This window comes from Phalacrocorax aristotelis, chromosome 8 (assembly GCF_949628215.1).
Source record: "Phalacrocorax aristotelis chromosome 8, bGulAri2.1, whole genome shotgun sequence".
Lineage (NCBI taxonomy): Eukaryota > Metazoa > Chordata > Aves > Suliformes > Phalacrocoracidae > Phalacrocorax > Phalacrocorax aristotelis.
The window spans coordinates 40345875-40634232 of record NC_134283.1 but is presented as its reverse complement, the minus strand read 5'-3'; the positions used below and the strand labels follow the sequence as shown (position 1 = coordinate 40634232).

Genomic DNA, 288358 nt, shown 5'->3' with positions numbered 1-288358 from the left:
GTGTATCATCCCTTGAGTTCAAATAGGTGAGAATGAAGCTGGAGCTTATTTCTTCATTCTTGTTCAGGCTGGTGGTTTCTTGGTTTTATTGCTTCTTATCAGCTCCTGGCCAGGTGGTCACTTACTTTACAGAAGCCTGTTGGCCTCAGGGAGTCCCTGCCCACCGATAATTTGTATCCAGGACCTATGTGTCTGTTTACACTCCTATCTGTGACTTTTCCTTAGGTAGGCCATCAGCTGCTAGGAGAATTCCTCAGAAAGCAAGTCTTTATTGCTAGAATTTTCAAAGCACAGGGGTATAATGCTGCAGGCAGTGTATATACTTTGTAGGTTGGGGCAAGGGCTGTCTTCTATAGGCTGTGATCTCAGATTTGTGCACATGGCTTTTAATGAGCAGAGATGTATGTAGGATGGATTACTCAACAGCATCAACAATTCAATATTTGTATTTGGTTTTAACACAGCAAAACATCTGCAGAGGAGATAAATAAAGTGATAAATACATACCCTTATTTCTGCTCATGGAGTAAAGGGCTTGCCAAAGGCCACAAAGAAAGCCAGGGGCAATGCATGATGCTGAGCGTGGAGTGCCTGCAGTGTGTCTGTCCCAACGACAAGCCCACCTCTCAGGTGACACCTGAAAACAAAAGGTGATGAAATATTTCACTTTTCCATACAAGAGCTCTCCCAGATGATCCAGACAGGTAGGACCTGCCCTTTACAAATTCAGCTTTAAAGGCTCTTAACTCTTCTTACCTTGGAATTCTTACTCTGTTGGTGTGTTACTCAGCACTTGAGAAAATATATCTAAGAGGACATTGAATGCTTTTATTGCAGCCAACAAAAATAAAGGAGCAATTCCAGTAGCCTTCTCCTCTTTACCTGTTCTTACTGTCCTGTGATATGAATTGCTAGTGAAACAGTACCAACATGCAATAAAAACTTTCCCTTCTTTGGTAACCTCTTGGCAAAAGAAAGAACTAAGAAGTATCCCGAGTCAGCTACACCCAGTTCTTGTTCCCCTTCTATTAGAGGATCACCTCTGATAAAAAGCTTCTGTTTCTCACTTTAGTGACAACTTAGAGAGGGTTTCAGTAATGACTGTCTTTTAACAGATCTGAGCTCAATTCACTGGGCAGAAAATTAAAAGGCATGCCTGCAAAATTAACAGGAAATATGTCCTTTTCTGGCATGCAAAAATACAATTCCTTTCTACCAAATTTGGCTTAGATTTAACAAAACATGTTACACAGATGGAGATTCTTGCAAAAACAAATTAGCCATCCTAAGCTAACCAAGCTTTAATGGTGCTGGTAGGACAGTAAGATACAAAATAAACTATTCAGCAATATTGGTTATAATTTCCCTTTTCTGTCGATGTATTGCTTGTTAGTTGTTTGTATTTTATATGGACTTAATTGTTAGAGTAATAATACTATAAGGCAAAGTTCAGCGTTCAAACTTCTGAAAATGTCCATTTCCACTATTTGTGGTACAATATTTGGGACAAGTGGATTCTGTGCTATGCCTTTTGAATAAAATTCAAAGTGTTAGAATACAGAAACAGTGAATTAGAATATGCTTTTTCCCTATGTGAATTTTCTGATGAAATGTTGTTTGTAATGCTTTGAGGAATCATAAACTTTTCCAGAAATCAATGTTCAACCCTTCCAGTACTCAGCCAGTTAATGGTCTTACTTGTGGTAATAGCAACTGGTAAATTAATCTTTTCGGCTTGATAAGATTTTGTTGTGTTCATTCAGCTCTAGCCTCATGTGTATGGAAATAGTTAGGTTCCTCTGCTTTCCTTATTTTGATTCAGGAAGAGAAAGAAGCTGGCCTTTTGATCCTGTACTGTTCAAAATGAAACTAAACCCACAGAACATTTTGTCAGATCTTTTATGGAAAAGCAGTATCCTAACTGTTTCCAAAAAGCCTTTCTGCTTCCTTCCACAAAGTGAGACATCAGAAGAATGCCGTTGGGAGAGGAAGCCAACAAAAGGAAGGTATCTTCAGTGAAAATTATTTCCTTCTTCAAACTGTGTTTACATATCTAAAAAGCTTCCAAGAAAATGGCTTAGCACATGCATTATATTCCCCAGCACCCTAGCTGCTAGCAGCTGGATGTAGTGTTTCAGCAGTCACTCTTGTAGGAAGTATAACAGCAATATGCAATAATAGACAATAAGTATCCATGGATGTAGACTAGGAGCCTAATTTTGCAATATAGCCCCCATCTACCCCCGACTTCCCTTTGAAGCACAATCCCACTAGCCAAGATGCTGAAGCTCCCTGCCTGCACACTGTTCAGAACAGGCTCCGAGCAGCTGATTTCCTGACCTTCAGAAAGTGCTATGAAAGCAGAATGTACCCGTTAAGGGACATTAAATACCTATCAAGTCTGCGTTCTAACTTAGAGGTGTCTCCAAGGTGAACCCTAGAATTAAGCTTGTAGCATTTTACTTCAACTCTAAAGCACCAGTTAGACCAGGGGAGGATGGATCAGGGGTTAAATGGGCTTTAGCAGATCCTATTTCTTTCTCATGCTCCACTGCTGACTTTTTAAAATATAAATGTAGGTAAGTCACTTAAATCCGGATCATTAAAAATACCTGGGTACCACTTTGCTTGGTATCATAATGCCTTGTGCCTAGGCAACTTGGGAATCTAAGTCCCGAGCCTCTAAAAGCAGTTCAGCAGCACTGTCAGCCCTCGGTAGCCATGCTTTCAAATTACACATGGGAAGACAGCAGTTAAGGAAGGAAGGAGATCCTTGGGGAATTGGGAAATAAACCCAACTGCAACATCAAAGTTACCCACAAATGACCTGATATGAAAGATGTTCAGATGATAAAGCAGTTGCCCAATAGATCTGTCTGACCTAGTATGTGTGTCTGATACAAGGAAGAGGCAGTTCCCTCTGCCAGGATAGCTGTGATCCCTCTCCCAGACAGCTGTGTGTACATACCGTAACCCATCCCCTCCCAGCCAAACCCATCTCATGTTTATGCCCTCCTGTAGTGCTCCCGGTGTGCCTCCAGCTCTTCCTTGTGTGGGTGCTCTGTGTTATCCCTTCTTGATGTAGAAGAACAGATTCAACTTTCTGGTCCCTGCCAGTGACTCTTTCCCTGACACACTGTGCAGGAGCCACGTGAGTTCAGATAATGAGGATTCGTCTGTACAATACATGTTGGGCTTTGTTCTGCTCTTGCTAGGAGTTACTTCATCTCTAAAGCAAGGCTGAATTAATCTGTTCCTCACAAAATCATCTAAATATTAAGTTTATTCCCCTAACTTTTTGAAGTCTTCTGATGAAGTTGAGTCTGGAAGACACTTCACATGCCTGTGCTAATAACGTTTCTAAATGTTCTTTCTAGTGAAAGGACTGACAGAAAAGTGTAATTCCTTCCTAAATACTCACCCTGCTGTCTGTCTTTCTGCTTGTGCATAGAAACACCATCAAGTGATGTGATCCTGTGCGTCTTAGTGACACATACAACTGAGCTAATGCAGGAAGAGGTTGTATTCAACATGGAAATGACCCATTGAAGTTGTACCATCAGGTCTTGCACTGTTGGGAATTACATCTCACAGTCTTCTATGACAAATATAAGCTCAAGAGTGGAGTCAGCTAAGCAAGCGGTTGGGAAAAAATGACTTACAAAAGTCCAAACATTCTTCTAGCTAACCAATTGACATTAAAGTTGGCAGATTTGAAGATAAGTATGGAAAGATAAGTATGCAGCCACCAAAGACCTGTTAAAGAACCACAGAAATACTCAGTCTCCTGTGTGCATTTGGTGGAAAATTACTTGTAGTTGTGTTGCCAGATTGCCTATAGACCCTCAGGGCAGCAGAATTCAGCTGATTACACAGAGAGGATGAACTGTCTGGTGGCATCTTGCTGACTTCTAGTGGCTGTGACTTGATTGGCTTTGTGCTGTCTACAGCCATACTGTGGGTAACGTGGCTCATCCTCAGAGTCCTCCTTTTACTGGGTTATAAACCTGTCTAAACAGACAAACTGTAAGTTGTTGTTTTTTAGCCCCAGTTAGCAACTAAGGCCCACGCAGCCGCTCGCTCACTGCTCCCACCCCTGTGGGATGGGGGCGAGAATCGGAAGAGCAAAAGCAAGAAAACTCATGGGTTGAGATAAGAACAGTTTAATAATTAAAACAAAATAGTAACAGTAATAATGGTAATGATAATAATAATGATTATAATAATAATAATAAAAATAATGAAAGTATAATGGAAAGGAAAATAACAAGAGGGAGAAATGAAACACAGGGAAGAGAAAAAAAAAACCCACAAGTGATGCAACCACTTCCCACCCGCCGACTAACACTCCCAGTCCTCCAGCCGTGATTGCTGCTTCCCCTGGCCAACTCCCCCCAGTTAATACACTGGGCATGACATCACATGGTACGGAATATCCCCTTGGCCAGTTTGGATCAGCTGTCTCAGCTGTGCCCCCTCCCCTCCCAGCTTCTTGTGCACCCAGCAGAGCACGGGAAGCTGGAAAGCCCTTGACTAGTGTAAGCACTGCTTAGCAACAACTAAAATATTGGTGTGTTATCAACACGATTCTCATCCCAAATCCAAAACACAGCAGTGCACCAGCTACAGTGAAGAAAATTAACTCTATCCCAGCTAAAACCATGACAGAAGCATAGCTGGGCTAGGCTAGCAGCATAGATTCAGCCTTGTATCTAAAGGAAGGGACTGCAAGGAAAAGCATTGAATAGCACAATTTGGGAATGAGCTAAAGCTGAACCTTGTGGTTTGTTCTTGATGTTCCCAATGAAGACCAGAAGTAGAAGACTTATAATTGTTTGTATCATCTCAGTAGGAAATGATGGGAAGTTTTAGAATTCTGCAGCATAAATGGATCCTAGAACATAGCCAGAGAGGTGATTTCAAGTATCACCATTTTTAGATATTCAGTTTGAATCACTATCCAGAGGGAAACACGTCTATAACATCTGATGTTTAGCTGTAACACCAGCTCTCTAAGATCATCACTGCCTTTGCAGAAAAAAGGTCTTTAAAATAACAACGAGGATCAACTTTTTAAACAAGATAGCAGACAATAGCACTAGGTCTGAAAAGCTTCTTATACAGACACCAGGTTTACAGCAGGGAGAGCCATCTTACTAGACACTAATTGTATCAGATAATGACTTCTTCAGTGATGTACACAGAGCTACATTTTGGGGATGGGAGAGCTTGCATTACAACAGCTCGATAGCCTTCATTTGCAATGCAAAATCTATCAGAATTGTTTTTTTTAATCTGACACTGCCAATTACACAGCAGTTTTGACACTCATAAAAAGAGTTTTCTTCCTGATCTTCACCATTCAACTGAGCTAGTCTTAAACTTTCCCAGCAGGGCACACAGATGAGAACAGGATGCGATGGTAGGTTTTGCTTTTTGTACAAATCCAGACTTGCACATTAGCTAAACCGTATTTGCTGTAAGGGAAGAATTGTTGATTTTTTTTTCTTCTTTCCCATCTGTTTTTTCTTTCTCTGGGGCATCCGTTCTAACATCTAATCCTAACACTCTGAGCAACAACATCAGTGCACAAATGACGCAACTAGTGTGGTAGGATACTTATCAGGAACATCAGCAGCAGCCAGAACTTTGGCCTCTCAGCAAAGTTACTCAGTGGCCATCTGAACATTTGCACTGTTTTCTTTTTCGACTTCCACCAAAGGGTGTTTGTTTTTATCCACTCCTTCTATTTCCTCAGTAGCAGCAGAGGCATTTTGAATAAAGCAAGGGGGATACTTTGATTGTTTGGATTCTGTTCAAGAAGGACAGATTTATATGTTTACCCTGGAAATGACTTATTGAATCATACTTGTGAGCAGAGCCAGGGAGCCCCCTTGCCTCCACCTCCCCCAGCCAGTCCTCAGGGCTCTGCCACAATGTGGTTTTCATTATAAGCAGGAGCTGCTGCAGCATTTTCTTTCTTACGACAGTATTTTTCATTATGTAGGCAGGAGAACAACTGGGAAGAACAGCCTCCATTAAGGAAAGAATTGATTAAATCTATTGGAGGACAAAAGTGCTTTTAGACTCATATATGTATAGTTGTGTTAAAGATGATGACGGAGGGCGAGTGGAGCCTTACCCTGTGTGTATAGTGCAGAAATGTGAGATTGTAAGAATTCATTGACAATGGACCTCAGAATCCAAGTGTGTATCTTTGGATCTTGGGTGTTATTGCCTGCAGTTCAGGCATATTTATTCAATTTGGTTACTTTGGTGGTGATCCTACCAAGGAACGCTTCTGCTTGCCAGCTCACCACCTCTGAGCAAAAAACAATAAACTGCTTCTAGAAGGATGAAGATGTTCAAGAAATTCCTCTTCAGAGTCAGCTTTCCTTGGGCTTTATTTTTTCATGCCTTCAGTACATAAGGGTTAATCAAATCCAGGATCTCTCTCCTGTTTTTGTCATGCCATTATAATGCACTCTGGAGGAATACCAGAACGTAAACCTTCACTCTGTTGCCTGGAGGGAGAGAAGACAGAGATCCCATGGGTGAAGAAATAATTTCAACTTTTTGGTGACAAAAATATTCATTCCAGTAACTTGCTGAGTGTCTGTGCTTTCGCAAAGCTATTTTGCCAGCTTCATTCATGTCACATTTGCTCTGCCATGAGGGATTAGAGCCCAATTGCCTCCTCAGCAAACCATTCTTGTAGTTATATTATCTACAAAAAAAGCTGTGACACCAACAGAGAGATCAGTCTCGTGCATGTCGTCCCTGTTCACCCCAATTCCTACCTGTGCTTGGCATAACAGTGGCCATCCAGAGGAAGACTGCATGCTGCAGCCCCCAGGGGCCGTGGGCTGTGCTGAGCATTTCAGCACTCTCTTTTGCCCCATGGAAGTATCCAAATAAATCCCCAAAATAGTATCAAAGCTTAAAGAGATTTCTACCTCCACAGCCCCTTGATATATATCAGTTTCAGAGGCTGATACATATCGAATTACTGGTGTTAGCATCATGGTAGAAGAGAAATTTCACTGGATGACAGAAAGATCTCTTGTTACCCTCTTAAGGGAGAAAAAGTGAAGGGCTGTAGGGCAGAACTGGTCTTTGACATGCCAAGTTACAGCCACAAGAGGTTATCTAAAACATCAGCTGTTGATTTGTGTGACCCTGGAAGCAGACACGTTTCACACAGCAACTTCGCTTTTGCATTTGCTTGTACCTTTCTCCAGCTTTCTCCTTTTCTTTTTCATCTCTCACTCCTTCAGTGTGAGTTAATTTAGAGGAAGCTTTACTGAGCGATATCCTGTTTTATATTATATTTTTACTTTAATGAGGATGAGAGATGATGAAGCTGATCGGTGAACAAGTCCATCTGAACTTTTGAGGTTTCTATGGGATTACTGGTCCAGGGTTCACACAACCCTCCCACAGAAGTCAGTAATGAGGTAGTCTTTGATACATGAGACATGACAGAGTCACCTCTCCACAAAACGAGACATTCCCAAATTAATATATTTTCTCTTCTGATACTTCCTTTTCAGCTGTGGCTTTGCATGAGATAACCCAATTCTATTGGTTTTTAAAGAAAACACAAAAACTAGCAGATATAATGACTTAGGGTATTGAGCAAGGAACCATTTACCCAGCTGTAAACACTTGAATCATTCTCCAGATGTGCCTAGATCATCCCTACCATGTTACATGAAATTTTCTGGGGCAGAGAAGACCAGCTGCCACATCTTGGACAGAAACAGCACTGCAGAAGCTCTTCTGCAGACATGTTTTCAGTCTAATAGCAAAGCTTGGAGCAATGTGACATTTGGTCACATTTGCACTGGGTGGGACGCATCATATTTCATTAATCATTGCTTGTTTTGGAGTTACATCACAGTCTATGGAATTGAGAAACAGAGTATTTTGTGCAGTTTCAATAGGTTTGACCGTCAAATTACGCAAGTCATCAGTAGTAGGGGAGTGGAACAGGCCTCTCTCATGGGTTATAACGCCCAGTGCGATTTTGTCGTACCTAATGTCTTTTCATTTGAAAGTGGCTATGTCTAAATCACACTGAAAATGACACAACTGAAAAATTGTGTCATTGACTTCATTCAGCTTTACCAACGATGATGTTGAATGCACAGTCTGTCCTAGAAAAAAGACTTCTATTTTTCATGTGTTAAAAATCAGACATAGGCCTGTTAAAATTTGCCAGTGATATTTTAAATAATTGACATTAGGGATTTTTGAACTTTCTGTACATGTGAATGGGAAATACATACCCAACACTCTGCAAATTGCCATCACCTTTCAGCGTTACAAGGCAAGACTGCCCATTTTGGCCATTTTCAGTTGTGACCTTTGCCCACTCTTGTATATTGCTCAAGTACAGCAAAATTAATACCAGAAGAACTGATTAATTCTTTGAGGGATCCAAGCTATGCACCACCGTGTACCTGGATCCAGCTGACTGCCCTTTGCAGCAAGGGCTGTCCATACATGTGGGCTGTTGTGGAAGGAACAATTCTGTATACACAGCAGAAGACAGGATCCTGCAGCAGAAGCTGGAATTTCCTTGCCAACCCTTAGCCTGGAGAGGCTGGCGGAGCACTTGGAGATCTGGCCCGTTCTTGTTCCTGTTGAAGTTAATAGGTTTTGGCGTCATTCTTGATGGGCAGCATTATCAGTCTTCCAGGGGTTTTTCTCCCATATGTGTGTTTAAGTCTGTATACAAGCTCCTGACTCAGTATTTGACCGGTCATTCCTTTAATTGAGTTTGTACTTGTCAGACACACAAAATACACATTGATTTCCTTTGTTAAATGGAGAGCAATAAACTGGGGTTGTGTACTTTTATTATCAGGAAATAGTATAATACTGAAAATTCAAAAGCGTGCAGTTTAGTATGCTGTACATCTAACCCCAGGATGAAAACATCCCGTTATTGATATCAGAAAAAGACTTTGCACAATAGTATTCATTTACATATGTATTTACATTCATCCATGAAGCAAGATGTGGCTAGCCCATAAAAATGTAGAGAATGATAAAGCAAGAGAAACAACATATAAAACGATAATTTTCTCCATCTACAATATTCAACTACATCTGTGTTGGATCAGAGTTTGGCTGCTGAGGATGAACTTGCAGAATATGTTGTTCCCATTTTTGATTCTTTGGGGAATTGGGGAGCTTTTCCTCTGAATTTTCATAAGCTCTTCTTTTTATATTGCAAAGAGCTCAGCAATTACAGAGTTATAATGTGGTAGATACTTAGGCAGGAGAACATGCTATATGGCATTTTCTTTTTCACGTATTTGTAAACTTCATGTGCCAGCAAAGACTTGGAGAAAGCTCCTCAGCACGTAACCATTAGATGGCTGGGAGGCAGATACCCTCTGATTTCTAAAGCAGAAGTCAAGATCTTAGAGCCCGATGTGCCACTGCAGCAGCCAAAATCATCATTAGTGAATAGTTTCAACCCTGAGACTCCAATATCCAGACACAGACAGGCTGAGACTCCTGCCACACCAGGAACGGAGCTGGGCAGTCCCTGTAACAGCTTGTAGCAGAAATGTCTATCAAGAGGCAAGGATTGAAGTAATTAAAGAAAATAAAAAAGCCAAGAGTACAAATAGCTACATTTTGAGATTTTAAGACCCAAGACTCAGAATGCATACTCATAATGAATTTCTGTATAGTCCAGTTCTTATCTCACTTTGAAGAGCTATCATTTACCAGGTACAATGTCAAACAGCTCGTTCACTGGCATTTGTTTCCCAGTGACATGACTTCATGGCCAAAAACTGACCAGGTCCACCCAAGCCTCTCAAAGAGTGATCCTGTAATTGAGAGGTGGCCAATTTCTGTGTGCTCAAGGGTCCACTTCATTTCTTGTCACATATTCACATGGCAGTTCATGTAACCTGATAACCCCTGCTCAAATCTGCAGCAGGCAATGTTCCCAGTGGCCAGATTAAAAGCCATGGACTTTTTAATTCCAGATCTAGCTCCTCTCCTAAACCATAACTGTATGGTTGATTCAAAAGCTGTATTTTAGTAACTGGGGTAGTGCACTGAAGATCATATCTAGGAGGCCTTACTTTGTATGGTGTAATCAGCCTGCGGTAAGTGCAGGCTCACATACTGATGCTGGAAGGACCACACTGCAGAGCCACTAGTGACAGTGTCAGAGTGGAAGTGGTTTAATTAGTAAGTGTTTTTACCAAAACACTGTGGAATTCTAGATCTGATGATGTAGCCCAGGTAGTGCTGCCTGCCCTGTCCTTTTTCCCCTGTTATTTTTAATTCTTTTGTTGCTGTGTGAGGTCTTGCTGGGATGTTCCTGATTTGGAGATCAGTGCTTTGCATCTTTTCTCTTCTAAACCAGATTTGCTCTCTCCATTGTGGTAAGCAGTGAGGCATTATAGTAGTTCACATTTGTTTAGGTTTGTGGATTTTTTTGATGGTAACCACTTACACATCCCCTTTTTGTAGCAGCTGTTTTTCTGTAACTTGCATGTATGGCATGTTTTTGAGGCCAGGAGATAACAGATTTGTTGCTGAATGTAGACATAATGTATGTTGTCAAGACTCGTATGCAGTTAAAATCTGCACCCCTTCAGAATGCACCAGGGTTTATTTGTTTTCTCAGTTTAAACATCCTTAACTGATCACTTGCTGGCTGGAGTTTGGCACAAATTCTGTGGCAGAACTGGGGGGGTTGATAGCTCAGGAATATTTGAATCACTAAATCAGTTTGGGGCATTTTACTCCTACAACTTGTGTGTTTTTAAGGCAATAAAGTAAAAAATTGTAACAGGCTGCTATTTGGTTTCTTATGAGACTTACAATGTTCAGTCTTAGCTAATCTCTTCTAGTAAACTATAGTTTAGTTCTACCCATAAAATGGGGGTTTGGATATACTCATATGGCAAAGCCACAGGACAACCAGCCAGATTCAGACCTCACTTCAGAACTGCTTTCCTCTACATCTCTGAGAAAGAGTGACATTCAACCCTGACACCTGGGCAGTCCCCAGCTGTACATTAGTCATATGAGGTTGTACATAAGAGCTGTGCACAAGAAGCCACTTGAGCAAACCTTGGTTTGTATCTACAGAGAAAGAGCTGTTTGGGTTTCCTGTGCTAGTCACCCTGCGTGGGACCAGCATGCTACGCTCCAGGTGACTTGCTTTAGAGGATGTCCAAAGCGACTGGCATGGAAAGCAGCACGCAAGAGAGACAGAAGACATTCCCATGTAACTTATACTATTTGACCCACTATAAGCTTGGATGTCCAGGTTGGCAAAACTGTGCTGAGCTCTCAAAGTCCTGCTCTGAACCCAGTGTGGTTCCTGGCGGCTTGGATCTGAATCTCTCCTGTCTCTTTGGCACAAGGCAGCTCTGATCAGCGATGAGCAGATCAAGTCCCTGCCACCCCCAAAGGCTCATTGTACATGGGCAGAACCTCCTGCTGCTTATTTTAGTGTTTTGAAATAAGAGCATTCATGTTTGGCAGCTCATGAGAGAGGGGAAGGAAAGGTGACCAGAAAGTATGAGAAAGGCAGAAATAATGGATTTTAGGGCAGAGTCTTCTTCACTAGATCTACAGTTTCGTTTACCCTGTCAGGACCCAAAGTCTTCCAAGTGTCATGCATCAAAAGAAAACCTAAAAGGAGAAGCACAGATTTTTTTTCCTGCTTGTCCCAAATCCAACAGAATGGAGGATTTTCTTAAATCTAACAACTCAAAGCATTTTAATTTTGCTCCAAACATAAGTTCCTGGTGTTTTATCTATCTTCTTGAAGATGACCGTATCTATCTCCTTCAAATCTCTAACTTTAATCACTGCATTTCATACAAGGAACATCCATCATAGCACCTGAGTGTGCCTGAAGTCTCATTCCATATTCAGATATAGAAAACCAGGATAAATCCGTATTGCAAGTTATCAAACGTAACACCAGTTACACAAACAGAATCTTTCCTTGATATGTGATTTTTCTAAACAACAGGAACGTGGTAGATCTCAGCTACCAAGACTTCAGTAAAACCTTTGGCCAGCTATCACCAAGGAAGTCAAATAAATTGGAGGAAATGGGTATTAATAAGGAACTGTTGATTAAGTAATTTCCCCAGCTAAAGAGAAAACACTGATTTTGCATTGAAAATGGAAATACCAAATCAGCAGCAGAAAAAAGGAACTACTGACTGCCCACATCACACGGGTGGTTCCTCAAAGACAGATTTTGAGAAATGGCATCTTCAGTCTACACAAATGGGAATGGACACCAATTGTTTTGTATAAATACTTGAAAAGATAATGCCTGTGAGAGAGAACTATTTAAGAGCAATTTTGACAGGGGAACAGATGAGATTAACTGACCACAGACCAGTTCAGGCTGGGAATCAGGGGATTTCTCACCATCAGAGCAGTGCGGTTCTGAAATAGCCTCTAAGAGGCGAAAAAGCCAACTAATTGCACCACGTATTGTGGCATTACCCAGGAGGGGGCTGTGCCATAGGGTGAATTATTTATTCCAAGATTTATGCCACAAAGGTGGCAGCTGTTCTTTAGCCCTACAGGTGTCACAGACTGAGCCATAGTGGGGTGATGCTCCAGCTTCTCTTCCAGTGCCCTGTTGCATGCACCAGCCTCCAGCATGGCTGCTGAATCCACCCTCTGGCTCCTGCAGCACAGAAGTGTCATGTTGCAGCTTCTAAAAACCTCAGAGAGGAACTTCTCTCTGAAATAGAGCAAAAGTGAGCTCAGCAATGCCAAAGGGGTAAAAATCTTCGTGTGCTCCTGGCAGTCTGGAGGCAGTGGAGGGCTGGCGTGGTCCCCGGGGTAACCTAGAGCAGCCCATGGCTGCTTCATGAGGATCTGCAAGATGGCAGCCCACCATTCACCCTTTCTACTTCTTCCTCGCTCTGCTCTCCATCTTTCTCCTGGTGTGCTTTCACCCAAGGGGATGAGGAGGCAAACAGCACAGGGATAATGCCTATCATGGAGAGAGACATGGGATTCTGGAGGGGCTGTTTTCAGCCTTGTTTGTGGTCCTTTCCCCACTATGTGAGTGGTGCAAAGAGGTGAAATGCAGCTGCTCATCCTTCCCTGGCAGTGTGGAGGTAGGGCCAGTACTCTCCCAGGCCGGCTTTTTGTGGGTACAATGTGCCTGGGAATGGTGGGTACTGTTTGAAAGGGCAGGAGGAGGGAGATTTGCCCGGCTCCTGCACAGAAGTCACAATTTGACCTTTAAAACCAAAGAATGTGAAGTCAACTTGTGATGATTAGATGGGATTTGGGTTTGGGGGATTTGGATTTTTTGGAGTTTGCTCTGCGCTTTAAAAATCCCACAAGCATGGAGGAAAAAAATGCACCCATGCGTTCTGAAGCTCTTCTGGCTTCCAGCTCAGCTCAGGATGACTGTGGCACAATTGATTCCAGATGCTGAATTTCCGTCAGTGGCTGACACACATACACACACACACACACAATTCTTCAGCTCTGCAGGCTCAGACATAATCCCAGACTACTACAGACGGTGGAGACTGACAGCATGAGAAAGAGAGACATTACGAACTCCCAAACTCACTCCCCCTGGACCTGACTAGTGCACAGGCTAGTAAATATTTTGGGTATTTTTAGGAGTGCATTAGCAGGATAACATCCCCTGCCTGCGGTAGCCACAAAGGAGCCCAGCACATTGCGCCAGGAGCACCAGTTCACAGAGTTTGGAGCAACGTCATTTCTAGCCCCATGGAACTGCAAACAGGATCAGGATCAGGCCTCCAGAGGAGTAGCTCAGTGATAAAAGTGGCTGGTTAACCTGTTGCTGGTTGTAGGCAGAAAATTAATGCTCTGATTCCAATTATAAATATTCTGGAGAGGGCTAATGATGATTAATCTGTTATTACAGAGTTAGTCTTTTATGACTTCTTATTTATTGCTCGTATGACTGTACTCAGTCGTGACACCTGTTCCTCATAGAAACATCTATCACCTATTAAGTCTTTGAAAGTAGTGTAGCAGGGTAACTGTCATGTATAAATAATACTTATGTCACTTTTTAATATGATGAATGACACTAGAGATCAACTGACAATGCATAACCAAAATTTACAGGATCAAAAACCCCAGATACATTTTACACCTTGCATTTCGTAAGGCTGCTGCCCAGTATCAGTAACAAGAAGCAATTAAACCATAGCATCTCTCTGGCAAGCTGAGGGAGACAGTCTCCACTCCTCCCGTGCAACACAAATCAGAGCATCTACTGCAGACAATAGACTCCAGGAATGCCCACAGGCAAAGGCTCTAGCTAGGACTCCGTACAAGGTCAGAGGAAAGCTAATTTTATTAAGAATTTTTACTATGAAGATATAAACTTGCAATAAAATGCTAGCAACTGCCTTAAGCTGGTATTTTCCAGAAACTTAATGGGCAATAGGTCTCCAAATCCCACTGAACTGGTACCCAGCTCTTATAGGCTTCTCCAAACAGCCCAACCTTCGCTCTAACTCATTCCACTGCCATTATGCCTTCATAAGCTTTTGTTTAAATTATTGTTTCACAATCCTTTAGTGATGCCAGCAAAATATATTAATACAGATTTCTGGATTTGCATTTCAACTTTTAAAGGATTAAAATTAACCACAGCTTCTCATTGGCTCAAGGCGATCAAAGGTTTAGTATACGCATTTCAGATTAATGTTTCTCCTGACTGTCATTTGCCAGAGCCCAAGTGAACAAAAAGGCAACCGAATCTTTACCAGACATGTAAATACTGGGACAAACCCAAGTCTAGCACAAACAGGTGAACCTCCATTAATCGCAGTGAAGGTACACTGGCTGCGTAGTTGTTCAGCTTCATCCTAAGCAAGGAGTGTACTGACAAAAGTAAGGCTGTACTCACTATGAGTAATAAAGTACTGCAGCTCCGGGCTCTGACTAAGGGCTGCTTCACCAGCACTGTCATTATTTCATCATATATGAACCTTTTTTTTTCAGCAAGAAACCATTTCTCCCAATAGATACATAAAAGCAGGTTAAGTGGGCGTAAAACTGGGCATGAGTGAAAGATCTGTCAGAAGAAGTATCAGGTTTGTAGGAAAGGCTTGGAGACACTCTGACATCAGGATTTACTTCTGACTTGACTGTGCCTCCAGAGCCTCTGTTACGCAAGATTTCTCTATAGAGTGCCCAGGAGTGTGAAGGGAAAAAACCCAATAGCTGTGACGCATCTGGACTGCCAGGAACATCTAATTGCAGAGTAATTCAAGTGCCTCCAGTGAGCCACACAGAACAAAGGTGACTTGCCCACATCACCCGGTGGGCCCAAGGCCAGAGTGAAGTGAGGATCCCAGCCTCCTGAGCCCCAACTGGCTGAGAGTATCTCCAGCTAAAAGATTTTTGTGGGCAAGATGGATTTATCTAGAGTTCTTCAAACAGATTTTTGCCCCTGATTTATGCACAGTCCACCCTCACCACTTCAGCAATGGAATCTGCCCCTTCCAGTCTCATTTCCATTGCAGATTTGCAAACATCTTAGAAAAGAGTCTGGTGTCAAGATGTTTGTTGGAGTTGGTGGTTTGGTCAGATGGGAATAAGGGAAGTTAATTCTCTAGGGGGATATGTGTGTAGTCCTCATTCTTTCTTCTAACCATGTGTCCGGTCAGACAAATCCACAAACATGCAAGATGGTAATAACTGCAGCCAACAGAATTTTCCTAATTATTTTTCTGTTCAAAAAAACCCTAGTGTTTCTGTACCTCAGATTCCATCCCAAGTGTGTTTAAGTTGATGGAAAGACTCCCACTGGCTGCAGCGGGCTCTGGGTCAGGGCCCTGGGACAAGAATCAGAGCAGTGGCTCCATTTACTTTAGAAATTCCACCCGTGAGTGCAAGGCTTGTTGGAGGAGTCCCGTTCCCTCAATATGAAACTGCTCTCAGTGCTCTGGTCTGTTGTTCCAATCACTGCTCCAGCCAGTGACTTTTTGGGTACATAAATAATTGCCCTTTGGACTCTGGAGGCATCGCTTTCCCTGCCAACCATCTCCTGCTCCCTTCCCTCATGTCTCACACCGATCTACAGACCTTTTGTGAACCTCAGGTGTGAAAAACATGCCAGTTCCAAGGCCTGAAGTGGAAACTGGAAAACAAACCAAGCTAAATAAAATATCCAAGCCAGGCATTTTGTGCATATGTAGGAACATGTGCTGCTCTCCAGAAAGCCTGGAGCCTCTCCTAGACTCTAGACAACAAGCATCTTTAGTGGTGATGGGAGTCATGCTGGTCATTTTCTGTTGCTGTACCCAGCACTGAAGAATGGGGATCAAACACAGAAGAAGCACTTGTTTTCCAACTCAGTCAATATTTATAACTTCTGTTTTCTTGGTGATGGTGCATGTCTTTTTCTCCATTTAAGGACATGCCCTGGAAGGTGGTGACTGCTGAGCTCGTGGAGAGGGAAAAGAGCTAATTTTAGCTACTGCAGTTTGATAAAACCAGCATTGCTGGAAGCTGTGAGTAAGTCCAAGAACGATAGTTAATATCTGTCAAGCCTATACTGTGCAGTATCCACTGTAGATAGTCCAGGCAGCTTGAGGTGGGTCAACTCTTGTACTGGAACCAGCTGGCTGCAGGGGAGAAGGATGGGAGGGAGGGACCAAGGGAGGAAGACGTGGGGGCCATGATTCTGATTCTGGGGAATGCATCCTGCACGAGCTGATGCTGTGGTACAGCTTGAGATCCTTCTGCCCACCTCAGTAAATCAGTGGCTGTGTTACTGCCAAGCTCCCTGCAGCCTAATTTATGTTGCTTAGACACCAAAATGGCAATGCTGATCTCTGCGGGGTGCAGATGTAGCCTCAGACCTGAGACCTGCCTGCATTTAATCTGGCTGTGTCCCAGGCAGGTGGCCTGGAGACTGCTTTGGGTTGCACTTGCCTTCAGCAGAGCAGCAGGAAGGAAAGTGGATGGTGGTGGTGTAAGTTTGGCGAAGCTGATAAACCCGTGGATGGAAAGGATGGGATGGCCTGGCCAGCCTGGTTCGGGTCCAGGTGGCAGCAAGGGACAGATATTGTCCCCATGTTCGGAGAAAGAAGTGAGAGTTGAAAGTCAGCAGAAGGGAAAAGCTGACTCCAGCAAAGTTAATGGCAAAACTTCCAGTGACTGCACTGCATTTCATAAGAATTTCACTGCATTTCATAAAGATTTCTCTTCTGTGGCTTACATCCATGGTTATTAAAAGCCAGGTGTACTGCTCATTTTGAATAAAATATGGTGGATATTTAAATTGATACAATTTGTTGCATTTATAGTATTAATATAGCTAAAGCCTATAAAAAGGAGGCGTTCTGGGGAAATAAAAACCTTCTGAAAGTTTAGTTAACACAGGACAGATGTTTCTTCTCCTACTGACAGTCAGCAGTTCATAATAATGGAATCTGCTCCCTTTTTAATTAAAAAGGCTAGTGTTTGTTGAAAGGTGAATAAGAATAGATGTTTGGCAGAGGATCTTAAAGTATATTTTGGGAGAGGTGTGTTTGATTTCCACCCTCACAGCTGCTCGTAAGTCTAAATCTCTGAACTGACTCTGCTGCTTTCGTAATTAAATACGATATATCCCCTTATCTTCTCACTCTAGAAATCGCCCAGCATTGAATGCTCTGTTATGCAATTTCATCTGCTCACGGATGGGTGAATAAGAGTAATATGGACTGGTTTGGGTTGGATTCATTTCACTTGCTGGAAAGCAACTGGAACCAATTTTCTAGTAGAGTGCTACACTTCGTCATTTGACGTCAGGCAGAATCATGCGACTTTCCCTTCGAAACGTCATACAGCAAATGAGACTGATGCATTCTGGCTTCGGACTGAAACAGTCTATTCACTGCCCCCTTCCCGGCAAATCTGCCTCCACAGAAGGAGTCAAGGCAGGCAGTTTCTCAATGTGTGTGGTCACATTTCTCATGCGCTGGAGCAGAAGGAGCATCTCAGAAGTTTGAAAAAAGAGAGGCCAAGCCAACCTCAGCCAGTGCGGGGGGAGAGGAGAGAGCGGAGAGGGGTGCGAGGGTAAGTGCAGGAGAAGATAAATCTCCCAAGCCCATGTGAAGAGGCTTGGCTGTTAACTGCTCAGACAACCGAGGGACAACCAGTCCCTGGACACAGAGGACAGGGCTGAAGGACTTGCTGAAGGGACAGGCACTTGGCCGGGGACTGAGAGCATGACTTACTGGTTGGATAAAGGGAAGAGATCCAGGGCTGATAGGCCTCCCATTAAGTTTCACTGGAGGGAAAAAATCTCTCCAGAAATCCTGCCCTGACCTTTCCCCGTGCTGCTGTGCCCACCCAGAGCGCGCTGCTCTCTCACCCAGGTCAGAAGGGATTTTCCCTGGCACCCAAGATTGGATCATGTTAGGTTTTGTTTGGGTTTTTTTAGATTAGGGTTGGCTGGAAAACAGCATTACGTTTAATTAAAAAATCGAGGTTTCAAAATTTATTTTCTTTCAGCTTAGAAATGAAATTGAAACTGTTCAAGAAAATTAGCTCCCCCCAACTCACACTAATAAATCTTCCAGCCAACTTGAGCTGAGGGGTTTTGTTTGCTCACTTAGGTTTTTTTTTAGCAAAAAGCATAATCAAAAAAATCCCAGTCTTTTTTCTTTTATGGAGGTGGAGGGGGAAAGAGACTGAATGGGTGTTTTCAAACTTTTTAAACCACCTCTAAGGAATTGAGAGGTCTGGAAGTTAACACATTTCCTTGGTGAGGGTCAGCTTTCACCCCAGCCGGAACCAGCTGTGACCGCAGTTAGAGACAACAGATTGTGATAGAAATGCCCGTGACAGATGGCCCATATATATATCTATCTCTCTGTATGTATACATACCAACCCTTACATTCATCTGCCTTTGCAAAATGTTTTGTGACCCTCAGATGAATGCTGTGTTTTAAGAGCAAAATATTATTATTGCTTCATTGTGGCAGGAAAACAGCTTTCCAACTGGAGAGCTTTATTAGCTAATGTGGAACAAAAATAATTTAACTGCTTGCTAGAAATGCGGAAATTAATTACATTCAATTTCATCCAATTCCTAGGGAAAAAATATTGGGGTATTTTAACAGCTTTTAAATAAATGGACTGCCAACTGCAAACAGCTGAGCTCCAGAGCAGGGGGCTTGGCTCACAGGGGGAACCAGCCCAGGGCTAACTGCTAATGTGGCTTTTATTCATTGCTTTCTTCCAGGTACGGCTCTCGTCCAGGAAGATGATAAACTCCAAAACCTTATAATTATTTCAGCAAAACCAACTTGGAACAATGCATCTGAAATTAAAGGATACCAAAAAGATGTAAAGTGTGGTGAATATACCTTCAATACCTTTTTCTATTTTTCTTTGAGGATAAAATTCTCTCTTCTTTACAATTTATATGAAGTGAGAGCAAATCCGACAACTCCCGCAACTACTGGATGCCCCGTGTGTCAGCAGCCGCTTTGGCTGGGATGTGCAGAACAGACGCTGAACCGTTCTTCCCCCCAGGCTTATCGCTGGAGCTGGGCTAGCTCTCCAAAAAATGTTCTATTTACACTTGAGTCCTCAGCTGCACATCAGAGAGCCTCTCACAAGGTCTGGGGTGTTCCAGCAACTGCAGTCCATCAAATGCATATAAGAACACAAAAAAAATGGTAAGAACAACTGTGGATGAGATGCTGGGCTGGGAGTCGGGAGGCTTTGGTGCTTCTCCAGCGCAGCCAGAGGCCTGCCAGGCAGGGTGGGGATGCATTCCCCGCTGCCCCGTGCTGCCCTTCCACCCTTTGCTTCATCTGTTTAAGTGCATGAAGCCTTTTGGGAAAGCAGCATGTCTGCGAGGCCGTAGCAGTACCGAGCACTAAGCAGCTACACTCTCATATCGAGCTTTGAGGCACCAGTGAAATGTCAAGAGTAAATTGGCTGAGACAGCGACCCTCCCCTCCTCTTCATTGCCGCTAGCCACGTAGCAAATGCAACCTAAAATCTCCGCAGCACCTTCCGAGACCCAGAAGTCCCCTGAGCCACCCTGAGCCCCACGGGAGCTGGCTCAGGCAGAACGGCTCTGCAGCAGCACCGGGAAGGTCAACAAATTCTGACATTTATACAAAAAAAGGCTCAAATTCATTTGACTGCTGCGGCCTCTTATGGCTTCCCGAAGTTGGGGTGGGGGGGGTACGTGTATGTGTGTGCATGCATGTCCATGAAAACACACTGTTAAAAAGCTATGTAACGTGCTTGCATTGGGCAGAAGGGGTATTTAGCCCCTCTTCCTCGAGGGGCTGCTGTACTGCAGCCTGCAGAGAGCAAGGGATTGAGACAGAGAAATTTAAGATACACCTCTATTCATTTCTGAAAGAGGAAAGGAATTAGGATACAAAATGAAAACTGAAGACAGGATTAGGGCAGATGGAAATAAAAGGTAGGCATGTTGAGCCAAGTGCCTTATTCCTAAAATCTTCTCCAATAGTTTTAAAATAAAGAAATTCTTTCCAGCCATAATTCTTTTCAGTTCTGTATTTGCTTCTCCCATGAGTTGTAGTGTGCCCCGTGGTGTACCTTGATATTTTTGAGAAATGTGAGGACAAAGGGATACATGTGCATTAGGAACACCAAACCTCAAACCTTTACAGGACTTTTTTGGTGGAAGAACTGCAGAATATCTGTTTGTTTTATCATGTCCAATTGCCATGGAGATGTGAACACCCTGTGTTATTCACAGGAAGATGACATAGCTATTCTTCTGCAAAACAGAAATTGCTTTTTAAGTATTTCCAATCATAAATCAGGAAAACACCCAAAAATCCATGTTCCACCCATGACCCAAAATACCACACCCTATTCTGTCAATTTAAAATAATTGGCTATGATAACCTTAAGCCTGATTTGAACAAGTCCTGCACTGAGAACATCAGCAGGGCAGCTTGCCTTCAGACCTCTCTTGCTGCCACAGTCTTCCTCTGAGTAATGAAAGGATTTGCATGGGCAACCTGGCTGCAGAAGCAATGCTCATCCTGCCAGAAAGCATTTTTCTGCCTGAATTTCAGATATCAGCTGTTCACAGTGAGCATCCCAGAGTGACCCACCGGGCCGTGACTCTTTTTGGACAACTTGTTTGGGAGAATTTCATGCATTTTAAGGACAAAGACCGTTATGATTGCTCTCCAAGCAGAAAGCTGCTAATGGAACAGAATATATGCAGTTATATGAGCCAGTCTCTAGGCTCTACCCTGCATTAAATCTCTCAAGTCTGTCACCAAATGATTATTTTAGCAATAATGTCTTGTTAAATACCGGAGGCCCTGGGATTTTAGTCCCAAAGTGCAGTCAATGAGCGACCCCAGCGCAGACCTACTCATCCACTGCCATCCTGTGGTTTCCCTTTCCTTTTCGGTCTACCTACCAGCAACACCTCTCTGCATTTTCCCTCTCCCCTGGTGGCAGGAATATTAGTTCCTCTGACGCCTGCGTGTGCACTCAACACCAATAACCCTGGAAAGCCTGCTGACAGCTGTGCTCTGCCTTCTCCCCTGGACTTCAGCACAAGAGGTGAAAGAAGGAAAACTGAGAAACCATCAGCAAGCGACAGATAAACCCTCAGATCATAAACTATTGGCATTGTCCTTTGGGGATGGCAGCTCCTTCAAAATACATGGAAAATTGCCTAGTGACTGCAAGCTCCTCTGCAGAACCCTCATATTTCTGGTTTCCTTTTGTACCCCACTCTCCGTTATCTCAGCATGAGTTATGTCCTCCTACTTGCATTATCTGAATAAGTGGATGTCCCGTCTTTACTTAAAAACAACAAAACAAAGCATCACTTAGTATGTCATTGAGGTATGAGATTATGTTGACTGAGGCACCACCAGTGGTGGCTGCACACACGGCCGCGTCTCAGGGAACACCGACGTACTGCTTTGAAGTGGCTTTGCAAGCTTTAGTGGGGGATGTATCGCTGCTGGGTCCCCTGATCTATTTGGCTAATTAGAACTCAGTTGTATCGGGAATTAATTCAACGCCTCCGGCTCTTGCAACGTTACAAGGACAATTGCCAGGCACAAGGTTTTCCTTTATAAAGCATAGCTTTAGTCTCATAATCCCAGCCTGATATTTCACCCTCTAGCTATTTCCCACATTTTATGATTAAAGTAGGCTTTCAATTAACTTGTCTTATGGATCAGATGCCACCTGCAGATACAAATACAAACCAAAAAAAAAAAGGAAGATTGCTTAGAGGCTAGAGAAAAATCCCGCACTTCATGACTTGTTTAAACCCAGCCAGCTTGATAGAGAATGGAGGCTGTCGCGATGTCTCTAGAGGAGGTGATGTTTAGTTTTCTGTGTATCCACCACTTAGCACATCTTCCATAAGCACTGGCACTGCTGAGTTCTGTGGGACACAGAAGGGACCGTCCCATAGACAAGAGACTTGTTTAATGGAAGAAGACTACAAACTTGTATGATTATTCATTCTAAAAGCATTTTAATAAATAACTCAAATCTCTTTCAGGTTATCCTTCTGCAGGATCCTAGCAAGCATTGACCTTCTTGTGCTGTGCTCCCTTCTTGTGCTTGTTGATGAGTGAGAGGGAACTCCACTCTCCGACACCTTCACACCATTGGGAAAGCAACCATTAAAATCTAAAATGACTGCCTAATATTATCAGAACAAAACCACACATTGCAGGAATGCCAGCTGATAAGAAATGAAGCTTACTTATCTTGCTGCAGTTTCCACTGGGGGAACCACAGTGAGATAGTGAGGTTTGCTCAGCATTAGCTCTTCCTCTGGCAGGCTCGGCTGGGGGCATTCCCAGCGGAGCTCCTTAGGGCCCTCAGTGGTGATGCAGAAGAAGAACTGCATAAGTCTATGAGATAACTTGTCTATTCTTCTGGGAGGGAGAGCAGGAAGGTTTTAGAGGCCTTCCAAAATGCAATGTAATATTTTCTAGTGGAGTTCAGTCAGTGGCTCACAGATATAGGCTATTACGTGGTCTGGAAGGCATAGTTGTAAATGTCTGTGTTCTCTTTTGCAATCTACATATGCAAAATTTGTATAATATTTATTTCCACTAGAAAAAATTCAGGGAATCACTAGGTTAAAACGGGTTGAAACCCATCCGTCTGTGCCTTAACTGCAGGTTACCACCACAACGTAAAGGAGCACGTGGATTTTAGCCTCTGTCTGCAACTATGCCAAGTAACCTGCCATGAAAAGAGGACTGCAGTCAAATGAGGGAGCATTAAGGTCAATCCCAGTGGGATTCTTGAAGTAGAGAAATACCCTGATTACCCCAGAACCACCTTCACACGCAAGGTTTCAAGTTATTTATAACATAGTTGAGCCTTTTTTCTTGTAACATTCTGGCAGAGACTGCAGGGGAGCATCAAGTAATTTGCCTTTAAGACAAACGTGTGGATGATTTTCATGCTTTGGCTTTGCTTTCCAAGATTCCCAAGAAGTCACAGATATAAGACAGGCCCTCAGGGGCAGCATGAAGCGGCAGCTCAGCCTTGCCAAGCCCCGCACCGCTCCGGCCAGGCTGCTGGTGCAGGAGCTGGCTGCCCTGCGACATCTCCAGGGCTGCCAAGGGCCCTTCACCCACTCGTGTCCGCAGGGACCTGGGTGAGGCTTTGCCTCATACAGAAATGGATTTGCAGGTGACAGGAGCTGCGTGGCAGCCTCTAGTGGCACTGTTGGGTCCCTGCAGAGCTTTGCTTGGCTTAGTCCCGAGTGTCACCCAGCAAAATTTGGCCTTCTCAGCTCAAAGTTTCATACACAAGCAGGTTTGGCGCCTGCGTGTCCCTGCTCTCCCTTCGCGGGTAAGTCAGGGTCTCGCGTGTTGTGGGGCAGGGAGGTAACACCTGCCAGATAACCCAGTTACTCATCTTAGGCTCCCTTACACTTGCCGCTCCGTGCACGTGTACAGTTTGCTTATGAACAGCGTATTCAGGCCCAGCAGTCACAATTAGAGTAAAATCAGGATCCTGCTGTGCTAAGGAGTGTGTTCTGGAGAGCTGTAAATTTATAAATGATGAGATACGGGAGAGTGGATAGCATACAACATAATAATTTTTTAAAACATCTAGCATTTGTGGGGTGGTTTTTTCCCAAATTAATACTTACTCTCCTTTGGCTTTTTGCTAGACAAACACTAGCTGGTCAGTTAAGTGACAGCACAGCAAAAATAAAAATCAAAATAGGATCTTAGGGTAGGGAGTCCTGGTCTTCTGAGTGAAGTCACAGCCGGGGATCAAGATACTAAAGTCAGGAGAAGGGCAGGGGAAGGAGCTGCCACGTAGATGGGATGTTGCTTATGGAGCAGGCATGGTGCAGGGCAGGAGGAGGTACAAGAGGACAGTGACAGAAGAGGGAGGTGCTGGTTTACAAAAGCAGATGGATAGGCATGTGCATGCATCAAAACACCTCCACAGATTATGAGCCCAAGGGAAGACTGTTGGTTAGAAAGTAGGTATTCACCCCCAAATCATCCTACTTTCAAATGATGGAAGCAAAAGAAGAATGTAGGAATTACTATTATGTAATAAAATGCTTGTAACAGGGTCATGAAAGTCACCCAGTTTCCCTACAAAGGCAGCTGTAGGTGCTTGGAAGGGAGGAGCAGTCCCTTGTAGTTACTATCTCAGGGAGTGGTGCCAACGAGAGGCAGCACATTACAGTGCCCTTTCTAATATTGTGAAGTGCACAAGGACCACCTGTAACAGAGTTATCACCATTTCAATTGCTTGAAATGATGCTGTAAGGGCAGATCTCGATTAGAGGGAAGAAACAGGTTTAAAAGAGCAAAGGCAGAACCAATGATAACTTTGAGCTGGCATTCAGTGCGGGTGTTTGTTCAATCTAGACCACTACCACTCCCGGGAGCACCCAACCCTCCTGTTTTCGGGTGCAGTTATGCCTACTGAAACTCAGATATCTTAACCCCACAGCTGGTAGCTGGACAAGAGCATCTGGGCTGATACAGAAACCTGCTGATGAATCCTGTGGTTTGGTTACAAAGCACACAAAAATAACAATTGCTTAGTTCCCTCTAACGTTTTCAAATCAACGTTCTGAACCTTACTAAGCCACATATGAGGCAACCGATCAGTTCTGACTGGAAAGGCTGGGATTTGTGTGTTCAGCTGTTACTAGTGATGTAGGAAGGAAAATATCTGCATCAATTCAGTCACCTCCGTGAGCAACAACGTAGATGAGACACTATGGAGCAGGCAGAACTTGTTTTAAAAATCTGAGGATTAGGTCATATCTTATACAACATTTTTTATCTTTTAGTGTGTTTGAAAATATGAAGCAATCCTTTTAATCAATAATCTCTCAGAAAAAACAAACAAACAAAAGCGACTGCCTATACAACTATTACAACTGCCTATTCTGGTAATCAGTTAAAGCTAAAACCAGACATGGCTGTTTTTTTTTTTACAACTTCGTTATATGGCACATATATGGAGCATCACTCTTCCTGTGCATAGCAGTACAGCACTTGAAAAACAAAGGTCTTCTATGTACAAGCTACGGGCTACTGTCAAACATTCTTCCTGCCAAATGAGAATAATTTTACACCATATAATACAGTGTAATACACCCAACACACCCAATGACGCATCAAGTAATACTGCGTCATTAACAAAGTTACTGGAACTGATGTTAAAGAAGTAATTTATTTTAAAAAACATGCTCTTTTACCCTGCATTATCCGCTTTTTAAAATCTGACCTGAAGAGGTGGTCTGATAAGTCTCATTTGAATTCAGCCAGTCCAGCACTAAGGAAGAGTTTCTCTTTTAGAAGCACTTAAATATTTCCATAAAAATGCTTTTTTCTTTCCTAGAGGCCTTTATAACCACGCAAAGCACTCCAACACCTAATTTTAAATACACCAGCAGTTTCAATGAGATCAATGAAATTATTCACATCCATTGCGTAAGCACTGAAACGCTTTGCAGGGCCACGGTGAGCAGCTACAAAGTAAGTATGAACCAGATCCTTTGATCTGAACCTACACATCCTCGCACTTGGAGAAAGCAGGATTGAGGCTGCAGTCTGGTTTTCAGCGATAACTGACAGAATTCCTGAAATCTCCCATCAAAAAAAGGGTATTTTTGCAGCTTGACTTTATTACTGCTGGGGTCTGGAGCAGATCTCCCCTCTGCATTCCTGCATGCTAATTGCCTCCGCTCCCCCTTGACGTCTGGGCTGTTTCTCCTTCACTTACAACTCTTTCATGGTGTTGAGCCAGAAGGTTACTTCACCTGCTGCATTGCATTATGATTTTCTTCATTCAGTTCTGTGCTAGTGAGATACAGTTTGCAGCAGGGCCAGGGTGTTCCTTAGGGCCGTACAAGCCTCCAGGGATGTACACTAGGAAAGTGCACAGAGTAAAATCCCCATAACCATTCTGACCTCCACAAGCATCACCTAAGCATGACAAACACTTAAATGAAAGCTGTCTAATATGAGAAAAAACACAAGCATGGCCTGAATCTCTTTGGGCAAAGCTCTGGCTGAGAAGCTTTTTTTCTAACAAAACAAGACTTACAGGATCTGGCCTCTGTAAGGTAACTCGCAACAGATTCCTCTCACAGAAAAGAAAACCTTTTCCTTCTGGTGGGACCATGCTAACCCCACAAATCTATAGTAAAAGCTCTAAATACATTTTCAGCTTGCCCTCATTCAGATCCACTTGGGAACACATCAGATTTACCATACCCTTAGGTTAAATATTTTTCAGCTGAAACCTGCAGACATCAAAGGTCAGTTGATGGATTCTTATCAGGTTTACTGGAGTTTTCCATAGGAATTTCCCAGCAGGGTACTGTATCTCCACTGTGGAGATGCAGGGTGGAGTTGCTCTAATGTTCTCCTTAGCCCTCACCTATATCTAATAGCAGGACACTGGATGTAAGATATCAGCTGCCTTGGCTGACAGCCAGAGAACCGAACCCGTGACATCCCCAGCAAAAAGCCAGAGCCGCAGGAGCTGGAGCTGAATTACAGCTTTGCTAAGCTAGCGAAGGAGACAGCCTTTAACCTGCTCACCCATCAATAATGATATGAGGATGATGTTCTTTGCCAAAATTAAGTGAAGCATCCCTTTAGTCTCCAGGCATGCACACTTTCTCACTTTGGATAAAAAACTATGTCAAATGGCAGTCAAGGGACATGTTTAAGTATTGCACCATGTGAACCACCACTGAGGGGGGTCAAATGGCAGAGCTTCCCAAATCAGAGAAAAACATATCTGAGCTCAGCCAGACTTTGAGACCGAAGCCCCTCTGTTCCTGAATGAAGCTCTGTGACTTGTTTATGAGCAATTCTATTTTTTATTAAAAAAAGGACACAGCTTAGAAACACAGTTAAAATCATTTACACCACTAAGCAAAACCAGAAAGATTGTCCCAGTCCCACCTTCATGCTAGTGTTTATTCACAACTCAGGTTCTTCGGCTGCGAGCCATAAAAGATGCCTTACAAGGGAAGGAATTTGTTTAGTAGACCCTGGTCCAGCCCCCAATGCCATCAGCCCCAAGTATGAGAAGATGGAGGGAAGATTCAGGTTTTAGGTCCTGTTTATAGAGCTAGGCACCATCCCGCACATTCACATCCCTTCTACAATTAATAGCATGTTCCCTATTGTACTGAATTTAAATAAGAGTGAGCTGACCAGCCTGTCGGGGGCATCTCGAATAGCGTGAGCCATCTGCACTCCTACAACGGGTGGTTCCTCCCACGTCACTGCAGTAAAGGTTACTGGCAGGACACCCAGTCTACGTTAGGACTTGTTCCCAGAGCTTTCCTATCATACTGCCCTGAAGGGAGTTTTACTTACAAGCACTGATATTTCTGCAAGCACCACCCTTCAGAAGCAGCATGTTGAAATTACACATCAGAATCTGGCTAAGTTTGACCCATAACTTCATATCAGTTGTTACTTCTACATTCACTTACTTAAGAACGAATAAGTCATCGCTAGCAGTCTCCCTTCTCCTCCACTTCAAATGTCTCTCATAGGAGGGTTTACTATCTAGTAATTTTTTTTTTTTCTGTAAACTTTATAAAAAATAACTTGGAAACATGCAACTTCATTGAGGATCCATTCCTGCTATTAACATTTACCAAGTGATTTACCAGCTGACTGGGACACAAAATTATTATCCACTCTTTTTGAAAAGTTGGGGTTTGGCTCAACTACTACTCTGGAAAATAGGAGAACCGCAGTGATAATTCATCATTACCCACATGAGAATTAATGAGGTTTCACTGGTAAAAGTTTAATGAAAGAAAAGGTAATATTTCCACATATTGTAATAAGCACCTGCCTGAGACAGGTTTGCACTGAAAAACAGATGACACAGTGACTTCAGTGTATCGAGAACTAATTTAAACTACACAGAACAAACCTCTGGAAGACATAGAGGTCTGGCCAGTTCCTTGGAGAATTGTTACTTTTTCTACATTTAAGTTGTTTTACTCTTTCTACATTTGAGAACAGGATCGCAGCCTGCTGCTGCAGAAGAAGAGTTCTGGCGTGTCAGAATCAAGACATAAAACCTCAAACACAGTTTAATTACAGTAGGCTTATAGTTCAGTCCCCCAAAAAACCTAAATGATTCAGAATAAGCAGAGCCAAGTTGGATCACATATTCTTGTGACAGCATCCATTTCCTATAGCATAAAATGCCCGCATTTCTGCTCTCACAACTATAAATAGATATATACTAATATAATATATATATGTATAATATGTATAGATGCATAATATTTATTACGCAACCAGCCACACCTGAAAATACATGCCAATGTGGGAGGGTTAAGCCTCCTGGTACACATCAGCTGTGCTCTGGCCCAGGTCTGTTGACGAAAGCACTCAGTCATTATCCCAGTGGCCGAACTGCAGATGTTGTTGTCCAGATGTGGGCGCTTTTAAGGGCAGTCTGAAAGCAATTATAAACCCAGTCAGATGAGAAACCTGAGGTTAGATTGCCTTAATTTAATTTAAGAAACTTTCATTGAAACTCTGCTTTTCAGGCCACTGCAGACTGTAATAGCATGCAAGTTAATTATAAAAGTCCAGTTATTAAACAGAAAAAAAAAAGTTTGGACCTTTATTGGAGCTGAAATATTCCCAAAGCGAGCAGTAAACAAAGTGTCTGTATTAAATAAATCACGGAATGAATGTATTACTGACATAGGAATTAACTGGGCTGAATGCTTCAGAACTATGTCTGCATCTTTGTCCAGTCCCAGGCAGAAGCTCTGACCAGGCCAATTCAAAGCACCGTCTTATCACAAAACTTACAGGAATAATTTACATTGCTCCTGTTGATGTCCAGCTCGTAGGGAAGAGGGCTCTGTATGTTTTATCTGCCAGCTGGAGGGCAGATGCAACCAAGTGGCCAGGCCCTGTCTGTTTGAAGCGCTGCCCTGGCTTTTGGCACAGGAGCATTTTGGGCTGGAAGAGACTGTTTTCTTTCAGCAGCACTGCTAGCTGATGCAACCAGTTTTATTCGGCATTCCCATGCAGGTACACACAGTGTCTGAGCTCGCTGCTTTTCCCAGCCCCGGTGCTCTGCTTGCTCAGCACTACCTGCATGCTTCCGCAGCGAAATTATTCCGCATGGTTTTACAGAGTCAAGCCAAGACAAGCTCTTTCGGTAACACGGCTAAGGAGTTCATGGAGGAAAAGTGTCTTTAGAAATGGCAGAGTGGAAGGGAGGGGCTTTAGCTTTCGTGGAAAACCAGAAAAACTTGGAAGCAAGCCAGGTGCTCATCTTCTCTGGAAGCAATCTTCGTGCCCCGTACCCCTTTTTATAAAATAAGATGAAGCTTTGCAAAGCCTAATTCTTTAAAAAATATGAAAAGCAGTGAAATGAACGTGTGCTACCACCTGCTGTCCGTTATTTGCAAGAGCAGCCTCCCCAGCAGCCTGGCACCGGAGGGTCTCTCCACAGCCCGGGCAGCGCGTCCTGCTCCTGCCCCAGCACATCAGGAGCAGCTTCAGTCTGGGCAGGGACAGCCCCAGAGGGCAGGAAACAGCCACGCTGAAGAGAAGGGGTTTGAGATGTTGCTGAATTTGTGAATATGTTCAATAAAAAGCAGCATCGAGGACAGAATTAGGAGACGAGGTTGAAGGGCAGGTTGGAACAGTTTCATGCAAATGTCAGATCCGTGGATGCACGTGGATGTACTGAGGTGGAGAAAAGAGCGAGGGCAGCTCACACTAGTGACAGAACGAAAGGAAATGGCCTCAAGCTGCATCAGGGGAGGTTTAGATTGGATATGAGGAAAATGTCTTTACTGGAAGAGTGGTCAGGCACTGGAACAGGCTGCCCAGAGAGGTGGGGTCACTGTCCCTGGGGATGTTCAAAAAACGTGTAGACGTGGCACTTGGGGACATGATTTAGGAGACATGGTGGCATTGAGTTGGCAGTTGGACTTGATGATCCTAGAGGTCTTTTCCAACACTAAAGATTCTATGATTCACATGCCCACATCCTGGGTGCTGTCCTGGGGCCCATCATCACCCACTGGCACATCACTGACGGGCTGCTGCTGCTACAGCCAGCCATTATGGGAAACAACGGCGAAAGATTCACTGAATAAATACAGGTTTAAATAAATCAATTACTGTACAGGTCATTTCACTTCCACATATCCCCACCAGGTCATCGACTCTGAACTAGCAAGGCAAATCTGAAGCAATAAATCACCTAAGGCTGGCAAGAATAACAGCCCAGAGCTCACAAATACAAAGAATGTATATAATCTTTTTCTGTTGCTGTGGTGAGCAAACAGAGTGTGCCTGGTGCAGCAAAGGTCTGGGCTCTTCTTGTGTTAATGTATTACCCATAATCATTTGTAAAATAAAATCGAGACCAGTGGATCATTCTAGGTACTTACTATTCACTGCAGCCAAAGGACTCCCAGGAATCATTATCCTCCCAAAATCTTGACAAGCAGGGATTTAAAGGAGAAAAAAAGATCTGGTTCCAATTGTTGTAACTAGAACCATATATGTCCTGAACCCATAGTTACACATAAGATCTTACAGGAGAAAAAGAATGGAAAAAAACTTCTGGGCACTTTTATCCTTCTCAGTGTGTGCAGAGGCTTTAGTGTTTGCAAGTCTTTACATCTGCTTCTTTTGCAACATGTCACTGGTGCTACTGGTCCACAGTGCCTCTTGTCCAAGACCCTCAAAACACCTCAACAACTAATTTATCAAGCACACTCTTTTACAAAGGCTACAGGAACTAACCCCTCACATACAATGTTGTATAGCCAAGAAGCAAACTTCGAACAGCAATCCAGTGCAGAACACGTTACCGATTTGTCTCAAAGAGCTGATGCGCTCAGCTGGGCTGGCAGAGATCACACGTTGAACATGTACAAACAATAAATTTGGAAGGACATTACCTTTTCCAAGCACATATATGAAAATAAAGCATGGCTAAATTTAACTAATAAATTAATCAGATACAATATTTTGATAAACTGCAACAGAAGGTTTGATTGCAGCAGAGATTTGATCAGTTTTTTTGATTTGACCCCTGGCCATCCCAAGCCTGTTGCAGTTGGCTCTGAAGGCAAACCTCCACTAGGCTGGTTTGGAAGTGATCATTTCTATAAGGACGTTTACCCCAGTTTTATCTGCAACCGTTTCTGTACAGCCAGCGTGCTGCAGCAGTAACTACCAAGGACTAAAAAGGCCAATCCAGCATTGGTGTGAAGTAGAAAGGCAAAAGGTATTCGGAGAAAAGCAAAAAGGGAAATAAGTTAACGGCAATTCAGGCTTTACAAAATTGTTTCAAGGGCTCTTCTCTTACTTTCCATCTGCCATAAAGAGAAGAAAGAAACAATCTATGGTGAAATAAAAATGAGAAAAGGAAGACAGCACCATGTGTGCTAAACCCATTTTTTTCAAAACCTCGATGGCATTTCTCTGCCGCAACACTCCACATCTCTCCGTAGGCTTGAGCCAGCAAGCGGATGCTGGGTTACTTCACTCTCATAGCATGAACTCGTACTCCTTGCTATTCTCAATCTGTCACATTCAACAATCACATGCGAAAATGACTCAAGCTGCCAGTTGTCTGCGTGTTGTGCTCGTTGAGCATTTGCCAGTTCCTCAGGAGTAGGCTTGATATTGAAAGCCACACTTTCGGGAATGTGATTTAGCCTGAGACTGTTGCATTAGGCGCAAACATTTTGATTTTTATCCTGCAACTTTCTGTCCTTTTTTTAATCCTGCAGCCCAACATTCTGCACACAGAGGAAACAACAGCAGGTCAGATCGGTGGCTCATTCAACCTGGCATTTCACCCTGAATAAAGGTATTTATTCAAAGTGCCTAATATTTTGGAAGGAGTGGAAAAACCCTTAATGTACCATACCAATCACCGGCTGTAAACGTTGGACAAATTTTCTTCCTGTCACCTGCAGTGATCACCTGAGAAGCAGGCAATGATTTTCATCTTTTTCTGAGCAAATGCCATTTTGTGGTGCAGCCTTTTAACCAGCACAGCTACAGACACTGAGTCAACCCCCTCCCCTTTGCAGCAGTCAATACCCTGCATTTGTTCAGCTCACTGAAGTCTCCCAGTGCTTGGAAACAAACCTCTTCCAGTTTCATAATCTCAGCTCCAATGCCTGCCTTCAAAGCCTTCAAAAAGAGATTACTGCCCCAAGGATGCATACTGTAGCCTCTACTGACTATAGGGGCAGCCTGCGGTGAGCAGCTCACAGGCACGTACAATACATGCCCGCAGTTATTTAGGTGAATCCTACCCCAGGGTGTCCCAGAGCAATGGACCCAGCTCTGCAGCTGGGAAGCGATCTAACGTGCAGTGCCACGAGAAGCTGCTGAGTTTCAGTATTTAATTATTTTGGCTGTGTTGGTGTTTTGCCCAATACTGTGTTCTTCCCGCTCCCGGCCAACCTGGTGTCCTAAGGAAAGTATTTTGTTGATTCAGATAACATAGAAATATCCACACCTTATTAGCTACATTTATGCAGTTATTTTGTGGGTTTTTTTTGTAACTAACAAGGAAAAAAAGAATATTAACATCTATAATAGCCTTACAATTAAAGTGTACTTTATAAAATCAGTGGAGTTTTTTTTCCCTCCTAGAGAATGTCCTTAGCCAAAATTCTTCACATAAATAATGATCTCCTATACAAAACATTCCGCAATGAGGACATTTAACATCTTGGAGACGTGTAACAGGTAGCAAAAGTAAGACTATGTATAACTGTAATTGCAAATCATATGAAGTCACTTACTGTTACATGAGTACAATTTGTGCCTAAGGTTTGATGCAAGAAATTAGAAAATTAGAGAGATTGATCCTAAAAGCTTCATGCAACCATTTTATTGTTATTCAAAGTAATTAAACTGAGTTACTAATTTACAAAAAGTAAACAATAAATCACTTATTCTGTCTCTCAAATATCAAAAGTAGGGTCACGGTAATGATAAATGAAGTTTGTGACGTCTTCTAATAATGTGGCAAATGAACTTCACATTCACGAAGCCTCCATAACTTCCCCCGATTACATAGAAAGCTGTCTGAAAGCATACGGTTTGTGTAAAGACTGTATATACCATATGCACGTATCACTTCACTTGCCACTGAAACAGTTGTGTCATGGGTGGAATGTGGCAACTCTACCCACACACAGTAATGTGATACAACAGATGAAGATAGTGGAAAGCCGTGAAACTGCATGGAGAAATTTAAGTAGATTGAGTTCATCTCTACTTCAATGGGAATTAGATCAGGCCCCAAATGAGAATTTATGCATGACAGCTGGATTAACATATATATTTCCTGAAAGATAGTACCTTTATAAGCTGAAGAGTTCCATAGTGTCACACTGGAGCATTAGTTCATTTTTTATTAAGAGAGAAACCATCATTTTTTAATTCATGGTAATTTCCTCCAGGACATAGGTCTCCTTAGTTATCTCTTTTGAGTCCTGATCCTACTTAATTCACAAGGTATGAGACTGCAGCAGGGACAGCTTAGTGTATGTTTGAGTTATAGTCTTCATATATTCTGGTTCATGAGTAGGAAACTGTGCAAGCGTAAGAGACCCAATTAAGTTAAAAGTTCAGCAGTCTTCCATTTCAGTGAACTATCAGGCATCAAATGATCACAGTATTATCGTATTTTCTTACACAAGAAAAACTGCACACCCTCTTTTTTTAAAACCATGCCCTAGTGGCAGTACCCTGCCTGTCTGATCCACGGTGTGAAATCCTGGCACTCCTGAAGGCTGGAGCTTCCTAGCAGTTGTATGAAACTAAATCAGACATGCAGTGCCACGGTAGGGGGAAGCTTTACAGTGCAGGAGCACAGATGGGATCAGCTTGCAAGTAAATATGTTTCTGTTGCTAGAGAAAAGCATAGAAAGCAACAATGAATAAAGATTAAAAATAAGATGCTGACAGAAGAAGGGAAAAAACCCGCCAAAAGGGGTACAAAGAGAAGAGGAGATGGTAGAAACGACCAAAGAGCTGGATGGGTAGTTAGAGCAGCTGGCTTTCCACTAATGAGAATCTTTCCATCTTACATCGATAATGCCATTATTTGGCATTTAACCTCTCAGTTGTGACTTCATAACTGGGCATGCAAGTATTTCATAGCAATTTTCACTATTCACTCACACACATAAAAGTTCTTCCTGTGAAAGGCAAAAAGCCTTGTGCTCCTTCTGCGGTGCTTTGAATGCAACCAAGAGCTCTGCCCATGTAATGAATGCACCCAGGTCACACCTTTTACTTCTTTCTTATCATTAACTTAGTTTTAATATGAAAAGATGGCCATCTTCTTGGAGAAAGGTAACCAAGAGTTGCAGAGGTGATTCTAGAGTCAAAAATTTGTAAGAACCAGCCTGTACCTAAAAAATGACAATGAGGAAAACAATATCATGGGTCATAATTCCAGCTTCCTAGTGGTGTTCAGATTTTAATATTTGATCAGGACGAATAAGAATTATGGTACTCTTAGATCTGTTACTTCACTACTACAGCATAGCACAAATGCACACACTAGAAAATATTACTGTCTAAATGCCCCGTAGACTTGCAAGGTTAGAGAACAAGATTCAGCACATATTTTAAACTGTTACAGTCCTGGTAACAGAACAAACATCTAAGTAATCATAACAGTAATTATAAACATAGCATAAGCATCTCAGGTGGTGGCAGATCAAAGTATTGCTATCCATAACTGGCAAAAAGGAGTTAGAAATTCTTCTCTCACTATGGAAGTCTTCATACTTCATGCACGTATTTCTAGAAAGAAAGCTTTTGATCATATTCAACTTTTTAAATACTTAGAACTTTTTCATGTAACAATGCGTATTAAAGTAATGCTAAGGCTGCAAAGCCCTTACCTACAAATTGTGCCATCCCAGGATTAAAATTCCTTCATTCAGCTCTGTTGTGGATATGCATGAGGGGAGTTTTCAATTATCTTTTTATATACAAGCCTTCTGGAAACCACTGAACTCCATTCCATGCAGAGGAAAGCAGGAATATTAATTGTCTCAATGCTTTTTGTATAGGGCTTTCACTGTAGTTTTAATGGTCAATAAACATCAAAGATTTATCTTTACTATCCAACTGTGACAGAAGATGCTCTTACATTCACTTGGTAGATGGAGAACAGGCCATAAAACTTAAGGCTGAAATCATTAAGCATGCAGTGATTTTAGATGTACAATATGAGTGCTCCAAGCCCTCATTTTTCAGAGTATCTGTCATTTTAGGAATGTCCCATGTTCAGAGCAGTGATCCCACTGATCTCAACAGTCATGGAAGCTACCCTGCAGTTCAGATCCTCGTCTCTCTACCTGGATATATTGAAAATGTAAACCATAATTAAGCTCTGCCCTCCTGTTTGGGATCCCTCTCCTCCTCCCCGTTACTCCTTTCTTCCTCATTATCTCCCCTGCTTTGCCGTAACTCTGCTCTCCTCCCCTGCTTCATTTCTTGCCTCCAGTTACAGTGGGGTTTTTTTTCACATTTCCTGGGCACAGAAAGTAGGGGGGCGGAGAGCACTGAGCCTTTCCTTGTTCACCTCTTCTGTAACCCCAGACACAAGCCACGAGAGCTCTGTACCTCTTCTCTCTCAGGATGGGTGACTGATGCCTCTTCAGCTCACCCATCATGTATGAGCCATGCAGGATGAAGGATGTATCTTGTACTACAAAGAATTTACAAGTCAAACAAGCCTCTACTGTACAACTGTATACAGATATTTCAAAAAGCATAGCTTCACCAAATTTAGCAATTTAAACAAAGCAAAAAGTACCCTAGCTCAGCCACACAGACAACCCTCTACCACAAGTTTCACATCCCTCTGTCAGTGCACAGAGGCAACAGGACGTCAAAACAGCTGTATGTGTTGGTAAGGTGGACCAAGCAGCACTCCCCGAGGCCTCCCAGGCACACTCCCCAGCTCCTGCCTTGGGTGTGTGCATGAAGAAGGGAGATGGCAGAGGTGCTAAGAGTTTTGAAACTACTCACAGAAATACTTCTGGCTCCAGGTAGATGGTCAGAAAGGTTGTAGGACATTGACCTTTGTGTTGTGGGACACATAGTTGTGTGTCACAAGCAAGGTCTGGCCCAACTGAAGCCTAATTCCACAGCACAAAAGGGTATTTTTGTTTTAGGGCTAATGAATGAAAACTTAAGCTCAGAGTATGGCAAATTTAATGTTGTGTTAAAAAAAAGGGGACTAATTTCTGCTCTAATCTGATTGTCTTTAATAGTACTGTCCCAAACTCAGGACAACGGCACTCCATGCAAAAACAGCAGCTCCTGAGACGCATGGAAACTCCCATGGGCAGGCAAAAGATTAATGGGAAGGGCTCTCTTTTGATTGATGAATCTGTGACCTTGAGCAACAAGAGCACTTGCATGAAGTATATCTGCCATGCGAGACAGACAAAATGAAAGAGCCTCATATTACACTCTCAGATCTCATTAAGCACCCGGACCAGAAACACCGATACTGGCACTGGCCATCTGCTCCAGTGTTTGCCTGGTTACAGGTCTGATAACACTTACAGGGAGCAAAAGTTAATCATACGTACAGATGAGCAGCAGCACTTCTGCACAGGAAATTCAGTGGAGCATAACAGTTTCTAAAAAAATCCCCCACATACCTGTTTTTACTTGATTCTGTCGTTTCAAACTGCAGAGGCAAGCTAGCATTTCAAAGGAAAATTGTTGACATAAAAGGCCATAACTTTAGACTCTTCAAATATTGTTGGCTTTTTTGTAAATAACCTGTAAAATTATCAGAAAGTTAATTAACTTGAAATCTGTCAAATTGTTGGGATCCCCTGTTCGTTTATACAACAGGCAAAAATACAGAATTATTTTTTAATTGCTTTCAAATTATTTCCTGTAATGCTCTTTCTGCTTATCTCGGTTATTTGAGAATTACTAGTATTTTCTGCCATTTGTTCTCCACTTGCAGCAATGAAGGCCCTCGCCAGTAGACCTTTCCAAGTCTACTGTAATATTACCCCAGCATCCATCCCCGAGGAATGAAGCTTCCCTGCAAGCGTTTTTTGAGAGACTTATGATCAGCTGAATTTTCTTTGCTGAGCAGCAATTCCTGGAAAATCCTGCAACGTATTCAAAGACTTTCCTACTGCTTTTGGAGAATTAGCTCTGGGCAAAATGATATAGTCTACTGAGGCTATATCTCACCTAGAAAGTATTAACTGAAGAATGTGCGGGACAGCTGGTTATCGGAAAAAAAAAAAAGACACACAGCACAGGAGCATGACATGTACAGCTACTCGAGTTAGTTCTGAATGACTGTCAGCTCTCCAGAGCCAGCCAAGCCCGGGAAGCAGATCCGGCCCTTCTGCCAGAGCCTGTGCTGCATCCCATAACGGAGCTACCTCAGATATCTCTAGCACAGGACTGCGCCATGCGGCGAGGAGATACTTTATCATCTGAGAGCATTTCAGATACGTGATACAACAAGGCTGAACAGAAATCTGAAGGGTAGCAGGATTATTTCCAACAAAGTGCCAAAGGGCTGAGCCTTTCAATGGAGGACGTTCTGTGACCAGGTTTGGTACGCAGCGCGCCAGAGTCACCTTTTTCAAAGCGCTGCTCTCGGTGGTCGTTGATGGTGTTGCTCAGAAGCACGACCAGGTATCCTTCTTTAAATTATGTTGAAAGAGAATGCCTTGTTGCACAACAGCGTGAGTGGTATCTATTTCCAGCTACATATCCAGTTATACCTAAGCAGATGAGGCTTCAATTCTTTTTTAGCTTTCCCAGTTCAGACACAGGGTTGTGTATCTGGGATAACGTTTTGCTTCTTTACTATTCCTGTCGATGAGGTGGTGCACACCAAGCACACGTTTGCTGCTCCATCACCAATGCTTGAACATTTTAATACTATGAAAATCAGAGGAAATCCTTCATTTGGAATTTATTATTTATGGGTTTGACCAGTATTACACCACGGATAGCGCTTCCCATCACTTCACCAAGCATCTCCCATCTTGCTGTAAAGCCTTGTTGCACAGGGGCAGAAATAACCACACTTAAGAACATCCTTTATTTTTCCAAATATCTCGGTATACACCCATTAATCAGTTCAAGGGAGAAAACGATGTGAGCCGTAACCTGAGTCTCACAAAGGTGCTGATGGCAATGCTAGTGGCCATTTCATGGTACACGCTGTTTGTGCAAAGGTCACAGCGAAGGGTCTAGGGGCACTCTTTTGCTATTAAAGACACAAACATATAAAAGATATCCTCTTTCCTAAAAAGCATCCAGCACACCATCCACATTTTGTCTGAGCACATCTACTGCAAATATTTGAGTTCCTGATTCAGACTTTTGCAGAATTTAAAAGTTCTTCTTCAAACAAGTGACTATTTTAGTTAGGCTTCCTGGGCTCCTACTAGAAACCATCGCCCTGCGACGTAACATTTACCCCGGTTTCGTGTTTTACGATACAGCGGACGCGTTACTTTCACGCATTTTCCTGCCTCCCCCTTCCTCCTCTCCCCCCCCGCCCCGATTCCTACGGAGGTACCCCAAAACAGCCCCCCAAACGCCTTCCCCCACCTTTTATCACTCCCACGGCCCCCCCACCCCTTCCCCAGCCCCTCCGTGCCCCCCACTCGCGGGTAGCCCCCGATCTCTCCCCAGCCTCCCGCCACGCCGGGCTGCCCCCCGCGGCCGCGGAGCGTGCGTGGGGTGCGGACGGCCTGGGCAGGCGGGGCGGAGGGAGAGGAGGAGGAGGAGGAGGAGGAGGAGGAGGAGGGAGAGGAGAAGGAGGAGGAGGAGGAGGAGGGACGGCCCGCCCGCAGCCGCCGCCGCCGCCAGCGCCGCCATGATGCTTGTTTGCTTTCAATGAGTGTGAGGAGGAGGCGGGGGGGAGCTGCTCTCCCGTCCGGCCCGCGGCAGGAAACAAAGAGCCAGGCAGGCGGCGGAGCGAGGGCGGCGGGGGGACGGGGATGCTGCAGCCACAGGTAGGGGCGGCCCCGGCCGCGGGGGGCGTCCGCGGCGCCTCGCCTGGAGGGGGGGCTCTCGCTCAGGGGGGGCAGCACTTGGCGGGGGGGTGCTGTGGGGGAGGGGAGCGGCGTTATGAGGGGGAGGGGGAGGGGGGAGTCTCCCTCAGAGTTTGGCCGGGGTGGGCCCGCTCCCCCCCTCCGCTGTGTGGTTTGGGGGTGTCATGGAGGGGGCGAGGCCCCTCTGGGCGGGAGGGGGGAACGGCGGAGGAAGCGCTGGGGCCCGGGCGGTTGCTGCTGCGGGGACGCCCCGGGGAGGCTCCGCGCCCCGGGGAGCGGGTGGGAAATGCCCGGTATCGCGGCGGGGAGCGGGGGGGGCGCCGCCGCCGGGGACTTGGTAAACACCCACCGGCGTACGGAGGGAGCCGGGCCGGGCGGCGCCGCGCGGGGAGCCCGGCTTCATTTGCATCGGGAAGGCAATTAAGAGAAATTAGTATAATGGCATCTGGAAGCCTGAAGGGTTTTTTTGTTTGTTTTTTTGGTGTTATTTTTTCCTCCCCCCCCTCACTGTGCAATTGAGTTTAAAATAATTAAACAAAGGCAGAGGGAAATGACATCAATGTGGTAATTGCCCGTCCACCCTCAGCGCACGGCTTCCCCGTGCCTCTGCCTCCCCGGGGGCCGACTGGCCTCGCAGGGAGCGCACCGAGGGCGGGCGGCGCTGCCTGTCAGCGGAGCGCCTCTGCCGCTCCGGGGGTGGGGGTGGGGGGGGGCTGCCGGCACCTCCCCGCCCCGCCGGTAGCGGGGGCCGAGGCCTCACCACCGCCGCCGCCGGGGCCCGGAGCGGCCCTTGCTCGTTCCGGCGGAGGGAAACGGCGAGGCAGGCGCGGGGAGTGATTGCCAACCCCGGCGGCCAATGGGGGAGCGGGGGAGGCGGGCCGAGCGGCGGCACGTGAGGCCGCGGGACAGACGCATGCAGGGATAAACAGAGGGGAAGGGGGGGGGCGCAGGGAAACCCGGCCCCTTCGGACCTCCCGGCAGCGATTGCTGCTTAATTGAGCTAATTAGGAGGGGATTTTTTTTCTTGTGTTCGGTCGACTCGGGCAGGTGTACGGGGCTGCAAACCTGAAGTGGGTGCGACACTCGTGCAGCGTGTGCGCCCGTCGGGCCCGGAGCGGGGGGCGGCGGCTCCAGGGGCTGCCAGGGCAGTACCGATTTGCAGGGAATTTTAAGCCTGGGATCAGGCAAGGCTTTCGAAGAGTATGTGTCTATACACCTGTCTGTATCTTGATACGCGTATATATTGTAAGCACGTATTTTATTGGCAGTTTTTCCACAGACATTAAAAATTAATATGAAACCTACTTTGCTTTGTGTAATACAAAAAATATATTCAGAACAAATACAGTAAAACGGGGTTTGTTGTTTGTTGGTTTTTTGTAATACAGATATCTGTGTTTCCACAAATACACAGGAAATTGTACTACTGAAAATACAACTTCACTGATGGGTATTCACTTTGTAACTGGAGTTGCAGATCTTCTGGTTTTTCATTTGATTTCTGGGACTTATTTTCTTAATCTAGATTTTACCACAGTGGGTCACTAATTCAAAATTCAAGGGATTAAGAAATACCTGTGGTATTTGTCTGGCTTAAATACAAAGATGTGCAAGTGTTGACTGGTAATTGTATTGTATCTTGCATTTTTTTTTCATTCTAGAGCAGGTCTCGTAATTGGGAATTTATCAACATTTCCACTGAGGTAATTTTACAGGATTATCCGCCCTCTGTTCTTCCTGCTGGTTCATCTGGACTCTGTGGAGTTTGCTGCTAGCAATGAAGCCTTCTGTGGGGGTTTATTCATGCTATTACTGAAATGGAGCCCTTCGCATTTGGATTAACTCTTTGTTCACTTTTCACCTGAATCGCTTGGATCAGTCCATTTATATAAAGGATACTACTATGCATCTCTTTTCTGTTTGCGTTTTGAAGTTGAACTCTGAATACAGTCTCGATGTGTTCAGGCTGTTCACTTTGCCTGAATTTTAGAGGAAGAACTGAAATATAAAGATAGATGAGACTGTAATACTGCATGGGCAGGTAAATACTTTTGACGTTTTACATATGAAGACTTGAAAACATGTTGCAAAGGGTTGCAAATTGAATGAGCGTGGTACCTTCCAAGGCAAAATTAAGATCAGGCTGTACTAGATATTAGGAAGACATTCTTCTAAGCAAGTACAGTGTTCATGATGGGGAAACCACTGTGTTTAAAATGGGGTCAAATGCTCCCAAGATTGAGCAAACCAAAAATTTTTTCCCAACAGATGAACAAAAGCATCTATTTTTTTAAAGAGTGGCAGCGTAAATAAAAATGGTCCTGTTAATCTATCACCAAAAAGCTAAGTATTTTTGTTTGTAGTGCAGTGTGCCTTATTATCTGGATTACCACTGTGCCCAGGAAGCTGTGTGGTGAACCAGAATTCCTCCTTCCAGTTGTGCAGCACCTGCTACAGCAGGCAGTCCCTGTTGCAGAGGCCCTGGTTCTGTTTGCTATCAGAATATTGAGGTTTAAATATTACCTGGTTTTGTTGTGTAATTTTGGCTGAACACGTGTATGTGCAGTTTGTAATGCTACATCCCTGGCCCAAGTGGAGCCACATTAAGTGAAGATTATACCCAGACAGTAACTTTATGAACGAAGATGCCTTTCAATCTGCAGAATTGAGAGACTATGCTAATATTGGCAGTTATTCCCATAGGCTTTTTTTGCTAGGAGAAATGTATAGTATTCAATGGTTCCAGTTGCATATGATGAGCTTTTAAAAACTACCACTGACCTTAAAACCCTACAAGAACAACCTCAACAGACCCTACTTCTAGATTTTAGTCCTATTGCTCGAGACACAGATTGATCCTTGCCCCATTGCATACAATGTATCTGGGTTTTTTTAATCCATATATTGAGATTTTACACTGGTTTCAGTGTCAAAATACTTCACTGACATTACTGACTTCATTCTAAATTTAGGCTTCTTCATGGTGTAATTTTGAAAGCTTTATACATGAATTGCTCAAATTGAGTCACTGCAGGGTTTCATCTGTTTTGTATTCCTTGTTCAGTGCTGGTGCTTCACACTTGGAAGTGTGATTATTGTACAGTATCCTGCAAGATTATTAGCATTGTATTAAGTGACATAATTTATGTTCCTACATTGAAATTGGGTTGTAGAAGCCCACTCAGCAGGGAAGCTTGGCATAAGCTTGGGGGCCTGCGCGCAGATTTCTACATGGAGTGATTTCTGCAGTTGAAGTCTTAAAGAGTTTACAAATGCTTGGGCAGGCCCCATAGAAGAAGCTGTTTAAATGTTTAACGTGTGCTTTTGAGCTTACTAATTACACTTCCAAGATGGTGCTTATTTGAAAAAAAAAAATTAAAAATTGGCAACAACTCAATTTTCTCTTTTGTAAGACTGCAACATGAATCCTTCTGTTAATGCCTCAGAGGGCTTTTTTTAATCAGGGAAGGACTAGGAGCAGAAAATATATACATAGTTGTTTACTTTAAAACTAAAATACTTGCTGTTTATGTTCCAACTTATGCTATAAAGGAGCTCTGCAGGAGGATTTTTTTTGTTTGTTTTAGACTGGGAAGGCTGTTAGGTGTGTTATGGAGGCTGCCACCTAGATGTGATTACAGCCTGGGTATTTTGATGGCTCTCTTGTCTTAGTTCACTTTCCTGATACGCAACCTTTATTTTGCAGGTTAAGCGGCTTCCTATGTTAAGCCTCTCCTAAATGTGTTCTATCATTTTATAATACCAGTATCTCCAAGGCCTCCTTCAGCTCTTTGAACTCCCCCCTTTCCTTAGCCAGGCAGCAGTTTCAGGCTGAAGACTGGGGGTTTCTAGAACATGCTGAAGCAATCAGTGATAACTCATATGTCATTAGGGTCCAGCATCTTGCCATAGTTAGGAGACCATGAAGTATACCATCATTTAGCATACTACATGCTGCAAATAATCTGTCCAGCTTTACTGCTTGAACTATTTTGGAGTATACTGATAAGTGAGGTGCGGATCCTGCAAGTTGATGTGACTTAAATGGTGCTCCACAAAAGTATCTCTCTGCATATATCGGTTTGCAGAGTCAGGGATCAGAAAAAAAAAAAAAGCTTTAAGCAGTGGCTGTGCTTCAGAGACAGATCCTTTCATGTGCTTTTTGGAACAAAACCTGCATTGAACCAAATCCTACAAAGACAGGAAGGCTTGAAACTAAGGTAAAACACAAATAGGTTTGAGTGAGCACGGTCTGGTGTATATCAACCTGTCAGAACAAGGAGACAGCATCATAGTGGCTAAGTAATAAAATGTATTAAGATGTTTTATGCCAAACTGACCATTCACACTTTTTAATATTCTTTTAAAGAAGTTTTAACAGCTCCACCCAACAGGAGAGATTTGCCTGACAAAGCAAAGGTCCTGTGGACTAAGAGGAGTTTCGGGGCTGCCTTAACCACAGTTCATCTGTAAACAGAATACTTTCAGGAATGAGAGGTTTTAGGAACAAGTGATCTGTGTGAAGGATAATTAAAACTAGGAGGGAATCCTTGCTTTGCTGAGGAACATCATGAAAGATCTACCTCTGGAGATTTGAGAACTGCAAGTACAGTAATTGTCAGTCATGGCATAGATGTTCTCTGTGTAGGGAGCAATGGGCTAGATCACCCCATGGTTTCTTCTAGTATAGTATGCGAGGACTTTTCTCCTGGGACAGAACTTGGAAAGCTGCTCCTTTGGTTGTTCATTAACTCCACATAATCTATGTCAGTATGACAGTCATTGGAGTAATGCTGAAACCAACCAGTGACGTGGCTGGAGTGGTAATACTCTTTTTTTGTCTTCTTAAAAACCACTAACAGTAAATCCCACTTTCTGAGCTGGGTATCATTGTTGGTTTTCAGCATTGTCTCAGAAACAGCTGCATCAACACAACAGAGGGAGGCGATGAACTAGAATATGGGGACAGGAAAGAAATCTCCAATTGGCTTTGCTGCACAAGAGCATGGTTGTGGAACAACATTCTCAGGCTTGTTGTTTTAATTTGAAGTAAAAACAATATATGAATAGCCTGGTTGCTTCTATCAGGATGTGACCAGATGGGTAGAGCATGAACTGTGTGAATGAGTTCTGTAATATACTGAACTTCAGTCAGTTTAGCAACTCTAATGTTAACAAGCATTTAAATATTCAGAAATTGTTTTTCAGGAAGGCAAAGATTTTTGGATTTAGATACTGACATCTCTTGTCAAGGTCTCATTCATATCTATAGCAGGAATGCTGAAAATGAGCTCATGTCCAAGCTTCGTTTGAAATAGTTAGGTTATCTCTTGATTTCTAAGCTCTATTGCAAGGCTAAGAAAGAGAATGTTTCGTGCGGTGACTTCACCCACAAAACAACAGATGTGGTAAGTATTCTGCAGATGCGTAAAGGAAAATGTGGTAAGGAGCATTGTGGTATAAATGCCAGTATTTAGAATAGCTTACTGAGTTAGACCAAGATAAGAAATTGTGCAGTAGTTACTCTAAACAAGAATTAATGTTCCATGTATCATGAAGAATCATAACTAAGTTGTGAAATATGATTGTCTGCACACAATCCATGGAGTGAGAGTTGGTATATGTTAACATTTTGGAGCATCAGATCATTCTCATTAGCTTTCTGAAGCTGTTTGTAGATGAAGCTTTTAAGCCCTGGCCTTACTGCCTGCCTGCATTTTTAAAACCCGAAGCTAAATGTTTTAAGACAGAACTCTTCCTTTTAAAGTTGATCTTTTAGGTTCCATCTTATTTGTACAGTAGGTAATTATGTAATGTAAGTAAATTCTTAAAGTAATTAGTGAACCAGACTGATCTTTTAACATGTTGGCATTTCAGAATACACTAAAATAGAAAATGCAAGAATCTGAACGTTGTGTAGTACTCATTAGCTAGCCAAAGTGTTTCTAGGGATACCAGTTAAAGGTCAGCCTTTGCTTTGCAATTTGGTTTTGCGTTAATGTTTGTTTTGTATAGAGCAGCCTTTTACTATAGGCATAATTACATGCAATTGCTAATAATTAAGAACTGTTTTAATCATCTGGACTATGTCTATGCTAAGCTGAGAACATTTGGACATAGTATTTCTAATCATTAGATGTTGTGCAGGGTAAGGGGTGGGAATTTGAGTTCTTTATCATGAGTAAGATAAAATAGATCTATCTTGTAGGTCTATCTAGATGATGGAGCAGTCAAGGACCTCTGTGCTGAATTGTGCCTTTTATATTCTGACCATTTTAGAGTTCTTTTTTGGATCCAGACTGGTCTTTATAACAACTGAACATGGAAGTGAAAATTGCTTCTTTGTGCTAGAGAAGCTGCGGTAAAAAAGATTTTCATGCCTTCCAGGGTTTAGGGGGTTACATGTACACCATTAAAATATTGGGCTGCAGGTTGCTCATCTGATAGGAAATTGTGACTGCAAATGGCGTGGAGGGGCAGCAGGTTGGGCAGGAGAAGTAGACATTTGGAAAATGGCAACCTCCCTACCCCCTGCCACTGATCTTGTAACTAGCCAGTTTGCATTTCTATAAACAAGTAGTTAAGAAGGACAAAGAAACTTTAATTAAATTTGAAATACCTGCAGGTCAAAACGTAATAATATGGTCTTCTTAAAAATATTAATTGATTGATTTTTTTGGACAAAATTTAAAGCCTGATCTAGTTGATGCTATATAGCTCTATAATCTAATCAAGTCTTCATTATCTGAAAACAGCAAATATATCCTTTGATGTTTATAGCCCAGTTGATCTGAACCGGGTTGTTTTTGCTTTTCTTAAGTTTCAGGAGGGTTATGTCTCATTTTAGTCAGCTTTGGCTAGATTAAGGGTTTTGCAGAACTTTTATAGCTTTATAGATTTTCTTGAAAGAATGTTAAAGCATCTGTCAACTTGAGTTTTCTGTAGTAGAACTTTTATATGCAAAATCAAAAAACTCATCTGATTAGTCATATTCCAGATATACTCACATGAACTAATGTGCGTTGACTTAATCAGGATCTTGTATTTATTACTATATAGTTTTAATGCGTGTTCACATCCCACTGCATTATCTAATTCTGAAAAAGGAAGGATAACTTGAGGTTTGGTATTGGCAGTCATGTAAAATTCTAGTTTTAGAAGTCCTCAAAATATGAGGAGGAAGCATTACTTCCCTGATGAAGCCATTAAATCTTAATATGCTAACAGCCACTAAAATGTGATCCTACCAAGTGAAAAAGCACTTGGAATGAATCAATTGACTTTGTCTTCACTCAACAGCATTTTAATTTTTTTTAATTTAGATTATTCCAACATTAAGCTATAAATTGGGTTAAAGGGATCTTGACACTTTCCCACACATAACAGCTGAGTCTCTTGGGGGTGGGGGAGTGTTTCAGGAGTCATTCCTGTGCTGCTCCAGTTCTGCCTCTGCATGCAGCTGTTACGTGCCATCCCTCCCCATGTCAGGTAAAAGGAAATGTTTAATTCACAGCATGTATTCTTAAAAATTCAGGTGTTACCCTTGAGCTAATTTTCCAATCAGATTTTCCCTAGTTCTATTTCTCAATACTATATACTTACTGTTAAAAAATATTTGAACAGTATTTTAAATGAAATGCCAAGAGTGTTTTCACTAGTCAAATAGGTGTTTACACAACAGACTTGATATTTACCTAAAAATACCTTACTAGTAGGAAAAAAACCCTAAAACTGTTTTCTTGCAACACTGATGTTTTCTTTGTGTGTATTTTAGTAGAGCAATCTTGTTCACTCCTACAAAATTAAATGTAAGGTTGTATTTCAATAGATTGGCCAGTTCCTCAGATTTCTATTTATTCAGCATCAAAATATTTTTAATTTTGGTTCTAATGTGCTTTAGTATGGATTCCTCTGGTTTAAGGAAGCTTTAATTCTTTCAAGTTTTTTTTTCTTTTAGGTGGTGGCTTGATCCTGCATTTCTGAACTTCAGTTTATCTAATTGCAGATTTGTGTATTGTAGCAATATATAACAAGAAGTTATATTTCATAGCAGGATGCAACTATTCTTCCATATTATGGTGTATACCTGCTAGTAGTTAGGAAATCCAAAACTGTTGGTGTATGTTATTTAAAAAAAAAAGACAAATCAACCAACCACAGTTTCAATTTAGTATGTTCTGAACAAGACATTGTTAGAAGTAAGACTGATACGAAGTTTAGAAGGCTTCATAGGAACAGCATCAGGCATACAGAAAAAAACCATTTAATTCTCTAGGTAAAGTTTTATGCCTCTGGGGAGGGGTGGTCCCAAATAATTTTAAATAAGGGTTTAGCTGAAGTACACTACATTTACTTCACATAACACTTGAGGTTTAGCTGGGATGCACCGGGTACTTGCTTGCTTCCTTTCCTCATCATGGTATCTAACCTACGAATATTTTTCATTTTTCAGTATTAAGATCACTCTCTAGTTTGCCTGTGCATGGTATAGACTGAGGATAAACAACAGGCATCAGCTCAACTCATTAATTCGAAGTGTAAATTCTGTAGGGACGGACCTTTATCATAAGCCTGTTGAAGCTTCTGTTGCTGTGAGGAGAAGGCAGATGTTGCACCTTGTCATCCCAGGCAGGGACAGTGTCTGTTTACGTAGGGTTGTTGCTTCATTTGCCTGTACTTTAAGCTGAAAGGTAATTAAGTTCCTGTGGAAATTCAAAACTTGCCGAGTGAAGTGCCGCCAGTGACCGGAGGTGAAACCGGTAAGCTTGATTTGTTTTGGAAAAGCAGTAGTTTAAAGAATGGGTAGTGGGTCTTTGAGTGGGAATAAGCAAATTGAGTTTTACAGAAAAAACTGAAATACACCATTATGGCATTACCTTAAAGAATTTTTTCCAAAGCATAGAAGTTACCTTTTAGCATACTTCTGTTCCCTTTGAAGGGCATCACTGTTTGGAGTTTAAAGCAGTAATTTCTGTTCATTCTAATAAAGCTCAGCAGTAGAGATTAACCCTTTAAACACAGGTTAATATTTCTTGTTATCCTATACATTGCTAGAAATGCTACAACTAAGTTATCTAAAAAGCAGCGTACTTTGCCTTCAGTTAGGATTTCAGACTTTGTTCAGTGTTACTATTTAACTGTTGCATGGGTGAGGGTAGTTGGAAGCAAGATATTGCTTCCTGCTGCGTGAGAAGGGATTTCAGGTAGGTGTGGACAGAAAGACAATTATGTTGTTGTCCTGATTTCAGTCGTGTAAACAGCTGTGCTGCAAATCCACACATACATTATTGCTGTACAGGCATAATAACACAGGAAGCTAGGCTCCTTCAAATATTTTTTCCCTCCTTTCCCCTTATCTTTTGGGCAGTTTAATTCTCTTAACCAGCCCCTTTAGTTATTAGACGAAAGTCAGTTCTGATGCAAGAGTGAAGTGGAAATACACAGTCCTGGGGAGGAAGGAACTGCAGCCGCACCAGCTTAGTTCTGCTTCGTGCCTTGTAAAACCACAGTGCAAGTGGCTGGGGGGGTGAGGAGGATCCTAAATTAACCTTGAATTCAAGACATACCAGTCAATTTAAGAAACACTTATGGGGAAAGTCATTGGAACGTATTTTCAAGTGGAACTTTGGGTTGCATGGAAGAGAGTTTCAAGATTAGAGGCACAAAGTTACAAATGAATGGTCTGGGATGAGCTTCCAGTATTAGGGTCTGAAGAAAGAAAAGTCTCCCATATATGCTATCACTTTCTTAAGAAATCTTTGAGCAGCTTAATGGCTTAAAATTAATAGGAAGTACTGTCGATTGTATTCTATCTTGCTATTTATGAGCAGTGCAGAAGTCACTTATTTGGTAAGTAATATGTACTGCATCGATAAATAGAAAGTTACTTAAGTTTTCTAACTTTGCTAGATCTAGATTTGTATGGTTTAGTCACTGTTTCTAATTAAATTAGCAAGAAGTTTGAGTAATTCTGCACCTGATCAGGTGCAGTGCTACTTTGTTTACTTCCCCTTCTTTGCTGTCTTCTGATCTATATCAGCTTATTAGTGATAAATAATATCAGGTAAAGGTTGGGAGGGGGAAACAGTCAAAAGAAGTCACCAACGTGTCAAGAAGTTTCAGAAGCAGAGTTGTAATATTTCAGCATAGTGATCTTGAGGTATTTCTAAAATTACTCACATTTGAAATAGGATTTGTAGATGCTGTTTAGTAAGTATTGAAATAGTTATTTCAGAATAGTTGAATAGATCAGATAAGGAACAAGTGAGAGCAGCATAGGTTAATGTTTAGATACAACTTTGTTTTCTATGAAGTTTTAGAATTCAAGTTTTCTTTGCCTCATTTAAATTTTTATATAGAAGCTGATGTTTCTAGGAGAGTTTTTGTAGCAATCTTGATATCTACATTTATAGTAAAGTTAATACTATAAAGGATTGATGGTACTTGGCCTACAGGAGTTATCTAATACATTTCATTTTAAAATAGAGTTAGTTTATCTGTGGTATTACAGAAAGCATTTCAGGAAATGAAGAACTGCTGTGGCATTTTCTGTTGGTGGTTTCTTTTAAAAAAGCCTTATTGCTTACTCTCAAAAAAAACCACTCACCTACCTAGTTTGATTAAATCCTTCTCCCCACTATCTTTCAGTTTCATTAAAGTGGCAGAAGGGAAGGACTGGAAAGTAGTTGCTATCTTTTCTGCCCTGTCATTCAAAACAGTTTCCCTGGACTATCATGTCTCCATTTTAGGGGCATTATTTATTGGTCATTTATGTGGTCATCTGGAGCATTAACTGCTTCATAGTCCAGCTGCCACACACATATAGGCTAGGAGACTTACCATTTCAGAAGTCTTGTTGGGTGATGCTCTGAACTCCACTCTTCCACAGCTAACAGCATAGTTAAAACAGCCTACACTTTGGGCAACTCCTTCTTTTCCAGGCTACCAACTCCTCCTGCCACTATACCCTTTGTGGCATTTATGCTGCGGCTCTAAGTGCTCGTCAGGAGCGGAGCAGCAGCTGTTCCGTACCACAGCACACCCACTCACATGGGTGCTGGTAATCATGCCATCTCTTCCCCAGGACAGTTCTCTGAAACAAGGCCTAGCCTGGCTCTTCATCACCTGGCTGCACTCGTTGCTTTAATCTGGAGAGACAGGTACAGGTGCTCTTCAACCTGTGAACACTTGGCTTTGTCTCCAGTGGTCTGTTCCTGAGTCAAGCCAGAGCCTGTGCTCCATCACCCACTTGTTGTACCGGCCAAATTTGTCAGCTCTTCTTAACAGGTTGCCCTCCCTTGACTTTACAACTTTCAGGTTTCTTATTCTCTTTCTGATCCCCATCATCTGTGCCCTGCACCTTTCCCTGAAGTGTCTGGTCTGCTGCTGCTCCCCCTTGCTCTCTCCTACTGCCTTTCTCTCAGTACCTCTGTGCAAACAAGGCCTTAAAACTGTGTCTACACTGAAGATTCAAGATCTAATTCCCTGTGTCAGACCCTTTGCACTGTTGACCTCATCGGCCTTGTTTAGCTCAGTTTCTTTGGGGCAAGGCTTGTTAATTCTGTGTTGGGACTAAGTGACCTGGGCTGGGAGCAGGCAGCCACACTCCTCTTGAACTCCCAAGCTCTTCTGTTTTTACAACTATTTAAATAACAATTTTAATAACCTGGTAGCAGATAGTTAAAAAATTAATTTGCATTCAAACATATTTAAATGTCCTCTTCATTAAATTTATATAGTCTGAGGTGTGTCTGGGAATCCATGTCATATTTTTGTTTATAAAGATTTTCTCCTTTACCAACTAACTTGCTGTATGTTATAACAGCCTAATGTTCAGTGGTGCTTCCCGCCATCTGTGTTGGTGCAACTGCAAATTACAGGTGGTGTAATCTCTTTTGATCATCATGAGAGTTTAAAGCTGCAGCTATCAACGGCTCTAAGGCTGTTAAACACCATTTTATGCGTCCTTTAGTCTGACAGAACTGTATCACTGAATCTGACGTTCACCTCAGCTATTACATTTAACTGTAGCAGCTCAGCGGGGTCTAAATTTGGATTTGGGGAGGTAGAGAAAGGAGGAGAGACAGTGATTTGCAAAAGAGTGATTTTCTTGAACTACTCCATGCTGTGAGGTTTTGGAACGCAATTCAAGGTATTGCACTTGTGTTTTGTAGCGGCCTGTGAAATACGACCCAAATTTAGCCTTGCTGTCAGGTCTTGAGAAATCGTGAACTCCACCTGATGGATAAGGATGCGCTAACACTTGGTGTGACAGTGCCCTTGGTGTTCTGGTGTGGCTGGTGTCAGTGATGCAGTCGGGTCATCAGCAGCTCCTTCAGCCAGGTGTCTCAAGAGCAGTCACAGCTTTCTTTTTGCTCCTGGTAATGCTGAACACCAGAGAATTGTCCACTGCGAAATGCAACAGTGAGAAAGGGAAAACAATCAAGAGCAGGAACTTCGGTAAGCGGGAGGGTAGTGCCATGGACGGTCCGGGAGCGTGGGGTCACCAGGATCCAGTGCTAAAAACCTCAAATTCTTAGATCCTTAATTGTTTTAGCACAGTTTAACAAAACCCACTGAAAAAGTATGTCATCCTTTTCTGGTAGCGAGGAGCTATATGCTGCTGGTACCAGCAAGGCTGTTAATTAGTGCATGTGATTGAACATGCTCTGGGGAACATTCGTGTTTCTGTACTGAATGAGATTTCTGTCTCTGGTATACCTGCTTCATTTCTTGAAAAATTGGATCATATTTATTAATTCAGGGAGCTGCAGGAAGAGAAGGCATCAAATGACGGAGGAAGGTAAATGTTTCCTGACAAGCTAGAGCATCCTTATGTGGCATGCAACTTTGTTTACTATATATAATTATATATAGCAATTTTAGAAGAGATGCTTTGTACATTATTTTGCCATATATTATTGCACTAGTGGCATACTTAGAGCAGAGAGAAATTATGCTTTTACCTTTCTGGTTGTTATAATCCAGTCTTATCTGCTTTAATTAGCTTATTTTGAAGAAGAAAGTGTTACACTTGGTAATTCCAGTGCCCTGGGTACTCAAGTGCCTTCATTCTTTAAGGAGCTCCACCCAGCTGCTATTTATAATCTCATCCTTTTACCCACAATTCACTTTTTAAGGGGGAATTTCTTTTCACTGCAGAAATCTGTTTTTGACCAGTAGTGGGAGTGGGAAGGTGGAGTGTGAATTAGTAAGAGGGCTGTTGTATTAAAGTAAGCATGAGTTGCTTAAAAGCTTTATTTTAATTAAGATGTGTAATTAGCTGAAAGTTTTTGAGTGTTTTCTGTTGGTTTATTTTTAATGTGCAGAGTAAACATTTTCTAGTAAATTCAATAAACAGATAACAAGTCTGATTGGTAGTCTGATTTTTACTAAAAGTTATTCCTTGTTTATTCTCTATATAGTTGTACCACTATTCTGATGTGTTTGCTTTGTCCAGGGATATGAAAAAATTAGAAAGCCTTAAAAGACCTGGTAGGTAGGTGTGCTCATGATTTTGACCAGTGTACCTTCTTCTTTGTTGAGTGTTTTTGGGTAGTATTAAAATGTTGCTGTAAAGTATTTTGCTTAATAATTGCATAATATTGCCTGTAATGTGTTTGTAAATGTGATTTAAGCCAGTGTTGTTTAATTTCTCTTTTTCCCCATGAATAATTTTATAGCTTGTTGCTTGTGCCTTTCTGTATGTATTTTGGATGTGGCAGCTTAAGATGGTGAAATCTTTGCTGTAAAAGCTGTTAGATATATGTAGAGCAATGTAAAAATATTACTCTTATTTGTGATAAATGTGGCTTATATTGGAAATCCTATGAAACTTGAAAACATGGAGGTAATTTGCAAATTAATATAGTATTGATTTATTTTAAATATATGTAAGCTGTTTTTCCTCTTAAAATGACTAAAACTCAGATGCATTTCTCCTTGGACAGCGGAGAGCTAGCTAATCGTACAGGGAGGGGTATGGCACGGGGCTTTAGTACAGAGCCAGGGGTGCTCCTTTTTCCTTTTTCCTTTTTCCTTTTTCCTTTTTCCTTTTTCCTTTTTCCTTTTTCCTTTTTCCTTTTTCCTTTTTCCTTTTTCCTTTTTCCTTTTTCCTTTTTCCTTTTTCCTTTTTCCTTTTTCCTTTTTCCTTTTTCCTGTGTGTTGAGGTACAGGAAAGCTGGAAGGAGGGATTTTTGAGAGGAATTTTTGCTACTTCTCTCTCGCGGTCCATGACTGGGTATGGTAAAAAGAGATAGCTTTACCAGAAACATTTTTCAGTTTCTTCTCAGGAATGACGTGAAAGAGGGTAAGATAAATAGAGTTAAACTTCAGTGTTAAACACCTGGCTGAGGAAAGTGATAGAAATGTCTACCTGAGGTACAGTATTTTCAGATTGAGAAAAGTAGGGTACAGGTTGGATCAAAAGCTAACATTTTGCAGAGTTAAAGAATTGAGGATCTTTTTGTAACCTTAATTCTTCTCTTGGATGCTGACTTGCGTGAAGAGTTGAGAATTGCAGTAAACCTGGAACTGATGGATAGTCAAGGTTATTAGCAAATGTTTTCTTTATAGTTTTTATGAGGGAGAACCTGGTGGTGGTGGTCATCGCTTCTTGAATTTTCATTGTTGAAGAACTAAGAGCTGGCAGTAGGATGGATTGATTTTTGATGGATGCAATCACATACCCATGAAAGATGGCAGTACACAATGTTTATGTTGGTCTACAGATTTTGTTAAATTATTAGGTGGGGCGTTAGGCTGTCGTCTGCTATTCTAGGAGCGTCAGGATTCTGTGTTCTTCTGTTTTATAGCAGTCTTTCCCGCTTGGCGAAGTTTGTAAATGGGCACGGATTTTCTGAAGTCTTGAGAAGTATTTGGAGTGAACATCTAATACAAAATTGAACTGAAATGGAAATCACCTTTTAAAGAATTCTCAGTATATAATACCTTAATTAATTGTCTTTTTGTCTCAACAGGAATGCCCAAGGAAAAGTACGATCCACCTGATCCACGGAGGATGTACACAATTATGTCCTCAGAGGAAGCAGCCAACGGAAAGAAATCACACTGGGCAGAGTTGGAAATAAGTGGTAAGAAACTGAGGAGTGGTCCCAAGTATGATCTCATTGCAAGTTAAGAGTAGCCTCTGTAGTATGGGCTTGAACAAGAAATCTGGGGTGGAGTTACCTGCCTTGAAGAGAGCCAGCACACCAACATAGCAGCTGTCAGCCTTTGGGTGTGCCATGGGGAGAGGTTGGGTTGGGATAATGTAGGGAGCTGTAGGAGAGGTGGTAAGTTGAGGCAGGTAGAGAATCCTAACATGTAGGAAGGTTGGGAAGATGAGGATATGGATGTGCACTCTCTGAGTTTTAAGAAGATGAAGTGGGTAAGAGCATGGGTTTAAGATATAATTTGTCAAAGAGGGTGAAGCTGGGATTGATATGTTGACATATGCTGTTGCTTTAAGTAGTGTAACAACAATGTTGTATTAGTCCATGTCAGTATAGTTTCTGTTGAGACAGAAGTTTTCAGTTTAAAAGCAGTTGTAAATCTTCACTCTGTTCTTGATATTTAAAATAAAATAAAAAAAAAAATCCTCCAAGAACTGTGCTGGCTTTGAGATATTGTTTGACTTTTGGATCTTTTATTGAAAATAAAATGATGATCAGAGTTCATAAACATTAATTCCAAGTGGTATGGAACATTGGTCTCTTGATTTGTAGCATAAATTCTGATCTTGCTACATAAAGTGTGCTTACAAAGAAATTAAAGCAAATATTTTAAGAATTTAAAAACTATTTTGTGATGTTGTAAATTTAGGCTGAAATTTTGCTTAAATGTGGAGGTTCTTTAAGACACTGCAAAAATTGCTATGTGGTATTTCTAAAGGACTGTCCAATAGAGAAATTTATGGAAGGAGGAATACAAATAGAGTTCTCTGAATTGTGAAGAGTCTTCCCATCCAGATCATTGAATCTGTCTTGCTTCAAGTGACACGTGCCTTAACATGTGAACAGCATTCTTTACTTGAAGGTCACAGATGCAGAAACCTAGTTAAATGCTGCTTCAGGAATCAGCATTATGTATCAGCATTAGGCTTGGATATCCACTTGGACATCTGCTGCCTCTGCAGATGGAAGTGCATTAAGAGATGGCTCTTCCCTTTCATGCCTGGTAATCTCACTGTAGTTGATTCCAGCCAAGAGGGGCGCGGGTAGCGAAGAGGATGGATCAGTGATGTTGATTGGAAATCCTTTCAGATACAAGGGTTTCTTTGATCGCGGTCACCTGTTTGCACTAGGTGTGGGAAGAGGTGTTAATTCAATTTTTAAAATGCAAAGAACTATTGTTTTGTATTTAAAACCTTTCAAAAAATGTCTTAATGACCATTACAGTAGCATGCATTTTTTTAAGAACTGTATGCATTTGCCTTGCAAAATAAAATGTGACAATTTTTGTTTTATTAATGTTCACACTGTTCTTTGTTCTTGTTCCTTGCAAAATACTTGGTTATCTAATACAGAAAGCCACAAATGTTTTAACTGCTCTCATTTAAATCACTGAGCTTTTTCACTACAGGCTTCTTTTATGCCATTCACTTTCTTACAGCTCACTGGAAATGATACCTGTATTAAACCTTTTGTTACCAGGGACTGAGTCCCAGATACACAGTATAGCTTTCCCCAGGCACTAAATATGACTTCTTTTATTTTGAAGAAAATAATTTACAGAAAGGAATTATAACGTGTGTATGTTGGTATAATATTAACCAGACCATTCTTAATATTGGTGAGTCATGGTGGGTTTTTAAAGGCTATCACAAGTAGCTTTTTACCTTGGACAAACGGGTGCTGGTATTCTTCTGATGCTTTTGGTACAGCGAGATGACTTCTATAAATGAAAAACGACCCACTCCTGGGGGAAAAAAATTTTTGGAGAGAAGAAATGTTTAGAGACCTGATGATATCTCACATGCCTTGCATGCAGCAATGTAAAAATCTTGATTCTGTCACACAAATCCATGTTTCCACCCTTCAGTTTATACAAAAATCATACCGTTTTTTAAAATATCTGGCAGTAGTTTATGCAGCTTTTAGTTGAATGCCAGATGGAAATCCATGTTCTCAACTAAGCCTTTTAGTCACCCTAAATATAGTGCTTCTATCTGTTCTTGGCTGGATTAATGCCATAGAATATAGATTTTTGGTTTGAAAGATGTTGCACAGAAATAAGACACAAACTGAAGAAGCATCTTTCGTCCCAAATGTAAACTGTAACTGAAAAAAATCTGTTTCTTACACCTATGTTAATTATTGAATTCATGGTCAGTTAGTAAATATGTCTTGTTTTGTATGGAACTTGACAAAGACAGGTGTTTAAACCTTAAGTATGGCGTGGAGAAAATCAATTGAAGCATCCCTGGCAACACCTTATGTTCTCTTAAGCATTGCTGAATTCTTTGACCTATAGTATCAGCAATTAATGGCATTTTTGTTTAATAGAATAAAGTAGTAATAAAAAAACCGCAACAAAAACCCCAAACAAAACTCACTCTCAAGTCCCCCCTCCCGTCCCATACTTAAAAAAGGTATAATTATTGCTAAACCCATATATTTTAAATATTCTATTTTCTTTTGTACCTTCCCTCCACAGGGAAAGTGAGAAGCTTAAGTTCGTCATTGTGGACACTGACCCATTTGACAGCTTTGCATCTCAGTGACAATTCCTTATCCCGTATTCCTTCAGACATTGCCAAGCTTCACAATCTGGTATATCTGGACCTGTCCTCTAATAAAATTCGCAGTTTACCAGCAGAGCTCGGAAACATGGTGTCACTCAGGTATGTAAATTTTAGCAGGCGTTAAAATTGTTCTCTTACTATCTTTGTTTCTATAATCAACAGTTTAAATTTCAGCATAATTTTTATGTTCTAGTAAACAAAAAGCATCAATAAATTCCTCCTTCCTCACTTCCTTTTATGGGTCTCCCTGAATACTTGGTATGGTCTGTGCAGCTATAGCAATGCTGGCTTTTCTGTGATCTCTTGTTCCGATGTGTGACAGTATGGAATGAGCTTCAGAAGTGCTCAGTTTGATAGCAATCACCCATTTTATATTCTTCCAAGTAAGGTTTTCTCTCTTGTGTGTCTCTTTCCAGACTCTTTTACAAATCTTGATGTGGCTTTTTTCTCGCAGAAATTCTGATGCACAAAAAATTGCTTTTAACTCATAGTAAGGTAGGAAAAAGGTCAGATTAAACATTCATAATCACGCTAAGTACAATTTTTTCCTCTTTATTCATCTTTAGGAATTATTCTTAACAATAGTTCTTATTCTGCTTATTTTATAACAACTGCAACATGTCTAATATCTCCTTCCCACCTTTGCTATCATGTAACTGCATTCCTGTGCAGACTGGGGAGGAGAAAAAAGAATGTTCTAAATGCACCTTTTCCACCATCAATTTTACAGTGCCAAGATGTGCAAAGTTTGCATGGAACGACACCTCCTTTTGGAAGTGAAACATGAATGGTGATGCCTATTTAGATGATAATTAAGGCTGCAGCATTTCACTTTGTAAAAACAGTTATGTAAATACCTGAATGATTTTATAGAAGAGTAAATATTTACAGGCAACACTCCTTTGCGCTGGATCCAAAGGAAGAGCCTTATCTTAGGTTTAGTAGACAGTCACCAATAATTGCCTTCATTGCTTTTAATTTTGAAGACACTTATGGACAGCTTTCTCAAATCCAGAAAACAGAGTCTAGAAGTAACAAGAATGTTATTAGGAGGAGAAAACAATAGAGAAATAGACTGCCAACACAGCTTTAATGAAACTGGAAGCAAAGCAAGTTTGCACATAGAAATATCAGTCATTGCATTTTCTTCTACTTTAGAAAAGCCCACTCTGTTGGGAAGGATTAAACTAGCTGATTAAATTGGTACTAAAAGCTCAAATTCCAAAGCAGTTGAAGTCTAAACCTTGGAGGCTGAGCAAAGCAATGTTGCTTTTCAGAGCATAATTGGCAGCTCTGTTTCACAGTGTGTTGTGTAGTTGTTTTCAGCTGTGAAACAGTCTGTTCTAAAGAAAGCTTTGCATTACTACTTCAATTAAAAGCAGTTATTAGTAACAGGTTTCTTCCCTCCTTTGTCTAATCCTCAGGTATTGTGAGCTAGCAACCCTGAATTTACTGGAATGTTCTGAAATTCATCCTTGTACTTCATTAGCATCCTCTTATTTTCATCAGTCTTTTTCCTTTTAAAATATCGCTGTAATTATAATACTCATGACATGGAGTTGGTTTAGCACTGTGTAGTCATCAGTAGTGTTAGAAGGTTTTATGCCTTCCTCCCAACACTTTTCCCGATTTATTCTGGCTGATTCTATGAAGCTTCAGCTCTTCCAAGTCCTAAGTTTCTTCTGAGTAGAGAAAGCTAAACTTTGTGAATTTGAAATGTGTAGTGAAAGGTCTGCGATCACACTAGTTCTCTATTTGTGAACCTCAGCATAACACTTACATCCAGATCTCTAGACGTGAAAAGCTAGTGTGTTAATCCACTGTGTCCTCTCTGTCCTCAGCAATTGTAGCTGATCCATGATTTCTTTCAGTGAAAGTGAAGAAAAACCTGTAAGTGTACCCTACGTGATATTGCTCTGTAGGTCTCAGCTGTGCTGGAATTTCATGTTTCAGGCTGGCTCTTACTGCAGACACTTCCCATAGCTTTCGGGAAGATGCTCAAACTAACCATACTCCAACACTGGGCATTGCTAATATCCTGAGCCACAGAAATCATTTGCGCTCTCACATTTGAGGATTGATAACAGGTCTTCCAGCTCCCGCATCTGGAGCTCTGGGTTTGGTCTATATGGCAAAGCTCGCCTAAGGCTCCTTGCATCTCCCTTTTTACTGCAGGTACTTGAAGAAAGAGGTGTCAGAGAGAATTAGAGTTCTCATCTTTGCAGAAACAGGAGAAAAAATAAACACTAAAATGTTATCTTGGAAAGCTCAGCTGTAAAACAGATTCTCTTGATATGCTTGAAAGAACTAATGGGATTTGCTGTGATCCCCTTTGCTGTGTAGAGGGGGTGGGTTCTGCAGAGGCAAGGATCATTAGAGAAAATAACTCTTTCATCCAAGAGAGAAAGTGTAATGATACCTACTACTGTGCCTTTCTTCCAGCTCAGTGTTTTTCCTCTAGAATAATTTGATTTTTGTTTAATTTCATACATAACTTTTTTTAGACTTCAGCAATACTTTGAAAAACTTTTAGAGGAAAAAGTAGCTTCCTAAAGAATAAACTAGTAGCTTTATAATATCATAGAGACTATCATCCCTAAAAATAATAGCCCTTTACATCTCAAATGTCTCTGGAAGTGCTGAGAAGTAGTGGAGATGTTGGTTGGGGTTTGTTGTGGGTGGTTTTTTTTTTTGTTTTGGTGTTTGGTGGTTTTTTTTGTTTGGTTTGGGGTGGTTTGTTTTTTTTTTTAAACTCTCCTCCCCCCTCCTCTTTCCTATGTGCCACATGCCTTGTTCATACCTGGAAACCCTAGAATGACAGAGCGGGCTTCTGAGCTTCTCTCTACAATATGTGTGTATCTATGGGATTTTATATTGAAAAAAAAGGGCAAACAAAAAAGCCCCGGTTGGCCGGGTGTGTTACAGTCTGGCAGTCAGTTGCGTAATGACTTGACATTTCTAGATAACCCAGTGAAATAAAAAGATAGTGCTGTTCTGTATCTTCTTCCACTATTCCACACCCCAGAGTGCCTCTAAAACAAGCCACTTTGCTTTTACCAAGGTTTCCAAATATGCAGTGAAATGGAGATAATTTGGCAGAAATCCTTGTTAGGGAAGGACCAGGCAGAGTTTGCTCTTGAAATGCAAGGCTAGAACAGTGTGTCTCTTAACTTCAAATGCTGTCTTGTAGAAATCTGAAAGAGCTAAGGTAACTCTTGGCATCCAGGTTTCCTTGCCTTTTGTTTTTTCTTTCTCCCTTCTTTGTTGCCCCAAAATACTTTTCAAGTCTCTAGGCACCAAGTTGTAAACACTTCCAAGTAGAAACTTAATATTAAATATAGTGAGGAAAGTCTTCGCTACTTAGATGGGAATGCATTTAAGAAAGGGAAAAGCTCCTAAGAAGTCTCTTCGCACTGCCGTTTGTTGGGATATCAGAATTCAGGACGTGAATTCTGCCCGTGGATTGTTTTTGTAAGTTAAAAAGCAGATATTTTGTCTTTGTCTTAACACTGAAATTATGGTGGGGATGGGATGGACGACCCCCAGCAGAAGGTTGCTATTGTAAATGACCATAACATGGTAATGTCATAGCTCTAATTGTACTGCCGTTATTCTGGATTTTTTGCTTATTTGTTTTATGGGATAAAATTCCCTTTTATTTGGCCTTTAATCATAGCCGTACTGTTTCATGGTCTGGTTTGTCAGAGCTATTACTGCTTCATCACTTGTAGTTATTAAAGTATTTCATTATTGCTAATGTTTACAAAACTTCTGACTTTTTAAGATGAACTTGAACTTGCCAAACAGCTCCTTTCCTTTGTACTTGAACATAACATGTATTTTGTCTATGTGTGTGTGAGTACAGCAGGATTTCCCTAACTACTGCTGTGTTTAGTCTTTGAATTTTTCAATATTGTGGTTTGCTAGTATATTGTTTCTCTTTTAGTTAAACGTCTTGTACTATGCTGCTGAAGACATATGTTGGTCTGTTTTCAGCCCTATATGATTCTTGCTCTCTCTACAGGGAACTACATTTAAATAACAACCTGTTACGAGTTTTACCTTTTGAGCTGGGAAAACTGTTCCAGTTACAGACTTTGGGTCTGAAAGGTATTACTACTTTTTCTTGGGATCTGTGCTTTGTTTCATTATATCATTTCTGAGATGTAATTGCTGTAGACTGCTAGTTCATAAAAGGTTACTGAATAGCAATCCCAGGTGTAGCTACTTAGTCCACATTTATAAATATTGTTAAGGGATTATTTAATAAAAGAAAAGGAATGAGTTTGGTGAAGCACTCTGCATATAAGGAGGTTTACCTCTCTTTCTGCAGAGTGTGCAGAAGCTTTCTGTTGCTTGCATAGGGGTTGAATACAGTGCTGCTTTAACTAAGAAATAGTCTGCAGTTAACTGTAGGTATTCAACTCCAACCAAAAAGGGAATGTGCTTTGTACTGCTGTAGGGTCCTGTGCTCTTCATGCAAGCAGCAATTTAAATCTTTTTCCTTTCTTTTTTTTTAATCCAAACCATATGGATGCTAGCGATAAAATCGCTGACCTCAGGGGAACTTGCATCACTCTGCTCCTGATGTGACACAATACCTCTAAACACTGTTAAGTCTCAAAAGTCTGGTTTTCTCCCCCTTAAAACTGGATAATTGCAATGTGCGTTGTCTGGGAAAACTTGAAAACTTCTACAATCTGCGTATGCCTTTGACTCTCTACTCAGATATGGCTGGCAAATAAACGGGTGGTGGACGTTTCACTCGTGTCAAGCAAAGCAAGCAGAGGCGGCTTCTGTGTTTGGCCTCATCAGCTCTGCCTGCATGTTGTGCCACGACCGATTCCTCACTCCTGTCAGATCCAGCCACCGCCCTTGGGGTGGTCGATCAGAAGGCAGAGGCAGGAGGGAACCTGGTTAACTTCCCCAGAGCTGTTCGCACATCTAGTGCTTTGTGAGATTGAAGACCTGAGACTTGAAACCTCTACATAGTTCATAGGAGATGCAGTATCTTTTCTCAGAGGTGTCAGCATTAAACACTGATATGTAAGTTTGTAATGGTTTTGTTTATTTTATTCAATATTTCTGTAAATGTGTTTGCAGGAAATCCACTTACGCAGGATATTCTGAACCTTTATCAGGAACCAGATGGGACGCGAAGGCTACTGAACTATTTGCTTGATAATTTGGCAGGTACTGCAAAAAGAAGTAAGTCATCATTCTTAAAACGCTTATTTCTGCTTTGTAAAATCAATGGGATTATCACTTGTTGTATCTCTAAAATGTTCCCATAGTTTCAACAGAACAACCGCCTCCAAGATCTTGGATTATGTTGCAAGAACCAGACCGTACAAGACCAACAGGTACTATAACACTTCTAAAAATTTTTTTGGTTTAGTTTGTTTTATTTTTGTGTTATAAAAGCTGTGGATCTTTAATATCTCTCTAAAAACTTTTGATGCTTAAATTAACCAATCATCTGTGCAGTGCTGACTAGCCAGCTGAAGTAGTTCTATCTCAATTGGAACACCTGTTCCAGGTTTATCCGTCTTTTACTATGAAGTAATTTCTTCTTAATTAACAACTTCCTCATAGGAATTGAAGCTGTTGTCCACAATTAGTTAAATAGTTGAATTATAACAGGCTTAATTGAACGTTTGTTGAAGAATAAAAAAATGGAAGAACATGAGTGTACTTGACCAAAAATGTAGAATTTTTTTCTTTAAGGTAACCGATGTATCATCTTTTCTTGCTGCTGGGATTCAGGTCATGTTTAATTGTTTACTATTTTTTTCCTGCATGAACTGTCCACAATACAGCCTTTTCTATTCACAAGCACGCCAAAAATTTTTGGTGTATTTCTCAATTATTGCAGCGTCCTTTCTTTCAGGACTGATGTACATTATTTTCCCCTATTAATTTTATTAAGGTGGTTGCTTCAAAGATTGTGAAGTTAATGCACCTGTCTTTTGCTGTGACCTATTCATTTTCAAAATGCTGGGCTTTGACCCCCAATCAGCCCAAGCTTATTGCCTCAACTTGCTAAATCTTCAAACTACTTTCTTTTTCCTTTTTTCGGAGTTACACTCCATGTTTGAGAGGAGCTCCCAGTTAGCTTCCAAGTATCTGTATCCAAGTATTGTACTGCAGATTCCTTAGTGCTTTTTAAAAACAAACCAAAAAAGCCCACAAAACAAAACCAAAAATCCATGCTGCTCTATTACCCGTCAAATTGCCCCAAACTGTCTTATTATCACTCCTGTTCCAAATGAATACACAGAGCAGATGTTTTTTGGGTGCACACCTGAATTGTAAGCTTTCGGAGGTGGAAACATGGGGTTTTATTTTGCCTGTGCAAAGGGATCCTTACCCTGCCTATGGATCTGTCACAGTTTGTGGTGGTAATAATTAGGTAGATTTTAAATAATCTATTTGAGGAGTATAGATAGTAAATGTGTTTTAAAACAAGGTAAGTGTATATGGCTTTTCACTGTAGAGAACCGCTTAGCATAAAGTACATTTGTTTGCTATTTACATATAAAGAGGGGGGTTGGGTGTTGTTTCTCATTACATGCTAGAAGGCAGCTGCCATAAGTCCAAACTTGTAATTTATCTTCTTAGAAGGACTAACAATTTTTTTAGTATAGATACACATGCTGTGTTTTGGTTGAAGCAAATGAAGCATAAATTGATAAATTTGCAGAAGACAAAAGTGAAAAACATAATTGTGTATCTGTTTTTTTGTTGGTGTTAAATATATCAGTGTGTAAGTAAAATTACTGTTCTGCAGCCTTGTTTTCTGTCATGTGTTACAACGTACTCTGTGATAAATATGCTACCCGGCAGCTGTATGGCTATTGTCCGTCTTGGGCATTGAACTGGGAATACAGAAAAAAAGCCATTATGCAGGAAATCCTGAGCTGCAATGCTGACATCATAAGTCTTCAGGTAAAAGATCATATTACTTCTTTTCCTTTTCTGTTCCCATGCTGGTTTCTCTATATTAAATGTATTTACAGTAAACGGTCTGTTTTTAAAACCTTCTGAAAACAAAAGAAAAAAGAAGTGGTGTTTAGAACATTATTTGTTGCTTGACATCAAAAGAATGCTTTTCAGCCCACACAGTTGTAATGTGAACCAGCAGCTGCTGATCAAAGAAATGTACGTGGGGGTGTCTTTGTGCCTGTGTGTGTATGTGGGGCTGTAATTGACACATTTTCAAATAAAAGGCTTGAGATAATCATAACTCTGGGGATTACAGAAATTAATTTATATTTTCTTAAAATAGGGATATTGCTCTCAAATTTGCATTCTCGGATGTACTTAATTCTTAAATTTTTTTGCCTTAGATATAATTTGAAAGTGATTTACACTTCTGAAGAGCCTAAATAATATCAGTCTTCTGTATTTTGATAATAGTACATTCATGCTGTGCTATCTTATAACTTCATAGGAGGTTGAAACGGAACAGTACTACAGTTTTTTCCTGGTAGAATTGAAAGAGCGTGGCTACAATGGATTCTTCAGTCCAAAATCTAGAGCTAGGACAATGTCAGAACAGGAAAGAAAACATGTTGATGGTTGTGCAATATTTTTCAAAACAGAAAAGTAAGTGGTGTGTTTTGCAAAGCCTTCTATTGTGTCTTGTTCTCTTTCACAAAATTTCTCAGGTTGGTCTATTGCTCAGTTTGGTGTTAGTCGCCCTCTTTGTAGCCGTTCAGGGTTGCTTTTAGAGCATTCCTGTTGTTAAAAAGGGTGGTCTGTACGAGAGAAATAATTTGGTGTGTAACTAGCAGTTGCAAATTTTACCCTGAAGTTTTGTTTAAGTTGAAGTTTCATTCTGTTAGAGCAATGCACGTTAGGAGGTCACTAAAATACACTTCAATTGTTGAGTGTGTGTCCCAACCATTAGGTGTTAATGATGAAAAATGAAGCAAATGTCTTATTTACTTGCCTTTTTTTTTTTTTTTGAGGAAAGGAGTTGATAAATCCCCAAAACCACTGAAATAAGACCTCGGGTGACATTGACTTTCTGATACATTAGCCTTCTGATAAAGCAAAAGGCGAGGCATTTGATATCACTTTTCCCTTCTGAAAAAAAGCCATTGTTTCAGAGCCGCAGTACTTACTGATTGTGTCATGTTGTACTCGTACAACTGTCTGGATATGAGGGTAATAATATCGCTTCCTCGTCCTGCTTCCATTCCATTGTGTCCACAAGTAAATATAAGTGCCAGGTTTGATACCGTTTGGCTCGGAAAAAATATTTAATCCCTCTTTATTAAACCTGCATCTTGGAACAGGAAACCGGTGCAGAATTAGAAACAAGCACTCCTTCTCTACAGTCTCTATCCCCCACTTAGCTGAAACTAAGTATAAAATACCTAAACATTACTAGGCAAGCTATCCTTTGAGTTCAGTTTAGGGTTTTATGAAACCATGTGATTGGATGAGATTTTCACATCAAATGCATTTGAGCTTTAATTAAAAGCAGAATTATCTGTAACTTTTACTTTTGTATCTGGCTGCTGAAAAAAAACATGCATGATGTCTCTTTTTCAGATTTACTTTGGTTCAAAAACATACTGTTGAGTTCAATCAACTAGCCATGGCAAACTCAGAAGGTTCGGAAGCTATGTTGAACAGAGTTATGACAAAAGATAACATTGGAGTTGCTGTATTGTTAGAACTGCGAAAGGAATTGATAGAAATGTCATGTAAGTCCTATTTAGTTTAATTTTTCAATAGATTGTATTTTGTAAATGAAAAAATTGACTTTTGTTGTGGTAAACCAGAGAAACTAGGTTCTACAGATGAGTATAATTTTGCACATTGTATGCTCACACGAATTTATTTCAAAAGAGGATTTGGGGAAAAGTTGTATTGCTTAAATGATTTTTTTTTTTTTTTTCCTGCTTATTCCTTTTTTTGCTTAAAAAATACAAAGGCTTGAGTTTGAGTGACTTTTACTTGGAGTTATGCACAGGCATCAGAGTCCATTGGTGTTAGCTGCATGTTTCTGGGTCATGTATCTGCACCATTTTAGCTTGTTATTTTCTTCACTGTCATGCTTATACAACCTGCTTATTCTGCCTGTCATTCTTAATTTAGGAAATGTAAATTGGCTTTATAAGTATTGCAGTGGGTACCTACTCAGCCTGTGTTATGTTTATCCAAATGATATCTTATTAGTTCAGATTCTAACAAGCAGGCCTTTTAAGAAGCACTTGTAGCAAGAGAGGTGACTTACAATGTGGAAACTTAAAATTCAGAGCTCAGTGCCTATTTACCATCACAACCTGAGGAAAATTGTTCTAATTTTTTAGAACTACGCTATTTGCCTGCCATTAGGATTATCTGTTATTTATGGTCACTCACAGTATTCTTAAATATGTGTTACCTGTACAAGATAGTCTGTCTGTTAATGGTGTTGAATGTGAAACACAATTATTCCTAACGCTTTGTATCAACTAGAACACTTAGTAGATGTAAGAGGAGTTATATGACCCTCTTCAAGTTACACTGGTATTTTATGTTATTTTTTCCTCCCCTCAAACTGTTTAAAAGTCAATGATAGTGGGTTTTGTTGCTGACCATGTAAGGCAAATAATTGATTTTAAATTTTAGCTGGAAAGCCACATCTTGGGATGGAAAAGCAGCTAGTTCTTGTAGCTAATGCACATATGCATTGGGACCCAGATTATTCTGATGTGAAGCTGGTTCAAACTATGATGTTCCTGTCCGAGGTAAAGAACATTATTGATAAAGCTTCTCGTAGTCTCAAACCTGGTGTTTCGGGAGAACTTGGAACCATTCCGCTTGTACTGTGTGCAGATCTCAATTCTCTACCAGACTCCGGTAAGATTTCTGTTTCTTTATATTTCTTTTTTTTAAGACTATTTCAAGTATGTAACAACTTGAATTTTAAGGTCTCGCTTTTTTAAAGGAGTTTTCAGCTTAGAGAATACATTGTTTGATATAAGCTCTAAGCGTATGAAGAAAATAAAAGGAAGAGAGAAGAGAGGACTATTTTTTGTGAGTGACCGTGTTACCTGTGCAGTAGTATAGCTATGTCTGGTCTTTCAGAAGCATTTTCATTGTTCCCCTACAATGCAGGAATGGAAAGGAAGAAAATACCTTTCAGAGGGAACTTGTCAATTTGGCTTTGCAGCCTCTTTAAAGTTAACTTTATCTAGAGTAGTGCTACAAAAATTGGCTTTTTTTTGCAACATTGTAGCCGAAGAACGATGAAAGCCAAGACTTGAGCGTAGAGATGAGGAGAGGAGGAAGTTGCCTACCTATCACCTATAGAATTTTACTTCCACTTTTTTTGTCTTCCCCCCAGTCAGTCTGTTCCTAATTAACCTTCTAGCTTTTTGTAATCAAAGCATGTCTCTTTGTCCTACCTGACATTTGCTCTTGACATACATATAGATTGTCCTGAAATATTTTAGTCAGCAGTAGTTCTTATGTTGTATATGTGTTTAAGGCTTCGCTTTTATAACGTGTAAGGTTGTGTGTATGACTCGAAGTAATCTACACGTGCTTATTTGTTGAATGCTTGTTAACACCTTCTTGTGTGTGTCTCTACTAATAGGTGTCGTTGAGTACTTGAGCACTGGTGGCGTGGAAACAAACCACAAAGATTTTAAGGAACTGAGATACAATGAAAGTCTTACTAACTTCAGCTGTAATGGGAAAAATGGAACAACAAATGGAAGAATTACACATGGTTTCAAGTTGAAGAGTGCCTATGAGAATGGTCTAATGCCTTATACAAATTACACATTTGACTTCAAGGTAAGGACTTGGCTGATATTTTGGAGAAGTTTTCTGGTTTGAAGTTTAACTGATGCGATTTGCTGTATGAAATTGTTTAACAAAAAAGTTAATCTGTTTGGGTAGCTAACAGTAAATTCACCAAGTTTATATTTAAAACATAGCGAACTAGAGTGCCCAACACTTCAGTCTCCTAGAAACCACATTTTCCTTTTCTTGTTAGTAACTGGTAATAGATCTGCAGGAGTTTGGGTGCTGCGAACCTGACCTGTAAATAGGAAGATTTGGTATTTTAATACTCCAAGCTAAACAAAACAGCAGGGGCACTTAAGCTGTCAACTGCAAGGAAATAATCCATGTTGCTACTGGAAAACTCTCGGTGCTCTGTTGCCCAGGGGAAGCAAAGATGGTTCTTTTCCTCTTCAGAATTAGAGGAGTGTGATTTGAAGCTTCGTAGGAGGTTGAAAATAACAACCCACAAAAGCAGAGCAGAAGTAATACTTTTTCTTTTGTTTTCATAATCTGTATTGAGCAACCCATGGGATAGAGGAAGCAGAAGTCTCCTATGTGGATGTGCTGTGGAGAAGGAATGGTAGCGTTTCAGTTACTCGTAATACTGAGCTCACTTTTTGTTTGGAAAAATACTGTGACTCAAGAATATATACCAACAATTTTATTTCTTTTCTTGTTCTAGGGTATTATTGACTACATCTTCTACTCTAAACCTCAGCTAAACATACTTGGCATTCTTGGACCTTTGGATCATCATTGGTTAATAGAGAACAATATAAGTGGTTGTCCACATCCACTCATCCCTTCTGACCACTTCTCACTTTTTGCACAACTGGAGCTTTTGCTGCCTTTCCTGCCTCCTGTAAATGGAATCCATCTCCCTGGCAGGAGGTAGTCAAGTACATTTAGGAGGGCAACCTCAATCTAACTTGTACAATTGTAAAATCTGAATATAGAGGAGTGAGGTATGGCCAACAGGGATTTTTTTTTCTTAATAATCTTAATCTTAAATCTAATTATTTGCTAAAGACATAGTAAAAGCCAGGTGCTATCAACAGACACAATTCTGAGCCCAATATACTTTGTATACTGTTTGACAGCGATTGGTGCGTTTGCACCTTTCTTTAATACGTTACGATTAACTTTCCTGTTTCTTTTATCCAACGTGACATTTTCATGCCTTGAAATAGGGAATTGTTATACAGTATCTCTTTGCACAGTTATCTGTAGCACTACTTTTTGAGGCCAGTAGGAACATCCACAGAACATTCTTCCGTACTTCACTCCCTCCTTTTTCAGACTTGTTTGTAAAATATAGAATTTGAATTTAGCCTTTATTGATTGTATATGAACAACAGAAAACCTGATTTATGAGATTTTGTACTTTAAAAAAAGAAAAAATCAGATTTGGAAAATGATTGTATTGTAAACTAAGGCTAAATTTTTATCTGTTTTCATGTGTTATAAAGGCCAGCTTGTAAAAGAGGTTGTCACAGGTTTTCTCTGCTAATGATTTGCACTGTTAGGGTTTTGTTAGCCCTTTTGTACTACTTTTTATGTTAAATTGAGAACGTTGCTTTTAAAATCCAAACCTATAAAATCTTAATACCTTACAGAGATAACTAAATACATTCTATTTCTGATTTCTTTAAAAAAAGAGAGAAGCATAGAGTTCTCGCAGAACAGATAAGCTAAGCAGTGAGTATGAGTAGACCTGTATGGATTGATGATTGCTGATGTGTATACACTCAGTTATCTTTCTCATCTCTAACTTCTGAAGTAAAATTTAGGGATGCTTGTGTACAGCTTAATTTCTGTTTTAAATACTTGTCCTATCTCCACTGTGCCTGCTTAAATTTGTTCTCAACTAGCACTGCCTGTGCATGCAGAGAGATCCTGTGCATCCTCTTTTATTTTTTTAAATAATGTTAACACTTGTGAAAATTTTATGAAGATACTTTTGTATAAGCTGTGGCATCTTCTTTTCCTTCGTGAAGCATTGAATATCACACTTTTTGAACATGTTCAGGTTATGGGTACACAGTTTCTAGCTTCTAAAACCCGTGCACTGCTTCTTTCAGTGTCATTGCACAGTGCCGTTTTTTCCCACTAAGAATTACTATCATGTGAATTCTCCTTCGTTTAAGCGTGTTCCTCAGTTTCAGAAAGTATAATTCCTTCAAGAAAAAAAAACCCAACCCTACATTTATCTATTGATGAAGCAGTGTAAAATAAATGCATTTTCAATACAGGTCCCAAAGACAATTCTTCAGATCATTTTTTTTTAAAGTGACCAAGTCTTATTTTAAAGTGTCAAGCACGACTAAAGTTATAGTGTACCCTCAGTGCCATTTGTGTCATGAAGCCAAGTATATAACAGCTTGCAAATTTAACTTGTCTGTTTGTATCCTAAAAGGGGGAGAATTTATCATCTCCTTAAACTAATACAACTTGAATAATCAATGTAAAAGAAGAAATGAAATAAAATAAAGGAGATAGAGAGCTTGGTCTTAAACAGCTTTTGTTTCAGCTGCGGGCAGGGAAGCAAAAGGACACTGAGCATTAAGAGAAAACTTTCTAAATATTGTGAATTTTTATATATAAGAGAGTGGATTGGTAATAATGATTCAAAATTTTATTGAGAAGTAGTCAGCGCATAAGCGTGCTCAAGCCGTTTTGTTTTAAGCTGAAAGTGAAAATTACAAAAGTTCGGATATGTAAAATGTACATTTTAAAAACTCAATAGAAGAAATTTTGATCTTGAATCCTTGTCTGGGACCTGATCTCTCGGGGTTATTTTGTTTTGGTTTTAGTTGTGCAAACACCAAACATGTCCAGTTTATAATCAGTACATTGAAATGCTGGTAGTATTGCTGTAGTAGACTTAATGCGTAGTGTTATTTTTTTTCTGTTTGTTTTTTTGGGTTTTTTTGTAAAGTGTGAATAAAAGGTGTTTTACTCATGTTTCCTTAATGATGTCTTGGTAATGTACATCATGACAATTTCCAGTGATGATGAGCCAATTTAGCTTGTCAAACTGAGCAAACTATTTTTTCTTTTCTGATTATCTGGATTGTGTAATGAGTCCAGAAAGCTTTACAGAAGGGGAAGGGAAGCACTTACTCATTTTGTATTTCTTAGAGGGGGATAATTTACTTTAATAGATGCTGGAGCTTGAGTGCACTTGTTAGATTCTAAAGGTTTGAGCTTTATCCAATATGTGTTCTCCTGTATTGCTTAGTCTCAAAAAATATTTGAACTTACAACAGCATGTTAAAATATGGCCCCTTGTGCTTTTGGAGACACAACTGATCCTGCTTAGTCACCTTACAGTCTAAGGGTCCATTTAAATAACCGTTTCCTCCAGCTTTTATTCTAGTCCTTCAAGTCCCAGTCGAAAACCCACTGAATACGCTGAAGACACTCCTTTGACTTCACTGGGTTTTAACTGGACTGCAGCTATGACTCGGGGGCTGAAGGAAGGAGAAATATTTTGAATATAGGGAAAGACCAGGTGGCACCATAACAGAGCTGAGAAACTTTGTCAAGCAATCTTTCAAGAGAAAATATTCCTGTGTCAAACAAATCTAACTCAGAAGTCTCAATTTCCAGCTATAACATAGAATAAGGCAATAAACTGCGTCTTCACAAAATCAAAATGTTTGCTTCATAGTTTTTAACGTAAAATGGTTATCTGCAGTATTTTTATTCGAGGTGGTTTTGGGTGTTGCCATAACATACCTTCAGTGTTCTTGTTGTAAAAGCACATATAGCAAAAGTCACACAACATCTTGGGGTTGAAAGGATTTATTTAGGTTAGACCAGGCTTTTTTTCACTTAAAGTGCAGACAGCCATATCCTGTCTAGTTTCATTTACATTTACCAAGAATTCTGGGTGTCAAAGTGTAAATTAAAATATACCTTTAAATACAAGAATTGATTAGAGTACATGACTAATACCACAAGTTACTGCTTTTAATATAACACAAGTAGGGGGGGAAAAGAGCATGTAAGTCAGTGTGTTGTAATTATTTTGTCCTTTTAGCAGCGGTTTTTTTAAAAAAAAAAAAAGGTAAATTTGGCTAGCATTTCCAAAACTGACTTTAAGAACATTGTATGTATACGTCTTTGGTGTAACTTTAGCAAATCTCAATATTTTATTTTTTTTTTTAAACCAGGCTTACAGCTTATGGTTTGGGTTTTTTTCCAACCATGTAAAACCTGTATGAAAGGCAAAATAATTAGAACACTACTGGGGGTGGGGAGGGCGCCCAACTAATTACACTGTAAAACTTAAAAAAATTCAGTTAACCGCTTAAGTAGCAAGCATTTTTCATCCAGCCAGACACAGTATTTTTTAGTATGTTAACTGCTATTCTTTTCTTTTGGTTGCATAAATTTGTAATACTTAAGTGTCTTGGTATGTTTAAGTAGTGTCTAAAATAGAATATCTTAGTCTTTATTCACAGTACTTCTGTATAATGTGTAATGCACTGGACTAACTCTTGTTTACCATTCATGTAACAAAAACCAGCACATTATCTGCACTAAGCTCAAAGAATGTTGCATTTGTCTATAGGCAGCTCTTCAATAAGATAAATGGGAAACTGAATATGGTCTGATGGTAAACAAGGGCTTTTACTGTTCTCTTCAGTGGAACTTTCTTCTTGGTCAAATTTTAACTAGTTAGTATTATATTTATATACAGGGTCTTCTTTTTCTTTACCAATGTATTTTCCTACTCATAGCTGACCAATAAATCCAATATCTGTTTCAAACCTTCTTGAAGTCTAATTCATATTTTAACTTAACCTGAAGCTTTTTGTGAAGAGTTGCACATACAGCCAAGCGAGTGAGGTGTGTTAAGGGTAAAAAGGAAGCATGTAAGAAACTTGATAATCCCAGAAAGATTCCTCCTGTACTGTCTGCAGTTTTCTAGAGCTGCGGACCAGAAAGCTAGCTGAGTCAGTTGGGTTTGGATTGCAAGGTGAAGACTTGGTTAGTAATGCCTCCAGAGGTTGTGGAAAACCTGTGTCCAAACCTACTCGGATCTCAACCCCGTGTCTTCGTATCTGGCCATCCTCTGACCTTCCCAAGGCAGCAAGGTCAGTTGCGCAGTGTAGGGTCCACAGGTTTTTTCTGTGTCTGGTAGACCCCACTCCTTCCTTCCGCTTCCCTCCCCACCCCAGAAAGCCCAAAGGAGACTTGGAGCCTGGCAGTGGGAAGGGATTCAAAGATCTCATTAATTTACCATAGGAGGGGAACAAAACGAAGATTTCTTGCAATATTTTTGTTTGTTTTTCAGGAATGAGATTCAGCTAACTCTTGTCCTTAGTTAATTCTAGTATCATGTTCTTTCTGGGAGGGGGTTCTTCTGTAGCAGAGCGTACGCGTAGCAATGCAGACTCATGTTTTCTATGATGTTCCTGTCACTAGCAGCAGAAAACATAAAACACCTGAGCGCACTTGCTGCATAAAGCACGGAAGCACACAGAACATCTCACAGGCACCCCTGCATCTCTTCAGAACTCGCGTTCAGTATGTTGGCACTGCTTTGCTTTGAAATAAATGATCTAGTTCAGCGTTTCCATGAATACCACACGCCCTGGAGCGTTCAGCTTGTTCGTAATTTTAAAATTTGTCTGTCTTGTAGCATCTGTAAGTCCCCAACAGAGTGATAAGTCCTTTTCAGACTTCAGCAATGATTTCTTTCTGGTTCTGTCTCATGGGTGAGATTTTCATTCCCACCATCCCATTTGCAGTCTTGCCACTAGATGGTGTGTGTAACACAGGCTTCGTGCGCGCAGAGAGTGAATGTATTTGAGGGTGCTGTTCAGAAAGCAGGGCTTGTAGAATTATTCTGAAGAGTGTTTGTGGGAATTCAGGCCCAGGAACGAACCTTCTCCAGTGGCAGCAGTTGGTTTGGTAACATCCATGCCAATTAAATATTGGCTTTATAAATCCAGCTGTCAAGATGGGAATGAAGATTACCTACTTGGTCCTCAATGGTAAAATCATTCGAAGGCCTTCGCTTGCTGCATTTGGGCTACTTAATGTTACCTTTTGAGTATGGTTGTAACATGGTTCTAAATTGGAGTTTTTGAGCTCTCAAATAATACCTGCTAACCCGGCATGTAAGTATTGGGGTATCTGTCTGTAAGGGAACTCTGTACCAAAAGTCATGAGGGCCTGAGAGAGTACATGGAAAACAGCATTTCTCACTCTGAGACAATGTGAGTTGAGTTTGTGTCCTGACGTCCTAAGCCAGGTAGGATAAAATCTGCCTTTCCTTAACTTGCAGTAAAATAACTACAGCTATTTTAATATAACTGAATATAAAATCACTCTGGCCAGACTCCTAATTACTGTTCTTCATACCCTGTGTCCAGTGGCTCTTCAGTGATGGCACAAAGTTGGGTTTGTGCCTTATAGGGTGGGAATGTCCCAAATTGATGCAGGTGACTGCGTGGCATTTCTTTTCTACTGACGCGGGTAGAGCAGAGGAGCCTTAAAACAGCTGGAATTGAGTCCAAAGAGAGAGGAAAGGAGGAGAAACTGAGAAGAAGGTAGGTGGAAAGGGCAAGAATATACAAGGTACATCAGGTGACCTTTTGGCAGAAGCCATACTTCGTTAAAGATGAGTTTTCTGGTCCCTTTCTTGCTTTTCATCTTCCCCTCCTAACCCAAAGGCACTAATGGTTCACTCTCTAAATGCTCACTTACTCTGTTTGCATGGAAAGCAGTAAAGCTAATTAAGCTATAGGGACCTTTAATGCATTTGAATATTTCCTTATTCCAAAATAAGCCTGGTATTCTCACGGATTATCAATTTTAAAAAGATAGGAAGACATGTTCTGGTTAAATTTTCCATGTGTGTGAGTGGACAGTTAATTTCTTTTAAACATGCTAACTGTTTATTGTAAAAAATACACATTACAGAAAATAAAACCATATATACACTCCTGCTGTGTTTTAATGACCATGAAGATTTAAGCTTCAGCTAATCGTTTATAGCACACTTCTTTTTTTCTAGTTAATTAGTTTTTTCCATTTTTTTTCTAGGTTTTTTTTCTAGCTCAAGGCACAGACCTTTCCCTTTGGGTGCCGATAGTGAATTAATGACAGTTTCTCTTCTGTGGCTAACGGTGTCAATAGCCCTTCAGAAGCTGGATTTATTGATTTTATTTCCTTTCTTCCTTTTCAAATAGCAGCATACCAGTTAACAGTCTGCTGTTTGGCCAAGTTGGCTAAGACCTGTTTCATCTGAAGACCTGACCTGTGCTCCGTGCTGGTTTGGCTTACCCTGGCAGCAAGACACTGCCAAGACACTGATTAGATGGAGGAAAGCCTAGAGAAGCACAAGGATTTCTTTTAACCATCTCCTCCCCTCCCAGGTACAGCAGTGGGAGAGGAGAGTCTTAGCAATTGCATACAGGTGGCTCTCAGGAGCAGCATGGGGTGAAGGGAAGCAGCCTGCCTGAGATGGTGTCTGGCGCTGTGCTATCCCCCAGGACAGGGATGTTGCTTCAACACATAAGTCACTTGACAAGGATACACCTTTTTTTGGCCTGTAGTTGTTCTCTGCAGTTTTCCAGGCTTTCTGGGGACCTGAGCCAGGCTCCAGTGGCACGTGAGAGTGCTTTGCAGTCGGCGTGGTTGCTGCAGACCCAGTTACTAGCGGGACTCGTGGACTCATACAGGTTGTGGATGTCGCCACCCATGGAAGAGCTGCTGCTGAAATCTCAAAAATAAGAATTACCGGTTACCATGCAAAGGAAGCGAACGGAGATATTTACTATCTGCCTTGGTTCACATCTCTGAAAACTGAACTTCCTTTGTCTCAGTGTGGTCATGAGTTTTCCAGTGAATAATAGCAACTATATTCAGGAAGAAGCCTGTGCATATTGCCCAGTGAGAGAGGAGCGAGCCCAACATGCTTATTCTTCGAAGCGCAATTTGATTTTCAGTTTCTCAGTTCATAAGTATTTTCATTCCTTTTGCAGTGTTTTAAGACAGTGTGTAAAACAGCTGAAGGTTTATACTTCCTCAGCTGCTCTCTGAGAGGCTGCGTTAGCATGGGCTGTTCCTGCAAACACTTGCACATATTAAACTAGAAGTGTTGCTGGTGTAAGTTTAGGTAATAAGCTACAGGAGCGGCTGGGATTACTCTGGGTAACCTTTTCTCCCTTAGGTGGCATCTTTCATCCAGGGATCAGTGAGGGAGGAGGGAGATGAAGGAAAGGTAGAAATTTGGGTCTTGGCCCACGTAGCAGCCAACAGGAAATTTTCCATTAACTCCACTGGGCTTTCACTGGGTCGACAGATATTCCAGGAGTACGAAAAATGAAGTTACCACATGTGCACGTAGAACAGACTGTCTTCCCTGACATCTGTCCTAACCCACCGAAACAGCGCAGGCGGGGAGGGCGAGTGTCTGACCTGCAGCACCAGGCGCGGGAGTTCCCATTCCACTGAGCTGCGGTTGCATTTTTTGCTGGGTCCTGTCCTGAGTCTTTGGTATGGCTGTACAATTTCATTAAGCTTTTGCATTTGACATTGTGAAAACTGCGGTTTAATCTGGTTACCTCATCTCCAGTAGATAGGCAGCCTTGTTGTTGCTTTTGTCGTTGTATTATTCATGTCCTACAGGAACTATTGAAACGAATGAAGAGAAAGAACCCACCCAGCGCTGCAGCACGGGCCCCTCTTTTACCACCACAATTCTTTGCTGGCTGAGAAGAATCTGTTTCTATACTTTTTTCCTATAGGTTTGGCTGATCTTACAAATCTTCCTTCTTCTGAGTAAGGTTTATTCCCATTCTACAGAATGCAAAAATAGCTCAAAAAGCCAGCAGCTCGCTGAAGGTCCTGGGCATCCGGGCTGCAGAGCAGATGATGCCTGCGGTCCCCAGCTCAGGCTCCTCGGTTGTTTCTGCTCCCTCGCGTCCTGCAGGTCAGCATCACCTCCCGTGAGCCAAGTGTTCGGAGGGAGCGTCACGAGGGTGCAGTTGCTCTGCATTCAGGTAGATCAAAGGCTATGAGAAGAGTACAGAGCTGTGGCCATGTCCTGCCTGGAGTACCTCTCGCAGCAGGTTGAGCAATGTGCCTTCGGGCTGTCAGGTGGGTCCCCAGGGGGAGAAATGTGTGCAGCGCAGCACTTGGTTTTCACAGTGATCTTAAAAATAAGATCCTGAAAGCAGTGGCTCCTTAAATACATCTGCAAAGGTCCTGATCCATAAAGATACATAAGTCTGTGTTGTCGGCTGAAGTACAACAGAGCTGAAATAGCTTGGCAGCTAGTATGGATCAGGATGTAAGTGCTTGTACCAGGAGCAGTAGAATCTTACAATCCAACTCTTTTATTACGATCCAAGCAAGAAACACTTCTCTAGGAGAAGAAAAAAAAAAGATATGTGTGACAAACTGCTGTGTAAATGTAGCCCTTGATAGTGTTATGAGAAAGGAAAGAATTCTAATTAATCCTAATTAGACGGTTCTGTCTGATAGCCGGGTCCTCACGGCCCCACCATGTCTCAGGGTCTGACAGAGTTGTGACAGATCATATTAAGCATTGCTATTCCTGGAAGGGCAGAGAGTAAGGAAAACAGAAGACAATACCATTTTGCAAAACAGTTTGAACTTGATTTTGAAATTAAATTGCTAGAATTGACCGAACAGCATTGCATGCAACAGAATTTGGTGCGGAGGTTTGGGCAGGGTGGGGGAGGGTTTGCTTCCTTGGCAATTTTGGCAGCACTTGTTTTCATCTTTATTTTCAAATACCAAAATTTCAAAGGCAATGGGCACCCCAGATTTCTGCCAAGCCTAATGGGATGACATTTAAATGTTGGCATGTTTTCCTTTCTATCCTGTATCATTTGTAATGGACTGTAGGAAGAAGCTTTTTGTCTTTGGGCACAGAATCCAAAGACTTGCACTGCTGGACTGAGATTACCAGGTAATTTTCTGCTGCCAGCATTACGTTTAGCAAGACATTTCTCTCAGAATCCTTTTGTTGAACACAGTGAAATTTAATCAAGTAAACTGATGAGCTTGGAGTGGGTTTTACTACCCTTGCTGTCACACGCAGTGCTCCGTGCCTTCTGGTATATTGTGCCAGGAGCATTTTTACAGTGTCAGAAAAATGTGCAAAGACTACAGATTTTTGTCAGCATCTTTCTAATGAAAAAGAAAATTTTGGAAAAGATCATATTGGGCGCCCCAGATGTCAGCTACTGCCTCCATGGTAGCTCTCTCCAGCCGCTACCTCCATGGAGCAACCAGTGTGTATTTGCCCACCTGAAGAGTGAAGTTCATGTTTCACTGAGGTCTTTGCGTTGCTTACCTGCAGCAAGACCCAACTTCTTCTCCTCTTTAGTGGTGGAAACCATTGCTCCCCCCCGACTTCCCTGCGATGCTGCTAGTGTTTTTTTTTTTAATTCTGCTATTAGCCCTGCATGTTTTCCTGGCTGATGCTGTCATATAGTTAAATAATTGGTTTGGTTATTTATGCTTAGAAAAGGGTTTCAGGGTAGAGAGCCAACCGGCTCATCTCCTCTTGATAAATGATCTGATCTGAAGAATCAAGGCAGCAGAGAAGTTAAAACTTCCATTTCCTATATTTAAAATTACAAGGGGAGGGTGTCACCATGCACCGTAGCATGGACCAGTCATCACTGTGGCTCTCGGGGACTTCCTAGAGCAGGTGACGCTTTGTTATTCAGAGGAAAGAGAAGAGACTTTGCAATAGATCCTGCTATTTGCTTGTTGCTATAAAAAGATTGGGAAGGGGAGGTGTGGAGGAATGTGTTTTAAATCCAGCTGGTACCAGCTCAGCCCTTCAGGGACGCACAACGCTTAATTTCTCCTGTATTTCTTTGACCCAGTTAGCATTGCACAAATGTTCCTGATCACAGGACTGTCTAATCCTCTCTTGAATCCTGGTAAATTTCATGTTGTTGCTATCCTGCAGCAATTAATGCCAGGAGCTGACCCTGCACAGCAAGAAGGCCTGATGCTTTATCTCAGAATCATCTACTTTTCATTTTCCAGCCATGTACCCTTGCTCCAGCAACCTGGTTTTGAGCAGAGGCAGCGCTGAGCATGTACGCAGCACCCCGCACCCGAGCCCAGAGGGACAGGTTGTGCTGCGTCCCTTGGGGGTGCAGGGGGGTGCCTGGTGCCCAGCTGCACGGGGAGGAAAGCTGCATCACTACTGAGCAGCTCGAACGTCAGGGCGCCTTGGCCGTGCTGCGTGTCACCTCGTAGCACCTCGCAGAAGTGGCACTGGGGATGTTTAGGGGAGTGCTGGGGCTGAACCAGGCCTGGGAACAGCAGCAGAGCCCCAGCTGCGGCTTCTCCAGCTCATCTGTACCTGCTCTTCCTGGGCCGGAGCGGCAACTTGTTTTGCCATCACTACCAAAGTGCTGTTAGCTGCATGTTCAGCTGCTCAGTCATCCATCTGTCCTTAAATTGGGGTCCTGAGGAGGACCTGGAGGTTTCTGGATTCAAAACCGGGTATGATCAAGCTTGTGCTTATATTTGCTTGCTCGAAAGATCAGGAATATTTTTGACTAACACCACTGTCTCTGCAGTGAGCAAGGCCCATGCACAAGCTCCTTTGCTCTTTGTGCATATCAGCCTTAATCTGAAGCACCCAGCTAATCTCACTAATGAGGTTTGAATGGCTCACAGGCTCAGCAAGCTGGGACAGCTGCTCTCCATGCATTTGTAGAGCACCCAGCTGAACAGGACCAGGTGGGTAGCTGGCATTACTAACCCACAAAAGCCATCTGTGAGCAAATGTCATAATTCTTTCTGTGCAGTTTGATGCTTCTATAGCATGAGCCGGGGGGGAACATGAAAAGCATCTTGAGCAAAATTGCTGTTTCTTGTGAAATTGCTTTGGAGTCTGGACACTCAAGATGTGGCAACTCCCTTTTCTGAAGCTGAGCCATGAGCCAGGTTAGCTCCACCCAATGCACCATCAAGTCACTTGGAAAGATATAAAACTTGCAGCCCAGCACCACTGGTATAAACCAGAAGCCATTTTCTCTCCCACATACTTGTGACCAAGAGGAAAATGACAAAACATTCAGCTAAACTCAGCTGACTTGCAGATGTCATATTCCACCATCAGATGAGATGTGGCAGTCTCCCTGCTGGCTAGTTCTGCTTTCACCTTGGGTGACCACCCCGCTTTGCAGACCAGAGACTTGCTGATCACAGAGGGGAAAAGTCACTGCAAGTTGTGTGAGGTACAGGCAGATAAAACGTGGTTAACACGCAGTTTTGGCTAAGCTCACAGCAGGCTGATGGGCTTTCAGCTAGATTAATTTAAAAGCAAAGACAAGAAATGGTTGACAAAATGCTAATACACACAAATAAATAAACTAATAATTTTATTTCCCTCATCAGCTGCTGTTAGAAATCTGTGCTTTAAATGCGGCAGAAAATTATTCCCATTACAAGCCCATTCCAAAGCACTTAGGGACTCCCTTTGATTTCAAATGGCACTTGGTCAAATATTATGTAGCAACTAGATGGTATTCCAAAAATGCCCAGTTTTTCTACAGCTCCTCACAACAGTCCTTGGAAGTGCTGCCTCCAGGAGCATTAATTCCAGGAAGGCTGCAATTGCCAGGAACACGATATCTGTATTTACACAATGTGTATTTTTGCATCAGCTCCAGCTCATGCCAGGCAAATTAAGTTATACTTCAGAGCATGGGAAAAGGCCACGAGCCCAAGATGTGGTGCTTCAGGAGTCATCCCTGCTGTCAACTGTGGCCCACATAAGCGATGTCATCCACAAAAACACACGTGGGCTCTGGTGAGCAAGGCAGAGAGCTGTGCTTGAATGATCTGACTCTTCAAATGCAAGCAGAGAAGCTTTCAGCCATCATTTTGGATCTCTCTTCCGCCTGTGGTTATGGCTGCAAATGCAAAACGCTTTGCCATTAATCACGTTGCTGATGGGACATATGAGGTTTTCGTTCAAAGCTAAGGGATTCTTGCTTAGTCACTAAATGCAGTTTAGCTTCATTGTACACCATTTATCATTACCCTCCTCTTAGGAAGGCTCAAAGTTAATTAAAAGATGCCCTCAATGAGCAATCCAACTGCAGGTACTTCAGGGCACGGAGAAAGCCTGATGCACTATCCACAAAGCCTGTGCTTTAAGCAGAGGGACCCTGCCTTCTGCCTCAGGCTTGGGACTGATCCCCTTAAATTAGGCCTTTAAGAGCTTTAAGATTTGAAATTTTTCTTAAAAACAAAAATAGCTGCTTTTATCCTAACTCAGAGCTCATATTTAAAGACCTTTTTAGAAACTGGTTTTGCTGACCTCACTCATGCACCTCCTACATCTACCTGCTTGTGCGTGGCCCTTAAATCTGCTCCAGCTTGCCTCTGGTCATTACGTTCCCTCACTGAGAGAGACCCGTTTGTGACCTGTCCCTGCCTGTAAACATGTTCACTGGCTCATGTTTTATTTTCTGATCAACATCTGTCTTCCTGGCTGTCCGTGTTGGCACAGAAAGGCCCCTCCTGTGGTGGATGAGGGTCCTCTGTGTGCTGTGACTGCTGGAAGAATTTCTGAGCTGCTTCTGCATTGTACAAGTCTAATCATCAGATCCCATTAGCAAGGGTCATGGAGCTGCTGCTTCCTCGCCTTTCGCTGGAGCTCATCAGTATCTTTTTCATTTTAAATACAAGCGTTTGAGGAAAGGGTGGGACAGTTTTGTTTCTTCCTCGATGCTCTGGTTTGTAAATTCTGGCTGAGATTTTCTGTATCCAAATGCATTTACTGTTTGCAGCAGTAAAACGCTGCATGTTCACGCAAGCAAAATTGCGCGTTAAGCCATAGATTGCTTGTGAACTGGTTGCGAAGGCTGAGACTGAAAGCTGCCGGTGGGATTTGGATATCAATTCCCCATTCAAATTAATCCAAATCCCTTCACCAGTTCTGATGATCTCAATAAATGAGGTTTTCTGCCAGTGACTTCAAATGCAGAGGCTGCCATGAGATTGGCCATGGAAGCAGCATGGCTTTTATCTCACTCCGTGACCTAAATTCCTAGATAAGATTTTCTTTCTTGCCTGGGAGCACTCCTGAATAGGCTGTGGCTGCTGCAGGCTTATCCCGACTGGTAATTCCTCAGCCATGTTTTTGTACAGAGGAAAAGAGAGAGGCCGTTTCCCAATGACCCCAGGTGTACATCTATGGGGCAACGCGGTCACCAAAGGGGGAAAACAGGTACAAAAGTGCTGTGTAATAACATGCTACATCACCCCATCCAAATGCAGCCCATCTATTTTCCTCTGGTGTGACTGCAGGCTCCCTTGGCAGCTCTCGGTCACCTTCTGGAGAGCCCTCGGTGGCAGGGGAGCTGCTGGGCTCTTACAGCAACCAATGCTGGCAGCAGTGGAGCGAAGGTGCTGCCCCACACCCCGGCTCCTCGCTGAGTCAGCCCAGTGCGTGTCCGTGGGAGGTGGATGATGTTGTACGGCTGCAAAACTGCCTTATCTATCCTGGGAGCTGTTGCAGCTCTTAATTGCCCAGAGATTTCACAGGGGCTGACATGCTCGCTTCCAACAAAGGAGGTGGGAATGAAGGTGAGGGCTGTGCTTTTCAAAACAGGATTTATCAGAATCTGAAGGGCTGCTCCCTGAACCCCAGGCCCCCAGCATCCCCCTCCTGCTGGGCCCTGCCCTGCATTTCTATCCCTTCACCTTGCTGCCCTGTCAATCCTGTGACCCTAACTTGTCTGTGCCTCTGTTTGTCCCCCTCTTTGCTGCATCCCAGCAGCTTTGGCTCCACACAAAAAACAGTTGCTTGAGGAGAACCTCAGTTTTCACTAAAGGAAGAGTATACTCCAGAAAAAGCCAATCTACTCATACTGCCAAGCCTTGCTGCGCCTAAACCCCAACACCTAGTGCCCAACAGGCACGTAGCAGCCTGCTGCTGAGCAAACCTGGAACCGCTGCCGTGTTTATTCATGCCCCCCGGCGCTGAGCCCAGCCCTGCCGTTTGCCCCAGGCTCACAGACCGCAGCGCTGCTCCCTGTCCTGCATGAGAGGAGTTGGGGGCTTTTCCCAGGGTGTCCTGAGTTGCAGCTGTAACCCAATCCTGCACTCCTTTGCTCTGGGTATTGCAATAGTTGCAGAACCAGGAGCCGCAGGAATGGATGAGCTGTGAGCCCTGTGGCTGGGCTCTCCTCCAGGCAGGGTACATCGGTGCTCTGGTCCCTGCTTGCAGGTTTTAGATCTCTAGGGAGCTCTGCTGGAAAAGTTGATGGGTTTCAGGGTATGAGATACTTGCAGGATTATGTGGCAGCTGAGAAGGAATCACGGTGTTGGGCATCAGCTGCCAAAGGGGTGAGGCGTGAAGGCCTCACCCCTCACCTCTGCCATGGGGATGAATGTTTTACCCACAGTGCTTGTCCCAGAGGAACCTGTTGGCTTGGCTGGGTTTAAGAGAAACAATTGCCTGGGTCCTGGGCACAGAAGGCCTGACCCTGACAAGGCAGAAAAGCTTTGCAAGGCATTGAATATTTGGGGAAAGAGCCTGGGAGCTGGCTCTGTCAGTTGACTTGGTGGGGTGAGAGGGTGTTTGGGTGGCAAGTCATAAGCTCATGTGCTGTGGACCAACTCGGCACTGAAAATAACCACCCGTGGCTCTGAAGTAATGGAAACAGCAGCTCAATGTAACGGTTTTATTTGTTTTTCTCTGTCAAAAGCAGTGATACATGCAGTTGGCACAAGACTTGCTATGCATAAGTGTCATAAATATTCACGTGGAGAGACATTAAAATGTCAGCAGTGCGATGAGGACAAGCATCACTTAAATCCCAGCATTAACCTGAGAAGGAAGGGAAAGATGTGGAGGAGGTGGAGCAGACTGGCACCTTCCTTGATTCAGCTCTCTCCATCAGCTCTAATAAAAGCTGGAGCCACCTTCACTTTTGTTCTTGCTGTGTGGTTAGTTCAAAAACAAAGATGAGAAGCAGTTCAGCTCCATAGTGCTAATGAGTTTCAACAGGAGAAAAAATATTTGAGGCAAGAGATGTGAGAATGAGAAGCTCAAATATGCTCACCTTTTGATCCTCGAGCGTATTTACGCTCGTGTTGGTACTGAGCAGGAGTTGCCTTCTGATTTAATCTGCTCAAGGGTGGTTTAGAAATTGCTTGTGAGCATTTTTATAATTGCAGCTTTCCAATGGTATTTCCCATCTTAGCTGCAATTGAACAAACATCCTGGTCCTTCTGCTCTCCTCTGTGCCAGAAAATTCGTTCCTAGCAGTAGTAATAATAATAATGCTAGTATTGCTTTGCAGTTTTCTCACCTACTTCTCTCAGATGGCTACGGAGAATGCTGTACGAGACACGGGTACATGAGGTTGCTGTGACTGCAGGAGAAAGCGCCGATGAGAGGCAGTTTCTCTGGATGGAGATGTCTCCATGCAGCAGCGAGGGATGACCTGGCCGTGTGCTCATGACACCACGCTGGGATCTCACAGCAATGCAGGAATGCTTCTCTTCCTACAGACAGCCCATGCAGCATTAACATCAACTGAACTGTTTTATGTATGTTATGTGCTGGATGGTCATAACATACACACGTGGTCTTTTCAAGTTTCAGTCTCACAGCACCAGGCGAAGGACAGTCAGCATCATTAACATGGTCAGGTAGGTGAGAATACAGAAGAACAAATATGAAGGGAAACCCGGACATGATTATTTTATATTCAGGTCCTGTTAATGCCAGCCCAGCATCCCCAGGCTGCCCCTCAGCCAAAGCTGCTCTTCTTGTCGTGCTGCTGAGCCGGCAGAGCTGCCTGCAAGCTCGTGGGGCTCCTGCACCCGAACAGCAAAATCGGGGTGCCCACGGTGTGCAGCCTCGCTGGTGCGGGTGTGACAGGGTAGATACCAGCATGATATCTGATTTTTTACAGCTGGCATCACAGGTCGTTGCCGCAACACTGGCACAGCAATGCCCACCCAGGGCTGCTAGATCTCCTCCTGCCAAGGGTGAATCAAGGAGTACAGGTAACAGGGTTGTGCCAGGGTAAGCAACAGGAAAATCCCCACCCGGAGGAGTTTTAATAGTCTCTGTGCTGCCCTCTAGCAAATCCTCATAAAAGACTTCTTATGATATTTTTAAAAATATTTCTTCATGGTACTGCACTACCAGGTGACCTACCCAGTGGTATTCTGGTGTTGACGCGTTGTGTTGGTGGTGTTGATCAATGGTGTTGATCTATAATGGGTCTCCTAGTAAATGTTCATGTCAGAGAGAGCACGTTTAGTGCTGCGCAAGCATCTGTCAAAATGTTCTTTTCAGAATAACTGTACCCGAGTGTGAGCAACATCTGGCTGTTTGGCATTTGCTGGAAAACACCAGTAGTTTGATGTTCCCGCAGATCTCTTCTCCTCCAGAATAGGTGGAATTTGTACTCTCATCAGCTTTTCTCCGTGCTCAGGGCAGTTCTAGGCAATAGGTGTGGGGAGACGCTTTATGAACTGTTGCCTTTCCAAAATGAGAATTAGTCGCTGTTTCCTTAGTGGCCGAGACTCTGAATTGTCTCTTTTCCCACTGATGAGGGATATGAGGGGTCACAAAAGTCTGCCTGACTTGCATGCACATTCAAGCCATGTTTTCTGTGTAAGGACTCCAGGGAGAGCTTCTAGAGCACAGGGTGGTTATTTCTTGTGAGTAAAATAATTCTGAACAGCTACATCTTCACACTTCAGCAATGGCTGGGAGCAAACAAGCTTTTACCTTTGCTTCTTTCCAGATGCATCTGTGCTCTGTGATCCAGTTATGGATCATGGCTTTTTTAGCCGCCTGGAAGCACTCAGAGTATCTCTGCTTAGGGGGGGCATCACCTATTACATTTTTGTCACAGTGAGAATTTTCTCTCCCTTTTTCATCAGTGCCTGCTGTATTGAACAAACAACTCTGCCTTCCTACAGAGCAGCACAAGGCTGGGTTTCCCAGCAGCTTCCCTCTGGCTGGGCATGGCAATAACTCTTCACTGGTAATGAACATGGGGCTGCCTTCTTTCTGACTGCGGCTACTCCCTAAAACTGCCCCCTCAACTCTTCTGAGGTACTTCAGCTCTGAGCAGGCTGCTTCTTTCTGTGCTGGTCTTGGGGAGGGAAGCCTTGGAAAACTGAACACTCGCAGCAAATTGGGTTTCCCCGTGGCTTTTTCTTTCATAGTTGGGGGATGAAGTTCACTGTCTGGGGAGGAAGAGTGGCACTGTGAGTTATCCATGCTTGAGTTTTTACCATACAAAGAAGCCTTGGAGGAGCAGAGCTTTCCTGTGCCAGTGTAAATCTGTGCCAGGGGGTCCTCTCTGGACCAGAAGTCAGCTTCTGCAGGCGTGACTTTTCCCAGCGGGAACACATTTGAGATCAAATCAGTTGATTTACATTTTGACACTTCCTGCTGTGTCCCCCCCAGTGACGGGGACCGTGACCTGTCTTCAAGGGTCTTCAGTGTCTTTCTGTCCTGAACCTTATGGCTGCTTTCAGGAAGGCCTGGGAAGGTGGGTCTGGCAAGGTGGCAGATAGATTGAATGTAATCATCGCTGGAGTACGAGTCTGGACCGGCTGCAGTGCTTCCAGTATGTTTCAGGTTGCTGGTTGAATCTTCCATCACTTCCTCGTGGGCTTCACGTATGGTTGGGAGAGGCTTTGAAAGACTCAATCTTATCCGGGGTGCCATAGCTGCAAAGAACAGACCAGCTGTGATCAGTGTGTGAAAGCCAGCTGTGGTAAAGAAATTCTGGGCTAGTTTCTGTAAAGTCCATGCTACCTGAGCCACCTGAGGTTTTCTTGTGGCAAACAGTGGTGTTTACAGAAACAGCATTTTAAAAGTTTTCTGGCACTACTTTTTTATCCACGGCTTCATAAAGAGCCCACATACACAAAAGAAGACAAGTGATTAAGTGCAGTAGAAAGCAAAAGGTTCGTTACAGAGCTCAGCAACGGTGCTGCCTTCCGAAGCAATGCAAGGGGGCAGCGGCTGAAGCAGTGTGGTGCAGGCGCACTAGCTCGTCTCCCTGTCTGGGTTGTAGCTGCAAGGGACAAACTACTCGCCTTATTTAACACTCTGCTGGTCTGTTCCCTGTAACAGGACTCTGACCTCATGTTGTGTGCAAGCAGGCAAGAGCTGATCTCAACAGGAGAGGAGCTGACCTACCCCTGTGGGGCGCATCACGTAAATGCAGTGACATTACAGCTGATCTCTTCTAGAAGCTGTAGGTGATAATGTACAAATGTGTTCATTTTCATCTCTGCCAGTGGTTCAAAAATGTAGTTATGGAGTGGTAGATCCTTCCCTGAATGCTTATATAGAGTCAAAGGGATTTAATTAATGTCCTCTATATTCAAATACTTATCCTCAACTCTAGGATGGATTTTCATCAAACCGCTCCCACTAGTCAGGTAGACCCTTTTACAGATTTTTCATGTTGCAGTATTTGCTAAATGTACTGATTTTTTTTCTTTTCCAAATATTCTCCCATGTGTTTTGCTTATCTCCCCTCCTGGCAGAAATGACCACATAGCCTGGATCCAATCTCATTTTGTTTTTAACTATTCCTCCCCCACGCAATGGCATTTGTGTGTGAATAATCTGTTGACACAATAGAGCTTTGTTGTGTGATTAAACACAAAAGTGCTTTGATAGCTATTTTAATGCCTTGCTTGTCATTGCTGGAAATAAATCTGGCTTTGCTGACCCTTTTTGCAAAGCTGCAAATCACATATGGAGTGCCCAGGGTAGAGCTCGTGGGGTGTCCATCCCTCCCCCAGCTGCTGCTGGCTTTTACTGGTTTTCATCTGAGGTGCTACTGGTAAAGTCAGCCAAGGTGGGATTTGCTGAACTAAGAGCAGGAGATGCTTGTTTTAAACCTTATAGCCTTTTAATTTCCCTTTATTTGTTCTGTCTGCTCCTTTTTCCTCACTTCTTTAAGCATTAAGAAGGAGGCTTGCTCCTCCACCTTCCCTCCCACCCCCTTGCCCGAGCTCGGCAGTGTCGGGATCTGGGCCTGCTCTGACCCCGGCGTTGAGGGGGGGCAGCTGGATGCTTCAGATAACGGGCCCAGCTGTGTCGTGTTAACTTATGATAGCACTAATCATTAACTAAGTCCGTTAATGTGCCCTTCCTCCGGAAGGAAATTAAATTACCTATGTACGGTAAAACTCTTCCGATGGGATGGATCGGTGCCAGCCCGGATGCAATCCCCTTCGCCCGGGGCACCACACCGGTGTGGCTCCTCTCCGGCGGAGTCTGGCTGTGCCAAGGTCACCTTCCCGCCCACCCAACGGCACCCACCACCCTGCCGGCACCCAGCAGCCCCCGGAGAGCACAAACCCCTGCCCGGCAGCTTCCCCGCCCGGCCACGCCTGGAGCATCACCGGCTGCGGCCATCCTGGGTCCCTCCCAGCAATGCCCACGACACAGCCCGCATTTGGGCCCCGGCTTTTGTGATGCCCCCCCTTACCTGCACTGCTGCCTGGTGCGGCGGGGTGGGCGGCTTTCAGCTCCCCTGGCTCCCACGTCTCTCCCCCCCTGTTTTCAGTGCAGAATACGTGCTGTCTAAAACTACACGGTGCATCAGGCTCCCTGCCTCCAGTCGGCTGATTCGGCTGCCTGTTTTGTTGTTGTTGCTAAATATAGCCCGCTGGCTGCCTGCCCTGCCGGAGAGCCCGCATTTGACAGCAAACAGGCACCAAGGAGGCAGGGCCACCCTGTCCCCAACGGGACAGTCCATGACAAATCCCTGCTGCTCCGCTGCCTTGTAATATTTCCCCATGTGAAATGGAGTGTGGTGCTGCGGCCGTGCTGCAGGAGGGGCTGCCTGGGCTCTGAGTTGGGGGATGTGAAAAGAGGAGCCGTAGTACCATTGTATTTTATTGCTGAACAGTGAAGCCTTAGTTTTTAAACTGCTTTTGCTCCTTCTCTGCCTTATTTCATGAGCAAATTCATGCCACCGCGGCAGGTTTGCCCAAGAGAGCGGGGGTGCTTGCAGCATCATTATCGCTGCTCTCTTCCCTCCCTGCTCCCAGTTTTGCACTGAGCCGTGCATACACTGCGGAGGTACAGCAGCAGCTGGCCCTGCCACGGCACTGGCAGCCTTGTCCCTCCCCAGGCTCCGCTCCTCTACCCCCTCTCTCCCTGCTGCCCCCAGCATCAGCCCCACTCGTGTTGCACTGAGCTGGTGCCCACTGAGCAAGACCACACAAGTACATTACAGCAAATTGCTTTGCCAGGAGCACTGGCAGCGTCCGACCTTGCAGGTCTCTGGGCAGCAGGGATTTGTCTTTGCTTTCTGGCTTATGAACAAGCTGCAAACTGACTGCAATTCTAGTATAACGCCAGTATCCCTCCCATCGTCTCTCTTGTAGCATCACTTTGGGTGGGGAAGTGAATAGTTATTTTGCAGCAGAATCTTCCTTCTGCTTTAATTTTGCAATACTGGCCTCAGAGGGAGCCTCGATAGCTGCTGTTCACCACTGGGGAATAGCCACGCTGCACAACATCCCTGTGTAACCAAGGCCAGAGAGCGTGACTGTGTTTCTGAACCTTGCTGCTCCCCACACTGCCTGTCCTGAGCTGCTGGGAGGATGAAGAGAAAACCAGAAATCCTAGATTAAAAATCACTGCTTTGGTTTTAATGCAAATATTCTCAGTGCTACCATCATTCAGGCCGGAATTGGCTTTGACTGCTCATTTGGTCTCCCAAGCCCACACTCATCATCCAGGTTGTTTATCTCCAGTGAAAAGAAACAAGCAGCTCAGAAGACTTGTGCATCCCTTCAGGATATGGTTCAAAGCAGAGATTATTTGATTTCTGGAAATAGCCATTGCTTAGCATTTAAATATAAAAGGTGTGGAAGCTTAGGCTGGTTGTCTGGACTTCCGATGCCAAACAGTGAAGTCAGCTGAAATGACCCTCAACCTTCACCTTTAAATTTGCTAAAGAAATAATCAGCTGGGATCATGCTGTAGGAACAACTTAGAACTTAGATTTCTCCTTCGTGCTTGCAGGCACCATAATTACCATCAAATGGAAAAAAAAAACACAAAACCTCAGACCCCTGCTACTCTAAGCAGCTGCAGTGTAAAGCTTGGGAAAGCAATTTCATGAGGAAAATCACTGAGCTGGAAAAAAATTCCACATGTGTAGATGTGTATGGCTACATTATCTTTATAAAACTCTCCGAGATTGTTCCCCTCCCTGGGAAGTCCCTCGCCTCAGCTGGAGACGTCTCCTCAAAGGCTGCGTGGACTGATGGAGCAAGTGGAACTGGGGCTGTGCAAGGCGCCAGGCTGGCTGTGGCCACCCCACCTGGGACAGCAGCGGCTCCGAGAGCAACTGAATTAGGCTCAGGGTTGGGATATCAGGTGTCTAACAGGGTCAGGGCCCCTCCTAAAGCTTTTCCATATCATCATCCCGCTGTGTGGTCTTGGTGGTGTCTGGTGGGATGCGGCAGCTTCCCCTGGGAGGACAGGGCTGCGGAGACCTTGGGCCCCACACTGAGAAGCTGCCAAAGACCCTCAAAAGTTAATAAGGGCCTCACAAAATGTGGTTAGCTAAGGTGTTTCTTTATGAAGCTATGCTAAAAATATGGGTTTGCAATAAAAATCCCTTCTGTCTATTGAAATTAGTTTTTTCCAGGCATCTGGTGTTACTGTAGGAAAACCACATTTATTCAAATCACTGTTATTGGAATTACCCAGCTAACCCCAGTATAAATGATTTGTTCTTTATCATCTTTTTTACATTCTTGATGATATGAAGATTAAAATATGAAATTAAAAATACCAGGTGCAGCTTAAAAAGTAGTATCATTAACCAAATGTAATTTATAGCAATACCTCTTTTTTTTTTTTACCTCAACCACAGCTGTTTGGTTTCCTCCTTCATCAAGTGGCTGCTCAAAAAATATTAATTAAAAAAAGAAGATGCACCTTTCATCACTTGTTTCTCTCTTCGCAAAACTGCCGTAGGTTTCTTCCAAGCACTTCTGAGGACGGCTCTTGTTAAACCATCCCAGTCTCCTGTACTTATACTCCCCTGAGAGAGCGTGGTGAATCAGCATTCCTGAGTGCCTGAAAACCGTAACCAAATGGGTTTAATAGCAAAAGAAAACAGCAACAGCAGCAGTGCCCAAGCTGCCAAGGAAAACACAAGTTATTAGTTCTGCAAGACTTGGTTGAGTGTCTGAGATCCAAATGGTGGTTTTTTTGGGGGGGAAAGTCTTGTATTCAAACAATTCAGCAGAATTGCACAAATGTAACGGGCAGCTCTCCTCTGGGCATTTTTGAAGCTTGTTGATGTTCAGATAAACAAACCAATTAGTCTTCGGGAGCCCTAAATGGATACCAAAGTCAATTCCCATTTCGGGTATTCTCGGGAAGAACACACTTAATGCCAAGTGGGGGCTCTGGGACGGCGGCAGCACTGCGGCTGGAGCCAGCGCCCACCTGACGGGGCACGAGCGCTGCCAAGGCTGCCTCGTAAATAACTTTTGGAGTATTGCAAGAAGTATTTATTTGGGGGGTTTGGAGGGGAATATTCCAGAGTAATGAATCTGTACAGAAAAGGTGAAAGAGTAAAATCTCCTCCAGCCTGGTTTGGCAAACCAATAGCCCTGCAGGCGCCGGGGGAGCTGGGCAGCTGTGCTGAGCTCACCGGCTGGATGCAAGTCAGACCTGGCGGCACCGACGTGACAGCTCAGTGATGCCACGTTGCCGCTCTGCTCGTGCCTGCAGGGACACAGCTGAGCCCTGGGCACTGGCACACAGGCATCGCTGCCCTGCGCCGCAGTAGCAAAATCCCAGTTCGAAAGAAATCCCAGTTTTTGAGCTCCTGCACTGGGAGGCTGTGCCTGCTGCCAGAACCGGGTCAAAACGACGCTGAACTGAAAGGCCATCCGCTTCATTTTCAGAGTACAAGGTCTCCAAGGGACATTTAGGGTGCAGATTTCAAGCTTTCCCAGTAACCAGTTGAACTGTAAATTCACTTTTCTTTTAACCTTTTTTTTTTTTTCTTTTATTAAACAGTTTTGACCCTGCTTGGCAGCTCTCTGCCTCCACTCTTCTCTACCCTCTCCTCCTCCCAGAATGGCTGCAGCACCCAAAGGCACCAGCATTGCAAAGGTACGGCCACCGGCCCGTGCACGTGGTCCTGCCACACTCCTGCCTGCAGAAATGAGGCTTTTTGGTTAACTAGCAAGTCTTGTGACTGGTGCGTTATTGGAATATGCTACAACTCAGCTCCCATGCTGCGAGCTGGTATCTAAAAACATGTCAGAGAGTGTCTGGAAGGGAGCGGCGTTAATGCTGGGCTTTGCTGTAGCATTAGCTCTTGCCGGGGACAGAGTACAGGGTTAGCATGACCCTGAGCACCTCCAAGCCTCGGTGCGGTGAGCTGCTTCTCTATTGCGTGCTTGTCATTAAAAGTTCAGGAAAGGAAAACAGTTTGACCTGATTTGTGTCAGATTCTAGATGATTTGTGTTCTCCAATTACATCCCCCTGCCCGTTAACCTCCCGTGCATTACAGCAAGCAGCTGCTATGGTACACAGCAAAGATATTCCCGTGAAACATTAATGAGCTGTTTTCCTATTAACTAGACAGGGCTGGGTTAGAAATGTCTCACCCACAGCTGTTGCCTTGACTGCAGCTCACATGGAAACTGGTGGCGGCTACTTGTACAAACACTGTAATTGATGCACAGGTTTTCTGGAAATTACCAGGTATTTCTTGGTCTTTTACAAGCGAAGAACCGATTGCTGGAGGACTGGGTTACTGCAGCCCATCACCATTTAGCACAAGGCTTGACTGCTGGAGCTGAGCTCTCTGTCCAGCTGGTAAAACGGGTGGAGTCCTTTCGGGAAGCTTTGAAAGGGCTCAGAGTGATTTAGGCACTCAATTTCCCTGAGATTTCAATTAAGCTCGGAAAATTACTCCAGGGAACTTTTGCTGGGAGTTTCTGGGACATGCCAGTGTCATGGGTTTGCCCGCCCAGCCCTCATTGGCACTGGCTGCCCACGGCTGGCAGAGCGCTCAGTGCCGATGTGGACTTTCTTCAAAGGACTTTGAAGTCTCAGAAAGCGCAAACTGTAGAGGCTGCTCGCTGGCAACTTTCCCTGGGAATCCAGCCCAGGATATTTATTTGAAATAATATAAATATTTTAAAATATGTATTATTACTGTCTGCATAAGGTTACACTGTATCTTTGTATGCATGCATTTTTCCATACATCATTTTAGATTATAGAAATGCACATCCAGACTCCAACAAAACCCTCCCCCATCCCAAAGTGCCCGAATGCTGATGCAGACTCTTCCCTTTTGGGCGAGCCCATGAAGAGGCTGGAAAGCTGAGCGCTGTCGATCATGGCAGGGCCCGGTGGATACACGGTGCTGTCATCATTTGAAAGCCTTCTCCTACCCGGGGTCCCATGAAAACCCCCGTGCCGCCAGCAGCCTGGGGTGCTGAGCCGCTCGCAGTGGCTGCCTGAAGCTGGAACCTATCAGGGTGGCCCAGGGATGCCGGCGGTGGCTGGAAAATCTGAGAAATCTGAACCAAGGGACGCAGCGAGCCATGCAAATGCCGTTACATATTACAAACAACGCGCTGTTTCCTGCTGGTCAGCCCTTGCAGCAGAACCGTACTTCACTTGCGTAGCTCCTTTCCAAACCCCCTCTGGCAGTGCTGGTGGGGGAAAGGGGGTCTAAACATGCCGTGCTACTGAGCCATCTCTCCTCGTGCTGAAAATACAACCAGACGGCCCAAGGTTAGAGTGCAAACGTGCCGTGCAGCGGAGTGGGTGACTGCTCAGCTCCCCAGAAAGCTGGGTTTGCTTTCCTTTGCTCTGAAGACCTCAGCTGCACAGAAGTCCAGGTTTCATTTTTCAGGCCTTGGGATCTCCACCCTTTAAATACAGAGATTAATTTTATTTTGGAAGCTGTGCCAGTCAGTCCCGCAGACCCCCCTGGCACAGCTCATAAAGGACCCAAAAAATTTGAGTAAACCTGCCAGAAATGACTATTGTGGCATGAGAGATTCTTTAATCACAAACAACAGCAAGAACTCCCCAGTCACTTGCAAACAGAAAACAGACCCCATTTCTTTGAGTAAATGGTATGTTACAAACTGCGCAGCATTTGGCTGCTCATCCAAGCTGCCGGCTCATCCGAGACAGGTTTGTCTTCCCACAGTTGTTGCATTTCTTTAATAAAAGGGCTTTGCCTGATTTAAAAAATTGCAAGACCAGTTAATGATAAGCATCAGTGGAAAACCCTGCAGTGTTACTATCCTCTAAATGTTCTGTCATCAGCTGGAGCTGGGCTGTGTTCAGATGCCCCAGGAAATAGCACTCCCAGAGAATATCTTAATTCCTGAACTATTTTCTGTGGTTTGGGAAGTGGGGCTGATCATGGCTCTATTTCTCCACTGCTGCTGCTCTCTCTGTTTCTCTTTTCCAGGCTTCATGCTTGTTCTTCAGACCAGTACAAATCTGTTCATGCTGCAATGGGGATTGAGCTGAGAGGGTTTTACTCCATCGGGTCCTCCCTGCAATGGCAGGGTGCAGTGAGCCCTTCTCACCTGATGGAGGGATTTTTCACCCTGGTACCAAAGTCCAGTGGCTGTTTCATAACAATACTTCTTGTGCCGTGCCACCATCTAGTGGTAACTCAACTAGAAACTCTGCATCCGGGGAGGCAAAGCAGCGCGAGTGGGTCCTCCATCGTCGGCCAGCCGGGAACCCAAGCCCTGCTCAGGGTAGCACAGATGCAAAATGCAATTTCATGGCATAAGGCTGGTGGGAGCACGCTGCTCATGAAGCATAAAAACCAGCAGATTAACCATGATGAGGTTTCTCCCACATGTGTCATCTTGCTCTGCTTCTCGCTGTAACGAGTTTTTAGGAGTGCATGTGCACTTGATGTGGGTCTGTGGCTCCATCGCTTCAGTCCCTGCGCGGCTCTGGAAAGCTGCTGATGGGGAAGGCGTGTGGAAGGGTGGCAGGGAGGGGTGCAGGGGGAGCGAGCCCAGGAGAGCAATGCACACACCCATGCATCTGCACAGACATCCATGCACGCACACACACACACACACACAGAGCTCCTGTGGGGTTTCCAGGCATTCGGCCCCCAGAAGGGCTCTGCACCACTTCTTAAGCCCCTGTGAGCAAAGCCAAGTATTGAGGCAGCAGCCCCTGGGGTGGGTGGCTGGAAATCACACTGCACCCCCTGCGCTGTGTAATGGGGCAGTCAGATTTGCGTGGTACTTTGAAGGAGCTATGTTCTGCCTCGTGTAATTGAGAATAACCTGAATAACTGCTTTTTTGGCCTGGAGTTGCTCCTTGAACTGCTTCTTTTTTTTTTTTTTTTTCTCCCCTCCAGAGACTGCTTGGCAGAGCCAGCCATGGGATTCCCCAACTCTGTTTAATTGTTTCTGCACCACCAAGCTGTAAGTCCTTCTTCGAAGACATGTATATTTGCTCAGGGAGGCTCTAGTTTACCAGCACAGGCTCCTTCCTCTGCCCAAGCTACCTCTCACTGGTGGTAGTGGGATTGCAAGTAGATTTGGAGGGTCTCTGCTGGGAAACTCCATCCCTAACTCATTCCTCCTGTCTTTGTTGCCCAGCTGCCCCCCAGGTACCACCTGGAGGGGTTACCACAGGAGGCACACCCCGCAGCGCCTGTGACTGTCTGCAGATGAGCAAGGGATCCCCTTGCACACGAGGAAAGGGAGTGTATGTGCACGCCATAAATTAACTCATGCTGTATAGCAAAAAGCTCATCCCCCTGATAATTCCCCGCAGCAGCCCCCTACTGTCTCAGCAGTGCAGGGGCCAATTTTATTTCTTCTAGGCCAGAGCAGCGGTTCCCATGAGGACAGCGGGGTCTCCTCTCAGCACCTCTTCAGGATGGTTCCTCAGGTGCTGAAGACAGAGGTTGCAAATGTTGAGACCCATTTTGCAGTGCAATGCATGGCTTTGACATTTAGCTTATGGCTTGCTGCCAACGTACCACATGTGGTGGGTTTGTTTTTGTGGGGATGCACGGAGGCAGGCGTAGCTTCATGCTCAGGAGCAGCCAAAACACCAGTATGTGGTGCTTGTGGATGTCACAGGAGTAGGACACTGTACAGATATTGTCTGTGTGAAGAAGACAGACCAGTCTCCCTGCAGCTTCTCTCTTTTAGGATAACGTTGCCTTTCCTTCCACTGCCAGAGAGCTTCTGCTTTAACGCACACGCTGCATTGAGCCGGGTGAATGAATCCCACCCAGTGAGGTACTCAGTGCTGTTTAACCCGCTGTGATCCTGCACTCCCTGCAGCGCCAGGCTTCCTAGAAGGAATTTGTTATCTGCAATGAGACCTGAGCTGGGCCACTCGATTCTGGGGGCATGAACATAATGCCTTCAACTGGATGAGGCTCCTGGAGGTCCACACTCACAGTGCCGCTCCCAAAGCACGGCTTCCCAGGCACATCCAGCCCCACGGCAGGTACCTGTTTTCATCTTCAAATATACTTGGAGAAAGAGGTCTTAATCTGTCATGGGCTTTCCAAAGCAGTGACGGTCCCCCAGCAGGGCCCAGGGGACGACCACAACATTTCCCCTTAGAGATGAGGTAGATTTTTAAGTTAAAAAAAAATGCCAGGGAAATGATGCTCAGGAGCTCTGACACCTGGAGGGGCCAGAGCCACCCCTGTGGAGCTGTGTGTACATGCGTGTACATCTGTCCAGGCTCCCACACGGGCACCAGTTACTGTCCAAGTCTGAAGAATAGATGCAAAGGGGCTAAAAAGATGATGTAGGTCAGGAGAGGAAGAAATGTCCTCCTCTAATTGTCATCTATAGGCATTTCAGACATAGAGAGGAAGACTGGGGGGATGAAGGGGTGTTGGATGTGTCTGGGGTATCAACATGAGACCCTTTCCCACGGCCACTCTAAAAATCTCCAAATCTTTGGGTTGGGAAAGCAAAAGCCAATTAAATATAACCCTTGCCACAGCCGTAAATTAGATACAATACGAATTGTTCCATGGAATGAAACCCAGGTTTTGGCTGCTCCACTGTTTTATCAGGGCATTTAAGTGAGTAAATGTCTTTTTGGTATTGAAAATGCTGAGGTGGTTCGTTACCTCATTAAAGAACATGTTGGACTTGAATGCACTGCATGGTGCTAACTGAATAATTAAAGTAAGCGGGGATCTTTCAAATCCTCAAGCAACAAAATTAATTTAGATGGGAGAGACTCAATTATGCTTTAAAGGGAACCTGGCTCCTGGCATGCAGGATATGGCAGGAAAATGCATGCAAAAGATTTCATGGAAAGGAGAAATTATTTTATCAATAGGACACGCAAAGCAAAATTTGCTCATCAGTCCTGAACAGAAGCCCAAATAACTGAGCCTTTTAAGGAGATGATACATGGATGAGGATGGATTTCAGCCGAATGCAAAGGCTGAGAGCCTCAGGCCGTTTTAAGCAAGTTTGATTAACTTCCGTGCAGTTATCAATTGAGGTTTTGGTCCAGTGACTTCATGATATTTGGCCTTGGATAATGGATGTTGTAAGAAATATGTAGGACTTTGGCAGAAAGCACCCCGAGCCTCATTCATTCAAATAAATTTTCAAAAATTGAATTGGTTTCGAGTCTGAAGACGCCAGTCGTTCCTCCCCCAGAGTTTCTGCATAATGTGACTTCAGTGAAAAAAGCATGGGGAAAAGTCAAACACTTTGCAAAAGAACACAGACATCTGAATTTAATAAATTATAAAATTAAAGGTTCTAATTTTTATATACATTTTTAATATACAAGAAATGGCTATTTATTGCAATTTCTGTTAAGGCATATGTAAGTGAATGGAAGTTGCATATAGATATTCAGATGATCATAGCTAATACTGTGCATTGTAGGTGAGTAAATAAGACATTAAATGCATTACGTAATAAAATAAAACATAAAACCCTTTGAGTACTGGTAAAGCACCATTTCTAGAATTCTCAACATATCTGAAAGCATTCTATGGAGATGTTGTGAGACTAAATATTGAATGGATATATGGATATAAAAAGTGATGCATTCATAATAGATTACAGAAACTTTTAAAGGAATGTTGGTGAAAAAAAATGGCAGAAGATTGGAGCCAAAGGAACCAGAATTGGTTTGGGATCTTCTTTTTTCATGAGGGGCTGTCACTTGGATCTTAAGTTTAGAGCAAGAGAAAAATGACAATTTAGAAAGCTGTGTACTTGCATGGTTAGATCACAAAATGCGTTGCTTGATGGGAGCACATTCCTTTAGCGCTCAGATCTCTGAGCTGGTCTCTGCAGGAATATATTTACTTATAAATCTGCTTTAGTTTCTGGTGATTAGGTTACACTAAAATACCACTCTCTGCTCATTATGTCACCAAATGCAGTATCTGGGCAACAGCAAAATGGTTACAGGAGACACACTACGATGATAATCTTGCCCAATTACAGCATTGTAGAAAAGAGGAAACAGTTGTCAAAGTTCAATCAACCAAAAAATGATCAAAATTTCCACTGCATGACAAGGAACGAAGATCAGCTGAGATTAAAACGCCATCTATTGCCTTGGGCTGCTTTTTCTTTATCAACAGAGCTCTGCTCTGTGTGTTCCACTAGAAGTGAGGTACATGTTCTTAGGAAAACACCATCGTGGGGAACTGCTGAAAAAAAAATCTTCTGATAAACTCATGCCAGCTTGAAGAGAAGGCACCTTTCCTGAAGAGACTTTTTTTCACCCCTCACACAGCAAGACTGTAAAGCAAAGGCAGCTGGTGGCTCTGCTCCACAAGGAGATGGACAAGTCTGTACCCATCAGCGTCTCACCATCTTGAGCAATCTAGACTGAAACTGCTCCTTCAATATCATTTCAGTGTTCCCCGAATAACAGCTAAAGAAATATTCAGTAGAGTTACAATCAGCGAGAAATTAATCAAATATACGTGTCCCAACAGGTGAGACTGAGAAGGGATCAAGCCCTTCCTAAATGCAGATGCCACTAGGGGTTGCAGCGGGTCCCTAATGAACACCAGACCTAGAGTAGCACCACACCAGCCTTCTGGCACGCTGCTCCTGCTCCAAGACGCAGCAGGTTTCCACCTTATCAGGAAAAACGCTTTTGGTTTGCTTGATTGTGAACTGACTCACTCTAAAGACCAAAGCAGTCAAGTTTCTGAACTTTGAACCAGCTTTGCAAATTCAGCCAGGGTATCCATGCGTGCATGAGCAAGCAAAGCCCTGCAAATTGACCTTGCGCAGCCTGCAGCGGTCCTGGCCGCTGGGAGACACAGCTGCAGATGCTCAGCACGGAACCATTGAGGCCTCTTTAAACACTGGGGCTCCACACTGGAACAGGCCTTTCCTCGTGCTGCTTGCAGAAAGGTCACTTGAAGTTGCACCAAATCAATTCCTGCCCCACTTGCTATTGGGACACAACTTAGAAGTCCTTTGGACAGAAGAGGCTATTTGTGAGACAGCATTTGAGCTGTGGGCACGTCCTCCTGTGGCACTTCTTCACATTGCCTGGTTGACTAAGCCTATTCCTGATGCTAAGGAAGAACTGAAGCTATTAGATGGGTTATTTCAGGCTTCTGAAGGTCAGAGAAATTGGTCCCCACCAAGGCCCAGAGAGTAAGACTGGTACCATCCAGACAGCAAATTTCTACCTCCCCACCTGTGTAACTTCAAGCTCCAACCCCTCTCCACCCTTGGGCTTGTGAGGGTTTTTCCTAAGATTATCATACACTTGGATGTGCTTCTAGGCTATGAAAAAGCTGGGCGCTGTGGTTTATTTTTATTGTCCACAGAGCCGAAAGCAGGATAATAACTTGAAGAGGAAAAGATGAGTTTCACACTAACCACATCTGTGTAAAGGAAATGTGGAAGGCAAGAAACACTCGCTTTGTCTACAGGCTGGGAGCCCAGCTACAGCTTGTGTATCCCATGGCGCAGCAGCTGGAATGATGTTGATTTAGACACGTCTTCCTTGTTTATAAATAGCATGGTGGGTTTTTTCCCTCCAGTGTTCATTACTGCATTGCTCTGTTTTGCACTGATGCGACCTGACTCTATGCTGTTACTAAAACTTGTCCTGCCTGTAGGCAGCCACAAATCCCTCGGCACAAGGCTCCTGGGGCCAGCGCCAGGCTCACCCATGCGTCATGGCTCCGTAACAGCAGGCAGGCCGGGAGCAGGGCTGGGGTGAGCGAAGGCTGCCACCCGGACAACTAAAGACAAGCAACCTTTGACTGCAGGAACATGCTTGGTGTCTCACAAGTTAAAGGCTGAGGTGAGACTCCTGCTATTGCCCCAGCCAACTGCTGCTCAATGCTGCCAAACTGTGGAGCTTTAGTTTTACTTTTCAAAACCAGAACAGATTACTTTGTTGCTTGTGCTGGCTGCTGCTTTTACATCTGCAGCCACATCTGCTTGGCCCAGGAGATGTTTCCTAGTGCTCTGGACTTTCACCAGGCCTGTTATGCTTCCCAGTTGCCATGGTCTTCAGTGTAACTCCCACCTCTGTACAATCTGAGCTAGTCCTAAACACTCACCCAAGTATATCACCCTGGTCCTCTGCAAGAAGGGACGATTGATGCTATCACACCAGCTGAAAACATTCCTTCTCTGCTTTGGCTAGTACCTCCATAAAATATTTTTCTTACACCAGGTCTTGTCCTTCAATGACTTCTGGCCACAGTTCAGGCCAGAACAGTTCAACATCTCAGTGCTGCAGAGACTGCTGCTCCTGCAGGCTCTCGCCTCCTTTCCAGTAGGACTCGCTTGTTCTGAAGAGGAGACTGGGCAGCTCCTTCAGCCGTGGTGGTCGAGGGCAGAAGGCACGGTTGCAGGAAGCCAAGTGTCGTTCACCTTGCAATACTTCTGAAGCTCTTTGCCAGCAGCTGGGCCACAGAAGAGTTTACACATCTCTGGAAACCCAGCACATTTCCAATAATTATGTGACTGTATATACAGGCTTATTACTGGCACTGCTTCAAGCTAAGACCAGCTCAGGCTGGAGGATGAGATCTTACTCTCAGACTGGAAAATATGAACTAGGAGCCATCAGACCTACGCAGTGGTAAAAGGAGGATTTCAGGGAAGCCCTGGTCTCTGCAGGAGGTTTACCAGCAAAGAGAAAACAAAGGAAGAGTCCAAGCTGGGAGACAGGAGAAAAACTGCTCAGATGCCACCCACAGGAGGAACCAGTGCTCGCTCCCCATCTCTGCGGTGTTACAGCCAAACTGAAATCATCTCCTGATCTCCAGCCAGGAATTCCAAATGACCTATGAAAACCACGATGACCCTGAGGGGAAAGCAAGTACTCAAAGGGTTGTCAGGTTACACATCTTAAAGTTTCTAGCAGACCTGGTACTGTGAGTACACGTGTGTGTGTGATGTGTATATGTAAGGGCACAGCAAACAGTTGTTCACTTCCGCACCCACAAAGCTGTCCTAAGGAAAGGAAGGTAATACAAAATTAGTTCCTCCAAAATAACCTCATCCTATGGGAGAAAAAAATGTTTTCTTAACAAAGCACCAAAGAAAAGGCAAAAAGAATCCAGTCACCATTAAGTTAAACAGTATGTGGGTAGAAAAAAAAATCAGATCATTAAAAAAAGCACCAACCGACAAAGGTCACTGAGTCTGTTGTGTTACAGGAAATTAAAGACTGTCAAAAATATGGATAATTGTAAACAGAAAGGCTAGGATGTTGTCAGTCCAAGTTGGCCAGATCTATCCTACTAAATGTCTTGCATATATTCAAAAGTTTCGGCAAATCCTTTGAAATTTATGGAAATATGCAAACTACTGCTTGCCAGTTTTTAATTTACACATAAATATATGGCTACAGAATTTTCTATATATTTTCTTACGCAGTCCCAGTTAAGAAAGCCACGTAAGCACATGCCTGGCTGTAACCACAGGAGCAGCTCTACCGAAGTCAGCTAAACTTAGTCTGGCATGTCCTTAAGTACCTTCCTGAACTGGGGGCTGAGTTAGTGCCCAGGTTTATGCAATGCACAGAAGCATCACAGGATTGCTGATCACCTGCTTGTCGGTGTTAAAGGGATTTATTATGTCTCGGGACTGTTTTCCTCCATCCTAAGTGTAACTCCCATTACTATTCCCAAGCAGTTTTACACAGGCATAGAAGACTTAAAAGAGCCCATAAACAAGAAACCTGCTAACCTGGCCTAGGTATTACAGTTTGTTTGGATTCAGTGAAATGGTGTAATGATATTGCACTAATACTCTACCACACCCTGTAAACCTAGCTGTCGAAGTGTTCAGATTAGCATTTATGAAACAATCTGTCATTTCCATTTAGAGTAGGCTTTAGAATTTGGCATCTCTGCCATAGCACCACTTTGATTTTTCCCCATTTTCAGTCTCTACAACATGGGCAATACTATGATGTTGGTAACATCTCTATAAGAGAAAAACGTTGTTTGTGCCGTATTTCCATTTTAGTTTATTTTCCTAAGAGTCTCTTTTTTCCGTTTCTCAGCAATCAGCTCCTGAATTCTTTGATTCCTTGTCCTTTCATAAGGTATCCTCCTCCGTGTAATGATGTTGTGCTGTGACACTTCGTTATCCAACCCATCGATTTTATAGGGAACATCCACCGCATTGATTTCTGGGTGCTCCTCAGTTGCATTGGAAGGAGGCGCACGTGTTTTGGCAACAGGAGGAGGGCTGGTGGCAGACTGTGTGGTGGACACTCCCATGGGAGGGCTGAGGGTTGTCAGGAGCTCCTCCTCAATGACATTATTCTTATTTACATTAGAATCGGTTACATTGTCGTCCTCTGTTACGTTGCTGTACATATTACAGGACTTGCAACACAGCTTATTGTAACCGGGGATCGAGCAGTAACGAGAGAGAACCTCCATGCGACAAAACATTGACTTGTCTCCTTGACAATGATCTTCTGAAAGAGAAAAAGGGAACTGATAAATAAAGAGCGTCTTCACATTAATCAGAAAAAGAAACACAGCTGAAGCTTTGGCAGTGGGCAGAGGGTTTGGTATTTAAAGTGGGATGGGAAACCGGCAAACGAGCCTTCTATAAGCAGAAGCAGGCTTAATATTAAACCTAAAACTCAACTCACTTGAAGGGATGCAAAAGCTGACCTGAACTGTTTGTACCAGCCCCATCCACACTATAGACCGTAACAGTCTAATTTTTGGCTTTGCAGTCTGGAAGTGCTACCCTGAAGACTGTGCAGCCACGATGAATTGAGTTCCGGCCTTGACTTAGAGTTCAAAACACACCAGTAGTGCTGTATTGTTGCTAAAGCTACATTAAACCCCCAGAAAATCATCAAGGTTTATACTGAGAAACATTTTTTCCCCTTCACTCCTTTTAATGCTTTTCTGAAAGCTAACAGCAACTAACCACAGGCAGGGGTAATTTATGTTTATCTGGACGGCCTCAAAAATTCAAGCTTATTTCATTGGGTACTATGTAACTCTCAGAATTAATCCATCTCCCATTGGAGTGATATTTTTGCCAGGTACCTCTATTCTGAAAACAGCAGCAATGCCTGAGCGTATCCCTTGCTCGAGGGAAGTGGTGCATTTAGCATAAGCCTCCTCCTAGAAGGCAGCTGATATTTTCAGAACAACAAACTCCAGTGCGATGGAGCAAAGCCAGCCCATTAATAACTGGGAGACTCAGTAACAAGTCCCAGTATGTGTGTCGCTGACTTGGAAAACTGTAATAAAAGAGAAAGACAATAATCGATAGGTTTTAAGCTGTCGATTGCTGTTATGACAATCTGCACTATAACAGAGGTGATATGGAACATCCTGGTCTTGCTGAAATACAGGTGGCAAAATGTAGGCCAAGGCATTAAAGGTGAACTGGTCAAACTGTACTACTGCCTGAGAAACATAACCAGAAGCCTACTCAGAGATGACCCAAGCCCTTGTAATTTCTGCCCAGAGGAGGTAGAGGACCAAATGAATTGGTGGTGGACGGATGGTGAGGGGTTAGCAGGCTGCTTGGAGAGAAATCTACCCTATCCTCTGCCACACATACACGCTCTACAGCTCCTGTGCCTCCAGGCTGAAGTGATGGAGTCAGGAACTATCAGGAACTGCAGTGAAGGAAAAATCCCAACATGCAGCCTATGCTGACGGGAAGAGGAGTCCGAGGGCTTGTAGGAGAGGAGAGGGCTGAGGAGAAAGGCAGCCTGACCAACACTTGGCATAATCAGTAACAAAATATTTTCTTTGTGACCGGAGTGCTGAGAGAGAGGTGAAATCACTTCCGCCTCCCTCCCTGCTCTTACTACATCTCCACCTACTCTTACAGTAAAGGATGAGTAACTCCAATTACTCGCCTTTATTTAGAGCGTACCCGATGGCAGGCAGCGCGCTCAAGTTAGTGTGTTACTGGAGCTCATATTTCACCACCCTGCTACAAACACTGACTTACCCTGTCAGCAACCTTACAGCAAAGGAGAGAACCAAAGCAGATTCAGAGACTTCAAGTGAACTCAGAAAGTGTAGGTGTTGCCTCTTCACTCATCCTCAGTTAACAAAATAGGGCATTATAGGTGTTTAATTGGCAAACATATCAGTCTAAAATAAACTAACCACTGCTGCTGCTTTAAAATGCCGAGCGCTGGCTGAGGAAGGTGGAAACACCTTCCTTGCATTGTATTTATGCCTCGATTATTGTGTTGTTGCAGAAAAGCAAAATTCTGGTTCCTATTTTCAAATGTGTCAATTCATTTTCATATTTTTCGAATGCTAAACTGAGATGCTGCTGGAAATAAAGAACAACTCCTTCCTTAGGAACCTAAGAATAGTATCTTGGTTTTGGAGACATTTTCAAACCAGTCTTCAGAAGAGCTGGAACTGTTCATATCTGCGTGCAGAACTCTATGCAAAGGACTGCATGTGCCTATACAGCTTTGTATGTATTTTTACATACCACGTAGAGTCCCCTTTGAACATTTTGCCTTGTGCTGCGTGACCTTAATGCAAGCTTCTCCAAATGGCTTGCAAAATAAAAGCCAACAGATGTAACATTTAAATGTAGTGTCAACAAGGCAGATCTGTTCTTGGTTTTGTAAGAATCACTTAAAGCACCTCTAGAAAAATGCCTTTTTTTTCCTATCAAAAATACGTAATGTCAAGCCTAAAAATACACGAAAATAAAACTGCATTATGTAGTATATTCAGTGACATCTGATAACTTATATAAATAAACTCTGTAACTTACGAATGTCAGAATGAAATTTTTATCCTCTATCCAAACCAAAATATCCAGATTTGCTGAACTTTTATTTATTTTTACTTGCAGTATGCATGACAGACTGGAAGTATATCTTCAAAACATCAGTAAGAAAAAAATAAATCCGTTTCACAGTCACTTTGGTACACATTAGTCTCATAAAAAAATATTGAAAAGCAAACTGAATTGGCACATCTTTAATATTATGTTAAATACATACAAAACACTAATAAAATATCCCTGATAAACCAAAGTGCATATAGACATAGTGCACAATGCCCAGATACCTTATTGCACCATTCTCTATAGCCACCCATCTCTTGAAACATCACTAAACATTGTCTATTTAAAGGTAACAGTCATGAATATATTTATACAGTTAAACACCGATTATTTTACATAACAGTATTCAGTGCCAGATACGTGTCTTTGCTTTTTCACCTTGTCATGTAAATTGTTAACATGTTTCAGGAAATTATCATATTAACAGCAAAAATTTAAATATGTGATCACATGATAATGACAAGTTTGAAGTGCTACACTGTTGACGACCCAAGGATGCAAAAATGCCACTTTTCCGAAGAATATGATCAATGCAATAAGGTAGTAATTTGCTCCAAGACTGCAGTTTTAAAGTCGATACGCTTCTACTATTTGTACTGACTGTCACAAACAGGTTTATGACTTGTGAATTCCCAATCTTCAACACAAACACGGAAGGTGAAGCAAGAATTCCAGCTAAATTTCAGTTAAGTCAGGTCACAATCCTGTCCTGATGAAGGTATGGATATGCACTGTGCAAATTAACCTCGGATTAAATTTACTGCCTTCTAACAGTTTTCATTCAAGTAAAAACACTCCATATGAAGATTAACTCAAGGTACCAGTGTACTGTTTATATTTAAAGCTGGATCTGGTAAATTAATGCCATTTACATTTCAACATTAAGGCATTTTTCTAAAATTCTTCTTCTAAGCAAGAAAAGCAATAAAAATTGAGGTAATTCTGTAGTAGTTCACACTGTTATGTTTGCCAGTTGACACATCTATAGAGCATACACACACACGCACACATACAACCGCACCAGTCAAGTCAGACATGCACATGGTGAAAAAAGACCAAAGATGTAATGAGTATAAACAGCTCCGTGCTGAGCAGCTGGAGACATCGTAGTCGATGAAAACATCATATTGCCTCCACCAGGTTAAGAAAAACACCACCACGCAACCTTCAACATGGACCACACCTGTTCTGCTTCGGTTTTGTTTCTAAAGTGAAAGTACGCAAAACTGGCAAAAATTGTGCAACGGGAAAAAATGAACGCAGCTTTTCTCAAGGAAAAATATTTCAAACCACCACCAGGAGTTTGACAAGAGCAGATGGCGTCATAGCAGTACGGAAAGTACCGACAGAAACTGAGATTCTGCCTCCCAGTGAGCCCTCCATGGGTTACAAAGTTAAATGTGAGGGTCAGGAATAAAAAATGAGCAGCAAGGGTGAGTAAAGCAATGGCACCGCACAGGAAAATGCAATGAAAAAATTCTTTCACTCACCAGCCTACCCTGTCAGCGAACTGAAACTAGAGAGTTATGAGATTTAGGGTTTTTAGATAAAGGAGAACTTTTAGCACTACAAGGTGTCATTATTGTGATGTGATCACATTCACAATAAGTTCTCAGTTTTGCTATCAAGCTGAACATCATGAACCAGTAAGAGCCTTTTTTCACCATCACCAAGCAACAAGCAAACCGATCCCAGCTCCCTTTCAGAGGGCTGCAACATACTGTGGAGATCCAACTTCACACATCCAACACTTCAAGACCTCCACCACCAGTGCTACGCAAGCTCCAGAGAAGAAAGACACCGAGCACCAAGTGCCTGGTGTGAAAAAAAGATTCAGCCCAAGATTTGAACTTGGCAAAGTCAAGGGAACTTTCCGCATAGAGAGAAGAAGAGAGCAAAAGGCAAAGTCCACATTCGATGTGGCATGCATTTAAGGGCAAAGGCAGAGTTATAAATGGGTCTTTTACTTGAAGATATTTTCTGTATGGGGTAGTCTGGGTCAGGTCTTGACAGCCATTGTATCATGTAGGTTTTCTTTGAAGGATCGGAAACGTTTCCTTAAATAGAGGGGAAAAAAAAAAGTAACACAACATATGTTAGCATTAAGTAGTTGACCTGTCAGAAGTGGATAAGCTGAGAGAGTGAGTGGGCTCTGATGGTAAAGGAGCCTGCAGGGGATCATGACCAGGCTGTGTAGTTTTGGGCAGAAGGTGTTGTTTTGCCAGTTTGCTACAACTTGTGCCCAGAACTTGACAGCCAACAATGATGACAGCCTGAAGGCCGGTTCTTCAGCAGTACTTCTCACAGCAGCGTTAAGTATGTCCTAAGATACATCCAGTCTAGTTTAGTCATGCTGCCGCTTTAAAACCATAATCGACAGCTTGTTTCTAATTAATTAGGAATCAAAAGCTACCTTGAGAAATGCATCAGGTATAAAAGAAAAATACAAAATTACTTAATGATATGTAAAATGATCTCACAAGTATCATTTGCAAACAGCTGAAAAGCTAACAAGGATAAAGGCATTAGTGTCCTGAATTAAGCAGGAACAAATTTATTATAGTTCAAAAAAACTGAGTTAGATAACCCCTGAAGATAACCTGTGCTTGACAGAATAGAAAAGAAGCCTGGGACTGTCGCTAGAGGTGGGTAAAGCAAAGAGGCATCTTTATACATGATGCCCTTGATTAGCTACAGCCCAGCAGCCTCTTGCCAAGCCCAACATGTCTCAGGGGTGCAGGGCTGGATTCAGGCAGTGCTTATCACCCAGGGGAGCTGTTGTCTGCTGGCCAGATCCAGCCACCACCTCTGTGCTGAGGTCTGCCCCAGCCCCTCATGCTGTCCTCGGGCAAATGGTGCTCCCCAGCAGGAGAACAACCGGTGTCCAAGAAGCCCATTGGCCACACAACAGCTCTACATTTGGAAAGCCAGCTCAAAACTGGGGCTACGGAGAACTGCCACCCCAGGCAGATGTAGCACACGTATAAAGCCAATGAAGGCATTTCAAATAAATACAATCAACATAACTTTTTTTCAGCAAGTCATATTTCCTAGAGAAGACAAGCACTTACTTGGACATGGAGGTAGTCTGCAAATCCTTACGGTCTCTGGTTTACTGTCTTTACAAAGGCCGATAGCATTGTCCCTGGTCCGGCACAGGACGGGGCGATCCTGTGTGCCGTTGCCACAGCTGACAGAGCACTGAAAGGAGATGCACCAGTTAGACCCATCACCCTTTGGAAACAACAGATCAGAAATTAGTTTTAAATTTTAAACCACTGCCCTTGATTTGAGCCAACATGATACATTATTTGAACCACTGCAATATCTACAGTTAACTAAGCAAGAGGGAGAACCACTGCCTTTTGTGGTATAACAGTAATTGTGAAACACTCCAAGAAAGAGCTTATGGTCTAAGCAATAAAGAAACAACTGTAAATGTGAGGCATCTATTCACAGCATGCACCAGGGATGGCATTGCTTGTGACACCTATTCAACCCAGTGAGGATAAAAATTGCTTGTGCTTATTTGCATGGCACAGTTCCAAAATAAAATGTTGTACCTCCAAATGCAGCCATGTTTTTTTTAAACAATTTAATGGAGAAATGCTGAGAAGAACTGTAAGGAACCTGGGTACAAAAAATTATAAAAACAATTTAATGTTGCAATATTCTACTCGCATTTCTTGCCTTCTAATGACTGCAAAGGTTTGCAAATATGAATAGGTAGACCTTCTCTAGTAAATACTTTAGCAAGAAACAGTCTGTGCACAGTGGCATTGCATTTCTTGCTCACACAGTGAGCACAGCCAAAGAGCCAGGGATGGAAAGCACAAAATGCCCAGCTCCTGATGCTTGTTATGGGAGCGACTGAGTCCTGTTTTGCCTGTAGCAATGGCAAACTAAAAAGGTTCATGAATAGGTGCCCTGTATTTCCACAGTAATCTAGGTGAAAAACTCTGTCCTTTGGGTTATGGACAGAACTTTTTGAGGCTGAGCAGCTAAATCTGATGAAGGCCTTTACATCAAAGATGCTCGCACCTTTGAATCTCCACAAGTGTTGATGCCTAACTTCCTTAGGTGCCCTTAATCACAGTGTCTGAAGAATTTAAAGTCTTCTTAAGAGAAAATAAAACAGTGATAAAAGAATTCATTGCCCTTTTCTCAGCTTAAGTCAACAAGTAAATTATTGTGAGCAGAATAAAGAGCCGGTAGAAGTCAGCTTTCCTGATGCTGACACCTTACAGGGGTGGCTCATGGGGTCTGGATCATCCAGCATCGCCACAGGATGGCTTTACTGGCTGTTCCACTACCACCACCTCTCCATCTAACTCACTTTCTGTGGCATTAGGAGCAGTGGAAGCAACACACCCTCTGTGTAGGTATTAGTTTGTTGTGTCAATGCATTTCAGTAGAAAGCACAGAACAAATGCCAAAATTTTCTCCCCTGAATTATAAGAAATTAGTTGTCTGAGACCTCCAGCAAGGGACTGACCTGTGACCAGGGTCCTATTCTCCACTGCGCTGGGCAAAGCTCACGGTTGCAAGGCCTCCTGCCTTCTGGACGGTCGTTGTTGCAGTACTTGGTATGAACAGACCGATTTGTATTATCGTGTAGGGGCTGGATACATCGGACAGATCGTACTTGATATCCTGTTTTGCCACAACTTTTGCTGCAAGGCTCCCATTCTCCTGTAACCCATCTGGGTTAGTGAAAAGAGAATAAGGTGAGCAAAATTCTCTCTCTTCTAAATTAGGGGAATTCAAACTGTCTGTTCTCTTAAACTCAGTAACCCTTAAACATAGGTTTAACAGGATGTTAATACAAGTTCTGATATGGAAAAGAAGAAGATAAGAAAAACCATAAGCAGTAAAGCAAGGATTATTTGACCATGTCCCTGAAACTCTGTAATAAGACCCAGATCTTGAAAATTACTCTTTCTCATTATCTCTGAGATAAGCATTATGCTTATTTTACTTCATTTGCTTTGATTTTAAGCTGGTCCTTCCAAGACTGTACATAAAAATATGGTAGTTTTTATGTCAAAAGCAGCCACACAAGGGTGCTGCTGAGCTTCCCAGGTCTTGGTGCATGAGCTGTGCCTTGTCTCATAATGTAGCATGCACCAGCCATCCCCACAGCTTGTTCCCACAGGAGTGAATCCAAAACATCTGGGCTAGAAATGCAGCTCCAGCTTGGCCCATATCTGGATACTCCATGGACCATATCTCTGGCCATGCCAGACACCATCTGCTGAAGCACTGGCAAACGCGGCTACACCATCACTTCTGTGTGTGCCAAGCTCAGGCAAATTGGGGTCCTCAGCATCATAAATGCTTTGTTTTGGGGAAGGCAACATTTCCCTGAAAATCAGGTCTGAGTTCATAATGTGTAAATCAGTTTGGCCACTGAAAAATGAAAGCTATGGTTTGTAATGTGTAGCTGAAAATGTCACTGATCATCCAAACTGGCTCAAGAATTACAGCTACAAATTGTAAGGAACGTAGAGAAGAGCAACAAGGACAGATAGGACCGCTGGAGATTATGTAGGCTACTGAAAGCTTGGTTATAATCAAGTAAGTGAAGATACACAGCGGTCTATAAATATATACAGAATGCAGAGATCTGCAGGAAAGAAATATTGTTAAATGTAAACAGCATTCAACTTAACTAAAGAATATATATAGTCTGAACAAGTACCCTGAGTCTGAAGCAATTGTCCTAAAGTACTTATAAAATCCTGGTTTTAGAAATAGTCAAGGAATATCATGGGCACATGGCAATGCACTAAATGCTCAAGCTAAACAAAAAGTAAAATGGCAATTTCACCCAACTTTCTCTTTGTAGCCTATTGAAATTACACAACTGTGGAGGAAGGCGAGCACTGTGGAGCACAAAGCCATGAATCCTAAGGTGACTTCTTAGACAAAGATGATTTTTTCCCAGCAGTGAAGCAGCAGCATATTAGTGTAGTGGGTGTCACAGAGCTTCATAAAATCCCTTAAATAATTGCCTCTCCTACGTACAAGTCCAAAATGCTCCAATGCCGTTCTATGGAAACAGAGGTGACTGAAACATTCAGGAATCCAAGCATAATTTAGGAACCTATTGAGTCTTTGTGGTTCCTGGGTCCAATTATATCTGCAGCTGAAAGAAGAATACAGTCCCTTCCAGAGTGCCTGGGATACAGTTAGGTCATTACTTCAGTTTTCCAATAAATAAATGTTAAACCCTGACCCATGCTGAGTTTATGGGGCACAGTTTCTTGACTTTTCTCTCTTTCAAATCTTTTTTGCAAGGAAGTTAGGAAATATTGTGTGGTATGTTCTACTTATTTGATATGCTTCCTGGAACCTAGACTTGGCCCCAGAGGTAAAAGTTGGGATCAACACACTCCCTTCTTGTTGCAGTAGCAACACGAGGAATATGAGAGTCCCACATGTGGCAGGAGTAACCTGCTGCCACTTGACTATGTATAGCAAAGTTGAAGGTACAACAGGCATACCATGGTGTAGGAGGGCAGCCACAGAAATCTAACAGGCCAAATATTCTTCCTTGTGTTTATATGTTCAAAAATGTGCTGTGAACTTTAGGAAGATTTGGGTTTAAGAGGCTGTATGACACTGGTTTTCTTATGTAGCGCTCTGTAAATTTGTTCTTACATGGTTAATTCACACTATGTAAAATCAACTGGTATAAATTGAATTTATGCCTATTTTTTATTATCTCAAGATGGCCTGAACACAAATGTCTGGATCAAGACAGCACTTTTCTAATCCAACTTACTGTAGAATTAATAGGAACGAGCAGTCCCAGAAATAGCATTTCTACAAGCAGAATATAGCATCACACCCTCAGAGTCCTGGGTCTCTGTAATGATGCATGGAGGTGAAACTGAAGTCACCTTCTTTCAGCTGCCAAGTGCTAGCTGGGTATAATGGCTATTGCAGCTGCCACCAAGCAGGGCTGGTGGGCGGTGATGCTTACATGGGCTGGGAGCACTCCTGGAGGTTGCACACCCTGCGAATGGGCTTAGGCTTTTGGATCAACTCGCAGTAACTCCGATGAACCATCTTGTGGTCTGTCTTCCTCCGGCAGCCGTATTTTGTGAATTGGAAGCCTGAAGAAAAACACTTATTTTCAGTACTGATAGCTCTTACACAGGACTCAGGTTTCAAACAAACTGCACATACACAATCAAAGGTTGCAGTTGGAAGTACAGGTGAACGCACTACAAAAGGAACTCTAAACTGCACAGAATAAACACTTATTCATGTAGATTTAGCACCCAGAATTGCTGATCCCCTTTATTTTTCTCTACAGGTGTCCTGGTTTTGGCTGGGATAGAGTTAATTTTCTTTCTAGTAGCTGGTATAGTGCTCTGGTTTGGATTTAGGATGACAGTCATGTTGACAACACACCGATGTTTTAGTTGTTGCTAAGCAGTGCTTACACTAGTCAAGGACTTTTCAGCCTCCCACGTGCTGCTGGGTGCACAAGAAGCTGGGAGGGGAGGGGGCACAGCCAGGACAGCTGATCCAAACTGGCCAAGGGGATATTCCGTACCATGTGATGTCATGCTTAGTATATAAACTGGGGGGAGTTGGCCAGGGAGGGGCAGTGATCGTGGCTTGGGGACTGGGGAGGCGTCAGTCGGCAGGTGGTGAGTGGTTGCATCACTTGTTTTTACACTGGTTTTCACTTTTCTCTCTCTCTCTCGTTGTTTTCCTTTTCATTACAATATTATAATCATTATTATTACCATTATATTTTATTTTAATTATTAAACTCCTCTTATCTCAACCCAAGAATTTTCTTGCTTTTGCCCTTCCGATTCTCTCCTTCATCCCACTGGGGTGGGAGGAGTAAGCGAGTGGCTGGGTGGTGCTTAGTTGCTTCTCTGGGTTAAACCATGACAACAGGCTATAATGAGAAAAACAATAACATCTAGCATTTCAAAAATGTTCTGCAAACCTGCACAGCCACATTCAGGGGCTGCAACCTGCCCATCAGCCTGGTGAACAGCATCAGGGTATGCATCTGGCCCCAAAAGCAGGGGTCTTCACATGGCAAAGTCTGCATCACAGGATGTAGATTTACTAAGTGCTGCCCTGTGGCACCTTGAGGTTTGGCACCCTCACAGCTTGGAGATCCTCATCCAAATCTTGCACATTTGTACAATTTTTCAGTTTCATAAACAGAAATCAGAAATGAGCCACCCCAGATCTGTCCCAAAACCATTAAGTCATATTTTTAACTCTATTCACTACTTATTTATCTATTACTTAACTTAAATAAAACCCTTCTCTACTCCTGGTCTCCCTAATCTCTCATGGCAATGAATTCTACACATGGTGTTTGTTCTCTCAGTTTTTTCTTAATCAATTTTGAATGCTTTAGGAGTTTGTTTTTACCTCCCCCACAAGGTTTTGAACATTGGGACCATTTCTTCAAAGCCCATTCATGTGACACCGAGTCCTCTTCCAAAACATTATTGTTATCTACATTCAAGGAATCTTCATGGATCATGTACTTGTAAGTCAAAGATATCTTGGCACCACCACGAGGAATCACCTAGTAAGCAAAAGAGATGTAGGGAAAAAAAGATTTGAAAGACTGGTATCAGAAGCTATGAGAGATGACGTGAAATAGCAGTCATCATGGCTCAGATATAAAAACATCCCTTAAGGGTTTTAAACCTTTTAGCTGCAGTCAACACATTTTCTTTTTCCTGATGAAAAAGTACCTCTATCCTTATGACACAGAGTTTCTAAACTGCATATTAAGAAAGACTGTTGTTGATTTAGACTGAGTTTTCTTGCCAGCACTGGATTGACTTCATGATACTAAATTTTTTCCATATCCCATCATAAAGGAAGGAAATGTTGCGCTAAAATGACAATGGATAGTTCCACTAAAAGACAAGGAAAGTTCAAATGCACAGATGACTGAAAGAGGTGAAGAAATTTGCTTATGTAGTTCTGAAAAAACACAAATATTCTTATGATAGTCCTGGTAATTCTGTGAATCTTGTTACTTAATCCTGACAGAAATAGAAACTGTTTAGAAAGAGTTTTTGCTGTCACACTGCACTAAGACAAATGCAAGTAAATGGAACTCAATGTGAATAAAGGACCAAAATATTGGTCCTTTGAAAACACAGTGTTTATTCCTCCTTTGACGTTCAGCTGGTGTATGTCAACACATTGCAGCTGCTTTCAGAGGGATTCTGATTCATCCTACCCTTTCTCATTATAGTGTATCGCTTGCTGGTTTGCAATGAAAAAAGAATATAGTCAGGTGGGCTTGGGAACTGCAGAACTGGCTGTGCCCTCACAAAGTGAGCCTGGAAGCACAAGAATCCTCATTCTGCCTTTGCAGGATACATTTTCAAAACATGGACGGGAGGAGGAGCTGTTAGATCTATCTGATACGAATCATTTTGACCTTTTTTTAACGAATGTTCACATGCCAGATATGGTAAGTAAGCTGGAGAGTCTTTACACAGTTGCCATTTGCTAGGCCATCCTGGGGAAATAATCAGGAGAGCTGGTTGCTCAACACGTAACCCTGAGTTACAACAACTCTTGTACAGAGCAATGAATTAGGAGAAAGGAATTAAAATACATCTTTTATTGTCTTATAATTGAAGCAGATGTCTTCCTGTAACTCACAAGAGGAATCTAAAATATATTATAGCACATTATGGCTCTGTAAGCCTGACACTGTGTTCCATGGAAGATGGTTTTCATTTGACTTACCAGAATAACTATTCCATTACGCAACGGCCCCATAGTCTGCACTGTTTCTCTATCATCGTCGTTCCGATATTCCCACTCCACACCCATGTCAATAAATACTTTAGAGTCTGGTACATAATTGTCTTCACTTAGAATGAATTTCCCCGTTTCACGATTTTTAATTGCTAGGAACAACAGAAGAAAAGTGAATAAGAGAGGTTTGATTCTCATCTTGAGTTTTGTTCTGTTCTTGTCCCAGTGGAAGAAGCAGAAAAGGCCAGTCTGCATTTTCCCTCTGTTTCCTCACAGGTTTGGAAGGACTTTTTCAGGCATTTCACTGAACTGCCAACGCTTTCCTGATCAGCTCCAGAGACATCATTTATCCTTTTTTTTCTTTTTCATAGCCTGCCTTGCCAGAGAAATGAGGACAGCGTGACTGCACTGCGTGTGTCTGTCTGCCTGCTCCCGACTAACAACTTCTGAATCCGCTGGCCAAATTCAAGCCAGTTTGACAGCTGGTGGGGGTCCCACGGCTACTCAGCTCTTTGACATGTTGTAAGGCAGCTCAGGGGGCTGTTACTGCTCCATGAGAGAAAGGCTACTGAGCTAACCCCCAGCGGGTCCCCACAGTGAGAGAGAGACACTAGAAACTATATTAATTCTCCTGCTCAGATCCAGACCTGACACTGACAGCCCTGCTTAAGCTCCTGTTGCTTTGCGGGCGCCTGCCATTGCACACAGTGCCTGATTCCTCTGGTTCAGCTGTAATCAATGAGATTACAGAATCAGAGACTTCAGCCACCTTTGTATCTCTTGGTTTTCTCCCAAGATGGAAAATTTGCACTCCTCGTTAGAAGCAGCAGGGACTGTTTGTTATTTATCACTAGATTTTAACTCCCTTGTCTCTCTAGGAGCTACCTGAGCATCTCGCTCCCTCAGCGCTGGCCTCACCAGAGAGCAAGATGTTCATGTCCTCTGGGTAGCACTTACCCCACACCAAAAGAAGAACCTTGTCTGAATTGGTGAGCGCTAACTCTCATCCATGGGGCCAGGCTGCACTGAGCAGCAAGGGAAGCGTTTGCTGGTGAGAAGTTGGGATGACTCATGATGCAATTAGTAGGCCATTCACTGTGAATCTACTTCCAATTAATAACAGCCTACTAGACACTGCTTCGCATTGATTACAGGGCACTGTGAAGGGTGGATTTCAATTACTTTCTAAGCTGCATGATTGATCGGGCAGCCTTGTGTTAATACTGTTAGCAGTAGGGCAGAACCTGAAACGGATTTGGATGTGGCTGGGAAATGACTGAGGATGGGAAGCACGTTACGAGAGATGCACATGAAGATAACGCATTGCACCCCTTAATGTAATTCAGCTCCTCTTCCTGCAGCTTTCACACATGCACATGCCAATGGGGATCTTCTGGCTAGGACACTGGGGAATATGGCACAGGGAAATCAAATTGCCAAACAAGTTTCCAATTTTAACATACTTAAAGGAGCTATGTGGTGTGGGAGGATAATGGGTAAACAAATGCATAAACACATTGTGAGGCTCCAGAGACAAAAATAAACAGCTGAAAAAAATATTCTGACTGAAAATTTTCCTACTTGTTACATACTTACCAAGATTATGACTGGTGGCATCTGTTTCCTGAATAAGTAAGTGTCTCGCACCAACAGGAATTTCAAACATCTTAATGTGCCCTTTGTTGTAGTATTTGAAAAGATAGTAACTGGTTAGTATGCCATGAACAGGAAGAGTCTGTCTTAGGTTTTTAAATAAATCTTATTTTCTAAAAGCAGGGTATATTACAGCAAGCTGAACTTACTCCAGCATCATTCCCATCCCTATTTCTGTGCCAGGCGATGGAACATAACAGGGACAAAGGGCTTTGGGCCAGAAGAAAAATGCCTGAAGTATAATTAACAAACTGACTTTGCTTCAGACTAAAATGGGCTTTGAGTGCCATATGCAGAGAGACCATGCAAGATTTTCTCTGGCAATGAGTGATGACGACATATTATTGCAGCACTCCAGTGACTTGGCTGGAGCAGCTGAGTCACATCAGCAGCACAAATAAGTCCACTGGATCTCCACCACGGAGCACCGAAGCCCTATGCATGCACAGGCCCTGATATCAGCACACTTAACTGGCCACTGGACAAAAGTCTTATTTTCAAATTCTAGACACATCTCAAAGTAAAGACCAGAGAATTTATTGGAATTAGTGATGCCTTAAATGATTTGTGATTGCTCTGCTACTTTCCATGAAACAAAGAGATCAGACAAAAATACCTTGAATTCCCCAGGACAAAACACACTGAACACACTGACCTGGTTTCTTTGGTACTCTTGAAAATGTTCCTTTCACCACTTTGCAGTGGGAATTATCTCCTCCACAAACACCACACTTATCTTCCTGCTTCGTGGAACCTATGACCCTGTCACACCCAACTTTCTGCGTACAAAAGAGAAAAACAGTCATTCTTATTTATCCACACTTCAATTCAGATGAGTCTTCACTTCAGATATCAAAACCCAGACTTCTGCTTCAGCTAAAAAGTACAAAATGTAGTATTTTCCTGGAAGACCAACATCTAAACAGATATTAATACTTCCAGTTCCTATAATAGCTGTTAATCAGATGATTATAATTTTATATTATGCTTCACAGTGGTCCTCTCACTGAAGGAAAGCAGTATGGTTAAGGAAAAGCTCTTAAGCCTCAGCTTATCTTCAAGCAGATGCTTAAATTCCAGGAGAATCAAAGCATCTATGCAAGGATAAGCACCTCCACCAGTGGTTCGCTAAGTCAGACCCTCTAATGCTGTTGAAAGCTGACCTTGGCAGATCCCAACTTAAAGGAACTGTCATTGATTTTTTAAAAATAGCACGATCAAATACAGAGAGAACACACATCAGCCATATGTTAACACCACTTTCCTTGAAAGCTGTTGCATGTTCATATTTCATTGTACATTCCACCCCCACTAAACCTCAGCAGGAAAAGCTTTGGTTGAAAGCTAATTGTAATAGTTCATATTAAAATACTGCATTAAATATTACTTGTGTAGGTAGGTGCTGTTGGAATTGAGTCACATGCAATGTGATGGCAACTGTGAATATTACACACAATATTGTGACAATAATCCTAATGAAATCTCCTTACTGCCCAAAGCATTATTATACTTACTTTAATAGTCATTCTTGGAGAGAAACACTCAATCTACCATTTTAACTGTTTTCACAATACTAAGCTCTGAAACAAGCCATCAGAAGCTTACCAAGCAGTCTCCCCGCACGCAGATGCTGTACGCATCTTTGTAGGAGCAACGGGTCCCATCGTGTACCATTCTTTTCATATACACCACATCCCCTGTTTCCTTTGATTCACAATACAGGTGGCACCTTTCCTTAGCTGAAAAATAAAATGACCCAAATTGTGCATGTTCAGTGCTAACAGTTTAGTTGCTGACTTTGTGAACAGCGCTTTCAATATTGTTGGCTCTCCTTCCTTGCTTACATCACAGAACACAATACGGTACCCCATAAATCTTCGATGTTTATCCCCTTTCAAAGGCTATGTGATCATTCAGAAACTGCTGAATCATAAAGCACCCATGTGTCATCATCAGGAGACAGTCTTAAAAATAACAGATAATTTACTTTGATGGGGGGCCTCTATTTAATCCTTTGTCGGATCCTGCAATCTGGCAGAGGTTTCCACAGTTTGCAACATGGCTACCTGTGAGAGATGCAAGCTTCTGCAACAGTTTCTCCTGCGCTGCACGTAAATCTGAAAAAAGCAAAAGTCATTTTGCCATTAAAAGCAGCTGTTCAACACTGAGTGACCCGGGCATCCAAAATGTCTTCAGAGACAGCTGGGCCATACTGTTTCCTCCTAAACATGAAGTTAATTCTTCCTCACTGCTGTGCTTGTACTTACGATAGTTTAAATCATTAAACAAGATGAAATGTCAATGAGATTCAGAAAAAAATAATTTTTTACTGTTAACACATGTACAAATAGCCAGACAAGCATACCTCTTTCTCCTAATCTGTTCCAGAGAGCAAAGAACAAAAAATAAAGCTGAAATGACTAGTCAGTGGCTGAATAAAGTTGTATTCCACCGTGTATTTAATTTTACCCATATCTCTTGCTGTCCCCAGCCCCATAATGGGATTCACTATACTTTCCTTGGCAGTGAACTGAAGATGGCCTTTCTGTTAGATGAAGTAAATAAAGACTCTGCTATTTCAACATCATTAAAAGTTGCAACACTTTTCCCACCGTTTAAAACAATAATGACCTTTCCGTTATAGCAGTTCAATTAAAATAAATCTTCACAGGCCCTTTGCGTTCTTCCCCTGTACAGTTCCATGGCCTCTGCCCTCTTTTAATAAAGTCCTTGTTATTGCTGTTGATGTCCTCATGGCCACTGGGTATTGGTACGTAAGAGACCTTTGTCACTGCTCCTGAACAATGCAGAGATGTCATGCTAAAAATGCAGGGTCTAGACTATTAAAACAGGTACTTTACTTTTCTTGTGCAGATTCTTAATAGGGACTATTAAGATCATAATTACAGACCTAAGGTAATGCCTATATTAGAAACATTAGACTATGCACAAGACACAGATGTGTGTACACACACACACCCTCCGCGTATGTACCCACACGCACCCAACACATACCATATCCACTGTACGCGATTAAATGAAAATATCAGGTGTTCTGACAGGGTGCCAACAACTCTACAAGGGCTTTATTTCAGAGAGGGTTCTCCTCCCATTGCTCCATGGGAACAGTAAGTGTGCAAGTGATGTTAAATTGGACCCTGTTAATTGCAAAGAATTATTTTCTTTCTATTCACTGGTGTTGGACATAGGAGAGGTGCAGGAGCATGGACGTGACCATATGCCTGTCCATTCCTTGCTCCCCATGCATTTCCTTCTCATATAATTGAGGCTGGGAGCTTTTAGCCAATGCCACTCAACGCTGCGCTGGCAGATGCACGGCACAGGTGTATGTGAGCCCAGCGCAGGCTGGGAGATGGGGTACTCAGGGGGCTTGGAGCAGGAGAGAGCCCATGGCACAGTGCAGCACTGGGGTGCTCAAGCGCACACTGGGGTGTACCCCAGCTTGGCAGCTTTTCTCTGGCCACAGGATGAGATGCTCCTCTACCTCCCCATCACATACGCAATGTGTCAGGCATCTCCAGCTGAGCTGCGTGTCAAGTGTATGGATTTATGTCGCTTTTGAGCCGTGACTGCATTATCTGCACAAAGTATGACACTGATATGCCTTATCTTTACAAACAGGAGTTTAAAATATATTAGAGTTCAAACATAAACCACCCTCTGGCCTTGTTTTCACACAAAAGCTGTTCCCTCTAATAACCCTGCACAGGTAAATGTGACTCTTACAAAGGGGGCTGCAGTTATACCATAGTTATATGAGAAACCAGCAGTGCCCAGTGATCACTGCTCAGACATCAGTGAGCTGGTTTCTGACCCAGAAGCCATTGAATTTAATAGAAAAACATCTGATTAGTTTCAGTGGTCTTTACAGCAGAGTGCTCCAAAGGCTAAAGCAGAAGCAAAGGTCTGCGGGTCACAGCATTCGTCCCTTCCCTCTGTGCCAGCAAAGTTATTTAATGAAATTAAGCTATGAGGCTGTGTCTGTGCCTCTGAAAATCCCAGATTTGCACAAGATGGCATGAAAAGAATGAGGGAACCCTGAGAACTGTTCAGCAAGAAAGTCAGGCAATTTAATTGCAAGGAATTTGCTATTAACTTCTGGCAGAGTATCCCCTCATTGGAACGCAAAATGATTCACTCAAAGCGACCCTCCCCCTCTCAGAGATGGGTGCCAGGCTGAGGACACCTCTGGTGCCCGGTGCCCGCCCCTTGCCAGGCCAACTCTGTCCTGGAGCACCCGTCATTCAGATGAAGTGACCAGGTTCAAAAACGGCGAGCAGCCTGCACTCTGTGCCAAACAAGTTGAGAATCATTGTCCTCTGCCTTTTTGTTTGGTAAAGCTTCTTCTCAGCGCGTTTTCAACACACCATGGGAATAGCACGGCAACAGCCTTTATGGCTCAGATCAACCAGCTGCACTTTCATTGACAGTTAAACAGAGGCGTTAACAGGAAAAGGAACATTTTTGTTCTAAAAGGCGCTGTCTGCCAAGATGCCAGAACATCAGACTGACCATGCTGGTTCAGACCCAGCACCCGTCCAACCCAACGCCTGCCTCCGACAGTGCCAGCAGCGTTTGCACGAAGATGTAAGAACAAAACTGATACTTTTCTCAGAATATTCTCCAAGTTCCTTGTAAACTGCAGCTTGGGGACTTCCTAAGTCATGGCTGGAGGTTGGTGTTTAATAGCTTTTAATGAAATATAGAACTTTCAAGAATGTTTCTAAATCACTTTTAAAACTTTCTGGCATCTGCAACTTCCTGTGGCAATGAATTCCAGTTTAATTATATGCTGTGTGGAAAAGCACTTCCCCGTATTTGTTTTAAATCTGCCACCTGATAATTTTATTTGATGTTCCCAGGCTTGCATTATGAGAAAGAGTGAATAATCGTTCCATGTTCAGTCTCTTCATGCCACTCACAATTCTGTAACTCTATCTTTTTAATCTAAATCATCACTTTCTCAGGGTGAAAAGTCCTAGTTTATCTAAACTCTCCTTATTCAGAAGTCACTGCTTATGTTTGCTTTATTCAGGCCTTTCTGAGTTCAGCTGTGGGTTTTTGAGCACTAGGGGCAGCAGTGAGATGGGCACAACCTGAACTACACTGGGAGAGTATTTAAAATGCAGGCACATCATGCAGGTACACAGGTGCAGCTCAGTGTTTTCCACCCCTCTCTTGACAGTCACCAAACTAATGTTTTCCTAAAGGTATTCCCAACTCCCACACCTTTCTCTTCAGAGCCCACCTTGTGTACAGACCCATACATATGTACACACCATTTTCTATCCCCGTATCCATTATTGGCATTTATCAACACCAAATTTCCTTTGCCACATCCAGTCACTTAGCGTCACAAGGTCCTTCTGCAGCTCTCACTGTGGGCCTCCTTATTTTAATTAGCCTGAGTGATTTTGTATCGCCAGCAGATTTTGTCACTGTCTTCGCTCCCTTTCCCCACTCATTGCCATGCATCAGCAGCAGCACCCATGCCTCCAGCACCCCTCCTTGTGGGACACCCCCCATGCAAGACCATTCTCTTTTTTCTCATGATAACACAGTGTAAGAGCAGTTGTTGAGGAACAGGATCCAAAGCTTTTTGAAAATCCAAGTACATAGTATGAATTGAATCACTCATACACCGAAACCCACTGATCCCTCCAAACAACTCATAACAGATTTGTGAGGCATGATTTCCCTAGAAGAAATTTTACCCCTCCTGATACAATTTCTACTCATGTTTGCAACTGATTTTACTTTTCATAGGAAAAAGGGACCACTCACCATCGACATGTTCATAGGGGAGCCAGTGGTGTTTTGTGTTCTGGTACTCAAAGTAAGGATCCCACTGCCGGCACTGCTGCTCTCGGAAATCTTCAAAGTCCTTAGGACAGTCCTGACTGTTGCACAGCTGGAACTCGTAGCTCGGCCCCACACATGTGCGGCCTCCATTGGCAGGACTGCGGGGAGGAGAGAAAGCCATGGTTAGTTTTCCCATTAATGCATGAATCAAGCATCTATCAAATCCTTTGAGGAGTGATTTAATTCCCAGTCACGTCAGTAGGCATTTGATGAAGCCAATGATATATTTCTGGTATGGAAAATATGTATTTCCTTTAAAAATCCGCTGTCACTATTTAGCTCTTAAATTTGTGCAAGTAGAGCATCAAACTACTGGATAAAGGCAAGAAAAGCCATTTTCTTTGTGTGGCCCAGGAAAGGACAGCACGAGCAGATTAAGTGACTCATTCACATTCACCCCCTAAGCCAGCAGCAAATCTAGAAGGAGAACCCAGCTCAGCACTGCATCCCCCGGGCAGACATGCATCAGATCTCTGTCGGGTCTAGCAACACAGAGCTCGGGACCTGTGGCTGGGTTTGCACCCTCTCCAAGGAACACAGAAAACATTTTAAATAGTACACTAGGCTCTTCCTAGATTTTACAACCAAAACTGTTCCCACAATTAAAAAGGTCACTTTCATGTTGCCAATGTAATAAAGGCTGAAATTAGAACTGCTAAATATTTTCTTAACAGAACAATTTCCATCAGAAAATGCTGCTTCACAAAACTTGAGTGGTTTTTTTTTTAATCAATGATAAGGTGATTTTTAACAGTAGCCAAGTTCAATAACTTTATCAGCCCAAACTGAGAAAGTCAATGTTAAAAGTATTCTGTCTGGTAAAAATATTTAATTCCAACAATTGTTTTAGTTCTTGCTGCTAGGTTCTCGACTATTTATGATATCGCAATATAGCAACAATTATGCATTTCATATCATTAAATACATTATACTTCCAGTGTTACTGAAATTAAGTCACTCTACATTATCTAGATGAGCCATATATAAGTTATTAAAGCAAAACTATTCAATATTCTTAAAATTAACTTTGGGGAAGGTTCTGATCTCTGGAGCTTTGTTCCAACTTGGATTGAAAACAGTTTGAAAATATTTTATGACCTTGTTGAAATATCCAAAAAGGTGGATTAAACAAAAATTTTAAAAAGGTATATCCATGTTTTTAGAAAATCCAGCAAATCATTGCCATTATTTCATACTCACACGTTAAACCAAGACATATATGGAGCCCTAAACTTCTACTTATGCTTTATGTAGCACTGTAATAGCACTTCCAAGATCCTTGTAACTGCATAACCAGCTTAATGGGTGGATGAACTCAGAAACAAAGATGATTCATGGCTTGCTAAGGGCCAAAAGTAGAATTTCTGACAAAGTAGACCATAGGTCAGATTTAACAAACACCACTCAACATCCTTTACTGCATTACCGTACTACTAATTTAGCAAGGATTCTCACCATTCATTCACTCCACACCAGCAAATGGGTGTATGCATACTTACTGTGGATTGTCACACTGCCGCGTCCTATACTTCACCCCAGTGCCACAGGTGCGAGAACAAGAGCCAAACTTACTCCATGCCCCCCAGTGTCCATCCTGCTTCAGGATGTCTGGGGTTAGCCAGATGCAGTGACCTTTAAAGCAATGCTAAAAGAGAAAATTAGATGTCAAAATGATTAGATGATTAAATTTTATCATATGAGAAGTTGTGGTACAACAGATTTCATTTTAGGCACAAATTCCGGATTTTTTTTTCACCGCTCCAGGAGGAAGTAGTGAGGCTCACTGTCAGACCGTGCCCATGATCACAAACTCACTTGGATTTTATGAACTTACACATGTTAAGTATGCATGTTTATGCTTGCAGCATTCAAGCCTACCAAGTTCGTTAAACTTCTCTCAGCACTACATGCCTTTATCGCATGTCTGCAGTGGTGATTTCAACATAACTATTACTGATTCATTTAAGGGAAACTGCAGAGTCCCAAATCTTGGAGGCTGAATGTAGAATTCTGCCCCTGCCATTGCATGCAGCCACCTCAGGCAGCAATGGCGAGAGCTCCTGCTGCTGCACTGTCCTTCCCAGCAGCTCCTACCTCAGCATACATATTCCTGCAATAAACATGGTCAGCAAAGTGGCATGAAATCAAAGCCAGCTCACATTTTAGACTTTACTGCTATTAAACAAGGAACCCTTGTGGTCTCTCTGGAGGTCTCATACTAAACCTGACCAAAATACCAGGAAGCATTCATCAGGGAGCAGCCCTGGACAGTCTCGCTCCATGCAATTAATCATGCCCTACCAGGCTTTCTCTTTTCTTTTACCTGATTTTTAATACGGTCATTCTACAGAGGTTGAAACACACAATTTGCTACATTCCCCAAACCTGTAAGGTATTTACACATTTCTTTAAGAACCTTCATAGCTTCAGTACCAATAGTCTCTACTGTCTCCTCTCATTAAAGGAACCCACCAATGCCTTTCCACCAATCTCTTCACCCCTAATCAAGGAATTTTTTCTTAGCTGAAGTCAGGATGAATTCTTCTCAAGGATCACAGATTCTGGCCCTTTCTAGTACTATTTCAGCTTTCATAAAAGTCTGCTGATGAAGTGCGGGTGCTGGAAAATATTTCCAGCACAACAAATGACTTTGCATCAGACTGTCGCAGTTTGTCTGCGTTAACGGTTACCGTCGGGATAAGAGCTCTGGCTCAGGCGCACAGATGGCTATAACAACAAGTGCAATCAGTCACTTACATTCCTTAACATTCAAGTCAACAACAACATTTTACACAGCTTAACAAGCCCTGGAACGCAGGAATTTGGCAGGCGGCACAAGAAGAGCATATGGCTAAATGCATGCTGCCAGCAAAAACAAAATGAGAAGATATATTACAGGAGAGAGTTCTTAAGCATAGAGTGATTAGTGATCTGGAAGACAAATTTAAAAGTGATGGCTAATCATTAATAATGCTGAATTTAAAGAAAGACTCACTAGTAAAATGGTAACAAGACACAGCTTACTGATTTGCTAATCTGCTCAATGACTAGCTCTTTATTTTGGTGCTGATTTGTTTGACAAGGAGCAGAAAAGAGAGTAGAAATTAGATTTCAACTATTCGTCCTTTCTCATGAATTCAAATATTCAAAGTCAGAACCTACGAAATAGATGCGTTACCACAAAGCCAATTATACCAATCCTGCTCTGGGGCTGTAATGGGCAGATTTTTCTTAGCTGTTTGACAGAACAAGAGATAATTTAGCAAAGCATGAAAGAACTGCAGAATGCTAATATGTCCTTTGCTTTCTTCAGTTTTGAAGCTCAGCACTGAACCCTTCAGGGACTGTTTACTTATGGCTTTAGAGAGGTTTGTTTGAACGAACAGTTTGAGTCGTCGGGCCCTGTGTAGCAACGGGACCATTCAGAGACGCAGGGGAAGCTGGCAATGCATCAGCTTGTCAATACAAATTTCAGCTGGGCTTGGAAGCAGATGAAATGTGACAGCTCCTGATCTGCGGTTGCTTACACATCCTTTTATCAGGGTTCTGCATCCCTCAGGTGTAAGCTCCACCACAATCACTGAATCAGTTTCAAGAGCCACATAGCATATGTTCATTGTGCGATGATCCAGGACCTAGTACTTGGACTCCACGGAGGAGAGGGAGAGACATGTGATGTTGTGTTTTCCAGTCTCTTTTCCCTGTTTAGCCAGGAACAGGGGGATGTGGGTTTGCAATAACCACTAATAAACCACCTATTTGATGCTGTGACTGGTCCCTGAACTGGAAGGCAAACACGGAAAAGTGTTATTGACTTTGCTCTGTAAAGGAAAGACCTGCACTGATTTTTTACTGGAGAAGATGGTCACACGCTGATTGTCGGAAAGCTGAGGCAGAGCTATTAGGGGACAAGCATTTGTGTAAAATGAGTCCTCCCCAGCTCTGCCTTTTTGTTTGTGGATTAAAAGGAACCTACATAAACCAAAATTGTTCACAACAGAGTCTTACCCTGTTCAGACCTATGCAAGAAAATGTGTGAGGAGGTAAAACCAGAGACGGAACAATCTCCAGTGTAACAGAGGAAGATAGAGCCAACCCTTCCCATTGCTACCACATTAACTACATAATGAGGTGGAAAAGAGCCAATTTCAACCACTATTTCCTTCATAAACAGGGGGTTTCATTTAAAGAGTGAAGCATATTAAAGCAATTTTTTTTTTAAAATGAGAAAAAAATAACCTGGTAAATGCAAATTGTTTTCTTAGTGGAAGACAAGATGACTTCTTGCAGTCTCGCCTTTTTTCTGGCAAACAGGACAGTCCAAAACAAGTGCAATTTCCAGGAGAGGAAGCTTAAATCTCTTGCAGTAAAACATTCCACTGCTGTTTTCAGCAGTTCTTTGAAACAACTGCCGTGGACGCAAGAAAAACAGCCAGTGTGTTCCTGTGGCCTTAACACATCTGCAAGTTAATTTTTCAAGACGACTTGCAGATCTTCTGCAGGTATCTCTGCCTATTTTATACAGGGCAGCAACCGGCAACTCTCCTGTCTCCTTGCTTGACACCCCAGTTATCTGCCAGGCTGCCGGCCCTCAGCTCTCCCCACTCTCCTGAGGTCGTATCAGGAGAGGGTTACTTATTTATTTGTATTTCCCATCACACACAGGCTGGCCCGCTCTGCTCCATCTGTTTGAGAATAATTAGTTGCAAGGGATAAACTGAAAGCTCTAACACTAAAGTGTACCGTGAGCCAGTAAAAGTTTCTTCAGTGGAGAATCAAGTATTCTCACTGTTTCTGTGGTGACTAACACAGCATACACTTACCCATCTGTCTCCTGTCTCTGGGAGAAGCTGAGGTCAGCTTTCTCACTGGGAAATTATCTGGATTGCTTTGAGTACACATTAGTGTTTTCAGAAACCTTTTTTCTCCGTCCATTTTTCTTCTCAATAATATCTATTTATTTCAATATTTAATCATTCCCTTCCTTTCTTGACAGACTAAAAAAATCATTCCAGGTTTGACTCAGATCATTTCATTAGCATTGTGCAAGCAAAGAGAATACCTGCTAGGTTTGTGCTGGATCCTTGGCACATAAGCCAAATCCAAGAGCAACACCAGCTCGGCTGGCAGGGGCAGGTACCAGGCTCTTACCTCACTCCAAGAAAAGAAACAAAGGAGGCTCAGGTGATACAAACCTTTGTGTTAGTCACTGCAGCAAGCAGATGGACTCTAGCATGCGATCTCCTTGCATGAATGACTTTGGGTTTTATTTCTGTCCTGTGGAGAGCAGTTAGCTACTTCAGCTGACATAAATGTCTCCCCAGAAGAGTAATAGTTTAAAAAAATGGAAAACCAAAAACGGATGATATATTTCTGAAGGCTGCCTGGCTTCAGAAGTCTGAGGCTAACGGTGGAGCTGACAGAATTGTATACAAGTAAATAAATTATCAGCTGAAGGCATGTTTTCTTTTAATCCATAGACTGCTATGCAGAGTTAAGCTTTGCACATTTATGCCTTGTCTGCATGGTTTACTATAGCAATTTATGGAGTGACTTTGACTTCACTTTAAGACTCTGACCCTCCTTGTGTTTAACTTTACACACTGGAGTTATTTCATGGAAGTTAATGTGACCGTTCAGACACAGAAGTAATTGCAAGTTGCTGCAATCGAAGCTTCATGTAATTGACAGAATCTTCCCTCTTGCTATTGAAAACAAAATCTAGTTTAAAAAAATCAGGTTGGGAGCAATATAAAGTATTCTATTTCCTTTAGGATTCTATCAAAATAGTAGTTTTCTTCTCTGTCTGGGAAGCTCCAATAGGAAATTTTATTTTTTTATCCCTAAACCCAGCAAATTATCAGTTTGCTGCCAATTAACTTAATGGTCATTCAATGCCTCCATTTGCACAAGGAGGCTTATTAAAAAGCTTTTGAAATGGCAGAACCTCTCTCTTGGCAACTTGTTTCAAATAACCACATACACAGAAGAGCTTACATACATTTACATATATTTACTTAAATATACATCTATATGTATGCATACATACACACATATACACAGCATCAGAAAGTCTAATTTTCCTTCCATTTCTGAGGGTCAGTGCCCAGGTCCAAGACACAGCCTGGGCGTGCAGAGACACGGCCCTTATCAGCATGCTTGCTGAAAGTGTGCTACAGATCTCGTGTCTCCCATAGGTGTTCTTGCCCCTTGATCATCAGTTAAGAAAGAGGCAGCTGGACCCGATTCTCCTTAACAGCATCTGCTAAGTTTGGGAAAGTGAAGAGACTAGTTATCAGTTATCTGAACACCAGGCTTAGGTGAGAACATCTACGCACCATACGCCGTGTTAGTCCCCAAACATCGCTTTCATTTCTGGCATTCGGTCCCCTCAGCTGCTGCAAGGCCAGGATGTTTCTTTGACGCACCAGCATGTTGTGATTGGTTTGAGCTTAAAATAGGCCCTGGGAATTAGTGGTACGTAATCATGAAAACTGCAAGACTCTAAAGTGGGAAACAAATGGACCTTTTTGAATCAACATCTTTAATTGCTTATGTTTCTGTCCTTTTCTGGTGTTATTCCAAAGAAAATAGTGGGTCAAGTTTGAAGTTATTTTCCTCTTCTTCATGGGCTGATGAAGTATCACGGGAGATGTATCTCTAAGGAGGCTGCCTCACTGCAACTGAGTCCCAGCTTTGGGCAATGTATGCATTTAACAGTCCTCATCCTTTCAGGTAAGAGTCTCTGGTATTGTCCAAATCAATGAAAGGAGTGAACAGGGAAAGGCCAAATCAAAGGCAGGGATGAAACGGGAAGGAACAGATGGAAAAGGACGGATCTGCTGTGCCTGTATTAAAAACACCAACCACTAATAAATACACTGGTCAAATGCTGAGCTCAGACACACAAAGTCAGTTGTATAACCTTCATAACTCATGCTCTTTTTAAAAAATACATTTAGCTCAGACTGCTGAGCCTTATCTAACAAAATGGTTTTCATTTTATATCATTTTCTCAGGTTCTCCTGGAAGGTTGCAATAAGTTTATCAAAAAACTAGGACAGCTCCTCTGGGAATAAAACAGTCACAGTCCTATCATCTACTGAAACTTCAGAATGCGCATATACTCTCTTGCATCTCCACTGAACTAAAAAGCCTGGCTGTCTGCCTTGGATACCAAGTTCCAGTCCAGAGAAAATTTTTACAGCTGACTTGCATAATATCCTGACAAACTGTTTATAATGGAAGCACTGACAGATCCTTAACTGTATGATTACAAGTTCTTTTCTTCTTCTCATTTCTGTTCAAACACTAATATGAATGAATGGCTTGGGGAAGAGGGTGATGCAATAAAATGGAATAAAACTGTATTTTTCTGGGGGTTTCATGAATATTTTTAACACAAAAAAAGCAAGATATAAAAAAGTGAATCCAAAGAAACTGTCCAAGATTTTGGATTGTAATTTAAATAGATATATATTATTTTAAACAAGAAGCAAAGCTGTTATAACAGGAATAATCAAAAGAAGAAAAAAACAGAAGGGAGTGGCTTATATAGAGCATGATTTGCTAGGGAATTAATTTAGCATTACATCATGTTTTCATGAAAAAGACATTTCAAACCATAACAGCAGCTGCTAATACGGTTCATTTACCACATATATGATGTCATCCATTGGGTTTTACAAAACATCTTTCCAAGTAGCGACATCTTCCTCTCCCCCTCAGTCACTGCATCCAAAGTCCAGGGAAGCCAGACTTTTTCAGCAGACTTCAAAGGACTTGGATCCACTATGAGCACAGCGTGACCTCCACAGAAGGAGAAGCGAGACCTGGAGCAGGTCCATCATGGTGGTGGAGGGACTGGAGCTGTCTGAGCCCTTGCCATCTTGCACCTTCCCTCCACAGTTCCTCATACCTCCCTTGACTCTCATCAGGCCAGCAAACCCACCTCCACAAATCTGCCCTTCTCTCTTCATTGTCGCTCTCTGCTGTCATGTTGGCTCTCTCTAGCTGGCACGCAACTCCCACATCCATCCTTTCCCTCAAGGCAGCCACAGTGGCCTTAGCTTGGCTGTCACTTCCAGGACCTCACTGCTTTCTGCACCCCCAGCACCAAGGAAGCCAGTCAGCATCACTACAACATCACTGATACAAACACAAGCCCCCCTGCCCCACATAAGTCATGGGTGAGTAGAAATTTCCCCATTTTTGGCTCTGCCACAAAGACTTGCCAAGAAGCACAGGGAACCTGCAGATACTTCCACAATTTGCATGAGAGTGGGGCTCAATGTTCCCAGAGCTGCCATGCAGGACACACCAACCCCGGCCCCTGCCTGCTCCCATCACACTGCTCAGCAGCTTCACTTGCACTCATGAGTTTGCCCCACATCTTAGCGGGTTTCAAGTCCTCAAGAGAAGTTTTTCTCACCTTCCCCATGATTTTAAGGGGAAATCCCCAACTGCACACAAACACACATGAACACACGTGAGCGTGCGGGTACACGCAGCATCCGCTCTCACCTTTCCTGGTGCACACATGGTCCCGTCCAGCGGAGGCCCTTTCTTTGTTTTGCAGAAGTAGGGGTTCTCAGGGTGGCTACACCACAGCTGCTTGCAGGGATCAAATGTACGGAACTGAAACACAAGAAAAATCACAGTGGATGATGCTTCGAGAGAGCTCCCACTGGAAACTGCAATGGAAGCTGCAGCATGGTGGGATTTTTCCTTTCCTAGCTGTAAAATGCCGGCTATTATCACTGATTCCTGAGGAACACTGCGGTGCCTGTGGCCTGAGCATATCCAAGCTTTCATGCAAAATCATCACTGGCTTTGAAGTGAGATCCCACCTGCAATTGATGGAATAAGGTTGGGCAAAAGTAGTTTTACAGAAAAAGCATACTGGGCAAGGAGGAAACCAGTTCCCCTGGATGGTGAGACACATGCTGCCTTTTCTTACAGTTTCTCCAAATGGTGCTGCTTCATTTGGCAAACAAAACAAAAAATACTTGAGTACTCATGGGAGAGGGAAATGAGCTGCTCAGATTGTAGCTCAGCTGTTGCAATCACCTTCTTAGGAGGATGGAAATTTGAGCTCAGGACCCTGATCCAATTAATAAATCGGCATTTTACCTACAGTGCAAGAGTTTGTATAGGAGAGGATGAGAACAAGCCACCACACGATATACTAAAACATGATGTCTGGACATGCTTTTGGCTATTCTGAACATAGAACAGAAAGCCTCTGTCTCCCAGGCTGCGGAGAACAGCTGTAAGAAAAGACCCTCTTTGGCTGGGACATTCTTCCAAGGCAGCATCAGTGGGAATAGTGTCAAGACACAATGCTACAGCTGATGCTTTAAAGGTTCTCATCCATTATCTAGAGACACCACTCGGAAAATGTATTCCTGCAGACAGGAATCAAAGGAGGAATGTTATGTGCTAGCAGCTGCCACACCAGCTGAAAACATCTCATTCCACTTAATATTTTGTCCTACTCGAGGAGCTGGAGGTGGAAGACACAGCTCTGCTGCAAAAAATCTGCTTTCTGAGGCCAATCCACTGAGAACTGCACTAATCTTGCCTTGCTTTAAATTTAGACTTTGTCTCTCTTTTTCCTGGTACAAGAGAGCTAACCATGTCATCAAGATCCCTTGCAAGTTGCTGTACTCAGTCACACTTATTTTCTCATGCTAGGTATCAAAATGCATCACAGTTTCCGTAAAATTGGATCATAAAAGCATACTGCCCCATGTTAGCACCAAAAGATGTCCCATCAAATCCATCTCCTTCACATCCATGTGGGATTTTTCTAGCAGAATAACTAGCTGCCAGCAATAGGAGGCTCAATAATCCAGCAGGCTTGCTTGCTTGAACTCTACAGCTATTTATGAAACTACAGAATAATTATTTCTGTAACTCCAATTTAAAAAAAAAAGACAGAGATACTTAAAGTAACATATTTGTCAACATTCAGTTGTTATTCCTTGCTCATAGCTAAGTGGGCACAACACCTTTCCTTGTGGGTTTCACTACACTGTCCCTATGAAGGGCATTTCAGAGACACAACACTCCCGCACTCCTGGATGAGAAATAGCAAAAGCCAAACTTAAGTACTCACAGCTGTGCACATCATGTAGCCCAAACCAAAATCAAAACGGCACTGCTCATTCATGGAGTAGTGAATTCCTGGCAGCTGTGGAAGGGAAGGCCAGTCATGTTCGAAGGGATCATCACGCAGACAATCATAGGAACTGCAACAGGCAAAAATTACAGTAACAGATGGGGCTGTGAGACTTGCACAGTGTTTGTGGTTTCAGTGCCTTTTTGATCCAAACAAAACAGAGCCTATGATTTCTCAGACGCTGGTCGTGAAGGGCAGCTAATATTGCAGTTGCACTCACATTAACTTTATCATGTTGTATCCACCATCAATGGATTTTATATATTTTTTTTTCTGAAGCCTTTCCACTGTCATTTCCATTTAGCTTGCAGGTAAATTCCTATCAGTCTCCAGGCTCCTTACATGAAAGGAATCAAAGGAAAAATCCACATGAGACCAAGAAGAAAAGAAAGTTTAATTAATTTTCCATTTGTGGAATTTCTTGCTGCCTGCAACTGTCTTTCAAGTGAAGTTTTAGAAGCAGAAGCCAGGGTAACCATATGAGATTACCACTAAGCTCGCAGTTTTCCTGTGTCCTTGCTGAGAAGCAGTGACTCATTTATAAGCATGTGTACTTTCCTGCCTGCTCAGGTTTGCTCCCTCTCTGTTCTCCTGGTAGCTCTCAGCTCCATCCATCCACGATTTGCACAAAAAGTTTCCTGTGTGATGAATATGGGATTTTTTTCCTCTTGTTCTAAATAGTGAGGACAGGCTGTAACGTGCTAGAATCATGTTTAAGACGGATGGAGAAGAGAGGGCTGATCCTAATGTTACTGAATGGTGAACATGGTATAATCATTGGTTAATTCACAAGACCAACATGATCAACAGTATCTCTGAAATGTCCCTGTGTTATTTAACAGCCATGAGGACACCACACATGAGTCTATTCCAGCAATCATTCAGGTTGCCTTGAAGATACCAATAGTTGAAAGCAGAATTTTGAGGTTAAATTTACTTCAAAGCAAACCATCGTTCTGCTTTGTCATAAGATATTTAAAAATAGCTGTATTTAAAAGAATGTAAGGCAGCCCTCTAGGCCAGATGATTTTTATTGAATGGCTAAAGCTCTAAAGGATCTTGCTAATTGAAACAATCGCACTTCTCTCACAATATTTTTATTCCTCATTGCCATACCTAAGATATGTAAGATAATAAAAATATGGACAAAAAGACTAACTCATGTTTACTTCATGTACTTTGCTGCATTTATTTCCTACTTGTTTTCAGGTTTTGCTGGGTGTCCTAGTAGTTTCCCCATATTTTTCTATCCATCAAGGGAAAGATGTTTTCTATAAGGAGCAAAAACATGGTCATAAATATCAGTTTGTCAGGGAACTCCAGTGCAGGGGAGGGTCAGGTTCAAAAGGAAGGCAGGGGACATGGACGAAGCTGTTATAAGGACTGGAGAATAAAACAGCTTTTGCATTTAGGGTATTTAAAGGAAAAGTGACAACTGAAGAGTTCTAGAATGACGCTTTTCTTTAGATATCTATTAATGTCAAGAAAAGCCCTAAGCACTTAAAGGGGAGAATTTCCTCTTTAGGCAGCACCATCTTATCAGTGACAGGTATCACAAGCAACAAATGGCTCTTGAAGACAAATCTGGTATCTGTAAGACAGACCCCATCCTGCTAGGTAGCCCAGGCACACCTCCAGCTAGAGGTTACATTAGGGAGGGAGCAATGAGATTCATACATCAATGGAGCAATGAGATTCACAACAGTGTCTTCTCATAACCCCTGAGAGGACAGCGTATGTGCTATCAATGGCCAGAAAATGAATCTATGTAAATGAAATGAGAATAATTTAAAATGGACTGAAATCAAACAAATTGAGAACTTGCATTATCATTTGCAGTTGATGGGAAAGCATCTCATTCCCAATAGGAGGGGGTGGGATTCATTGCTTGTTTTATTCAATCCCATTTGAGTAACTAACAGAAGGAGAAAGCATAAATGCTAGATGCAGAATTGTTCTTACATGCTTCCTAATCAAAGGAGAGAGGCTGCTTAATAGCTACTCACTGGAGATATCGGTTCAGCTCTTGCTGGCTGCAACGAGACCAGTGGAAGCGATGAAACGCAGCTTGCACGAGAGGGGCCATGATGCTCCCCAGGCGGACTTCGTCCCCACATCTGTTCCCTTGGCCGTCGTGCTCCATGCCTAAACTGCCCCACACAGGAGAAAGCCAGCATGGTTACATCACAGGTGAACTCGGAGTGCTCAAGCACTTTCACATCCCAAATGTCACCAGTGGTTGATTGCAACAAGGTTCTTAAGTCTCATGAACCTTGTCCGCATGAGCAACATCATGAGAAATAAGACAGAGTGAGACTGAAGCTAAAGAGCTAGTCTCTAGTAGCCCCCACATAGAAGCACTGACCCTCGAGAGTACTTTCATGTGATTAGCATAATCCACTTTCAGAATAGACTAAAAATGCATTCTTTGGACTTCTGTGCACATCCACATTTGTGAATAACTATGGCTAAATGAATCCATTTCTGGATTAAGGATCTAGTCTACCCTCCAGGAGTATTAACAGAAATTTATTCATACTCCAACCTGAAACTGTTCAAGAGTTTATCTAACTTTTTAAAAATTACACCTTAGCTTAATTTGAAGTAATCTGCAATTGTAAACAAGTCCTTTGCATGGAAGAAAAAAGATGCCACACCAAAAGCTACTTTAGAGTAGCTGCTGCTATTGCCCAGTAGCAATTCCACATTGTTTAAATGTGAAACAGCCTGGAAAGTGTTGGGGGCTTTCTAGAAGATCACCCCAAGTTACAGACATTTTAAAATTTCTTTTTGGCTTTATTATGAATATATTTTCTCCTACCTTTGTCAGGATCTTATATTGTATGCTTTTTATTAGCACTGTTCGACTAACACGGATGCTATCTGTCCATAACTTCATCTGAATTAACAGATTGGGGCTGAATGTGATTTGAGGGATTGCAAACGTTCTTCAGTGGTATCTCTTTTGAAGCTCACTGTGTATTCTTTTTAATCCTAATTCAAAAATTCTGGAATCAAATACCATCTGGGTATCAATTCTAGGTCCCTGTCTAATTAAGATACATTTACAGTGAGGTGCAATAAACTTTGCCAATTTTTTGTTTAAAGCCCTTAATAATTCTGATACGACAAAGAGAAAAGGGCCTGCAGGCTTTCTTAGGGAAAACAGAATAGATTTAAACTGTTCAGAAAAAGCCTTTGGGGAACTGTTTTTCCACCAAAGAGAAAATGGGAAATCAGTGGGTGTTCTCTGCAAACAGGGAAACTGAAATGCTCTGGGAGAAACCAGAACTCTGCTGCTGCCTGGTCATTGGTTCTAATCACATCAATAAGTAAAATTATTGCATTTCTTATATGAAATATATAGGACAGTTGTAACTTCACTGCTTGGCACCTCATTTCTATACAGTACTGTATCCTTTACCAGCAGTAACATATACAGATGATGTGCTTATTTAATATGGATTGTTTTCAAGAATCATGTATTCCACTGACTTAATGAATTCATATTTCATCATTATGAGTACTTTAAATTTCCATCAGGAGACTATAATACATCATTCAATCTGTTCTCACAGCAGCCCAGGAAGGTATTTTGGTATTAGTTCCTTTTTCCATTTGAAAATACCAAAATATAAGCCTTATTTAAGACTATAAAGAAAGCCTTGAGAGAGCTGAGATCTGAAGCCAGGGCTTACTCTGAATACTATTTCTTAACATAAACTGCTTCTTTCCAACATCATGGATATTTGTCAGTACCAAAGACGTTATAAGGTAGGACGCGGGCTGTCCACAGTTCTACTCACACATGTCCAGTTTCATGAGCCACCACAAATGCGGATGAAAAACCATCTTCATGGTTAAGAGTGCAGCTTCGAACAGGATGACACATTCCAGTGACTGGAGCGTAGCCTGTGAGAAATACCCCGTGTTCCAGAAAATTAACAAGTATGGAAAGGCAATGTAGTGAGAAGCTCTAGGACAAACACCTGTCTTCTGTTGTGACACAAATATAGTTGAAGTGGTCCTCTCAAGAGACCTCTGCCCCCAAACATTTAATAATGTGCTCCCTCATCTACAAAACGGATGAAACCAGTCTGTTGAACAAATTAAAACTATACTTATATAATTTTTATATATATATATAGGGGTTTTATATATATGTTTTGTATATATATATTTTTTAAAACTATACTTTATAAAACAGAAAACTGTTGTCAGCTCTAGGACCATCTTGCAATTGCCTTCTCCAAGTGCATGAGGCAACAGGGGAAAAGGACACCACACACTGGTGGGTTACAGCTCACGAGGAGCTCGGGGCGGCTCCAGCCCTCAGGGAACATGAGAGCAAAACCCCAGCCCTGTGCTGACAGCAGATCTGGCCAACCCAAGAGGAACAGAAAAGCTCTGAGATTTATTCCCTCCAGTGAACAAACCTGATCTCACAGGAGGCAGACCCCTGAGAAAAGGAAAAAGTGGACAGCACTTGGCCCTGCCGTTCCAGACCTCTCTGTAACAATATTTCTTGGCAATCCTTTTGGAACACAGCAACGGCTTTGGAGACCTTTTAAACACAAAATCTATTCTTTAATCTTTGGGCATTTTCAGGACTGTTTATATAGGGATCCCATTTGCTTGGCTTCAGCAAGAGCAAAGAAGTGATCCAATAAATAATCCCACCAGTAAGAAAGGATAAAATACTAAATGAAACAGTTACAACTGAAAATGGCTGTATGCAGAGCTCCTGGGGAAAGCAAACATTGACCAAATCTAAGCAAAAGTTACACAATTAAACTTTGCATAACTAGCCTTGCTAAGTGATAAACACAAATGCTGCTCAGAAGTCTTGACGTTTACAAAACAAAACATAATGAACACCTTACCTTGCATGCCAGATGGACCGAAATCCTGCCTTGTGAGAAAGATAGCATGGTCGTGATATTCTGCATGGCCAGTGTCAGGTTTCTGTTGCAAGTAGGCCCAGCGACACACATTTTCCAGACTTTGCGAAGGGTTCCCAATCTCTATCAGACTCATAGACTGCATATGCACAGGAAGAAAAGACAATAGTTATTTAGTAAATATGTCTCAATTTTTTTTCCCAACTTGTTCAGGCACTTGAACAAACATTCCATGTCCATTGAAAGTCTGTTCTTAGAGAGACAATTACACTTCAGAAACAAATTTTACTAGACCAAGAAAGTATGAAAATAGCTAATGTCCATGGTTAGATGAAATGCAATTTCCATGACATGTTTATGAGGTCTAAGGTATCATGAAAGAAAAAAGAAAAAAAAAAAAAAGGGTAGTTTAATGACAAAACTGATATTGTATCATGCACTGTGTGTTATTATTTCTATGCCACCCTGGCACCAGCTTGCACTATCACTTCCAGTCTTGATGTAGAGTTTCCAATGGAGCCCATGCCCCAGTTGGAACTGCGGTAGCTGTTGGCCAGCAGAGACTAACCCAGGGCAGGGAAGGGTAATGCCTAATGGCCAAGGGAAGCAAATGGCAACAGCAGCAGACAGCCAGCACCCAGCCCTGGTTCATCAGCCACTCCTGCCATGAAACCGAGCTGTTAGGGCTGTTTTGTCAGACCTTTGAATACACTACTGGATGTTTTAAGTGTAAAAACTATGTGTACTTTCCCAATGACTGTCTTTTAAAGTGTGTTTTATCCCATTCCATATCTGAAGATTGTTCCGAAGGTAGCACATGTAACTTCCCATTGTGGTACACCATTCTCCCTATAAACTGCACACTACATGGGTGGTGCGCCGGCACGGCTTAGCTGACTCAAATGAGGTAATGTGTATTAGGTGCGGTGCACAGGACAATTCTCTTGAACAAGAAGGAGAAATGTATTTTAAAATCCAACTACTACATTTGCCTTTTTTTGAAATAGTACTTTCTTAAGAATTCCCAGCTAATTCTACTTAATCCTGTGCATTGCTAAGACTTAAGAAAGTTTATTGTATGTGGGATGCTATAAAATGTATGACTAATTAACTCGTCCCAGGCCTTCCAGGATTTGTAGGAATTACATATGTGAACCCTGGCTTTTCATTTGCAGAAATTATATTACCATGACAACACTGTAATCATAACACAGACCACTACAATGTAGATGCTATACTGTACTGTAAGCATTTTTCATTCCAAAGTACTTAATGTAGAGCAAAACCTAGCCTGGGCCAAAAATAAGAGAGAATTAATATAGTTCATGTTTAAATACAGATGTATCTGACGTGTCCTCTAATTGAGTGCATGATGGAGTACACAGAGTATTGACTACATGAAAAAGAAAAATCCTCAAAGGGTTGTGGAAGAACAACTGGAATTGATAAAAGAAAAGTCTGCCAAACTGAGGTCTGATTTTGGCAAACCTGGGATATTACAATTCTGCAAATGTTCAGAAAAACAAATTAATAAACCAAATAGAGGCACAGTTTGGATTCTGATACCACTGTGGAATGAAAAAGTTGTAATATAATCCCACGCTGGATCATACTGCTTCCAGCCATAATTCCCTTGGAAATTGAACTAGTAACTGTATTAAAATGATGGGGCAGTTGAGGTGCCTTCATTGCCTCTTTGTATATTTACAAGAACAGACTTAAACAAACTCTGAGTGACTACTACATGGTAAAATCCTGGCTCTTCAAGCAAAAATCCTCTTCATTTAAACAAGGTTTGACATTGTCAAGGTCTTTAAAAACATCCGTCAGTAAACAAAACCAAAACAAACAAGCAAACAAACAAAAAACCTATCTACATCATCTCCACCTTGTTCTTATTTCTCCAAAGCTTCACAGAAGAAATTAATCCCTTCAAGGAGCTCTGTGAGAAACCTTACTGCAAGATTCAAAAAGCAAAGAATCCTGTAAAATGAAGTTGAGGAATCTCAAGTCATGTGTATCATTTGCTAATAGTTCGTTGTCTCATAATGACCTCCTTCTGTACCAAATGAAAATAATCACATTTGATAAGACGCATTGATCAGAAAACAAACAAAAAATACACACTATCAACATGTGCTGTGTTTAAGGGTATCCAAATATTTGCAAAGAATATGCTGATCTGCATGATCAGCAAAGAAGCATGGAATATTAAAAAAGCAATAAATTCTAAATAACCACTGGTTTATAGCCCTCCTCTGTCATATGTCACCTCTTCCCTATCCCCTAAACTGAAAGCTTTGCAGTGGACCCCAGCACAAAAGACTAGTCTCCGAATGAACTAACACAGCAGCTTGCAGCACTTGCCTGACAAACATTGAGTCTGCCAGAGACCAGATCAGTCTGACGTGGTGTACCCATCAACTCCCACGGTTTGGGCACTGCATTGGCATCTGGCATGAGTCGACAACTGTTTTCACCGTATACTGAAGTCCACTCTGAGAGCAAAAATCACTGGTTCAGTCCAGGACCTTCTCAACGCTTATTTATCACAACAGTGAATATAGAGTTTATTTTCAAGCAAACAAAAGGAGAACCAACTGCTTCATTTGGAGCATTGTGGAGTTTTTTGCATCCAACACAATGGGGAAAATGAAGAAAATCCCTTTGGCATAAGAGGGGGAACTGCGAACACATCAGTCTATAAAACATGTTTCAGCTGACGGCCCGACTTCTTTGCCAATGACACACTTTTACATCAAAAATGTGGCACATGTAAATTGAGCCTCACTGCTCTTTAGGCTGGGAAACAATGCATCCACTAGGAAGACAATTATTCTAAGTGTCTATGTGTTACAGATATAAATAGCAATTTGAGGTCCTGTGTCAATGAGTAGGACTTCCACAGAGTAAGAGGAAAATCTCAGTCTACCTGCTGCATACTCAAAGTCCACTGAGCACTCAAATCATGTGGCCACTAGTCCCTTGTCTTTCTTCACTGTAATGTAGCAGCCTGAAAAAAGAAACCCACTTGATTCCTAGAAAATTTTCACTCAAATTCCCACCTTCTGCAATTTGTTGAGGACTTTCAAATCAGAAAGGCTCCAACAGTACTAACAGTGAATACTGCATAGCCAGGGAACTGCCGACCTCACCATGCTACGCAATTGCAGTGGTTCAGACCAAAGAGCCATGTAAGCCATGGTCCTCTCCTGAGAGTAGGCAATGGGATGCCCAGGGAAGGGAATTAGAGGAGTGCAAGTATAGTGTAGTATTTGCCTCCAAATAACCTCCAAGGCGCCAATGTTCTTTGGATCAGAGATTGCCTGAGACAGACATATTTTTATATTGCATCTGTATTCACTTTTTCAGCTACCTCGCCTTTAAAGATAAATGCTACTGCCCTGCAAGAAAGGAGCTTAGGAAATCATGGGACCAGGCACAGCTTGTTACTCTACCGGGCAGATGTAATATGTTTTGGAAGGATCTTGTCCAAAAATTTAATCTTGTAGAGATATCAGCTAACACTTGATAATATTTTCTGTTGGAAGTCAATGGGGAGCTTTCATCAGACTCAGAAAGGCTCTACGCCTTATTAAATGGGCAAAGCAGAAGGAGAAAAAGAGATGAACTGTGTACAGTAATAAGGATTTTAAGTAAAGGTAAAATCCCTCTTTGACATACTTCAAAAAGAGAAACTTTGGGGCCTAGCAGGCTGCATACAGAGAAGAGGTGTAGGTGTTACTGTTGGCCACCAAAGAGCCCACACTGCCAGGAACATGCAGGTCCTGCAGCTGGCTAGAAGCTCAGAACTGGCTGGGAAGGACCCCTTTCCAAACAGGACAGCAGGCCTGTGGAGAGCATTACTCAGCTGATCAGCAGGAAAACTGCCAATGGAAAGAGAAACTTTACTTCTCACAGCAAGAAAAGCAAAAAAGCTGTGGGCATTTCAGAGAACTGCTGATGGAAACAGATGGAGTTATTGGCCAAGAAGTGGAAAGGCCTCAGCTGGTAGAACATCCCCCATGCAAGGAGACACCACAGAGGGTTACGAGAACCCTCTAGTGAACCAGCTGAGACCCTTTCTCTGGGATGCTAAACGTCTACTAATGCCTCCCATTTCCTTTTTAGATTCTGTCTTCATTTATTTTCTACTCCCTTCCTTCCCAGGTGGAAGCAGCAGAAAAAAACTAAACAAAAATGTAAGACAACTGAGTTGCAACTACCATTCATACAAAGAGGCAAAGCAGGGCAGTAAGAAATGGTTGAAAGTCGTTACTGCATTGATCCAGAAGCTTTCGAGCCTTCTTCACTACCTTTCTTGCCTTTTGGGAAGTCTTTTATCAGTGTGATGTTCGGTTCCCTGTTATGAAGACATTGAAGTACAAGAATTTAGGAACTGACTGGAAGGTCCTTCAAACACTTGTGAAGATTTTTTGGGAAGTAAGAAATATATCAAATATTTTTCTTTAACAATTTCAAATACAAAGTTATTTTAGAAGAAAACCACAAATTTAATCTGTAGTCTACCCAAACTTTTAAAGACAGTTCAAGTGGCCAGTACATGTGAAAGACACACTGGTATCACACATAGAATGGCAGCTTTCTTTAACCAACTGTTTTATTTATCTGCCATTTGGCATAACTGGGTACAACTCTGCAACGGTGTTGATGAGCAGGTACTTGGATGGTAAGAACACAGGAAATTTAGGCTAGTCAGAAGCTTGCTGGAAAAGGACCTTTCCTAACTCATCCATTAGGTGGTGCTCCAAGAGTACCGACGGAGAAGGCTTTGCTACTCTTCAGCATCTCCAGAAGGAGCAGAAATATGCTTAACTTGATAGGCTTCAAACTATGATAGCAAAAGTTGGACCACAGCAAAGCACACATTCGGGAAACAATTTAACATATGACTTTCTCTTCTTGAATGTGTAAAGTGTCTGCAAAACACACTGTTTACATTGCTTCTACTTGGCACTTGTTTTGTTCATTGTATATTGGATTAGATCTTCTATATTCTTCTCTCATCCTGAAGCAAGTAAAAAGTAAATAAACACAATTATTGAGCATCCATGGTAACCGAGCTAACAAAAATAGCACGTTCATGAAACTGTCATTTTGCATTCAAAGGATTTGTAAAGCTTTCTTATTGCAGCAGTTTGTAAACATTTTTCAGCTTCTAATTCTCTATAAATGTAAGCAGATCAGGAATACAAAGCACTGTTTATGCTATCAGCCACCTCTACATTCTACAAGGTCCCAACAAAACACGCCAGGAAATTATAAGCTATGAGTCTATATATAAACAAGGCAATTCAACAATTTACCCAGATAAAAAGTAAGAGGGACAATATGTCTTCTCATCTTTATTCCCACCCTAAACATATCAAAACGACGCAAAAATATGAACAGCAGCCAAAAGGCTATATAATATGTAGGTTCTGGCCTTGCAACTCAGCCTGTGCAGAAGTGGAGATGGCCAAAAGCTGGCGTGAACAACTCCATCTTCAGACATGTTTGTATAGCACCCTGCAAGATCAAGGCTTGTTTCCTGATGATGCTTTCAAGTCTGCTGCATCTACCAACATCAGTGGAAAACTAAGATACTCAACCCACATTAGGGACCTTCTAATACAAGGAGAGGCTGGAGAAGAGGAGGCTCAGGGGGATCTTGTCAATGTATATAAACAGCTATTGAGAGGGGAGTAAAGACAACTGAGCCAGATTCTTCTCTGGTATCCAGAGAAAGTACAAAAGGCAATGGGCACAAACTGAAATACAATAAATTCATTTAAATGCAAGAAAAAAAAAACCTGTAAGAGTGTTACTGTAGTTTTACTGTAAGAGTGGCTGAACATTGGGAAAGGTTGCCCGGAGAGGTTGTGGAGTATCTGCCTTTGGAGATATTCAAAACCCAGCTGGACAAGGTTCCAAGCAACCTGCTCTAGGTGAGCATGCTTTGAGCAGTGGGATTGGACTAGATGACACCCAGAGGTCCCTTGCAAGCACAGCTATTCTGTGACACTGGTGTACAGCTAACAACACTCTTGCCTTGCCAGGCACAACTGCTCTCAGCCAGAGTCTTCGCCTCTTCCCAGGACAAACAGAGATGAGTGGAGCACTCATCCCTTTCCCTTCAACCAGGGTCAACAGCAAAATGGTAAGGACAAATATCAGATTTAAGTGATAAACCCAGCTTATCCTTCCATCTCAGCTGTGTCACCTGTGCCACCCTCTGGGAAACAGAGAGAAGAACCTGGCTCAGACCAAACCATTGCTTTCCATCCTGACTGAACTGAGAATGTCTTCCCTGCTTGCATCAATCTTAGATATTAAAAGGTCAGATGGCAGAGATAAAGAAAGCATCATTTTACGAAAAGAACAGTAGTAAAATCTTGTCCCAAATGGAGGCAGCAGGAGCTCTGCTAATATCTCAGGCACACACAACTGAAAAATCCTTCTCAGTTGAACAGTCCTGTCCTATGCAATTGTAGGCATCCATCCCATACTACCTTCTTCCTGAGCTGCCATCTTAAAGCTATTTGGGTTTTCTTCCCTCTCCTACTCTTTTTGAAAGGCTCTCTGCCTTGGTGGTCAGGTTCCTCTTTCAATTTGACCAAGTTAACACATGGTCAGAGTACAACCACTTGTTCTGGGGCCAACATTGGTTTATAGCTAACATGGGTTTTCTCTCCCTACTGGTTGCCATCCCAGATGCATACAGAGCAGACACAGCATTCCTCAGCCTATCCCACCCCGTTCGTCTCTGAATACAGGTGACTCAAGCTGTGCACGCTGCTCCAAAGGAGAGTTATGAGGTGTCCTGGACTGCCATGTTCACATTTCCCAAGAAATAACCCTCATAAATCCTCAGGTGGCTGCATTTATTGAAACCCCTGCAGTTCCTGCAAAAGTCTTTCTGACTTTTGTTTATTAATAACTGTCTTAATTACACCCATCCCAGCTAACGTGTGTGCTTTTCTCTGCCGCTGTGCAAGAGCAGCTCATCTGCACACAAAGTCACCATTGTCGATGGACAGAGCATGGGGCTGGAGCCAGGAATTTATGAGGTCTTATCCCCAGCCTGCCAGTGGCCTTCCGTGTGGCCTTGGAAAATAACACTTAACGTCTTAGGTTTTTTAGCTGCAAAATGGGAATAATAATCTTTATTCATCCACCTCAAAGAGGCGATGAGAGGATTTTATGCAGTGCTCAGGATTTAAATGTTTCCAAACAAATTTTATAATAACCAGTCAGGGTTTTAAATCCATTCTCAGCTCATCTCTTGCCACCTCCTCTGCACTTGGTGATAGTGGTTGCTTTGCTTATTCCCCTGAGTATTCTAGAGCTAGCTGGATTACAGAGCTGTTACAACCAAAAATAGGTCTAAATGGAATAATTTGCCCAAATGTTGAATTATATTCATCTCAAATGCATCCACAGTTTCCAAAATTTGTAACCAATCTTCCTACTACTGAAGTAAAAAGGACAGAAGCGAGCCAGCTCATCTTTTTTCCATTTGAAGAAAAATGCACTGCATGTACCCTGTTTACTTATTTGCAGTATCCCATCACATCAAAGCAGCCTGTGACTTTGGGAGTCAATGCAAAGAAAATGCAGAGAAATGCATGGTAGCTTCTGAAGCCACTGGAGATATGGAGCAGCCTTTGCTGAACACATTTTTCTATCCCATTGATGGAACTGGTAAATGAGCAGGCAGCAGCCAGGCATGATCGAAGCCTTCACATCAGCCGCCCTGGTACGTCAGATAGTGTTGTTCATTTGTTTGAAGTACTTCAGAGAGAAGTGGGGAGTCAGGAGAGGGCTGGTAGCTTCAGCAGCCCTACCCCACAACCACACGCTGCCTTCTCCTCCAGCACACCACCCAGCCAGCGGCCAAGCCTGGTGTGCCTTGGCAGGTCTCAGCCCACCATACCCTCGAAGTCCAAAGGTGGTAACTTACACAAAGTGTTAAATCAGTAAAATCATGTCAGATCTTTTGAATTTGCCCCTGAAGTAATTTCAGCATGTCACCATCAAGGAACATCTTCCATTTTTTAATATTCCAGGGCAATTAATGCAATTATTGAAATTATTGAAACTTTTGAATGTACGGTTGCCTGTGTTTGAAAATACTAGAAATAAGTAAATTTCAAGGAATGGAGTACCTTCAAGCAAGAATCACTGAAAAGCTGGTTGCTATGCAACTCAAGTATTGTCCATATTATTCTTATCAACAGATGACATATTGTATAAAATAATACAATCCTCTTTAAAAAAAACAAAACACCACAATACAGTAGAAGGCTGTTCAGGGGTGGAGAACTGGCAATAGCTCAGAGTGCTGTCACAAACCTGACACTGATGGTAAGCGTATCATAAATTACAGAACCATAATGTAATTATTATGATTATTTAAATGGCACCCTTGATAATATATATAAATTGCCAACAATGAAGCAAATGAATCTGAAGATATCATATATGTGCTTTCAAAAGAAATGCTTACTCAAGCAAGACTGGGTTAATATTTTTACCTTGTGAAGCCAGCCTGGCTGCTTCATTCATGCATTGCCTTGACTTGTACACGTGCCCTTCCTTTTATTACGTACCTTTAATATATATTCCTAAAAATTGGTAGTGCTGGTGTGTTTTAGCAGGATAATAAAATATTGAAGGCTTTGTTCTAATTCCTCAGAACAGGTTCAGAAAGTAAGAGCTATGTACCTTTCCTTTCTGCTTTTCCACTGCTAAATAATCCCAACCCTCCGAAGAGAAACCTCCTCACTTTCTACTCCCTGGTACTAGTTCTCTGATCAGGAGCTTTAAAAATATGAATATAAAAAACTTTATTCTTATACAGCCAGGGCATGCGAGCCCCCACACCATCAGGTGGAGGAGCTCTGAAATGATACATTTTACAGTAATTTTACTTTTTTTCAGAAAGCCATAAAATGCCTTTCATGTAAATAAGAATCAGATATAGAAGTGCAAGAAAAATTATCTTCATGGTTATTTAGGGCAAGCTTGTGGTACTAGAATTATTCCATTTTATGCCCTGCTGAAACCAGCAGGATAACTCAGGAACTAAAACATTGTCCACTGCAGATTACGGATCTAGAATCTGGAAGTAGACTATCCACAAGCAGATTGCATAGTGCTACCTGCAACAGCGACTTTTGTGATGCGGCCAAAGACCCACCAAGAAGTGAAGGTTTCCGCACTCCACCCCACTCTCCTCCCTAAAGAAGATTAATATGAAATTGATAACTTTCAAATTATCAATGGACACCACTTTATTCTTCAGAAGGAAAGAAAGATTCTTAAGGTGAAATGAGGTCTACCATAGCTGTTGTCTGCCATCAGAAAAACAGCACAAGTTATCAGAGTTCAGACAACTGGTGCAGGTCTATAGAGCTAAAGATAGACATGCATAACAACTATGAAACACTTATGAAATAAGGACAGCAAAGAAGTGACTAGCCTATGCGCTAATTCTGCTGGCTTCTACCACTACTGCAATATCAGAATTTTTTGATAATTATTAGTCAATCTGCAATGCCTCAGATTACTATCATTACAGGAATCACAAGGATTTTTCATTTATTTTGTAATTTAACGTTAACTATACACACCCATGAACTTTTGGTCACAAAATGGCAAACATGACCTTTTATACCTTTTATTTTAGGGCACACATCTGATTAAGCTTATCCGAAACACTTAACTACACCATCATCTACATCACTGCAGAAAGAGCAGAGATGGATTGATGCCTTTAGTTCCCAGATGAGGAACCTTAGACAGAACAATTTATCCCAAATTGTGGTAAAGAGTCTTCAGCAGAGCCCAGACTAAAACTCAGAGCTCCCTCACTTGCACCAGGGAGGAAAATTCTTAACTGGTGTCAAGAAGGGTAAACTGGTGAATGTCAGTGGAGCTTCACCACTGACACAGTCTGTGCTGGCTCTTCACTGACAGCATTTTCGCAACTTGCATGAACCTACATGGAGTCTTCCAGAACCCAGGCTTATTCCATGAACATGCAAATGTCAGCAGCTCTGGTCACAGAAAGGGACATTACATTTAACACTCTGCTTTGAGCAGCTGGGCACGCACGCCCTTAACCAAAGCATTTATCAACATACTTGAAATGTCCTGTTCCCGTTTCCATGGATTTTGATGTTGATTTGGCAAAAATATGACACAGGTACTGAGCAGTACAATACTTTTGAAAACCATTTAGCATTTCATTCCTCCTTACCTGAGTTTTGCCCGTAGAGTAACCCCTTCCATAGAAACAGCATGAGAACACTTGGTATTCTTAATTACAGCTCTGATCCGCAGAGCTCTTGCCTTCTAGCCCCTATCCCAAAGAATTCACACTTAACTTTAAGCACGTGTTGCCCCACTAATGTCAAGCCCAAGTTTAAATGAGTTCTTGGAATGAGGCTGTAGCCCTCAGCTTCTTGCATAACTGATCTTGTGTTTATTGTTACTTACATACACTTCTACCACAACATTTAGTGTTTTTTTAAGGAGCCAAAACGTTCACTACGTTTCATGGATTATTTCAAACAACTCTGAAAAGATAGACAGCCAGAGCTAAGCAGCAACTTAAAATGACACAGGGAAAGCCCAGAAGAAATTGAAATTATTTGAAATGTGATGTTCAAATGATGAATAAATACATATAAACATAAAAGTTCTTTATATTTGTGAACTGGTAAGGACAATGTATAAATTAAAATACAAAACCAATATATGTCACCAGTAACTACATTGCTCATAAAAGAATGAGGTTCAGAGATATTGATATCCTCCATTTAAATTAACCTTTCCTTACCTTGCCGTAGCTCAGCAGGATTATCCTCACCAAGACAACGTTAATGTGAGCACCGAGGGACTCATCATGATAAATTTCATTAACCTGCAAAAGAGTTCAGCACTTTAACCACAGTACTGGCAACAAGTAACTATGAAAGCAGTGATACAGCAGTACCTTTTATGCACTGTTATTAAGCCAAAGATCACTTCGCAATCGTATATAAAACCAGGAAAATTCCACCAATGAGAGAAGGAATGTTTTATTTTCTAAACCCTGTTATAGCCTCCCAACAGGCCATAATTCAGGAAATTGTTTAAAATTAACACATCGTCAGAGTTGTCATGTTATCAGGTATTTAAGGGCCAGCCGGAATGGACTGATACGTATCATGATGCAGCTGAGCTGATCTAACAGCTACTGTCACTAAGGAGAAAGATTCCCACCTCCTCCCTACCTCATCGCAGCTGTATGTGCCTGCTGGAGCCCAGAGCACAGCAATGCAAGCAAAATCCTGAATAGCTCTGTGCTGGGCAAGACCATGCGTGGGGAAGGGGATGAGTGAGAAGAGGGGCAGGACTTCTCTCCTGAGAGCCACTTGCTGGATTGGCTCAGCTGCACCCTGTAACTCTCCCATCTGGGACCCATCACGTCACACACCGGCAAGAGGATATACCTCCCTCAAAAAGCACGTTGGCCACACGGGCTGGCTTTATCGTGTGTCAAAACTAATCAATGTTAAACTTTGCAAGCAGAACAAAAGCTCTAAAATGCCAGCAAATTAAAAGCTGTCTTCTTTTTTTATGCTAGAGCTACATAACTGAACATGCACACGGGGAAATCACCCTAGGAACATTGAAAAGAAAACTGCAAATATTTAGAGTAGAGAATGAAATGTGGATATAAAGTTTACTTAGGAAACACTGCTACAAGCAAGCTAGGCAAATATTAACTGTTAAAGAGGCTGATTCAGGTATTTGGTGATGAAGACTGCATAAGACTGAGCCAAATGGCAGGGCTTTAGCTTTACAAATTAGAAGAGGCTGATGAGATTCCCTGCAAAGGCAAGCCTTTCCTAAAATCTCCTTCCCTTGGTAAAGGTTGCACCAAACAAGTTTATTCCTACAAAGTAGATTCATTACTACAAGCTAACAAGTAACTTCCAGAAAACCTTTCATTAGAAACATAGTAAATAATGTCCTGCTTCTTCAATCAGCCCTAGGTTTAATGGCCCACCTTTTGCCTCTGTAAAATTTATTCAAACTAAACACACACCAGTGTAGGTTTCGTTAAGCAATCCCCATTGAAATTTTAAAGTGAATTTTAATTAATTTTATCAGTATTTTTTTATATAAGAGCCTAATTTTATGCCTGGTAAAAGTCCAAGTTTTCAAAAGTCCCGAGCGTCCTGTGGAGACAGTGTGGCTGAACCGTGGCTCCAGGAGCAGAGTCACACCCTGCAGGAAATCTGCCCAGGCACCTGGGGAACATCCTGTGGGATCCCAGGATCCAGGCTCGTTACCAGCTGATGAGCAGATCCTTGGCTGGAAGATGGCGGGTGAGGAGCCCATGGCTATGACAGGCTTCAGGGGCTGCTATTGACAGATATAGAAGTAGCTGATCTGTTCAGATCTGCTTTGTAAACAATAGCTCTGGAGACTAGATCATTTATCTACATGCCTAAATAAGACTTTAGAAGACTAACTTTATATTCCTGTATTTAAAAAAACCTTCTACTTTTATTTTGAGGACCCTTACTGAACACAGATTATAAAGAGGTAAGACATAAACATTGATTTCACTTGACAAAAATTCTTTCACCCAGGAAAAAGATCCGTGTGTGTTGTCAAGGGAGGCAAGGGTATTAATTTGCCTCACTCTTTGTGTAGCGGGAAAAGAGCACACGCATCAACGATATGAGGCTGAAATAAGCTGTAAATTACCTATACATGAAACAAGTACTGAAGAAAAACTCCTGTGTATAGAGGACAGTAAACACAGCATGTAAATAAGTATTTAATTAGTTAATAAAGCATAATCCAAATTGCTGCACACCGCTCTCACATTAACTTCCAGAATTTAACCTAAGCCTCTTTTAACAATAGTCAACTAACAGAACAACCATATCGCTGTTACGTGCCAAAATGAAACTTGGCTTGAAAATGTTGATGGAATGGAATTGAAACACTGTTTGACTGCTCATGCAAATGATATCTAACAAACAAACTGTGAATGAACAGAAAAGTACAAGCACTGTAAAAAGCTACTTGATTCTCTTGGGATACTGGATTTTCTGCAAGACAGTGGGTCAATTCAAAGCTCTGGGTCTTGGTTTCATTAATAAGGATGAATCCAACCCCCCTTCACACAGCAGCTGAATTGAATCATCTGTGCCTTTCTTTAAGCTAAACTGTGGCTTTACTAGTAGTGTCTCACTGCACATAGATAATAAGCTGAAACAGATGCTTTTCTCTTTTTCAGCATGGCCTAAATTGCACCTATTTGTTTCAGGAAATTATTAAGGTACAAGATCCAAGAGACTGAATGTTGTGCTCTCAAATGTTCATGAGAAGTGCACTCACCAAAAGGGCCTCCACAATCCCTAGCTCAGATTCTTCAAATTTCCACCTGTCATCTCAACAGGAAAGCAGTTAAGCCAATGGAGTTCATTGTATCAAGCACAAAATGACCATCCAACCTGTGGAATCGGAAAGCTCCAGGCTCTAATCCAACACAACTGCTGAAATATTTGTTTCAAAGCAGAGATAATCAGACAATGGATAGATATGTTCAGATGTCTGTGTAATAAATACACACAGGTGTGAAAATAATTACACAGTACTTTTACAGCACTGCATCTCCATGTACTTCAGTAGGACATCCTGGTTCATATCAACACAAGAAAAATCAGAGTCGATCTCCTGTTGTTCTTACATGACTAAGTCTAAAATTATGTTGCTGCATAGGAAAAGAAAGTGCACAGAGACAATCCCAAAATCATAGCTCCTGAACTGAAGGCAGTGAATGCATTAAATCTTGTTAGATGTCCTACAGTGATGCAGCATTTATAGAGGGTGATGAAGAAGGCTGGGTAAATCTCAAGGAATTCAAAGCATGTACTGTAAAGAGACTTTCATCAAGCTATTGTAGTTCACTAACTATTTTGGGATAACTTTGTTTTATTTTTCTGGGGTATTTCAATCAAAGCAAAACATGCATTTCTATTTAAAGTTTCTGTTTAGAAATCAGACAGGAACAGATTGGTACTACGTAAGGAAAACAAAGACTTTATTTTTTCTTCTGTTCTTCTCTGCTTATTTTATAATTCTTCTGCCTTGAGTGAGTTTCAAGTCAGCACAGTAAGCACGTAGAATACCTCAAAAAGCCCCAACTAAAGACAAGCTAAACATCTGTGAGATGCATCATGCTCTGTGTAAGAAGCACTGCAAAGTTTTTATTATTGACCACAGCAGGACCCAATCCTAAAAGGGAATTTTGAAAACTGCTACAACACAAATAGTAATAAACAGCCTGCAGTTTTGCTAGTCTTGGTGCAGAGCAGGTTACCTGCAGATATAGCTGGCAGGACTTTTAGGGAAAGTCAGGTGGTTCCCCGAATCTCTAATTAAACCAATGTGCAATAGAAGAAAGAATAATCTGCATATTTTGGCAAGTCATCGGCAAACTCATTCATGTAGTTTGAAGGAGTTGCCAGCTTTGCAAAGTTTGTTAGTATCTGCTATGCAAAAGGCACTTCATCACAGCACAGCTCCATCCTGCTGAACCATAAATCATTATGGCTGAGTTCATCCTGAGGCGCACCCTCTGTGGCTCCATGCATTGCACCGTACGGTTGGGTAAGCACCGCTTCCTCAGGCTCCCCAAGCACACACCCCTGACGGACATCTAATAGTTTCAGCCTCTGGCTACGGATCTGACCCAGCTACAGTGGCCATTAGAGGGCATATCTAACCATTTGGAGAGGGCACAACACAAGATACAGTTTATGCATCTGGCTTTTCAGCCACCACGAATTACTGGTCCATCCAACCCAATTAGACTACTCTTTGATCACCCAACATCCTTATGTAACTACTGTTGCAGAAACTACTGATGGCTACGTGCTCTTGGGCAGAGCGGGGACCGTGTGTGGATCTCTGCCAGAGCAACAGTGGAGGAGCTGGAGAGCATCAGCACCGTCCCCATGGGATGGCAGAGCTCCTGGCAAGCCATTGTTTGAGCCCCGCCCAAGATGCAGCTCATTCATCAGATCATAATTATCTGCAGCAAAGCCTCAGTGCCTGGTGGGCATCCAGTGATTGTCTATTTCTGTAAGAAACAGCTGGTTTGAATTACAGAATAGGAACCAGAAATGTCATGGTGGATACTGAGCACAAACTTTTGTAATCTGACCCTCCCAGAAGTGTTCCCCTCTCACTTTATTTTTCTGTGTTCCCACTTCAAACATCACTATCCTCTCCGATTTTCATCACCTCCTTTATGGTTTTGAAGATCTCAAACTAACATTTCTAACATTCCCAAAGCTTCATCTTAATCCCACAGGAATAGCATTACATCAGTTCCTCGGGTGGATAAACTATGGTCACACAGAAAGCCATCAGGCAAAATCTAGGGCTCCCAGTCTCCGTTCTATGCCTTACAAGGCATTTCCTCATTGCCTCAGAGAGGAACTCTTTTTTTCTGAAATCTTTGTTGAGCGTCACAGGGAAAAAAGAACAATGAAAGTACACAACACACATGAAACTTAAAGGTCAAACTGTGATCTCAAATTTGGAAAAGATCTATCATTCTGCTCAAAACCACAGGCAACAGACAGTTTTAGAAGAGCTTGGCAATGTACATTGCAAAATGGAGATAAGAATCTGGCATTTTGTATGCAAATACGAGTCTGAGTCCTGATTTACCTTCCCTAGTGTGAGAGTCAGAGGATGTCACCAAGTCCAAGTTAGCTGCTTCTGATCAAAATGAAAAACATTCCCCAGAGCAGATGTGTTGGCAAGGCACTAGGTAGCTTCGTGTTATGGGTCTCTATCTCATCTTTGACTGCAACATTGGCTTTAGAAAGGTCATAGACTTTGTTTTCTGGCTTCATGACTAATTTATTTTTCTTAGTTCCTCCCTCAGGATCTTGGAACTCCTCATTCTTGCCCACAAACCACTGCACTGAGAAATTTCTCTAAACACTGTAAATTACCTTTGCACCAAGAGACGCAGTATTTTCTGAATTACCATCTCAAGATCACTTTAATAAAATCAACTATAGTACCATAAAATAATTAATCACATTCATTTACGGTGTTACTACAAGGGATAGGGGTGTGGTGTAAATGCAATAAATATGGTGACCTCTTCAAATCTAAGTGGTTTGTTTAAGAAAAGCATCCAAAATTTGAAAGCTGATTCTAATTATCCACACTCCATCACACAAGCCACACTGTCACAACTCAAAAGTCTCTGACTGCAACTTTTATGGCTAAAGTTCATGTTGGTATTTGGACTAAAGGGAAAATCTATCTCTGAACAGTAACTACCCCTCCTCCTCAAGGATGGTACCAAAACCTGCGTGATGCTCTGTGCGATGTCCAACAGGGCAGCAAGGCACATTCCAGTTAATAATAATGAGCAATGCTCACCTAATAGACACTGGAAATAATGCCCCTGTTAAAATGAGTAAAACCTGTAAGAGTTCAGAGAGGGTATTTCCTGTGGGACCTGCCGATCTCAAGTACAACGTCCACTGTAGTGTGGCAATCAAGATTATGAACAAAAATAATCTTACGAGGCCTCTTCAGGAACTGTTCTTCTCACTAGTTACACCTACTGATTTATAATGGACAGTCTAAACACGGAGTTAACTCACATACATATATTTAAATTTTTAAACAATCTGTAATTCAACCATTGACAGCTGAAGTCCCTCAGATGAATAGAGCTGGACTTGCATTTGTTATTTGTGGAATTTCTTAGAGTTCAGATCTGAAGTGTACATATTGAAATATACTGATTTGAAATAATGAGTATTGGTGCTTAAGAATTATTTAATTTTTAAAAAATCTAGTCCATTCTATATTACTGAAATGTCCTTCCCATCTAAAAAAAAAAAACAAAAAAAGCTTTTTAGTTTAAAAAGCTTGATTATGAATAGAGGGTGCACCATTATTTCAAAGCATTCAATCATCACTTTCTTTTTAACAGCTTGAATTAGACATGCTTTCAGGTTTTCATCCAACTGCCAGTTAGAAACCGATGGCATTTCTGCCCTTTCCTCTCATTAGGGACTTGCTGTTCTGTACCTGCAAATCTTCATCCCTCATCAGCCAGATACGAAAGCAGAAATCTCATCTATAATAGTAGTATCATGTACATCCTGTTAAAGAGGACGGATAACATATTCAAAAGTGCCTCGAGGCCACAGTTTCAAAGACATGTGTAGTGCTGAAAGATGCAGGTGAAGGACTCCGGGGACTTTCCAAAGCCCCCAGCTGCATAATTCCCATTGATTTCAGTTATTCAAATGAAAGGTTGTTTAATGTATTTGTTCTAGAGCTGAAGTTTCACTTAAAGTCTGGGAGAGGCATAAGCCCATGGGCTAATTTTTAAAACTGATTCTCACTGATTTCAAAGGCAGGTAAATGACTAAACACACAGATAAATCTAGCCCAGAGTGAGGCATAAATCCTATTTAGGGTCTATCTCCCTTTGAAATAATGGCAGTTAGGCACCTATCTACTTTGAGGAGATGGGTTTTAGCATTGCAAGATTTTGGCCATATGTCCATCACATGTGATGTTCCAGGTCCATGTAACAGAGGCTAACCCCTAAATATTGCAATATCACATCTTTTACAGTAAAAGAATGGAAAGGAAATTAAAGACTTTTTCACCCCTGGAAATTGTCCAAAAATCTAAAAAGGTACATACTTTGTAGACAAATTCTTTTGAAAAATATACAAGGATGATAATTGCCAGCATTAGAAAATGAGGTAGCTGAGGAACTGAGGAATACTGTGGAGAAAGAAAGACAAAGGGTACAAGAAAAAGCTAAAACAGGGGCCATGCTGGGAAAACCCCACCATTTGACAAGAGGCATGAAAGCTGAAGACTTGAAGTCAAGACAGATGGACCCAATACATTCAAAAAAATTTGCAAGTGAGCTTATTTCATGAGACGTTGCTATTTGGAATGGCTGAAATATTGTAAGATCACATATTCTACCTCCGCCTCTTTAGGAAGCCTGTTTTGAAGACATCCATCCTGGAAATGACCCTAAACACAGGATTGTAGAAGCTGAAATATTCACCCTAACCAATACTGCAGGCCCAGCCAGGTAAATGTACCAGCGAGTCTCAAGTCTGTTGCTCTTCCACAGCAGGCAGCAAAAGGCCTGCTTAATCCTGAAAACTCTTTAAAGAGGGTTATGAAATGATCAGAGAATTTCAGCTCCAGGGCTGGCTACCACCAATACCCACTTCAGCTCAGTTAACGCCCTTTCATCACCCTGCTCCTCCTCTCAAAGTATCCTGCAGCGAAATCCTTTTGTTTCCCAAGGAACAAGATAATACTCCAATGTCACTTCTAGCCTTACGCTTTTCTAATATTTCCAAATACTTGTAGGAGCAGATAAAATCCCTGGGATTTTTAGCTACCTTCTTGCCGAAATTAAATTACCTTCCACGTTCTTGAGTAAGCTACAGAGCCGCAAGATACCGCTCAAATATCTTTCCTCTGTTGCAATGCTCCTGCATGGTATAAATACAAAATTAATTTGTGCAATGTGTGGGCTCACACTTGGAAATGCAGAGGCCTGTGCAAGCTAATATCCTTCCCAGGAAAAAACACAGCATGACATACAAAATAAAACGGTGCGAGTAAGAGGCAGCCGAGGTTCTCTAAAGCAAAAACAATGGCATATTTTCCAAAGATGGACTGAATGTCCCGATGGTGCCAAGCAGAGAAAAGAGGGGATGTCAAGAGAAACCAGAGTTTTTGTATGAGGAAATGACTGGAGGATGAAAAGGAGGTGGCAAGAGGCTGAGCTCACTGTGGTGAAACGGCTGGCGTATAGTCAGGCAATACATGGCTGCGGCCCAAAGTGTTAAAAATCCTCTGGTGTCTATCATCATTTGTTTGGGACTGACTTAATTTGAAAACTTTGGAATAAATATTAGCACAGCTATTCAAGACAGCCAGGACACCTGGCCCATTTCTTCTCACTTTATGGCTTTTAGGTGTGGATAGTAACACATCAATTAAGAAGCACAAAACAGATTTACTGAATAAGTCATTGCACCGGGCAAAAAAATATTGTTTTGATTGGGTTGGTGGTAGGGTTCCACCCAAGATCCCTTGGAAAAGTTAATTAGGGACAACTGATCACGCCATCACACACAGTGAAATCAAGCAAAGTGGGGAGAAGCATCCATGCTGGGAGTTGCTTCTGGGAAAGTGATGTCATGCCTGCAGCAGCCTGGGCATAAGGGAAGATTCATCTGGGATTTATTTCATTTTTTTTGAACCACAGAAGTTCAACTATTTGATCACCCTCTTATCTCCAGTAAATACTTCTACTATTATTTCATTTACTTACTATGCATTCTTTGATTTTATGCTTACTACCTTGCTACCATATGAAGCTAATTGATTTTATGCTTAATGCCTCGTTAACTGTACAAAGCTAATTGATCATATCCATAAAACCAGCAGGGTACACATAATCCAATGGTTATGGTAGGATCTTCCACCAGATTGAAAAGGACAGCTGGAATTTTTTGTAGGTGTCTCTTCTTTTTAAGCTACTCTTGGACCTACACATCTCATTAGAAACATACTGCATACATGTAACCCCTAACAGCTAGAGACACCAAGGCTTTTTGTATTGGGCCCATTTTTTACAAAAAAATAAAACACAAAACACACACACACAAAAAACCCACCAACTACTCAAGGAGGTAGAAGAAAGGACAATGCAGGAGTTGCTGTGTCAATTTCAGCAAAGCAGACCAAAGCAGTGGTCTGCACAGAAATACGCCTTGCATCCAGCTAGCAATGAGGGCAAGAGCTGGAGGAGCTGCCAGCTGGGGTTACACTGCCAAGGGGAAGAAGTTCTGCGTTGTGAAGTCCCTCGACATGATACAGGTCCCCAGCATCACCTGGTACCTGCAGTAAGAAACCCTTCTTGCCTCTCTACACTGGAGCAACACTTGGACAGCTGGAAACAGAACTGGTTACCATCACCCATTTGCCTGCTAAAATACAGACTCTAGAAACCATCTGAGTTTTGAAGAAGGGAAGAACATGACAACACTGATGACTGCCAAAGACTATCCAGAGCCTCCATGAGATGCCTTGTGGATTTCAAACAGCTCTTCATATTTGGACAGAAGGCAAGGGACTCATCCTCAGTCCCCAAAAGACATGTTGGTAGCTCAGATCTCCCAACAGAACAACTACTGCCTATGCCAAGAGCTGCTACAGCCCTGTGGGTACAGTTACAGAGGCTGCACTTTCTAAACCACTTGCAGAGACAGCATGCTTAAGAGTTGTTATTTCTTACAATTTGTGTGTTGCATGGTTTGCTAAAATTAGGAAAAAGTATATTCCAGAGCTGGAACATTCGTGCCTTTTTTACCACTACTGTATATTTTAATTCTTAAAAATAGATTTAAGTGACATGATAAGTAAAGAGTCCTGTTTAATCTATTGCAGCCTGTTTGCCACATTCCTGGTTTGGCCCGTTTGGCTTGTTAATTTAGAGATGTATAAAACCATCTGTTCCACTGGAGACTTTGTTTTAAGCCTCAGAGGAAACAAACCACACAAATAAATGAAATTCACTATGTCATTTCTGTTAGAATATATGTATTTACAGCCATGAGAGCAGACACTAAGTACCCTATAACTCTAACGTTAGTGCAGGTTGTTAACTATTTACAATACTGTTACAAAAAGTCAGTGCAACTGAATTTATATCACACAAGGGGTTTCTTAAATTGTGTTCCACCTCTCATTTGAAGTGAAAAACAGTGACATTCTACACATTGTTAAAAGAATGTAATAAAGAAAGAAAAAAACAAGCTTCATAATTAAAAAAATATATCTTGGAAGAAATACATCTGAGGCAAATGTACCCAATAGCTTGGACTTCTATCCATATATCTGCCTCTATGTTTTGTAATGCCAAGAAGTCACCTACAGACACTCATCCTCTTGACATGACTATAAACTTCAGCAGTCATAGTGTATTTGTCAAAAACAGAGCAGACCTACAATTTTGTACTCAACAATATTTCACTACGAACACATATTCACTGAACCTAAAGTTTTTACAAAATTGTTTTATAGAGAATAGGCTGCTGTTCCAGTTGAGAATGAGAAGGAACAAAGTCATGCCCAAATGAGTTGCTTATGAAGGGGGCTACCACTCACTTCCATTTTTTGGCCAGAAGAATAAAACATATTTTGATTTTGATCTTGATCATCTAGATAAGATTTTTCAAAACTTGATTCTTTTCCCATGAAATAGAGTCCTTGCTTACTGACTAGAGTACTAGAGGTCTGTCATGTCTGCTGCGCTGATATTTAGAAAGAAGAAATCGTTCTTTCAAATACAATATTCTCTAGTGCCTCCTTTCATCGCTACGACACTGTATAGTCTGTTGCACAGACTATGGTTCTGAAGATTAAATATTTCACTAAGATGTCAGTCACGGACTAAATACTAAATCAATTTAAGAAAGTTCAGTGAGATACTGCATAACATTTTACTGGAGGGTGAACAAGGAATAGGTAGGTGGCTTGGGACCTAAAGTGGCTGTTGAGGAATCAAAGAATTTAACTGAGTACTTTTGAAAGTGTATAAGCCCAGTGAAGTTTCTAATAGAACCTTATATGAAGACAGTTCTCCCAACCATGATTTTCAGCAGGGAGCTTAGGTTAAGGGAATATACAGCTAAAACATAATTACTTCCAAGAACCTGAGCCATTGCCCCTGTGCCCCCATTCACCAAAGCACATAAGCAGGACTTTGAACACTTTAAGAGTCCCACAGTCAGCTTCTTCCTTGGCCCATTTTCTTCTTTTCCTTCTCCCCTTTTGGCTTTTCTGAAAGTGGCCTGGATTTTCTTCCTAGAGTTACTTTATCTCCTGCCATGAGAAAAATCTATTGTGTCTTATTCAAATGGCTGAACCAACCTACATTCACTGTCCTTTCAGTGCCTTCCCACAGCGCAGTTAGCAGGGTTGTACTCACGATATTCATCAGGGTCAGCAGGTACTTCTGAACATGTTCTTTCCCATGGAATTGAACAACTGAGTCATCAACCCCTAGAAGGACTTCAATGTTGTAATCATCCTCCGTTGCATGCCTTCGATAGCGCTGCCTCGATCTATGCACCCGGTCTTCCATAAAGCTCAATGCACTGTTGAGACTGTCCAAATTAGTGAGGTTAGCCGCTGAAATCAAACAGAAAAACGAGTTATCAACCAAGAGAGGTTCAGGCTCAGGTCTGGTATAAATTTGAAGTAGCAGCATTTTTTATGTTCTGTGTGTTATATAACAGCATTAGTTTCACTTAATGTCAATTAAAAATGACCTAAATCAGAGAGAAATCTGACCCAAAAGGTTTTTACTTTGCAAAGTAAAAGCAATATATTCTACAAAGTAATATTGCATAATAAATACAAGGCCAAAAGGAGCGCAAGGCATACCAACGTCTTGATGAGAAGAATGGAGCTGTTTGCAGTGAAATACTTGCTGCTTAAAAGTACTTGTAACAAAGATATATCGTTCAGGGGTCTTGTGCTACCAAGGATACCCTCCATTTCAGAACAATTAAAGATAGACACCATGCTTCAAAATCTGATCTTCCTGCCCACTGAATCCTACTTCAGGGCAAGTGCAGTTGCCAATTTCACCTTTTTCTATCCAGGCAGGTAGTAACAAACCAACCCCTCCTGCTTCAGCACATTGACTCCTCTCCCAGATACACACAGGCAATTCAACAGTAGCGACATGGATCCTCTTTATCGTTACAACTCAGGAAGACATTTTAGATATGAAATTAATTCACTTATAGCTATGTTTGCAATTTTTTTAACAGCTTTTCATCCTTCATTCCCAATTTGCCATGTCATTTTGCATTATGGTATGTCAAAGACCAATCCATTGGGCACAACAGTAGCCAACTTTATTACTAACGATTTCTAATAGTCCCTGTGATATGAAAAGTGCGTTGTCTGACTGGACAGGATGCAGTTAATGTGGCAACTACCTACCAAAAATTAACATGAAAATATGGAATCTTGACATTTGACCCTATAGAGTGACAATGATTACCATTAATATCATTATTACCATTTGCATTACAAGAGCCCTGGAAGCCCTACCAAGAACCTCTTGATTTCAGAGAATGTCAAGAAACGAGTTTCTCAGAGAGGCGAAGAAAGGCAGCAAGCGTGCTCTGGATTGATTAAAGGCTCCCAGTGCTTAGTTCACAGAAACATAATAGGAAGCAAAGGGAGGAAGCTAAAGCCAACACCTTCAAAGCAGAAAGAAACAACTCTTGGAAATGTTACAAAAGTGGATTCTCCATCTTCATTTATTGAAGTTTTCACATCAAAACTGGCTGCTTGGGAAGGGATGAATGAGTCCCCAGGTCACTGGGCTCATTACAAGAACGTCTGTGCTGTTGCCTTAAGACCACTGCCTTGGGCTGCCATTTCAGCAGGTCCTGGGCAATGTGCAGCCTGAGCAGAGCCCCCCGCAGCTCCCCGCTGTCATGACAGCAACGTACTGACCTGTACAGCCTCCGGCTGCCAGGAGGGACGCACACCGGGCCTCCCTGGCCCACACTGCACCGCTCCCCGTGCTTCAGGCTGTGCCCTGTGTGGCGAGATCCTTGTCTTTGTGCCTCCTTGAAGAGGCCTCCAGTCAAAGGACAGCCCCCAAAAGACACATTTGCCTGAGCAGCTTCTTACCTTTTCTCCACCAAGCTTCAAGGACGTGCTTGCCATGAGACCCACAAGTGCAGGCCACCGCGCTGCACTGGCAGCACTCCCCTCACTCACCAGACAGACAGAGGGCTCCACGCAGTGGTTCTACATCCCCAGGGAGCCACAATGTCCTTCCCCTGGGAGGGCAGCATTTAATCAGTTAATAAGCACAACCACCATGTTCTCATTACAAGCCTCAAGGCTCCCAGCAGCTTCTGCTTCTGGGGCTGCAAGGATTTAAAATTAGCCTGATCAGAATCCATGATTCAGCATGAAAATTCACTCTTCATGCAGAGCCCAGCTGTCACTCTCAGGTTTACTGTGGAGGGGGAATGGGTCTGGCCTTGCAGCAATAGAGACAGCTCTTTATCACAGCTCAAAACCTGCCAAGCAGCCAGCTCCAGCCCTACCTCATGGTTTACTCCACCAGGAAAACTTCAGTGTTAATACTTGCTAGCACCCAGGAGTAATTTCCTAGCTATCACAGCGGTCTCAGGCGATTTGCTATGGGATTGTGGGGCAATCATACATTCATGATCTATAAGGCAGATCACAGTTACTGTAAAATTTGACCATAAATCTTAAAAGCTCTCTAGAAAAGTAAGACTAGGCTGGCAGGGGCTGCAGGTTGTGTAGTTTCTCTGCTGCTCACCAAAACCTACAGTAATGAGCAGCCAGGCCAAAGCTATCAGACCTGGTTTTGCAAAACAACGGTGCTGGGCAGATGGGGAGAGCTTGAACCCTGCGCTGTGGCTGCAGACAGGCAGCTCTGCTGGCTGGGGGTGCTGTTATTTCGGTGGGTGGTTGGCTGTCAAGGTATCTAGAGCTTTTGTACTTTAATTTCGTTCCCTTCTGTGTCAAAGTCAAGCTAACTCCTAGTGCGGTATCTTTATTCCTGCTGTGAGTAAATCAGCCAGAGGCAAAATGTGATCCTACCATCCTGAATTTACCATCCTGCAGTGAAAACTGCCTGTCCTCCCTCTCTGCTCCTTACTTCATCACTGTCACACTATAACCCTTACAGTCCTGCCAGCTCCTGAGGAAAGTTATCAGGCAGTTCCCTGAGAGTCATCTCACTGCCAGTGGGTGCCAACCAACTCCTTTAAATTTTGCTTGGAGCATAAAAATTCCCCACACCCACATTTACTTTCACCCCTTGAGTGTTACCCCCTCAAGACAACGTGCCCAGCAGGATCTGGTACCTCTGAGGCACCGACCCAATGTGCTTCCCAGCAGAAAGCAAGCTGCACCGGCTCCAGCTGGCGCTGGAATAATCCCAAGACCAGCAGCACAGCTCAAAACATTTACAACAGTAGCTGCAAGATTTTTGATTCATATCCCAACTTCCCACCAAGTGTCCTTTCCCGGGAGGCTCTCCTGGGACAGGGAGGGATGCCTCCACACATGGCCTGACCACACATCGCACGGACTCCTCCTCTGGTGCTGCTCTGCCTCTCAATCTCTTGCATTATGAATTCTTGGATTTGCTGGCCCATGCTGTGTTATTCCCATGTTGGATTTGCTCTTAAATCACAGTTACGTCCAAACCAAATTAATACCTGTATCTTACCAAAGAGGAAGTGAAACAAAGTTGCATCCTGTAGTAAATGAGAAATTTGTCATGCTTTGGCATCTCCACTTTCCTTAGTAACTTTGTTGTATCATTTTACTGCTAACAATGGTAGAAAAGCTCAAGAGAAAAACTTGAAGAACTAAATAAGGCACCAAACTCCTCCTTCCCATTTTCCATGTTACCTTCCCTCTGATCATCCCGGCACTTTGCACAATAACACCCCAGAAGTCATCTCAATCTGCACTGTGTTTTACTAAATCATCACAAGACCTCTCCATCTGATGTTCATCTTCAGCAACTTTTGCCAGATCAGTGCATCAGCCACTAATTATTGGTGCCAACTTTGTCCTCCATCTCCCAGGAGCAGACAGTTGGCATTCGCAGGGGCTAACAATAGCCTGTGTTGAAACCTTCTCTTTGGTCCCACTAGGAAAAATTCACATTTGTGAAAATTAACCACTGAGAGACAAGGTTGTATTCTTCTCTTGTGCTGCTAATCCAGAATAAATCAAAAGGAAGGCAGCACTGTAACACTTCACCCAAAAATCCCTCAAAACCCCTCTTTTTTCTAATGCCAGCTAAAAACTCAGTGATATTTCAGTAATTCTCTCCTAACACTGCAGACTATCTTCCAGTGAAGGAACAGAAAGTGCCCAAGTTGTTGATAGAAAGGAAACCTGTGCTTCTGGCTTAAGCCTAAAACCAGGCGGGAGGCAGCCTGGCTTGTGCTCCTGCCTCTGCCACAGACTTCCCCCGCGGTGCTGGGAGATGCAGAAGGCAGCCGAGAGCTGGGCAGCAAAACTGCCAAGGGAAAAAAGCGTGTGCACAATCCCGCTTGATGCTGCAGCCTGGGGGGGGTTTGGGTGCCCTCCATTTTTGTTTGCAGTTAATGCAGGCAAGCGATCCTTAACGCTCCTAGGCAGCAAAGTCCTCATTGTTTGCTGACTCAAGAACCAGACAATGTCCCCAGCTGTGACAGCCCCAACGATGCATTAATATATGTAGAGTACATTGAACCTGAAGAGGACAGGTCTTTATACCGCGCAGGTGCAAATTGCTTACAGCATTATACATCACACAAGATCCCTCTCCTCTGCTCCCTTCTCCTGCGCAATGTGCAATATCCCAATCTTTTACCTAAACTTTTCCACTTTTCAATCTGGTATTTTACTTTTTGTATCTGGGCTCTGCGTGAGCTTCCACATCTGCTGGGACTAGAGGTCTGACCACCCAGTACCATGGCAGCACCATGCAGCCTGCCTCCAACCCCCATCTCTAGGACAGGGAAAATTCACATTGACACAAACATCAGTTTTGCCTTTGCAGGTCTTCAGAAAAATTCTCCATCTGTGACAGTTTGGGATGTCTGACAACACCTTATTTTCCAGGAATTTTCTGCTTTGCTTATTAATCGTTGATATCATGTGCTTTACAGAAATCTAATTACATGACATCTCCTGATTCTGCCTCACCCATCATGGCAGGCAAAGCACAAACAGATGCTATGAGTTACTGAAGCATGAACATGCTGCCTGCTGCGAAAACTGCCTCTCCCTGTGGTTTCTGTCACTCCCTTTAGGACATCCACCAAAAGCACAGTTGCTGGCTTGTGATCCTGTTTTGTTTTTTCATGATCCCCTCCAAAAAGGCTCAAGGAAATATGGCTGCACCTACAGTTCTTAAAGAGCCCCTTATGAATCCACTGCGCTTTAACAGTACCAGCTTTAGGGTCCCCCAATCTCACAGCAGCATTATTGTCCTAAAAAAGCAGTTTCTAATTTTTACCTCATCTTTCTGTCAGGGGGAAGGGGACCTTCTGGCAAGCCCAGAGCAGAGACCAGGACAGGCAGCTGGGAGACTGAACTGCATGTCATGTTCACAGCCATCATCTGAGGCTTGTCAGCACAGCAACACACTGGAATTTCTTTTCAAACAGGAGTGTGCAGCATTCAGAACGGCCAGCCACCATTTCAAATGCAGCTTGTTTGCTTTTGCGGACACTTCATCTGTCATGGCAGGAGCAGACAAACACCTGAGCTGACTGCTGAGCACTTTCTCTGCAGCCTCATAAGGATCAGCACCTCTGACACACTGTTTTGCTGCTGATCTCCATTCCTGGGACACACTCCTGAAGGGACTCCTGGCTTTCCATTCCTTCATGTGGTTTGTTGCAAACCACCAGCTTTTCTGTTGTTTTTGGTTTTTTTTTCCTTTTAACCCCAGTGACTCAGACTGAACACCACTGAAGGCACAGCTGGAGCCCATTCTGTAGCGGTGGCAAGCATATATGCGTGTGCAGTGCTGCAATGGTGCAGAAGCACAGGGCACCCACCCCTGCTCAGCTGCACTGCAGCTGGTGGCAAGGCGACTCCGAGCCGGGCACTTGTGATCACAGCATAGGCGTGAGGCCATCCATCACTTGGTGCTGCAGACACAGGAGGAACAGGCTGTGTAGTAGGGAAGCAGAAGGAGGCAGGGTGGACTTGCTTTAGCTCTCAGCTTCCCACTGCTCAAGTACATCTGCACCTCTGGAAAAGTACCAAACGCCCTCGACAGCTTGACAAAGAACTGCTCTTTTGGGAATTGCACTTTAAATCACAAGTCATCTTTCTGTAATGCTCCCGGGCACTCGTATGCTGTAGGCTTCTGTCGTGTCAGTCCTCTGTGATCGACTGACTCCCCAGTTAGCCCCCAGTTACCCTGTTCATGTATTCTTCCAAAATCCTCATTTGTCTTCCATGGTAAATTGAAGCCCAACTCATGGAGGGTGAAGGCAACAATGAACAGTCAACAGATCTTGCTTTTTATCCCCTGGCAATTTTTTCTCCCATTTTTAAGTTCCTCAGTTTGGGGTTTTGTTATTTGTTCCAGTTGCAAACAATCGTGATGTGTTTTGTCCATTTGCTAATCAATAGTTTCTCTGATTTTTTTCTTTTCCCCAATGTTTTTCCTGCTGGTTTTACAGCCCTGCTCACCTTCGTCTTTGCTTTCTGTTTTGTTTTCCAAATGTCCTCTACTTGTCTTTCTTCTCCCCCTTAACCATCCTGCTCAGCCACACTGGTCTTTCATAATTTATAAATCCTTTTCCCATAGTACAGTCTACATTTGGACCCTTCTGCTATAGATCATTCATAAGAAAACTGGGTAAATCCAGCAAGGTGAATTAAAATGGAGGAGAGCTCCTGTGAGGTGAAAGCAAATTGAAAATGGTCTGAACAAGAGAAGCAAATCACACACAGTGCACTGGGTACATGATACAAAGTTAGCCCTGCTTAAAAGGCATCCCCAGGAGGACACTGCCTCAACACAGCTTTAATTTGGAGCTCAATTTTCATAGTATTCTTGTGATTTCTTGAATCACAGGTTAACACAGCAGCTTCTACTTGGTAAATCCTTAACCAAGAGCAATTACTGCAGGAGAACTCTCTTTGGGTGTGTGTTCAAATTCCTGCTCTTCCACTTTTTTATATAAACCAAAAGCAAGACCACACTAGTAGTCTAAAGACCAGACATGCACCAGGTGTCCTCACCAAGGTTACGAATCATTGTCCTGCCCTTATTTGCAAAGAAGCAGTAATTTAAAAGGAAACTTTTGGGCCGCATGCCTTGCTAACCATATGATCTCATTACGAGCTCCCTGCCTCTTAATTTACAGTAATGCCGCTTCTAGCCAAATCACATTTTAACGCAGAGCCTGCTCCACCTTTCATCTGTCCAGGGGAAGTTTGCCACGAGTATCAGGGTAAGCTGGGTTGGGCTCTCAAAAATAGTCTCAGACTCCAGCTGCAAAAAGGCCAGCAGATATCTGTACTCCTGCTGGAATGATCTGGTCGAGGCAGGAGCAGACAAACACCTGAGCTGACTGCTGAGCCCTTTCTCTGCAGCAGGGAGGACTTCAAAGTATTTAACAGTTTCAAATACTGTAAATTTGGGCCTTTATAAAGCAATTCTTGTAAACTTATCGGGACAGAACAATTGTCCCATATTTGCAGAATGAATGCACATTTTTGCAAACGCACAGGCTCAACCACCCTTCATTCCCTTTCTTTCCTGCCACCTACGCAACAGCACAGTGACTTTAAAACTCAGGACATGCTCAAGTACCTGCCTGAGTCAGAGTTATAAAGAATAATGAAGTTGAAACCTACCAAAGTGGCAAAATAGAGGAGAACTTTCAAAACTGAAAAAAATTTTGTCTTTTCCAAAGGATAAACCAATTAGCGCAGTGACAATGGCCAGGTGGACGCCATGGCAAACGGCCAGGTGAGAGGCACTAAGAATAACCACAGCTAGATGTTGCCAAGGAGATATTTTCTGGCATGTCACAACAAAGAGAAAAGGTATTACAATACTAAAAAGAAAAGTTGAAAACTAAATTGATCTCATCAGGGCCACAGTCACACAATGAATAACATAAAGATGAGAGATAATTGCACTGTTAAAAGATTAAGTGAGAGCGAGGTAATAGAATACCTTGGGCTAAAACTTTTTTTTTTTCCCAAAATGGTGAACATATTGTGCTACAATTTTAACTTTCATATTACGACATAATAGTCAAAAATTAAATGAAAGGAATGGCAAACCAGCCAGGTAAACCAATCTGTGTGACCTGGTTGAAGTGGAGCTTTCTGAGAACTGAACAGAAAGTTTTTCTAACAGCAAAATTTATCCTTTGGAAAATTTTCAGCTATCAACCTTACTAATGCAAACACAGGTTTCACAATTTAGCACCAAGTAACGAATAAGATGATTTTAACTCAGTGCTTAAAAGGGGGCAAAAAAAGCTACTCTGTAGAAAATTAATTTGTGGGCCAACTTCTAAGTTTCTCTGTCTGAATTGATTGCATCTGGGAAATGCTTATTTTGCAAGTATTTTGGCAAGTCATTGTAAACTAGCTTGTATTGCAAAGCCTGTGACTTGCCAAAGATGTTGCCTGATTTACCACATCCCACCAGTTTCCAGAGCCCACAGTTGGCCCAGGACAAGGCCTCCATCCCTTACGAGCCCTCAAGCACACATGTGCACCCATGCAAAGTGGGCTTGGCTTTACATGACTCGTGTAGAGCTACAAAGCCAGCTCAGTGCTCTTGATCTAATTAATTAATGCATGAGCTGCAAATGAAACCGCAGAGTTCAACCATGTCCCCACACAGGTGCTCGGTGTAGAGCCACGGCTCCATGAAGCTCTACAAGCCCCAGAGATCCCACCTGAAGTCCCAAACACAGAGCCTTCTTGCTTCCCTCTGAGCAAGGAATCAGGATCTGACCCAGAACTTACCTTCCCCAGCCAGGCTTTAACGAAGTGTTCATGGGCTATTTGGGTCCAAGTCTGCCACTGAGATACTCAAACGTCCAATCCATATTCCACGCATGATTAAATAACAGAAATTTAGCACATTAATTAAGCTGCCTAGCTGACCCCTGGCTTTGTAGGTGACATGTCTAACAATCCCACTTGCATTTTTAACAGAATGAAATGCCAAACCTTGGTACAGGACCTGAATAACAACAGGTTACTGGGGATGGCAGGGGTCTTTCCATAAGCTAACTATACCACAAGAAGGGCAAATTAAGTTTAATTACAGTCTAACAAACAAACATTAAAAACCACACAGGTAAAAAAAAAATCCTAGCCAGGAGAGTGACAAGACAGAGAAAAGACAAATACATACAATAACCATACATCAGTGGAAATACTGCTGAAAAATAATGGCTGAAGGAAATATGCATCTTTCCAATGTTTTTTAGCCATAACTACAGAACAACAAATCTTTGCCTTTTGGTAACATTTCAAAGTGGAATGATTCCATCCTGTTAAAAAGGGAGCTCTTTTGTCAGATATAAAGTCTCAAAAAGTTGTAAATAATCCAATTAAATGTTTTCAATGTCAAGTATAACGGACATAGTATAAATCTCATCAGTGTAAATAAATGACAGTGCAAACAGCCCCTGTTCTTCTATATAATCATAATGATCTTTTAATTACACAAAGTAAATGGACTGCTCATTTCACCTTGTGAAGAAAAGCATAGGAAGAAAGTTTCCAAATTCTAGGGTGAAAAATGTGTGTAATTTGAACTACATATAAGTTCAACCAACTTGTACATCTCAGAATATTACACCAGAAATCAGCAGTCAGTCAGGGGAAAAAAAAAAAGTTAATTTGAGTTCTACAAGAAGAAAACATAATCCAGGCAGTCTGAACTCAGGCAATGTGATGCACGATGCCTTGGCTACTTACACTGGCAGGATTTGAATCAGAGCAAGAAGGAGTTATAGTTTTACCTATGTTTTGAAAATATCCTTGTTGCTAAATCTGCTTGGACTTTCTGCAATAACCAAAACAGCTGCAAGTGATTAGAGACTGTAAGAAAGACAAAGCTAACTTGGAGAACACAGGAATTTCTTAAACTTCAAAATGACAGTAAAAAACTCTGAAAGAGAACCAGTCTCTGCTCCAGTGAAAGCGCACGAGGTTTATTCCCGAGGCATTTCAAAATCAAGGGCAAAGGCTTCTTTTGTCATTTGTACAAGAGCTCTGAATCTGTCAGGCCCTACAGAAGGCAAACTGCTAAACACTGCCCTTCCTATTGCAGTGTGTGGGTGGGAGCAGAGTCCCAAAGACAACAGCTGAGAAGAGATGCTTCCAAAATGCAGCACTTCTCATGAGCATGTACCAGGGATGGAGGGAGGGGGAAGGAAGGGAGGAAGGAAAGAAGCTGGATGGATGCATGGATACCAAAACCCTCTGGGGAAAAGGCAAATCAAGAGGCAGAAGTTGGAAAAACACAAATGCAAAAGAGGAAAGTAAAAATAAATCATGGTTGGACTTCCTGTTGCAGTTCCCTACTGCCCCTAGGAAGGTGAAGCCAGGACTTGCTCCCCGCTCCCGCTCCCCAGCCCTGAGAGCTGCAGCCTGTGCACAGCCCCCGAGCTCAGGGAGCACAGGGATGAGAGCCTAGGTTTGCAAGGCAATCCATCTCCCCAGCGCACACGGGCAGGGCTTTAATGTTTCTTTCTCAAGATAAATTTAGCATTAATATCTGTGGGCTTTGGAGGGATTAGAGGCAGGTCAACATGCAGTTGTTTAGTTTTCTGGCAGGTCCAAGATATTTTTCATTCCTTTTGGGTCAAATGGTCTTGAATACTGAAATTTGTTTAAAGTGAAAAAAACAAACAAAACATTTCTGATTTGTTCTGAAATCACATTTTACTCATTTCATATGAAATCAAGCACTTCGAGTCTCAGTTCAGAGAATTGTTTAAAAATATAAGATACTTCAAAGGAAAGAAGGGAAATAGTTTGTTTCAAACCCAGTGCCACGAAAAACTTCAACTTTTGGGGGTTTTTTCTTTCTTTATCTGTGTGAAGTTCAGTGAAAATTCAGTACCTTTTATCACCAATAAAAAATTTCACCCAACTCAATTGCAAGTGCCAGGACTAAAAAGAGTTTCCATTTGCCTCTTTCCACCATCTATCCCCCTTCCTCCAAAGGAACGATCATAATTTCAGGACCTCTGTATTTTTGTTGCGTTATTCAGGTATTATTGATAAGCAAGCTGTACTCAGCACTGACTTGTCCTTCAGACTGGCTTCCAGCCTAATCAAACTGAGGTCGTCTGTCTACTAAATGAGATGTCGCTGGTAGGATGTAATGCTCCTTGGCAGGTGATAGAGAACTCTCCTATAGGGACAAATCAGACGCACCGCACCTCAAAATCAAAGCCTTTCAAGAATTATGTAGCAAGGAATTTATCTCCTGAATTAAAGACAGTATCATCTTTTTCTGTGTAAATAAGGCTTAAAGTGGTCAGAAATTGCATTTGTATTCACTCTGCAGAGCCTTATAAAATTGCTTTAGTATTAATGACTACTCTGCTCTTACTACAGAGAATGAAATCAGACTTTGGAAAGCAAATGCACAATGTCCAGTAAGAAGGACTGGGAAGCCTTTTACAGATATGTATGTGCACACATATAAAGGTACACATATATACAGGTACCACACACATAATAATTGTCAAGATAAAAGAACTCCATATTTTAACAAGGTATAACGGTGGTTGGAGGGTTGGTGGACAACTGACTTGTTAGCTGACATTTCTATTAGAAATGTTTTTAAAAGGAGTCAAACTTATTGGGAAACTCAGAAAAAACAGCAAATTGAGATATTCAGTTTTTTCAAAATTAAATTCTCTTTAAATGGTGCTAACCCAAACTAATGCTAAAAAGGCTAGACAACTCAATGGCTGTTAGAGAAACAGTAGAAGCTGTTAAGGGTAAAACCAGACAGTTGCTCCAAAGCTTCAAGTAGTTTCTGCCTCCTGAACTGGAACAGCGTATAACGACCATTTAGCCTCTAGCCTGTTACTTTTGCAGAGTAAATGGGAAATGACAAAGCCAACACCAAAAAAAACCTCTCAAACTGCCTTACAATGCAGTTGCTAGCGTAATCAAAAAGTCAGCTGAGAGCTCTGCTCACATAAATTAACACATTCTGTCTAAAACTGGTAAAAATGGAGTCACTCAAGATCCAAGTTTCTGCAGTGAGTTATAGAATGGGCTAACCAAGCCGCTCCTAATTTGCTTGATTCTAAAAAGGCCTGTAATCAGTTAAACAATGACCATAGGAAGAAATGGAACAAATACAAAAAACTTCCACAAATCATTGGCTATAACACCATGGTTTATGTTTCATTTTAGAAACCAAAGGTAAAAAGCTATCCACAAGTATATCCATCTTCTTTATTCTTCCAAAACCCTAAATGTTTAGATAAAAATACTGATCATGCAAACAGTGAAAGTATTAATTATTAACACATACTGTGCTAACAGAAGGAATAACATGGTCCCCTCATCTGAAGTCAGAACAGACTCTATCCTCTTTCAGTTCTCGCTGAGCAAGAGAATATTACTCCTTCAGTTGTTCAAAGATAAATTCTTCATATTTTCCCATTACCTCAAAAAGAAGAGAAGTCTGCAAAAGCTAGACAGCAAAGCTAAACACCAACTGAACTCACTTTAAAGAAATAAAGTGACATCTTGTAGCATGGGGGAAGCAAGGCTGCAGGGAAAAGTAATATCTCTTGGTAGCTGAAGAAGGCACATTTTGGGTGTCAGGGTCTCTTCAACAGATTATTGTAGAGCTATCTGTCTCCTCAGCAACACGAGTACCACAAATACAGTCTCCTTCAGTCCACCTATAGTACCTGTCCACTCAGATCTGAGACCATAAATCAGTGCTGAAAAGTAATGTATTTAAAGTCAGACAAAACAGCATCTACTTGTCCGACAACAGTGCTATTCAATTATGCAATACGAAAAAGGCACGGAAGTACCACGGTCAATAAAGACTCCGCTTGGCTTTGGTGCCCTGGAAGCCCCCATGAGTCCCCAACAATGATTTTGGACTTGCAGGACTCTGCATGATCTTCTGCAGTGTGGGAGCTGGACATGTATGTATTGAAGCTGGCACTAACCAATATCCATCACTTTCTCACTAGTTTCAACCTTATTAGAAAAATGATATCAATAGCTGCTACTGTCCCACTGAGCTTCAAAGGAAAGCAGTGGGTTGGTGGTATCTAGGTGCTCTCGTTGCCTGGTTCACCAGCTTATCTTCATCTGAGCTCCAGGCTGCCTTTGGTGAAAAGTCTTCCACTTGACCTTTCCTATATTTCTCCTAGGATCAGAGAATTTTAATTTACTACTTTTTCACTCTTTCCCATCTATTTCTGGCTAATCTTCTCTAAAATTTCTGAAGCATTCAGAAACATTTCTTACATTCTGGTTTTAGTCCAAGGTGCCTTAGTCTGAAACACTGCAGTGCAGCTGGGCAACTCATATTTTGCTGAATAACTGGTTCACCAAAACCAAGTTTTGATTTTTTTTGAAATGATTTTCAAATTGAACCACAGGCTTTTTGAGGGGTAAAAAAAAAATAATGGAGCAAGGACTCATGTTTCTTTTCAGTGAACATATATTCCACAATATGAAAGTGCCCAACCAGCTCAGGCTATAGCAGAGAGGAGGAGAGGAGGACATGCAACCGTGCAAGCAGCTGGGTGTGTTTATCTTCCAACGATAGAAGCCAGCTCTAGCTTGTGAAGTTGCAAATGTTGCAAAGTTAGTCCATGCCATGAAGTATAACATGCATTAAAGGAGTTCGTTCACAGAAAGAGCCAACGGGCTGCACCTTGCCTAAGGACTGGAATCTGCGGGAGGGCGTTCGACACAACCAGGCAATATGAGGGAGATCCTCAACCCTCCAGCCCAAGAGTTTGTTTTTTCAGACACTGTCTAGCTTTTAGCTACTACCTACCTCTTGACCCAAAAGGCCATTTGAATGGGAGACTGTTATCCAAGTTATTCAAATGTTTCTCAGCCTTGCTGAAAAACCGATTCTGAGCAACCTGCTGTGGGGGGGGGAAAAACCCCACACCAAAAAAATACCACCACAATGAAAAGAAAAATCACAATACGGAAAGAATAGAAGCAAAGCAGCTAGCAAAGGGAAAAACCTTTCAAAGGTGAAACCACAAAGCAGGAGTGTCAAACTGCCATACGAAATCAGTGCAGCAGCCGTTGCACATCATATGAGTTTCAGCTACCTCTTCTGACCAAGCTGTAGCTGTGAGCTCCACACTGGGGTTTTTATGTTTGGGGGGCTGAATATTTTCAGACAATTCCACTAAAATTATGTTTAAAAAAACTTATCTGGAAAGCCAAGTAATGCTCTGGGAGACAAAAGAGAACATCAGTATTTGGATGACCTAAAGTATGAAGAAAGTCAGAGAAGAACAAAACGCCTGAAGCATTAACCTGCTAGGATTATTTCTTAACGTCACAAACTTCAGGTCCATTTGAAGTCTCGCAACAGAGAAACTAAGGCAACAGATTGAACTTCCGTGTGAAAAGATGAAATAAAAGATCCTATAGAGTACAGCATGTGGTCTTGCAGATATGTCCTGAATTCACCCAGGGAGACTGACGCCTGTTGCAGAAACCCTCTGTTGCCATTAGTCAAGGCAAAGAAAGGGTAAAAAATGTACTTTCTTGTCCAGCTGCATAGGCAGCTCCTCTCTCTTTGTTTCCCAGTCTTCCAGGCCTGGATCTAGCTCAATCCAGACATTACCTACAGTTATCTATCTTCTCAAGGCCAAAAACATGCCTCATGGATGTGAGCAATACCCTGCCCCACTGGTATCAGCAGCTTAACTTCAACAAATCCACATTTCCATCTTCTCCTTGCGACTCAGAATAACCTCCAGAAAACCAACACCCTTCCCCAAAGACAAGTGATGGCAAAACTCCAACAAATTCTGTAGATAACCATCTGGGCAAGGAAAGGGTCCACGCCAAAATGTGTTTGTGAGGGGGAAGAGGGTTGTTTGGATCTGGGGAGAAGAGTTGCTTTGTTTGGCAGATACACGTAGAATATGATGATGGAGCCAGAGGGCTTTGGGAAGAGACATTCAATGTGCTTCCAAGGGCTGGACCACAGATGGAAACAATGGTGAAGAACTGCAAGAGAAGAGGCAAAAAAGAGGCACTGATGGCATAAAAACATAGGGGTCTGAAAACACATATTTGGGAGGAAGAGGGGACTGAATAGAGAACCAAGTGACAAAGAAGCAAAGCCCAGCTCCTGGGGTAGGGGCTGCTGACCACTGGTGGTTTCACACACCCCTGTACAAGCAGCTTGTCTTTCACAGGCTCTGGGTAATGCAGGGTAGAGCTGACTGAACATCTGCTAGGGGTGAAAGCTTCCTCTACAAAACCTAGGCAGCTGGTGGATTGGCAGGTAATTGTAAAGGAAGGAGCAGCGTTAAAACCCTGCCCCTGAAGCTGGTGTCCAGGGCCGCTGGTCCTGCCACTGGCTGAAGCCTCACTGCTGCTCCCAACAGAGGTGAGCACAGCAGGAGCACCTCTGCAAAGGGGCAGGGTCACAGGTCTTGGAAGACTGACAAAAAATGCTGAGGAGGGACCACCACAACAGACAAGCATGGTGGCAATGATGAGGCTGTGAGGGCCAAATGAAGCCATTTCATGTATGCAGGCTTATCACAACCAGGCTGGCACCAGCGCAGCCTTTTTCCTACTCCTGCTTTCCTCATACACATTATCCTGGAATAATGTGCATGTACAGTCACACCAACTCACAGTTTATGGAGTTTGCTCAGATTTACTGCTCCCTGGGAAAGCAGGAAGCCAATACAGGAGTACAAGATCCCAGCTAGCATCCTCCACTTCTCAGCTCTTCCCCTTGGCACCTTGGAAGGAAAGGGAAAGAGGCCAGGAAGAGCCAGGCAGGGACTGAGCTTGTACCAGGGCAGCTACCACAGGGCTGCAGCCAGCCCACGTGTGCGCTGGGGTCTGTACTGCCTTTCCTCTGCACCATGATGCGTTGCTGCTGCTCAAGCTCATTCAAGATCTGCTTAGACCATAAATTCTGCAGGGCAGTGAGTGTCCACTGCTGTGCTGGCACCGTGTTATCATGAGGTGTTTTCAGTCATGGCTGGGCAGTCGGTATAACCATCATGTAAACAGCTGATAGCAAACAGCCTTTTTTTTTCCCCTGGAGCCAACTGCTTCCTCAAACTTCTGTAAATCTCTGCCTCCTAACATGAAGTTAGCACAGTTCTGTAATTATGGATGTAGCATAAGGAGCAGACAAGCTGAATTAGGCTTCCGATTGCATGTCTAATTTATGTACAACTGCAGCAATTACAGATGCAAATTAAATAACTGTGCAGAAAATGGGTTTTATTAGCCATAACTAAAACCCAATAAAACTCAGTAGTTCAAGCACATCTCTGCACTGAATGTGCCTCTTCAGAATGTCAATTAGAAATGTGAGAAACAACCGGGATTTCCTATTTCCTAATCTGAAAAGGAAGAAAAAATACAAACTGTCAGAGCACATGTCTGTCTTCTACAACAAAATGAACAGGAGCTCTAATCAGCAATTTCAGAGCAACACATTGTTTCACAGACAGCAGTTCTATGCAGCTTTTAAACACATTATTTATACTCAGTCTTTCATGCCTGACATGGCTGAGAAAAGTCTCATCTAATAAAACCACATGCTAAATGTAATTCAGCTTCAGAAGAGGCCTACTCTGACTGCCTGGCAGGTCAGGATTTAAAAGTTTAAACTCAAAGCTTAGGAACACTGTGCTTAACTTCACAGCCTTTCTGAGATTTGGGAAGTTGGGGGCTTCTTAGCATCATGTCAACTGGGTCTGGGGCTGCGAAAAGCCTCTCTGGATGTTTTAATGCTGAAACCACTCAAATCTTCTGTCATTCAGACTTAGCATGAGTGCTGCCATGTCTAAGGAGCCAGCGCTAACCTGTCAATTTGTTTAAAAGCAATAAAAAAATTGTTCCCATCAAATCAAGGTTAATCCTCCTGCATAGCTCTTATACAGTTCCCTGCTATGTGTGATTAAATCTACTCCATATATATATGTAGCACAAACACCTGGAAAAAAAGTTTATATATACCATGGTGTGTCTACACTGACTGTTTGCTTCATTCCCTGGTTTGCAATGGAGAGGGGATTTTCCTGGCTGGCTGCACTACACACACGTGAGTTAATCACACTGGCTCTGACCGGGAGTGACCCTTGGCTCTCAGCATGGGAGCCCTGGCGTGTTCCTGTACAGCCACCTATACACAGCGGGTCAGAGCATACCACTGATGCACAGCATAGAGAGAAGCCAGGATTTCTACTTACAGTATATCTAATTCCCACTATGCATCACACATCCTTCCCTCCCCACCCAGCTGCAGGCAGAGGCTTAGGAAGGGCTCTGTCCCTCCCTGGCCACGCACGTACGTCCCAGGCAGGTGGGATTGCCCAGGTCCCTTCCCCGAGGGATCTGAGCAGGGCCAGCTCCTAGGCACCAGGAAGAGACAGAAACACCCAGCTTCTTGTGTGGGGCAGGCAAGCAGATGCCAGAAGGGGAGCAGGCAGCATGCCACAGATAGCAGGTGGCCTTGTCTCCAGGCTCCCTCGCATGTGGCTTCCACTGGTGCCCTCTTCTCCCACTGAGGTCCACAGGTGCTCTCTCTTACCTCAGCTGTCCCGCTTCATGATGCGTTACTTCCAATACAGCACCTTCCCCAGTGCAACAGTAACACAGGTGGGATTTAGCACATAAGATTAGCAGGATCATTGCTGTTCCTGCTCTGCTTCCCAGTGGACCTGGTCCTGCATGCGGTGCCCTCCCTGCCACCGTCCTGTGCTTCTCCTGCCAGGCCACAGCATGGACACTCATTCTGGATGCAGAAACCTCCTTCAGAATTTAAATATACCACATCCACCAACTTCCCCTTATCTCTTGTGGCAGTTATATCCTCAAACAACTCCAGCAAATTACTTAAGCATGACCTCCCTTGTCTGAATGTCTGCCAGGTAGTCTTAATTAAACTGTGCGTTCCCATATACATTCTCCACAGCACCCTGAGGAGACGTTTCCAAGATTTCCTCCTTTTGTGTATTCCCTTGGATCATCTATCATTGAACAGCAATAATGATAAGCAAAATGAAAAAGACAAGAATAGTTTTGTATCTGCAGAAAGATAAACCACAAAAAATAAATAACTAGAAATCAGTTCTTAGACTGGCCACTGAGCCTCTCCCCAAATCGAGATCCTGAGATGCTGAGTGCTTCACTACAGCAGCCGAAGTAGAAGATTTTCAAACATTGTGGTGATGAACATCTGAGTAAGATCTAAAGAAGGTGTGTTCAAAACAGGTCTCATCATGGCAAGGATTATTTAAGTTACTAAAAGAGAACGCAGCCCAGAAATATTGATTCTGCTTACGATTTAAATAATAGGAGCACACACATGGGTTCATTTCCAGATTTGATAACTAAGGGACTCATGTCAAAGGCAATATAATTTGATAATTAATTTTTTATGTTGCAGTTCTAGATTCAGATGTTCCCAATTCCATAAAAAGCTTTAAAAAAACCAACTCTCAATGAGCCCACTCCCCTTCCCAAACTGCTCCCCTCCTCTTAAATCATTCAGTCTACTGCCAGTCTGAGTGGGTGCAGGAGCATCCTGCAGCCACCAACCGCACCCAGCTCTGCAAAGGCAGAGGGGCAGGCAGAGCTCAGCGGAGGCTGCCTTGGTACTCAAAGGAAACACCTTCTCTTGGAGGTGAACTGCTCTGGAAATGGTGATTTTGTAGCACTGGGAACAGCCAAAGGGCAGAGACTGAACCACACTTTCCAAGCCTCCGGCCAACAGCCACATCTCTGGGGTTGTAACACAACAGCTGCAGCACCCTTGGCCCCAGGAGCCTGCCACAGAGCATATAACATCCAAAGAAGGTGAGCAAGGTACTTTAAGGCACAGGTTTATTAATCTTGTCAAAAAAACTAAGGAGATTTAGGATTTACACTTATCCCATGCCTGATTTTAAAAGATATTTTAAGTCATGCCTTTGTTTCTAGCTGTATTTTGTAGCTGACCTATTTCTGTTCACGATTAGCACTGGGGTTTTGTTTTACTCCAGGATCAAGATACATATGGAAAAATCATCTGGGTTGTATTTGGACAGATGCAACATGATTGTTACCTAAATTCTGAGTACAAGACTCTGTTGTTGCTGATGAGTGAGCAGGAGAGAAATCAACTTGATTTTGTGATCCAAGCTCGACTTTGCATAGCTCAGCACTCAAAGAAATGCTCTATTCCTAACAGCGCAATGAAATCTGGCAGCATTTCCACAGCAATGCATATGGAAGTCCACAATGTCATCCCCGCAAAGTCATTTTTCACAAGAGAAGTACACCCGGAACTGAGCCACGCCATCAAAAACTCCTTCATTGCAACCTTGCCCAGGGAATGTCAGGCAAATAAAAACCCACCAGGTCTCACCACAGCTGTCCCATTCATGTAACACAGGAGTAACTGAAGAGGAAAAAAAATTATGCTTTTAACTGAAACCAATGTTTTAATAATTCAAGAAACTACCTGCTCTTACCCCTGCTGCTGGTGGTCAGTTGGATGAGGACACCAATGTGGGGCAGAGGGTTAGGATGTTGGGGGAGGAGACGAGAGGCAAATGATGGAAAAATGGGAGGAGGAGAGTTATACCCATGGCCAGACTTGGCCTCCCTAAAATAGATGAAAAAATCAGGGGATACTATATATTTTATGGAGCAATGGATCTAATAGAAGGACACTTAGTCATTCACAGTGGTCTAGAGAACAGGAAACTCTGTGTGAGATAAATGAATTACACCACAGTAAATGCATGGGTACATCCAATTTGGATTTGGACCTTGTATGTGCAACTGGTGTGAAACCACAGACAAGACTTGGTATTGACATCCGTGGTTTGTGGGCAGCACTTCCATTACACAGGCAGGATACAGACTCACTGCAGCCAGAAGACCTAAATTTCTTACATTGCATACAGTGCATCTATGTTAAAATTTAATGAAGACTTGGGTACAGCTATCAATAAAGATGGACAAAAGTGAATACTATGTGCAAGAGGTTTCTGTGCACCTGAGGGAAAGAGTCACTTTCAGTCTTCCAAGCAGAATACCACACACGGCTACTTTGCTAGTGCAGCATCCCCAAAAGTCAGTGCATCACCAGATGCCATTGATCCATGCCAGGTTATGTAAGGTCTAGAGCACACTTCCTACAGAAACTTGCCAAACCAGAAATCCTTTTAGTACTTAACTTGAGATTTTGTTAAGATTCACTTAGTCTGCCTTCTTAAAGTACATTTACAAAAACAAAAATGATCAATAACTCCACTATTAAATTTCATTGCTTTGCATAAGTAATTTGGGACAATACATTAAGTAAATGAATGAATAATCCTTGAAATCTACACACAGTAGGACAACAGCTTTAACAGCAAATCTCTGCTGGAAGGAAAACCAGCAATTCAGACCACTCACTCAATCTACAATGCAACTTATGAAAACCAGAAAATAATCAGTTTCATACTGGAAGCAAGTGGATTAACTTTAAAAGACATCAGCATAGCAATTTCTAGCTATTAGAATTTTTCTGACAACATAAATTTCCAATTTCAGCAGCCAGAGTAGGTGAAGCTTTAAGCACAAAGAGCTCATTGATTCAATATGTCTGTAACAGTTTAATTCTGAAAAATCAATCATTGTGCATTTCCTGCAATATTTTTTTGTAGCATTCTCCTATGCAATTTATTATTATTGCTTATTGCTAAAATAGAAACGGTGATTCCACCACTCTCAGCCCTACTAAATCATTATTTAATGCTGTATCGCTGCCCTCCTTATATAAAGGGATAGCTTGGTTTATTCTGAAGAAAATTATTATTAAACATTTTTTGGTTGTGTTTATAGTTGGTGGCTATTATTTTAAGAATTCTGTGTTTTCTTTGAGCAGATTTCCCTCGCCCCACCTATGCCGGGTTGAGCTCTTGGAATCACCTCTAAGGGAAAGGGTCGCTTTTGGCTTATGGAGTATCCCTGGACAAAAGCCAGAAGCTATAAACATGAATTTTTCATTATATTAATTGTCCTAGTTTAACTATGCAACATGACTCTTCAAGATAACCGATACAGAATTTTAATTGTGTGTTCAGTCTTTATAAGCCCTCTTCCTAACCTTTTTTGTACTGGAGGGAGCTTCTGCCAACAAACACTGCCTCTTAGCTAATGTTCAACTTTCTTTGTAATTCACTTTCCTGACCTTTTATTTTGACATTTTCACCTCATATATTAATTTCTGCTTGCACTGAATACTGAAGCATTATAATTACTTACATATAAACCTTTCATCGCATATTTCTTTGGACTTTGTTAGAAGATGCTGTATATCAAATAACAGCAAATTTCACATTAATCAGCTGGCCTTTCAGAAGAACAGGCTGCCAGCAGCCAGGAGACGATCACACCTAGAGCCTCTGTGGCGCCGAGCATGGGTCAGAGGAGGCTTCTGCTTTGAGAGCGCAACACAGGGCATTCCAAAGAGAGAAACCAGCCTTTCCGGACCTCCTGTGGCACCTGTGAACCTGTCTCCAGCCTTGCCCTCACCCAGCTTTGGGGCATCTATAAGTTAAGCAGGACACCAAGGACCCTCCCTGCACATCCCAGGAGCCCCATCGCCCCAACAAGACTTCAGACACACTTGAGAGTTACCTTTCTCATCTTTCTCTCTCCATTAATGGATATTATGGGTAATTTAAACCACATTTTCTAGTGAGTTTATTACCCATATCAAGAAAAAAACCACATAAATCATGCAGGTTTTATTGTATATTTTTATCTGCAACATATTCACACACAATCTATTACAAATGGGTAAGATTCAGTGACACAGTGAAGCTCTCACATTCAATAAATATTCTTCTCATCTGGTTTCCATACTAGAAACAAGCAACAGCAACTGCAACAAGGAGTAATTCAGGTGATTGGCCCTTGTAAGCTGGTGTCCATTGGACCTGACACCTCCTGAACCCAGCTCAGTGATCCACCTGAGGGTCTTCTGCAGTGAGGTGACATACAGCATGACAAGGTGCATCCCTGTACCCACCAAACCGCCATGCAAGAGTCCAACGTGCCTCACCAGACGACAGGAGACCTGTCCCATTGGTAACAAGCACCCAGTTCAGCAGCTGTTCTCCATGGTATTTCTGATTCTTCAGGATGGAGATGAAAGCCTCCAAACTGCCTAGCTGATTGCAATATCCCGTGGTGACTTCCATACACCAGTGTGGATTTCAGCCCTCCTCTACCTTGCTGGCTCCTCTTCCCACAGCACAGCAGCGTTTAAAGTAGCATTTTTCCAGGAACTGGCATGTGTTGGGATGACAACCCATGACAAGCAAGAGACAGATTTCATTTCTCAAAGTCCCAGCCTAACTTTTTTCTAGTCCTGTTCCGTAAGATACCATAAAAAGCATTTAAATTTTTTCCACAGCAGCTGCCTTCAGAAAGTCTCTTGGATGCGATTGCTCTAAATACAATTCCAGCCTTTTTGGGTTTTTGATCTTTTAGTTGCAGTGTAGGAATTGTAGGACCTTCACAGCTGTCACAAATTTTTGATACCTAGACAGAACAGATTTTCAAATAACGTGAGCAGCAGCGCAGATGTTCTTGCATTGTTCTTCCAGCTTCCATTTGGCCAAGGCCCTTAGTTCTGTTATTTGCCATGGAGACCAGTGAAAAACTAATGCAAATATGTGGGTGAATTGAAGTAACCTTGTCAATAGTTCTGAGAAGTGGGTATGTGCTCAACGGAGCAAGAGAGACAGAAACACACACCAAAGCCATTTCAAACATAGTACAATGTGAGCTGCAGTCACACTGAAACTATGCGTCAGTGGAAAATATCCACAGTTCTGTTATCCATCCTTTTATTTTACTAGCTAATAAAGATATAACCCAATTGTTTGCAGGCAGACACAGCTGAGTATTCTTCATGTAGAGATCTAAGTCATCATCTCATACCCTGAACATTAAACAGATGATGTTTCTGGAGCGATGCTTGACATGCAGGATAAAATTGCACAAGAGAGAAAAAGAAACATGCAGCAGCTGACTCTGTACATGCTGCCATATACGAATACATTTTCTACAGCAGAAAAGTATACAGGGATGACATCACAGAGATGTTCATGGGTCTCTCAGCCTTTCCAGTTCCCATAAGGCATTTCGTATTTCTCTTCGTTCCTCTTGTCAAAGTCCTGTCTTGTGCCCAGTTTAGTGCTAGTCCTTAAACAAAATCTCCGCTCCAAAATTTACAAGCACATTTTCACATTCTGGCACTAATAAGAGATTTTCCCACTAACTCAGACAGCCATAGTTTCATCCTAATCTTTGCAAAATAACCAAAAAGCAACTAATAACATAAGCATTACTAAGCAGACATCATCTGTGCCAGACATAATCCTGTCACTGAGAGGACTGTGAGGTATTTATCCCGTATTTTTTCTTTCCAAGACCACCAAAATAGTGTTTTATTGGTATACGTGGAGATATCATTAGCTCAAATGACAGCTACTTTATTGGTCTCAAATTCAAAAGACAAGTCAGCTCAAAACTCCAACGACAATCTTTGCTTCTACCTTGCTAGGAAGAAGCAGAAAGCTCACAATCAATGTCCCACTATTTTTTAAATACCATTTCAAATCAATCTGAGCAGGTTATTTCAAAGCTTGATTCCAGCTCACCACAGAGTGATGCTCTTGTGGAACTCCTGGTAATGGGAAAAGAGCAAGCAACACAGTGGCTATTTATCAGAGCACATTGTAGGAGAGAACTTTGTGCCCATAAAAGCACAGCCAGGCCCCTTGGGTCTGTCCAGACACCAGAACTGCTATTTAATCGCTGGAAGCTGGAGGAACATTCAGAATCCTGGAATGCAAGTCCGTAAATTAAACAAGTGAAGCTTCTCTCTTCTTTAACCGTTACAAGGAATTTTCAGCAAAATTCTGAAACCCAAGCAATATGGATGCTTTATTCCCAGCACAAGGAAATGGTAAGGAACTTTCCCAGGCTTGGCAAAGGGCAGATGAATTAATCATTCTGGGGTTTGCTCTGTGTGTTCAGTGCATACCTGTGCAGACTGGGGGACATTTCAGAAGTCACAGCTGCAATTCCACATGTTAGGCTGAGCCAAGTCTGGAGCTTAGAGTGAAGCTCCAGCCATCTTCATATGAAGGATGCAGTGTGTCATGCCCAAAGTTACAGAACTTAAGCTCTAAGAATAGCATCCTGCCCTGAGAATGTAGAAGCAAATCTATTTTTTAACTTAGAATTTTAAATCAATAAAAAAATTGGCCCTCCAAGACCCTTGGCACTGCGTATTGCACCAGATATTTGTTCTTTCTCACTAAACAATGGAGCTGTTCTCTTCAGCCTTCTCACTTACACAGAACTCACATCTTATGCCATTTTTTATTATTTTGTGTAATGAATATGAAGGGACATTCTCCTCTGTTATTCTTCAAAGACAAAGTCTTCTCATAGAAGAACTAAAGCAAACATTTCTAATCACACTGGCCTCCTTTATACAGCAGTTCAACTAATGAGCAGCGCTATGGATATCATCGGTGCTGCTGCTGCTGCTGCTGCTGCTGCAGGTAATTCCAAGACAACCCCCCATCCTTTATGAAAGGTTGCTCTCCCCTACGGCATGGAAATTCCTGACATACCCCTGGCTGTTCAGGACAGGACATCAAGCACCACAAACTATATCCTGTCACTAGCCCAACACTTCACCACTGTCCAGGAAAAAACCCTTGACATAACAGGCGACCTTCAGACACCCAGAAAGCAGATGCTCGGCAGGATGCCAGGCTTGCTTCGCAGAACCGTCCCGCTTTCATTGTCACAATGAGTATCAGCAGCGGTTCCAAGGAAATGGGCAGGTGGTTCCTCACAGCAGAAATCCCTGCCATCTTTTCCAAGTACTATCTCAAGGAAGAATAGATGTTTTATACTTCCTTTACATTTCTGTGTCTTCACTTGCTAGGATTTCTCTAAGTATAATCTCAATATCGGATATACCTCATTTTTGTTACTCTTAATTTAGGGATAATTGCATCACCCCTGAGATATATTATCTTTTTTGATTACTCCCATTTGTCATTTCGGTATACATAGTCATTTTTTGCAATATGTTATTACCAACCAAAAATTACTCTGATTCTTTTCTACCAGAGTTGGAAGTAAATTCAGTTGAATCAGCGCTAGGGAAAACCAAGGTTAAACCTCTCTAACCTGAAACGCAGAAAGATTCTGTCTGCATGGCTAATGAGACACTATTTAAAACCAGGGATATATTCTGCGCTATCCCAACCCCATATATTAACTAAAAGTTGGCTCAGTAATAGCATAAGCATTTTGTTTTGTTTAGTGTAGGAATGGCCTACAGTTAAGTGCAGTAACAGAGATTGTATTCTGCACAGAGGGTAATGAGCCCTAGGAGAGGCACACACAGCCATCGCCATAAAGCAAAACTGTCTGCGCAAAAGTTTGTTAATCTCTGCTATGAGACATTTCCATTAAAACATGTTTCATAAAGCCACAGGTTCATTCTGCCAAAACCAGGCAGCCAGACTGACTCGTCAGCAAGCAGAGCTGTGGAAGACCTCAGTCTCTGTTTAACAACCATTTCAACAAAACTTGCATTTACCCAAAGACCAACAGCAAATCATGCTCTGCACCATTTCCGAAGCCAGATACCTGAATCTGAACCTCTGTGCCTATAGGCTTTTCTTTATTTTGCTATAGAAGCAAGGGATAAAGTATTCTAAGACCTGGATACTCGTGTGTCAGTTAGAGCACTCTAAAGACAATTGATTTTTATATTCATCATAATATTCAACAAGATCCTTAACACTGACTTTACAGTAGGAGATAGTATAAATTCAAGAGGTTGAATTAAGATAAGGAGGAAACAAGACACAAGAGATGGCTAAAGCCATTTATTACAAATGCACAAAAGGAATATCACTCCAACTTCTAGAAATGAGAGATGGCTTTTTTTTCAACAGGCCCCAAAGGTCAGTCGATCTGAATGACTTTGGAAAAAGGGAACACGTTAAGTCTGAAGCTGAAAATCCACCGCAGAGAACGTCTAGACAGCAAGTCTTAAATCTCACTCCTAAATCAACTGAACTGCAGCTCAGCCGTCCCTGCCATGTCGTCATGCCGGGTGAGAGACAAGTCTCAGCAAGGAGGAGTCCCCAAGTGCCACTGCAAAGATGAGCTCTGAGCACCTGCGGCGCTGCCCCGAGGGCAGGCGACAGCCTGTCCTACCCTCCAGCAGAGACGCTCTGTATAAACGGTACCGTATTGGGGTGGGGGGTTTTAAGGAGTCAGTAATATTCTGCCTGAGCTTCCAGGTGGACTTAACAAGCACATCTGCAGCAGCAGCGAAAGCAGAAGCAGCAGCCAACTTTTTAATCTACAGATCTCAAAATACTTACAAAAGAGTCTTGTATTGTTATAGCACGGTACAGAGAGAGAAAATGTGGACCTGGGATGGGAGATGGCCGAAAGGACAGTAGACGTCCCTGCCCAGTGCCACCACATCCCCACCTCCACCGCTGCACATCCTCTGAAGGTGCCCACTAGCTATTCTCTGCCTTTAATAAGAGCAGATCTTCCAGCTCTTATTCGTTTCAGGTGTACTCTGAAAGCAGCATAAGAAAACCCAACATCACCCAAAGTTTAGTGTCTGCTTTTCCCCTCAGAAAAGAATATAAAACTCCTTTTACTAATTTCTAATTCCACTGGCTTTGCAGACCTCCTTCAAAGACTCGGATACAAAGTTGTGTTGTATTTTGTACACCAGAGGGTAAAAGCTGTAAATTGTATCAGTTTGGGTGCTGTCTTCTTCAAACGTGATTTATCAGACCCAGCTCACCATGAGGACTATTATGCAGGGGAAGAAGAGTGATAAATGTCATTAACAACTGGCCTGAGAACACACAGGATGAAACAGCAGAATAATGAATAGTGTGGGACTCCTACCTCCTGCTCATGGCTTTAGACCATTAGACAAAGATATTGTTTTATGCTACAACAGGTTCAGACTCACTCAATTCTTTTGTTTAATCCATGGAAAATAGATTTAGCAGAGAAATAGACATGTAGTAACTAAAAACTAACAGAGAAGCTTTTCCTTTTTCCTCCTTTTTTTTTTTTTTTTAATTTCTCCTTTTTATCCATTCCTTCACTTGTTCTTCCTCCTTCCAACCTTTCTCCCAAACCTCCCTCCTTTTTTTGTTGTTGGGATTTTTCCCCCCCAGAAAAAGACAGAAAGAAGTCATGCCGCTGTTACTGAGCCTCAATCTTTGCCAGTCCTTGGTCTGACTCTCTCTAATTTCAGAAAAGATCCTGAAGCTAATAAACAATTAACCACAGAGGAAAGCCACCTGGAAGACGTACTGCAGAAGGAATTAAACAGCGATTATTTTTTTTTTTTCTGGCTAAGCAGCCAGAAAATGCAAAAATATTCTGAGCAGTCTGATGGCTTCGGGATTCATGGTAGCAATTGTATGCAAATATCAATAATTTCGTATAGCTGTTCCAGTGAGGAGAAATATATATAAATAATAAAGAAAAACCTTACAGAATAAATGGGGAGAGAAAGAAACTAAGGGGTGGTACAGAAATCGAAATGTCACAGAATGTCACAGGCAGAGAGTAGGTATGGGAATAACAGATCCAGAGCAAATCTGCTGGAGATGTTAAGAGCTGGCAAAAGATCAAAGCGATAAGAAGCAGGAATGGAAATAACCTTTAATTCTGTGCCTATAAGAGGACATGAAAAAAATGTTGCAGCAAAGGCCAGCCAAGGTAACATGGAAAGGGGCCTAGTCATGCGCTGGGAGCTCTGCTCATCACAATCCAAACCTAAGGCTTTTGTCCTACTTTAAAAAGCACTCTGCTAAAAACATAGCACAGAAAAGCTCTGAAACAAAGCTGAAATACCTTGGGGTTTTTTTAGTAAACCAAGGCTTTAATCGCAGTTTCCTAACTCTTCAGACATCCCAGCTCTGCGAAGATGCATTTTCACTCCTCTCCAGATACGGAGGCAAGCCTGTTCCACCATCCATAAGGAGCGCTATTTATGGCATCCTGTTTAATTAGGTGACACAGCAGAGACAAATGACCAAACCCTGCCTTTCCTCACAGCACCCTGTTCCACCTCCGAAGACATTCAGAAAGCAGTTCCTCATCAGACACCAAATACCCACTGTCACTGAGAAGCTGTACACAGCTCTGACTGACCACTATTTGCTTACTAAGAAGCCAAACAACAAGTAAATTGTCTTTTCATTCGAAATCTGGTCATTATTGCTTTGCTACAGAGCAGGAACAAACCTGCCCAGGTGCTTCACCAGTGAAGGTCCTACAGCCCAAATCCCTTTGTCGGAGTGCACACAGGCTCAGCCAAACTCCTACCTACCTGTCTTCAAAGTGGAGGAATGCAGCTTTGCTGGAGCACAGGCAAACACTGATGTTCTCTAAACTTGAGCTAATATTTTCCTCAATTCAGAAGAGTGTATGGAGGTGACACAGAACATAATCTCTGATCCAAGAATATTTCTATCTTTGAAACATCTGTTTCCACCTTCCTCATCCCCATCCCAAGGCGCCAAAACACTGCCAGGGAATGGTTGAGGATTTTACAGTTTGGTTCCAATCTAGAAATCCCTGAAAAATCTTAACTCTTCTAGAGTAGCAAACCCAGTTTTGCAAAGCTTGAGATGTTTCAAAAAACTTAGCTAAAACCTGGAGAACCACTGAGATTTTGAGCAGTATCTGAACTGAACCACAGGGAAATACTGAGGTTCGTTCATCCCTAATTAAGGGCTTACCTGACATTACCAATGCTTAGCGTATGTTCTTCCCTATTAGCTTCCAAGAACAACATCAGGCCCCCAAACTATTCTGAGTTTGAGTTGAAATAAGGTGAACCATACCTTAGGCCAACAAAGTTTTCCAGAAGGAACAAACACTTTGTTTACTCTGAAGTCATTTCTAAGGCACAAGGTGTTTACCCAACTTCAGCGCACACAGCCACCAATCAGCCACGTTTCCAGCAAACTGAATTCAGCTTTATTCTTATTTCTTCACTTCAGAAATTTCAATTTGCTCATATAAATCTGAACTGTGACACAAAATATTATAATAATGCCCATTCCATTAAACGAGCATTTTATGTAGTTGCAAAGTTTTTCCACAAGATAGTTGTACAATAGTCTGCTGGTTATAATAGGACTGATATCCTGGGTACCTGCATGGTGTTTTCTCTAATGCACGTAGATGCAATATACTATTTGCAATACAATATATGCAATACATATTTGTGATGGGAACCCCTACACCAAGACCTATCAAAGACCTCAAAAAGGCTAAAATGAGGCTCTGTGGAGCACAAAACTTGCTCCACAGGAAAAAGTTAATCCCAGAGAGAATTTCTTGCCACATTATGGTCTAAAACTACACAGTGCTCACTAACATCCTTATCTGTAGGCACATATGGAGTTCCAGAGAACTTGCTATAATGCTTTTATATTTAAAGGTTTATATGGTCAGGGGCTCAGATGTTATTATTTATGAGCAAATAAAATTTCAGAATGGCAAGGCACTATGGAAAATGTCAAATGCAGTTTGCCTCATTTTCACATAAGTTTTTATCATCATTTTGTCAAGATCATTTGATGTCATTGTTTGTTATACAGGGGAGAAAATATCACTCCTATTTTTAAAATTGAGCACTCAGTTAATAAAACAGCATACTTATTTATTAAGTTTTAATAATCAATCTGATTCCTACTAAAGCCAGCAGAAAATATCATTGAGTCCACTGGGAAATAGGTCAGGCCTTCAAATAGAGTCCAAAAAGGTAAGGTTTTCTACGAATGTAGAATAGGTATACCACTGAAAGGCCTAACGCCATCAGGTGCCAGCTCGCCTGCAAATACTGGGTGGTGGGCCGGGATGGGCCGGGAGGTGTCTCCCAGGTCACCCAATTCCAGTGCAAGGGGAAGGGCTCAGACGCTTTTGTAACACAGCCTGGATTTAGTACATGCACCTGAACTGAAAGCAAGCAAAAATCTTGGCATTTTCTTCAGGGATCAAAAATTTCATCACTAGAAGGTGCTGATATTTATTTTGTAATGTCCTGCCACATACCAGTTCAATACGCTTACGGCTGAAATCCTGCCAGCCCTCCCCAGCACCTCTCTGGTATCTTTTGCTAGAAAACCAGTATCACTGGCATAAATAGATTGTTGGCACCAGGCAGACTTCCATCCACTGTGAAAAGGCCAGACACATCCGAGACTATTTTTAATGCTTATTTAGGGCCATTCAGGCTTGATTTATGCCTCCTTTTAATTCAGAGAGTTAAGAATAGCATAAAGTTAAAGTACTTTAAAACTCATTTAGGAAACATCTAAATGGAAAACTTAACGACCTTCCAGTGACCCAAGATGGATTTAAGTGTGATTAGTAACAGAAATTAAAATTCATTTTCTTGTGATAAAGGACAGTTGGTTTCATCATTATGATGTTATAATTTAAACCAATTATATTCATAGCCTTGCTGGTGTCTTACACCATGTCTGGTGAAATAGTTTTATCTATCAAAACATAAACACAACTTCAGCAGCTAGGTTCTTCTCAGGCAGCAAGTGTTTTTCCGTGCCTGAAATGTGTTCAGTAAGCCTGACTTCTCGAGCAAGTGTGGCTCAGCAGTTTCTGAAAATGAGGCCTTTACAAAAGTATTAAAAATTGTAACATAGCAGCTACCTTCAAAAATGTAGGCCACCTGTTGCATTCAGTGGAAAAATAATCAGGATGCTCGGTCTCAAATCTTCAAGCCAGCCAAACCAGCTATAGAATATGATTTCCCTTCCTCCTGGAAGTCAGTTTGTGCATTTACCTCTCTCTGAAGAAGTTCTCTTTATTTCATATATATATATATATGTCTGTATGCATGCATGCATGCATGTATGTATGTATGTCCAGGAAAGTGTCTTTCACCCATCCAGAGCAAAAATAATAATAACCTAAAAATCTGCCCCTGGAGACTTTACCTGTCTCCCAGAAACTGTAATTGCTTTCTTGGTATCACTAATGAACTGAAACTCTGTAACCTACATTCAAGCTGTCAAATCTTGCAGCACGCTAATATTCACAAAACCCAACATACCTCTTTTCTCTGCGTAGAACATACAGTATTTTCACTAATTAAACTACAGAAAATAGAGGCATTTTAACTGTCTTTTCATTTCTTAGACACATATTGCTTTACTTTAAGAAAATATTTTTAATCTGCAAAAACTAGATTAACTTTAGGAAAACAACCACAAATGCAGGTTGGCAAATTTATATGATGGAATATAGACAAGACCTTTATTAAATATGGCATTTCTAGCAACAAACCAGAAAAATGTTTAATATTATATTTTGTTTTCACATATACACAGGAAATATAGCTGTGCTGCCCTCCCATACTGCCAAACATCATCCTGCCACTTGTGTCATGTGATTCAAAATACTTCACTGACATGCATGGCAAAACAAGTAAGCAGAACACTACTGCTTATTTGGAGGCCTACATGGACTTACATTATTGTCTCACCGAGTTTGTGCACAGGGAAGGGGTCTGGAGATATAACAAAGCACTCCGTTTTCCGAACGAGTGGCCTGATGGCCTCAGAAATCCACGGCATCTCCCTAAAGCAGAGGTTAAGTAGAGAGAAAAATAAAGCCAATGAAACTAATTCCTGGCAAAATGAAACAGAAGGTAAGGGCTTAGCTGGCCGCTGCCACTCGTCAACTCGTTGTTTCACCAGGACACACACACGAGAGCAGATCTGTAAAATTAATTGGGTGGCATCACAGGTGAGCTATGCTTCGTGTAGGTCTTTAAAAGCAACCTGGTGCCAGGGTAAGGAGCCTCCTCATTTCACCTTCAACTAACAGTTCCACACTGCGTATACCTATTGCACACGGGCAATACCCACCAATTAGCATTTTAATAGGTCTTTACAGTTAAATATGACAAGCATTTAGGAAGCTACCCTCTTGGCTATGTAAGCTTTCATAACTCAGCGATATTAGCTGTGTAGAATAAGAAAGAGAAGCGGTAGGTTTTAAACTCAGAAAATGAGATGGGGTGGTTTGCTTTTATTCCTTTCTGGACACTAGTGATTTCTGTTTGACTTCTCTGTCTTTTCAGTAATACTCCATCAATGGCCTTTGCTCAGTGATTCCAGGAAACTAGCCCTTGGGTTGAAACCCTGCACCCACCCCAGTGAGAAACCCTTTATATATCTCCTTGTTTGTGTATTTGTTCGACAACCCATGCTTAAGGACCGTCTGCCCAGGACATCCAGTAGGAAGGCCAAGTCACTGGTGTACAATTTACAAGACCTTAGCTTTCATAAGCTCCTTTCCATCGTGGAACCTGTCATACAAAAGGTTTGTCCTACAAAAACACCAGGTAGATAGAGTAGAATTTCCCTGACGCACCCAGCTCCACTGCTGTTGTTATCCTTACACCTCTCTCCTACATTTCTCGCACACCTTCCCCTGCAGACGGCTCAAACTAGGTCATTATCCACAGAGTGAGTCATCCTGCCTAACTTTAGCATCCGATGCAGCTAGCTGTTTAGGAATCTACTCACCTTAGACCCTATAAATAGTCAGCAAAGACAAAAAGGCATCTCCAGATGGTGATTCAGAAAAAGAAACCAACCTAGATGCTCTGAGTCCTTTTCCAGAGAGGAATTCCAGAGGAATTTCCCTCTGTGTGCTGACAGCATAAGATGGAAGCCAGGGGACACAGGGCGGGTGTCTGTGTGTCAGAGCTGGGTGCTATGCCGGGTGCTTTCATATTATAGTGGTAGCAAAACCTGATATTAACCTCCATTTTAAACTCCTGGATCCAGGCATAGAAGGACAGTTTTCCTGTAAAACGAAACCCAAAGTGTCTATACATAATAGCCATGGCCACACGCTTGCACTTCTTCCAGGCTCCACACCGCTGGCCGATGCTGCTCCCTGCTCGCCAGCTGCTCCAGAGGCTGGGGCTGCGCTGGAACCTGCCCCAGGCACTGCTTTGGGCAAAACAGATTCCCACCATCCCCTTCTACAGCCTCAACAGCTTCCCACACACAAGATAAGTTCCTCCCAGGCCCTATCCTACCCCCAAATGTTCACTTAATGGCATAATTTCCTCGATGGACAACTAAGCCTGTTCGTGCCTAAATGCTAGGCAGCCTAATGGTTGCGCTGTTTCTACAAGCAACACAACAGGAGGTAGAATAAAATAAACCTGAACAGACATTCTCTACCCAGCCCGCATTTGCTTTCACTGGATAGACGTTAGTACTCTGCAATTGTTTTCAGTCACAGGTGTGACTGGGGGCCTCAACCAGTGTGTTTGGTTGTAGCGTGTTATACTATGAAAGCAAAATTTGCCCTTTTCAACAAGCTGAAACATTTAAGTATATTTTCAAAAACCAGAATATTCAGAAAGATTGAGTTATCACTTCTTTTCAGCCAGTACCTGTGTTTCTGTTCAGTGAAGTTTCCATAATCTCAAGTCCGGCAAATTTTTACAACCACTGCTGCATAACCCAACTGATTGAAACACTGGTTAGTTCGTAATGTGCTATTTAGCTAACAACTGTGTGTTAACACACCTCGCTCTGTCCAGCGTTGCAGACATGATCTTTTTTAGTACATTTTCATCACACCACTCAAATACATGCTGTAGAGAGCAAGTTCTGTCTTACGGCAAATTCTAGTCTCTATTAAAATCATGGAAATTTCATGTAAATTGGTATAATTAAAATCTCAGAAGACAAATATCTGCCCCAGCCTAGGACTGTAGCAGTGATTCTCATCAAAATTTCTAGAAAGTTATCAGGGCAAAGAAAAACCTCAGTGACTGAATATTTTACTGCATAGTCTCTTGATACTGTCTTTTAAAGAACAACATTTCTTGAAATAAAGTCAGTCAAAGAAGCCTAGACTGGCATTTATTAAATACCACTTATCCATAGCATAGATTATTTAGGCCTTCTCCAGCAGTTTGGTGCTAAAGAATACCAATGATTTCACTGAGCTTTGGATTAACTCCCACTGGAAGTATTTCAGGAATCAATCACTGCCCAAGTATCCATCAGAAAACACCTCAGATCGCATCAAGTCCAGCAGGAAACAGCAATAGGTACAGATTGTCCTTCAGCTCCTTAATACAGAAAAATAGAAATCCCACATGTAAACAGCATTTCTAAAGCAGCAGTGTCAGAGGTTGTCTCGGCCATGAAGTTTGCTTACTGGAAACAACTTAATTAATGCTTGTGCAACCTTAACCCTGGTCTCCAGCCCTCATGTATTATGATACAGATTTTAACGAGATGCTCTTTTTACCACTGAACCCCTGACCACACAAACTATAAGCATGCGCAGACATGAATCAGAAGAGAGTGGTGAAAAATTTTCTGTGGAATTCTTTATCACAAGTGGCAAAAGATGAGACGTGTGTTGAAAAGTGTCTAGTGAAGGAATACAAAGTGATATGCTGGAGAACTGAATCCCTCTCTATCGCAGGCACCACAAAGGTTTTTCTTTGCAGGTACCACTAAGTATATGCTCTTCATTTCATAGCCATCTGGCTTGAAACATCAGCCTTTGATTTTCAAAAGCCTCAAGTGCTTCTATCTGCAACTGGCCACTACAGCTGCTCTGAATGTTTAAATTGCTAAAAAAAAAAAGGTGCCTCAAATGGGTCAGCCAGAATACAAGGGAAGTTTAAGCTCTAACCACTGGTTACTCAGTTCCCTTCTCTGTAAGATGTGGAAAAAACACTCTCTTCTTGCAGAGGGCTATGAAAACAGACGCATTAATGGCTGTGAAATGTTCAGGCAGAGCAGTGATTGGTGTCAGGGAAAAACCCTGGAGGAAGTTCAGTCATCAGAGCAGAGTCTGAAAGGGATCAGGAACGACGGCATGAAGGGACACCCTGGACAGCAAAAAGAAAACAAAATTCTGAGCAGATGCTCCCCTGGAGAGCCTTGTTTACTCTGTTCATCCAGTAGGACCTGAATAGCATTGCCCAAAGCCAATCTGGCTGAAGTCTCCAGGGTAACTTGATATTAGTACACACCTGACACAAAAAAATTTCATCCCAAACCAGCAAAGTTTGGCAAATTTTTAGCAAAATTAAATCAGAGTTCAATAACAGGAAGCATCATGTAAACTCGGTGATAGCTGATACTACCCACTCAGCTTACAACTCTGCTGTCTCTCAAGATAAACCACCAGCTTCAAACTGCCCACATACAGATTCACTGAGATGCCCAGAGGAAAGTACCGCATTGCTTTGTTCAGGGGAAAGTGTGAAATTTATTATATGTCTTTTCTGTTTTGGGTTTGGTTTTTTTCTTTCCCTTTTCCCCTTACTTCAGACTGACAAGTGCAAATTAAAATTTCACACCCAGCCTCAAGAAGGGAGCATGAAATTCTGATTTGGGGGATTTAGGTAGATTCCTCCTGGATTACAGGGGCAGCAGCTGCCCAAGTCAGCGCCACCAAGCCTGCCATGGCCAGCCTGCCCTGCCCTCAGGCAAAAACTTCTTGGTGCAAAGAGTCAATGGGAAGAAAGTGCAGTTGTAGCCCTGTCTAACAGCATTATTGCACATGCATATTTCTATTTTTATTATTTATAATTAAAATATTTATACTGGAAAGTACCCTCAGATCAGTCGAGTTGAGGCCATAGACACCACGTGAACGGATGGCTGGCTCTCAGCCTCAGTGCAATAGGGCCACTTACAGGGTAGTCAAGGATAACCAGAAGGTACTTACATCAAAACATGTAAAACTTAATACATCATCAGTACTGGACACAGATTTTTACTGTGCCCTTTCTAGAAACCAGAAAGGATTTATTACTTTGCACCATTTTTTAGATATTCCCTGTCCCTAGAAGCCTATTGCTATTTACTCTCTCCATGGAGGCTCCACTAATCTACTCCATGTTCTGGGAACAGCTGACAGCAGAACTACTGCTGAGATGCTGACCTTGATCTCCTGGGCATGGTTTTTCTATGCAAACCTCAAGAACACTTCTGGCGTTGCTAAGATGAGTCATGGAAAAGAGTAGTAGGAGACAGAAACAAAAAATATTTATAAATTTTGGTATTGTGAGGTACCAAGCATCTTCAACTCCTTTGTTACCCTTTGCTCCTGTTCCCTTAGCCCTCAGAGACCTCTAGAGATGCACAGGGAACACCACCTCTACCAGTGCCTTCTATTTCCTTCACAATTTTGTTGGACAATTTACTGGTCCTTGAGAAGTCCCATCTCTTCTTCAGACCCTGGGTCACTTCAGTACCAACAAAGAGCACCAAATAAGGGAATAGCTTAGCAAAATTCATGAGGTGCACTTCTACATGCCAAAAGTGTACCATAAAACTCTACCAAATGGGGGTCCCTGGGAAAGTTCCCAGTAAGCTCAGATGAGCCACAACTTCACCCTGGTTTGATCATCCCAAATACTCTGGTATCTGTTGGGTAGAACCAGTGTTTGGCATGGTGGCATTTCTGATTGTCAATTTTTTACATTCTGGTTATTTTATTAAGCAAAAAAGCTATTTCCAAAGCACTTGGGTGAATAACAATGCTTTGAACTTCACATAGGTCAAGTCTTATCCCCATTGCCAAACTGCTGCAACACACCAGTGCTGGATGACAGAAAACATGTGGATGTTAGCAAGTGCGACTTGCTTCTGGATTTTTCATTACCTTGAATGGTGGAGCTGCATTTTTACAACATTAAATTCCCACCAGTTCCTGCTGACATTCACGATTTAACTGTCAATGACTGCAGCAAACTGCTGAGCAATCCATTTAAAGAAATAGGTTGGATATATTAGCTAGGAATTTTCTGGCACCAGTTCCCAAGTTTGGGTTAGTATATACCACAGCACAGACATTCAATGATCTATTTTTCCCTTTACAGAGAACAACATTCTCCCCATTTTTGGAGAGAATCTAGTACATGGAAAAGCAAGAGGTGGGACTAGAAGCAACTCTCAGTTGTGCTGGTAGATATTTAGCATAACCTCAATGAACTCAATGGCTTTGGAGAGTTTTGGACCATCACCAGTGTAGCTGAGAGAAGTTATTCACTCAGTAACTTGTAGAAAGCCTTCATATGGCACAGACCTAGGAATTCACAGAATCACAGGACGGTAGGGGTTGGAAGGGACCTCTGGAGATCAGCTCATCCAACCCCCTTGCTTGAGGCACACCTAGAGCAGGGGGCACAGGAACGCATCCAGTTGGGTTTTGAATATTTCCAGAGAAGGAGACTCCACAGCCTCTCTGGGCAGCCTGTGCCACTGCTCTGGCACCCTCAAAGTAAAGAAGTTTTTTCTCAGATTCAGGTGGAACTTCCTGTGTTCCAACTCGTGCCCATTGCCCCCTGTCCTGTTGTTGGGCACCACTGAAAAGAGTCTCACCCCATCATCTTGACACCCACTCTTCAGGTATATATAAACATTGATAAGATCCCCCCTCAGTCTTCTCTTCTCTAGGCTAAACAAACCCAAGTTTCTCAGCCTCTCCTCATAAGGGAGATGCTCCTGTCCCCTGATCATCTTGGTAGCTCTCTGCTGGACTCTCTCCAGTAGCCCCCTGTCTTTCTTGAAATGGGGAGCCCAGAACTTGACACAGTACTCCAGATGTGGTCTCACTAGGGCAGAGGAAAGGGGGAGGATAACCACCCTCACCCTGCTGGCCACACTCCTTTCTATGCACCCCAGGACACCGCTGGCCCCCTTGGCCCCAAGGGCCCGGTGCTGGCTCAGGGTCACCTCGCTGCCCACCAGCATTCCCAGGCCCTTCTCAGCAGAGCCGCTTTCCAGCAGGTCACCCCCAGCCTGTACTGGTGCAGAGGATTGTTCCTCCCCAGGTGCAGGACACTTGCTTTTGTTGAATTTCATTAGGTTCCCTTCGGCCCAGCTCTCCAGCCTGTCCAGCTCTTGCTGAATGGCGGCACAGGCTTCTGGTGTATTCAACACCTGCACTATTAAGGTTTCTGTCTGTGATTATATTTGATTAACTCTGAAAACTTTTTTATTTCAAAGTCAGGATGAGATGCCATTCCAACACCACAGAGCCACAACACTTCTGGAAAAGTATCTCTTAAAGAAAATAACTACAGCTAATGTCAGGACAGCACTGCAGGATTAACAGTGTCCTCCACATTTGAACACTGCTTTGACCCAATTCCGAATGTATAAAAACCAGCCCTGCTCAGTCAGAATGTTTTAATCACTGAGACTTATTCAGGAATACAAACATATGAATAAGAGTCATTCCTCCTTCCAAACACCACCAAACCACAGCAGAACATAAACTCTGCTCAAGGACACACATTTACTCAGCTGATGACTATGTTGCCAAGCTGCCTACCCATTTGTTTTATTTTTCTTTTTTAAGGGTGTGGAAATCTTTGTTCACTTAAAGGCATCCTTCTGGTTTATTGTCCTAGATCGCTCACCTTCTGGGTGATGATTATCAGTACAAGCAACAGTGTGGGTACTGGGATAAAGGTGCCTTATCCCAAGCAGAACTTGTTTTCCTACAGAACTAAGTTACACAACAACACAAGCAAGGAGGTTACATTAGTACGATTTTTGTATTTACATAAAGATGAAGATGAAGAAAAAAAAATCATCTCCAGGAACTAAAAAGTACATCTTGATTGAAAGATGGCTGAGACAACCTGATAACAGCTTATGTGTCTAGAAAACACTGGCACATGGAAGGGAAGGAATTTTTTTAAGAAAGTGGGGGAGGGTTAGCTACAAAGGATAAATTGTGAAAAATTATTAAACCTAGACCCAAGAAAACATTTTTAAGCAGTGAGATCATTTAGACTAAGATGTAAGCTTCAAGGGCAAATTGTTGAAATTTTCTCTGGAATTCTTCTAAATAAGTCTGAACAATGCATGGGAGGGAGTACACGGGCTTGGGGTGCCCCCTAGGACCAGAGAGATTATCTCCATAGTAGACAGTGGATACTGATACTGCTATACCAGTGACCTCAAAGACCTGGAGCATCTGGCTTCTGAATCATAAAGGATGATAAACATCTCACATCCTATCCACATTTCTAAGGTTTTGCTTACACTGAAAAATCATACATCAGATGGTACAGAGAGCACCGTGAAGCAGAGAGACAGATGCAAAGAAAGAGGAATAATTTGTAACCATTGCAAAGCATCCCTCCATGGGGAATCCTGCGTTTCTCTGGGTTACACAGAAATTAAGTACATTTCCTGCTCGTTTGGGCAGAGCGAGTCAATATGCAGAATGAAAAGTAATAGCCTCTCAAGACAAGTAAAATTTAAGAATACCAACAGCCAAGAAACAATTGGAAATATCAAGTCAAAACAGGACTTTCATTTTAATTCAGCAAACTATTATCAAACACTCAAAGCTAGGAAAAAAATATAGCCAAAACAAGCTAATAGAAAGGAAAATGCCTTCAACCAAACAGTCTGACTGAATTCTTCTCCATGCTCACGTAGAGAAAGGCTGGTATGTATGAGTCTGTCCAGTCAAGAACTTAGAGCCTTTGTGATAAATAATTTGCACCAATTTTCAACTTCATTTTTTATTTTTCAGCTAATTATACATTACTTGGAAAAGCCAAACTACATTTCACTCCTGCTTTGATAAGAAAGGTTATAAAATCAAAACAGGCTCTGATTTTGGCCAAAATTTGTTGTATTTTTCCAGAGGGGGAAAAAAAACAAAACCAGAAACAGAAAAAAGGAAGATATACCTTTGTGGGTGGCCTCCTGCAAAACTGGCAAAAGAAATGCACTGCTTTCCAGTTTCACTTCTATATTCAGACATGTTTGCATAACTTTTGCATTTGGAAAGGATCTTTCATATTTCAGGGGAAGATGGTTCTAGTAAGAAAAAATTCTTTACCCAATAACAAGATCCTTTTGTATCCTTCGTTTTGAGTTTAGTAAAGAAACCTTCACCTCGTTCAACAGCACAATCCAAAAACCACTGAAACTTGATTCTTATCAAGCTCAATCCTAACAAAGCTCTTGAGAACAGTACATCCTTGAGACTAACGTTTTGACAGTAGTATGTTCATCCAGGTTTCCTCCTACTTCTGCTCTTTATCTTCCCAGAAATTTTGCCCAGGTGGAATTAGAGAACACTGGCTGTTTGTCTCACATTTCTAGACGTCCAGATGTCTGACCAAGCTACTGGTATTTTGGATCACTCCTCCATGGAAGGGCACTGGTCATGAGGTAACCGACTCCGTCAGTGCAATAAATCTACTGCAGCTGCATTGTACTGGGACAAGTGAGCCCCACACGTACCCAGTAAATTTGAGACATCATTCAGTGCTGTCTCACATGAGGAGAGCATGCTTTAGAATTTCCCAAGCGCACGCAGCAAGCAGGATGCAACTGCTATGTACTGGGTTTACAGTGTTTAGGTGGACCAGCAATGCAGGACATGCACACTGAGTCCCACACATCTTGCATATTAAGACCCACGCAACTTGGACACTGCAAATTCACTCTGGTAAAAGCACACACAGATCTTTGTTTGGAAAATTCTGGACAGAACGGTGACATCCAGGGCCTAACACATTTGTCCAAGTCCTATTAAAATGCGTCAAAAATCAGGTGACACTGAAATTCTTCATGAAACTTGATTATTTAGTCATAAGGATATAGACTTCTTGCAAGATACAGCTAAATCAGCAAAGAACAACACTTCAGATTGGAAGGCAGATTGGAAGAATCGAGTTTTTTGACACTGCTTAATTAAGCTATGCTGCTTTTCACACCAGGACTGCCAGCAGAAGGCAAAACATATTGCAAGCATACAGTTCTCTCTACAACCAGACACTAAATGGCACTCCTTCTTCGCTTCCTCACTCTGCTACGTGCCGCTCCACCTTGCCTACCAACCATCCTGGCAGGGAACCATCGTGCACTGTGCGTGCACCAGAGCTGCTCTTCCCCAGGAAAAAGGTGAGTTGTGCTGCTGTCCCCAGCCAGCCTGCCCAGGAGCCAGCAGAGCCCCTCAGCTGGCAGGGGCAGGGTACAACGTGTCTATACGCCAAGCAGGAAAGCTTTCTCCTGGCAAAGGGCAAGAGCACCAAGGAATTAAAGCACCTGCAGCAGTGGTGTGTGTCTTTAGACCCCTCTGCAAAGGGAGAGCAGATCCCAGCCTGGATTTGCACAGCAGCCCCCTCTTCCAGCCCGAGCTTGGCACTTCCAAGGGAAGGAAATTCACCCTGAGCCTTGGCAGCGTTTCTGAAACATCCTTTGTGGTTTTCAAGAGCAAAAGCTGAAATGAAATTAAGTCCAAGGGCTTACCCTGACTTTGTCATTAAGGAGATTCTGAGGGGGCGAAACAAGAGCAGAGCAGCTCACGGGTGTACAGAGGTCAGACCAAGAGCTTCAAAGTGTGCAGATGCCTTATTGATTCTCCCTTCAGACCCTGAAACCAATAAAATTACCTTCTTGAGATCCTTCCTACAGAGGCTGAAGACAGTAATTTCTCCAGGATATCTAAAGAACTTGAAACTTGTTTAGAAAAACTTGAACTATTTACATTTATTATCAAGGAAGTGAGAAAGGTATTTGCACGTGACAATGACTTCCGGAAGAATAGGGAGAGATCAATACTGCAAGATGCCTTTGGTGTCAGTGCACAGGGAAGTGTGTTTCCATTCTTTTCAGCTCTAACAGAACTGAGAGGTGCTTTGCTTGGGTTTAATGGATATTTTAGGATTTAGGGAACAAGGATTGCCTCTTGGTTTTGTGTTTCAACTCTAATTTGTCCATGGATGAGAAATTCTCCTAACTTGTAACACAATGATATCAAATTCTTTCAACAGTTTCACTATAAATTGGAAGAAAATGAGAGCAGCAAAGGCCTCATGCAACATGACATCTTGGTATACTGTGGTCAAAACATTGAGGGGTTATGGCTGGTTCCCTGAAAAAATGTGGATGAAAAGCCTGAAAGATATGAGGGTATCTGGGAAAGACAGAAATCACCAAGATATCACCTGGAGATCTAAATTAGTCTTGGTTGTTTAAAAAAAAAAAAAAGAAGTGGCTCAGATGGATGAGACAAAAAGAGAAGAACTAGAAGAACAAACCAGTGCCAACAGAGCTGAGGAGTAAGAATTTTAGACTTCTTTCAGTTACACTGTAGAAGTTGATAGTTTTGGTGAAGAAACATATAGAAGAACAGCACAATGCTAATTCAATTACTGAAATCAGTAGAGCAGTTTTCAGAAAACTGGAGCAGAGGGATAAGGAGAAGCTACATGAAAACAAAGCAGTGATTTTTGGAAAGTACTATGGGAAAGGAAGGCACTATGTATGTCCTGCAAATTGGACTAAAAATGAAGTATGAATGGACTAATGAGATCAAGCACAGTGACGTGCATATCCCAAAAGAGGGCTGTACTAAGAAAACTCAGAAAATTATTTAATCAGAAAGCACCAGAAGGAATGGAGGCATAACTATTGCTGACAGAGCTTACCAAAATTACCTCCCAGCTCTGAATGCCTCTGTAACAACACTGGAGGAAGGCGTACCTGACCAGGTGATAGGAAGAAAGACCACACACATTAAAAAGAAAAAGGAGCAGCTTGCTTGGAAAGCCCAAGACATGTAACTTGGTCATTTATGATCTGGGAGCTTGTTATCAGATTCATTAATGACAAATCGGTTGAACTGGTTGAAACTAATGATTTGTTTCTTGAGATGAGGAAAGGTATTGACAAAGCATAAGCAGAGAGAAAAAAAAAGACATCATCTCATGGAGGCCAAGCTGCCAAAGGCAGAAAAAGACTCTGCCTGAATGCTGAGCAAATTTCATGAATGTGTATGACATTGTCATAAGCTGTGTGCTAAGCAATGAATGTACATCTATAGCACCTGTAAAATATCACATAAAAGCACACAATCTATGCATGCAATACAGTGGAAAACCAGTAAAAATACTAATATCAGGGGCTCTGATAATTTTTCATAAACAATGAAAGATGCTGCTGTCTCCAGGCAGACATAAAAGGGGTGTCACGGAGTGAAGAACCGTGTGATGTGCTTTTGTAGGGAAGAGCTGGGTCCATTCCATCACGTCCATAGGTACACTCCATCATTAGGAATACACAGGTCATATTCTCAGCGCTTAATTCTTAACATAACTTCAAGTCACAGCCTAGTTTCGATGTGTTCAAATGAATCTCAAAGTAAATCATGAAAGCCAGAAGGTATAAAAATAATCAAAACAGAAGCAGACAAAGATATTTTGCAATCCAGGCAAATTCAGCCACCCGGTTTCCCACAGCCTTGCACTGGGTCTGCCCCCACTAAACTCACTGGGAACTTTTCCGTTAAAATCAGTGTAAACGGGATCAAGTGCCTGGCTTGGCTGAACCCTACCCACTTGCCAACCAGTAATTTATTATTACAAAGGCAGTTCCCAGAAAATGCATTCGCATAAGGTCTATGAGAATTAGCTATCACATAACTTGCATTGCCTATAGGGATTTTGAAAGAGACACTGTAATTTATTTGGTGGGAGTAGAGTTCCATCTCACATTGCAAAGACTCTGAGCTCTCCTTTAAAAACTTCAAAAAAATGAAAAGAAATAATCTTAAGGAAGAAATGTGGCCTTTTAGCTAAGAGATTCTTTCTCCCAGAGATTCTTGGAAATACCCCCACCATCACTTCAGAGACAATCAGGCTTTCCAGTTGTCTGACCTGAGACACATAAGGACTGTAAATCCTACCAGTGCAATCAATCTTATCTGCTGCAAATCTTCAGAGCCGAGACGCATCAGTTTTCTCGCAAGGAGTGCTCTGCCCTTTGCCCATGCTTTCCAGCAGGGTTTCAGTAGCACAGAATACCATTTAATCCTCTTCAAGTCGTCTGATAAGAGGGTCCCAAATGGTACAGCAGGCAATCAGTTATTACGGACCAGTAAACACCTCCACATAGACCTAAGGCTTAACTAATTCAGGCTGTGAGCAGTTCACACCCACATCCTACCATCATTGCCAACAGCCAGTGTAACAGCAGCATGAAGGCAGCCAGGTGAGGCTCTCCTCACCTCTGTTAGCACCTCTAATAAAAGCGCAATAGGAGTTGCTACCACATTTTTACAATCCTCCTACCTCTATCACACATCCAGCCACAAATACAAACCAGATCCACAGCCAAAAAATGGCAGAAACTAACCCCCCAGGACTGTCACTTGATGTTACTCACCATCAGTGGAATCTTAAAGAAAACTTCCACTTAACTTTCAGCCCAGACTTTATTCCAAAGCCTGTGTTTTCTCATCTGCATTTCATTGCTATGCTGTTGCCCATACATTTTGCAGCAGACTGATAGATTTTGCCAGTCTTCCAGAAATATTCTGCTTCAGTAATTTATGACCTTCAGGTCAATATCTGAAACGCTACAATAGGTTGCCATGGAAATGTCAATACCATCCATTTCTCTGCACACATGTTATTGGGATATCCAAGAAAAATACCTGGAAATTTAGAAATTATATTCAAGTCATCTTACAGTGACTCAAAATCAGATTTTCCCTCTTTGTTATATTTTACACTGGAGATTAAGCAGCATTTTAGGGCTGCCTAGGACATTTAATACCCCTAGCTAGAGCCTTTGGGCTGCCTTTTTCTAACCATTTCATAGTTTAACAAGTCTCCAGAGGCTCTGTTTAAAGAAAAACAAAGCAAAAAATACTCCAGCTTGCAAGTAGAATATGAAGTTAAAATGTATGATTTTCAGCCTGCTCTTTACTCAGCACTTTCTTAAGAGGGACTGGGAAAAAGCTAAGTTGAACTGGCAGGAAGAATGGCCAGTGAGCCTGTGAACAAGGATTTAAGCCCAGATTTAATCTATGGCTTTACATAATACATAATTTTAAGAACCGATTCCCCAGTCCTCATGAAATCCATTTTTTGATGTATTGAAATCTGCTTTAAAAGCCACCTAACAAGTATATTCAAGCCCCAAATATCTACGGTTTAGCATACCCAGCTTCAACGTGAATAAGTGGGTACAAGAGCACTGAGACACAGAGAAGATCTCTGTAAAATGGGAACCAAACTTCTGCCCAGTTCCACAGGGAGAAAGACATGCATGACTGCGATGTGTTCATTACTATATATAGCAGTGTCTCTCTAAAAAAGGAAAACCCTAGAAAGAAGGAAACCCAGTAGGATGAATGAACTCTGAACACTATGATATAGTGAAGCTCAACTAGACAAACAGGATTGCTGCCCACACAGCACGAACAAAACACAGGTCATAAAATGCAATTCTCAGTGCCTGTTAAAGTCATATATATTAATAGTCAGTGAAGGGCAATTCCTCATGTCACTATTTGGTTTGCCAGTCATACCAGATGCTTTCCCGTGAAGTGACCGGGGTTTGCTGACCTATGGAAGAATGATGCTTCCAAAATTTCACCACTTCCCGTGTCCAAAGACCCATTCAAAACGCCATGTCACTTAAACCACACTGCCAATTTATTCTGAAGATACCACAAAAAAAGAGACCAGACAGTGAAAACAAAACAATAGTTCATATTTCTTTAAAAGTTTTTTTAAAAAAATCCCTACCCCACCAAGGTAAACTCTCTGCTGCCTTCCCTGCTAAGTGTGCGGGGTGGTTTCTGAAGGGAGGAGCAGGGATGGGCGTTTCAGAGGCAGCTGCTTCAGGCATAAAACACTTCTCAGTGTCTCTCACCAGTCACAGTCAGCAAGCACCTTCAACAACTGTAATATGCCTCCACATGTACAACAGGAAAAAAGATCTCTTTGACAGGCAAACAGACGTGGTCACAAAGTTCACAGATACCTGACAAGATTATAAGTTTAAAAAATTCCCACAGGTAGCAGTTCATAGAAACCACTATTAGGCTTTTCTTTTCAGGTTGCTTTTAGGACTGAGCATGCCTTATGTGTGAATTGTTCTTTGGATAAGAGAATCCTTCCTCAAATGTCCTGTAAATAATTGCTCCAATTTCTAAAAAGCTAGATTGCTGAAACAATGTTAAAATATTAGAGTACCGGCAGAAAAAAAAAATCCATGTCTCTTAAAAATGACAGTCTGTAGTGGCCAAACCCTGCAAAATGGAGCAAAGCCCAGGGAAATTAATTTTGTTCCAAGGACAACTGTCTGAAGCCCAGCAGTGCTAAGGAAAGCGATCCTTAGCACCGCGATGCTCCTGCAGCATGACAGCCTCCGAGCGGGCCAGCAGCGAGGGACTGCAGAGGCTGAGCCACCAAGGAACGCAGCTCCTAACTCCTCCCTGACGCTTGCTCCTTCGGGATTTCTGGCTGCCTTTCCTTGCACGCCCATCAGGCAGTACTGCAAAGGGCTGCTGAGAAACCTTCTTTGAAGAACTACCTACCTGTGGACCTGCCAGCTCTGGAGTTGAAATAAAACCAACCCCTAACTCCCTCACCATCCAGATTGTGATTAATAATTTTTCCCCTTGAAAGCACTACACATTGCTGGGCAGGCGAGCCGTGCCAGATGGTCCGAGCACACACAGAGAGCTGGAACAAGCAAGTGACTGCACAAAAACTCACAGATAAAAGGAGGAGTAAAGATGCATACCAGGCTTTTAATCAAAGAACCTGCTGAAAAACAAAGTACACAGTATTTAACCCATTAAGACGCACTGCAGTTCCAAGAGCCATACAACTTCACAGTAAAAGAGGAACCTCTTGGTCTGCAAGGGGCTTCATTCACCCTTTGCACGGGGATGGGACAAGTGGACAAGGCAACTGGGTGCCGCTCTCTGTGAGGCTTTCTTTCGAGACACACAGCCAGTGGAGAGCAGCATCTCCACGGGCACTGAGGAAAGCAATGTAGTGATTCAGTTGCCTGCCTTGGCATTGTTGGACCATCCAGTAGCCCCCAGCTGGTGACTGCATCCCTCTCATCGATGAGGCTCAGAGAGCAACAGCTGGCAGAGGGGCTTTGTGGCTGGCAAGAGACAGGAGGACTAGTCTGTCATTAGCACAGTGTCAGATTGGTTTAAACCAATTACCAACTAAGCCCCTGTATTATTACGATAGTAGAGTTTCAGCAATAGAGTGTCAGGACGCAGGTCTGTGCAGGCAGCGTTGCAGGGTTCAAACCAGGCAAAAGCATCACACCACGTGTGGGATGTGATGGTAAATCACTGAAGCAGCTACTGCTTCATGTGTGGGCCTTTAACAGACACGGTTCAAACCCAAGAAGGCACCTCCATATTAACAAAATAATCACTGTTTGGCTTAAGACTACATCATGGTTCAAGTCAGTCCTGCAGACGGAACAGTTTAAGTCTGATATGCAAATGTTATGTAACACAACTCCTGAGGTTTATATTCAAATGAGCAAAGACAATTAAATTCAAACCATTGCCAGCCAACATGCATGCGGGACTTTGTGCCATACACGTTTAGGACAAATATTTTGAAAAATAATGATACATCATTTGTAACATGGTAATTTAGAAAAAAGTTTGAGTTTGTGCTCATAGTTTGCAGTAACATAGTTTCTGCTACTGCTTTATCCCACTTTTCCCGCTGTTTCAAAACAGTGTTTCTGCTCTATAGAAAAGCACAAATTTTCAAGAAGACATTAATTTACTGCTGTACCAAAGTGCAGATTCAAAGCAACTGAATCAGAAATTTTGCTGTTTTCTTCCTGGGCTAAGATCCTCTTGCCTCTTCTAATTTCAGCAAAGCACAGGGGAAAGGAGACTTACACTAGCTGAAATGAAAGTTAGCACTGCTGTTGCTTGCTTTTCAAGTGAAAGTTATGTTTTACTTAAAAAGTCCACGCAGACCCAAGCATTGCTTAGGAAATTCAAAACACAGAGAACACAAATAAATAAGCAAGAGTTACAAAACAGCTACAGAAAGTTATTACCCAACACAGGCTCTAGCTATAAACCAAGGCTCTGTAGACCAGGCACCTAATTCATACCAACCGCCGGGTTACTGCAGATGTACTTCCCAGCCTCCCGCAGAGCATAACACATGCTTTGCTAAAGCATAAGCATCAAAGAAGCACAGGCTTCCTTGCTCATCACTGCACCTGCACACACCAAGGGAAGAATCAGGCCCAAAGAGCTGCATCCCCCTCTCACCCTATCTACAAGAGGCAGGTGAAATGCTCCGTATCCTCTCCCTCTGGCCCGTGCACCCAGCAGGTAGTAGTGGCAAGCAGCAGTTGTCTGCACTGTTATGCTCCCCAGCACCGCTGTGTCTCACCAAGCCTCGTGGGACCTGTGGTTGAAACGGAGAAGGGAGACAGGACAAGCAGTCATGGCTATACTGGGAGATGGGGTTAGGGCAGTGGGAAGAACAGCCTTTATAGGGAACAGTGCATATTGTAGTGATTAAATGCATTATATCATGCATAACCTACCATACACGCAGTCAGCTAAAGAAAACAGCCCTTTAGCTCAGGCATTAGCTACCTGGGCTTAAGCTTTGAGCATGCCCAATGATGACTGTCTATGCAGCACCAGCTCTGAGGCCCTGAAATGCTCTCCCTTTAACTGGCGTTGAGCTCACAAGCAACACAGCGTTAGCTAGTAGGGGCGTGCGGTAGCCACCATGAATTAAATTAGTGCAGAGAAAGACCAAGCGATTTGTTTCTCATTCTCCAGCTGGGTCTCGCACTGCTATAAATGCAATGACCCTTCCAGTGCCCCTTCTGCAAGCACCGAGATACCACGAGCAGCACACAGCATTGCTTCAGTGGCCGGCCACCGAGGAGATTTCACACAGCTGAGAATAGTCAGAACCAGCTGGAATACATTTTTAATCCTTGGACTGCTTCACAAGGCCTCACATGTGCTCTTCTGTTGCAAGAAATGACAGAAATTTAGATGTTTGAAGGATATCCATCTCCCTTGCAACTCTGGGCTTGCCCATTGCTTTCATTTGATGATGCCTGGAGCTTTTAACCTGATCAAACTACTTTATCATCATTATCATGGACAGCAGACAAAATTTATGCTGCTTTTAGTCAGAAGACATTTTAAACAGAAAATGTTTATCAGCATTTTCTACTACAGCTTATTTTAGTGACGCATACCAGCTGCTATTTTGCGTATTGTTATTAAACAGAGAGTTTGAATACCATGGCATAAAACACGGTACAAAACACTACATGCTACCCATATTTTTGAATTCTCAGTTCCAGAATCCATTTCCTAAACAGAGACATGGGTTGCAGAACACTTTTAGTTTGTCAGGACAGAATATTAAGGTCTTCCTGTGAACAAGTTTCTCCCCCTTTGTGCCTGGCAGAGACATAGAAACGCGATGGATCATTGCCATCCTCTGTCTTTCTCAGCAGGTTGGACAACATGAACACAGCTTGTAAATAAACAAACCCCAATAGGATGACACTTCGCAGAAAAACTCAGCAGTAAATATGAAATTGCAAAAACCGTGTGGGTGTGCACATACATTTTCATAAGCAAAACTCCTCACATGCCTGTGGGCGGCTGCACACACTCCCACACGCAAGCGCTCGCACGGGCTCCAAAGGCAAGGTCTGACTTATGAACTGCTGCTCCAATGAACTCTGCTCTTACACCGGGCTATTACCAGCAAGAAACAGGATCAGCTTTCAGTAAAAACAAGGTTTATGTTACTCTTGTCCAAAAGGCAAATATTTTGTTCTCTCTTTCCTCCCAGGAGACTGAGAGGCTAAATTCATTAAGGACTGCGAGATCAATGGATATTACAAGGAAGAACAAAAACGAACCTTAATGAAATCTGTTGTAAAATGTTTTGTCTCTATAAACGTAACTATAAACAAACAAGTGTTGACTAAATTCAAACATCAACAAACAAGTGATTAATCAAGCTTAGTTTCACACACTCCTAGTGCTGAATTAATTGACAGAAAAAATGTGAAAAATAAAATGAGCACTTTCCCCATGCTTTCATCAGAGCTTCTCAGAAAAATTTTGCAGGAGTGTTTGTAAGAGAACTGGGAACTGTTGTTTTATAGACCAATATCAGCTCTATTACCATTTTGTTATGTTTAGCAATGTTTGGTAATATTCAACTCTAGCTATGAGCTGTTCACAAGAATCACTTAGGAGAGTCTTATCGTAGTGTTTGAATTTAGTAGAGAGGCTAAAATGAACTCATCAGTAGAGAACGAAATTAATTTTATTTTTACCTTACACAATGATATAAGCAAATCGGTGATATTTAAAGAAGCACAAATAATTAAGTTGTTCACCTTTAGTTAATGCATATCTGAATGGAAATAACTTGCTCTGGTAACTTGCCTCATAACCAAAACAGGAATCCACCTCCATTCAGAACAAAACATATTTAGCCTAAGGTACATATCTGAATCCCACTGAAATCAATTTGACTTAAGTACCTGCGTAAAGTTGAGCATGGCCCTAAGCGCTTCCTTGAAGTTTATGTTGATCCCAAGCTACCTAATGAGAAAGGTGGGGACAAACATAGAAACTGAGCTTCTCAACATACTCTTATTGCGTTCCTGTATTCTGTGTTTAGCAACAGTTTATTACAGGAATGACTGCAGTTTTGTGGAGTGTTTGGGAGAGGGAGATGACAGCTCAGCGCCATGAATCCGTAGCGGAGCTGGCCCACGCGGCAGCTCCCAGCTCCAGCCTCTCCCTGCTCCCCGTCCCAGCAGCAGCATCACCGTGCAGCACAGTGCTCTGCACTGCTCCGCGCTGCCCCACCGATTTTACTTATCTACAAGAGGATTTCTGCTACTGGTGAAACAAAACTGTGCTGCGGTGACTACCGCATTTGACACTGTGAAGAAACAATAATGATAAATTATTTAATGCACGTTCCACCATTCTGAAAGCGATTTTTAGCATCTGGGAGAAGGAGATGGTTTTTAAATAAAAGCCAAAATCTTTTGCAGCTGCCATATACTTTCCAAAGCTCCTGAAAATTCAAAAAAGCCCACTGCAAAAATAGCCCACACGGCTTTACTGTGGTCCTGATATGCATGCACATCATCATGGAGCTTTAGTTACATGGGCACTTCCCTTCCTCCCGCCCCCTAAAAAACCACAGCAAAATTACTAGTATTAAAAAAAAAAGTTCTATTATCTTCATTATAATTTTATTTCTAGGGAAAGGAAAACTGATTGTCCCACAAGCGTAGGACTGGTTGACTTTTTACCTGAGACCATTCTGTGGCACAGCTAAGGCCACACGCTGGGGAGGTCTACGGTAGAAAATTCCATCAGCTCTGGAAAAATGAGGCTATTCCTTGTATTTCACACCAAGCATATGTAAGAGCACTGTTATTAGCATTCACCTAATCATCCCAGATGATTTATTGCACTGTTATAAAAATAGAAACCTTTAGATTTATCCTAAAGTTTCATATTAAAATTGCTGCAAGACTCTTATTTGCCTGTGCTAGCAAAGAACTGCTTCATCAGCTGCGCCTATGGTTGGGAAGGGTGACATCCAATGGCCTAATACCACTCCCTGGAGACTTGGTTTTTTCATGAGTGCATAACCTTGCTTCTTATTCAAAAGTTGAATCGCAATTGAATTCTCAATCTTTCTCTTCCCAGAAAAGCCCCATGAATCTGCAATGTGAAATTCAGAGAAAACCCAAGATGTATTTATCATGCACAGATGATGTAGGAAAGAGACAAAAAATATTGTCATCAGTGCCTTACTGACTGCAAAATAAGGCAACAGTAATTAATCAGCAGGAGTACACGCTGAGAGGAAATATTGATTGAATTTGGAGAAACTTCAGTTTCCTGAAGGAACTGTTCCCCTGCAAAGGTAACCAGGAAAGTTTCTGCAAATTAGAATGGCAACCAGCCAGCCTGCAGCCAATCTGAGTGTCAATTCAGGCAATCCAGAAAAATATACACCAGATGCACGTTGGTTTCTAAAAAGTAATTTAAATACATTAGTAAATCAATGGCATTGACAGTTTGATGGACTATGATGGAGGAGCCTTCCTCTGAAATATCATCTTTAAAACCTACAAAGCTCTGGCAACTGAGTTGTTACAATTTTATGATATTTTTACTTTCTTTTCTTTCCCAACACCTTCTAGTGTTTGGTTATTTCAGCTTGTATCAACAGGGATTCCTCTCCTAATGAGCTGGCCCCCAACCCCTCAGGACTCCCTAATGTCCCATCAGTGTGAGGAGGAGGAGGAAAGACTTTTGTCCTTTTGCGTCGCAGAGGGCCAGGAGAGTCAGTAACAGGATTGAGGAGTAGCTCTGCTCTGACAGGGTTTGAGTATCTGTCAGAAAGGAGCTGGCTGCCTCTATTTAGTAGAAGCAGTGACTTATTTCTGTCCATTTACCCAACTGGTATGCATTTGTGGCCAGGGAGATCCCTTGACATAAAAAAATAAAACAGTGGTAGAATTAAAAAAACATAAAGAAAAGGATGGGTTTTGCCCCAGGAAGTACATCATGGGGTCACACAAAGTGATCACATCTTTCAGCACCAAGCCACCACCCCTCTGAAGGTCTGACCACAAGCAAACCCAAGCATTGCCATGGGAAGGGGTCACAGTTCTCCAGCAGAGGCTGTGACTGTCCATCCTGTCACCCCCGAGCCTCTTCATGATGGGACTTGTGTCAGACTGGGCTTGGCCATTCCAAGGGGTTTAATTAGCAGTTAAAGAAACAACAGCCTGCTTGGTTTAAGCACATTTGGAGCGTTACCTTGCTGTCTTCCTCAGCAATAAACTGTTCTTGGCTAGAAACACAGTAAATAAAACTGTCAACTAAAGTTGAATTTCTGTTTCTCATCAGTCAAGCAATACAATAAAACTCTGAGCAGCATATTTAGACAATGATTTTGAGACAGAAAGCAAACCTTAAGGAAGTTTTAGTATAATCATTTCCTCTCAGTTGATCAACATAACAGACACAGTAATTTAGCTGGGGAAATGTGATATAAAGCTTACAAGCCTGATAATCAGATTGTCTTCAGAGACAAAAATCAAGCTGGTTTTCCAGACCTCACTGTAACCATTAATTAAATACTTAGCGTCTTTTCACTTTACATCTAAAGAATATTTAAGCAAAAATCCAGCAGTTTCAAGAAAAAAAAACAACCTCCTCTAGCTTGCCTATTTAATTCTAGTTCTATCATATAGGAAGTTTTACTGCTGTCAAGCAACATTTCTCATCTTTGTAAGAAGGAATTGAACTGGAAATATTAAAATATTTTCAACATGCTGCTTATTTTTATCTAGAGGAAGATAAATTATGCATGCAAGTAGTAAAAGCAGTTGCCAGAAAAAATAGGGTTTATTCCCACCATACCTGCAATACATCAACCACTACATGAAAATATTTCTCTTTCCAAAACAATTAGCCTAATTTGTAGTGAGCTCGCACAGACTTTCGCAGTACTACTCTGCTGCAGATTATTACCTGCCTAAAATATGATGCTTACATTTCTCCAGTACATTAACAAATAGTATTGTTTGAGAGGGGAAAACAGGTAGAAATATTATACCCTTTACTCTGTGATTCTTGCAAACACTAGATAATCCTACACCAGTCATAACACCATGATTCAGGCTGCCAAAACAAGCATTTACTTTTCCCAATATCCTGATAGTGTTTTATGTAAACATAAAAGCAAACCTGGTATGGTCTGAAATCAGACTACAGCTCTGCAGCTCGTTTCATGCCCATTCTTTCCCAGCACATTCCACTGCTTAAAACCCAGCACATTGGCAGAGCTTTTATAAAAGAAGATGCATACCTTGATCACTCCAGGTCTTAGGAGGTTCTGTCTTTTGTCTGTTCATATTTTTTAAACAGATGAAACAAAACCTCAAATTCCCTTACTGTAATATAGAAGATAGATAATAGCATACGGAAAATGCTAGAAAAACCCTGCTGTCAGTTCCACCTCACTGTACCTGTTAGCCCAACCTAGAATTTGTTTCCCACGGTTGGGAAAACACTTTTTTTATTCTTTATGCATGAATCCACCCACCCACCCAATCAGTGGATGGATCTTCCATCAGTCCTAGTTGGTTTTTGGGGAAGATCAACTGCACATCAGCTTCAGGGACCTCTCTCCTGGTGTTCTGCAGCTGTCCTGCATTCATGACCAGAATAACTAAAGTTAAAGCAAGTTTGCCCCCAAAGTCTCAAATGACTAAACAAGACCAGCTGCTCAGGCAGCACACTGGGCACGAAGAGGTCTTCACTTCTGTGTGGAGATGAGAGGTGTGAAGAACCCTCCTTGCACTGCACAGCCCCGTGCCCTGCGCTGCAGGAAGTCCCCCGTGGCCCGCTGGGATTTTCTGCTCCACAGACCCAGCCCCACTTCTGCAACTGAGAGCCTGGGGAGATTTCCCTAACAGCAGCATCCTAAGGGACCCACCAACTGTGGGAGTAAATCCCAAAGCCCTTGTGTCGTGCAAGGTCCGACATGACCACTGCCCAGAATAAGCCCCAGGTCCTTGAAATGACAACTGACCCACCCAACACAAAATTCATGCAGCTTTCGATTCCTTCCCCTCCTGTTTCACTGGGGTGAGAACAGCTTGTCCTATTTCTTGTGAAAAGAGTGCCAGAGATAGGAATATTTATAAAGAATTTGTATCTATCTATCCAAACCAAAACATTCAGAAAACATGACTCACAATCCCCTCCCAAATAATGGGATTAAATTAACATATCATGGGATTTTGAAAGATGCTGTCTTAAAAATTATAGAATACTATATGCTTTGTGTTATTCATGACTATAAAATATTTACACAGTCAGAAACTACAAAGTTTTAATCAACAGTTAAAAGAGCCAGAAGCTCACCTAGGGAAAAAAAAAAATCATCACATATTCATAAGATTCCTGGAGGCTGGACCTTTAAAAATAGTCCAAGTGTTACAATTCATCACATGTAAATTTATGGGAATTGGCAACAATGCAGCTGTCTCCAGGGATGGTGGAAGAGGGGGAGTGCTCTTGGTTAACCTCTTTTTTTTTTTTTTAAAATAGATGCAGCATGCTAAAAGTGCCCTACTAAGTATTTCCTAAATAAGCCCATTGATTAATTTAGAGCACTATGGAAACACGCAGCACAGCATGCTTATCAATGCCCGGTCACTAAATATTTTGGCGCTTGTTAACCAAAACTAGATGCATTCCAGAAAAAGACAAACTGGAAAATACAATGACAGTTCTTGAAAGCATGTCCTTTCCATGCCTGTTGCCTAAAGCAAATCAGAGGTGGGAAGCCAGGTTTAATAAAAAGCACAGGATAACAGACCAGTTTTGGAGTGGCCGTTTCCTTTTGTTTTTTGTTAAAGGCAGAGAATTTCAGTGACACACACACACACACACACACCCCCCGTACAGTATAGTGGTTTTTTTCCAAAATAAAAAGTAATCTTTAATCAATTTTACGAATAAAAATTGGTGGATGGAAGGGAAGATTTCTAGTCTTAGCATTTTTTCCTTAGTTTAAATTTTGAAATATGAAAACTCACAACTGTTCCTACCTGTCACTGACACCTGCTGTTCCAGACATGGTCAGTGCTACATCTCAGCCTGGCGTGCACGAGTTCGGTCTCACTTTTGCTTTTTAATCCCACAGTGCTGGCTGATGGCTACTATTACTTTGTGCCTTTGTACCAGAGCCCACAAACTTCAGTCCTTACGTGAGTGCACAGCGCAGGTGAGGTGACAGACGCAGAAGTCTGGCAGCATCACACACCGCATGTAGCTTTGCTGCCAGTCGTGGCGGGCAGCCCATGAGCAGCCCCGCCATCAGCTCCACAAGAAGCCATGCAGCACGGCACTGTGTTTCAGAGAGGTGTTTTCAGATACTGCTGTCAGAGCCTTCCTCTAGCAGGTACCACATGCCAATAACTGGAGCTGATCTACAATTAACACTTTTCTGTGTACCAGACTCCTACTCCTGAGGAATATTTACCATCCAAAAACAAAAATACTGCCATAAGGTGTGAATAAAATCAAGCCTCTTTTGTTTAAGAGGAAACACAGTAACTGGCTGTTATTTTCCAACACTGCAATGATTTTGTAAACACCTACTAACAGAGCAACTTCAAACCCATATTTCTGGGATTGCGGCACTCAGAATCCTGTGTCCACCAGCTCTGCTCCAGAACGATGTGAAGGCAATGAGAAGAGCCCAACACCGCACTCCATTGGTCACAAAAATCATGGGTCATTTTGTTGGCCAAAGTGGAAAAAAAAAAGTTAGTCGAATGCTGTTGCTTCCTTGCTTTTTTCTCCCTGTTTCAACTTGAACATTGAGACGTCTGTATTGTTCACTTGGCCCTAATTTCAGTGCCTCATCTCTGTGACTATCTGTTCCTTCAGGTGGTTTCTGGGGATTACTATATGCAACAGTAGAGTATAGAGAAGAATTTTTACAACAAGTACCATACTCTCTGTCTTTTGAAAATTATTAAGGTAGCACAGTAGAGGGATGGGGATCACCGGGAAGATTTCTACAAAGGACAATCTAACACACTGCATTATACTTGAAAATGTATTATACTGAAATAAGATAATATTAGGGTTTGAGTGGCAAATAACTCTGCAGTTTGGTACACACATTTGGAACAAAAATGTAGTGATTTTGTTGTTTCCACTCAAATGACCCAGTTAATCTCAGTGTTAACATCAGCTGTCAAAACATCCACTTACTGGATTTGCAACCCTTATTTGTTCCAGAAAAAAAAGGTGCAACATCTGAACAGTTACCAGAGAAACAGAAAATACTACATAGAACGGATGTTTATGTTTAGCTCCTGTTGTTCCATCACTGTCTGACACATACTTAGTATGTTAAATTCCACACTTGGAAACTCATAAATAAATCAAGAAAGTTTGTGTTCATATCTGAAGATACCATTATTTCCCTGCTGGGATTAAATCCAGCCCAGCGAAGACAATGTCAATGAGCAGCCCGTGTACCACGTCAGCCTTGGTGTCCTTGCTGCAGCCTTCCAACACAGCCTTTGCAAAGCCAGCACTGCCACCTTTCCCCAGCACACAGAGGCACCTCTGCACAGCTGCTCCATCCAGCATCCCCTTCCTCTCCTCGGACCCAGGGACTCCATGTGACACACTTTATGCTGGCTATCTCCAGAGCCAAGGAAACTCTTTACAGCATACACAGTTCAACCACCCTGGAGGTGGTTTTGGCTGCTGCAATGCTTGCTTACCTCAGGTAAAGCATTTGACTCCTTCCCTATCTTTTCATCCACAGAGGGAGAAGAACATATTTCCATTTTTAAGGATAAAAGAGCCAGAGGTAACAGATCACATCGGTTACATGCCTTCAGCTACACTTTATACATCAGCTGGCATTAACATCTCTGCCTTACCTTTATACAGGGTATCCGTGTTCTCAATAGGAAGCTGCTTCTTGGCAGCTGCTCTGCGATAAACCACATGCGTTCTGCCTTCTCCCTCCTCCTCCTGCTGGGCCCCCTTCTCCAGAGGTTCAATGAAGAACTCGTCCTTGTCTGTGCGAATCATGCCAGCCTGCAGCGACAGAGCAGAGATCGAACATTTTGCATTACTACACATACAGCAGACATTGTGAGTAAACAGTTGCAATATGCTTAAGCACACCTTAGTGCTCTCTAGAGAACAATTAGGATGCAGAGAAGAAGCCAGGTGAATTCTTTATTAAAGCAAAACAAAGCATCATTTCCCCAACTGACAAGAAAGGACAAAAGCTACAACCCTGAACCAAAAGGACTTCCCAAACCACGAGTGAAGTACAGGCCTAAGAATCTATCTAGGAAATACAGCCCCCATTACAAACCAGCTACAATGAAAGTTACTATGGCCTTAGCTATCTGTCAGGCCCAGGCCACTCCAGTGTTTACTATCTCTGCTAAATAAAGGATCAGTTCAGTGCCATAAACTGGACCTGATATGCAGTTCAACAGTCAAAAAACCTAGAGTCAGGCTTTCTGTTCAGAAGCAAGATGGAAAAGTACTACATCTTACATGCAGTCAACTAAGCTGAACAAAGGATTCAGCTGACAAAATACTCCTTCAAGAATTAGCCACAACTCATTTAAAAAAGGCGTCACTAGTGCATTGCTAATAAAAACTTATTCAGACTGGATCACATACCCCGGTAGGAAAAAAGAGATATTTGCACTTCTACAGAGCACCTCAAAGGAACATCAACCAAACGATTCCCACCATTTTCAGGGGAAGCCCTCATAAAGACTGAAAACTTTAAAAAGTCTTGTCATCATCTTCATGCAGCTGAAACAACTTGGGCGCCTGGATCGCCTGCATTTGTCTCCTTTTGCAGCCCTACTGCAGAACATCACAGCAGCCAGTAGCTGGCTTGCAGAGCTGGCTGGCTTGACTCAATTTTTCTGCATATGTTTGCACATCTGTGTTTGAGAACTTAAACTAACGAACTCTTAGCTTGTAAACAGAAAGTCTTACTATTAACGTGAGAGAAATCGTTTAGATTATTATTGAAAGAAGCCCCAGATCCAACCTTCAGAAGCTCCTTCATCACACTCTTTCCCACTCTGGCCACTGATGATCCTGGAGTCACTGGACTTTTGAACTGGGCACAAGAGAACATCTTGACACTGTGACATGCTTCATCTTGCTGTCTGAGCTTCTGGCAGCCTAGAACCCTCTGCTGGGTGAAGCCCTACCTCAGCTTCCAGGAGAAGCAGTTTGGCTCCTTTGAACCCCATATCCTCACTTGAAAGAAGTATCATCTAAACACTCTTATCATATCCCAGCACTAAAGTTCTCATACAACACATATTTTTCTTCTACATGCAGCAAACTATATTCCTACTGCTATAAATACAGTATGTTCTTTGGTTCCCTCCTTGGAAAAATGTCAGGTTCATTTGTCATGTCTTAACTTACATTAGGCAAGATTTCCAGCCCCAGATTTCATATATATAATGTATACAAAAACAGATTGAAGGGGAAGGATTAAAGAAGCAAAATTATATCGAAGCAATTTAAACTGATGCCATCCTGCCTGTATAGCGGAAACTGAATTTGAAATCCTGTCCTGCTTCTTCTTATCTAATTTAGATTCTACATCAGACACAAAAAAGGTGAGACAGGCTCAGCAGCTCAAGGAAGCTAAGACAACCAAGAAAATAAGTGCTGAACCAGAGTGACAGCAACTGATCTTTTGCTGTAAAGAGGAATACCTGAAAAAATCAGAAATTATGTTATTCCCCTTTTAATGTATATTTTAATTGTATACACACACACACTTCTTCTGGATCTTAATATTATATCCAGTATTTTTAAAGTCTTTTTGTGAGAAATGCACAACTAGAGATAAAGAAGGAACATGCATTTGCATGCTCAAGGGCACAGAGTATGATGCACATGCCATACATACGCCCACGAGAAATACACAGAGAGCTTGACCGTCATGTCAAAAAAAATGTTATTTTGCTTTTTGCAAGTAAGGTACATGGTTGCGCACATGTTCATATGTATTTCCAGATTTATTAACCTACTATTAACTAAGCGGCTAATGCCAGATCTTAGTTTAAAATGCAGACCATACTTCAGGATCCTGAGGGGAACACTGCTGCACTCTGTATGCAGCAGGGGGTACTGATGAGAGTTTGGAGGAATTTAGATCTGAGAAAATTAACAGATAGGCAACTACGATCAGTAGTTGAACTGATTAGACAGAAGAACAACTTTTATAGGTGAACTTCAGCTTCCAGGGGGTGGTGGCCTTTTGGAAAAGAAAATATCTCGTCAGAGTGAAGATTCCCCCCGAGAAGATGAAGGCGACACCCTAGGACAGACTGTAAGGCTAAACAAAAGAGATATTTGAATGCTGGTTCCCAAGACATAAAACCAGTGGTCAAACACTGGCATTTCCTGCAGATCATTGTGCCTGACAGTGGCCCTTTTGCATGCAGGGGGATTCATGTGGCACTGAATACTGCCAGAGAGTAGGCCATCCATCAGGTGCTCTTATTTCACACTCTGCTTCTTGGATAGACGTAGACACCACGCTGTACATCCCCATGGCAGTATCCTCCCTAATTCTGTTGGAGTGTAGAAAGGAAGGAATTCAACCTTCAAGCACAGCTGAATATGTCTTTTTTACTCTTGGACTAAAATAACTTTGTCTCTTACATGGGAATTTCTCTTTTACTTTAGTCTTGAGAAACATATAAATTATTTTTGGTCAGAATTATTAGGAAAGAGTTAGTGTGTGTTTGAATTGCAAAAGAATTACATATTTTTATATATTGTATATCCTACACAGTCTTTGATTTAACCAACATATTCTCGTAAAATAAAATAAGAAAAAAAATGGCTGCTTAAGAGTTTAAGAAGAAAATTCATCTGGACTGCAAGGCAGAGTTCCTACAGCAATCCACAGTTCAAGCCATCTGCCTAATAATATACCCACAGTTATAAATGATTCATTAAGAAATATGTGGGGCTCCTGAATGTCTCCACCACACATTTCCTTGCTTCTTTGAGTAAGATATTTAACCTCTTTACTTCCATTTCTCCACCTCTGAACCAGCATAACAACAGTCTTGCAGGATAATTACAAGGCTGATTTGTTATTTTTTTGCCAAGTGCTTTGAACATGAAAAGCTCAAGATGGATATCCTAATGCATTTTTTCTGATACTACCCAGAACACCCTCAAAAAGCCACCATGAAAGGGAGATTGCTTTTAGTCATCAACTCAACACCAGTGTCATGCACAGCCAAGCAAGCAACATAAAGGCATCGCTCCAGCAGCACGGGAGCACGGGTGGGTTTGCTCATGCCCTTTACCCATCAGTCCTGTTCTTACCCATGGATGCCATCACCCTCGTGCCAGCCTGTCATGCCAGGACAACTGTCAGATGACCACCAAGTGATAACAGAGAGCATTAAAGCTGCTGCAATTTCCTGGAAAATGACTAAAACAGAAATGCCGTATTGTTTGAGCATATCTATGCCTTCGACACATGTTAGACTAGAAGGACTCCAGAAAATTCTCCAGCCATCATCTGGACATGATGAGCCTTTCAACTATCAGTTTCACCAAGTTCTGAACAGAAGAACAGTAGTTGCTTTCATGAACTAAGAGCTTAAAAGTAACTGCTTCCAACAGTGCTTTTCTACCCTATGCTGCTCGTCATCCACCCCAGGACTGCTGCACTTCCAGGAATTACAGATTAGCAGTGCCTCCCCAGCACTAACACCCTGCAGCCACACACGTGCCGTGTAATTCAGAACTAGCTGTGGGATTGAGCATCTCTGTGGAAAGGATTTCCAATTCTGAAAAACCACTGAGCTGACTGTTCCCTTTTCCCTTCCTCTTCTGGGACTTTTTACTTGAAATGAAAGTGAATATGGGAATATTGCTAAATAACTGTGTCCTGTGACTAATAAAAATATAAATTAATTGAAAAAGTGTTTGCCTTTGGAATGCACCGAACTGTAGCAAAGAGCTTATAATATCCCACTATTTCCCAAAGCTGGACATCCCCAGGCCTTCCTTCCAAGGGTTTTTAGATCCCAGCTGCAAATTACTCAAGTCAAGCACTGCTTAGCACTCATTAATATGCATTAAAGACTACAGCAGAAGACACTTAATCAAAAGGAAACTGCAGTTCAGAGAATCAAAACCTCTGCTAGGTTAGTAAGGTGGTTATTTAGAAGTGAAAACCACACAGGAAAAAATTTACAAGGAAAGCAGAGAGTGACTGTCCTGTCTAATTAAGACAAGAAAATCATTGATAAGCCACAAGTGAGTCCATTGCAATACACGGGGCTGGGGTTTAGAGCTCCACTAATCTCTTTTGGGGGTAACAGGGCTCCTGCACATCCCTGAAGACCTGCTTCCAAGGCTTTCAAGGACCACAGGATCTACAGATACTGGCAATGGCAGTGGCCACATGGACCCTTCCCTACCACTTGAGCTTTACAAGGCAAGTCCACTGGTGCTGTCAGGTCATCATCTCCACCAGGGGCTTTCTGCCCAAGGTAATTACACTAGTCCCATCCACCACGACGGAGGCCGCCTCTCCCGCCCAGGAGACCTGCCAACAGTTTGCCACTGTACCATGGAGCTCAGCTGAAAAGCCGGTCTCTTCTCCAGTTTCTTCAACATCCTCAACCCCTCTTGCATCTCTAAAGACATTCTTTAAGTCTAATTTGACAGCAAAACTGCCTGCCATATTTAGATCTACAGCAAACTCCAGGTTTTAGAGCGCTAGCTCCTGTGGATAATTAAATGTCTCGCTGGCTCTGCACTTGGTGAGCGACTTAATTGTCTCCTCATTCCCATTCCCATCACAGCTCCCTGTTCTAGGCTGTAATGAAGTAACCCATCTAGCTGCTGCTTCAGGACTCCAGAGCCTCAGCCCATCCTGTAATCGCAAGTTTAATTAATGTTCATTTTCTTCCTCATTACTACAGCTTTACAAAGTTTTTCATTGCCGTATAAAGGCAGATTTACTTCCCAATCTCCAAGCACGATACAGATAGGAAGCTAAAATTAAAAGTGAACAAACCTGAAATTAATATAAAAAAAATAAAAATCCAAGTGCCTGCTTAGTTAATTAAATCAGTAACCTACAAAACCAGAGGATTTCAGAAACTCTTAGAAACAATATTTCTGTAAACAGAGAGCACACTATTTTTTTGAGTACTTAATTCTGAAAGAGGTAACCAGCCACATGACATGCCTGTACATGAACAAATCCTAAATACAGTCCTGAATTTCAGGTGATTTTCTTGAGACCAAGGGAGGTTCAAACTACCTGATATTTAACGTCAGTGCCTGGGTTAGGAGCCTGCACTCCCTGCGATGCCAATGAAGCCTCCAGAGGGGAATTTGCAATATGGGATCCTCCCAACAATCAATTCACAGAGAAGCAGAGAGGGGAGATTTGCATTTCACTGTATAGTTGCCAAAAAATACCCTGTAGAGGACTTGAAAGTGAAAATATCTATATTTGCAGGACAGCATATTGGACAAGGTCTTACTCTATTTTTATATCAGTGTGACTGTACCCTAAATACACAACTGCTATATGTTTGACCAAAACTGGCACTAGTATAGCAGAGAGTTTAAAAGCAAATTCCATGTTATTTTTATTTATGACCCTTCTCTAGGTCAGAGACCACAGGAATATGCTTTTTTCCAAACAGCAATAGATGTGTCCTCCCAACACTGAAGTAAAGTACAGAAATATTATTAGTCAAATTACATTAGAATGGACTTGATGCACCAGGAGCTCCGATGGCTGGAGCAAGATCACCCAGGAAGTCTGCAGCAGAACTAAGGACATAACACCGACCTTCCAAGCTCACCACTGCCCACACAGGATCTCTCAACACTTTACGATCTGCACTATATTCATTCCCAATCATACAGTACACTGATTCAGGAACAGACGCACTTGGTGATTTATTTCCATTTCACTTCATTCATATAGATAACAATGCCAAAAAAAGCTTCTTATGTCACATTTGCATTTGATTCTTTGAGAACGTGCCTCAAACTACCAAAGTATTTCAGAGGAAGAATTGTGCAGTGCTGCAAATTCATCTCTCTTCACAGTGAACAGAGGAACTGAAGGAATTGTAGCAAACATTTGGAACATGTTGCCACATATTGTGCTGTGTGCTGCTGCTGTCCTAAAGCTACACTGATTTATTCAGTCCCAGGCTGGATGAAGAAGGGAAGAAAAAGAAAGTTTTTAACTAAGCATACATATTTTTATTACTGTTAGTCTAAAGAAGTATTTTCCAGCTTTTTTTTCAACTCAGTTTTCAATTAAGTTGCTTTATTTTCACACATCCTCAAAAAATTAAGGGGGGAAATAATTATGTATACACATAGGAATTACATAGACTGACAGAGAGGCAGAGCCTGCTGGGTAACCCTGTGAAAGCTGCATGTTACTTAGGGCCCCTATTTATCCTCTGCAGAATGGGGATACGGTCACATTTTTAATGCACTTTGAGATCTATTAATGAAAAGCACCACACAAGAGCTACTCGCACTAAGAGTGCTTTCATGATAGGCTGCTTTTGTACAGTCCCTGTAGCTCAAGGGACGATGGGTATCCAACCATTCATGCATCTATGCGCTTCCACTGCTACCAAAAATAAAGTTTTGTCCCTGGAGCCCAGCTTAGTCACTACACAATTGCAGGTGTGATTAATAATAGTGGGACAAATCTGCAGCCAATATAACCTGAAGTTAAGAGAACTGCATTAGTTTATAGCAGATGGGAATCTGGACCCAGATCTTGCATTTGTATGGTATAACTCGTTTCAGAAGCTCAAAAGGGGGTTTTGTGGTTTTTAAGAGACACAATTGTGAGACAGACTGTGTCTCATTCTCACTGAACCATCAAGAAAACAGACACAAAGTGATTTCACAAAGCAATGCCAGCAGATTTCAAGACAAGCATCCTGGCCACAGTTCCTGGCTTTTACTAGTGGACAACATTAAAAACATTGCTTCCAACTTCTCTGCCATTACAAGAAAATTACCAAATTCTCACCTCTGTCACTCTGCCTGTGAGGGCCAGCAGCAGTGCAGGAGACCAGGGCCATGACCCTGAGCACCACTTCTCATCAGTGAATCTCCTGTCTCTGTCCCCCACAACCTGTCCCATACTGGCAGCCACTCACCTCTGAATCCTGGTAGATCACAAGAAGTAATCCTCATTTTCAAAAGGTTTAGGTAACACACAAAAACCTGGCTTTCTGCAAAATGAGTATCTGCAGCAAATATGGAGTACAGCCTACAAAAGTATAATGGGGACTTTGGAGCAGGCAAATTCAGAGCAGACTCCCCTGCAGCTGCTATACAGTGAAACATCATCGCACCTTTGCCAGGTTGGCTTCCACCCTTCAGATGCCTCCACCACCAACAGCAGTAACCTCGCTTCCAAAGAGCTTAGCTGCAAGAGCTATTACAACTCTGTAGCTTTTTAAACAGAGACAAGCAGTTCTTTTACCTAAAATAATGCTTAAGCAAGAACATTTTGGAAAGTTTCTAAGCTTAGTGTCCACAGGTATGCATAATTCCAAGTAGGAAAGAGGTGAGTTATTAAATAGCTGTTAAGAATGAAAATGATAAATGTGGCAGATCTTGCAGACTCAGGGGATTGTAAACTTGATTGCTGTTGTTGCAAGCAGGGAATAATAATTGCAGTTGTCTGCAACAGTGTTTCTCAATTTTAATCTTTCAGGGAGGAAAAGCATGAATATCAAGTCTGTGAATTTGCTGAAAGCAAGGTCCAAAAGGATTAACTTTTCCAGTTTTAACACAAGGAACCATTTGAAATAAAGCATTTCTGAGGTCACTTTGACAAAATGCATAGCTGAGTCCTACCCTCAGCAATAAAAACGAATGGACATTCTGTAAGAAAACAAAACCAGCCAGACTGGAAAGCTCTTCAGCTCAAACTCTCACAAAATGGGATGGTTGCTACACAAGTTTCTTTTCAAAAATATTATTTGCTTAAGGCACAAATCACCACCCACTGAAGTCAACGGGTGTCACATTCATAAATCTCAAAGCCAGGATTCATAAATGAATTCATAAATATTAAAGCAGTTTAGTCTGACCTATATGAGACAGGCCAAAGACTTTCACCAAAGCATTGCTGCAGCCTCCCAAAAACAGTCTTCATCCTGAATTCAGCAGGGCTGGATCAGCTCCATTAACATGTAGGAAATGGAGTCTAGGTCTTTGCTATGGTAAACAACATAAAAGGATCCAGACCACACACTGGAGAAAAAGGTTTACTGTATAAAAAAAGTTTAATATATTAAATTCATCTGAGTTGAAACTTAGCATTTAAAGTAATTTAAAATTATGTTATAGAAATCCTGGATCTTCCCTTTAGAAGATGTCACTGCAGCAACATTTCATATTCCAGAGGAGTGCGTGACCTGCAGAGAGCAAGCTGCAGGGCAGCATGAGCCAGCTCTGGCCTGGGACTTCCCATCTCCTCCTCCTCTGCTGTGCTCTACCACCCTTTCTTGCACGGCAGCCCCAGTGCCCACACAACCACACAGTCAGCAGGTTCGGGAAGCTTACCCCAAGATCACCATCCTAGAAAGACATGCACCTTGGCAGAACCAGGTCTCCCTGATCCGCAGCTTCTGACATTAGCTACTCCAGTGAACACAAGATCCCCAGCACGTAAAAATTCCCACCTGGGAGAATGAATCTCACACCCACTTCACACCATTCCATGCAACAGCTCAAAACCCAAATGTGGCGACAGGTCCAGGGGTGACCAATGCAGTTACTCATAGCTTGGAAATCAGGCAGGGTCCTTCTCTGCTAAATGCGACTTTTACTTAAACTGGATGCCCATAAGGGTGAGGAGAAAAAGGAGCACCAGAAGTTTGCTACAGCTGGGACTTGTTTTCCTTGCCACATCCTATAGACAGGCTTATTTTAACCTTCCTTCTCTTACCCTGTATTGGAGAAATGAACCTGGAAAGGGTTCCAAAGTTATCCAAATTAGAGCACGAAAAACTAATGAGAGATGAGCTTTCAATTTTATACTGCACTCAGTTGTAGGCTCACAGTACAAGATGTCAACAAAGTGCAATATTCAGTACAGAAACTAAAATAATTAATCCCCGGAGGAATGGGCTTATTAAGAAGGATTAAATCAAAGAATTAATGTGCACTATTTCTCTATATGACAAAGAGGAAGGGAGGCATATGATAACTCTCCAAGATTTGAAAGCATAGAGAGAATAAGAATTGCTGATGAGAAAAGCTTAGACATACTAGGAAACAAACAAAAAAAGAAACTCTGATAGAAATTTTAGCCTGAGATGTTGTAGGCAGTCTTACACAGCTTAAAAAAATTACCTCAAAAGCTTGTCCTTAAAAATCTTTACATTAACATTCCTTATTCTTTACATTGCACTAGTACCTCCAGTTCAAGGAACAAGGTTGAGGCATTGCACAGTAACAAATACATTTTGGCAGACTTCTGCAGAGGAAGCATCAGCAGAGCCCAAACCAGGCTCAGGGAACTCAGCAGTAGCTGGTGACCTATATCCTTGGAATAGAAAAATCAAACATGAGCTAGGCCTCTTCTGCGAGCCCCTTGCTTGAGCGAAGGGAGCCCAGCCTGTCCCTAGGCTCTGCTTCATCCTGACAGAGCCAGCAAGACAAAGGAGAGTGTCAGGGCAGTGGGAGCTTGGCTGGAGCTGGAAGTAAGCTGGAGGCTCTCCATCCCCAACTTCACAGGCCAGCCATAAATATAGAAGCCAGACAGACCACCCAGGGACACGTGAAGCAACCACCTCCCTGCTACAAGTGAAATAAAGTGCACTCTCCTATAAATGAATACCGTTCCCTAAGGGCAATATCTATGCTTCCATATGGCAGTCTGACTGCTACAGTAAACGTGGTGGATCTCACAGCGCATCTAGAGTGTCTCTTAGGAAGCACTGGGGAGGAGTTGGTGCTCGTGGTCATTGTGGGCATGAGGACAGAAGTTCCGGATGTCATGTTGCAAGTTGAAACCAGGAGTTTCATCATGGAATTGTCTTTCTGTTCCCAGTTTGATGAAAGGTCAAGTCAGAGTTACAGTGTGTGGCTGACGAAATGAGCTGTGGATGCAGTGGATATGGAAACAAGAGTTTGGATTCACCAGGCATTGGGAAAAAATCTGGAATGGATAAAGTCTGTATAGGAGAGATCAGTTTCTCCCACATCATCACTGTATTGTGTACTGGAAAGGCTGTAAAGAGTACTTTAAATAAAAGGAGAGAAGGGTACAGAAGGGCAAGTTTGATGTGCACTGATAAGAGCATATCAGACATTTGGTGAAAAGAAGACACTAACAGCAGGATAGGAAGCACACGGGAACACGCTGGCCTGCCAGGGGAGAAAAATCCTAATATTAACTCAGATTAACCATTTAATCATGCCAAAGAAGAATCCAGAATCCCTCTAGATTAAATTTCTAGGTGAGTATAGGAAAAGAACAGCATAGGACAATACTATCAACTGCCTGACCAGGACAGCAACAGCAACTGAGCTATACAGAGGGAGAACAGAAGCACTACAAAGACAGGAAGCACATAGTAATAATGGGAGATGTCTACAACCCCAATGGAGACTGGGCAAATATCATACTGGGGAGTGGTGCTGAGGGTGGATTCTTAGGTGTAATTAACAATTGCTTTATGAAGCTCTTGAGACCAAGTTCTGCAAAGGGGGTGCAGCCTTCAACTATGTGAGTAGTGCGGTTGAACTGTTGCTGTTGAAGAATACTCAGCAGCGCTGACCACAATGTTCTTGTGTTTGATGTCCTGGTGAGAGCAACAAAACCTGTAGTATTTCTGCTGCAGTGTTCACTTCCAGAAAGGATGACTACCTAAGAATAAGAAACTCATTAAAGATTAATTAAATGGGTACCTAAAAGAGAACCTCATTGCAAGTAGCACTGAACTGTTTCAAGACAGTGTATTGAAGGCCCCAAGCAAGAGTATACCATCCACCAAGCAAATTCAGAAAGAGCAAATGACAGTCAGCAGTGCTAAACAGCAAGGCAAGGGAGGGATATGGGAAGCATACAGGCATCCTTCCAAATCCAAATTACAAAAATTGAAAGGGTCATAAACTGGCAGATTAAAAGTAAAATCACAATAAGGCAAGGCAAAAGACAGTCTGAGGACTAACTTCCAAAAAGCATAAAAACTAATCATAAAACCTTTCTGAAATACATCAGGAGCTGAAAACTCATCAGGGTATCTGTAAAGCCAACAGATTATCCAAGTTTAAAGGAGCACTCAGAGACAGTACCGTAACAGCAAAATTAAATGAGGTTCTTCAAAACATGCTCACCTTGGAGAACCTGGAGGAGGTCCCTATGTAGGACTTCTCCCCATCTAAGGGTGAACTGAAGGATCTGCCTCAAACTGAAAAATTAGAAGAGGAGGTTATAGAATAAAATCTACTATAAAAAGGTTACAGGACTTCATCCTGAAAAAACTAAGAAATGAAACAGTCTAGCTACTGTGTGTGCCACGGTTTGCTCAAAACTGCTTCAGAACCAGAGGACTGAGTGCAAATAAAAATGTAAAGCCAGGTTCTAAGAAGAGCTCCTAAAGAGAACTTGAGTATAAACACCAATAAGCCTGACAGACAATGGGGGTATGGCTTCATGCAATGCACATTTCAGTTTAGGAAGCCCTTACCATAGGAAGTGTCTACTAAGAAAACAAAAGGCTACTAGTGCTAAGACACCAAAGACAATCACTCACTACTGGCCAGTTCTGAAGACAAGATAGGGACTTGCATAGACATCTGGTCCAACACAGTACGTCTCATGCGATTTTGTCGTTCCCTCATCTTGATCACCTCTTGTTTTTTATGGTATTTGCTGCTTGTGCTTTTCCTGACATTTTTCTCCTCCACTCCCTCAAAGGCTGCTGCTACCAATAAAACAATTTAATATTGTCTGAATTGAAGAACAAGAATCTTCCCTCTGCCTGTTCCTTAGACTATGGCTCCAGTAACCATAAACTTTTCACCGAACTCCAAAGCAGCAAAAAAAGAACTTAGGATACTTACATGCACACACAAAACTCTAAAGGATACAACCACAGTTAGATAATAACTGTAGAAACATGAAAAATTAGCAAGTGTTGAAGTAAAGAGTAGACTGTTAATAACATTTTATTTTGGAAAACAAAAAGCATTTCTATTCAGGCAAAAATTAAAAGTGCCTTGTTTCTCAAAAAATCAGAAATGAAGCTCCAACCTTTTTGCAGCAAAAGACAGAAGTTGGACACAACATACACTGAGTCAAATGGAGCCTATAAAGGATGCACTCCCTGAAAATAAGAGAGTATGGACAATATATGCAAAGAAAGAAGCATAAATCAGCCTGTAAATCATCCAGAACTACTAGAAATCAAACTACATACCATATGTCAGTGGGCTCGTATATTCACACCAGTAGAGCTGGGTTAGGGCCACCACACATTCCGGTAAGTTTACAAGTGGCACGTGTTTATTTGGACAATACTATTACCACAAAAGATATTAAGGAAATTCTTCAAGAGGCAGTTTCCATACTTTACATGTCTTCTATAAAATGATGTGGCTTTCTTATTTAAAGTTGCCTGTAAATCTCATGAGATTGCTTTATAATTAAAGAGACATTTTTAATTTAGACTCCTACACAGAGAGAAAAAAACATTTGTAGCTCTTGAGCCAACAACAATGCTTACAAACTTCTCAAAGTCAATTGTCCAAATATAGTTACAAGAAGCACAAGCCAGGAATCTGGATCAGACAAAATATTACAGCAAGAAAGCCAGTTACCTCCCCCTAGAAATGCAAAAAATGTTAGTTTCCAAAAGAAATAATAATACAGATAATCTGTACCAGCACCACCACCCAAACCAATGTCAGTTATTGCAATCATCTAAGCCCCGCCTAGAGGAGGAACAAATATCCAGCACAGGGCAAACACAGCTGCTCTGTGTTTCCTGAGGGCGTCCAGAAAGCTGATGAGGCTACCCATGGGCGACATGGGGGCACCTTGGGACTGATAGTGAAATATCCCTCATCCAGAAAACAGAGGTTCCAATCAACTCCTGTGCATCCCAGACCACACAGTTGAACATATGGTGGTGAGATGTGGCCCTATGACCAATGGGCCACTGAGCTTCATAATGAACTTCCAACATTTCTGAAAAATTATAGAGGAGATCAACAAAACCATCACTTTTCCACTTTAAATTCACTGCTAACTACACAATTCAGGTTAGAGATAGCACTATCAGGAGCCAAAGTGACACAATTCAGGAAGATCAGGGAATGAACACGCAAGAAACTGTCAAATGGAAGCCAACACTGACAAAAAGCTGAAATGTTTTGGCAGGAGTGTTTAACCAACCTACACGTCTTTAAAAGACCTAAATTAGCTACTTCCAACTCAGGTGAGGGATGGATGACTATTGCAACAAGTTCAATGAAGATTTCCTCTCACACGACTGTCAAAGTCAACCAGCACAAAAAAGAAAAAAATGTTTAAATATGGGATAAAAAAAGACAAGACAGATGGCATTATTATTCTGCTACACAAGTCAGTGGCATAGCTGCATTGAGAACACTGGATTCAGGATGCCTGCAAATACAACCAAATCGAAATGTTTCCAAGGAAGCTGAACGGGAATGACCAAGACCTCAAACCCACTCTCATTTCAGCAGGGAGACTGAGGACATTAAATATTTGTTCTAATATGAATGAGAAAGAGGGAAACAGATAACGGTGCAATATAGAATATCTGAAAGTCACCATATTCATTTCACAATGAAGAGTAAGGGAGTATCGATTAAATTAAAACACTGTTTCCCCTGCCTCTCTGCCTAAACTGCATCACAGAGTAACTCAATGGTTTTCATTCTCCAGCTGACATCTCACAGCAAATTAAAGACCTTTAATGCAAACAGTGAGGAGCCTCAGAAGCTCCAGGGTGCCCCAGAAAGAACAGAAGCAGGTCTGGACTTCTTGGTCTTGGACTCATGCCAGACCAAAAGACTTTATCAAATGAAAATGCCCAGAGGATCCTAAAGAGAAAAATCTCTTTTAGTTTATTTGTTTAACTAGTGGTATTACTTCATATTTACGGGTTGAGTTTGTACTGGTAGGTTTTTTTGTTTTTACAACTCTATGTTCCAGCTGACCCTGGTTTCACAGTACTTACACCTACTGTGACAGTTTTACAACCTGTTGTAGCTGCCCCACGCAACACAGCCCAAGCCGAGCTGTTCTTTTGGTAACACTGGCAGGTTTCATAGCTCTCCTTCAACAGGTTTCAAATTCTATTTAGGTACCTCATCTCTATGGTAACTGCCAACCCTACAGAGCCTCACAGCACTGTGCTGGAGGAAAGCAAGCCCCCAGCCCTCACTGGGGGAACGGGATGTGGGAAAACTGGATGACTTGCCCAAGGACATGCAGGAGCTCTGTGGCAGAGATGGGAAACCAGACATCCTGAAGGCCAAGTCCAGCGGATGATCCACAAGATACCCTTTCCTCTACTACCAGCAAAACCTCACGCTCCAAGCAGCTCTCAGCATCAGAGTCAGTTCTGACTATACCATGGCTCTCAGTTTATAAAGCAGGAGACTTAAGGGATACGTCATTACATGCGCCATCCCTTCCCTGCTCTGCTGCAAAGAGCAGGTCAATGAATAACCCTCTCTTCCAGCTGCTTGCCACCAGTACAGCCACCAGCCTGGCCGGTCACTGCAGTGCAATGAGGAGCTTAACACAATTAGACTTTCATAGGATTCATCTGAACTCTGGGGAAGCAGGAATTTCACAAAGCTATAAAGGTTGTTTTAAAAAGTTTTCCAGATTTTATCATTTTTCACACAGTCTGCAATTCTCCTTCCTGGCTTTTGAAAAACGACACACAGCTGTGCTTTGGATCACAGCTGTGCCTTTTGGCAGCAGGCGGAGGAGGCCCAATGCTAGGCTGGGGTAGCCAGCGTCACCCCGAGCTGCTCAGCATTTCTCATCAGTGAGGAGGAACCAGTCCCCCACACCAGCAGGGCAGGGTGCGGCGTTGCAGGCTCCTGCTGTATCACAGCATTTCTATTAAATACCAATTTGGATCTGCTCTCCTGAGTAGAATCAATGTGAAAAAATGAACACACACATGAAAGGCAGTGGAGAAGGAAGATAGAGGAGAAAAATCTAATTATTTCCCCCCATTTTAAGGCAATTTTCTTTCCTGTATTTTCTACTTCAAGTTTTTGTTTTGTTATTTTTGTCTGTTCTGGTGTTATCCAGACTCCTACCAATTCTCAGCATCTTATTTTCACATCCATCTTTTCCCCAGATTCTGAACATATTTTCCGCCTTTTACCAAAAAGCTCACTGGGTTTCATGTAGTTGCAGAACAGATGGCACAACACTTAGATTTGCTTTAGTAAACGGACAAATGCGATTGCTTTGTTCTTCTCCCCTCGCGTCCATGCTCAGTGGCGATGCCTGCCTCTGCGGGCCAGGCGGCTGAGGACAGCGATGCAGTGATGCTGCAGCCAGCAGCCAGCAGCGGGGCAGGTCCAGGCGCTCGCCAAATCTCCCGGAGCCAAACCGGCACTCGGGCAGCACAGGTGGGCGCAGACACAGCATCTCCCAGTCAGCAGCACAAGAACCAAAGGCAAATGGCCACCTTCGCCTGAGGCCTACAGGAAACCTTGGGGAAGCATTAAAGTACAAGGGGAAGCAGGGAGAATGAGAAGCACAAAAGAACAAGATACATTGACTCTCCCAGAAAAGCCTGAGGACAAGTACTGTCATTTTTAGCTGTATTTCAACCTCTTAAGCAGCCTTCCATCAGTCAGAATTACAGTATGTGGAAGGAACCTGTTCCGTCTCGTGGCCAGAGGCCACTTATTCTCATGCCAGCGGACTGTGATCAGACCCAGCTTCTTGCACAGAGTATGGAGCAGTGAGAATTAACCTCTGGGCTGCCAAGTGCTCTCCTGTGGTGACAGGCACAGGCAGTAAGTCACCCCTGAAAGTTTTGGCTGGTGATGGGTGAAACAATTGGTCTCTCCTTCGAAAATCCAGGTATGGCTAGGTCACATCACGCCTATATTATACAGACGACCCTACTCATCCTTCGAGTGGTCTCTCATGTGCCCACAAAGCACAAACATATCGGGCCCACAGTGGTATCTCCAGGGGTGTCCCTCAGTCAGGTGCCCAGAAGAAATCTGGACCAAAGTGCCTCATGAAAGAGAGATGATGATGATGAGTTTGTATCCTCAGCTGATCATATCAGCAACCAGGCATACAACTGAAAAAGGTCTGGGCTATGAGAACATTTCAGGTTACCCCTGTTTGGTCTTCCTAACAAGGCTTAAAATTAAATGGCAGTCCTTCTAGCCCTCAGATGTGATGCTCAATTTCTTCTTTTTCCAGCCTACCAGCCTTTCCTCCTTCTCCACAAAATCACCAGCCTATTTCAGAGGGACCAAAGGGAAGTACTTCAGCCTACTTTGATTCATTAAAGAATTTTCAGATACCCATTTTTGGTCTCCATTTGGGCTAATACCCATTTAGAACTCATTTACCATGAGAAGGAGATGTCATTTTTCAACTCATGGGGATAATCTCAGAGGAGGAAGAAAGGAAGTGGAAGGAAGGTTAATTAGCCCCAAGGTTAGGGGAAAAAACATAGCATGTGAAGAGATGGATTATTAAAACACCTGTGTGCTCCCCCTGGTTTTACACTGGGCTTGTGATCCTCGACGTACTACATTTGGGATGTCTTCGCTTTATCAGCCAACATTAATACACACAAAATTTTAAACATACTAACACATCCTTGGTTATAAATGGATCAGTACATTCACAGGACCAAATTATTTTGTCATGAACCAACTTGTTCATCCACTCACTAACTCCTACATTCACAAGCGTGTTGTATTTGTACAACTAGTCACTACAGGTAACAACACTTAACCACAGCTCTGACAGAAACAATCTTTGGTTGCTACTTCCTACCTCAGGCACAGAGGAGGAAGAAAAGAGAGCAGAGTAGGGAAGATCAACATTTTTCTATCAATTTCTTTAAAGGTTTTCTTACAGAGTTTTCACTGAATTTTTACAGTTTATTGGAGGAAAAGAAAAAGTAATTTCAGTTCAATCTCACAGGAATTGAAAACTTTTTTTTTTAATTTGACTCTCTCCAAGTCCCTTTATGCACCACTCAAGAATAAGCAAAATTTTGCTTCTTTCCACATGTAGCAGAGATCTTTTAAAATTAGCATAATGCTTTAAAATTAATTGCATTTTCAGCTTTCTGCAGGCTGCAGGCAGCTACTGAAGCGAATCACACGATTATGCAAGCCACAACCAATATTTTGGTGCCAAATATACAGCTCAGCAGAGAGATGTATAAATACTGGCCAAACCTTGGAAAATAAGGGTTACAGAAGTAGATAACAGAACTCCCCTTTCAGCAGCTGTTTAAATTTCCTTCCTTTTTAACTTCCTTGGAAAGGAATCAATTAATAAACAAAAATTTCTTCAGCTTCTGCACCATCCTTTTTTATTGCTTCTGTCTCATGGGGGAAACTGAATCACACCTTAAAAATTTTCCTAATGTTTCCTTTCAGAAAGCAAAGTCACTTGCTACGGCCAGAGCTCTCGGTGCTCACCTCCTGTGCCTGAACAGTCATGGGGCTGTAAATGCAAAACCTCAAGAACTACAAAATTCAGGTAGCAGCAATTGCTCTTTGGGACTCTGCTCTTCTCCGAGACTTGCACATGACTCTGCAGCAATCAAGACGCTTGGTGCAAATGAAAGATGTGTGCAAACAGAGGGTTTTCCTATTTTGCAAGTGATTCACAGGGGAAAATTGCCAAAAGACCCATTTACTTTCAAATTCCTTTTTGCCCTCCACCAAGGTAAACTTGGGCACGTACATTTCTGTTCAGTACTTGTACAAATTTTACAGAGGGCTTAAATTAACATGCAGGGACTCTTAACTACACCTGATTTTAAAAAAGAGCTGAAATACCATTAAATATTTGTGTGCATAACAAAGTAAGTAAACTTGCTTTTCAAACCCAGACCTAATCTTTCCTCAGTGAAGCACACATGCAAAGAACAGCCAGATATCTGGCTTCTAAAACGATGGCCAGGGCCTGTTATTAGGAGGCACCTGTGAATTTAAGGGGAGGAAATTAAATTAGAATATCAGTACCACAGACCAACTTTGCAGTGCAAATGCATACACAGATCAGTACAGACCATGTGATCACACTATCTAACGTGACTACAATGTTTTTTAAAAGCATTTGATTCATACGGAAAACGTGGATAGAGAAGCCTAGAAAGAGACTCCCCCATCTGCCACCTTTTCCTCCAGTAACTCCTGCCTCACTCACCAGTCATGCTAAACCTGCAGCTCTTCTTAGCAAGAAAAGGATTAACCATACAATTAATTCTTGATGGAAATGCCTAAACCAGAAGAGCCAACATTCTTCATATCAAGTCACGTGGCTGTAACAAAGACCTTGGACACTGTGCTTAAAAAGCACGCCCCTTCATGCAGTACAGACCTACAGGTGTGTCCGACCTCATTCTACCAGTATACAGAAGAAAATGAGTGAGTTAATTGGCTGATTTTTTTCCATTTGCTCTCCACTGATCTGTTTTGCATCTTTTTAGTTGAGCCATACAGATAAGGTCTAGGTCCTTGAGTGAGCTAATGCTCATTAATAATACACATAGGTTTATTGGAATTTGTTCTTCTTCTTTCCTTTGTCTCAAGTCTAAAAAACCGTGCACTCAAAAAAATATATGGATATGAATATTTTTGTCTTTATGTGCATTTAGACACAGCAGCGTGCCTCCCCTACACACCCCATTTAAGGATGTATAATGTCAAATCAAAACAGGTTATGTTCATCTCATCTATTATTAACCAAGAATCTTCTGTACAGATTTGACTATATGTTTACTCTGTGAAAACCTACATATTGCAATCTAGAGTTAAGAGCAATACTAGACACCTACATAAACAGAAAAAGCAGTTACAATTCTGCAAAACAAATGAGCAAATGCTAAACAGATCCTATTATATTGCTCCAACTCTGTTGCAGTGGAAAAGGGAGAATAAATATTGAACGTGCAGTATTATTTCTTTTTGCTGGAGTAGCTCAGGAGTGAAGAGTTAGGCACTGCATAAATATGCAACCCAGAAATCGCTTACAGTCAAACTACAACCTAGCACAAAAGGACTAGATACAAAAAACCAAACCAGGATAGGGGCAAACATCAGGTAATCAGAATGAATTACAAACCGCCAATACGCAGCAGCTGGAGAACTTGAGCTGGGATAAGTCAAGTGTAGATAGCCAGGTGCATGTGGCAGAGACCACGTCGTTCAGCTACGCAGTGCTACGCAGCCCAGGACACTGGAGCTCAGGCACCTGCCTCCCACCTCCTGCAGTCTGCATATAGAATCATGGAATCATTTAGGTTGGAAAAGACCTTTAAGATCATCAAGTCCAACCATAATACACACAGTCCAGGGCACATAGCCCTGGAAGCTGTGTCCATATGGGAGGCACATGTCAGGCTGGGGGCATAACCATGCAAGAAATGATGAAAAAGCAACACAGGTTACAACAGATTGCCAGTTATCAATTCAAATGCGACAAACGATCCCTGTGGGCAATGATATTTCAAGAAGCATCTACCTGGCAGGGGAGCAGCTGAGTCCAGGAGCATGGGCTGCCAGTCTGTGCTTTCCTGAAGTTGCACTTTCAGTGCTCATCCAACAATATAAAATATAGTTGGGATAAATTACACACATTTCATGAAGTTCTTACAGGATTTGAAATTGCATTTATAATGAAACTTGATCACTGAGACAGACTAGAAAGAGAGGCAACAAAACAGGGTGTTTCATAAGGTCAGCATTGCTTCCCAGCTTGCTGGAGTCCCCAACCTCATCACAGTGTAATAAGGAGCGTGCAGCCAGAGCGACTACAGCCTGCAAACCTGGCGCAGGCAATATGCAGCACCTTGTCAAATAACCAGCAGTATACATGTCTAATGCCTTTAATTTTGTATATTGCAATCTGGTGCATTAATAAAGCCCACTATCACGGGCAAATGAAAGATTGGAGTAATTTCTACAGATCAGAGTGGGTGGAAGTAGAACATTAGCTTCCAGTTTCGAAAAAGCACAAAGATACATGGTTCTCATTTGCTGATGAGTTTTGTGAAAATTACAGAAAAGATATTTGAAGGTAACTAATTCTTGCTGCTGTGTGACTGAGTCAACATTGTTTAAAAAAAAAAAAACAAACAAAGAACAACCCAAAACCCACTAGCTACTTATATAAAATTTGATAAACTCTGGGCCTGACACGGACTTGTTCTGACCCCTTATCAGGAACAGAGAAACGGAGAAAAAAAGTCAGAGTTTCTCTTCATTCACTCTGCAAACTTGGGTCTGAAAGAAGTCAACACTAGAGTCTGGTAACATTGCCATGATGGAGACGGCCTTTGCATATCGCTTACTATGAAAACCAGAAGTTAAGTTTCAGAGTAGGTAGAAGACAGGAATAAATTTGACAGCTTATATTGGTTAATGAAATCACTTCATCTGCCCTCTAATGAAATAATATTTTGGCAGAACAGCTGGACAGAAAAGGAAGTTCTGGTAAATGTTGCAATATTCTTATAGGTTTATGAATCAGAATACTTTGGAATCTGAGTCAACTCTTTCAACAAAGCAAAAATCAGTGAGTTACAATAATCTAACCAAAAAAAATGGAAAAAATAAATCCTGGAATTTCTGTGTCCAGTGTAACAGGTGAGCTTCTGAACACCAACTGCTCACAACAAATCACTTGTGAACGAGCCACAAAGTAAGGATTGCTGACAGAAATTATTTGGTGCATAACTAATTAACAACTAAATTCAAGCAAGTCGTGCTTTATTCCCAGGCAATTCACAAATAGAAAAAGGTGACATTCATAAAACAAATTACTCTTTATGGATTATTCACCCAGTTCTAATATCTTTTTCCAGAATTTCCAATCTGTTCACTAAATCCTACTATGAAAAGTTCAATACCATATTCACTAAAATAAACTTAACGTAACTGAACCCTGAAGGAAAGCATGCAAGGATCGGTCATTACAACCAACTGTCTGCACCTGAAATTCCTGTTTCACACAAATGCAGAACATGTTATCTTACCTGTGGTTTAAAAGACATCAACACCCAGATTACAGGTGTTATTTTGCAAAAGAAACTAAAGATATCTGGGCATGACCTACTGACCTACTTCAAGACAATCACTGGCAGACTTAAAAGACTTCGCCTCTCGCCTGACAGTGGCTGCCTGTCATAAATCTCAGGGTGAAGCCCTGATCATAGACCTCTTCCCTGCCATGTGAAAGAACTTGCCTAAGGTAAGGTGAGTCAGGGGCCAAGGGAGTAAACCTCCTGACCCTCCCTTTGCACTAACCCACTGCCTGGGTCTGTCCTCCAACAAGACCAGGAAAGAGGCGTACAGGCTCCTGAAACAGCAACTCTCTTGGCCCGCACTGCCCGGGTGCAATCACAGACCCTCTGGTGACTCATGAACGTAAATCCTACAATGGAGGCAAGCAAATCAAATATATTCACTGACCTTTGCTTGGGGAAAGCAGTACAGTGATGAATGAAGAGGAACTGGAGCTGCCACTATCTGTATTACTCACCATGGAGAGTTCACTTCTCTCCCATTAGTAAATACAAAAATATGTAGTTTTATTGGCAGCCAACTAGCCAGGCTGTGGTCCTCAGAGGATAATCTGGCAGTCATTGCTGCAAAGTTTCTCCATTTGGTTTGATATTAACTTAAATAAGATGTCTCAGATCTCTCTCATAACAGTCATCTGGTGTGTTATCTCCCATGTATATTAAGAGGGCTGTTTTCCTGAAACCTAATGTATCATTGTAACTAGCATATGTCAGGGAATTGCAAATCAGCACATTACAGAGCATCACTGTAGTCCCAGCCCTGAGAACAAAATACAGTACTGCACCAGAAGACAGGACCACACGTCAGCAGAGAAGCTTCTGCTCTGCTGGGAAGCTGAGTGCACGCTGCTCTGGACACGTTGGGGTCCCAAAGGTCAGGCAGCACTGAAGGAAGGAGGCTTACGGCAAATCTAATCTTTTGATTCTTTCCCTGAACTTTAGCCAGATTGTCAATGGTTTGTTGGTAGTTCAAGGAAACCTGTGGAAGTATATAAAAGCAGGAAAAGAAACACAATTCTGCATTACCTACGAATAAATTAGAGTGCTCAGGACAGGTAGTGATGTACCTCAGAGACATCTCTGTCCCTCCAGGTCACTGTGACAGAGGGGAAAACCTCTGCTCACAGAGGAGAGATGAGTGACATTGCTCTACTTGGTGCTTCTACGAGTACGTGATGCAGAACGAGACGAGGGGAGAGCAGAGGGGAAGGGTGGCTCTGTGAAAGGCTGGAAAGGGGGTCCCCATCCACTTCCTGAGAAATATGTCAGTATAAATAAATTACCTCTATTCTTAATTAAACAAAAACATTTTCAATGTCTGAGTTCTCTACAAATCTCACCAGAAGTTGCTGTTTCTAATTTTTTAAGAAAAATCTAAAGTTTACATAGATATTGCTGAGCAAATTTACTGTTGGGGGGGTGGGGGGTAAGTGTTCTCTTCAGAAGGAAAATGGACCAAAAACTTCTAACTAACCTTAATGCATCTACCGCTGTGCTCCCTCTGCTACGTCACCACCCTGACCCTACACAGCCCCAGCCTCCAGTTTGCATCCAAGAAACATGACTAACTTACTGGAGGAGTAATCTAATGACTCAAAATTCTGGACAGTGACCTCTCAGGGCAGCACGGTATAGCCTGCACACAGCACATGCCCTGAGCTACCAACAGTTCATGCATCTCTTAAACAAAGACAAGCTGCAGAGGCAGTTAGCAGATCCAAAGGAAAACAGGCCCCATAAGTTGCTGACCTGGTCCCTGGTGCTCTGCCCCCTCTGTGCCAGCCTTACACCCCAGAAAACATTTTCCTTGGATTCTCAGCAGATCTGGAGCTGAAAAATGCTTAAGATAAATCCTCTATTTGCTGTGAGGAAGAAAGGCAGAACAGGAAGGCCCATCACTTGAAACACCAAGGGGAGGAAAGAAAAGAAAAGAGATGGGAAAGGCAGAAAGGGAGAGAAAGCAGAACCTACAGTAAGGGGCAGAAAGGTCCAACAGAAATGGATTGAGCAGAGGGGAGAAGAACAGGGTTTCAACTGAAATGTCACAAGTGGTTTGCTATCCAGCTGCCACCAATGAATTTTTAGACACAAGAAATTTATATCACAGGAAATGTAAGGTGATAAAAAATGACCAAGCCAAGAATGCTGTTTAAAGTTTCTTCCTCACCACATATATGCCTTTAATTATTCCTTCTTATTCTTATTTTTTTAAAGGAGAGGGAGAGAGAACCAAGGCCATCACACTGTTCTCCAAGATCATTGCCTGAGTGCAGCAATACAACACATCCAGCAAGAATGACCCGCGGCAAGTGAACACTCATGTGCACTTCAACAGCTGCACATTGTTTTAAAGATGAACAGAAACAGACAAAATACATTTTGTGTTATTTTAATATCTACATATATAAATATATCTAGTAGGTAAAGGAAATCGAAATCCAAAGCGCTAGCAGACTGCCAAAAGCAAAAAAACGTGGTATTGCTGTTGGCTCCAAAGAAAACAGTTTGTCTACCTTCTCCCAGAAACTTTAAAAGATAGTGACAGAAAGCAAAAAGAGAGGAGGAAAAGATATATATATAAAAAGAAGAAAATTACCATGTAAATTGAAGCAACATATGGGATCCCATATGCATATCACATACTCCAGCTCATGGTATGTATCAGCCCTGTAACTCACAACTTCAGGTCAATACTCTCCACTGTCACCATTCCCTCTATAAGACACATCTGCTCTGGGCATTATCGCACTCTATAGCTGATTTGTTCATACAGAGACAGAGGGAAAGACCATCTGTAAGTAACAGTCAACTTACATTATTAACAATACAAAACGAGTTTCCCTGGAAAGCTTCACAGATCAGAGATGAATCTGACCTCTCTGGCAGTGAGTTCACAGCCATCAGTCACATGTGGGCTGGCATTTTTGTAAATCAGATTATTTAGAAAAAAATAAAATTGTGTGTTCTGATTTGTGATTGAGCCATGCCTCCTTCCCCCAGGCTAACCAGGCTCTGAACCTCAACGGCCCAACAGAAGGGGGACAGTGGAGGCTGGACAGTGTGTAGGCATTGCAAGAGGACCGCTCCACAGCACCATGTAGATGTTGCTGCAACTGATCTAAAAACAGGGCTGTGGGCACCAATCATCAAAGGAGATCTCAAAATATGCGTGAGGGGAAAATCTATGTGAGAGATGTTTCAGGTGCTTGGAGTAGTTTGGAAAAAAGTCATAGCTTTCCAGGCCTCCTACCAGATAAGGAGGCTTCACAATCCAAAGCTAAAAGGGTGAGCAGAATAAACAGAGGTAAATGCATCAACTAGTGCCACAAAGTTGATGCACATAAATTAAAGCTTATTGAGCCCTGGGGAGTATGATCATCTGGAACAGGCGTTTGTTCATCATAACTTAATCCCACCCAGATGATGAACATACAGCAACTGCACTCACTTTACTGCCAGACAAGACCATTCTGGCAGAGGCTTGATATGCTCTAGCTAAGCTGCAGTAACTTCACAATTTTAGTGAGTTTTGATCAATTTTTGGATTCTTCAAATAAACGATCATCAAGCATTGTTAAAGAAGTCTTAAGGCTACTACACCAAGTAATAAATCATCATATTTCAGGGCAAAAAGCAACCACTCACAGCTTCAAAGTGGGATGACTTCATGCCTGCTATTAATCTTCATGTACCTGCAACTGGGACATTCGGCTTTGGCCATTTTCAGGGCAGAAAAACTGACTAATGGGAAAATAGATGTTAACTGATATGATAAAACGCTTACTCCTGACATGCAGAAATGACTCAATCTCATTTACATACAGTGCAAGCCAACTCCCCCTGCCATCCGCAGAAACACAGGACAATCACGGCTCCTGCTCCACAGCTGTGTTTCCTCAAGGAAGAGGAGAAGGATCAAGAATGTGAACACGCAGAATTCCTGTTGATAGAGAGGCAACAAAACCAAGATTGTACAGTCTGTGATTTCAGACTGATAATCTAAGTGTTTGCCACCACTTTTCCTCTCATTGCCCCACTAAAATTAAATTAACCTGGAGCCAGTTATAAATTGGCCTTTATAAAAACAGGATTTGTTTTCTTTAAATGCACAGAGCTCTGCCATCCTGCAATACATGAATTCTGCAGTCTTTGCACTTTAAGGGACATTAATTCAAATGAATACAGTAGCATACCACTACCATATATTACAGTTTGTTTTTACAGATGTACATAGTTCTAAAACTGAAAGATAAATAATGCAAAACTAGGCAGGAGAATTACGCATGCAGGCAAAGTCGATGTACAGGTATGAAATATAAAGTAGGACTGGCATGCTGACAGGACATTGCTATTCTCTAGGGAAAACTAACATTATAAGAGGGTAGAGTGTGCAGCTTGAGAACATCTGAATGGCTGAAAACAGTTTCCTGTTTACATAAATTAATAGAAGATTAGTCTTTTCCAAGGTTTGAGTTCAGCAATTGATGTGTAAATTCCATGTGACTCACAAATCCTATGTGCTTGCGTTATATGCAAAGGATTTTCCATCCCGGGTCAGAACTTGGGTCCAGCATTTTCCTGTAATGACAATTTCTGAGAAGGGGGATAGAAACTCTAAGGCTTTGCAATCTTTTTTTCAATCCACCCTTATAAAGGCATGTGGGACTGGTCTGCCTTGGTAACTTTGCTTTGCAGGAGCATGCCTGGGAAAAATGCAGACCAGATGGAAATATACAGCAATTATGAACACCCTAAGAAACACGCATTATCTTCTCTGTCTGAAGCCAACGTCCCTGCAACATAGTGCTTGGTACTTCTACAGAATGGTGAATGACCGCTCTGTTCCCAAGGTACGGGTTAGAATCAAAGTGGGAGGACTCCTCTACAGATCGCAAATAGTCTATGTTGCAACTACAAAACGGTAAGAAAGATGGGGAGCAAATTCTTACCATGCTGGGAATTGCATCTAGGGTCTGTATTCCTTAAGGAAAATACTCATTTCCACCTCCACTGCATTTTCAAGCCTCATGCACGCCACAGAAAACCAAGAAAGATCAGAAAAGCCTCGTGGCTTAATTTTCCACTGAGGCCAAGCGCTATTTACTACAAACAGGGACTCCTTGATGATTGCCCCACGGCCATAGGGTGGAAAAGGCACACCCCCAGCAAGGAGGGGGCATCACACTCGCTACACGCTAATTGCAAGAATCATCTGCTGGCTGTTTTAGCTGACCTTGCAACCTCTTCACACACAGTCCAAACACTCCTCACAAGAAAGCTGGCAAAAGCCCCAGAGAATCACAAAATTATGAATTTTGCTTGGACAAGAGAGATTGCCAGAGTTAATTATGAACCATTATTTAGACATATTGGTGAGCAAGACATAACAATCCTCAATACTCAGACTTATCAGGCCTGCCAAATTCATGCCTCTGGGTACAACACTGCACGTAGACCAAGAAATTTCTTCAAAAATTGGCATTGATAAAATTTTATGAATAAGCAAAACATCCCATTAGCAAGGGGTCTCTGAACATCCATTAGCCAGATTAGCAATAAAAGCACGGGGTGGAGCAGCCTACACAGTCACTTCTTGCCCTGTCCCAATGACATGGATCGTGAGAAACAGATTTTCAGCCACAAAAAGACCCAAGAATGTTGATAGCTTGGGAATAGGCTGAAATTTTGCACTGATAACTAGAGGAACGGGGGAAATGAATCTGCACATTGCCAAGAAATTAAACCAAATTTAATTTCCCATCTTGGGCTTTTTTGTGTCTTCTCAGCTTCTTGCAAATCAGTCATTATGCCAAGAAAATATCTTAAAAATATCACAACGAACACAAACCCCACACTGCTAAAGCAAATGGTGAGGTAGAAGAAGAAAACATTTTCTCCAATGTCTGAAAAGCTTTGATGCCAACTAACAGAAGATGGGAGAAGTAGTATAATAAGAAACTAAGAAAGGTTAATACATGGAGGGTGATAGAATATTTGGATAATATAATACAGGAAAGCTACTGAGAACTGCATTAACAGCAAAGCTCCAAGCCACTCCTAACAGAAATAATGGCGTGTCTTGATGGGACTTGGACCACTTGGAACTAAATCTGGCAAGGGAGGTCAAGGATAACAAGAAGGGCTTCTTCAAATACATCAGTAGTAAAAGAAAGATTGGGGAAACTGTGGGCCTGCTGCTGAATGAGCTGGGTGCCCTGGTGACGAATGAGGCAGAGAAGGCAGAGGTACTGAATGTTATCCTCCTCCTCTCCTCTGCCCTAGTGAGACCACATCTGGAGTACTGTGTCAAGTTCTGGGCTCCCCATTTCAAGAAAGACAGGGGGCTACTGGAGAGAGTCCAGCAGAGAGCTACCAAGATGATCAGGGGACAGGAGCGTCTCCCTTATGAGGAGAGGCTGAGAAACTTGGGTTTGTTTAGCCTAGAGAAGAGAAGACTGAGGGGGGATCTTATCAATGTTTATATACACCTGAAGAGTGGGTGTCAAGATGATGGGGTGAGACTCTTTTCAGTGGTGCCCAACAACAGGACAGGGGGCAATGGGCACGAGTTGGAACACAGGAAGTTCCACCTGAATCTGAGAAAAAACTTCTTTACTTTGAGGGTGCCAGAGCAGTGGCACAGGCTGCCCAGAGAGGCTGTGGAGTCTCCTTCTCTGGAAATATTCAAAACCCAACTGGATGCGTTCCTGTGCCCCCTGCTCTAGGTGTGCCTCAAGCAGGGGGGTTGGATGAGCTGATCTCCAGAGGTCCCTTCCAACCCCTACCATCCTGTGATTCTGAGATCCTGTGACTGTGGAGAAATATGGGGGGGTGGGGGGGAGTGTTATAATATTTGATGAGTAAGATTAAATGCCTGTGCTTACTGAGCCAAAGACAGAGACACAGTTTGCAAGTATTTCTGTCTAGGGGATGCTAGAGACTACTGTGAGCCTACTGACTGCCTGCAAAGCCCCAAGGGTCCCCAGTCACAATAACATAAGTACATATATTCTCAGCACTCTAAGACTCCAAGACAAAAGTTCAATATCCTGTTTCCAAAGGTGTCCTATAACTGCTTCTTAAGAAACTATATAAGAGTAAGGTAAGCAACTAGAGATGTTCTCCAGAATATACTTCCTAATTCCAACAAAGCGCTAGTGAGAGATTTCCTGCAAGAGCGCTGATGACTGAATACTTCCCAGCTCTTAATCAATTTTTCTTCCATTAATATCTTAACTTTTTGATCTCACAAAACACTTTAGCATCCACAGTATCTTTCAGCAAGTAGTTCCATGGCTTTATTGTGCTCTGTGTTGGCTTCCTTCTGCTTGTCTGAAACTGCTTTCTGTAAGTTTTAATTGATATCCCTTAGTTGTTATATAGGAAGAAACATGGGACAGTGATTAGCTATTTATCTTCTCCCAACCACTCATGATTTTATAGACCTCGGTATCTCCATATCTCTTTCCACCTCCCCTCCCCTGAAATTGTTCTGCCCTTCATAACATTCCTCAACTGCCCTAAAAGGTCACAGGTACGTGGCTAGTCCCTATCCCACTCCCGGGGTCCAAGAACACAGTTTCCCTTAGTTCCCATACTGCTGTACAGTCTGACCTTCCAGTGGCTCGATGAGAAAGAATTCTGTGGAAAGGCTACATATTATCACTGCAACCCTCTACAGGCTAAGCTCTGTGACAGCGCTGCATTTCATAACTTTGTTTTATATTATTTGGTACTACACATCATACCTCCTGCAAACTCACTGCAAAGATCCCATCTACTTGTTTAGTCTCAGTTCAAGGTTAAGCTCCAATCTGAATACATGATTTGGAAGTTATATTTCAAGGTAACAGAACACTATTGTTGATGAAAAGTGACAGACAGCAAAATTAGTGGTTTATCCTACACAACCAGAGTCTCTTCAATCCCAGTGAAATCTTTGTTCTACAACTATAAAGTTCAAGCAATTCATGCTTAGAGGAAAGAACTCATTTCACAATTTTATCACTGTTGTTATGATACCAGCAGGGGTTTCTTTTAAAGCCTACTCTGGCAGGAGCATAACTCCCTGTGATTCTTTCCCTGCATTTAAAACAAAACGGCTCTAGCTGTTGTGGTTGAAGAGAAATGTTTGAACTCTAACGCAATCTCAAGAGCTCAGAGGAGGCAGCAGATATAAACCCAAACATGATGAGAAATTAAACAGCAAATCTGAGGATTTTTAACCAAATCTCATTTTCTGAGCAATTGGATTTAGTGCATGAACCTCCCTCTACACTCTACGGATTGTCTGTCTGCTTCCTAATGTTGTGCCTACAGTTCACGCAGGCTAAGGCTAAGTTAAAACAGGCTCCTTGGGTATTCATTTCATCATGAAGCTCAGCTCAGGCTTACCACCCTTCTTGGGAGGAGGGAGGTTGCAGTTACAGGTTGTTTTAAGGGGGGTTGCAGCCTCTCCATCAAGCTCTTGCTGCCTCGGCAATACTATTACCAATACTCAGTTATTTTAAAGCAAGTGCATGTAGTCTACACAAACTGCAATCATAACTTTGACTCGAGGGCGATACACCTAAATTGAGTTCAGGAGGACCCCAGGTTGGATGTAGCAGCTCCAAGCATCCCTCTGCTGATTTCTGCAGTTCAGAGTACAACTGAAGCATCTTTTTCATCTGTACATTGAACCAAGGTACAAAATAAATTCACATGTACTCTGAACCTCATGTTGTAGTTTGTATCCAACTTCCACGTATTCATGCCTGTTTATATTAAATCATTGTACATTTTAAGGCTTTACATAAGATGGGAACCTAGAAATGGTAAGAGCTGCCCTAGGAAATCGGAATTCACTTACAGTTTGTTTACATTTGATTCAGAACTACTTTTCAAAAGCTTCTCTGAATTATTATTAGCAGCTTTTATACAATGTTGAAAACATATAGATCATTTCACAAATAATACAAAGAACAGTCTCTATCCTGAAAACTTCATCATGGACTGATTTAAGATGGAGTCAGATTTCACAATCATCTCCTCAATTTGAGAATATAAATGGAAGTATGCACTCATTTGAACAAAATTACTTGGAAGTCAGCTACATATATGTTCAGCTGAATCAAACAGGCATTTATCTGACAATCTTGGCATGTATAAAACTTATTTACAGCAAATTAAAAAAACATGGAGTTTGAAGACAAAAAGCTTCAAACATTCAGCATTATAAAGTTGGTCTACAGCTGTTCTCAGCAAGATCAGTGGCGCATTCACCAGCTACATTTCACGCCCAGCTCTGGGAACTGACCCTACCCATCCCCCTTAATTTGTTTTTGGCTTATGACTTGGCAAACTCAGCCTGTTGCTTACTTTCATGAGCACTGACACGCTTCCCCCAGCGCCACATTCAGGCCTCAGTGGTTTCCAGCCACGTCTGAACACATTCAAGAATGCTGCTGGGAAATACCCTCAGATGTTTCAAGGTAGCTCTCTGAGGAAATACTCCAGCTGTGAGATAGCAATTTTTTTCCTTTTTTTTTTTTTTTTTTTAAAAATACAAATCACATTATGTTGCTCCCACGTTGTTTATTTTAATTGTATCCTTTCTCTAGATACACTGTGACTTAGCAGAAGACCCAGCTCCTAGTCTCATGCCAGGCTTTTACATTCTATATGTTCCAGTAAAAACAAAGGCTTTTTTTCTTCCTCATTTTAAACATTGTGTGTTTGGACACACATCAGTGCCCTCTCATTGACCAGACAGCCTAAACTCAGGAAAGTCATGATGGAACCACAGGCTACAAACAACTCTTTAAGCTGTGCAGAAAATTTGCACCCCACCTGCAGCTCACCAGGAAAAGTCATAAAATGTTCAACAGTTAAGACTGCATTAAAAAAACCCACCTCATTATGACTCTTTTCCACTATTTGATGGAGACTGCTTTATTTTTTTGTAATATAACCTAAAGAAAGTCTTTAGTTATAGATACTTACAGGTAGGATGTTGAAATAAAAGCTGGATTGGCAGCTGACCATAACTTCTCTAGGAAAAAAAAACCTAAATGAAATATCATTAAAGCAAGTGAGCTGATGAGTGGATGCTACAGGTCAGAGGCAGCATTAAATGTAATTTCCACATATTGTTCAAATTTGGTTCTGCATAAGGATGGTACACTATCATCTTTAATTGGGTCCTGTGACTGCTGGAGAATCACGTGTGCTTCTAAACATACCAGAGAATGGGACTTCAGCTGAACAGACCACCTGCAAGGAAACAGGACTACCAAACCTCTTGAACTGAATATAAAAATGCCATCCTTCATATAAGGAAAAGATCCTTGGTCTGACATACCATGGCCAAGCTCATACCATCACAGACTCTTGAGAAGTATCACAGAATCCCAGGTTGGAAGGGACCTCAGGGATCATCCAGTCCAACCTTTCTGGGAAGAGCACAGTCTAGACAGGATGGCCCAGCACCCTGTCCAGACGACTCTTGAAGGTGTCCAATGTGGCCGAGTCAACCCCTTCCCTGGAGAGATTATTGCAATGGTGACTGTCCTCACTGTGAAAAACTTTCCTCTCGAAAATGACACGCTATGTCGTACAACACGTATTCAGTCAAATATGTTTCGTTTGGATACTCCCCAGCAGACAAGGGGGGCATTTGGCATTTCACAGCTGCTCTGCATCCGTTCCCAGAGACCAGAGTTCACATGAAGGTGTTTCCATGGGATGTCAAGGGGAAATTGGTATTTTGAAAGGGAAGTTAACCCTCCCATTTTACCACTTTAAAGCCTATTTGGTATTTCTGAAGGAGAATGTCATGATCATAGAGATGCTGGATAGGAGAGGATCAGGAAAAGAATACCTTTTCCTGATGACCTTCTGGTGTGACTTTCTGAAGGTACCAGAAGGAGTTCTCCCATCCAACTTCCACAAATGCCAGTGCTGACACTCCTACGGGTTACTGCTTTGGTTTAAGTGTCAGCGTATCGTCACCTAGAAGCTCTTGGCAGCTGCACAAGCTGCAGTCAAAGCAATCTAGACACCTGTCCAGAGCGGCCAGATATGACTTATGATCCCTGACAGTTTTTATTCATAAATAAACAAGAAAACATTCATAAATAAAAGAGAAGAAAAAAAACCCAACCCCCATACATGCATATGCCTTAAGAAGCAGCCAAAGACCCGAGACAGGCAGCACCCCATCTATCTATCTGGAGTATCTGACAACTCCCGACATGTGAAGCCAGACCTTCTAATCTAGCCAATTTGTAAATCTACAGAAATTCATTCCAATGCTACACAGCAAGCACACTCCAGCAGAAAATCAATTCCAATGAGCAAAGGACTGTGGAAAGTGCAGAATACTTATTTTAGTGTTTGGTGAAGGCTGAGGTGGTTATTAATTTTTGTTTTACCGTTATTATCAATATATTTTCCAATGCATGCATCTAACAAATTTCCAGGGAAACGGGGTCAGATGACACAGGAATAACCTTCCTGCTCAGAGGTTTGCTGGTTTTAGTACCTTTGGGAACCTCTTCAAAACAGGTCTTGGATCCCAGTGGATGACGGACTACAGGAAGAAAGAGACTTTTCCAGTGCATTCACAAAACCACACAATTCTAGACACAGAGCCTAGCTCTTAATTACCCAACAGCTCCATTCAATCTACTCTAAATGGTTTTTTTACTGGCAACACTTATTAGTGCTTTTAAAAAAAAAATGCTTTCTATGTCTCATTTATGGGATGGATCCAAGTATGAAGCCATTCACTCTCCCATCATTAAGTCAGGTTTTGCTGCTTAACACACCACTTTTCCTAAGCACTCCAAATTTTACAAGGAAATCTTAGGCTTAAAACAGGATAGATCAGAACTGCAGATCCCCAAACCCCAGAGCTCAAAGGCAATCAACACACCAAGTCAAACTGGATTCCCACCTTGAGCTCACGATATGAACTGAAACACTTACATTCAAAAGCAGAGAGTTCTCTCTACCTCATTAAATATTTAAACAACAAATTATGGTGGGACATTCTGTGTATTGTCCATCCATGGCAAACATGAGAACTTGGGGAAAAATCCTACCACATCCCAAATATCTGCTGGCAGGCTGAGAAGTGCCACTGTCCATCGATGGGCTCTTAAAAAAGCACAGCTCTGGGATGCGTGACAGGTCGCTATGCCAGGGAGAAACTCTGGCTGCAAGGACCGTGCCTGCAGGGTCGAGCACGGGTATGGCAGCCTGTGGTGGGAGCACACCCTGGAGATCACACTGAAGTCAGTCTTCAACAACCCTTACTGATTATTCAAATTACAGTGGTATTTTGAGGAACTGACTATCAACCAGAGTGTTTGCTCCTCCTGTTCCATGTGGGACGAGGATATAGTACAGAAGGGATCTAATAGACTCCCAGACCTAAAATCAATTTCTAATTATTGAAGTATTTGAAATCTACTGTCTCTTTAATTGTAAGCAACTGTACATTTACTGTCCTGGTTTTATCAGAAGCCTCACAGGATCAAGTTTCACTTCCTGTCTTTAAACGATCTTATTCGTACAGTGGGCTTTAAAAAAAAATGTAAATAGAGAAGCAACCAAAATATGTAAACAACAACTTGAAAATACAACAGAAAAAGTATGCCCAGGGTCAAGAAACAAAAAGAGAATGTGACTAATTAAAACACTATTTTTTTAAATTATATTTTTAGATGATCCTGTAAGGGGGGGGGAAGGCAGGACTGAGCCAGAATGCTTCAAGTTGGCTTCACTGCAACACATCTCCAGAAGGGTTTAAACAGCAAATGAGAGCAGAAGCCACAGAGCCCAGGAGCTCTGTGGATCAAAGGTTACAGAATATATCACAAGGCCACGTAAGTGTTTGTACTTTGACATGCAAGACCTCTCCTATACCAGGTTCTGCCCATATTCACTGCAAAATAACTGTTAACAGTAATGATATCTATAAAATGTGCTCATCATGCAGTGATATGCAGGTTTTCTGAGTTCTTCAAAAGGATTAGTGAATTTCACACTGTGCCGGAAAAGCAGAGAAATCTTAATTTTTCCATTTGTTTTGCAACCAAATAACAACCCTTTAAGCATATTTTTTCCTTTATGCTTTGCTTGAGTACTGGAATATCTGATGCACATGAAATTTGCTTGTCTATGACCCATTACCCTATGCAAACTGCATACTTTAAAAGAATATTTAATTATAGACCAATAATACCAGCATGTCACAATAAGCTTATTTCACAACACCCATTTGTGTCGCAATTTTGATCAATTATTTTTTACACTTGCTTGGTGACAAGGTTACAGCACAAACAACTCCATCAAATACACCTGCCAAGGCACAACAAACTGCAAGCAGTGAGAACAACATTAAACATCCTTTTTATAGCACTAAGTATATATGTTTAATGGAGCCTAAATGGCAAGTATCATGTCTCCCACATCCTTCCCCATAAAGTTAGGCAAGCATTAGAGGCAGCTTGCTTGTCTGGAAGTGAAACACACATTTTTCTATGGCAGTTTATCTGAAATTCAAGCTTCCCACCTTAAGGGGTAAATAGTATGAGGATTTAAGAATAAATCTCAGTGAAACACATGGAAGATTTACTATAGACTATTTGAGCAAGTAAGAGGAAAGAAGCATCCTGACAGAAAATTATTTAGGTCACTGTGAAAATTCATTGTATATGCCTTAGAATTTACAATGCCACTCGCATACTAGACTACATGTATACATTAACAGGTATCTTACACTCTTTACATCATAATTTTGACACATGCACTTCACAAACACTTTTACATCCATTAGACATCTTTACACTGACACAACCACATTTACTTTTTACCCTCTCAGTGCAACTGCTTCTCAGGAAGGCTGTGCCTAATTCTCGACCTAAATCTGAAATAAATTATCACACCCTTCATTTTATATATTGCTTTTCCTGAGCTGGAACAGTTGTGTGTGTTATACAGCCAGCCTCTGGCAATTTTTTAATGTTGTTTTGTTAGCCCTCGAGAGTTTCTCAGTAGCATTTAAGAGAAAATGGAAAGCCTATATACAACTGTCACAGTGCCACCTGAAAAGGCATTTACTTAATATGAGAATATTGGAGAACTAACATACTCCCCTCTGCCTCCCAGTCCCATCTCCAATCAGCTCCACACCACTCTAGACCATCTGCAGGAAGAGAAGAAATTTTGTTCCATATTTTTTCCATTAACATCCATGGGGTTTCAGAGTGCTTCACACTTCCTAAAATCAGGCCCAATGCCAACACTCATACCTTTGGAGACTACGAAAATTCCTCTGGCCTGCTCCATGCTACTCGAGAGTTGTGCCGAGAGGTTAGCAATCCGCTTAAAGTCACAATGAGGGTGATAACCCTTCAGGAGCTCCACCAATAGCTTTGACTGCTGTTAAAAGAGCACGTACATACCAGTGAACTAGCTAGAAAAAAGAAGTTGATGGGAAAAATTACTTACTAAATCCTTTGCAAAACTTTATTATCATTTTCAGCCATTTTCCAAAAGCCCTAGTAATGAACAAATGAACTACAAAAGATTTTTATCTCCCCCCTCTTTTGCACTTGAATTGCTAATTATCCCCAGCCCAAGAGGCGGCCTCCTGTTCATGAAGTAAATCTCTTGGCTTGAAAGGACACCAGCCAGTAATTATTACTGTATGTTCATTTTCGTTCTCTACAGTTTTCCATGATGTTTCTCAACACTTCCTTTGCCTTTGCATATTTATTCTTTGCTGTTTTCTTAGTGATGAGTTACCTGTAAGGAGAGCAGGTGCCACTTTTATTTAATCTTCTCTTTCTGTTAGACTCTTGCAATGCACAATCTGCAAAATCAACACAGCGCTGGAAGCAGCAGGTTTCAGTTACTGCAGTTTCTGAATGAGCAGGAAGCTCATAATGACTTGTGGCTTCACGTCTACGAGACAGAACTCTATCCTATAGCTCGCCAGGCTTCCTAAACAGACACGAGATCGTAAAATGGGCCCTTAGGCTCTCTATGTTCATGCAACAATTTCACTGACCATGCAGAGTTACTGCCTACTTTCGTTAGTGCATGGCAGGGAGTTGTACCTTCTAATGTCTTCATCCTAAAATACTGAAGACTGTTTTCAGATTAAAATTGTTTAAGACAAATATATGTATCACCAAGTGAGTTTTAGTTGAATTATTCCGTTTGCTTCAGAAATTTACAGTAAGAAAAATTATTGGCAAAATTAAATCCCGTGCTATTTGTAATCTCCACAGTCAAAACACAGATTTGATCGTAGAAACTGGCAGAACTACTATGGAGACTTCTACACTTGCTTAATATTCTGTTTAGAGGGCGGCATAGAGGGCGAGGCAGCTTTGTCCTAGCCCCACCACTTGACCCACCTGTGTAATTGCCACAGATTGACGGTTTGTGAAATGGTGATGAAAAAGGGACAACCTTGCACAGGTGCTGCAAGGAAAGGGATCACCTAACATGACTGCCCGCACCAGCGGCAGAAGGCACACAGCAGCTCAGGAGGTTTCTTACATTCCACACTCTTAAAAAAATGTAATTTATGTGAAGTTCTTCGAGATCCTTAAATAAAAAACATTATTTAATTGAAGCTCTTTTTATAGGGCATTTTGCATCAGTTCTCTATTGGGCATAAAGGGGAGGGAAGTCATTTTTGGAAAAATTAATAAGAATATAATCTAATGTTATTACTATTTTAACTTTATCCAGATTTACCTTGTTCAAAGCAGACCAATAAAATATGTATTCTATTGCAGTAGAAAAATGTAGGCGTACAAAATAAACTGAACTACAAAGTTAAGTTCTAAAAAAAAATAACAAACCCAAGATGGATATATCTGCAGCCTATCATTACTGCCGGCACCACTTCCAAGCCATTCACAAGCCTTTCCTAACATCAATAGTTTTCACTGAAATTCCATCACAGTAAGCTGAGCTATGCAGAGAAGTTAAAATTTAGAGCAAGTGGTAAACACGGTCCTTCAGCTGCTTTCTTGTAAAAGCCAGGGCCAGCTTGGCTAATCCAGTTTCAGAAGTTCTTGCAGTTTACAAGGAAACTTCCTTTGCACAGAGCGAAGCCGAGCTCCATGTGTCATGCTGGAGGATGACACCAGAGTACATTCTGTGCAGTGCGAGTAATCTGCATGGACTGGATGTCAGCGTTGTGATACGCAGCATTTGGCCATAACAGTGGTTATTTCAAAATTGAGAAGCGAAGGAAAATATCTTGAGATGAAAGCCATAGCAGGTACAATAAAATAGGTCATGCTGGAGGTCGTGAAAGCTCAGTTTGTGGTTCTTACGGATAGATTAAGTTCTTACAATTGCATTACAAATAAGCATTAAAAAAAGCATGGCTGGTTTGGTTTTTTGGGTTTGTTGGGGTTTTTTTTTTGCTTTTGGAGGAGGATCAAAGGAGGAGGAACCGGGATGAGAAACTGCCTGCAAATCTCAGTGCAACAGGAAAGAGAAAAAAGAAACTCACACATAAAGCCAAGAAACAAATGGTACCTGGAGAGAGAAGAATCCCTCCCTCCTTCACCTTCTTCTCCTAAGTTCCAGGCAGACTTTCTCTTATATTGTAGGCTGGAAGCAGTGAAGAAAGATGGTGCATTTGTAATCTTGATGGAAGCAACAGAATATATCAAACCAGCTCTAGACACAAATGCATCAGCTGGGACAGCAGGCCTGCTGCCTAAGCCTGCTACCACAACTCTCTACCCTAGCCATAAATTAGTCTTAACATAACAGGCTTTCAGTTCCCCTGCTCCTCCCACACTCCTGGGTGTCCCTTTTTTTTTACACATACCTGCAGGGTATGCAAATACATTTAAGGAACAAATGGCTCTCATCTGCTCATGGCTTTGACAGCAGGAGGCATGATCACAGAAGAGGAAGACCTTGCCTCTGGGAGCCAAACTGCAAAATACACCAAGAGGGGAGAGGAGAAGAAATTCCAGCACCAACCTCCAGCGATGCTCTGCTGCCGGTGCCTCTGGTGCAGGTTGCCGAGCTGGGGCTCTCCTGCTCCTTTTGCTAACATTACAGATGCTCCACACAATCCCAGGCAATGGGAGGGACACCTGGATTTGGCAGTGCCTCACGGTGGTCTTTTTAGTATCATTTATTTAAAGCCTTTCTGAAATCTCCTTTCAAACTACAGCAGAGCAAGGGAAGGGTAATCAAAAGGAAAAGGAAGTTTTCATCTGTTTCTTCATGATCAAAGGAGAAGGTAAAGGAGCGTGCGGCTCCTGAGGGACCCATGTTGCCCACCGCTGCACAGTCAGCTATTGTCATAAAACACGTATCTGTATTTCATTGAGGCAGTTTTGCTTAACAGGATATTCTAAGATGCAACATCTCATTTTCATGAGGGGCCTCAGGGCACACAGTAAAAAGACCCATCCTGACCAAGGAAGAGCATTTAAATACCAAAGTAAGAGGAGAAAAAAGGTAGAGCAGAAAGCTTTGTCCAGCTACGGAGACTAATGGACGATGACCCAGGTTCATTTACCATCAGCTAACTGAACTTTCTTAGTGTAAGCAGGGCTTGGGATAAATTGGGACATTTATTCCAGATGACAGGACTAGAGTAAACAAATAGCTGCTTTTTAATTTCCCCTTTTTACTTAGAAGGCCATAAAAATTCAATGGCGAATAGGCCACATAGGGGAAGACATAGAAGGTTTAGATTAGCACAAGAAATATAACATTGCCATCTGAGCAAAGGTTTGCCTTAAGAAACAAAAAGGAGCCTTGTAAGTCCAGAAGGGCTCATCCCTAGAGAAAAGGTCTTTTACCCTGAACATTACATTCCTTGTACACATCCCTGCTCATCTCTCTTTTATGCCAGCATGCTGCTGTCCTTGCTCCCCTCTTCACAAAAGTAGTGATGGTTTACAGTCCTCTTGGATCTCATGAGGAAAACAAAACAAAAACCATCACCCCTAGTTAAACTAAAACTGGAACACTCAACTGTGTGTGTAAGTTTGGCTCTTCAAATCCTTATCTGAGCACTTAAAAATTACCTAATTTTAAAAGCTCCTTGAACATTCAACTTGCTTTCATTTCATTGAAATTGTGGAGCTAGATTAGCCATCACAATGACTGCAGCTACCTGTATCGTCAGCTGGAGGAGATTACAGCCCTGATGTCACATCTGAAACAGCACTTCTAATTCAAAGACAATCAAAGAAGGGGTTGAGAATACCTTAGCTACTTTATCCCTGAGTAAAATACACCATCCTATCTTATGCAGCAAAGCACACACCAAGCAAAACCAGTTATCAGTGTACTGTGTCTGAGTAATTCTGCTAAGTAGGACCACCAGGATATCACAGAAAGCTCTATCCCATCATCATTTAAGAACAAAATAATTAAGCAACATGGTGACATATATGTAACGAGGACTTGACACAGAGCACCATGTTTTGCTATCTATAGGAACTGCTTCCTTTGTTAAGGATAACACCTTGTTTAGTACATGGCTCTCATGAGTTATATCAATTTTTGCACAAATTTTATCTCACTTTTTACTGCTGTTGTTTGAGCATTAGAAATCAAAGTATTCCCAAAACCTTTCCCTGATTCAGAAAAAAAGCCAAAAGCCTTAGGAGTCTACTATATACTACACTTCCCTTGCAGCTCTCTCTTTTGAAGGCTTTTTTAATTACAAAAGGAAAACGGCTTTTGGAAGGCAAAGGAGTGGTTCAGAAATTACTGCCTAGAGCACAGCAGAAAACCCAATCCTGACAAAGGAACATGTTCGAAATTTTGGTCTTAAAGGTCAGAAATACCAACTGTAATTGAAGATGGTTCTATTTCAAAGTGGTAAGTGACAGCCGTGGTCCAGAGATTTTTGTCAGATGTGCAGGAAGACAGACTCCAAACGAGGAGAAATCGGTGCACATACATCTGGTAGAACAGCATCCAGTAATTTACTATGGGCATAATAGGGTCTTAGCTTTTAAGGCAGTGTAATTGGACATGTTTGGCCATGGTTTTAAAGGGCAGCTTTCAAATATGCACAAAAAGGAGGCATGATACATGTGAAACCTCTTTAAAAATAGTTAAGAAAGTCACTGTCCTGTTTTTGGATCTTGTAGGGGAATAGACAGGGATCGGCGACCGGAAGATCACGGGATGTGACGGAAAGATAGACTCCTCCCCATAGGAGTGGCAGGAACAGGAAGCGCAAGAGCTATATAAGCGTGTGACGCAGCTAAATAAACGGACATTTTGTATCCATCATATTGATGTCTGTGCATCACTGTCCCCAGGGTGGGTAGAGCCCTGTGTCCCGGAGATATGCGGCCCAAGATAAGTTCTCCCGTAGAAGCGTACAGCTACAGGATCTGGTCCAAAGCCTTGAGACAACTGTGGAAAGCCTCACTTGCCATCAGTGATCAAGGTCTGAAGAGCTGCAGTGTAGCGAGAGAGAACAGGAACTCTGCATGGAGCAATCTTTCCGACACATAGATCTGAATTTCGTTTTTCATGTGGGAAGAGGGGGAAGAGCTCTATCACTCTGGAAGGTCTTGAGCCAAAGATTAATACTATTATTCAGAGTAATAATAATGCGTATGATTGATCCTGCAGAATTCCAGTCATCACAAAAATAAGAAAAAAAAAAAAAGACAGTGGAGACTCTGGAACTTTACGGTTTAACTTTTGCTTTCCAAATTTTTTTTCTGATCATTTCTGATGATGACCAGATGTACGAAGCACCTCTGATAAATGCAAAGTGAGTTTTCAAATTAAAAGTAATATTTTTGTTCTAGATCCAACTCAGCATACATTTTGTGTTAAGGAATGCTGCCAAATTTCATAACTTAATTCGAAAAAATGATCTTTTTCCTTAGTGTACAAATTGCTACATTCCAAGCACATCCTACACAGCCTGGCCAAATTAGCATAGTCTAATAAAGCTTAGGAGATACCATTTTCACTTGTCCTAGCAAGTCAATACAACAAGGATGAATGTTGCCTGTGATGCTATTAGAAATATTTAGAAATGAAGGTACAAAACACGGGCATGAATAACGCAATGTAAGTAAATGCAATAGTACAGGACATGTCTATTTTTCTTCCCCAAAATCATATTCTTAGCCACCATTCTTTAATGTCAGCACCTACTGTCCAAGAGATCATTTGTAATTTTGGCCTTTTAATTGCAAGCTCATCTCTTTTGCATTTTAAGCTCATACTATTTCAGGGAGTTCTCCTCCAGTCTTTCCTCACCCTAGTTTACACACTTGCATAATGCAACCTTATTAGAAATTACAATCTGCTGTAAAAGGCTTGCTTCTGCCTGGAACTACAGAGAGGGCTGAACTAAGGCTGGCATCATTTCAGCAGTAAGTCAGACTATTTCCAGCAAGGCAAACTAAATAATTTTCTGTCCTAATTACTTTGGATAATCTTGAATTTAGCCTTATGCCATCTCTCTATGTAGTATTTAGCCATGAACTGGAGACTTGCTAATGCGCCCTGACCTGCTTAATTGGAAGCTGAATCATAATTGATATCAAAACAGATATCAGAGGAAAACGTTAGCCAGTTCACCAAATTTCCCATCCCTTCCCATGCCTGAGAAAACTTCAACTGACTCATTAAGAAATTACCTCAAGAAGTGAGATATGGAAGAGCTGAGACACGCTAATTAACAGAAGAGGAAACACACAATCAGGGGAGGACTATTTTGTGTGGTGGGTGCACTGTCAGATTTTGCAAGTAAACCAGGCAAAGGCTATGTTCATACTCATGTTTCCCTGCATGGATGGTACAGTTTTCACAATATCACGTACTACTGTGAGTTTAAATAAACCTGCCCAACAGCCAAGTCTTAGTAATCTGCTTACCAAAGGTAAACTTAAAAGCTTAAAAGACATTCAAAATCTTAACCTCATCTCTTGAGATTATAACCTCCTCCTGTCCGTTTAAAGATTTTTTTAAAAAAAAAAAATTTTCTCCATTGCAGAAGAATGTATTTTAACCAGAAATAGGCCAAGACTAAAACATTTCTTCCAAATCCTTAACAATTCAGGTGGGGCACCAATCCAAATCTGCTTTGGATGCAAGTCAGATCCAAAGCTTGAGAAAAACTGTTTTCTTGTTCCAGTTCAAACACGGACAAAATCTCAAAATCTGTCTTGAGACAATGAGCATACACCTCACATGAAACACGATTAAAAATACTGTTCTCCCTTCACCTCTTGCTTTAATTCTGAGTAGATGGTCCCACTTCGCCCTCTTGCAGCATCACACCCTGCTCTGCTTAGTCCACGTGATATTGAAGCAAAGCAATCTCCTTTTGCCAGCTACAGACTTTCCACCGCTTTCTCCTGTTCCAACTCAGATTTAACACTTTAACGACATATGGTTTAGTCCCTTCCATTTCCAGAGTAGATTCCCACAGATAATACAGGTGGATTTATGAATCAACACATAGGAGGTTTAACTGGAGAAGTTCCTCCCTTTGCCCTCTCTTTCTGTAACTGCACTCCATATTTTCAGCTACAGGAGCTACATTAGAGTAGAGTTACTTCCAGATTCATTAGTAAATGCCTAATCCATCCCACAGGAAACGAGCAGAGGATTCTTTTTCTGCAAAACCCTGCTGGTAAGGAAGGCTGATCTACACTTACTACATGTTTAAAACCAGCAGCTTTTCCTCCTTCTTTACCCCTCATTCATTTTCACTTCCACCTCATAAATATAGCTTTAAAAAAAATGAAACTGAAAAAAAAAGAAGCAAATATGACTTGCACAGGGTTTCTTACAAGGTGGCCACCTTTCTCACACCAGCAACTGTCTCAGAGCCTAAGCAGACCAGATCGCACAGGGGTGATGTCAGACACCTCCCTGCATCCCGCAGCGAGCGCTTCCAACACGACCGAGCCAGGTTCTGCGAATGGGACAGGTAAAGAGGCACAGACCAAAATTATTCTTCACCCAAATACATGTACTGTACTTAGAGGCACTGGTAAGCAACTTGTTACTTGGGTGGTAACTACTTTCTCCTTTAATGTTATAGGGAAAACGGGTTAGCCCAATTCCTTTGAAGCTTAAGAGTTCAGCATAACGTATAAGAAACACTTTTTTTCCTACAACAATCTGCTCTTTGGCACAGCCTCAGAATACTTTACTGCCACGTCTTACTTTGAAATGGGAGGATGCCAAGAATGAGATAAGTGCAGACATCCATGACTGCGAAACACAAGTAAAAGGCCTTCTCCAGAGCCATTTACAGCCTTCAGCAGACAAGCGCTTAAAAAAAAAAAAAAACAAACAAACAAAAAACACAACCCAAAAACAAAACCCAAAACAAAACAAACAAAAACTAAACTAACAAAGCAAAAGCAACAGTAAATTTGTCTCTCTGTATTCAAGCTCTGTATTCAGCATTTATTTCTTTAGATCAAAAGGTTCTTTTTTTAAAATTAAAATCTCCACAATGTCCAGCCAAATTGAAATAAAGCTTTTGTTTCTTCAGCACTTGAGTCTGAATTCTCAAGAAATATGAATGTCCACATTGTTACATTAAAGAAGAGATCATTCTTTATCTGCTATTACCCATTCAATGAATGGAAACCTAGATTACAGCAGAGACTTGCCAGGATATATATAACTGCTTTAGTGGCCAGATTTGCCTCCTGCCAGCTCCGTTTACCTTTTGTCTTTCTTAAAAGTCTGATAGCGTTTTACCATGTAGTTTCATCAGCAGTTTTTCCACTATTAAATGTTGTAATCAAGTTGAGGTAAAAACGCCTATGTGACTACAGTCTTCATTTGAAACCATATAGTTTGGCATATTTCCTTTTGGAAAAGGAAGAGTTAACTTAAGTCAATTAGGCAAAACATGATATGAATACCTTATAAACCATCAGGATAGAAAAAATTGAGTGAAATTAAACAAGCCACCTCAAGTAATTGACTATTTAGATTCAGCTTCATACTCACTTAAGCCTATCAAGGATCCCAAACTGATCCATTCCGGATCCATTCCGCATCCACCATTCTTCCCTGGTTAGAAAAATCCAGGTGTGTAAAGCCAGCAAGCCAGCATCTTTCCAAGAAAAGCCAAAAGAAAGGTAAAGGCCAAAAGGTAAACTGCAAAAGGGATTTCTTTTGATGATACAGGATCATTTTGAACCTCTAGGGAAGATGTCAGAGAAGCAAGCAGGAAAAGGTCCATGTAACAGAAAGACAATACCAAGGTATCAAGTCACTCAAATAAAACTGCAACTGAAAACAGCTCTGCACTGTCTAACCTCAACGAAGCTCACAAGTGAACGTGTTTCAAGCAAGTTGGATGTAATGAAACTGAAAATTACCTTCAAACACACTAGAAATGTACTTTAGCTCCTCTTCAATTGCCTGACCTGTTCACAGTGCCTCATGCAAGAGTTCTGACCACTTCAAAGTCCTTGGCTCCACTTTTCCTTCTTTGCTAGAACAGTGATGCTCATCGTTTTTATTGCACAGGGGAGATGATATAAATAATTTTTTTTAAAAAGCATTAAAACAACTCCAAAGCATTTTGAGAGGGGTTGGAACCAAATTCAGAAGAGGCCAGTGAAGTCCAGCACAACTTCACTTCCTCAGGAGTCTACAAAGTAGATCCAACCAAAGCCAGCAGCTCAGAGTTCAGAAACTCAGCCGTGTGGGGTGACAAAGCCAAAGGTATTTACACATCAAAGAGGCAGTTAGCAGGGTATGCAAAGCCCCTCAGCACCACGGAGTCAGATACTTTAAACTCACTGGTGACCAAGCAAATTAAGACCAATGCCCAGGTCCATGTGGAAGTTCCAGTAGGTGCCACGTATCTTTTTTTTGTTCCCAGCGTAACTCTACCTAAAACTTGCACTTTGGACTGGATTATGGCGAGGGTAGGTGTATATGGAGTAGTTCAGAAAATCCACCATAGCCTTTGGTATCAGGGGAAGTTTCAAAATCTTATTTTTCTGAGAAGGTTGTTTCAGGTGTCAGACACTTTATTAGGCTGGCTACAGGCACGACTACAGGAGATTTTGTGGTTTGTGTTGTACAAGAGATCAATCATCAACATCATAAACGTTCTTGGTGACATAAAAAAATAAAAGGGAAAGGACCACAGCAATATTTTTGTGAATGTGCAAAAACATTCAACTGCTGACAATTTAAACTACTGAGCTAACTCCAGCTGATCACCGTGAACACTACAGAAGAATCTGACCCTCGCCAGACCCCTCTCAGCTGTTGTACCATTCGCACAGCGGCGGTAAAGCGGCAGGAGCACCGATGAGACAGAGAATTCAAAAAATGATGGAATAGATTTTGTTGAAAGTTTCCACACAGGAGAATTTACCTTTGGCCTAAGACCAGGAATGAAAAACTCTCAGTCCAAAAAGAATGCTTTGGCCAAGGCTGCTTACAGCTTGCAAAGGGGGCTTCTCGTGAGAGCTTGAGTACTGTGGTTAGTCTGGCATCTGCTATCACATGTTTTACATTTTCTTTTCTTAATGACATTATGCTCCCTGTAAGTACTGAAAGTAAGATTTATTTTACCCATTTTTCCCATGTGCTCTAGAAGTGCATTAGCACCATTTGCCAATTTATTCAATTTTTAAGTAATTTAGGGATTTTGAATGTGCAATAATCTGAACTATTCAGCCCAAATTCCATTTAATCAATATTTTATGTTCAGTTTCTGTGAGTTTCGCAAAAAGGATCAACTGTCTTTTGCAAAAGGTGGTACTTGGACTATCCTGAAAATACAATATAATGTTACAAGTAAGTGAAATATAATGATATACACAGACTACTCCAGGAAACCTCTCTTTTCCAGTAGTTTCCAGAAATATTAATCCAAAAAGATTCTTCCTTTCCAAAGAAAAAACCAATATGTACTTGGTAAGGTAACTATGCAGAGGTTTAAATAAAGGATGCATGCAAGTAGATTGCTGAATTGGAGCTTTTATGCTCTTGTAAGCCCTTCTCGGTCTCTCTTAACATGAAATTATTCTGATAGCATTCTCTAAAAGCAGCTGAGTAGTAGTGACCCAAGGCAACCACAAATACAAGGAGAAAGACATGAACCTGACATTTGATAAAAAGAAAATTACTGTTACATTTACTTTCAACTGTCAGTTTTTAATTGTACTGGCCCAAATAATTGAGCAATTCTCAATTTCAGAATTGATGCAATCACTATTTTATGTGAGTAAAATAATACTACAGTCACTTACTGGTGACCTCAGCTGAGCTAACCTCTTTCGAGCCAGCACTGCATTGCCACTTCAACTGATTTTCTACAAATGGGAAAAGGAGAGATGCTTTACCTACCTCTTCCTCATATCTCTGTCATATCTACAGTCTGGAGAAGCTTAAAAGAGGGAGACAAAACACCGCCACTGAGGGAGGAGGGTGTATATGCCACATTTGGAGCACTTTCCCTGAGACCCAATAGTTCTCTCTCACACACACCCAGCTTTACCTCCTCTGTATGTGGGGAGGCTAAACCAACGCCTTGCAAGGAACTGCCACGCAGCGCTGCTGGTTGGGAAGAAGGAACCTGAGGAAATGCAGCTCATCAGCAGTTCAAAGGGTGACAGTATCAGCAAGAAAGAAGGGTAACAGACACACAGTAACAGACACACATGCTGGGACACACAAGGCCTTTGGGAGAGGCAGTCTGATTTCCTTTACTCAGAAGCAGCGAATGTAGTGGGTGATGCTGTATTTAGTTTGGGACTTAGTATGCAGAAAAGGCATAAATGAAATAAGGAGATGAATCAAAGAAGGGGCAAATGCTTTAGGAGGGTTCATGTAAGGACAACTCTGGAGAATAGGCAACTTTTCTTACAAACCAGGGGCAAAAAAGGGAACCCATTACTGAAACCCAGTAATTCCCTCAGCAACAACAGAACAGAACTTTCCCAGTCCTCCAAAGAGGATTTGAAGGTACTATTTATTGGATTACACTTCAGTGAGCAAAAGATGCAGAAAACTAACAGAAGAGAGCAATATGTGTATTTACACACTTAGACTTTCAAGAGAACCAGCTGCATTTCGATAGGAAGCAAAGGCCACTCTCTTGTCTAAAACTGGATTTAAGGAGCTCAGAAAACTCAGAGCTTTACATTATTTGTATTAAGTGTTTGGTTGGTTCAGAAGCAAAACAGAAATTCTTTATCTGAAAATTAATGTCTGAAAAGTGACCAGAAGGCTTTTATTTTTTCCAGAAAGAGACTTTTTAGATTAATTATCTCATTTCCTGATTAGCAAAGTAAAAGTATGAAATTATTTTCCCCCTGGCTATATCCCAGATGGATCAAAGCACTGGCCCAAGAACATACTGTACCAGTTCAGTTATTGAGAAAGTCCAGGAGAAATTCAAGCATCTACTTCTCATCTCTCCTGACAAAGTTATCAACCCTGGAACATGAACATAGGGCTGGATATGTAATATATGACCAGGTGCTTGCCCAGATAGTTTTATACCTGTTTTTTTGTTGCACTGTTATTCCTTTAGCACAAACAGTACCTTTTCTGCTTTTGGAGCAGAGTCCATGTCCAGTCCTAGATGACAAATCACCAAAGTTCATTACACCATCACTTCTCTTCCCAGGTTTCACGGGGAAAGGTTTGTTCCATACCTGCAAATACCATCACCTCTAATGAGGACCGAAGGGCTACAGCTCGCACAGGGACTGCGTGTTTGTGTGGGCCAGCTAACAGCGCAGGGACACCGTGTACGGAGCAGGGTATGGGGGGGCTGCTTGAGCACAGTTCCTAATAGTTTAACATCACTGTGATATCTATTTTCAGTAAATACACAGGAAAGAATCCACACCCATGTCTTCTGAACGGAAAGGGCCATCCATTAAAGCAGTCTCCTGCTCCAGGCCATAAAGTCACAAATCAAGACAAAACAAGCCAGTAACCTGTTTTTATTTTAACATGGAGATATACCACTGGAGTAAGGGTTTAAGGCCATGACAAGTACTTCTGGGTAAATCAGCTGTCTCCTATGTAACCATGTGAAAGATAAATCCAAAAACACACTGACAGCCAAAAGAGGAGGCAAGTATTCCTCTCTGTTTGGAACAAATAGAGCTATCCTTCAGGAAGGCGTCTGTATAAATACTACAATAAGTGAGAAGTGATTACTATCTTCCAAAGAGCGATGTTAAGATAGGGTTTAAAGCAGATCAATAGACATTTTTTTATTAGTCACATTTTTGGCAGCTTGCCCATATCTGCAAATATATATTTTAGAAGCTCCAATAAGCAGCCAAACCATACTACATACAGAAAAAGAACAAGAGTAAAAGCACATCTCATAGAATTATATTAGTGCTCCCTCCTACCTACAAGAGAAAGTTTTACAATGTCTGGCCAGTCAAACTAATTCCTCTACTTCTCACTGGAATACCATCCCTTCTGTTCCCTCCTAGCCAACCAGGTCTTTGCCATTCCCCTTCCTCACCTCTGATATTTCATAAATGTTTTGCAAATACATTGTCAGTTGGATTATCCTGAAAAAGTTCACCATTCACTGGGTTCAAAATATGAAGTGACACAGCAGCAGAGAGAGATCTGGTGTACATCACTGTTCAAAGCCTATGTGTGCCCGTGGTCAAGAACAACCCTGCTGAACATGGTACAGATTGAGAAGCAGGTGGCTGTGTGAAAAGTGAAGGAGACAACCCAATAATACAGAGTGCAGAGAATCAGTCACAGAACCCACAGACACAGAGCCCTAGGGAAAAATTAGACTTTGAGCTAGTGTTGGGTGAACCAGCCTTTGAGCTGCAAGCAGGAATCTGTGTCCCGTTACTTGATTTATTTTGAGTTCAGTGAAACAGGACTTCTTATACTCTTTGAAAACAAGGAGGAGGTATATCTGACTCCATCACCTTTCACTAACTTCAACTATCTGAAAGAACGCAGTTTTTGGCAAACCTCACTCAGGTCCAAAGAGGTGGCAGTACGTGTAAATGCTTCATAGTTTAAAATGTCACATGTTGATGCTGACAAGTTCAAGACACGAGAAGAGGTTGCTATGGAAACACACGCTGTATTGCCTGGAACATAAGGCAACGTTTTACATTAAAACAGGAAAAAAAACTTGGACCAACAGTTGCCAAATAAGGGTTTGGGTGGGGAAAAATTAGTTTGTCATTTGTTCTTGGACAGAAATATTTTAATTTAGAAACAATGAAGCTAATGTGATGAAAGCATTTACATTATATTTTGGATTGTTTCCCTCGCCTCAGAACAAAAAGTAATTTTATATGGAAAGACTTTCTTTTGCAGTCCATATACAGCAAATGCATCTCTATATTCCCATGTGCTGGAGTCTCCATCTAATTCTCCTTTCACAGCTAATGAAATCACTTCAATGGACTGTCATGTTCTTTGAGGAATTAATCCTGTAACTCTCCTGTAACCTTACTTATCTGTGTACCCCCACTGGCCAACAGAACTAACGTAGGAATAGAATTGATTAGAAATGCACAGAACTGCACCCTTGAACAGTCAAGCGGCTCTTAGTTGCTTTTTAAACCCCCTTTTATAACCTGTCACTGTTGCAAGTTGACGCCTGCCCTTCTGGGGGATCACCATGCAGTGGGATCCCTCAATGACAATCTCTTCTGCTTCATTCCCCTGCCCTCACAACAAGCACAAGAACAATTTTAAATTCCTCAAACACCAGTTTCAGTCTGCAGGCTCCATCAAAAGTCTGATTTTAAGACACAATTACCACACACCCATTTCCTCAAAAGCAAAACATTCATTCCAATTAACCTTTCTCACATAAAACATATAGCCAGAAGAATTTATTTTCTGGATACTTTCTTTTAAGTACCCACTGGATTTGAAAGGGAAGATTTTTTTATAAAGGGGAGGTGGGGTTCTAGTTCAGCCACCTTATTTTTGGAAGCACAGAAGAAAGTTTGAGTTGTTAAGCCTGAGACTGATTCCTTCATCCTTTCCTATTTTGAGTATTCTAGGAAATTTCATTTTAATAGGGCATTTATTTGTTTTGGATTTTGGGCTATCACAGAAGTGACAAATCTACAAATCTACAATTCAGCTTAAATATTTCCAATCTGCAGCTGATGCGACCTTCATGATTTTTGCAAATAGGAGGCCAAGATATGCTTACAAACAGAGCAGATAGCATTATGGATTTATGATATCATCATCAACATTTTTCTTGATAACTTTAATAAAAATCTAAAACAAACAGCAGACAATATTTTTTCATAAATACCTGAGCAGCAAAGGTGGGGAAAACCTCTTTTTTGCTAACAAAGTTTAAGAGAGAGAATGTCTCATAGACACTAGCGAGCCTGAAGACAAACATTTGAAAAAAATGAAAAAAACCTTGTGAACTGGCATGAGAGCACGACCCTTCATCATAAATGCATCAGCAGGCAAACAATGCCAGAAAGGAGTTTTCAGAAAACCCTAAATGAGTTAGGGTTGTATTTTCAAAGACACCTAAGGAGAACTGATGTCCAAAAGCAGATGGGCACCTGTCTAACTGTGAGGAGTTTTAGTCTCCTCAAAACTTCAGCTTACATGGTTACAGATGCATTCCAACACATGTGACTTGTTTAAAATGTGGGGGGTTTCCAACCATCCCACTGTCATTAGGGAACCCCTGTAGATGCTTTTTGCTGGAGTCCTGACCTTGGTGTCTCAACAGTGCCGTAGGCTACTGAATTCAAGGGCTATTGCTGCCACCCAGGCAAAACGGGTCACAGCAAAAGGAACAGGGAGCAGCATTTCATAGAATCATAGAATCATAGAATGGTTTGGGTTGGAAGGGACCCTTAGAGGCCATCTAGCCCAACCCCCCTGCAGTGAGCAGGGGCATCTTCAACTAGATCAGGTTGCTCAGAGCCTCATCCAACCTGACCTTGAATGTCTCTAGGGATGGGGCCTCCACAATCTCTCTGGGCAACCTGTGCCAGTGTTTCACCACCCTCATAGTAAAACATTTTTTCCTTATATCCAGTCTAAATCTACCCTCCTTCAGTTTAAAACCATCACCCCTTGTCCTGTCACAACAGGCCTTGCTGAAGAGGTTACCCCCATCCTTCCTATAGTCCCCCTTTAAGTACTGGGAGACCACAATAAGGTCTCCCCACAGCCTTCTGTTTTCTGAGTTTTAAATGCCAGACCATCCAGCAGCACATATAAATTCATTTATTACTGTATTTTAAATCTGTCTGTACTTGACTGATTCTGTGGCTAGTTCCATAATAGCCTTTTTATATTTTTTTTAATGTAACCCACTTTTTATGTAGACCTTCCAGATGTGGTAGTATATGAACTTTTCCCCTTACCTTCTACTTATAGCATCAGTAGCACTAAAAATTGTTTCTCTTTTCTTTGGGATCTAGAAACTCTGTGTTCCTTAAAAACCTTACAAGCATATTCAAGCAAAGTAAGTGTAAATTATTAGCACCTGACTTCAATATTGTTTAAAGCCTATCTTTTTCTTCTGTCACACCTCACTTTCCATTTTTTCTTATTATTACTTTCATTGAATAAATGTATCTATGGAAACTCATATATAGGCAGGACAAATGCACGGATCTTTATACATTTAGGTCTCTTAAAAATCAACAGTTGTATCTATTTCAGAAGGACTGAGGCAGAGAAATATGGAAAAGCTCATCCGTAAAGATATTGAGACTTTGGCTGCAGTTCACTCAACTTCACAGGGTTCATCACAACAATATTTGGCTCTCCTCTCTTCTGTTTTCTTCACTGCTAATGGATACTTTACTATTTAATTAGAGCAGCATGATCCAAATCCCATCAAAGTCAATAAAACTCTTTTCATTTATGTTAATGGGCTTTGGACCAACTCCTGAATTAGTACCAGAATCAAAAAAAAGACCCTTAGGAAAATAATAGATAGACCAAGCTTACATTTTAAAGTACAATCTTAAAACCCTCTTAAGGTTTTTTATTCACTTTAAAGTAAATCTCATTATGGAACATCTCATAAAACCAGCTCGACAGCCCTTTTTTACCAGTCTGATTAAAGTGTCAGAAGGAATCTAAATGTATGCACCACTTCTCCGTGAAAAACTTTGCCACGATTAGGGCAGCAAAAGGTTACATCTTGCCGAAGCTATTCGTGTGGCTCCCACATTGTGCAAGTACGTGAGACTTCACCTTGTGGGAAGACAGATTTGGCAATACAACTGTATTTAAAAGGTCCTGCCCCCAGACACTTGTTATTTCTCTGGCACCACCTTAGTTGTGCCAACACAGCTTATCTGTTGGGCTGCTCTGAAAAAAATTTCACCAACGTGATTAACCCATTAAAGCTATTTGGCCAGACAACATCCAAACCTGGCCAAGTGGCATGAAGACAGTCAACGTCTGACTGAAGGAGGCCCTGTTCAGTGGACCGGTCAGTATTACATGTAACAGAGCTGAACTTCCATAACCGCTTCAATCAAATTAGCAGGAGAGAGCACCAGCTATTTTTATCATACAGAGAGAGAGAGGAGGCTTTCTGCTCTTAGACTATACCCTAGTCACTGCAGAAATTAATGAACCGCAAAGTGATAAAAATTATACTATGTAAACAAGGATACTAAACCTTCTTCTGATACTTTTGACCCATTTTGGTAATACCAACCAAGCCGCACAAAGCCACTGCATCATTTCTTACGTAGCAGCACACTTTAATTGACCAGCACATTAAGCATCAAAGCTTTTTGCAAAGTTTGACCACAGAAATCACATTCAGAACTCACATCCCACCAATGCTGACTCAGCAGTAGAGCCACGGAACACTTTTTAACAAAAGAACCAAACCTTGCTGTTGGTTTCGACAGGGTTTTTTTATTTCACACTAGTCCAGCCTGGCAGCACAGCAGGCTGGGAGACAACTTTCCTTGGAAACAGCTTTGTCAGAACGTTAACAGAGAAGGAATAAAATCCAGGATGAGGATGGGAGGTCATTCAGTCCCTTCTGGGTTGGAGCTGTGAACCCTTCCTGCATAATCAATCACAGCAGCTCTGGAGGGGACTGTCCTGCAGCACATGGGACACATTGGTGATGTGCACACGCGCCTCCAGCTCTCTGCTCCCAGCTGCCCAGTGCCTCTGGACAGCCCTGGCTCACCTTATACTGTCACACATACTGGTTTGTGAGATGCAATAAGTTCAGTTTGCTCTCAAATGGAGTCAGTGTTCCAGCCCTGCCCTGCAGACTAGCACTGAGGATAAATGCAGACATCACTTCTTGCTTCATTCTCCCTTCTGGAGGTACTTTTTAAAGGAGAGTATTCAGTGAACAAGGATTTTGTTGTGAACAGTCAATAAATACAGTGTTTTCTGCTCATTCCTGCTGCATGGGCTACTCATAAGCTATTCTCATCACTTCAGCATGCCAGTGCCAGGGCTCAGCATCTTGCTCTGCTGACATTGATCAGATGCCTCTAACTGCTCTTTCCTTTGGCCTTTTTTCTGACCCGTCCCTTCCTCTCCCCCAGATCACACACAGACACAGTCATCTTGCTGCTCTGAACACTACGTTCCTCCACAGGGACCACAATGCATTTTTCTCCAGTGAAGGAAGTATTTCCAGCTCGTGAAAAGGAGAGCGGTACTGTACACCAGCCCAGCAGCAGCCTGTGGGGAGGTAGACTTTCAATCTGTGGAGCTTTGGAATTCAAACCCATTAAAGGTAGTGGGGTGCATTAACCACCTCCTGGCAGCAATTTCAAAGACAGCCATTTGCTCCACATTCTTCGGCAAAGGAGCAATGCTGACAAGTTCCCTGGCTCTGTGAAGGTGAGGAGTAAGAACCTACAGGCTTGCCTATCACATAGAACCACCTCCAGGGAGGACATCATCATCAGGAGAACGCTGCCTCCACACAGACTAGAAAACGCAAGTATTAGGGCTAACCTAGCCAGTGTACTGTGCTACCCTCTGGCACTGCCTAGTGCTTTCAGGTTTCAAGAAGCACCAAAAATTATAAATAGGATATTAGATTACCTGTGCAGTACTCTTTGCAGAGTAAGGCTATTCCCAGAATCAACCATATTGTGTCTATAGCTGTCTTCAGACACTGGCCAAACGCAGCAGGTAAAGTAGTCCAAGAAGAAAAAGAGAATCTCTTTATTAGGGACTAAGCCAGGTTCTTAGTGATATTTGAGCTATAGTCAATACCTGAAGGGTTTGGAGCAAAGGTAGCTGCCTGCCCACTTTTGTCTCTCTGCTTTGCCCCCACTGCCACCACTTTACAAGGCTGGGAAACACGGACAGGGCCAACTTGCATGGATGGTAAAGAAGCTTATGGAGACCAGCTACTAAGTAGGAACAGGACTCTCTATATCAAACTTCAGGCAACCTGCACTCCTCCTATGGCCAACACCAGCGGTGATGGATGTTCTTCTGATTGGTATGACAGAATGCCCCCAGCAGTCTTCACTAGGTGGTTCACCAAAAGATGAAGTTTAAAAGAACTAAGGCTGGACAAAAGGCTGGCAAGGGAGCACGGAGCCAAATGGGCAGCTTTATGACAAGATGCTCCCTGTGTGTCACTGTCACCATGTTCTGCTCCCTCATGACACTGCAGCATCACAGCGAAGCTGTAAGGTCATTTCTCCTAATTAGAAGTAGTCAAAAGTGCAACTCCACTGAAGCATCTCAATTCCATTTCAAAATTTCTCTGAGTTTTCAGCTTGGTAAAATGTTCCAGCACTTTCTGATCCATGTTCAGTTGCCCTCTTTGAGTGCTAACAACTCTTCCATAAAGCAGCCTACAAAAGATCAGAACTTCCTCAGGGGTCGGTCTATCTTCATCGTTCTTTCAAAGGATACTTTAAAGCGTTTCACAATTTGTCACCAACGCCATATAGGTCACTAAGTAGCCTCTATATCTGAAGTTCTGCCTGTGACTCTGCCTTTTTTAGTTATGAATGTGACGTCCTAACAACAAAATACAATTTAAACCCAAGGATTTAGTAGATTCCTTGCAAATGTCGACACTGTATTAAGTCAAAGCAATAGACTCAGTGGCATGGAAGAGATATATAGAGGATTAAATTTGACCTGATAGGTATTTGACGTCAGTGAAAAGTGGTCTTAATTTAAACAAATATAAAATGAAAAGAGAAAAAAACAAGAGCTTCCCACAATGGGATAGCTAGAACATACTGTAGGACTTGCAAGCAGCAATTCAATATTCCAAAATTATATCCTTGGGTTAAAGACTGCATGGAGTTCATTCTGGAAGTGCACTACAAAAACATTACCTAGGCACAAACACTTCAAAGCAAACGCCTCTTTCAATCACCCCAAAGAACACCAAATTGCCAGAAGCAGGTAAACCCTTCAAAGACCTAAGTATATCCATCACGGATTAATTTCACTTCTAACATCATATTTATTCAATAGTTTTGCCAGTGGTGTCATGATTTCTACAAGCTTGTATGATAACATGAAAATGTCACAAAAATTACATCAGCATTGTAATTCAGAGACAGGAAGCCATGAGGCCTTCAGCAAGCTCATGCTTTTGCCTGAGAACAAAGAGCACCACAGCTGTGCCTTTAACCCATCTGCCCATTCATGACCAAGGACTCTGAGAACCTTCAGAGGCGCCAGGATGCCTGGTTTCCTCTTCCAATGCATTTTGCTATTTCCAGGTATGTAAACAAATCCTGAATATATTACCTAACAAAATGTCATGTTAATAGTGCATACACATTCACAGATCTTGCGTGTCTTGCTGCCTCCCAAGAACGAGCGTCATCTCTCTGCAAACCATGGTACCCTACAATCCAGACTGTCAGAGGAGGGCATGTCACCAGAAGAGTGTGAAAGCATCTAATTACATAAGGCCAGGTCCTCAGCTAATGCAAAGTGACAGAGCTCCCAGAAATCCATGGAGACACGATGATGTGGATTAGCAGAGGTTTGGCTCATTATAATTGAATAGACCCAACTTTTAATTTTCCCATCTAGTGACAGATTGTTGGAATCCTGACCACTAGGCTCTCAGAAGGCAATGGGGAGTTGAAAGGAGATTGCATCAGAGAAAGTAAACTCCAGTCTGGCTGAAAGCATATTTGCAATCCAGGAGTTTCAATTAGCTGTTGCTGAATTATCATGGAAGTCTGTTGAACAGATGTGCAATTAAAGTTTTTCTCATGTTGCTCTCTCTCTCTCTCTCATGACTTGGGTTTTTTTGATTTGGGGGGTTGACTTTGGCATTTTGGGGTTTTTTTGCAAGTGATGCTAGTTTTATTGTGGTTAGAGCTAATAATCTCAGATAGGCAGAGAAAGCTCTTCCCACCACCCCACCTCCAGCAGTGCAGAAGCAAAAATGGGAAACTTCAGTAAGCAGGAAAATCTTTCTACTTTCTGGCCCCATCTTCATAGGAAGAAAGAGACAAAAGAGCTGTCAGGATGAGCCTGCAAATTCAAGGCAGCTGGAATTGCCTCATCTTCCTGGCATGGACAAGAGGAGGGTTTCTCCTGATCCCTCCCCCTCGCTTAATGCATCACCTCTTCTGTGGTGGGGATGTGGTGTGAGGCAGAAGGGAAGGAGGTTTAGCAGAGCTATTTCAGTTTTAGAAGCATGCAGTTCTGTCCTGTTTCATCCAGCATACGGGGTATAAACAGCAATGGAAAAGCTTCACGTGAGCCTCTCGTACTCGCCTCTCTTACCACCACCACTGCCACCACACCAGGGGACAGAGAACAAGGTGAAAGACGAGGTTATGATGTGGAATACTCCATAGCCTGCTCTTTGTCCCAAATTCTTTGCTAATCAACCTGCCCATACAAAGCCAAATGAAACCAATGAAACTAAACATGTTTACTTCAACAACTTTGGAGCAAACCCAAAGATCAGCCACTTGCCATGGGACTTCCCAGGCCTTTATGCAAAATGATGCTGGACCATGACATAAAAATTTATATAGGTCTATTTTTCCTGTGTAATTCTCTGTTTAGATAAATGCAAGATTATGATACATTTTCATAGGTTCAGGATTTTTATTCTATTTTATAAGATGTGTATGATTATTGTTGGCCTTAATTTAACTGGAGTGAACTAAAAATTTTTAATAGCAAATTCATCACCCTTTACCTACTGAGGAGTTTACATTAATTCAAAACATCTTGTAAATTGCCTTGTCTTTCTTTGCTTGTCTATTATTTAGCCAGACTGAGCTTCATATTCCTCTTTCAGAGTGATAAATCATCCTTTGATTAATCGCATTTTTACACTTACTGCTTATGTCAGCCTTAACATAACTTTGCAAACAAATGTAATATTGACAGACACCTCTAGCATTTATTTGGGGATTAAATATTTTGGTTTACTGATGAATGGTGGGTCTGTCATTTTCACAATGAAACCGAAAACTATTAGGAAACTCAGATATGAAGCTTTGCTATAAATCTGAAATCAATCCAAATTCATCCCTAAAACTTCTTCATCCCTAAGCTCTTTATTGGTATTGAACTGAGGTGGTGTAAAACTTGTGCTTCTGAATTTTGGGGCGGTTTTTTTCCCAATAGGTAAAAGATTGTGACCTCAGGTAGGTTTACACTGTTCTACAGAGAGGTGTTATGAAAAGTTTCAAAGCCATATTTTTATCTAGCTATTACTTAGTTTAAGTTTATGAAAATTTTTAGACATTTTCAGCCTTGCAAGCTTCAAAGCCTGCCAGCTTCCAATATAACTCCTGTCACGTGAGAGAGTGTTGGCACGTGAAAGACTCTTGGCCCAGCTCAGCTGTCTTCATCATCAGGTAGTGATTATTTCTCAAGGACTGTTTTTTAAATACATTCTGGTTTGCAGAATGCTTTCCAAACAACATCTCTCACATTCCTTCCACAGCTCCTCTGCTTGGGGAAAGAAATAACCCTAGCAATTTTAACACTCTAAAGAATCAAGTATATACTTCTGCGTATGGGTTGGATGAACATGATTCACCCAAAAGCCATGATTTCAAACAAATAAAACCACTATTAAAACAGTAACCACAGCCTGTGCTGCCACCTACCCTTAGTTAATCTCTGCATTTCTGCAGGCTCTTTTTCCACTTCCGAACTACAGGCTCTGTCCTGCAAACAGGTCTCCCCTTCAACTGGTGTAACAGCCATGGAAACCGGCCCTTGTACCAGCCTCGGGAGTCACACACTTGGCAATGGGAAAACATGCAAAATGCATCTGCTTAGAGCAGGTATTGTTAGTTCTGTCTTTTGCATGTGGGGGAAATATCAGATATATTAGCAACTTTTTGGAGTAAAATCTGTGCTTTCCCCTCTCCCCTTCTAAATTATATCATTTTACTATATTTGTATAAAAATTCAAATGGTTTACTACTGTGTTTAGCTCTTCAAATATTTTTACTGCCAAGAAAATAAGCCGTCTCTTTCCTTGCTGTATTATTAATAATTACTAAAAACTATTAATAATACTTGCCATATTATTTTAACTTTCTTCATCCTATACTGAGTACAATATTCACTATACCATGCCAAAAAGCACGCGTTCAGAAGCACAACTTGAAAAAGAAACTCCTCCTACAGGCCAAATTATGCAAGAGTAGCACTGAATCTGCAGTTTCTGTCCTTCCAGGTGCGTAGTGTGGAGATGCCTTTGGATGAGTTTGCCCACTGGAATCACTGGAAGCTGCTGCAGCCCCGCAGTCCACAGGGCACAGAGGAAGGAGGCAGGCCCAAAAGAGGGACCATCCTGCAATGGAGGGAAGCGGGCACAACAGCAGGCTGAGAGACCTACATTCAGGGCTCCTGTAGAAACATGCTGAATTGGATACAAAACTCAATTACTCTGGGCATTTCATGAACTGCTTCTTATAAGTACTGCAAGTGATGGGGTAAAAGAGGTCAGGAAGAGCTGCTGGCCAGCCTGCTAGTTAGCTGTGCAGTTTCTTCTCTTCCACACGTCAACTTCATTATTCTCACAGTGGTAGTAAATCAAAAAACACATTAATAAGGGCTTAAAGACTCATGGCCTAAATTAAGATGTAGCACTGTGCCGTCCTAAAACCTCAGAAATATATTATGCTTTTATGTCTTTTAAAGACTAGTTTAAATGTTGACCAGGTGCTTCCTTCTAGTTTTCTTGCTTCAAAAATCTTGTAGAAATAGTTCAACCTCATTAAAGATCAGTAACAGCAGCTACCAATAGTCAACAAACCTAGTGAAGAGAAATAACTTAAATGCATTAAATTAGCTTTAAATAGTTACAGATAGAAAGAGCTCTTCTTATCCACAAAGATACCAATGATGTTCACCGACTCTTCCTCATTACAGCATTAGTAGGTTTCATGCTTAATTTCAGTAGAAAATGGATTGCAATCTGTCCCCTGAGGTCCACTGGGCTAGAGGTTAAATGCTTGGAAAAAGTAGTCTGACCATGTAATGAAATTCAAACACAGAGGTGGCAACTACAGGAAAGGTTAAAGGGAATGACAGTAGGAAGGAAGTTGAAGTAGCTTTATTTATAGATCACCACATCAAAAGAAAAATGGTAATACTGTACTTTGCAGGTGTGAGAGTCAGAAAGTACCACAGTCCCTGGGCAATTTCAACCTCTGCATTCTCCATGGAGAGATGCACAAGTGACGAATTAATTCTATTTATTTATTTTGAAGATAAAGGTCATGAGTGCAGCAATAAAGAGGCAAAACGTTAAATTTGACATAAACCAATATAAAGGGAATAAGAAAGAATTTAAACCTGAAGGGAACGCTGATAAACTATAACACACTTAGGATACCAAGACCAAAGAGTAACAGCAAGTTGTACAAATGGGACTTCAATTTTAGCAAAGCAAAGTTTTGGAAAACAAACACATTAGTAGATATTGTCCTACAAGGGACATGAAAAAAAAAAAAAGGCAAGTATATAAATTAGTGGTCAGGGCAGGTTCTCCCTGTGGCACCAGAGAGGCTAAAATGATACCAAAGTTACCACACTCAGTGACTGAATCTTCCCCCAGTGGGCAGCCAGACCACGTAACACACGCCAGTGGACAAACGCTCTCAGAAGTACACGCAAGACAGGAGGGATCACCATCTCTGGTTTGTTTTTACCATTCAGCACCTTGCCTTGCCCTTCTGACTGCTGCTTCCACCCTCCCTTCTACCACCAGAATGACTCTTCTCCTCCCCGCAGCAGCAAACTCCATTCCTATCTCTGATCCCATAACACTCGCCTCCAATGGCAGTGGAATTTTATTGCAAAATAAAATGGATGATGGAAAGCCATCATCTGCAGAGCAGAACAATTTGTTTATCCAACTTCTGAAGCTGAAAGGCACAGGCCATTTCAAAATCATGAGACTAAGGATATGGTTTTAAAATACAGCTTGAGTCTATCTGTTATTGAAGGAGCAATCTCAGTTTTCTCCTCGAGCCCAGCTGAGGATGTTTCCACATTCATCCCTTTACCTATACAGACGTCCATCTCACCCCACAGAGAACTAGTTCAAGCAGCTAAACTTGCAGGCAGCCATTCACTGGTTTGGCCACTCACTCTCTAGATCAACGTACAGTGGAGTAAGAGAAGCAGGGTGCTGGAGCAGGGGAGGAATGGGAAGCACAGCATGGGGAGCAGCCAGGGGAACAGGATTATCCTTCTCAGTAGCAATGAGATGTTAAGAGAGACTCACTGTACTGTAAAATGACACCTTCAAAACAACATACTTGGGATGATTTCCACAGGCCTGGTGATTTTCAAGACTTCAAGAAACACAACTTATGTTTCTCTGTCTTTTCCTTGAGGGAAACTCTTAGTTAAAAACACTTTAAACAGAAAACAGTTACTTAGAAGAAAAAGTTAAAAATTGATGCTGAGATTCACACCTATGACTCCAAGAACTGCAGATTTGAGGAAAGTACCAGACATTTTGAGACCTGGGGATAACTCAGATGATCTATAGCAGAGACTGTGATTTAGCTATGAGGAAGCAACGTGCTCTTCACCACTTGAAGAGGACACTCTTCTTTTCAATGTTACAGTTTAATAGAACGGTGCTGAAAATAGCATGTGAAATGTGGGCCTTTCATTTCGCAGACTATTAAAACTGGGAACCCGCTGTGTCAAGACTCTGCAAACAAAGATGAATTTAAAACACACACAGATAAAGAGGCTAAAGAAACCAGATGTGATGTGTTCAAGAACTTACTGAAACTTTGGAGGGAGGAAAGCAATAAAGGGAGAAGGTGATTTGAAAAAGAGGTTGTGCTCATCAGAGCTATTCATGGGAAGCAAATGCAAGGTTGTGCAACCCCCTACAAGAGACTGAAGACCTGCTCCCTGATTCTCTGTTTTAATCAGACCCAGTATGAGAAATGTCCTAGTGTGCAATTAAGCAATGGCATGACCTGCTTACAAAGCAACAGTCACCATTAATAAAAAGCGCTCGGAAGTAGGTTGAATAGAATACTAGTGTGATCTGTGGAGAAAAGGTCCTGCTCCATGCAACAGCTGGAACTCTGGCTGATCCAAAAAAATATTTCCCAACCTTCTGTAGCAAAAGATAAATATGTAATTAACTCAAAACATGGGAATGTCTTGCCATTTGCAGAAGGCTGAACCGTTACATTCTCAGAGAATACTGAAACACCTTGCCACACCATGAGGAAGCACTGAGCTGGTGGCTAAGTAAGCTAATAGCGTTTTTCAAGGGACACACCTTTGGAAGCTGAAGAGGGACAGACTTCTCAAAATAGATGTTCTGCTTACCCCAGAAAGTAATTATGATCTTATCAAAATTAGGTACTATATTTGGATCTTTTAAGATGAAAAGTAGAAGGAGCCATTAGGCACATTTTCTTGGACGTACATGGTTTAATATTCTGGTTGGAAAATTAGTTCTTTTGTGGTCAAAGAGGGTAGTACAGCTGCGATACTACCACAATGAGGACAACGCAACACAAGGTCAAATAGGACATAAGGAAATACCTATCTTTTATCCAAAGGCCTACAACATACCACAAAGATACCAGTTTTGATTGCCCGAGGATATTCTAACCAGATGGTGTCCACCTGTATGATGTAGGAAATTACTTACTCTGCTCTCAGATAAAATGTAGGTGAGATGATCCATGCACAGAAGATGCAAAGAAAAAAAACAGTACCTACTGATGACAGAGTCTTTTTTAAGGACAGCAAAATGAGGATAATTTACTCCAGTTAGAGGCTGAATCGTAACGTTTACACTCTCTGCATTTCAGACTAAAACATTTAAAAGGGAAAGTCTCTGCAGTTTACACAGCAGAAAGGGCTGTCCAACTAGGCTAGTGTTGGCCAGGGACGTGAACAGTAAAGAACCAGACAACAGGTTATGAAGCAAAGTGTCTGTCCTGTGAAAACATATGGATATGCTTGAGAGTTAGGCATCAAAATAGCCCCGTTGCTTTCTGTCAGGCAATGCAGGTCTTTTATATCAGGTGTGTGGATGTGGATGTGCAGTCAGACTCTGATTGTGTTAAAATTTACATACATGCTTGCCTTAAACATGTAGAGACCCCAGTTGAATTCAAAAGATTGTGTGCGTTAATGGAGATCCCACTCTAATCATCTGCAGAGGAACGGCTGCTGTTTTCTTAAAGAGAATGGCTTTGAAATTTTGCTCTGTACTGTCACAGGAACTATTTGCATTTCTCCTGCCACTGTATTATACTTGTCCAAAAAAAAAAAGCCCACAGTGGTTTTTGCCATTACACAAAAAACAGATGGCAACTTCGGTTTGATTTTGTTTTAAATTAAAGAGAAAATGCTCCCAAATGAAGAGGTTATGTATGTCAAATGTTAATCCACTAAAAATTGATGCGACCTGATCATAATGTCAATTGTAAGAAGTTAGAATACAAAAAGAAGAATTACTGGAATTATTTGTAGCAGGCATCTGTTTTAACTGTCAGGCACTCGACCTGCCCAGACTTTAAAGACAATATTGTGCTACCTTGAGTTCTGCTTTTTTGCTACCTCACAAATCAGTGTAATCCAAAAAAAACCAGACCAAACAGAAACTAAACTAAATTGTAAATCCATATGAAAGCAGGAGATGGATGTCTAAAAGGGAAAAAAAAAAAAATATATAACACAGTTATATAAGCATGTTTGTCTTCTCCTGGTGTATTAATTGTGAGCAGATCCTTCACCCTCTTATCCAGGCAAATTACATGATCCACCTAAGGTGAGTTAGATTCAGCTTCAGCTCTGTGGCCTGTTCCAAGAAAGCATCCCTGTCAGGAAAGTATTTAAGAATATAACCTCAAAACACTGACTTCAAAGAGCTCAAGCTCATGCTCAAAATGAAGCAGGATTACACTAAACAAGGACAGATTTCACAAGGTGTTTAAATTCTTCAGGAATGCAGGGAATGTGGCAGGAGGAAGGGAGGGAATATTCCTCCAGGAAGGAGAAAGGTGGGCATTTCACATGGGTAGCTGGAATTGCTCTCAGAAAACAACATTGACTGAATCTGGAACCTGGGTTCCTACACTTACAATTTACATGATGTGCCTAAAACTAGATTATATTAATATTTCCCTGTAAAATAAAGACTGCAGAAAATAAAAATATTCCATTATCTGATTTAAAACAGTGAGGAAAATACTAATAACACAAATAATATTTAAGAAAGTCTTGGGACAATTGACAGACACGCACTTACATTGAACAGTAGGCAAAGGACCTGTCAATTCCTGAAGATTCATGACTGGCTAGTAAAGTGAACATATCACCACAAACCCACCCCAGTAAGCCCAGTGCTACGGTTACTATTAGTACTGGGCAGGAGTCTAAGAAGCATTGCTGCCTTCCCAAGCATTTCTAGAAGCAATAGCATCTGGGCAAACAGCCAGCCAAAGGGCTTCTCTCAAACGGTTTGTGAGGGTTATTACAGCATACAGTAAAGACTGAAATGTTGTAGAGCAAACCCTGCCTATTTCATCACACAAGAAGAAACACTTGTGTCCATTATACTAGTAAGGTGAGTATGGCTTGGTTCCCCAACAGAGTTAATGCTCACCATTCCATAAGAAAACCTACAACCATAAATGTCCTGAATAGCTTACTTTCTATACGTCCACCTCTAATAACTTCCCATTTTAATGACAATATAGCAAAATTTTTGGGCAGCTGATATTTTAACTTTTAAAAAAGGAAGAGGACTATACTAATGAAGCAGAGCTAAGACATCATGTTATGCTGTAGAAACTGATGTTCCTCTGTTTGCTTCAGTGGGTGCTAGACCATACTGACTATGCAACATGAAGCTGTGATCCTCAATCATTTAGGATCCTGTCAGTAAGTTTGACTCTGTGCTGCAGCCTAATTTAATCATGTGCTCATTATCCATACCAGATGTGGTGCTGATATTGTGGTTCTCCTTCATTTGCTTGTGTTTAAGCACATAGTCTAGCCCATGCGCTAAAAATGTTATGAGGAGACTGAGAGAGAGTTTATGTCTCTCAGGTTCCACAATGAAACGTTACCACCCTGACAGCCTGAAGAAGACATTTTTGGCACATCTTCCTCAAGCATTGCAGAAGTATTTATCAAAAAAAGAAATCCTGATACATAAAGAGTTCTTCTACAACAGCAGGTTCATCTGCTGGGGTGAAGAACGGGAGTTCCCATAGTTCGGGCAATAATCTGGAAGGTCCACCATAATCCTAACTCTGTAATTTTTTATGGCATTTTTACAGCCTCCAAGCGCTTCTCCTTCACAATTAACCCCTGGAGAGGACAGCCAGCTCCCTCATCCTCCAACTGCATCCACAAGTGAGGATCTGGCCAAGGACCAAGAACGTACTCATAGTTCAGTATCTTCCACAATGGTCTGCAGGCCGCTGACAGCTGACCGTGTTGGTTCTGCCCACGCAGTGGAAAATGAGTTTGAATGCTATCATGCCAACCAAGATGATACCACATTGTCCGGAGTGTTTTTATCCTAAGTAGGAAAGCTTTCACATAACTTTTTTTTTTCTATATGGTAAAAATCACATCCATAAGCAGAGAGCTGTTAAAAAGCTATTGATTAGCTTTAACTTTCCAACTATTCGTAAAGACCCATTTCAGCTCTGAAAACACACCTAGATCGCATACTTCAGAAGTTCTCTTCATCTGTTTCTGATTTGATTTTTAGGTCAATAAAACTAATTTTGTCACTGGCTTCTGTTACAGAAAACTGGAGGACCCAAACTGACTTTGTATCTCCTCAGTCAGGGCAGCCGATAATTCTGTGTATGCATTCACTGTACCTTTTCATTTTTTAGGATTATTGAAGATTAAACACCTTGGTCATTTATAGTACAGTTCAAAAATCTGTTCGCAGATCTACTGTTTTCATGTAAGTGCCTTCCAACAACTTCTCATTTTGGCAATACCAATACCACCAGACAGACTCTTCTCAGACAAGAATTGGAAAATAAGACACAGTTGGCAGTAAAGTGCAAACCAGAGGGGTTGTTCAGAGGAAATAACATCAGAAGTTGGCAAGGTGGCAGATGCATTCACTGACTTGAACCAGATTCAGTTAACAAAAGTTTGCAATGTAAAGATCAAACTATGAAACTTCAATTCAAATATTATTCCAGCCCTAATGACTGTATGCAAAAGCTGGAAGCCCACCAGAAGCACAGACAGACGCCAAACCACCTTCAAAAGCAAGCACTTCAAGAAAATGCTAGGAATCAAATGAAGCAAGTTTATAACAAACCACTTTAACACCTGTCAGTTGACAACTCAGTTGTCAGAGAGCTCCACCATCCCTATCTCCAGAGTAATCTAGAAAAGGAGGTGGAAACACTTGGGGTATGTTAGAACATTGGCCATGGCATGTATATTGTTAGGCAACCAAAAGAAAATCCATGATACAATGGAATTTCTCCACTGAAGTAAACTAAGTGTGAACAAAAAAATGGACATAGAAAACCAGTTGAGAATAGCCTTGTCCATGTCTTCATTCACAGCTGAAATACCAATACACCTGAGAATAACATATAGCCCAGTGGTCTCCAAGAATGTCTTGCCAGCAATATCTGAGACTCTTCAATACTCCTTGCAAACACAAGAAATAAAAAGGTAGAGTGAGAGACAGTTGAGTGCAGCATTCATTTCAGTGGGTTAGATGCTCATTGTTGCTGTCTGCGGAGCCATGGCTTTTGGAGAACCACTAGTACCATTTCTTGGAGCTTGTGTAATTCTACGGATACCTGTTCTAACCTCTCCCCCCCCAAGAAAGAAAGAAACTGAGATGGAGGGAATGGGTAGAGATGGAACATAGTACCCAAGGGACTGAAGTTCAATTTGTTGTTCCACAACAGATTTACTGCAGAATCTCAGGGAAATCATTATGGCCAGAGGCTTAAAGGTATTAAGGCAATGCTTCCTGCAGGAAGGCTTCAGTGACTCGGGCAAAAACAAACGTGGTCTCTGCCCTGCAACATTTACAATGTAGATACGCACTGGAGGAAAGAGTGAGCCATTTCCAAATATATTAGCAGAATCACAGAAGTTGCAGTGCCATGCGAGACCCAGGGTGACATCCAGATTAGAATATGGCAGCTCTCGCACTAGACTCCTCTGCTTCTAATGAAAACAAGAATGCTGGAAAGAGGCAGGCACACAGGTTGCGGATACAGGTTGAAAACTAAAATTATTTTGGTAGCTTTCTGGATTCTAGCTATTTATGAGTGCCACTGAACTGAGGCCTGGCTTCATTCCTTTGCATCTTAGAAGTTACTTAGAAATACGAAAAGAGCGGCATTTTAAAAACACTTTGTCATTTACACATGCAATATGAGGCCTTGGACCTCTAGAGTCTTATCCATACTTTGGGTTTAGCTCCTATTATATTTTATCATAACTCTCTTCTCCAAACATAAGGACTCCACACACTGGCCAACACTGGGGGGAAGAAGGAACCAGCTCCCCCACTGCCCTTGCAGTCACCTGTGCTGATGAGAAGAGCCAGCACAAGGCAAGCAGCAGCCGTCAACAGGATCTTCCTCCGCTTTTTAGTGGAGATGAACAAGGAAGAAAAGCTTTGGCTTCACCCCAGCTCTGCAATGCCCAGAGCAAGTAAATTTTGCCTCACACAGAATGATCTGTGCTAGGTATGTGGAGAGCAAAGTACTTCTGCTTCCACACCAGAGGTGGGCCTGCAGGCTCATATTCTGCTTTCTGAATTGCTCTTCTTGCTCAGTTCTAGTGTTCCTCTTGCCCTCAGACAGCTGCCCACATCAAACAACTGCAACATTAAAACCTGCTTCTCAAAACAGGAATGCACATGGCTAGAAGAAACCACAGGAAAGGCAAGAGTAAGGGGAAAAGTATTTGATTCCCTTCCATTCTCAGAAAGCCAACATACTATCTCAGTACATGTTATCTTCTTGGCACAGCAAATGAACAACTTTCTATGATTAAATAAATAGAAATACAACTGACTCATACTGGCTTTTTATGCAGAGAACAGAATACATTAAAATTAAGTAATCTCAAAATTATGATTTCTAAATGGTATAGCAAGAAAATACTGGCTAGATAAATGGTTCATTATCAAAAATACAGCCCTTTTCTCACTAAACAAATGGCTGCGCAGTAATTACTGTTCAAATGATAGCATGACAGTTTAGGATGTCAGGGACAAAGAGTTATGATTTGACTGTTGAACATGCACTCCAGAACAGAAACCTGCAGCAAGTTTTAAAGCACACAGCCTTGCGAAACGTATCACAGGGAGCTGTTTTGCTTGTAAAACTCAAACTCTTTTGCAACTTTCCATTGATCACTTGATTAGGCAATGAAACCCACCGAGCGAAAGATCCATGAAAACAGACTCTGAATAGACTAAAATTTTGCAGGGCAAAATCATATTTTACCAATCAAATTTGTTTCCAGGGCAGTCCTGCCCATTATACAAGATTAACTCTTCTAAAATTTCCCTTCGCAGACTGGAAGTGAAAAGTAGAAGAGGATGCGGAGAACGTGCCATTTCATCCTCTGTTTCAAAGGGTCAGACCCCTCAAGTAACTTTACCACAAATCTACATAAACCCTGGCTTCAGCTGCTCTGTTCCAGGGTAGCTACCACAGAGCATGTGCTCAAAGTTCTAGTGCCACTGTCTGTAAAGAAGTGCCTGGTGCAGCGCAGCTATTCCCACACAAGGGAACATTAGTTAATTTGCATTCACAGTTACCATATGAGGTGTGAGTTTCTGACAGTCCACACATTTTATATTTAAAGACTGTCGGAAATTAATTTAATTATCTTTGATATAATAACAAAAGTAACTTACCAGCCCATCGCAATTGCTGATAGCGACTGAAGTGTTTGGCAAATCAGTGATATCCCCAACATAGAGGCAATTCCCATAGAGAGGTTCAACGTGAGTCTCATCAGAGTCCTCCTGCCATTCAACTGTTGCTCCAGGGGCCACAAGCCTGGAGTTTGGCCGCAGCCTGAAGTGAAACTCTCTTCCAAAAACAGTGACGTTGTAAAATATTTGCTCATTTGCTGCTTCACGTTGCAAGTCCTCTGCAGATCTCCTGAAGCGTGCTTTTGGCGGTCCAGACACCAGGTGGGATAGGAACCTGCCCTCTGAGTCGGTGCTGGTGGGGATGACAAGGCTGTACTCCTCGATATTCCTCAGGATTGCATCTTCACAAGGAGAAAGCAAGAAAGGAGAGAGATACTAGCACTAAACATACCCTGATGCCGCGGGATTTTGTTCCATTATTCATTAGCACAGCAGACACTTACATAAGGCAGATGGACACTGCACTCTGTACGGGCACTTCAGTCACCGGCATGAAGTGTGCAGAGTTCATTCAAACTTGCCTTTTGCTCCCCAGAGCACCAGACGGCAGCGTGAGCCTCCCCTCCTCCCCCAAGCCAGGACCCCGCACTCCCGCCAAGGCAGCGGGGTCCCGCCACTCTCTGCCCCGCCAGCCGGGACCCCGCACCCCCGCCCACCCGGCCGGTGCCCGGCTCGCCTTGATAACTTCGGGGCTACCCGGGTGGCCAGCGGTGATGGGAGGGCGCTGATCCACTTCGGGACTGCCCGGAGGGGCAGGGGTAGGGACTCGGCGTGCAGGTGTCAAGCCTGCAAAGGAAAGGCACATCCCTCGAACCACCCCCGGTGCGACGGGGATGAGCCGACTGGTGACGGGCACGGGCAGCGATCGGCAGCGGTGTCAGCGGGAGCCCCGGGAGTTTCGGACGGCGGCGACGGCCGGGGAAGGACGAGGAGAAGGCAGACGAGCTGTCATGTGCTTCATCCCGCACGGGGATGTCCGGGAGCCCTGCCCGCCGGGGCTCGCCCCTCCGCGGGGCTGCGGCCACCGGCGCAGCGCTGTCACTGCCGGCGGGGCTCCCGCGTCCCTTCCCCGCCGGAGGCGCGGGAGCCCCTGGCCCCGGCCCCGGCCCCGCCTGCCTCTTGCAGGAAACAACTGCAAACCCGGCAAAAGTAGCCGCAGAAGAAGTTCAAGGGGAGCGGAAAGGCGCGGGGCGAGGAGCCGCGACTTCAGACGGGCGGGCTGCAAGGCACCGGCGGCGGGGCAAAGCGAGCAGCCCAAAGGCGGCGGGGCGGCCGCGGCGGAGACCTACCTCTGTCCCCAGGGCGGCGCAGGGCGCCGGCGGGCAGGGCGAGCGCCCAGCAGAGCAGGAGGCAGGCGATGCCCGCGGGAGGGTCCATCGCGGCGGCCCCGGCCCGACGCGGGGGCCGGCGCCCAGGGCTGCCCGCAGCCGTCCGAGCGCCGCGCCGCCCGCAGCCGGGTCGGGCCGGGAGGCAGCCCCGCTCCGCGCCTCTCCGCGCCTCTCCGCGCCGCTCAGCGCTGCCCCGCGCCCCGCCGCCCGCGCATTCGCCCAGCCGCAGCCGCAGCGGCAGTGGCGGCCGCGCTCCCGGCTCGCAGCGAAGCAGAGACACCAGGAGGCGGCGGGGGTATAATACTGGAAACACAGGGCGTGCAGGAGTGAAGTCAGGCTGATTGACAGAGGCGCTGCCACACGGCGCAGCCCGGCCGAGGGGAGCGGGGACCGCCCGCCCCGCCGGGCAGCCCCGAGCCCCGCCACCGCCCCCGGGCCCCGCCGCCGGGCTCCTCCCGCTCCCGGGGCGCTCCCGCGCGCCCGGACGGCTTCTGGGAGCGGGGATGGGAGTTGGCCAAAAGCTTTTTCCGTTAAAAAGCAACACGCCCCCCCTCCCCTCCCCGGCCCGGGGCGCTGGGGCAGGGCCCGGTAGCGCGGCCGGCCGCGCCGTCCCGGCTCCGGCCCCCGAATCCGCGTGGAAACGGGCGGTCAAAGACAACCGGAGCCAGACGGGGCAAACTGAAGGCACCCCGGCGTGAGTTTTGTTGGAGTCTCGGGTTCCCGTTGAAAGCAAGGACCCAAAGGGAAAAAGTGCCACCACCATAGGCAAACCACCGTCAGAGATCTCATCTGATGGAATAAATAACTCGAAGCAGCCATTTCACGGGGAAAAATTGTTTGGACTATTTGCTA

General features: G+C 42.2%; 3 protein-coding genes across 8 annotated transcripts; 1 reads left to right on the top strand and 2 right to left on the bottom strand.

Moving 5' to 3' along the window:
• Positions 1 to 39371: 39371 nt before the first annotated feature.
• On the top strand, positions 39372 to 72934 carry CNOT6 (CCR4-NOT transcription complex subunit 6). Of its 5 annotated transcripts, none has more exons than XM_075102797.1 (13): positions 39422 to 39579; positions 41280 to 41659; positions 54597 to 54710; positions 57274 to 57460; positions 61386 to 61471; positions 62465 to 62569; positions 62656 to 62724; positions 64152 to 64309; positions 64815 to 64969; positions 65924 to 66078; positions 66989 to 67219; positions 67959 to 68161; positions 68835 to 72934. In XM_075102797.1, the coding sequence occupies exons 3-13, from the start codon at positions 54599 to 54601 to the stop codon at positions 69045 to 69047; spliced, it is 1674 nt and encodes a 557-aa protein (XP_074958898.1). In that variant the 5' UTR covers positions 39422 to 39579; positions 41280 to 41659; positions 54597 to 54598; the 3' UTR covers positions 69048 to 72934. The 5 variants fall into 5 exon arrangements, with proteins under 5 accessions (XP_074958901.1, XP_074958896.1, XP_074958898.1 ...); XM_075102799.1 differs by lacking the exon at positions 39422 to 39579 and adding an exon at positions 40531 to 40818; XM_075102800.1 differs by lacking the exon at positions 41280 to 41659 and having other exon boundaries at positions 39372 to 39579; positions 62465 to 62554.
• A 10904-nt stretch (positions 72935 to 83838) lies between these two features.
• LOC142061555 (uncharacterized) lies at positions 83839 to 88827 on the bottom strand. The gene is made up of 2 exons (XM_075102794.1): positions 88669 to 88827; positions 83839 to 86887 (listed from the first exon to the last, which is right to left on the bottom strand). Exon 2 carries the CDS (start codon positions 86883 to 86885, stop codon positions 85896 to 85898), a length of 990 nt encoding a protein of 329 aa, XP_074958895.1. The 5' UTR covers positions 86886 to 86887; positions 88669 to 88827; the 3' UTR covers positions 83839 to 85895.
• Positions 88828 to 102264: 13437 nt separating this feature from the next.
• Positions 102265 to 287994, bottom strand: ADAMTS2 (ADAM metallopeptidase with thrombospondin type 1 motif 2). Of its 2 annotated transcripts, XM_075102790.1 has the most exons (23): positions 287468 to 287994; positions 286875 to 286964; positions 286158 to 286519; positions 217328 to 217487; positions 160024 to 160226; positions 148777 to 148860; positions 137913 to 138069; positions 136836 to 136941; positions 135036 to 135179; positions 132967 to 133099; positions 131370 to 131483; positions 124346 to 124491; positions 122769 to 122944; positions 118569 to 118702; positions 117619 to 117742; positions 116907 to 116987; positions 115299 to 115462; positions 113952 to 114111; positions 112525 to 112657; positions 110032 to 110239; positions 108608 to 108737; positions 107504 to 107593; positions 102265 to 103158 (listed from the first exon to the last, which is right to left on the bottom strand). In XM_075102790.1, exons 1-23 carry the CDS (start codon positions 287553 to 287555, stop codon positions 102695 to 102697), a joined length of 3651 nt encoding a protein of 1216 aa, XP_074958891.1. In that variant the 5' UTR covers positions 287556 to 287994; the 3' UTR covers positions 102265 to 102694. The 2 variants fall into 2 exon arrangements, with proteins under 2 accessions (XP_074958891.1, XP_074958889.1); XM_075102788.1 differs by lacking the exon at positions 286875 to 286964 and having other exon boundaries at positions 287468 to 287697.
• Positions 287995 to 288358: the final 364 nt, after the last annotated feature.

What these genes read in the sequence shown, in the direction of transcription:
- ADAMTS2 (XM_075102790.1), bottom strand. Translation starts at nt 287,555, where the DNA reads ATGGACCCTCCCGCGGGCATCGCCTGCCTCCTGCTCTGCTGGGCGCTC. An exon ending in CACGGATACCCTGTATAAAG is followed by an intron (nt 160,227 to 217,327) that starts GTAAGGCAGAGA and finishes GTTTGATTTCAG; the next exon opens with CGGCTAACCTCACTAATTTG. An exon ending in CGGCAGTGTGACAATCCACA is followed by an intron (nt 122,945 to 124,345) that starts GTAAGTATGCAT and finishes TCCTCCCCGCAG; the next exon opens with TCCTGCCAATGGAGGCCGCA.
- CNOT6 (XM_075102795.1), top strand. Translation starts at nt 54,599, where the DNA reads ATGCCCAAGGAAAAGTACGATCCACCTGATCCACGGAGGATGTACACA. An exon ending in ACAGACTTTGGGTCTGAAAG is followed by an intron (nt 61,472 to 62,464) that starts GTATTACTACTT and finishes ATGTGTTTGCAG; the next exon opens with GAAATCCACTTACGCAGGAT. An exon ending in ATTACACATTTGACTTCAAG is followed by an intron (nt 68,162 to 68,834) that starts GTAAGGACTTGG and finishes TTCTTGTTCTAG; the next exon opens with GGTATTATTGACTACATCTT.
- LOC142061555 (XM_075102794.1), bottom strand. Translation starts at nt 86,885, where the DNA reads ATGGCACCCCGGATAAGATTGAGTCTTTCAAAGCCTCTCCCAACCATA.